At 44.6% G+C, this 288,358-nt stretch overlaps 1 protein-coding gene, 1 long non-coding RNA gene and 1 pseudogene across 4 annotated transcripts; 1 reads left to right on the top strand and 2 right to left on the bottom strand.

The window, feature by feature from the left end:
- Positions 1-38,947: 38,947 nt before the first annotated feature.
- LOC123378849 lies at positions 38,948-39,460 on the bottom strand (annotated as a pseudogene).
- Positions 39,461-128,029: 88,569 nt separating this feature from the next.
- On the top strand, positions 128,030-232,622 carry PTH2R (parathyroid hormone 2 receptor). 3 transcript variants are annotated; one of them, XM_045031743.1, is made up of 13 exons: positions 128,030-128,059; positions 157,977-158,079; positions 164,627-164,737; positions 164,844-164,965; positions 166,800-166,897; positions 171,149-171,335; positions 172,788-172,941; positions 191,614-191,674; positions 212,128-212,194; positions 220,712-220,806; positions 226,708-226,846; positions 227,817-227,858; positions 228,463-232,622. In XM_045031743.1, the coding sequence occupies exons 1-13, from the start codon at positions 128,042-128,044 to the stop codon at positions 228,856-228,858; spliced, it is 1,593 nt and encodes a 530-aa protein (XP_044887678.1). In that variant the 5' UTR covers positions 128,030-128,041; the 3' UTR covers positions 228,859-232,622. The 3 variants fall into 3 exon arrangements, with proteins under 3 accessions (XP_044887678.1, XP_044887677.1, XP_044887676.1); XM_045031742.1 differs by lacking the exon at positions 128,030-128,059 and adding an exon at positions 128,567-128,940 and having other exon boundaries at positions 166,803-166,897; XM_045031741.1 differs by lacking the exon at positions 128,030-128,059 and adding an exon at positions 128,567-128,940.
- A 4,683-nt stretch (positions 232,623-237,305) lies between these two features.
- Positions 237,306-242,484, bottom strand: LOC123343456. Its single transcript, XR_006572247.1, has 3 exons — positions 242,374-242,484; positions 238,991-239,156; positions 237,306-238,192 (listed from the first exon to the last, which is right to left on the bottom strand). It is a non-coding gene; the product is annotated as an uncharacterized LOC123343456 (long non-coding RNA).
- Between the last annotated feature and the right edge of the window lie 45,874 nt (positions 242,485-288,358).

Genomic DNA, 288,358 nt, shown 5'->3' with positions numbered 1-288,358 from the left:
GCATCACAAAAACGGTTTCTTGCCTATACATACAACTTCAGTTAAACTCTGGGTAGTTGTTCATCAACTTGCTTTGTACTCTTTCTTAGACACTCAATAACTATTCCTAAAATAATGTCTGTGACTTGGGTTGTACACAGAAGTGAGAAGGCGTTCTAATCAGCATATGCCAGTGCCTTTTACTGCCTTGTTTCCCCCTTACACACACACACAGACACACACACACACGAGGTTTTTTGTTTTTATTTCTGAAATGTAGCTACTTTGTCAATTTTAGAATGTTTGATACCTAGCGTAGTGACAAACTGAGCATATTTAAATTTAACTCTGGTTTACCTCACTAATATAATAGCTAGAGTACACGGTAACTGCTGGCTGGAAAACAATGTCTGCACAGAGTAGTCTTCCTGAAAGAAAGACCCCATTGCCTAATTCAAGCAACTGACTCGACTCTACTCTAGAGAACTGGATAAATTCATGGTGGTTAAGTCCATAAATGGCTATTAGCCAGAATGGGTAAGGAATGGTGTCCCTAGCCTCTGTTTGTCAGAAGATGAAGATGGATGGCAGGAGAGAGATCACTTGATCATTGCCTGTTAGGTTCACTCCCTCTGGGGCACCTGGCATTGGCCACTGTTGGTAGACAGATACTGGGCTAGATGGACTTTTGGTCTGACCCGGTACGGCCGTTCTGATGTTCTTAGGTTCCTGCAGAGCCATACCGAGCTGTTGATGCACAAACTCCATTTCATAAAGCCTGGGGAAAAACCTTGACTTGAATTCCATCCATTGCATTAAGGTTTATCAGCTTTCCTGTATCTGATGAGGTATCATTTGATTCAGGAGACTTGCTGCAAGCACCTCTCAAATAAATTTGTTGGTCTCTAAGTTGTCACAAGTGCTCCTCGTTCTTTTTGCAGATACAGACTAACACAGCTGCTACTCTGAAATCTGTGGCTAATGTAGAAAGTTTACTTCCATAAGAGTCTGGAAAGCTTAGACTCTTCTTATTATAATGCTATGCTTAATGCCTGTTGCAGCTGCTGCAGCATCACAACAGCTGTGTGACTAGTGTTACTCCAATCTTGTTTTTCCTTTAAAAATAAAAACAGAGTAAACACTATGGTGTGAGGCTGGCTTACTTTAAAAGTTTGTCTCTGAAGAAATCTTTGAAGGCATCCTATGGTGTATCCTTAGGGATTGCTAAAGCAGTCTTCTGGAATGCAAGATCTGTTAATTTCTGGGGGTGGGTGAGACTGCCCGTGTCTGGCTTGCTCTTCATGGTATGTCTAGAGATGTCTGAGAAGCTTGTTTGTCTTCATGGTCTGGATAACTCATGCTTTCAATTAATTTATTTGTGTCTATTTCTGCCTCTCTAATGAATCTGTGTAGGTTTTGTTTTCTCAGGAAATAAAACACAGCCTATATTTAGTTCTAAATGGGAGGATGGTGTGTGTTTGGAAGTACTATGGTGGTAGTCAAACTAATACTTGGAATTTGTTTGGGTTCCATGTGGACTGTCAACTTTTAAAACTTTTTAGAGCAGGTGTGGGAAGCAATAGTCTGTTTCTGAGGAGCAATGAGTGAATTTGTTTGGACAGTCTGTAGTGGTGCACGCAGATCATGCTTTGAACTCTGAATAAATCAAAGGAGCTTCTTGTGTGGGAAATGTTTGTACGACTAGCTCTCCAGGTGAACGTTCACACACTAAGGCTTGGTTTTTATTTGGTCTTGGAGAAAATGAATAGTGGTTGAGGAGAGGCTTGGGAATAAACATGCTTGGTGGTCGGCAAAATGGGTTTGGAAATAGGGTCTATAAAGGAGGGTATAGCCTAGATCTGGGTTAATCTGCTTGCTTTTTGACTTTATTTCATCAGTGTCCTGGGATATTTCACTGAGGGTCAACTCCACCCAAGGTTAACCTAACATAATCACCTATTTTTTTCCCCATCTAATGATGCCTATTCTCCATCACTGTGGATTTTATCCCACTCACTGATCAGAAAGGACCATGTGGCATTGGTATTAAACACTGATTTCATCCATGTTTTAAGCCTTTCTTAGTAAGTCCATGGATAGGAATGGTGCAGGAATACTGAAATAGTGAAAGATACATCAGTTTTGACTAGGGGGCTAGCTGCTACGTTGAACATATGATTTTCCTTCAGAAACACAGAACAGAACTATCTCATATATATTTTAGCTCTCTATCTAAATCAGCAAATGAGATGGTTTTCAGAAATACTAGTAGTAAACCTATTAAATCACTGCTAGTTCATACCCAACCTCACCGCCACTTGTTGACTAATACGCTGATAGGTGTGCTATAATCCAAACACCCCCACTTCCCCCTAGTAGCTCTCCATGGATAACATCAACTCATATCTCCTCGGAAGTGCATAACTAAGGTGCTGAGGATTGGAGTGCATGCACTTGTTAAACTGTTTTTCATATGTAGTGAATCTTGGAGGCCCTCATCACCTCTAGTCAAACCCAGCTGTGCATGGCAACTCTTAAACACTCATAAGTTGGTCAAATAAACCTGTTCCAGAGAGAAATTATTTCTTGAGTGCACTGTGTTTCAGTGAGGCATATTGCTAGGCCAAGTTGAAATCCTGTTCTGCTTTGGCTGTAAAACTGGATGTCTTTGCAAAGTGTCAGCTTCTTTGTGATGAAAAAGATGTATTATTTTCCTCACTGCCCTCTGAAGGGCTCCAGTCCAACAAGGCACTTTATTGTGTGCTTAACTTTAAATACTTCAGTGGGACTACTCACAAGTTTAAAGGGAGCAATATGAAGGCTAAAAGGAAATTATTTTGAAGTGACACAAGGGCAGAAGTAAGAGTGAGATGAAATTTGGAACAGGAAAATTTAGGATAATCTGTATGTAAGGTGACCATAAGATCTGTTAAACTTGGGAATAGTTTCCCAAAGGAAAGGACCATTATTGGAGGCAATGGAGCACTAACGAGAATAATCCTGCACTGGCAATGGATGGAGCGGCCTAACTGACACAATAGGCCTCTTTAATGTCTAGCTTCTGTAGTTTGACACGATACCCTTTTTCAAAGGAGCAAATTTGTCAAAATCTCCGGAAGCAGGTGACTTAATCACCCACCCAAGGCAATTTGAAATCAAGTGGTAGAAAAATCAGGGTGAAGGTGAGAAAAGGTGACTATATGTGGATGTACTGGGAAAACATCATTATGGTAATGTAATCACAACTCATGTGTATGCAGATAATGTGCACTTTACCAGATACCAAAGGAAGATTAAAAAATAGCAGTGATGATATCCCACAAGTGTAAGGTAAAGCAAAAATAACTCTGTAGTTAGGGAGACTATTAAAGGACATATGCAAAATGAAACCAAAAATTAGAAATATTTCACGAGACAAGTGCTCATAGAAGTAAAGGTCACCTCCCTGCATTGCTAAACAAATGAGATTTTTCTAAATTATTTCTGCCTTGAAATGAATAAACAAGGACTATCTCTAGATTCTGGCATGAGTTCTGTTCAGGGCTTGATCCAAGTCTAACTGACATTAATGGGAGGCTTCCCTCAAGGGAGCGCCCATAGAAAGTGCAATGAAAGTTGTTAGACTATTTTATAATATTGTATGTAGCTAAGGATTTCCCATTGTTTGAAGACTGTTACTCTTCAGTCTGTAAACCAGTTCTTAACTGGTGATGCACCTAAAACTTCTGAACTCATCATGTACAAGTGAGACCTTGTGTGGTGTGTGTGGGTGGGTGTCCCCCCGCCCCAATGCTGTCTATGTTCTGCCTGAGGAGGGGAGTCCCTTTTCTGGAGGAATGTCCAAGAGATCCAGATAGGGTGGGGAACTTTTATGCTGTTATAATGCTTTGTTTGCTATTTGTGTATTCTTCTCTCCCCCTTTACACCCCTCCCCATCTTTTGATGGTTTCCACTGTATATATATTCCAGCCTGGGCTGAGCTCCTCCTTGTGGACTGTCACCAGGCTGCTGTATTAGACCCAAATCTTGGATCTCATGTGCTTTTAAGCTTAGCAGGCCTGAGCAGTATCAAGACTAGCTCAGTGGTTTGAGTATTGGTCTGCTAAACCCAGGGTTGTGAGTTCCCTCCTTGAGGGGGCCATTTAGGGAACTGGGGTAAAAATCTGTCTGGAGATTGGTCCTGCTCTGAGCAGGGGGTTGGACTAGATGACCTCCTGAGATCCGTTCCAACCCATATCTTCTCTGAAGACACTGTCCTCAAGTCTGGTGCTTCAGGGCCATTCCTGGGGGAGACACTCCACTGCTGATACCCCTTCTTGGGGTGAGGGGCTCCAGAGTCCAGCTACCCCAGGCCAGTGCTGACACCCCTATCCCCAAGTCTCCCTGTAGTTTAAGCACACTCCCTACAGAGTTCTACCCACATGAGCATGCTGATTTACAGTTTAACCCTTTGGTGACTCAAGACAGTTAGAGCAAGTAACACATGCACTAGAAAGGCCTTTCTGAACTGCATACTTAACTCATAGTTATAGCAAACAGATTTATAGAAAAATAACAAACACCTGCATACCAGATCCTCCCTCCAACTCCTCACCTTTCCTGAGGACCTGCTTGGTCTTAATTAGTCTTCAGAGAGTCAGAATCCTCGTGGCACCTCTCCTCTTCCTACCCAGATTTCTCCTCTGATTCTGCTCTCCCCTTACTAGATAGTCACCTTTTAGCAACAGTTTGTAACACCTTGTCCAGGGGTGAAAGTAACTTACAGGACTTACCGGTACTGCCGGAGTCCTGAGGGGGCATGGCCTCTTCCGGAAGAGGCGTGGCCTCTCAAGATTTAAAGGCCCTGGGGATCCAGCTGCGGTCGGGATTCAAAGGGCTCTGGGCTGCCCGCAGTTGTGGGGAGCTCTGAGCCCTTTAAATCCTGGCTCCAGCCTGGCCGCCAGAGCCTTGGCTGGGATTTAAAGGGCTCTGGGCTGCCGGCAGCCATGGGCAGCCCAGAGCCCTTTCAATCCCCGCCATGGAAGTCGATGCGGTCCAGCACGGCGTACTGGCTCTTGCCGGTATGCCATACCGGACTGCACCAGCTTACTTTCACCTCTGACCTTGTCTCTTCCTGTCTTTTGCCTGGAGTTTTTCCACTCCCCAATCCTCTCTAGGCTGCTGCTTCCTCCAACCCCCTGTATTCATTCTAGTAGATAAGTGTCATAAGCAACTCGTTAGTCTTCAATCAGTAATCTCCATTGTCCTGCTAGAGCAAGGTTAGTCAACTATTGATGGTCCTTTATAGCTGTCCCATTCAGCACAGACCCACCCACCCTGGACCTCCACCCCTTACCAAAAGAGATATGATGCAGTCTAACATGCCAGCATGCAGTGAAAGACACCAATAGAAAGATGAGCATCCAGAGAGTTCATAAAATCTAAAATTCTTAAGATCCACTGAGAAATAACAAAAAACAATCCATATCTCTTCTCTATAACCTCTTCATTTGTTTCTCTGGTTTTAGTGCAATGAAGATCGACTTGAAATTTACTTTTTAATTTTCCTAATGTTTTTTTCAAACTGAATTAAATTCTTGTCCAACATAATGGGAATGTTTACAATACATCTCTTTCAATCTTTCTACATTGCTTCAGTTATGTATCCATTATATCCATCCTTTGAACAGTATCAGGTTTTTTAGTATAATGCTTGAAGCATAAAGGATTCTCTATATCCACAATTAAGGGTGACATTCTCATGTCTCTTCAAAGCAAATGAATACCTAACAGTGTTAGACTTTATTGGGAAGAGAAATTTGGGTCTCAGGTTAAGAAGATAAATTGCTACCTCTGTACCAGTTTTCAATCTGTAATCCTGTTAGGTTGCCTTAAAAGGTCACCTCCCAAAGGAACTTTCATAAGATCATTTTGGCATGCTCTGTGTAGTTTGTTTGTCCAAATGGTTAAAATGGCTCTGCTTTGTGTGTGGTGCTGTTTTCTTTGAATTATATTTAGTTCCTATCAATATGGGAATCTTGAGGTCGAGGTTACCAAGAGGAATTTCAGAAAACCTCAGACTTAAGTTTTTCTCATCCTTCCTCTAGGTGTCTGAGGGCTAAGAAGGGAAAGCATTGAATATAGCATACCTTTTACCCTGGGGGGGAAGGGGGAAATGGAATTAGAGCATATCAGAAATAGATATGGATGAATGCCATAAAAGAGTGCCTGCTTTAATAGCCACTGGGGCCTGATCCAGAGCCCACTGAAATCAGTTGTAGTCTTTCAACTGACTACAGTGGGGCTCTGGATCAGCCACTAGATAAGGATAGCAGCTACTGGTGAAGGAAGGAGGCGTGGATAAGTAGACTGAGCCTTTCTATGTCAGTTAGCTATCATCCTGCAACTGGTGTCCTGGAGGAGATTTGATATACATTCCTCAGCTATGATGACTACATTCCTCGTGCTAAGAAATAAACACATTGAGAAAAGTAACTTTGCTGCTGCTCTTCTTTCCACTTTGTTTATATTGTCTAGCATCAGGCAATGCTGAAGACATCTGGAGTGACTGACTCCCAAGGGAGCTCTTAGAAATCCCAGTGTATAAGTAGTTACAAACTAGCCTGTCCAAAGCGCTGGAGTCGGAGGGCGCTTGTTCCCTGGAGGGATCATTGTTGAAGGGATACCAGTGGAAACGAGATGTGGGGAGTTAGGCTGGAAGCAACTCAGCCACATGGACCGAGCAGTCCACAACGTATAATGAAGTTCCACTTGATCAACATAGTGATGTTGAATGCAGACTGTTTTCAAATGAATCATGGTGGCAGTGTTGGAGCCATGAGTTCTCTAAAGTGCAGCAGCTGGAAGTGTGAGCCATGGAGCTCGGTCTGCAGCCTTGGATTTTGCAGATACAAACCGAGCCCAGGGATGGACCCAATGAAAGGAGTTTGAGCTCTGGGCAGACCCGGCCATGCAGGTGAATGACGGCAGCAGGAAAGTGAAGCGGTTTTACCTTATTAAGACATAAGGCAGGGAGACCTACACCACTCTGAAGCTCACCACTGCCTCACAGCAGTCCCAAGAGCCACAGGGACCTATTGCTTCCCAAAGCAGAACAAACCTGGAGTGGCACAGATTTTTTCACTAGAAATCAGTCGGAAGGGTAGTGGATACACCTGTTACTGCCTTGAGGACACTTGCAATTTTGAGGACTTGACACACTCCCTAATTCTGGATAGTCTGCAGCACTTGGGATCAGCATCTGTGGGAGGGCTGCTCTGGGAAGGTGATGTCAGATTAGATGCTTAGACCTGGGGTGTGCAGTGGAACCTTTGAGAGGATGAAAGCCCTAGGGGGGGATGACATGCACAGAAGTACATGCAGTAAGACAACAGCAAGGGAGGGCATGTGGCAAGGGCTCCAGGCACTTAGTGCAGTGCACTTACTGTGAGAGCCAGCATGAGCAGGGAAAGGAGAAGCGTCCCACACTACAAGAGCATTGCAAGGAATGTGGCAAGCTGAACTATTTTAGCAGTGTGCTCAAGAGCAGAGGAAGGGCCTCAGAAAGAGGTGGATGGCACATCAGACAGTGGTGAGGGCATCGGACTCTCTCCTTGAGTCCGAGACCTTCAGGCATCGGGTTCAGGCCTTCATCACAGGAAAGCAACAAGGGACAATTCCAACCTCTCTGCATCCACCAGCGTTAAAAGAAATGCTGTGACCTCAGCTTAATAACAGGGCCTCCTGCAATGTGATTCCTTAGGGTGAATTGGACTGAGCATTGAAAAACGCCACTATCCAAGGCCCACTGTGGATGATCTCTTTGCAGAACCCATACAGTCTGATGCGAAGAAAAGGTTTTGGTGCATCTCTCTAGATAGTCTAGCATGCTGACAACCTTTGCAACACCTTTTGGTCCCCCACAGCCGGCTGTGCATGCCAATGGACATATGCCAGCACCAGAGGACTTCCAGAGAAGACTCATCCGAGCAATAGACAGCCTGCCTGTTATGAAAATAATTAATTGCAGATGTCCTCACTGTAGGTGAAGGGAGCAATGATCCAGAAGGGTTCCTATAGTGTCAGTGTTGTCACAGTGCACATCAGGATTCCCAAGTAAACTGTAATTTTAAGAATAGTGGGCCTGATCTTGGGACAAAAACCCGTCAAAACCCAGAGTGATACCTGGGGATTTTTAAGTAATCAATATGATTAACATACAGTTCATAGATTGGGCTGCACTCTATTGAAGAGACACTTGTTTCAAATCCCATCGCCATTTATTGTTGAGTGAGGAGATGGTGTATGTCTCTAGTCTTTCAGCGGTGGCTTCAAATGGAAACATGCAACAGACTGTTTCTGTCTTAGTAAATGTTCTTGGTGTGTCCATGAATAGTTTAGCATTAGACAACAGAGGTACATCAAAGAAGCAGCTGTGTGAAAGAACCGTCTCTGACAAGGTACGAATGGGAAAGGTGCCATTTTTGCTGAATGTGCTCATTATATTAGGGATTTGGGGGGGAGGGGGGAGATCAAGTCATTTTGTTCTCAGATGAAATTTCAGGATGTCACTTTTTCGCAGGAGGAAAAACCTATCTCCAAGGCACAGCTGTGCTCCTTCTGTAATGAGTCCTGGGTGAGACTGAGCAAAAGTAATTGAGTGTCTTGAATGTAATAGTACAATTTTTGTAAAACTTGATTTCCCGAGCACAGGACTGAACTTGATTGCTCTGTTCTGTATGTATGTGGAGGTTGCAGTCTCTGTCCCAGTGCGGAGGTGAGGCCCCGGGTGGGAGACTGGAGAGTGAACTCACTCTGCATAGTGGTTCCTGTCCCAGGGGGCTGGGCCCAGTTCTTCACTCCAAGCCATTGGCTCTTATCACTTGCTGATTCAGAGGAGCCTGTGATCCACACTAGTGGGGCATTGTGGTGGGAAGACCCTGCCTGCCCCTTTTCCAGGCCATGGCACTGCCAGATGGGGTGTCTTCTGCTAACCTGGGCATATGAGTGGGCAGCAGGGTGGCCAGGCAGTTCTGGGCCACAGAATCTCCCAAAATAATTTCTAGAGCATATCTTTAAAATCCAGTCTTGATTTTAAAATTGTCATTGATGGAGAATCCAGCATGACCCTTGTTCCGGTGATTAATTACCCTCACTGATAAAAACAAAAACAAACTTACACCTTATTTCCAGTCTGAGAGAGGGGAACAACTGTGAGAACAGAAGAAACAGTGTCGGGGGATAGAGTACAGGAGAAGGTTATAGAGTTGTGCTGTAAACCCCTGATTCAGCAAGGCACTCAGGTATGTGCATAACTTTGAGTGTGAGTTACACATACTTGAGTATCTTGCTGATCGTGGCCTATTTTTTTTTAAAAGCTTGACCCTCAAACTGTGGGTAGATCACTTTCAACTATTTAATGGTTTTGCATAAAGGATTTGTCTGTGAGCCTGGGTAGGCTAAGATTTGCTTTTATTTTAAAAGTTTAAAGAAACTCTTGTCTTGCTGCCTTATTTGGAAACCTTTAAAAATAAAGGAGAAGGGAAGTGAAGGGAAGAAGCTTCCAGGCTTATATTCTGAGTAAGGGATCAAATTAAAGCATTTACATGTTTGCTTTTCCACAGACTTGACTGTAACATTAAAATAACCTCACAAAGTAGGGGAGAAACATGGCCTCATAGTACATACAGCACAGGACTGGGAGTTCAGAGGTCTGATTTATTAAATTCTTGGGTGTGACCCAGGCTTTGTATGTGACTTTTGGCCAAGTTGTTTAATTTTACTTTTCTTTGTTTGCATTATAGGGATGTGAATACTTGCCTACCTCTCTGTGGTGTGGTGTAGTAGAATTAACAATTTAAGCACTGCGAGATCCTCTGGCTATGGGTGCTGTAGAAGTGTACACGTGTTTTCTACTATTGTATCTTCTATTACGTATCTTTTAACCTATTACTTAGTAAAGGCATAACTAACTATATTGAGAAGTGAAATTCAATACAGTAATTTCTTTCTTGCTGTGATTATTATATTCTGGCTTTTAAATAAGTGCATGTCCGTTTTCAACCCTTTCTGTCCAAAGAGGTGTAATCTTTTCAGAAAGGCAGCGGTTAAGATGTCACTGCTGCTTACAGATGTGTGCGTGTGAATAGATGTACTTCAGGCAGCAAGTCTTGAAATACATACACTCATGAATGACCTCCCTCTTCAAAGTGAAGGCAATGGAATACTAATGCTCCTCAGATGTAGTTGTGCAATGCAGAATGCTGGTTTATTTTGAATACAGATGGAACAAAGTGAGTGGCGTTTGAATTTAGCTAATGGACTTCGAATGTGTGTGTGCTCTGAAGACTAAGAATGATAGCAGCAGTGGAGAGCACTGCCAGTTCTAAGACCCAATAGCTCATTTGAACTGGTAATATACATCTTTCCAAAGAGTGTATTTATAGAGCAGAATTAGGGTGACCAGACAGCAAGTGTGAAAAATTGGGATGGGGGTGGGGGATAATAGGAGCCTATATAAGAAAGACCCAAAAATCGGGCCTGTTCCTATAAAATTGGGACATCTGGTCACCCTAAGCAGAATGGTTTCCAACAAATTCAAGAATTGGTATATATTTTTTTCCCTTTGAAATTGTAAGGACACTTAGAAGAATCCAAATTACTAGTGATAAGAATAGGTGGCAATAGAATTAAATTATTTTGTACCAAATTCTTCAATAAAACTGACAAGGTTTGCTAGAATAAAAACAAATGCTCTTCATTTCTTTGGTTCAGTGCCTTCTCAAGCCTGGCTAGATCTGGACAGCAATGTCACCATGGTCAGAGGAGAGCGCTCCTAGCTTGTTCTTTCAGTAGCTTTTTTGAATCCAGACCCCTTTGCTTTTTCCCATATAATGACTACAAAGGTATCCAGTAACAGTAAAACAGAAGCACATGTTCTTCAGTAATCAGTACAGGCGCTACTTCAGGATAAGGTAACACTATTAACACAGCAGCTGCCGCATGAGTTCATTTATGGGAAATAACTGTGGTATTTTGATCCATGACAGAATATATATATTTTTGAATCTCCATGGTCACATCCAATAAATGGGCTCAAATCCCTCAAGAGAGGTATTGTATCCACCATCTTCTTCCTTCATGAAAAAGGATAGGGATGTCTTCATTGTGTCCCCCCCTAGGACAGTCTTGAAATGGCTTCACATATTGCTGCAATCAAAACATGTCCATAGAGAGTGAGTCACAGCCCATTAATATGCAACTCCTAGCATGGGTTAGGTGTGATTGTCTCACTAATGAAATATGTGCTATCATTGTCCTGTGTTGTACATGAGATCCAATCAGATGATCACAATGGTCCCTTTTAGCCTTGGTATCTGACTCTACTGTAGGCAAACTAAAAGGCTTTGTTTAAGATTCTGCCTATTTAAAAAACAAACAAACCCTACATCAAAATGCAGATTAAATTCGAAATGGGCTATAAAATGTCAGCTATACCATGCACAATGATAGCATGATCCAAAGCCACATGGTGGGCAGTTCTGGTACCGAGTCCTACCCTGTCTCGGATGGTAACAAAGTTATACATGTAGGAATAACAATTTCTCAGTATCAGCCAATAGGTATTGGCTAACCGTGCAGAATACGGCCCCGGAGGGATGTCATTCTAAATAGCAGCAAGTGAGGAGGCAGTGTAAATTAGGTAATCAAAATTCCCAGTTTACACATCAGAAGGTTGATTAATGTGCAGGCAGACTCTTATGTTTATAGCGATGGTAGGAGCTGGTTCAAGCAAAAGTGCCCAAGAAGCCTGCATCTTTCCTCTGGACTCCTTTGTGTCCACGCTCCATGTTGAAAAAGATTGGTGTCTCTGGAAAGAGAGGTACAGATTTTTTTCCCCCAAATAGATTCAGGTCTGTCAGCTTGTTCATTTACTCAGCAGAGCATCCTTGAGGTTTTAATAAATACCCCAATAGCAAAGGTAAGGCTTTACTGAAACACGGGGAAAATCTAATGAAGCTGCAACAATTCCCTAAAGAGAGAGATCCAATGCTGAACTATTGAACATTCATTTATCTTGGTCTGTCAGATGGCTGTGGCTTTGCACAACACCCACACACTCGGTCTCCTCTGTAATTGGGATAAACAGCCATCGATACTACTCCAGAACACCTGGCACTAATGAAATTTTTTCTGAAGTGGATGGGTGGCCTGGGTGGCTGCCAAGTAAGTTGGGAATTTGGGAGTGCCAGTGGAATTAGATCATAAGCTCTCTGTGGGACACAAACCATCTTTGTTCTGGGCTCGAACCACGGTGAGCACAATGTGGGCCTGGCCCATGACTGGGGCTCCTACGCACATCTCAATACAGATTAACAAGGTTTCCTTTAATTATGTCGGGGTGGGAGGTGAGGTGTGGGTGAAGAAGGTGGTACCTAAATCCTGGCCCAGGCCATGTGGATGAAAGGCTGACTCTGCTTAGGTGCATCTACACAAAGAGCAGCTTGTACAAAGCAAGAGATGGAAGAGACACTACAATTTAGTCACTTTCCTGATTTTAAAAAAAGTGACTCCCGACAAATTCAGGGTCCCAGACTTAGTACTGGACTGGGCACTGTGTATTTCTGCTGCGCGGGATGTTGTCTGTAAAGGCGGCAGCGGGAGCCTTTCTTAAGGCTACTTCAGTTACTTTTTGAGACCTGTCAGTTATCCAGTTTTTAATATGTGCCATGTTAATACTATATTCTAGTGTCTTATCAAAATGTCATGTGTTGCCAAGTCCATCTACTATGTCATTGTTATTACCTATATCAGCCCAACTAGTAATCTCATAAAAAAAGATATCAAGTTAGTTTGACGGGATCTATTTTCCATTAAACCCCTTGTGATGGGATCCCCGGGGTGCAGCTTGGGACTGTGGGACCACTGTGCCCCCTTAACTCTCCAGCCTGGGCTTTCTCTCACAGTGCTTTGCTAGTGGCAATCTGCACAACTGCATGTGGAGCCCCACACCCAGATTGCATGAATGCTGCCAGAGCCACTCAAATATCGTACAGAGAAAGGCACCAGAGCCAAATCCACCCCCAGCTCCCAGAACGGTACCTCAGGAATATACCATCTTGCACTGCTCAGGGCGAGCAGTGCAACTTTGTTAATTGGTTCACCACTTCATCAATGGAAAGTGGATATGTACCAGCCTTTGCAAACCTGATCAGATTTACCAAACATTTCAGGCAAACTCACTGGTAAAGATAAACAGTAAAACAAGTTTATTGACTAAACAAGTTTATTGACTACAAAAGATAGATTATAAGTGATAGGCAAAAAAATCAGTTAGTTACCAAAGGACAATGTAAGCATGCAGCCTAAACTCTCAACCCTATTAGACTGGGTAACATCTAGATTAAGCAGTTTCTCACCCCGCTGGATATTGCAGTCCTTAATCTACAGGTTTGTCCCTTAAACTTGGGCCAGTCTCCTCTGTTGGAGTCTTCAGTCCTCTGAGTGTCCTTGTTGTTTGCAGCATAAGTGGGGACAGGGGAAAGGCCTAGCATGTGGCCACTGTGTTCTGTTTTATACCCTGAGTCCATGTGCTTGAAGAACACAAGTCCAGGCATGTGTTGTGAGCATCGCTTAGTCACAAAGTGAAGCAATACCCTGGTGTGTCTCCTGTTAGTGAATCATTGAATTGTAACTCCTCTGCTGGACAATGGCTGGTGATGTCTGGTTAGCACCCACCTGGAGCTAGTTACCTCCCTTGTCATTGTCTCTGGAGAGGTAGTATCTGGGCGCCTCTGTAGCCCATAGGATTATTTTGCTAGCTATTATCTGACTAATTCAGCCAGCAGTATTAATTAATGTGTCTTTTTCTAATATTAATCCATTTTATTCTTATATTTTATCACTATTAATTCCTTGGAATTTAGGATGTGTTGAGACATGTATTTCCTAATAAGTTTTGCTGAAATGCAAGAAGCCTACCAGCTTGTAAGATCTGCTATATAGCAAAAAGTATAATCAGTTATAAATATGTTAGCATAAAAGCTGGCAACCTTTGGCACCGTTAAGAATGGTCCCTGAACTTTGGGGAACCAAAGGGAGGAACTATCCACATCACAGGTTTATACAGCGCCTACAACTGGTTGGTAACTGCAGGGTATGCCGCAACTCGAGGTCATCAAAAGAGCCTTGGTTGGCAGTTTTGGAGTGAGATAATTTCAAAATATATTAATAAGAATTAAGTGTCATAATCCACTAACCTATAGGAGAAGGGTACCCATAAATTTCTTAGGGTACAGAAACAAGATTTGGGTATAGTAGGTTGGGCCTGAATTACATAGATCAGGATCCTATAAAATACCCTGTAAGGGCTGGTTAGTTAGTTAGTCTTTTAGGATAGTTTTAGTGATAAGCTCTCGCTCCTCTAAATTCTAAGTTCTGGTTCTAAGTTCTATACTCTTCTAACGCCTGAAGCTTCGGCTTCTTGGAGTATTTTACTCTTGAGACTATCTATCTAATCCATCTTCCTAATCATCACACTATTAGCTCAATTTATTCAGTATAGTAGAACTACTCAACATTCCTAACCAGCGGGTAAGCCAGCACCATCGCGTAATCAGGCATGCCGGGAGTGAGGCTGGTCCTTCACCTCTTATTACCGGGCTCCCAAGGAAGGGTGTGAGTATGGTAGGTTAAGGTACTTATAATAGAAATGTTACCGGCTGGAGTTTTGGAATTCTTTTACTGTTTTGCAGTTATAAGTTTCATTGCATTCCTTCTTTTATGTTAATGGCAATAAAGATTTTATCAGTTTGGTATTGTCCTCAGTGTATGCATTCTTGCCAAGTACCCCGAGAATCCTCTCCCGATATAGAACTCTCTGAGTTCTTAAACTCTGTAGTATGAATTGGATAAGAACCTATAAATCTTCTGGTTGGATTCGATCAGCGGTGAGCCATAAAAAATTCACCCATCAAATTCTGGTCAATACCTCCCAAACCCACAGCATATTTTATTGACAAACATACAACACATTCTCACAACTTCATATGCATTAATGATATACATATTTAGGTAGAAAAATGACTTTCAGCAGATCACCTTTCCCCTGATACCTCACACGGCTGCTTTATATGCTGTATCACAATTATATATAAATGAGGAATATGGGGGTTACAGGATGCTCCCCCCCAAGGTATAGAATGTCACACCCATATTGATTTGCATTAATTACATTACTGTCCCTTAATTCTTTAATAGAGCTCTGTATTGGCCATTCCATTATCTTACCTGATATCTATGACAGGCTGACAGTCCTATAATTACCTCGGTCATCACATTTGCCAGTTTTAAAAAAAACTGGCATAACATTAGCTTTCTTCCAGTCTTCTGGACTTCCCTAGTGTTCCAAGACTTATTAAAAATCAACATCAATGGTCCAGCAAGCTCCTCAGCCCGCTTTTTAAAACCAATTGTATGCAAGTTATCTGGACCTGCTGATTTAAGTGTTTAACATTAGTAGCTCTGTGTATCATCCTCCAGAGATACAAGTGGAATAAAGATTTATCATATGATGAGACTATATCATCTGCTTTCCCCAAATACAGAAAAAATATTTATTGAACACTTCTACCTTTTCTGCATTATTAATAATTCTACCATTTCCCTCTAGTGATGGATTGTCACGATGCCTTTTGTTCCCTATATATTTTAATAATTCCATCTTACTCTTAACTTTGCTTGCCACAGACTTCTCCTTGTGTCCCTTTGCTTCTCTTGTCATTTTTCTACAATTCCTAACTTCTGATATTCATTACTATTAACTTTCCCTTTCTTCCATTTATTTTTATTCTATGTACAGTAAAAGCTTTATGTGGCATATTGGGGTAATGGGGAGTGCCGGTAAGTCAAAACTTCTGGTTAACTAAGAGGGAGAGAGTTCGGGTGTGGGAGGGGGGATGGGGCAGGGGGTTGGGGTGCTGCATGCTGCCACTGCCCGCAGCTTCCATTGCCTGCAGTTGTCCACCAGCGGAGCCAGCACTTGGCGCGGGACGAGGCAGCACGCAGCACTGCCAGTGAGAGAATTCACCACACTCCTTGGTAAATTGCCTCAGTGGTTAATTACCTTCACTGTTTTATAAAGTATATCTCTATTTCTGGTCTTAATTTGTCTAACTTCAAGCCATAACTCAAGCTTATTACACCTTTCTCTGTTAAACCGAAGTGTCAATCATTAAATATTTGTTCCCTAAGTAGATACTTATTGACTTATCACCCCCCTTACCTTTTTGTTAGACTCAAAGAGCTGTCGATTTCACGTATCAGTATAAGGCACATTTTCTAATTCTTTAATCATTCTTGTGGCTCTTCACTGAACTCCCTCCAATTCAACAACAACACAGTATTCCAGCAGCGTTTGCACCAGTGCCAAATACAGAAGTAAAAACCTCTCTATTCCTACTCAAGGTTCCCCTATTAGCCACAAACAGACACACCTAATGGGGAGAATTGGAGGGAGTAGCTGCAAACTCTGTGCTTGGAGGTAGCAGGGCTTGGTAAGTGGTATGTTTGGTCCATCTGTTGGTTACTTGATTGATAGATTGCTTTCTGAGTACAGGCTGCATAGCTGGGCCATGGGCCCCTGAGTAAGCAGGGTCCCTTGCTGAAAGCTACAAAGCTTTAGCCCATGGAGGTCTATGGAGGCATTCTACATGGCTAGAAATAAAGATGGGCAGGCTGTGGCCACTGGCAAGAAGAGAACTGGGATGAATTCCATGCAGATAAGTTTTGAATTGATGCCAGCTCCTCTGTGTGGAATCTTTGGAATATATCTCTCAAGATTCAGCCGATCCCAGGGAACAGAGATGTATGGGACACCTGTAGATGGCAGCTTGGCCCAACCTGTACGAAAATCAAGCTTGCCTGCAAAGAGTTCTCCAGTTCTCCAAGGAGATCCTTGTTGGAGAGTCAGTACTCAAAAAAATTGAAAGAACAACAGGATGGCTTGCTGCCTTCCTGGAGCCAAGAAAGGAGGCATCACTCTAAGACTGGACAGGCTTCTGAAGTCGACAGGCAGCAATCCATAGGTGATGGTTCATATTGGCACTAGTGACACTGGCTTCCTGTGTATCTGCATCAGGAAATTAATAATGTACTCACTTCTGAAGAGAGGTGACATCCTTAAGTCTTGATTTTTGTTAGACCTGCCAGCTACTCTCATCTCAGATGTATTATAAGTCAACAAGAGGTCCAAGGTCACCAAGATAGTGACAGAACAAATGCCTCAAAGTAAGTGTGTGTGTGTGTGTGTGTGTGTGTGTGTGTGTGTGTGTGTGTGTGTGTGTGTGTGTGTGTGTGTGTGTGTGTGTGTGTGTGTAAAAACAAACAAACTTCCATACACTTTGAAAAGCAATATGACGTGGGAAACCTAAAATATGACATGGGAAACCTAAAATATTTTATAGCATGACTTTGAGAATCTGTCTGTGAATATTATGAAGTTACAGCAATCTTCATAGCATCATAGAATATCTCTGGGTCTTTATCCACTTTAGCTTACAAGCTTGAAAGCAAGTTCTTCCTGGTCCAGGGACAACGAGTTCTTAAATTTTGACCAGTTAAGAGTTATCATAAAGACTAACTATATCCTAGGAGGAAACCAGTTTACCCTACCTTTCTGAGGAGCGGGAGAGTGAGGAGTGGCAAATTACCAAGCAGAACAAAGAAGCTAAAGTGTCCGTAGGGGAATATTGAAATAGACTCAAAGCCTCCCAGGGAAGCTTGGGCAGGAGGAAGGTAAGGCATAGACCAACATCAGAGAAGGCAAGCTAAGGAAGAAAGCTCCATGTTTCAGACCTGCAGCAGATGGACCTGGACAAGCCCAGAAGATCTGACCCCAGCCCAAAGAAGGCTCTGAAGTGGTGAGGAAAGTCAGAGGGAAATATATGTAAGATCCTCTCTTGTATGGATCTGTGTAGTTATTGTGCTGTTAAACAGCAATAATGGGTTAGACTTGGGCAAAGTGTCTGTCCATGTTATATGCTTCACAACCACCATGTGCCTCCTGAGCATTAAACTGTAACCCAGAAGATTCACATCTTTGGTGGGATTCTGGGAGAGGGTGTGATTAAACTACTGAAAAACTGTCTTAAGTGAGGAAACACATCCCCAGTTCTGGACTAAAAGAACCCAGCCCGTCCTGAAATCTTTGCTTCCTTCCCATAAATAAACAAATACCTGAATAACATTGAGCTACTGCCAAAGCTATTGAACCCAGAGCTACATGTAAAACAGGAAGGAAGCACCTCATTGCTAGTGTGCAAGTCATACGTAGCTGGGCCAGCAGAGCTGATCACCAATCATGTCCGTGAAAAACAGGATGCAAACATCATGGAGAAGAGAATATGTGCATGAGCAAACATGCACACACTGTGTTCTCAGAGTGGTTTTATTACAAGATCAGGAGCTGTGCTGTGTAGCTGCTGCCTGCAGGGCCGGCTTTAGGCCTATTCCACCAATTCCCCCGAATTGGGCCCCGCGTCTAAGAGGGCCCCATGCCCAGTGAGAATCTCTTCCCTGGCTAGAAGCACCTTTCTAATTTTTACTCACCTGGCAGTGCTCTGGGTCTTCGGCGGCACTTCGGCGGTGGGTCCTTCAGTGCCGCCGAAGACCTGGAGCGAGTGAAGGACCCGCCGCCAAAGTGCCCCCGAAGACTCGGAGCACTGTCCGGTGAGTACAAGCCCCATGTGTTTTTTAGCGTGTCTGTGTGTGTGTGTGTGTGTGTGTGTGTGTGTGTTTGTTTTTGTTTTAGTCATCCCTGCCAGGGCCCCATCGAAACTGTTCGAATTGGGCCCCGCACTTCCTAAAGCCGGCACTGGCTGCCTGTACATAAAACAAACCTCCAGAGGATGATCCATTACCAGGACACTTTCAGATGGAGGGGGGTGAAAGTACCTTGTGCAATATGGCTCTCCAGCCTGCTACTTCCAATGCACACCCCACGACGACTGCTTTGGGAACACATTGTAACCCACCATGTATCCCGAAACATAGACTTTCGCAAAGCTGTGCCAGACCACATCAGCATCCTCAGGAGAGGGGTTGAAGCCATCAGCGTTGAGAGAAATGATCATTTATTTGGGGTATTGTGCGTCTAAGGTCACTTTCCTATTAGTGTGAATCACTCACTATCCCGCTCTATGTTCCTGGGCTTCGTTAGCTGACCTTTTCATTGTTGGTGGGGGCTTTTATGTCCTGAAATAAAATATAAAGCCAGGTGGAGATAATTCCTTAGAAATATTCTTTGGTAACACTCTTTGGCAAGGAAAGGCATGGCTAACACCTTTTCACACTTGCTTAATATAGTATGGGTGTGGTTGCACCAGTATAATTATGGTTGTCAAAACTGCTGTTTAAAGTTCGAGCTTTCTAAGTCCTCTAAAACTGACCTGCTTCATTGGGTCCCTTTGAAATGTAGTGTTCCTGAGGTGGGTGCAGAGGATACTGTAGTGCTCCAAATTTGGAATCATTTGAGATAGGGAGGTGCAAAGACATAAGCCCTGAAAAAATGACCACTTTTCAAAAACTCGTGATGGCTTTTTTTTATTGCAGAGTGCTGGAGATCAAATTATTGATATGAGGTGGGTCAAAATGGTCTCAGTCTGAGTTTTGCCCAAGAGTGCATGGCACACACCAATTCTTTAGGGGATGGTGTTTAAAACACATTCAGTATGTCACTTGTGTACAGGTGCAGTCTGGAAGGATTATACCATCAAAAAAAAAACATGACCAGGTTTCATGACCAGCCACTTATGCTTATCTGGGAAGTTCTAGGGACTGTGCCAACACCATTGCCCCACTGAACATACCAGCGCCAATATTTCTAGCCTGAGCATTTGTATACCTGTGCAACAGAGTTGTTAATTCATGTTGCTTGCTACTACTTTTGTCTGTTACAATGTAATTTTTTTATTTTGTGGGGAGGTTTACTGTTAATACAAGAGAATACTCAGGAAGTGGACTAACCAATATTTGTTATGTCCAGTGGGGAGGAGCTGGAGACAGAAGACTGGGGAGGGTGGAGACAGGGAGAAGAGTTGTGGCTGCAGAAGGGTCAGGAAATGGGGATGGGTAGTAGGCAAGCCTTGGATCTGGTTGTTTAAGGAAAAATCTCTTTTACTAGCTCCTGGGGGAGACATAGGGGCAAGTGGCCACTTCCTGATCTCTGGGCAGACTAATGTGGTGTTTCCAAAGAGACACAGCATGGAGATCAGGAAGCGATGGCGCAAGTACCTTGACTGCTGAGGGAGAAGAAATGTGAGTGCTGTCAGGGTTGCGATTTTGAGCCGTTCCTGGATCATGAGGTTGCAGGAGAGCAAGGAGTACCTCACTACATAGGGATTGATGACTACAGGCTGACTTGAGGGGAGAAAAGTGACATGCCATCTGTGTATGGTAAGGCTGCGTTGTTCAAGTGGCACTCCATGGGATGATTCTGTCTGTCCCCCAGGGACATGCTTAGAATGATGGCATAGGGGCTGTGCAGGTGACGACATGATGCATAGCGCATTCTTGCCTGCATGGTACAGGTAAGATTATGCTGCTTGGAGGATACCATTTTGGACCCCCTAAGGCATGCAAGTGAGTTAGCGCAACTGCCTGCATTGGCATCATGTTTTGCCCACTCAGCAGCGTCTGGCCAGTGACTTCAGAGGCTGTGATCTACTGGAGGTTGAGGTGATTCACTTGGGTGGAAATGATCTGGCCCTTTTATTCCTGGTGCACATCTCATGCGATGTAGGAGAGCGGATCAGGACCGCATCAGAGGTTTGTGCCCAGGAGCTGTGATTGTTCCTTCTGATTTGGCTGAACGTCTGAATAATCACTACAGTGATGATATGAAAGCTATTAAGTGGCAAAAGAACATTAATAGAGAAATTATAGGGTTCATGGCTGGCCAGAAAATGTGTTCTGTGTGGCAAAGAAACATAAGCTGTGCACCTCATGAAGGTGGAAGTAGATCTATTGGATGGGGCCAAAGGATCTTTCTGTCCAACAGTATTTTGGAACAGAACCTCTGTCTTTGATTTCTCTGGCAGGTCCTGCCAAACTCCACCCTCTAACCAGGAGCACATTCCACTGTAACATAATTCTCTTTCACTTCATGTGAGTTGGGTTGCATGCGGAAAGGAAAGGCAATAGAAACATTTGTATAGCAGGGATTGAAGACTTTAGGGTGATATTTCCTGCTTGAATATTGATGGAATCCTATGGGTGAGAGTGACTAGGTTGGAAAAGGAAGTGAAAAGCTTGTACATTTCAGCAACTCTGGCCTTGGCAGAATAAAGGTATGTGTGTTAGTGGGGTGTATTGGGGTATTGCTGAAAAATGGCAGAGTTAAGGTTGGATGGGCAACCTTCACTATATATTCCTGGTTTACAGAAGTTTTGAATTTTGCTCAACTCCACATTCTGCAAGGGGATGACAGACCACCAAGGATCCTTAAGTCTGCACTAACATTTTTGCCACTGAGCTTACATTAGTGTGGTGTCCAGAGGCCTATTGTGCTTGAGACTTCTGCTGTAATTAACCACACGGTGGCAGAACAGACCTTAGCCATAGTGTCACTGGCATTTTGTTTCAGAGCTGTAGCTGTTGAGTGTAGGTGTTGCTTTATAAGGGCTAGGTTGTCATAGCCCTTACTCAGCTCTGCAGGGGAGTATGGCCTATTTGCCACTTCAACTCAGCTCTGCTCGGATTGTCACTCTGCCCATAGGGAGGAAAGCAGAGGCCAACAGAGCATACAGCAAGACTCAGGAGTTCTCCCAGGCTTTCCCAGGGAAGGGAAATGGGGCTGACTGTTGGGAATGGTTACTGAGCCATTTTGGGAATGCTTCTGCGTCTGCAGTTTTGAACTGTTGTCGTGTTAATCAGCATATGGGAAAAAACTAAGGTAGCCACACCATGGACACCTGACAGCACCGGTGGCTCTGTGATGGGGTACACAAACCCCACACTGGGTAACACGGGTTTAACAAGCCAATGGGGGCTTAGGTGAGAGGTGTCAGGATTGGAGGGAGGAGCTTAAAAGGGAAGAACCCGGTTCAGCTGATGGCAGCTCAGATTGCAGAGCAGAACTTCAGTCCTGAGCTCCTGGAGAGAAGGCTGGCTGAAGGCAGGAGCTCCCCAGAAGACCGGTGCCTAACGGCTCCACCCTAAAGGGAGGCCCCGATGCTGACTTACCTAGAGTGAACCATTCCTCTTTCTACTTGCGAACTCAGTTTCAGGCCACAGCCTGCCAAGGGCCTCAAAGGAAGAGAGTCTGGCCCCCACTTTGAGACGATTCCATTGTGTTATTCCCCTCTCTCTGATCCCCCAGGAAGAGGCGGACAATCTGGGGTCCAGCTTGAGAGCTGAGTCTCTTGGGTCTGGAACTGGAGGAGGAAAACCACCCCGACATTGTAGAGCAGGTGCTGGGGCCCTGACCAGAGCCAAGAGGAAGGAACTCTGGTGACAACTTCCAAACAGCCCACTGTGCACTCTGGGACAGACCCTCTTACCAGGGCCAGGGCTGCGTGCAGTGCTTTTCTTTTGCTGCTGCTGATCTGGTGGTAGATATCCCTGCTGTGCATCAGACAGTCACAGGATCCAGTGCCAGTCCTATGTGCTAATAGAACAGGCTCAGCGGGATCCTGTTACGTTGCTATGGAAGTAAACTTTGTTTTTTATAAGGCAACAGCCCCAAATTTCTGGCTTTTTGTCCAAAGCCAAATGGAACTCTAGTCTCGAGTTTTGAGTATTGGTAGGGATTGAAAGAGAACCAAGTTCATGTAAACTTATAAGCCTTAAAGCAATCGGAGCCATCCAAATGTCAATGTGCCATTGAGGCTGGCAAAACGCTTGCTTGGAAGCTTTTAAACGGAGCTTTTAAAAACAAGAAACACTAGAATCAAGAGTGTAAAGGGAGATAATGAGCTACTTTCAAAATAAATGTGCCTCCCTGCTGGGGCTTTTATAACCAAAAATAGTGTATTACATGCAGCGATTTGCAGCATAGTTGGGTAGGGTATATTGCCAAAGAATAGAACCAGAGAAATCACAATTTGAAGAAGTGTCTGAGCCCATGAGGCTGCCTGCCCAAGTGTTAAAACCTGTGCAGCTAACTTGGCTCAAGAGTTCTGAGAGCTGCTGGCTGAGAACGTGGCTCCATAATGGAATAGTACAAGTTTTAAGAGGGCACATTTCCTGTTATAATTTGACCTAGGGTGAGATCCCTGCTTCCTGGATTGTCACAGCCCAGTTCAGCATTTGCTACAACATGGCTTTACAATGCACGTATCAATTTAAAAGAACCCTTCCCCTGTTGCACCAGACCAGCTGCACCTTTTAGTGGTTTCTTCTGCACATCCCTCTAGCTGCTTCTGTCATCCTTTGTGTTTTTCTCCCACTGCCAACCTGCATGGTATTTGAAGGAAATTTCCTTTAATTAAAGGTACAGACACTTTGACACAGATTTAATGCACTGCTTTATCCTGAGAACACATTAAAAACTAGCTACTGGGTTTTGGTAGTGGGGATATGACACTTTTAAAAAAGGGCAGATGCTTAGTAAAACTTAAAATCTCCAAGGGAACAGCCTTGTATCTAGAACTGTACTTTGGAGTGGGAATGGAAGGAAGGAAGAAGCCGCTATGGTGTCTTGATGTCACTGGAGGATTTCTCAATCCTGGGGTAATCCTTTACTGGCCCTTTAAGCCAGATTCCAGGCTGCCTTGTACTGCAAGAGCAGCATAAACAGTCTTCATGGGTTCAAGATCTAATTTGCCATGGTTCTTAATTGCATCACAAAATGGCTTCCAGACATCCACTTTCCATGTAAGCTCTCATCACCTATGGGATGTAGCCCAGAGAAGATCCTCTCTCTTTGATGTAAAGAGTACATATATTGTGAATGAGCATGAGTGGCTTGCTTCCAGCTCCAGAAAATGAACTATTCCCCCAACGGCAGAGCCACAGGGTAGTTAAGCAGTCTGATCCAAAATAAGGAGACACATGTAGGTGTGTGGGGATTGGCTTACAGGATTGTCAAGGTTTCCTCCCCCACTCTGAACTTTAGGGTACAGATGTGGGGACCTGCATGGACCCTTCTAAGCTTAATTCCTAGCTTAGATCTGGTAACGCTGCCACCAGCCAGAAATCAGTGTCTGGCACACTTTCTGTCCCCCCAAAACCTTCCCTGGGGAACACAGATCCAAACCCCTTGGATCTTAAAACAAGGAGAAATTAACCATTCCCCCCCTCCTTTCCCCCACCAACTCCTGGTGAGTTCAGACCCAATTCCCTGGATCTTAAAACAAAGAAAAATCAATCAGGTTCTTAAAAAGAAAACTTTTAATTAAAGAAAAAGGTAAAAATCATCTCTGTAAAATCAGGATGGAAAATACTTTACAGGGTAATCAGTTCATATAGCCCAGAGGAAACCCCCTCTAGACTCAGGTTCAAAGTTACAGCAAACAGAGGTAAAAATCCTTCCAGCAAAAAGAAACATTTACAGGTTGAGAAAACAAACATAAGACTAACACGCCTTGCCTGTGCTACTTACAAATTTGAAACATAAGACTGATTCAGAGAGATTTGGAGAGCCTGGATTGATGGCTGGTCCCCCTCAGTCCCAAGAACTAACAAACCCCAAAACAAAGAACACAAACAAAGACTTCCCTCCACCAATATTTGATCCTCTGGTCAGGTCTAAGACAGGTTTACTGAGCTTCTTAACCCTTTACAGGTAAAAGAGACATTAACCCTTAACTATCTGTTTATGACAAGGATTCTTAACACTAGGGTGATCTTAGAGGTTATTGTGATCCAGTACTCTTAGTACCAACTGAAATGGGGCACAGCTGGGGGCAGAGGGGTTACAGCAGTTTCTTGAATGGTATTTACATTGTAGCTTGCCAAAAGAGTGTCATGTGGGGTCACTAGTAAAAGCCTGTGTCCCTCTGGTCATCGATATCCATGTGAAACTTGTATTCAGATACTATGTAAGGAGTTACATATATTTACTGAAAATAAGTTCAAAATCTGTCTAGGGACTGGTGACCAGCAAAGGTGAAAAACAGGTTTTCTGTCAGACAAGACCTGTTTAGCTAGCTGTCTACATGTGAATTACATATTGTAGAGGTCATAATGGGTCTCAAATCACCAGTCTGAAGTGAATGTTAATGAAGGATTGCAAAAACTTCAAAGGAAGAAAAATAACAGGGAAAAAAGCAAACAAGGGGATGGGGGAGAACCATATTTTGAGGTACCCATCAAAGGTTTGCTTGAATCCAATTGCAGGGCATTGAATCCCTGAGCATTGCTCACCTAGGAAGTGAATGGACAGCGAATTTGCTTCAGGAAAGTGGAATCTCACCCAGATCTGGCTGAAAACGCTGGAGAGAACTTTGGGTAAAGATAAGCTTCTTTAAACAGGAGGGTAACTTGTTAATTCAATTTAGTTTCTAGAAAGCGTGTGCTGATTTTGTTTTATGTGTAACACTTGTTTCTAATATTCTGACTTCCCTTTGGATCCCTGTTCTTTACAGTGAAAGCAAGAGTAAATGTATTATCTAAGTGCTGCGGTGTTAAGCAAAATGATGGTTCTCAGCTGAAAGTTACAGCTGGTGTGGACTTTTTCTTTGGGAGCAGCAGGCCAATTGGGAGCAGCAGGTAATTCCCAGTTTTCAGTGGTTAAGGGGCTGGACAGCAGGGAATGTTCCAAGGAAATGGGGATTGGTGTGTAATCTATGACTACCTGTAGAGAGAGACTGAGGCCTGGAAGGCCGTGCTTGTGCAGCCATGGGCGGGTGGTTTCAGGGAGCTGAGAAGACTTCCACGCACTAAAGGCTGGTGGTAATGAGGTGCCTCGCAATCCCGGATACCCCTGAGGAACATCACAGTTAAGTTTGTCTTAGCCAGCAAGCAACTCTCCTCCCAAGAAAAGCCAGAAGATGCCTTCCACCTTCCCAGCCCGTAATCTGGACTTCAGAACAAATGCAGGATTAAATTATATCACTTCAATGAAAGATATGAATGTGTTTGTACAGCTGAGTAAGACCATACTACATTCTAACTTCATTATTCTCCCAAATATTTCACCCATTGTATTATACACTCTTGGTTTTGGAGACAGGAGTATAATTTTTACTAGTCTGGTAGTCTACTAATATGCAACAGCTATAAGCACTGAAACAAAATGTATTCTGATCAATTTTGCTTCTGGGAATATGTGGCTTTATGCATGTATGTTCTTGATGAAATTCTGTAGCTGAAATAGAAAATGGGAGGAGAAAAAAGCTACCCAATTTTCCTTTTTTCCTTTAATGGCATTCAGGGTTTCTTACTGGATTGCAATTTCTTGATGGAATTTTTGTTGTCTGTACTCTAATTTGAACTCAGTGTGGCCTTCAGAGCAGTGATGTACTTCATTTTATTACAGATTACTACTTACTAGCAGACAGCTGCATTCTCCGTTAATTTAATTTCTTGAATGGTCAAATGTATGTAGCCCTTCAGAGTACCTGAATGCTTTCTAAGTAGGTCACATAGAACTGCCTGCATCTGAAAGAAGTAGCTGCAGCCGTTTTACTAAGTGCAGATTTGAAAAAAAGGCAGTTTTGAGCATCCAGCAGTAGCTGAGGATCTGATCTCTCTCAAATGGCAAATCCAGTAAGAAAAGGCAGGCGCCAATATAAAACTGGCCTTTTCTATTAGTTTCCCTGAGTTTACCAACATGACCTCAATGCTACCTGGGCTGTGGCCCAGCCAGACCTAATCTCAGCCAGACACACTGCAAGTCACTGAACTGTGCCAGATGGGTTGAGGTGGAGATGTGAGCTGGGCACTTTCAGCATGCTGAAGGCACTGTAGCCAACATCTATTCACTAACACCACAATTGTCCTCCTAGTCAGGTTGCACAGGACATATGACTGAATGTCCATACTGGGTCAGACCAAAGATCCATCCAGCCCAGTATCCTGTCTACCAACAGTGGCCAATGCCAGGTGCTCCAGAGGGAGTGAACCTAACAGGTAATAATCAAGTGATCTCTCGCCTGCCATCCATCTCCACCCTCTGACCAACAGAGGCTAGGGAAACCATTCCTTACCCATCCTGGCTAATAGCCATTAATGGACTTAACCTCCATGAATTTATTTAGTTCTCTTTTAAAGCCTGTTATAGTCCTAGCCTTCACAACCTCCTCAGGCAAGGAGTTCTACACATTGACTGTGCACTGTGTGAAGAAGAACTTCCTTTTATTTATTTTAACCTGCTTTCCATGAATTTCATTTGGTGGCCCCTAGTTCTAATATTATGGGAACAAGTAAATAACTTTTCCTTATTCACTTTCTCCACACCACTCATGATTTTATATACCTCTATCATATCCCCCCTTAGTCTCCTCTTTTCCTAGCTGAAAAGTCCTAGCCTCTTTAATCTCTCTTCATATGGGACCCATTCCAAACCCCGGTCTGTAATTGCTGGGATCACCTCTAGAGCCCTTTTTAAATATTGGCGTTACATTAGCTATCTTCCAGCTGGGTACAGAAGCTGATTTAAAGGACAGGTTACAAACCATAGTTGTTAATTCCACAATTTCACATTTGAGTTAATTCCGAACTCTTGGGTGAATGCCATCTGGTCCCTGGTGACTTGTTCCTGTTAAGTTTTATCAGTTAATTCCAAAACCACCTCTAGTGACACTTCAATCTGTGACAATTCCTCAGATTTGTCACCTACAAAGGATGGTTCAGGTTTGGGAATCTCCCTAACATCCTCAGCCGTGAAGACTGAAGCAAAGAATTCATTTAGTTTCTCCACAATGACTTTATTGTCTTTAAGCGCTCCTTTTGTATCTCGATTGTCCAGGGACCTCACTGGTTGTTTAGCAGGCTTCCTGCTTCTGATGTACTTTAAAAAACATTTTGTTATTATCTTTTGAATAAGTGACACTGGTACTTTCAGGAAAACTTAGTTAATGGTCTTTTTCACAAAATCTACAAACTAAAGATTCCCTGTAAAATGCAAATTCTGTTGTTCACGTTTTCCCATGGGAAACAGATTTCTAGGATCCCTGCTGATAAGCTATTGGGCCAAAACAGGGCTGACAGATTAGCCATGTGCAGAGGAGGGCTCCGAATTCATATCTTGCTTCTATTAGCATCAGTCTGCTACAGAACTACTTAGTAAAACGTATTAGTCTTTGATGTCTCATCTAGAACTAAGATGGGGCTGGGAACTGGGGTAACCCAGGAGCCACTCAGGTAGCATGAGGCTAATAGTCTCAAACACTGTGGCAATCATCCAGTGGTCTTTACATATATCTTGGGCAAGGTCCCAGTGCAACACTCTGCCACAATCTCCTGTATGCATTCTTCCTACAGCAGAGGAAATAGTGGAGAAAAAAATTAGTCATTCCTTTGAATTAGAAACAAAAACCAAAAGCCCTGCACCACTTCCCAATATTCACCAGACTTTCACATTCACTTATGGTGGACATTTGAGCAGTTTAACTTTAATACCATAAATACCCAAGAAAACATGTTTCAACCTCAGCCTCTGAAAACAAATCCTGAATTGTACCTTTGGTTGCAATATTTATGTAAATTCCAGGCAGTGAACAGAAGCCAGCCTATATTAGCTGAGTAGCAGCACAAGTTTCAAAGTTTGAAGATCAAGTATTCATCAGAAACATTGTGTTATTTCTGCAGGACAGAGTGTCATAGAAATTAGTGAATGACTGTGTAAGCGTCCGGTGTTGGGGCTCGGCCCTCTCAGGTGCGGCCGGGAGCCAGGCCGCCTCACTATGCGGGGCCGCGTAATCAATTCAGTCTCTGAAGTCCAAGCCCTAGGTCAGGGCGGGGCAGCAAATAGTAGGTCAAGGGGCTCAGACCCTCAGGCAGGGGCTGAGCAAAACAAGAGTTCAGGGGCTCAGGTCCTTAAGCAGGAGCTGAGCAAAACAAACAGTCAGTGGAGCCCAGCCCTAGGTCAGGGCGGGGCAACAAACAGTAGTCTAAGGGCTCAGACCCTCAGGCAGGGCTGAGCAAAAACCCAGCAGTTCAGGGGCTCAGACCCTCAAGCAGGGGCTGAGCCAAAACACAGCAGTTCAGGGGCTCTTCAGTGTGCTGAGGGCTGGCTAGGTCGGGCGGCTCCTCAGGACTCGGGTAAGGGGGACGCTTGGGCAGCTCCTCGGGGTACCGGGCTTGGGGCAGGCTCGGCCAGTCCTCCTCAGGGTACCGGGCTCGGGGAAGGCTCGGCCAGTCCTCCTCAGGGTACCGGGCTCGGGGCAGGCTCGGTCCAGCAGGAGCTCGGTCAGGAGCGTCTGTCCTCTCCGGCTGCCGGGGTGCAACTGAGCACTGGGCCTGGGCCTTTGTACTTCCTGTCCCGCCCCTTGACTTCCGGGGGGCGGGGACAGGCGGCAGTGGCTCTGCCCACTGTGGCGGCTGTTCTGGCTCCTCCCTCTTAGGTGCGGCCGGGAGCCAGGCCGCCTCACTACAGACTAATACAGTCAAGAATTTCCATCTCCTTAATGCTTAAATCTCTGATAACTGAGAGAATGCTCCCAGCTGTAATTTAATTTTACTGCTGCTGCAGGGAGAGACTTGAGAATGAGGGGTTGTTCCTTTTGCCTTAAATGCCAAGTGAAAGAAACAGGTGACTCTAGTCAAAATCACTTCACTCTGTCCCTTTAGGTTTCTGTTTGAATTAATTTGATGATCATAAAAAATGGCAAGTTGTAAAAAGAGAGAGATGGAGCTTGATGGATAAATTCATTGTGAACAATTAGCTCTGCTCTAATTGGTGCAGGTATGGTAATCACATGATGGCATTAACAGGCCAGACCATGGTTCTCTATCCCATGTGCTGTGTCCCCTCCAACAGTGGAAAGCAAGCAGAACGCCAGCTTAACTGGCTGGTAGGAGATTGCCTTCTCGTGGCGGATTGCTCAGACCGGTTAGAGCCGATGCAATGGAATGCCACACTTACACAATACAGCTGAGTGTACACGTGCATTTCAGGCTTGAGAGATTCTCCCTCATCCATGGTGGATCTTGTCCTTGTACCCATTTAAGAGTGAGATCGGACAATCCTAGTGAAATTGCTCCTTCAATCCAAGCTGCAAAAGACCACTTGAATCTGGCACTGCTTATAGAATTGTTTCTCCAGTAGTGTGAACACCTAAAAATACAAGGCCATCAATCCCTTTTTTTTAATGAAGTTCCGAGTACACTCCAGCTCAGTATTGTTCAACAGGCAGTTGAGTGAGTTCATCACAGTGATTAGAATGGCCTTGATGAGTTTGAGGAAATTTTCTTCCATTGGCGCACTGGCCTGAGGAACGCTGCTGTGATTCAGAACCCGGAAGAAGGAGCTGCGTGGGTGGAGGGAGGCAAATATGAATTTTCATCGGCAATGACCCACTGGCAAAAGGGGATTGTGGTGAGGGTGATTGCTTTTTCTGATTTTCATTCTTCCCAGGCAGCGCCAAGTTCAAACAATGAGCCTGTTGAGCTGACGCAGCACTCCTGTTGCTCTCAATTCAGGTAAAATTTAATCAACCGTAATAATGAGCTCAAAAAATTCAGTGCTCAAATCTCTGATATAAAAGAGAATGCTCCCAGCTGTAATTTAATTTTACTGCAGCTGCAGGGAGAGACTTTTGGGAATATAAGGGGTTTTTTTTGCCTTAAATGTGAAGTGAAAGAAACTGGTGACTCTAGTCAAAATCACTTCACTCTGTCCCTTTAGGTTTCTATTTGGATTAATTTGCTGTTCATAAAAAGTGCCATGTTGTGATAGCCCTGGTAATTGAGATCCCCTATCCACAGATTCAGCACAGGGAATCTGCCTTGATTGTAAACCTACCAAAGTCAATGGAAAGACCTCTATTGATGTCAGCGGGTTTTGGATCAGACTTTGTGACCCCAATCTGTTGTGGAGGGGTTGAGAGGGTAAAAATGGTTTCCATGGCCATTCAATTTCTTCCCGAGATTTTCAGCAAGGGTGCCCATGTTTTATGCTCTAGACCCAATAAAATGGACTCTGATTATAAATCCATTCCACATAAGCCACTGGACAGCCACAGCTGTTCAAACATTGATTCATGAGCACACTAGTTCCTACTGGAAGAAATTAATATTGTTTAAGTGAAGTTAAACCTGTAGGGCCAAACATATCACTGGACTAACTCCACTGAAATCAATGGAAGAATTTGGCCTATTTTGTCTTGTGTAAAAGTTACACTAAGACAATATGTTTTTTGTTTTTTAAAGGGAACTGTGGGGGACATTTTTTGGAGACTGCTTGTCAGTGACTAATCACTTTTTTGTACTCACACATGACCTCTGCTTCGGAAGAATAGCTGAAAGTTTGCGTCTGCATAAGGCTAAGGTTTCAAATGTGACCAGTAGGGAGCTGAAGCCTGTTTAAAAAAAAAAAAGTTGAATATTTTTAGAAAAATTCCTCCGATTTTTTCTGGGGAGAAACAATTTTTTAATCATTCTGTTAAAGGCCATATATTATGGGATTCCAGGTCTGTAAGGGAAGCCAAATTCACAAGGGTTCCCACTGCTCATTAAACTTAGAAGTCGGAGTTTTGCATAAATGCATAGCACCAGCAGTGTGCTAGGCATTCTACAGATATGGAGGAAGACCAAGCCCCTGCACCTAGGCTTAAAATCTGAATTGTTTTAAAAATGGTGATTTTTAAATTGGGGTCTCAACCAGGTGGGTGGCAAGAAAGTGGTTGAATGGGTTGTGGGGTTTATTTTTTTGTTTTTGTTTTTCCTGCTTTATCATGGCAATACGGAATAATGAAGATTCATAATCGGAGCAATGAATTGAATTGGTGTGTTTGTGTGATGGGGTATCCCTGGCCTTGCCAGCTCCCTACAGGAGGCCCCAGGGTCCTACTACGCCCTGGTCCAGGAAGCAGCGAAGTAACAGGAAAGGAGCAGCAAAGATGGGTGTTCCATGCCTGCCTAAAGAGGCCTCATGGAAACAGCCAATCAGAGCCCAGTAGGCTCAGATAAAAGAAGCTGCAGGGCTTTAGTGAGTGAGTTCCTGGCTGGGACCAGATGGGAGTTCCCCTCTGGCCCAAGCAGCTTCAGGAACAACCAGAATTTGGTTCTGGCTCTGTTTGCTTAAGGTGGGTTTGTACAGAGAGAGAAAGGGGAACTAAGAAAATTAACCCTGAACTAGGGGTAAAGCTATAAGGGGTCAGGTAGGAAGAGGCCCAGGGAAGAAGCAGCAACTAATTCCAGTCGAGCCATGCATAGCTGCTGTGTGTTGGGTCCCTGGGTGGAAACCGCAGTAGTTTCCAGGTTACCGCACTGGCCACAGTGGTATAAACCCCAGGAAGGAGACAGGGCTTATTTGAGAGCCTGAGCAAAGGGCTGAATTTAAAGGGCCCAGAGGTGGGGCTGAAGACTCTATCAAGGACAACAGGACTATTAATTTATTGGACTCTTGTACTACCTCAGAAAGGGGCAACACGTCTGGGTCTTCGGCGGCAATTCAGTGGCGGGTCCCTCACTCCCTCTCGGAGCGAAGGACCTGCCGCCGAATTGCCGCCGAAGACTGAAGCGGCGGTAGAGCTGCAGATCACGAGCTCAGCTTTTTTTTTTTCTTTCTTTTTGCTGCTTGGGGCGGCAAAAACCCTGGAGCCGGCCCTGCTTCCATTATAGAGCGAACCTATGAAACTGTTCAGGAAAGCTTTGAACATGCCGCACCCTTTGTAATAGAGGCTCGCTGTTCCAAGAATGGAGTGGCTATACCAGATTTTCCGCCAGGAAAATATCTAATGGCTTCATACTCTTGCTTCTGATCAGACCTGAGCACTTGTCAGTGAAACTCAGCATGGGGTGTGTGGCCACAGAGTTACGCAGCTGTGGAAGTGACAGGACAGCATGAGCGTGTGAGTGGGCATGGTACCTTCTAGCTTAGGAGGTGCATCGGTAACCTCATCACTCTTCTGCATCACTTACTAGGAGTCCCAGCACTGGAAGTTGCACCTTTTTGTTTCCTAGATTTCAGTAAAGCTTAGTCAGGTTTTGCACCTGAAGATCAGAACTGGGATTACTGTTTGCAGAAAAGTAGCATGACGCTACAATTCACAGGAAACTGATATCACAATAGAGCAGGGGGAGGATATTGAATACTCGGTAGAGAATAGGAAAGAATGCCTCTCCATGTTCTTTGTACGTTGTTTCCTAAAAGATGTACTCCAACTTCCCCATTTGTGCCAGTTTCCCCTCATCTACCTACCCCCAATCAAAACAACAAAACCTCTAACTAACAAAACTTTGCAAGTCATCACCATGCTCACTTACTTGCATGCTATATTACTGTCCCTAGCCCAACAAGCTTCTGCCTACACTCTGGATTAGGGACTGTCTCTTCATCTGTATTTGTACAGAGCCCCAATAGTGACTGGTGCCTTTGGATGCTACTATGAAATATACTTAATAGACTTTAGACTAATGGTCCCTTCTGGCCTTATCTAGTCTGATCTCCTGTATAACACACAATGTAGAATTTCACCAGGTGGATCCTGCGTGAAGCTCATAATTTCTGGTTGAGCTAGAGCCCATCTTGTAAAGGAAGACAGCCAGTCTTGATGCAAAGTCTTTAAGTGATGAAGAATCCATCACAGCCCAAGGTAAGCTGTCCTAATGGTTAATAACACTTACAAGAAACAAAAAAATGCATCTTATTTCTATTCTGAGTTTGTCTAGTTTCACCTTCCAGCCATTGGAACGTTGTATGCTTCATCTGGTAAATTAAAGAGCCTTGTACTATCAAAAGTCTCCTCCTGATGAAGGTACTAATAGATCATGATCAAATCATAACTAATAATAATGTAGAATGATCAGTATCACGTGGAATGGGATGTGGAACGTTTAAATGCCTTCGTGACTAATTACTAGATGCCGCACCACTTATTTGTAACTCTGTTAATCTTTTAATAAAGTTTTTTGAATGATTTATGCTATATCATGCATCCATTTGTGAAAACGAGATGCAATATTGAACAAATCTTTTACTGTACCCTGGTGAGAAATGCTAAAAACAGAATCTAGTAGCAATGATTTTCTCCTGCTTGACACTTGATACCTTTTTTCTTTCTCTATCGGCAGTTTTTTGGACCTGAAAGTTAATAAGCAAAAGATAAAAAGGGCTCTTCTCCAAGTGGCAGGTAAGTTAGACTGCAATACGGTTGAGTATTCAAGGAGAGGGAGTGATGAAAGGAGCTCTTAAAGTAAAAGAGACTGGAACAAGCTTTATTTGCATGAAGGACAGATAAACAGCTTCCCCATTTTATGCAAAACAAAAGATTTTGCAGCAGTAGTAGAGTAGCTGATGTCCTCTTCCAATGTTGACCGCAGACTATAGTTTCTGAAGTGCCAACAAACAAGGTGCTTGGCACCGTGCAAGATATAAAATGAGACATTCTCGTCTTGCAGAGTTTACAGCCTACCAGAAAGACACAAAGATTGGATGTGCTAGAAAACCCAGAGTAAGGGAATAACTTGATATGTGTCTATACATAACTTACCACTAAAAGGCATTGCAAAAGAGGTGAGTCTTTAAGGCAGACTCGAATAAGGCTAGCTGGGTTGGCTTGTAAATCTGAGACAGGAATGGCAAGACATACATGAGGATGCGGTTATTCCCATACCCGTGATCAGAGTATTTCAAAAGCTAGGCTAGATTGGTAGATTCTAGTAGCATTGGACTGGTACTGGCTGATAAAGCTTTGGCTCTAGGATCTAGTAGACCTGAAATCAGTGGATCCATTTCAGGCATTGAACAAGGGTAATCTGCTATCTGTATGGGGCATAAATCTAGTTCACAATACCTGAAAGCATGGTTGGAAAGGCTGATTTCTGAATAAAATCAAAGGATTACTCAGGATATAACCAACACTCTGCAGGCAGCCAGAAAAAGTCTTAAAAAATTGTGAGTATAATGAAATTTAAACACTGATGTATGGAGTGTGTGTGTGCATTGCTCCAGGCATGCAAGAAATTCATAGTAATTCCTAATGACAGTGACTAGTCACTGGGCCAGGGAAAGAAAGTGAAAATGACTGTATGGGATGGTGGTTAGGGCACTCACCTAAGATATGAGAGACCCATGTTTCAGTTCCCCCTGCTCCAATGACTAATTATTTATACACAGTGGAACAGCTTCAGAAGGGGAGACTGAGCTCTATGCCAGAATATCCCATAATCCAGTGTCTCAGACACGCTTCTGCAATATGGGAGAGCCAAATTCAAATCCCTTCTTCACATCAGGCAGAGAGGGGAATTGGACTGGGGTTTCCTACATCCTGGGTAGGTGCTTTAACCACTGGGATAAAAAATATAAGGGAGCTGCTCCTCAGCTACTGCTGTCCAGAAAAATCTATTTAGGGTCATGTGATGGGGTGGACTAAGCCCAGAGGCCCCTTGCTGGAGGCCTCGGTCTCCTGCCACACCTGTCCCAGGAAAGGAGCAGTAGAGGAGTCCTCCAAGCAGCCTAGAGTGGCTGCAGTGAGCAGCCAATCAGGGCCCTGGAGGGCCATATAAAAGGAGCTGCAGAGCCAGAGACAGTCAGTTTCTTGCAGGAGATGAACAGCTGGACAGAGCAGTCTGCTGGCAGGGACTGGGGAAGCAGGAGATGTTCCTGGCTGGCCAAAGGGACCTGAAGCACCATGGACAGCTCAATGCTGGCAGGGACTGGGCACTGAAAAACTGCTTGCAGGCTGCTGGACCTGAACTTGGATTTAGATTGAACCCTGAGGTAAGGGTGAAGCTTTGGCAAAGGCTGGGGCCATGGGAAAGTGGCCCAGGGAACTGAAAGTGTTTTAGTTAAAGGGATATGGCAGTACCTGGTTCCTATTCTTAGGGTCCTTGGGCTGGGACCCACAGTATTGTTTGGGCCCGCCCGCCTCATAGGCCACTGGGGAACTGCTGTACAATTGGACAGCGAGAACCCTCCAGAAGGGGAACTGAACTACTTAGTAGCCAAACTGCAGGCTGGGGCTGGAGTAGACCAAGAGTGTGAAACCATTGCCTCCAGGGAGGAAGCCCTGAGGGTATGGCCTGATACCTGAGACTATTTAAAGACCACAGTCACACCCATCCAGAAGGGGGTGCTTGCAAGAGGTGGGTGCAACACCATTCCAGGTCAATTTGTTTGAGCCAAACAGGGTTTTTTAATTCACCAAAAAAATCAGTTATTTGCCCAAATCAAATCACAATTCTCTTCTATATGGGGAGATTCCTGGGTGACCCTTTCCATAGCTGAACTCATTGTGTCTAGAGGGAAATTCAGGAGAAAGGGAATGCTGTGGTGAGGAGCTGGCTGGGACATGAAAGATCTGAAAGTAAAATGGAGGAACCTCTGCCAGTGTAAACTGGTGGGGTGGGGGGGAAATGCTCCCGAAGGCCCAGTCAGAGCAGGATGTGGTTCCCACACTTTCTCAGCAGGATTGGGGCATCCTGGAGGTGATCCTTCTGGGGGCACCTGAAATGGACATAGTTATACTCCTTGGCCAGGACCATATATAACATGATCTACCCCTGTACTCCAGGGTCAGAGTAATAGGCACACCTCAACTCAGGGACTTGAGCAATGATGTATGTTAACTGGTGTCAGACAGGCTGGTGTCTCCTAGTCATCATGATGTCATGGTTGATTGATACCAAAACCTAGTATGGACTCTTCATCAGGATCTGTGAAGCCTGTAGTTTGTCCTGTCAGTTTGCTGATGGCAACATTGTTTACTCCTGGGAGAATTTTGTGTTACTGCGTATGCGCAGAATTAATGGTCCCTGCAGATTTCTGTGCTTCTCTGCAGAAAAAATGACTTCCGACAGGGAAGCAAAAGGAAGCAGCAAGAGTGGTCATGTGCCCCCTCCCCGGCAGTGCAAGCAGGTCAGTTTGGGCACCCAGAGCACCCGGTAGAGATGTAAATCACTGGGGGTGGGGAGCTGGGCAGTCATGCGTATGTGTGAGAGAGAGAGATGCTCTGTAACTCTTGCTTGCTATTGTGGCATGCTCGGCATGGAGAGGGCAGGGCTTTGGGGTGTTGCTGAATAGGTAGGCATGGGGCAGGCTCTGTTCCCTCAGGCAGAGCAGAATGTAGCAGCCTACCTGCTTAGTGAATTGTTCCCACTGTTCTTAGTGAATTCCCCAAGAAGTATAAAACAGGTGTAAAAATGTTGTCCTTGTTGTAAAGGACAGTAAGGCCTTATAAATGCTTATGGTGCTTTAGTGATTAGAACTGGTCTAAATTTTTAGACTGAAAAAATTTCCTATCAAAATATGTTCCATGAACTGTTTGCTACTGACCTTCCTGGAGATGGTCAGTAGCTAGTATAAATTTGTGAGTTTGAGTCCCCAGCCCTCACTTGCTCTTCAGTTGCCTATGATGTAACACTGAGCACATGACTGTATAAATTTGACTAATAACTAGAAGTAAAGGGTCAATACTAGCTATATTACTATTAGAGAGAGCGGGTTTGGTGATTTCCTCCAATGCTCCCCACTTCCATTCTCCATCCATTGTATTGTACTTTAAATTACTAAAATAATTGAAACCAGCTTGCATTATTTTGACAAAAAATATGCAGAATCTTGCAGAATTTTAAAATATTGTGTGCAGAATTGTTTTGATTTTTGGTGCAGAATTTTTTTGCCACAGAATTCCCCCAGGAGTAATTGTTGTTTAGCAGACGACAACATACCAGAACACCTAATTAACCTTCCTAGGGGCATATAGTGATGTGTTTACTGACAGACAACTGATTCTCATCTTGGCAGGCCAAATGCCCTCAGGGATCATACCGGGGTCCCTGGGGCATGGCTGTGCTGATACAGCACACTTGTCTGGGGATGAACAACTGTTAGCCAGGGTCTCGGAGCTCCCTCTCTCATCATGTGAGAGGACAGACCATTACTTCTGCAATCCTCTTACTCTGGGGAAGTGGAGTGATCATTAAGACTTCAGAACTTGATAGACTTTATTCAATTTAGGTGGAACTAAAATTACCATCACCTCGTATGTGGTCTATTGTGCTAAAATGTACTATTTAAAACACACAGAGACAAGGTGGGTGAAGTAACATCTTTTATAGCACCATCTGCTGTTTGGTGAGAGAGACAAGCTTACACAGAGCTCTTCTTCAGGTCTGGCTACAACAAAACGGCATTTAACTGACAGCCTCTAGTGTATCTGTGCCAGAGCTCCAGATGGTACTGAATTTTAAAATGTAACTTTCCACGGCATGCTAACAAAGTTTGAACACCAAACACAGCGCTGTAACTGTTGTGATGTCCCCTATCAAGTATCAGGCCAATGCACTCTCAGTGGGCACCCGCTCCCCCTTGGTGTTCTAAAAGGTTCTGCAGGCTAGCCTAGTTTCTGCTTTTCTCATAGTATAGCTTTTATTTTATATTCCCTCATACAAACCTAACCCTCGTAGATAGAATAATTTCGTCTCTTAGTAGGAGGGATGAAGACAACTAGTCAGACAGGCTCCTTAGTCTCTTGCTTCCTTTGTGCTGGAAACACATGGATTCTAACCTGTGTTCTCGACTTCACTGTGTCTTTGAACACTGAGTCAAAGAAGAGAGTTTGAGAGAGGCAAAACAAACTGTAAAGGGAAGAATTATAAATGAGTGCCTCAATCTGGGTCAGTTGTTTTTAGCCTTACACAGGCAGAGTGGTTTCCAAACAGTCTTCTTCAAAATCTGCCGGCCATCTGACTGGGGCCATATGACACTTCTCTTGACTAAAACCATCAGTAATTTAAAGGTGAATAAAAGGAATGCCCAGTTATCTGGCATTTATTGTCAAGAACAGTCAATTCATATCTTAATCTTAATTTCAGTGGGGTGTTGCTGTTCAGAAGTTTTTTGTTTTTTTTTAGTTTGAACCCTTTATTGGGACGTGCTAGACATTCACGCAGTCTTGGTAGCTCGGGTTCTCTTCTTCTTCTTCACCACCACCGGCTTCTGGCTCCTCAGGATGGTGCTGGCGCAGAGCGGCCATGCGCAGATCCTTGTGGTAGTTGTTCTTGCGGATGATGTGACGCAGGCTGTTGAGCATTGCCCGGGCGTTCTTGTTAATGGTCGTCTTCTTATAGGACATGGCTGGCTTGCGCTGGCCTGCCCGTTTCTTCAGCACCACCACGACCCCCTTCCCGTTGGCCGCGGGCTCCATGCCGACCGTCTTGCGATGGATCAGCCCGTTGTAGTGGAAGGAGTTCCGGGCCTTCAGGTTGTTCGGCTTGGTGCTGTAGGTCTGTTTGTTCCGCTTGAGGAGGAAGCTGGAGCAATTGCGAACGATCATCCACTGCAGATGGGCCGACATCGCCCTGCAAGGCAATTAGATGTTACTAATTGTTCTCTCAAGAAAGGAAGCTAGAACAAGCAGAGGGCGTTCAGTCCAGTCTATTTAATATAATTGTAGTGGGGTGGATTGCCCCACTCCCTGTGAGAATGGGCTGTGGCAGGCCAGGGCGCCTGCGCAGACAAGGCTTATTGTGAGCCAATCAGAGAGGGGCTTATTGTGAGCCAATCAGGGCCCAGTTTAGAGCCAGCCAATCAGGGCCAGGCTCAGAGGTATATAAAGGCTGCCCAGAGCAGGAGCAGTCAGTCTGTCCCAGGCCTTTGACAGGGGAAGGTCAGTCTCCAAGGGAGGAGACTAGCACCGCGGACAGCGCAGTGCTGGCCAGGCTCAGGGAGGCTAAGGAGCTTGAACCCGTAGCCTGCCAGGCTGCAGGCCCCTGAAGGGAAGGGCCTAGCGGGTGCAAGGGGCCGTAGGGGAAGCGGCCCAGGGAAACAGACAGTGGAAGGGGAGAGAAGGACAGCGAGGCTGATGCCAGAGGGTCCCTGGGCCGGGACCCAGAGTAGAGGGCGGGCCTGGGTCCCCCCCTTTGCAGTGCACCCAGCCATTGGCTGTAGGGAGCGGCCATCTTGCTACGCCAGATCCCTGACAGGAGGGATTAGACTCAGAGGGCGATTGCACATAGTGACTGGGGTGTGAGACTGCTGAGCACTGACCCCCCCGGAAGGGGGCGCAGAAGGACTAAGGGGCACTGCCGGAGGGCAGTGGCCTCGAAGAGGACGCCGCCGAGCACGCAGCAACGCGGGTCCAGAGATAACAGAGGACAGAACGACGGACGGGACACCACCAGGAGGAGGCGCGCCACTGGAATGAGCTAATTCCCAGAGTCACCAGGAGGAGGCGCCGCTGGGGTGAGTCCCAACCCGTTACAATAATTCAAACTCTGAAGCTTTTCCTTACTGGATGCAAGTATCCACTGATCAGAATTTCCAGTCTGAGTTTGTTACTGTATGAACTGCTTCTAGTGAAGACTGTTCTTAAGCAATAAGAGAGCCTTACTATGCAATATATTTTTAGGCTTACTAGCATTCACCCCAAAAAGTCCTCCTGTCTAGTAACTCACACAACCAAAATATACGTGTGTGTGTATGTGTGAAACATTTCCCACTCTGAAATACAATAGCTTTGTTTCCAGTGACTGAAAATATTTTTATTTCCTACTGAAAGGGACACTCAAAGTGTGTAGTCCCACAGTTCTAACCTACCGGGTTTTTCTTGGATCCAAGTTGGCAAAATCAATGTAATTCTTCTGATCTACAACTTTTTACATAGTAGAACTAAAGCCAGATTAGGAGACATTGGGGTGGGGGACAGTTGTGGTCTGCAATGAGTGACCACTCTGTGCAGCATGTCCCCACTCAGGACATGGTAAGTTACAATAAAACAAGCATAAGAACTGTAGCTCTGAGTAGAAGTATTAATAAGTATTTATATTTCCATTGCATCTAGGAGCCTTAGTCGTGGACCAGGACCCCATTGTTCTAGGCATGGTATGAACACAGAAGAAAAAGAGCTTACAACCTAAGTAATGTCCTCCCCTCTTTTCTTGAACACCGTAGAGAATTTACAGTCAGATGAGTGCAGCTAATGGCAAAACAACATGGAAGGAAGAGCCATGCTGTCAGTGCTGCAGAGGGTACCTAGGGTGGCTGCTTACAGGGCAAGATCTGTGGGACAGTGATCTGTTGATCCCATGGATTTCAGGCTGTCTGAAAAATGGTTGCCCTACTCCCAGACGAATACACTCTGCTGTCTGCTCCACCTCCAACAGGGGATATGTGAAGCTGCATGAGCTTGTCCTTTTGTGGCATATCAAATTGTAGCGCTATCACTCTAAAAGCTCAGAGGCTTTCGTAGTCCTGCTTGCAGACTAGCGGGGCTCTGTAGGGAAGAATGCAAGCAGCAGTTGGTTTTGTAGGCAGACTAGAGTAAGGCAGGGTGGGGTGAGTTGAGTCTCTGTCTTAGGGAGCAGCCTGCTTTGCGTCTCTGTTTTATCATTCTGAATTCTAAGAAATAAAGTAGTGTCAGGCTCAACCTTCCAGCGAGAGTATTTCCTGTGATTATCTAACTTCTCTGCCATGAACATACTAATGGGAGGATGGGGTTAAAAACCATGATCTTCCTTCTAGTCTAACTGAATGCGCTTCAGATATAGTGAAAAACATGTCAATGGCACAGTGGCAGAAGGAGTCTACAAAGACCAGTTCCACAAAAGTGCTATTTAATATAAACTGAACCCAAACTGCTGAAATACATCTTGACATTTCCCCGGAAACATGACAGCAGCTTTGAGCTCGAGTACTTTTTGAGACTTTGTGTCAAAGCATAATAAAAACTCTAATAGTGTAATTTGTTATAGAGGAAGTAGATTCCACAGGGAAGTGTTGACACTCATACATAAAATGAGATTTGGAATAGGTTGGGTTGCCTCTTCGAATGTGCAGAAGGAGTAACATTTAAATGAATATCCATTTAAAGTGACCATGTCAACCTTTCTCGGTAGCCTTTTTTAGAATGGGCTGAATCCTTTTCTACATCATGGCCCTTCCTTATGGGATCTCTAAGAGCCTACATTGTTGAACAGCCAATGTTAGGGCTGGTGAGCCATCATCTTTATTGGAAGGCATGACTGTTCTACGTACTCCTCACTTTCTGTCCATGTTGCCATATTGATACAGCCAGTGTCTTGTGACTCATCAAGCAAGCTATTTATCTAATGATACCGTCAGCTCCAACTTTCCCTCGTAACTTGTAGGCCCTGTTCACCATCCTCAGCAAATAATTACCACCATCCCCTAATAGGCAAGGTGGTTGATACAGTTAATTATCTGAATCTATGGCGATACAATAATCCACAGTGTGTCTCAACTGCAATATCTGATTGTATTGCACCAATTGCAAAAACTAGTCTCAGTCTGTGGCAATGGAGGTTGAGAGCAGCACACATAATTAAACTGGTAAACACAAACCCCTTGCTTAGTAGAAGCTGTTGGGGAGAATTTCAAACCACCTGGACAAAAGTGAAGTAGTCCACCCAACATCTACCCTTAAAGTTAACATTGTGGCAGAGGTGGTCAGGTGCAGAGGGAGCTACGTGTTCCAAAAAGATGGTGTCGTCAGATGATCCCAGTGTGGTGCTCTGCTCTGTTCAATGTTGATATCAGTCGGCTGCATGCGTGTGTTCACTCTGTGTGCTGCCCCGGCTCTGCGCAGATCGCTGACACGGCAGACCCGAAGAGAACCCCCAATGACCACAGACTCTAGTAAGGTACGAAGGCACGTTGGGCCAGGTTTATTGTTGAAAAGAAACAATCTCCAGCTTTCCCTGGCATAGAAGTCCAAGGTGATGCTAAGGTGCTGCTAGCTAGTACATACGTGCTCCCTGATAATGGACTCAGTTCAGTCAATGGTGGGACTTTCTACTGCCCCCTAGGCTGGACAAAGACATCCACTTAGAGGTGCATTCTTATACAGAGGTACAAACAAGTTACACCTCACTCCTGGCGTATTGAGGTGCAACCCCTCTATGTAGCAAAGTACAACCCTTCTACGTCATAAGGTGCCGCCTCTCACCTTGTACATGTTGGTTCGAACAAAACTCTATCCATCATATTCCCCTTTTGGCCCTGTCATTGGGATGGGTCAGCTTGTTCCTTGTTATCTGTGTGGAGTGTACAAGTACGTGAATGTTCTGATATCTGGTGTCCAGTATCTTTTAGGTATGTCTCTTTTTGCAGCATCAGCCCTTTCCTTGCCAGCTTCTGTGAGCAGGGCCTGCCTCTGGCTCACAGCTTAACTTTGCTTTATGTTAGCCAAGTCTTGACCATTACTTTAGTTCAGGTCTTAGGCCTCATACCGGGCCTTTGATACCAAGGTTTATATCTCAGGGCCTCCTCTTACTACAGATGGCACAATGGGAATACTCCTGGCTCCCTTAGCTAATGTATTGTCACAATGTAGCCCTGAGTAATGTAAACCAACACTCTACCATGCAAGTGTCTTTTCCGCAATAAATCGTTCTTAGGTAATAAATGTGATGTCATTGAGTAATGTGGCACTTGCACAGAGGGATGGGTCATTCTATTCTTCTGCCAACAGAGGGCAGGACAGCCTGGGAGGGAAATACAAGCCAAGCACATCAAATTCTGCATAATAAGCAGATGGGCTTCAGTAATAACAATCCAGGACAATGGAACCTCACTTCCTTTTCTGAACATTAGCTTTCTGCTAATTTCTGCTTTCTGTGATTCTTCTTTTTAAAGAACTCATCCAACTGTCTCTCACATTGGGAAGGCCTCACTTTGAAATGTTTGGACACCCTGGGGATAGGGATAAATCTTCAGTCTTCACTGGCCATGGTATACCTTGGCTAGTGTCAGTTGCATATGGTAGTAATGACATGCTCATTCACCAGGAAGTGAGGGAACTTGCTGGCTAATCATATATTCAGAAGATCATTTATTGCGCTTTCTCCCATGCTTCTCACTATGGTCAACTTCTAATGGGGGCAGAGGGAATTTTCATCATGAATGTAGCACAGGGGGGAAAAAACAAACAAACATTTTCTAACCTGGTCATTGAGCCTCACAATTGACATCCAGTCATAAAAATAAACTTAGAGATGTCTGGAAACTGCTTTTGTGTGTGTGTGTGTGTGTGTGCTGGACACTGGAGCCCCTAATGAGGAAGACCTTCTAGTACATGTGTTCTGTATACAAAACCCGCTAGCATGAGCACATTAGTGTGGTAGAGAGGAAATAACTAACATTTCTTTGTAACGACTTACCCTGGTACCACAAGAATTCCATCTTAGGTATTTATAGGTTCCCCATTACCTAATATCGGAATGACTGTCTTTTAATGTATTTAACCTCACAGCACCCCTGTGAGGTAGGGAAATGCTTTATCCCCATTTTACAGATGGGGATCTGAGTCACAGAGAGGCTAAGTGACTTGTCCAAGGTCACACAGGATGTCTGTGGCAGAGCAGGAACTTGTGTCTCCCAAATCCAAAGCTAGTGGCCTACCCACTGGAACATCTGTTACTCTAGTGGGTGTAGTGGATTGCACAGCAAAATTAATAGCCAGGAATATAGGCTACCTCATGTTGTCAATGCCTATTTCCTTTTGTGAGCTGTACATAAGTGAAGGTACATGGCTGCCCATTGGGAAATCTGCTGCTAGGAATGGTTAGTCTTTGTGGTTTCTATTTGTAGTAAATTGATCATTGGGGGTTACTCAGAGCATTATGGGTTGGATCCTTACTTCCTTTTTGGTTGTTGGTGGCTTCCCTCGCTCTGTTTGCAGTTAAATCAAGTGGCAAGTTCCCAGCCGGCAGTTCTGTAAATAGACTTGCACTGAGCAGTCTCTTTACAAAACTATTGCTCAGCAGGGAGCTTTTGGGTGTTTTGGTTGCAACAGTTATTGACACACACTCCCTTCTTTACAGAAGGATTGTCAGCTGTCTTTGCTTCTCTCATGAGTGCAGGTAACAGGATCTTTTCTTGTACAGGTGTTGACTAACAGACATCTATGTGAATGATAGGCTCGCCTGTCTAACTAAGCAACTATATGTAATTTAAGTATAAAAAATTGCTGCTGCTTTCCACTGGGTCTGACAACCAGACAGACTCTGCTCTGCTCAGAACAGCACAAACGTGAGACGATAATGTGGAATAACGAAGAGGTGGGCAGATAGCATTTGGGTTAGTGGCCAGCACCACGATACTCATGCCTGCAATAAGCCATGTAAGGTGAAATTACAACTCTATTGAAGTCAGTGGGAGTTAACCATTGACTTCAGCAGGGCCAAGATTTCACCCATATGATGTTATAACTTTACAGCTAGTGTGTCACAATTTGCTGGGTATTTTTTTTCACTTCCATTCTGCAGGGCTGTGTTTATAAGTGCAGGAGCTCACAATTGTTCCCACGAGCACCCTCAAGCTTTCCTGTAGACTGTTTCTCATTCATAGTGTCCCCTCTGAAGTAATCCATAGAGCAACAGGCCTCTTTTTCCTTCTGGTCAGCCCTTGAGACTCATCTCTGCCATGATGCCTATGGTAAGTTTCAAAATAAGAAACAGGCCTGTCAGGAGTATGTTGTTCATTACTGTTTTTGTGGTAGCACCTACCATGCCTAGACATTGCCAGATGTTCAAGAATGTCCAGATGTTCAAGAGACTGGCCCCACCCTGAAGAACTCAGTCTAATGACATAACTGATGTCTTGTTTGTTCAGTTAAGGCTGCTCAGTGAGAACAATGTGCTGACCTATCACATCCTTTGCAAAAACCCAGCACTTACCCTGTTCGTTGACTTTGTGTTAAAGGGCCTTGGAAATTGTATAGTGTGTGTATGTAATTCTGTCTTCATCAACGACAAAGAAATGCATATTTCATCACACCACCCTTAACACTGATGGAAGCTAAATTTATCTTCACAGTAACGTCAACAGACCCTCTCAGAAGTCCAGAGAGGCTCGGGCCACTTCCAGATTTTGAGGCCCCTAGCCATAATTTTAAAAAATGATGACACATGAAAACAAAATAAGACACCAAAAAATCAGACATAATTTGAATATTTTTATTTAACAAATACTTTTCTAGCCTTTTTATATACAAATGCACTAATTATTGAGGAAAAATTTCTTTTGTGTAATGTCACTGTTGGTATTAAGCATGGTGAGCCCATTCAAACACTCTTGTCCCATAGTTGAACGGTGATAGTTCTTTACCTGCTTCAACACGTTGAAGGTGCATTCACCTGAAGCCACTGATGCAGGTAAACTGACAAAAATATGCAATGCAATTGTGATATTAGGAAACACCCCAGAGAGTCCAAGTTTGAGTATTTCTTGAAGCAATTCCGTTGGCTTGCAATGCAATTTAAAATTTGTGGAATATATTCATTTGAGGAAGATGTCCTCATCACTGAGATCTTTTGAGATTTGTTTGTTGTACTATTGCTGAAATTGTTCAGCTGCAGAAAGTAGAATCTTCATTACTCAGTCTGTTGAGCTGCCAAAGAAACCCCCAAAAGGGTACATATTAGTCGCAGTGACTCAAATCAACATGTAAGACCTGATTGAATAGTTTTTGCCAGTGCTCCCCTGCCTAAGGGTTGGCACCATAGACCTCTTGCCAGTGCTCCTCTGCCTATGGGTTAGAGCTATAAACCGCTTACCGGCCTTGCCTAGGGCCTCTTGACCATTGGGAGTTAATGCGATTACAATGGCCAGGATGCTGCACCTACTCTGCTAATTCCCCCAACCATAGGCTGTGATCCTGGTGACGTATTGAGGTGGTGTGCCTCTCTCCAACCCAAAGGGGGAGGGATGACTGCACCCCCACTACAGGGGGATATAACAGAGGTCTATAAAATCATGACTAGTGTGGAGAAAGTAAATAGGGAAGTGTTAGTTACACCTTCTCATAAGAACTAGGAGTCATGAAATGAAATTAATAGGCAGCAGGTTTAAAACAAACAAAAGGAAGTTCTTCTTCATGCAGCGCATAATCAAACTGTGGAACTCTTTGCCAGAGGATGTTGTAAATGCCAAGACTATAACAGGGTTCAAAAAAGAACTAGATAAATTCATGGAGGGTAGGTCTATCAATGGCTGTTAGCCAGGATGGGCAGGGATGGTGTCCCTAGCCTCTGATTGCCAGAAGCTGGAAACGGGCAACAGGGGATGGATCACTTGATTACCTGTTGTGTTCATTCCCTCTGGGGCACCTGGCACCGGCCACTGTCGGAAGACAGGATACTGGGCTAGACGGACCTTTGGTCTGACCCAGTATGGCCATTTTTATGTTCCTATGTCAGTGATGACAAGGAAGACATTGACCCTATAATTCTGCTCGGCATCAGATTCAGTAGGTAAGTTGCAATTGGTGGAGAACTCAGATGAAATGCCAATATTCTGTACTACTAATTTGGACTCAGTCAAGATCACATCCGATTGTTCACGAATCTGTTGAATGTCATTGATAAGACTTTCAATGTTATCCTTCTCAAGATCAAGTGTAGCACTGCGTGCTTCAGTTACCAGATTAGTTTGGTGGATCATTGTAAGTAGCTTCGTCCACAAAGATGACATCAGAATGCATTCAAATTTGGACATGTGCTTCTGAATAGACTGAAGTTCAGTTTGAGCCTGTGCCGTGAGATTGAGAGATTCAAGCTCATTTAAAGCCTTTCTCACTGAATTCAAATGCTGCGCAACTGGTTGAACACCATCAATCCATGCGGACCATCTAGTTTTGGACATCCCATGCAGTGAAACAGGAAGATATTGCTTCAGAATTTCCCACCTTGGTGGACTGCTACTGAAGAGATTGGAACTGTTCAGCAAATGTACAAAGTAAGTAATTGACTTCTTTCATGATTCAGCACAATCAACACTATGAGGTTTAATGTGTGGTTTCCACAGCTGGAGAAAATAGTTTGAATTATGCTCAAGCAGAACTGCTTGTACATCTTTGTACTTCCCAGCCATATTAGATCCATTGTCCTAGGCTTGACCAATGCAGACTTGAAAAAAATCTAACTTAAAACCTTCTAGAATTGCTAGTACTTGAGCAGCCAGGGGCGGCTCCAGGCCCCAGCACGCCAAGCGCATGCTTGGGGCGGCATGCCCCGGGGGGTGCTCTGCTGGTCGCCAGGAGGGCGGCAGGCAGCTCCGGTGGACCTCCCACAGGCGTGCCTGTGGAGGGTCCGCTGGTCCCGTGGCTTCGGTGGAGCATCCACAGGCACGCCTGCGGGAGGTCCACCGGAGCCGCAGGACCAGCGGACCCTCTGCAGGCACGTCTGCAGGAGGTCTATCGGAGCCGCGGGACCGGCGACCGGCAAAGCGCCCCCCGCAGCATGCTGCCGTGCTTGGGGCGGCGAAATGGCTAGAGCCGCCCCGGTGAGCAGCAATTTCTCTTCCAGTTTTTCTTGTGAAATTATCAAACAAAATAGACCTTTCTTCAACTGAAAGATTGTAGACAGCTCAAAATTTAATATATCGAATAACCATAGTAGTCTGTTCCTTGAGAACAATCTGGAGTGGCACCAACGATTGAAAAATACTTGGCATTTTGAATCTCATTAAGAATTGTTGTTTGTACAAATGACCCACATAGCTCAAACTCGTTTTGTATGCGTTTGGAGAGATAATGGACTTGCATGCACTTTTGTTTCTCTTGCAATTCTCGAACACGTTTAACACGCTCTGATAAGTGGGTCATATTTGCTGAGGAGCTCAACTATGCCTAGAAAGTTTTCATTTGCACGATCACCAATATGTTGACTGGAACCAAAGAGAGCCAATCCCCACTCAGAAAGGAAAAGGATGACATTCAGGATGGGCTCAAGAAGTTTTACCAGTTATTAGTTTTTTTAGAGAGTTCAGTCAAGAGTAATTTCTCAACTGAATTTTCAGCTGATGCTGCCCTACTGGTATAATATAACAGGCTGAGCTGAAGACAAAGCTACCATATGGAGATGATGATGAGGAATTCTCACGCATAAATAATTCCTTAGTCAACTAGATGTAAAACTATAAAGACACTAAAATGTAACAATTCTCCACCTTTTAACATGCACTTGATCCAGCACCAGCCACTAGTAGTGGTTTGTTTATATAATCAGCTGATCTGAAAGGACACGTTCACCATGGTCTAATCATGTGCCATCAGAACCGATATATTTTTATTAATATTTATGAACATTTTTAACTCTCATATGACAAAGTCTATATCAGTTAACAAAAAAAGGTCTTTTTCCAAATCACCTCTTATTTGTTTACCTTTGCAGCTCTAAGCTAAGAGAGTGTGTGTCACATTTTGGTCCGAGAGGGATGCGCATAAAAACAAGTTGCAAAACGTATGAAATGCCAAAAAATTAATATGTGTCTAAATCTGAGGCCTCCTTTGAGCTTGAGGCCCAGGCCAAATGTCCCTCCTGGGCGCCTCCTCGGATTGGCCCTGAATGTCAAAATATAAATAAAACAATTGTGAAAATACTCCTTCCAAATTATATATGCACGTACATAACTGGACTGAAACGCAAGTCCACATACATACATACATTTTAACATTGTACACTTTTCCTATTAATCTGGATATTTGTATTGCGGTGTGTAGTGGTACAGGTGACCCACTCTAGCAGGGCGTGGGACAGAAGCAGCCAGGGAGGCTGTGGAAACCTGCAGCTAATTAGGGCGAGGCTTGTTAGGAGGCAGCTGCTGGGGCAGCCCAGATATAAGGAGCTGCCCAGCATAGCAGAGGGGAGTCTCTCCCTGACAAGCAAGGGAGGAGGACTGGCTCCCAAGGATAGCACCTGGGATAGAGCCGTGCTGGGCAGGCTCAGGAGAGTGGAGGGTGGACTCTGGCCTGTGACCTGCTAGGCTGCAGGCCCCTGCCAGAAAGAGCCAAGAAAGTACAAGAGCCAAGGGGAAGTGGCCCCGGGCTGATAGACAGACAAGCAGAGAGAAGGAGGGCAGAGAGGCTGCCACTAGAGGGTCCCTGGGTCAGGACCCAGAGTAGCAGGCGGGCCTGGATTCCCCCCCCCCTTCCTCCTTGCCCTGCATCAGGCCATGGAGAAGCATGGCCAATACAGACTGCAACTTGCCCCTGAAGTGAGGGGCTAGACTTTGGGTTGTGGTTGGCCTCTGTGGCAGGTGCAAGCCAAAGGACTGCTGTGACCCCCAGAAGGGGGGTGAGAAAGACACCACCGAGTGGGGGAGCAATGCAGGTCCGAAACAGTGGAGTAGAGCAGACAATGGGCAAGACACCACCCGCAGAGGGTGCTCCAGAGCTGGACTGAGCTAATTCCCGGAGCAACCAGCAGGAGGCGCCAGTGGTGGTGAATCCGTGCCGTTACAGGATGGCATGTGTAAGCCGCATTCATGAAGCAGGACCCCATTGGACTAGGCACTGTACAAACACAGAACAGAAATTCTCTGCCCCAATGAACTTAGTCTTAAAGAATGCAACATTATTCTCAAGAAACAACAAGTACGTGTCCTCTGCCATTAATTTTACTGTCGACCAATGAACATATTTAAACAATATTTTTCACTTTAACAGTATCCCTTAAAAAGAAACTCTTCAGATACCAAAATCAAGGTAACAAAAATAATAGTTAGAAAATACATGGCTCAGAGTTAAGGTTGTTGTGATGAAATATGGATTTCATTGTACTTGATGAGAATGCATGGGCTATGTAAGATTTGTGATGTCCTTAACTATTCATTTCTTTGCTCTTCTGTGCATGAACTTTGCAAATAATAAGATAGGTAGGGCTGGGCAAAAGTTTTAGCAAATAGATTTTCGTATTGTTCCAAAATTCATTTTTTGGGGACTCAAACTATTCACAAATTCAGGTTGAATTCAATGAATAGTTTCCTCTTAAAAACAAACAAACCTGTTTTTTTTTAATTGAAATATTACGTTTTGACTTTTTTTGTTTCAATTTTTCATTTTGAAATGCCATTTTGTTTTCTTATTCTGACTAATTTAAAAAAAACAACAAAAACCCACAAAGGGTGAAATACACCGGAAAATGACTGAACCGAAACAAAAAGCTCGAAGTTGTTTCAAGTCAACTGAAATGTTTTGGTTAATTAGAAATGACATCTGTTTGAGGTTTTTCATTCAACAAAAATTTTGGGGGGATGGGAGAAGTAAGGTTTCTGGTGTAATCAAATCAGATTGTGTGTTGGGTATTTTTGGTTTGTTTGTGATTGGAGAGCACCTCCAAATGGAAGAATCAGCCATTCTGTCATTATAGCTGAGTGGTGAGCAAATTATCATTCAGACTCTCTTTTTAAATAACGTTTTTCTTTTGCTTTTGGAATTTCACTTTTTATGATGCCTCCATATAACCTGTCAATGCTCAAGTCTCTGAACCTTCTCCATGGGGAGCTTATTTAACATTTACGTTTGAATTATAAATATCTGACTATAAATGTTACAGGAAAACATAGTTATTCTAAAGCACTTAAGCAGTCCATTAGGTTCCTCTTCCATATATTTTTCACTACCGTTGATATATACATCCAGTGATTTACAACTTTCAGAGATGCTATTTCATTCCGGTTGCTAATAGATATATGGCCCAAACAAGTAAAAAGTTATCCAGTCTGGAATGGGAAACTTCTTAATACATGCTATTTTTAAGGACAAAAATTAAAGGGGAATTTGTAGATACTGAATTTCAAATGTAATTTTTTCGAAGGACTGTCTGAGGCCTCCGTTTTGCAAAACCTTATATATGTGATCAACTCCATACATGCTGATGGATAATGCTTATTTACTGACTTTTTTTTTTGCCATGATTATGCTTTCTTTTGGGAAGTTTAAAAAATGTGGTGATGGGAAACTTTTTGTCTCTGCTTTTCTATTCCACTCCTAGTGCTAAAGAAGTGAACATAACCATTTTTGACTAAACATTCCAAAAATTGCATCACTCAACAGAGACCAGGGATGGAAGGTTTCTGCCTAAGCTCACAACATTCCAAAACATTCACAAAATAACAGGGAGTGTTCAAATATAATAGGTCTGCCAGCCTTAATTAATAGTGGCTTTTATGCACTTGAGCTACAATTCTTATTATATAGCGTTCACGGCTATTTGTATAGTTTTAAAAAAATACTATAGTATGCAAAGGGATCCTATAGCTTAATAGCTCAAGACTACTCTTATAAGATTGAAATAAATGTGCAGATTAATTGGAAAAATACCTCTCTTCTAAAAGCAATGTGAATGTAATATTTAGTTTGATGCTCCTTTTTGCAGATGACTCAATATTGTCTAGTCAGCCATCACTCATATGATGCAGCTTCCAGCCCTATGGGACAGCGTTGGTTGTACAGTCATATGCATTCTGTTACTTAATTTGGAACAAGACAAGTATTTCCCTGAACTCCAGGCTTGTTAGTCAATAGCAAGAACATCTCCATTCATTATGGACTGGGTTTGACTTAGCTATTGTGCCTTTGTGTGTAATTTCCTAGGCTTTAAAAAACAACAAAAACAAATAAACAAATTCCATTATATGGTATCATATTGCCACCCATATTAGTCACCAGTAGGGTTAGGAGCTTTAGATCTCCCACACAGAGCTCTGCTACCTGAGCTCATGAAGTAACTGACTGAAGTAGTAGGTTGTCATCCTCTGTGTGGACCAGCACTAAAGTGGGGTTGGGACACCTTGCCAGTGAATTTCAATGATATTTGTTGACAACAGAAGAATGGAGAGACTTGGGAATCCTGGGTTCCATTCCAGCCTCTGGAGAGGAGTGTGCTGTAGGGGGTGCAGACCCTTGTGACTATTTCCCCCCAACATTTACCCCCTTCTTCCCTGGATGCTTCGACCTTTCCCTCTTGCAGTCCTGTCTCTTCCTTACTCCTGGCTCCCAGTCCTATTCTCCTCACTTAAGCAGTCTGTCTCCACTCCTCAGGTTTCTCATCTCTGTCCCAGTGTCCTTGCCTACCCTGTCCCAGTTTTCCCCAGCTCCTCATCTGACAAACTAGCAGTATCAGTTTTTATTTCCCTCTATCAGGCTCCAGTCTCCCCCCGCCCAGGTCCTTGTCCCTCTTTATTCAACCTGCTCTCCCTCTATGTCCAGCTCTAATCCTGTGCATTTGAATCTGATAGCTGCTTCCTCCTCCTTGTCACTGCCTGGGCATCAGCAAGAAGGCACTGAGAGCACAGCAGAGACAGTTTCCCTGCTCTCCATTCCAGTGCCTGCTCCTGGCATAACATAAAATTGAGCTACAACCCTTGCAGCCCTGGGTAGGAGGCTCCATGTGGAAGAAATCTTGGGAGAATTGAGATGAAACTCTAGCAAGCCTGTGAGCATGTATGAACTGTGATTTTTTCCCCCCGCAAAAGCTTGTAACTCGGTCAAATTGGGGTGGATTTTAACAGGGATGACAAAATGCAGATCTCTGATACGAACGCCACCTTGCAGCTAGAAGTGAAGTCTCTGAGAAGCTCCGGCGCCCCCATGCTTTGGTGAAAAGGAAAGGTCAGTGGGAATCTTTAACATGAGCAAAACACTTTCCCCAAGCCTCATTCTTGGATACGACTGAATCATTCTGGCTGAAATTTTCCAAACCATTTCAGCCCAAGGCAAGCACTTGACAGAAAATTTCAGTCACAATGGTTAAAGTTTGGTAAAGCTATAAGCAACTGAAAATAGGGTCTTATCATGGGAAGCGTTGGGTCATTTTAATGGTGGTGCTACCGCTTCTGCCGGTAGCGTACCATAGCAACAGCTCCTTTGCTCATGTCTGCTCCCCTGTCCTCCACGCCCAAATGTCCTAATATTCACTCCCCTTCCTTTTTCATACATTCTTTCCCCTCCCACCACCAACTCCATTAAGTTTGGATGTTTGCTTCCTTTCTATCTGGCACCCACTCCACCAATCCCGTGATTCCAGACTAAGCTGCAATGCAGAGCGCACGAGTCTCTTTGTTGTTAGGGATTCCTGTTTGGTACCATTTACCCCCAGCTGTCAGGAGGAAGAGGAAAAGTCCCCCAACAGTCTGCATCTGAAACTGTTGCCATTGCAGTGTGTCAGCAGGCACAAAGCATTCCAGTTCCCTCCGCCTGTGACCACCAACGGTGGGGGGCAGAAGTGGGACCTTCTGAGTGAAATGGACTCTGTCACGCATCTTGCGCCAAGGTTACAATACTGTCAGCGCTTCAGTTGAAATGGAGCTCAAGCCGATTAACAAATTGGCTGGAGTACTTTAAACGTCCTCCCTTTGTTTCCTGGTGTGTTTTGTCAGAACAGGCAGGATTAGGTAGCTGAGAGAAGTTGCCCTCCCCATTAATAAGAGTCTTTCAGAAGAAAGATCTCTTCAGATTTAAATTAGCAAATAGAATATCCATTGGATGCAGCTTTGGTGGGAAGGAACAACAATCCTGTCTCTTGATGTTTACCTTTCAATGACCGTTAATAAGAACTCCACCAGAGGCAAAGGGACGAGCTTGAGCTCATTAACCTTTGCTGTAAAAGGAAGGTTCCTTTCCTCAGGTATAATTTAGAAAACACAAATCAGAAAGACACTATGAAGCATTAAGGTGCCTATAGAGGCACATGTGGACACACAATGAGGTCAGGGAGGAAGAGAGTTTATTTGAATGACTGCACTTTATCACTTTTTGAAACAAACCCACAGATACTCTATTTTTAGTAACAATTTTTTTTCGTATTCAAACAACATTCAGCCATTAGTTGGAGACCAATGAAAAGTAATAAAAGCAATCCAGGTTTCCGGAAAGCATCCTGCTTAGGACAAATTCTAAGCTATTTATTTCCTTCCTGGGCCATGATTTGAACTAACACAAGCGGTGATCCCAGAGCCATCCTACGAGACTAGAGGTCAGTGTTCTAAACTAGTTAATCGTTTGTTTCACATAATAGTGCAGCCACAAGGAAAAATCTTCATGCCTCTGATGGAACCTAAGATGTACTGGAGTGTGATTGTTTCCCAACACACATGGCAAAAATGCGTATCTTCAGTCTGGATGACTTCTCTTAAATTACGGCAAATGACAAACAGAACAAAGACTCACTGGGATTTTTATCTTTTTAAACTTTCATGAAAACACTGAAGCATGTGAGAAACTTAACACATCGTTAGTCTCCAATACTTCTATGAACTCAAGGAATGTCTAGTTACTCTGGGTTGCAGGACTGGGCTTCTGTGCTCAGATTCTCCATCTTAAATATCTTAAGAGCTCTGCTCCTTAAACAGGGAGACAGACTTCTAGTAAGTCCATATAAAGATGGACAGTACACAGAAAATAGAATTCCATGCCACAGTTCTAATTTAGCTGCAAATGATTTATAGAAACGTCTTTTACCAGTGGAAACTGATGATATCTGAGAGTGAGGCGGTAAAAGGAATTTTCAGGCCTATTTTCACAGCATCCTGTAATGATCCTATGGTATCTGACTCAAGAACCTTAAGGAGCTTTCACTGCCTTTTTTTATTTACTTTTTTGATTATTCAGTGTTGAAAACAACTTGCTTAACAAAATATCTCCTCCACCTGCCTATGCTGTACAAAATTCAATTGTCAGAAAAGTGAATTTGTAAAACGGTATATAGTTACTTTTCCCTCCAGTAATTTCCAGAGCTAATTTTCTCAGTTTCCCAGTCAGAAGATGTTCTATGCCAGCACTACAAAATCAACCTGGGGAGGGGAAGAATTGATTTGTAGTGTGTTTGCCTCTTACAACATCACTGCTAATATAAATTTTGCCATTGGAAGTTAACAAGTTTGTTGATATGTCTATCTTGCTTATGCAGAGTTACGTTGGCTCTCCGGTGCTGTTAACAGGAGCAGACCTGTATTGGTCAGTAAAGTAAGCAGATATGACTCAAAGACACACAGGGAGAAGATAACCTGTGCCAAAAATGAAAATTTGTGTTTTATGGACACTTTTTCAGACTAAAATTGCTGTTTAAAGTGCAATTACAGTCAGAACACTGTCTAAAGGGTAACTCAGTGTTCCCCATTTAAATGTCTTCAATTATTTTTTATTTAAAATTCACTCACTTTCCAGTTAATGGAATTTTCTTTTTCAGATGCCACCTCTGCAAATTCTCCTGGCTAGTGAAATAGATTCCCCTCAGTTGCTATAAACTCTGGTGGACCTCCACTGACATCAGCAGAGCTGTGGTGATGTATGCCAGTTAAAGAAATGGCCCTGGAATTGAAAAAGCAATGTGTGTGTGCATGGAGCTAGGTTGGACATCCCCTTAAGTCCTTGGCATCAATTCAGAGGTGATATGAAGTTGTGTAAGTAACTCTTACACTAACTTACTCATGTAAGGGAATCTAAACAGGTGCCACTTGACTTCCACAAAGCAGGACGATGCAAATCAAAATAAAATCATAGAATCATAGAATCTCAGGGTTGGAAGAGACCTCAGGAGGTCATCTAGTCCAACCCCCTGCTCAAAGTGGAGGTCCTTCTTAAATTTACACCTTTCTGCATCCCTCCCCACCCCTCAAGAGCTGCCCTTGTAAGTCCAGTGGTTGGAAGAATCAGAGGGATGGAGCTCTGTGCTCTCTCTATTGGGGAGAAGAGGAAAAGGCAGCCCCTCCTGGCATTATTTACATCTTATTTAGCCTTAACTCCACCACCTACTGAGATTTGTTGTTTTAGATGGTATTTATTTAAATAGATAATTTAAGGGGATGATAAATAATTATCCTTACTGTCTAATGGAAGGCCACTGGAACTGAGCAGGATATACTCTGGGCGAGGGGTCACCATAACTTTCCTAGAAAGAACTTTGCATAATGAAGCTTGGGCACAGGGAAACAGAATAAGAGCGAGCTGTGGTTGGAAACAAGGAGTGCTCACCTCAGGTGTAAGGAGTCTGTCTTGCTCTGGCTTCTCCTGGAGATCCTGTGCCCTGCATGGTGGGATCTACAAGATGGCTGGACCATTGGCAATGGCAGGGCAGGACAGAACAGAGTTGATTCCATGACACGGCCCAGTGGAGCAGTGGTGATGGCATCTAGCATTTCCTAACTTTCAAGTGGTTAACTTCGCAGCCTTAATAAGGTTCTTTTAACATAAGGTATGTGGGTTGGGGGATGGGAGGTAGGGAGAGATGTAGGTAGAGTACCAGAAAAACTTCCTGGCTGTGATCTGTACAAGAGCCTTTTGAAGGGAAGTGGTGGGATCTCCATCATTTGGAATATTTAAAACTAATCACTGGAGAATATACCTCGGGGAATAATCCTGCATTGGCCCTTGGCAGATTGACAGGGTGGGACCCAATGTACCCATTCTATCTCTAAATTCTACGACTGAGCATTATCCCCATTTCAAAGAGTGAGGAACTGACTTGCCCAGCATCACACAGTGGGCAGAGGCAGGAGCACAACCCAAGTGGACTGCTCTGTTGTGTTAGAAGACAGGGAGCAGGCAGGAAGTGGAGATGATATCACTAAGACTGGAGGTGGGAGCAGGAAGCTGATCAGAGACAGTTCATGACAGTGGGCATGATCTTCCTTGGGGAAGATTTCTGCAGAAGAGTTTGTGTGTGCAGGTTTGACTGCCTCCGTTGAAGATAAACAGGATTTGTGTAGATTTTGCTGAAATATACATTAAATTACATGCAAAAAATACCCTGATTTGGTGACTCCGATTTCTGAATCGATGGGAAATGGATTTTGGAATTTTCCAGTTTGCCTTCAAAGAGCTGCAAGTTATCAGTGCCTCTGAAATCCCAGCCACTCCTCAGATGCCTAAACATGGGCCAGACCCATGCCATCAGTTTTTAAGCAGAACTCATTGATTACCATGGGGACTTCTTATTAAAGATTGGAATGATTCTGTCCCTATAGATTTAGGTGCCTAATTACAGGTACCTCCACTGGAAACTGCCACCTTTAGTTGTTTTCACTTCTTGGCCACCGTTTCTAATGCAATCCATACTGGCTGTGACTGAAAAGGTTATTGTCTGATGTCAGGCTGGGGCTGATGAGCAGCGGTGGGGCAGAGTGGAAAAGATGATTTAGCTTCTGCTCATGTTGTACCAGTTCTTTGGATATAAATAGGCCTCTCCAGGACTGGCCTTCCACTGCTTTTTATAAGCACTAAATTCAAAAAGTAAATTGAAGGCATAAGATAAATGCCAACCTCCAGCCTCTGCAAACTGCATCTGTCTCGGAATTGCAGTTGGCAAAAGTGCCCGACACAGTGGTGCTCATAGAAGCAATAATAAAAAGATTGGCTGGATTTGTAGAATCAACTGGAGATTTTCATTTCCTGCCTTTTGCCTGAGGCTTTCTCCCTTCTGTATCTATTATCCTCTATGCGTGCGACTCCCATTGACATTCAGAGGAGGTGTTTATGCTTCAACTAGAGTTTTGAATCCTGGACCGGAAGGAAAATCAGCAGGGGAATTTTCTTTCCTTTGCTCTCAAGAGAGTTGCCGAGGGTAAACTGGGCCAGTGTCCCAACACAATCTTTATTTATTTCCCCCAGAATGGTTGGTATGAATGATTAGAAGATTGCACTTGAGGGTTAGGGGGATTGTGAGCCTGCTTCCAGTGCTTGTTTCAGTCTTTAGCAGAAGAGAAATTGCATAACCACTTACAATTCTTGGTCTTGATTAAAACCACACAGTCTGAAGCTGGAGAAGGTCTCCTATGTCATCTAGGCTGTCACTTTGCCTTTGCTAAATCGTACGAGGACCAGTTAGTGGCTCAATTGATGCCAGAATTAAAGGGTTTATCAAGCTTTTTCAAAGATTTTATCTAAAAAAAATTGTCAGGAGCAAAGCATCAAAATTAGCATAAGATGACAACCACCTGAAGTTGCCAGGGCTACATATACAACCACAGATGCTGAGACAAAACTAATAAGCCCTCACAATCACTTAGGGTTTGCTTATATGAACACTTAGTTTGCAGCAAGCTGGGGTGTAAAATCTACCTGGTATTAACCTGCCACACACTAAGGGTATGTCGATGCTGCAGTTAGACACCTGCGTCTGGCAGGTGCCAGTTGACTAGGGCTTGTGGGACTCGGGCTGCAGGCTGTTGCATTGCTGTGTAGACCTCCAGGCTTGGGTTGCAGCCTGAGCTCCGTTATCCTTCCATCTCGCAGGGTCCTCGAGTCCAGACTCCAGCCCAACCCAAAAGTTTACATTGCAACAGAACGGCCCCGCAGCTCGAATCGACTGGCACAGGCTGGGTGTGGGTGTCTACTTGCAGCGTAGACATACCCTATGTGTCCATGTGGACCCTGCTGTTCATTAAAATATCTGTATTGCATTTTGATCTACTCCTGTTTCAAAGTAGGGTAGATCAATGTGCACCTTGGAACTTTTAGTGCGTGGCAGTGGTGTCCATCCAGACACTTAATGCATAGTGGGCAGGTGCGAGGTAGATTTACACCCCTGCTTGTTGGAAGCTAAGGTCATGGCTACATTAGCACTTATGTCTGCAAATCATTTGTCACTCAGGCATGTGAAAAAACCAGTCCTCTGAGTGCCATAAATTTTGCCTGCATAAGCGCTCCTGTGCACAGCACTGTGTTGGTTGGAGATGCTCTCCCACCAATTGTGGAAGTGGTTTTATGATGTTGATGGGAGAGCTCTCACCCCTCGGCATAACACAGCTACGGGACAGTTATGCCAGTGTAAGCTTGTAAGTGTAGACATAGCCTAAGTGTTTATATAGACAAGCCCTCAACTTGCTCCAAGACTAAGTACAGGCACTTCATCTAATTACAGTGAATTTGTGAACAGGGATGATATGTTGTCTTCCTGATTCTCACAGTGGAACACTCAGATGAGCAGGCAAATTGCAGCATTTAGCCTGTTACAGAACTAGTTGGCCATTTCTGAATGGTGGGAGATGTGCTTAATTCCCATTAAGTCATGTCAGGGTTAAGGATTGTGACAAAGTTCCTCCTCTACTTTGGTGGGTCCTACACTTATTGGCAGATTTGCTCACCTCAGTGATCTTCCCCGTTGGTGGAACCCACAGTCTGGATCAACTCCTCCTGTGTCTGATCAGGAGTTGAGAGGTTTGGGGGGAACCCGGGCCTGCCCTATACTCCGGGTTCCAGCCCAGGACCCAGTGGATTGCAGCTGTCTATAGTGCCATGACAGCTACAACTCCCTGGGCTACTTCCCCATGGCCTCCTCCAAACACCTTCTTTATCCTCACCACAGGACCTTCCTCCTGGTGTCTGATAACGCTTGTAGTCCTCAGTCCTCCAGCAGCACACCCTCTCAGCTCCTTGTGCCTCTTGCTCCCAGCTCCTCACACGGCCACCACAAACTGGAGTGAGCTCCTTTTTAAACCCAGGTGCCCTGATTAGTCTGCCTTGATTGGCTGCAGGTGATCTAATCAGCCTGTCTGCCTAGCAGGTTCCTGATTACTATAGTGCAGCCCCTGCTCTGGTCACTCAGGGAACAGAAAACTACTCATCCAGTGACCAGTATATGTGCCCTCTACCAGACTCCTGTACCCCACTGGTCTGGCTCTGTCACACCAGCCATGTACTGACCAGAACCAAACATTTTTAACTTTCAAGATTGGGCAAGGGTCTAATGTTGTTTTCATTGAAGTCAAGGAGAGTTTCGCTATTAAATTTACTGGGCAAAGGAACGGGCCTAAAAGAGACCAGACTCCTGTACCCCACTGGTCTGGGTCTGTCACAGGATATATAGCCACATCACCTATCAATGGGGGGAACAGACACTTAAACACCATAAGGAGTACCATAGACCCCAGTGATTCATAATTCCCTCTAGCGACTGGTAGTGGTCTGTGTTACGGTTCCATTAGGCACTCCGGCTCCATATCGATGGGAGAAGTTATTAAACAAATTTTAGAAACTGATCTTAAGCAGCTTCAGTGCATATGATTAGCTGTTTCAAAGGGCTTGCAAAGCCACATTTAACCAGATTATCCCCCATCCACACTGACAGTAAAATGTCAATGTCAAATTAAACCATTTTACATAAACTTCTCCTAACACGGCCTTTTCTGTAATACAGATGGGTCTTAGGACATTAATGCCGGTGCTTAAGGGAACTGACCAGTAAAACCAGCTTGTTGTATATGAATAGGAACCTTTCTCAGCTGTTCCAGGCTCCTACTGGTTAGCAAATGCATCTATTTTTTCTGTAAGTTGGCTCTGCAAGGCTGGCCTACATTTACAGTAGCAACAACATGCATCGTTCAGCGGAGCCAGCAGGTATGGCTTAGCAAGTAAAGAGGATTCCATTTTTCTGGTCGCTTTCAAAGTAGTATTGTGATTTTTAAGCACAAGCCCAGCTTAACCAGGGCCAGTGTAGGATTCCTTAACACGGTTTGGTTCTGCAAGACCAAAGTGTATTATAATGCGGTAAAGGCACAGAGTGTAAACACATGAAATAGGGAGTGTACATGGGACTTGAGTGTACCCCCTCCTCAGATGGCACCACAGTGTTTGAGAGAGTTCTGAGCTGCTATCGTTCTAATGAGCTGCATGCTGTCTAATTTCACCATGTGACTGTAAGACCAGCTTGAGCTGGGGAAATCCAAGCTGGAGGCAGGCACTGGCGGGAAGATGGGCTGAAGGGTAGGAAGGAAATCCAGCTCATTCTGAGCAAAAGCTGGAATACAGCACACAGCCCAAGTGGTGTGACTGTGTTCTGGGGCTGTCCATAAAGGCTAAGAGAGGAAGGAATCCACCAGTCCATGTCAATAGAAGCTTAAAATGTGCTTTCCGTGAGCACTTATGCAAGTAAGACATGATGTGATGGCAAACTCACACAAAATGGAGAGGCGGGAGGCCTGTAGTACAGCTGGCCAATGAGGCCAGGAGACAGGCAGGTCCTGCATGCAACACTACACTGCAGGTTTGTCACACACAGGTTTGGCATCCATTGGCTAGTCACACACAGGAAGGTGTGATCAAGGCAGGAGTCCCAAACCTGGATACAGCAGCGGCTAGCCCAAAATACATTATTGCGTAGGTCCATCATAAAAGCTGCTGTGTCAGGGAGGGGAGGGGAGGGGGGAAATATGTTAAATCTGGCCTCAAGAATCTCCATGTAAATACATCGTTTAAAAGGACTAGTGGAGGGGGAATAAGGGGAAAATGTAAAACCTGCCCTGTGCGGTAGGTTTGGTTCATTCCTTTTCCTGCTGAGTAAACTCCGTCAAACTGTGCTTTCCCTATGCAGACTGCAGCCTCAGGTAGGCATAAATGGCCACATTGTGAGCCCCTTTATAGTGAAATAGCAGCTGTTTGCCCTCTGAGACATCACCTTTTTCAGAGACAGAGACATATTTTTACAAGCTAGAACTGAGCACTGCGTATCTGTGTCTTACTGGCTTTCCAACTTCATGTGTATATACATGGAGTAATTCCACTTTAGGACATGGAATACATATCTTACAGGCATTTGTTCATAGGTGTGACTTCTGTATGCATTAGGGAACACGCAATGGCTTATCAGAGATCTGTTTATTGTGTTGTGATAGTGCTTAGGCACCCCAGTCATGGACCATGGCCCCATTGTCGTAGATGCTGTACAAAGCAGAGTAAAATGTGTTCTCTGTCCCCAGAGGACTTAATGCGCTTCTATCTTTGTGGTTGTTATAGCTATGCCATCAGTACTGTCCATTGTTTAATGCTGAATTATCACAGAATGCGTCTGGCATTCATTCTTTCCAGTTAGGCTGTGTCTGAAAGATACCACTATGATTAATGTTGTGGTTGTAAATACCAAAGGAAGTGGTGATGGTTTGTCACTTGCAAAATGGGGCTGATAACCTTTTGTGGCCATCCATCTCTCCTCTGCTTTTGGAAGAACTGCTCCCATTATAAACAACTGGAGACTTCTACTACAAATAGGCGCAGTCGTGTAATGTATTTGCCAATAAACTATGTGAAAATTGATGAGGCAAAAACTCATCCAATACAGTCTTTGCAGAATATTATTCAATCATCTATACGGCTGGATGAATAACGAAAAAACGCTGTGGACACATTTATTTGAAGAAATGCTGCCACCTGTGGGGTGAAATGTGACCGCAGTTTAACAGTGTCCAGCAACATTACATGCTTGATAAAGTCAGAAGATGGAGAATATCTTGCTCAACTGAATGACTGGGGGAAATACAAGGTGCTATTGCTTCTTTGTAGGATTTTGACCAAAAAAATGCCAAGGGTCCCATCTTTTTGGATCTTTGTCCAGGTGATATGAAAATGCTTCAATCTTTTATACAACTTCACCCCAAATTAACTTTCTCTAGGCTCTGTTTGTATTTTTCTCAAATAATCCTGGAAGGTTTAGCCAATCTTAATAAAGGGATCTACAGAGAGTTATTGGATCATCTGAAAGGCAAGGTAAACTGCATGTCTTAGCCATTGACATGTGGGAATGCTTTTCAAATGAAACCTCTTCAAACTAAGCCTTCCTCTTGCTTGATAAAGACTGTATGGTCAGTATTTGAGAGTTTAGCTGCAAGTAGCTACCATGCATGCAAACAAAATCAATAGAGAAACAATGTGCTTTTCCCTAGGAAGTATCTTTCTAATCTATCTAATTTTTAATGATAGTTTGTGGGTAGTAAGGCTTGAAAAATACTGTGTGGGAGCAAAACGCTTCAATACAAACAAATTATCAAAAGTGCTTTAAATTGGCAAAATTGCACTTAGTTTCCACCTCTTATTATTCAATTTCTCTTCTGACTGGAAAAATGCAGCCTGATTTCAATTGACATAAAAGGTATCTTTCCTAGTGGGAAACTCTGCCAAAATTATCTGCGCAGCCAATTAAATAGTACAAGTGTTTGGTATATTCTTGAGATCCATAATCTCTTCTGCTAAGATGTGTCTCTAACATGAAAGTAGGTTGCCCTGGATATCATCTTGGATGCCTGTGTAACCCACACACCTCCTAGGTGTGGTGTTCTGTCTCATCTAGTGGCACCAAGACTACTTAGAGAGAGATTAATGAGTCTGCTCTACAACCTTAGCTACCAGCTGTTGGTTTTTAGCTCATCTGGTAGAGGCTCATGAACTAAGCTGTAGAGGTCCCAGGTTCAATCCTGCCTGCCGATGAGTGGGGTCTGTCAGCGTTACACCTATTCTCTGGATGCCTTTTTTTTCTCTCTCTCCTCATTGGAGGTAGACCCCCAAATAATCTCCATTTGTTTAATGAATATAAGAGAAATATTCAAGATCTACAAACAAGGGTTCCTTTCACTTTCACCAGTTTTACACTATCTCAAATTGTTCCTCATTCTCAACAGTATATTTGAGGGGAAAACCTGGCCTCAAGTTTGGTTTGCTGTCTGTGGACCAGATCCTCAGATAGTTTAAATCCATGTAGTTCCATTGGGTTCACTGGAGCTATGTTGAGTGAGGCTCTGAGCTCCAGAATCACAAAAGTATTAGGTGCCTAAATCCTATTTTTTCAGTGGGGGTTGGGCACTTTTTTTGAGGCTCTGGGCCTAAGCACATCAAGCGGCTGTTTCCCTAATATTTAGTTCAGTGTTCCACTGTGACAGGATGGTCCATCTTTTTTTTTTTTAAATAAAAGAATTTGCTTGAGGTGCTTAAAACATAGGTACAGCGAATGATCAAATGAGCAATCACCCGAGGCAGAGGAAGGAGGATAAAACCAGACATTCAGGAGAAGCTCTGAAAAGGGAACTTGGCAATAATGCTACCAGCATTTTGAATGGTCTTTTATTGTGAGTTATGGTAATTTGCTATTGATAGGGAGTCTTGCTTTAGTTCCTTTCCCCATTGTGGGGAAGAAAATAAACTTCATTTTCACCCTGACTGATCTGGAGAACCCTTATCTTGAAATAAGCCAAAGCAGTTGCTGGATCAGAGGTACTTGCCAGCCTGTGCAATAGAGGATTTACGACATTGGCTGTGTGGTTGAGAAAGCTGCTCAGAGAGGGAGTTTGAAGGATGTGGCTTTGGAAGCAATTGCAAATCCACAAATAATATCTTAAGTCTAAAGTTACAAGGTAAGTCCTCTGGGTACCTCATGCTCTGGTTTATCTTTACTGGCTGCACATTTACACTTAAAAAAAAAAACTTTAATGGGGAGAATTACATGGCTGGGTGGGTAAACAGACCCTGTGGCAGGGCAGTTACCCCTCTCTGGTGGAGGAAGGCTGGGCTGATTGGGGAAGCAGCCACAGCTGGGGCCACGCCCCAGTCAGGCCACACCTGGCCCTGTTATAAGGGCTCAGGGAGGAGCTGGCTCAGTCTTTCTCTAGCTGTGGACAGAGAAGGACCTGGCTGCCTGGGAATAGGGTACCTGGAGCAGAGCAGAGCAGAGCAGTGCTGTGCTGTGCTGTGCTGTGGAGCTCCAGCCTGGCAACTCCCCAGGCTGAGGCCTTGATAAAGGCCAATGCAGGCACTGGGGCTGGGAGATGTGACCTGGGGTTAGGCAGAGGCAGCTGGTCCAAACTCCTTGCCAATGATGAGTGGCCATGGCAGACTGTAGTTTGCCCCAGTGAGCGGGGGCTAGATGAGGACTGGCAGTAGATACTGAGGAGAGGTGGGTGTAGAGGGTTGGGGGTTCTCCTGGGAGGGGAGACCCAGAGTGTGGAGTACTGCTGGGGCAGAACCCTGAGGTAAAGGGGTCCAGCAGGGGCATGGGGGCCTGAGGTAGGTGAGACATTGGCCACCAGGAGGCACTCTGAGTTCTGGATGAGCTAATTCCCAGGATGACCAGCAGGTGGTGCTATGCTGGTGAGTCTTGAATCTGTTACAGATTCCAATCATTTTACAGCTTCATTCTTATCCATGAACATTGAAGGCCTGATTCTGAGCTCACTCAATGGCTTGTGCATAATGTGTAACTTCATTTGTTTCCGTGAAGTGGGTCCTTGTTTATGCCTAGAAGAAGAATCAATGTTTTTCTTCAAGGATATCTAGTGAACTAGCAATAGCATTAAAAGTTATTGATTGGCTTGCAACATGCTTCTTTCCTATGGACTCAATCCTGCAACTGCTAAGCATTTTCATGAGGTCCTCAGCACCCTCAACTGCTACCAAAGCCAGTGGAAATTGAGGGTGCTCAGCATCTCATAGGAGGGCGAGGCCTGGCAGGACTGGGACTGATACCAGTGTCTGTACACAACCTCCTACTCTCTCTTCCAGCCTAATGAACCTGTCATGATGACTGTCCTTTCTCTCCCTGTTTCTTTGTCTATTGTTAAAATGTCAGCTATCCTATAATGCATGTCTTGTGTTTACCAGGCCATCAGACTATTGATTACATCATCAGTCCGTAAAGATAAGGGAAATTAGCCTAGCTAACCAGGAGCATAGATACCTTAGCACATCAGATGTAGAGTTGATTGATAAATTTACGATGGAACAACATTCCATTGGAAAATGCAGTCTCATCTCAATCGAAATGGTTTGCAGCAACATGTCAACTGTGACAAAATTTTCAATGGGAAAATGTCAATGTGGTTCATTTAATCTTGTTTCATTTTAATAATGTCAGTGTTTTATTCTGATAAGGTCAAACAATTCTTTTTGGCTGTTTGTTTTAGGTTTACTTTTTAATATGAAAATGTACATATATAGTATGTCTAAATAAAATAAACATTATAGAATGAAACACTTTTTTACCTTAATTGCAACAAAACATTTTGACTTCATTGAAATGAAATAACTTGACACTATCAAAGTATTCCTTCCATGGGAAACTTTGAAACTCTTGCTTTTCATTCTGATTCAGAACAGCTTGTTTTCTGTAATTTCACAATTTCCCATAGAACAGAAATTCCAGTTTCTGACCAGCTCTAATCAGGGGCATACAATCCTGGGAATCATGTAGGGCCAGATTGTCTATGGCAGGGGGTGGTGTAGGAATTGTGCATGTGGAGGTAAGCTCTTGGGTTGGTGCAGAAAGTGCCGAAATTATTGCCTAGCATCCTCGTCCCCTTTAGGGGTGGATCACATTTGAGCATGTCTTAAGGAGGAGTAACCTTTGTTTTCCACTGAACACAACACTTCCTCTGCTGCAGAAGGGTTAGGGAGAAAGATGGCTCCTTATGTGTAACCCACACATGTCCTGGGTGTAGTGTTCTGGCCAATCTAGTGGCATTGAGACCACTTGAAGGGAGAAAGAGAAACTGATAAGGCCGCTCTACAGCCTTATCAACAGCCATAGGGCGTTATGTAGTAAAGGCTCATGAATTTAGTTCCAGAGATCCCAGGTTTGATCCTGCCTGCTGCTGACCGGGGTCTGTTGGTATTACAAGTGGGGGCTCATCTGGGATATCAACTGGGAAGTCTCTGAAGCTCAGGATGTGCTTCCTCAGCTAGGGGAAGTATGTAACTCTCATCTCCTGGGTGTGGTGTTCTGTCCCATCTAGTGGCACCAAGACCACTTAGCGAGAGAGATTAATTAATCTGCTCTACAGCTTTAACTAACAGCCACATGGCTTTTAGCTCATGCACTAAGCTCCCAAAGTCCCAGGTTTGATCCCACCCGCCCCGACCGGATCTGTCAGTGTTACATATGCACCTTCCCAGTACACAAGGACGAGATTACCCCTACTCCTTAATAGGTTAATAAAACACATCCTACAGGTACTAGAGAAATGAATTAAGACACTATTTTAAAATAGTATCCTCTAGTTCTGTAACCCCTGGGCCATGCTGTATTAGAGCTCTGTGAATGTAGGTGCCTGAAATTGCTTTTGAGATGTAGTAATAACTGTGCCAAGACAGATGTCTTTAATACTGTTCTAGAGCTTTGCTTTGTCAACTTTACCCTCTGGTGTCATATGGAAAAAGGGGCCAGGTTAGTAATATCAGCAATAGAACTTGTCTGTCTGCTTTAATATTGGAATAAAAAGGGAGCTTAAAGTTCTAACTCTTGAAAATGAAGCTCCCACCTCACACCTTTTCAGGAATATGAAACCAATTCTATCTCTCTCTGCACCCCCTGGCTAGTCCTTCATACCCGTGACCCATACTGGGGAAATGGTGTCAATATTGCCTCTCCTTTTGCACATGCTTGGAGCAGTGAAATAAGTAGTGATGCCTTGTAGAACTGTCAATGTCAGATCTCAAATTATGGTTCTTACTGACCTCCATACCATTCGTCCACCAGAACCTTGGGGCTGGCCTCTGGCCAGCTGTTGGCATGCTAGGAAGATGATTTTCCAGGTGCCATCTCTGTTCAATTGCTCTGTAGAAGCATAGTAGAGCAGACTATGTGCAATCTGTGGGTTAAATGCTGACCGGGTATATATAAACTAGCAGGTGACTTCCAGTGTACAGGGGAATAGGTAGATGTCTGTACTGCTAGCAGTGCTGTATACACCCCAATATCTTGGGGAAACATTGCCCCTACAGTGTATAATACTGCTGCACATAAGCTTGGTCTAATATGTATAACTTTTTCAAATGACTGCAAAAGCTGGAAAGGCTGTTGCTGCTATTGAAGCTTAGTGAATGACTTGCCTTTTAAACATAACTTCAAAAGTTATAAGAATGAAATTCCAAATAAGATTAAGACATGACATATCATAGGCTCACAAAATCTGCTTATCAGTTAGACCCAAATATCTTGCAGATTTTTCAAGTCAATATTCTTTAAACATAAAAATCAAACTCTCAGATATTCAGTGTTGCATGCAATGAAATAAATGGGTCTATCATAAAAGGTAAAAGAAGCAATTGCTGCAGTCAGTAAAGAAAATTGTATATAACTCAAAATCTGAACCACTTTGACCACAAGTTTCTGAGAGATCAAATGTACCTTTGCATTGTTGCAATTATAACATCTGATGCTGAAAAACCAAACAAGTAAATTCAAACTTAGAGGAGTAATAACTTCTCCTGATTGGCCTTAAATATGGAAAGATATAAATGATCCTTATAGCAAATAATTCCTTTTTTAAAGTCAGTGTTTTGGACTAAGCTGTGAAACAAACTAAAGCACAGACAAGCACTATGAAAATTACTATGCAAGAAAATAAGCCTAGTTTAGATGCTGACCCAGCTAACACTTAAGTAGGAGAGGAACTTCACATATGTGAGTAATCTTGTTCAACTCAATGAGGGGTATTTTCAGAAGTGCCCCAGGTGACCCACATAGATCCCATAGAAAGGTCTGGCTCTGCAATGGAAGTTGTGCTCCTAAGTCACTCAGGTGGTATTTTTAAGAGTACCTAATAGGACTAGTACAGGATGTAAAGTTGTTCATGTGAGTACTGGCAAGATCAGGGCCTTAGTTGCTTCTATTGAAATGGAAGCGTTGTTAATGCTCCAACATCTGGATGAGAAGATGAAAACAACATAAGCTATTTAGGGCAGGGATCATCTTTGTTTTGTGTCTGTAATAGCGCCTAGCACAACTGAGTCCTTGATCGGGATTGGGGCTCCTAGGCACTTCCCCACAATACAGATAATATCCAAAGAATTTTTCAGCAAGCAGATATTGAATTAGAAATCTTCCTCTCCTTCCATTTTAAGAGAACCTGATTCTAATGACTGGTTTTGGTGTAATTTGCAAAGAGCTTGATCTGATACAGAGAGAGACTCTGTCATGGGTCCTAGACCTGTCCATCTCAGTCCATTCAGTTTCCAGTTCAATGCCTTTTGTATGTGTAATCCTGAAATTCTTTTCAAGCAATTCTGTTTGGTTTTCAATTCCAGTAACCTTGGTATAAATTAAATCCAATTTGTCATTGAATACATCAAATCTACTTTCAAGTACCCAGCATTGCTGAGAATTGAAATTGTAGTGTCCATTTCCTCTAAATCCATTACTACAACTACATCAGCTAACAGAATGGCTTCTAATTGCAATTGCAATTGCAGCTAGACTTTGGCTTGGATCTAGACATGAGGGGCATCTAGGGTGACCAGACAGCAAATGTGAAAAATTGGGATGGGGATGGGGGCATAATAGGAACCTATATAAGAAAGCAACCCAAAAATCAGGACTGTCCCTATAAAATCAGGACATCTGGTCACCCTAGGGGCATCTCTTTGTGATATCTATAGACCCTCAAGAACCACTAATTACAGACTTGTCCGCAGGAGGAGGTCAGCTCATAGCTCCAGCCAAGGAGGAGGGGGAGCTGTGAAAGTATTCCGTTTATCCAAGCCAGGGAAGAGGTGAGAGTTATGCATTTCCCTGCTCCATATTATTTTAACCCATGCTTATCCGTAGATACCACACTTTCTTCTGCTTTATTTTGGAAGACATTCAGAATACAAAGAAACCAGGAGATAATTCCACCTTATGACACAATATAAGAAGCTATATGGGTGGGGTGGGGAAGAAAACATCTCCAAGTCCTAGGATTCACTGTAGTGAGACATCATCCCAAAAATCTCTCCTGGTGGGGGGGTGGGGAGAGCAGATGCTGGTGGTGAAGTCCCAGATGTCCTTTCCACAACAGCCTGGTCTTGTTGTTTTAACTTGTAGCGAAGGCCAAAATTATAACAGGGTTCAAAAAAGAACTGGATACGTTCATGAAGGTTTGGTCCATCAATGGTTATTAGCCAGGATGTTCACAGATGTCATCTCATGCTCTGAGTGTCCCTAGCCTCTGACTGCCAGCTGCTGGCAGTGGACAACGGGATGGATCCTTCAATTGCCTGTTCCATCCACTCCCTCTGAAGCATCTGGCATTGGCCACTGTTGGAAGACAGGATACTGGGCTAAGTGTGGCCGTTCTTCTGTTCTAACTATAAATATAATTTGAACTTTAGCTGTGATGTAAACTTTGGAAGTTGGGAAAGGGAGAATTATTGCATTTGTGCTAGCAGGAAAATACCAACTATTCTGGTATAGAAACAGTAAAAGATGAAGTATGGCAAAACATACTAGAGGGGGGGTGATTTGTAAAGTGCTCTAATCTGTACATTGTCCTAACTACATCCACATGAACTAGGTGCCTTTTAGAGCACACCAGCAGGATCTACAGGGAACAATTAAAGCTCTTACATGGTGCACTCTACCACTTAAGCTCCTGTAATATGCTTTGCCACACTGTGGACTAGCCCTTCATTTTCATTGACACCCGGGATAATACACCGTAGTGTGATATGCAAGAGTGAAACAGTCTCAGTAACTTCTCTAGCTGCATATTTAACTTCCTTAGACAAGACTCTCATTTCTGGACTTTGATTTGTCCTGAATCACATTTGGCTTGAGCTTTTTCTGACTGTCCAACAGCTACTCCCTAAATGAGTCCTTCAGTCATGTCCATTTCCTCACATCCTCTCTAGCTCCTGCTCTTTACTTTCCATTTTTTCTGTATCGGCACTATCATGCCAATGCTGGTCTGCCACACAGCAATCACAATGCACAGCTTCCCAGGCATCCAGTTTGGAACTACACATCCTGTTTTAACTTTTCCTTAAACAAGAGTCTCAGTTTAGTTTTGTTTTAAAACATGTAATTAGGCTATGCCCGGTATATGACTGTATTGCATTCCTTGTGAAGAAATACCAGTGTTAAGATGGCTTCCTCCTTTCTCCACCATATGTCAGACCCTTTAAAGTGCAAAAGATTGATCCCACAGAGGGAAAAGATAGGGGATTGTGCTAGCCAGGACAGGGAGCTCTGGAAAAATAACTGTTTCGTTTGGCTTATTTTTGGAGTCTGCCGCATGGATGGAATGCAGCCAGTGCCTTTTGCTTAGTCTGTATCATTTTGACTACACCTGCACCCTGGAGAGCGAGCATTGTTCTATGTGTTAAACCTGATCTTCCAATGATCTTGCCAGTCCTAGCTCTGCCATGTGGGTGTTTTATGTATTTTGCATTAGAATTCCAAAAGGCATCCCAAGTCCTGCCAGTCAAGTAACTTTAAACTGGTGCACAGTCTATCCAGATTCTCTTCAACCATACAGTTTTTTTTTCTCTCAGCCCAGTGTAGGTAAAGCTTCCAGTGCAGGCAAATTGAGACACGATAAAGCTTCCATTTCTTTGTTGAATGGGGTTTGAAAGAGACAAATAGTATACCTACTCTAATAAATCTCTGTGCGTCTCCCAGTGCTGGCTTAGCCTGCAAAATCCTGTAGCTCTGCATGCTGCTAAAGTAGCAAGTTGTTTTATCTCTAATGATGTAAATTTCTCCATAGTCACTGAAGTGACTTTCTACTGTGTTAATTATTCAGCATGAAGTATTTGTAGTCTCCATAAACTGCTAAAGGTCAGCAGGGTGACTCCAACACAGGAGCCAATTAACCAGTTAAATATAACATGATAGCTATTGCATGTTCAAATAGACACACTTATTTTTTTTAAAACAATATGCTGAGACTCTGACATGTGTCAGATGCAACCAGTTGCAAATGTAAATAGTTCAGATGACATGTTCTTGGAAGTATCTTTTTAATGAGAAATAACTTCTGTTCCAGCATCTATTAGCAATCAGAAAAGGAAAAGCACTATTTGGAAACCTTCAAATCAAATGTTGTAATTTCCATTGGAAATGAGTGTGGTCTGTGGGAATGAGAGCCAGGAAGGGAGGCCCAACCCACAGTTTGAGAACTGCTTCACTAGAGGATTCCTATATGCAGGGAGAATCTGTCACTCGCCTGTTAGGAGGGCTGCAAGTCTGTTTTGTGCTACTGAATTGGCGCAAAGCAACCTTAGCTTCCAGCTGGCTCATTCACAAGCAACCAGCGCAGTCTATAGAGGTAATGTATTCTCAGCAAGAAGCTACATTGAAGTAGGAAGCTACATTCTGCGGTAACTTCAGCTTCCAGTTGGTCTTATGGTTTAGCCCCAGGCAGCAAGCATTACAGCAATCTAATTTCAAAGTGAAAAGGCTATGGATGCCACCTGTATCAAGGTTCACACTCACAAGTCATACTCCTCATCTGGCACAGGGTGACAGTGTGACAGCTTCTTTCTGAGCAACCTGGAATGACCAAATTGGTGAGGAGACCCTCTGAGTGATGAGTAGGAGGCACACTGCTTCAGTCTGGCTTGCTGAGATCAGTTCAGTGTGATACTTCAGCACAAATGTACCCTGATGCATGCAAGTTCTCCTGTTGACTTCATTACTTTGAGTTACACCCAGGCTTAAGTACCTTGCTGAATTATGGCCATAATCTCAGCCATCTTTTCCAGTTATTGCCCCCAAACCTACAACCGTTACCTTAGTTTTGTCAGGGTTGAGCCTCCACCAACTAGCCCTTATTCAAGCTCTGTTTTCATTCCAAGGCCCCAAAGGAGATGGTGATATATAGAGTCTGCTTCCTCACTAACCCTCCTAACCAGCCTCTTTTACACTTTGACCAGAGCAGTGGAAAACATAGACCCCCTATGCTGCCCTCCATGACTGAGCCCTGTGCATAAGAGCTATTCCCCCTAAACAACCCTCTCACTGAAGTTAAAGGAGTACATGAGAGAGGAATCCACTTCCAGTATAAACTAGGATATATGGCATACAGAGGAGTGGATGATTTACAAAGCAATATCTCTGGCTTTGACAGTCAGTGTCAGGTAGGGTTACAAAAAACCTCACAGACCTGTTGTCTAGTGTAATTAAGAAGCTATGTAGCTTCCTGGTTAGAGATGTTTCACCTCCAGTGTTTGAAGCCGGGGCTCTAGCTTGGTTTTATCCATTTGCAGATCTAGCGTCTGAGTAACTCATGAGTCATGCACCATCTAAGCGGGGAAGGCAGATGGTCTATTTCTGTTAGGGTTTTTAAGTTTTTGAATTGGTTTTATTTCATTTGTATCATTCCCTACTGAACAACCTCAAAGGCGCATCTACAGCACGAACATCTACACTCAATGCCAGTCAAACAATTCAAGCAGTTACTAACAAAACTCCCCTATCCACCAAAAAGCAACCCATCTGACCTCAAACAACCCCTTCAGGTAGACTTTGCTCCAGTACATCAAATCACCTAATGAAAATCCTTAATGTAGGTGCATGTTTACTTCCCTAGACTTTCAAGTCAAAGGGACTATTTGCGTGCTTAAAATTATTCCGGTGTTTTGAATTTTGCTGGACAGGAGTCTTGGTAAATAGTTAAGCCTAGCGGCATATTATGAAGATCAACAGACTCAGTAGGATCCAAATTTGAGGGGGCCCTTGCGCCAGTTTTCAAGTGGTTTGAATTAAAGAGGTGGTATCTTGGGTTTCTGTGCATCTTAATTACAGCCTTCTCTGTAGAAGCCAGTTTTGTCTATGAAACACAAGTGCTCAGTGCTTCATGGAAGAAACATCACTAAATAAACAAGCAATGAAGTTCTGCTCTAGCTGAAGTTTCTGAGCCATCTTCGAGAGTCATGCCATGTAGAGTGCATTGCAGTAATCAGTCTGGATGTGGCCAAGGTATGAATAACTGTGGCAAAGTGAACAGTCAAAAAGGAGGTTGCCTCTTCCTCACAAAGCAATTTTTAAAAAAAGTGCTCTTGGACATTATTGCTCTTTGCATATCCTGAAGCAACTGACAAACCAACAAGAGCTCCAGCTTGCGAACTTAAGTTTAAAAAAAAAAAGGCAAATCCCCTCAATTGGGGGTGGTGGAGTTAGCAATTATTATTGTCTGTCACTTTAATTTTTTTATTTTTAAAGCAGGTACTGAAAGAGCAACCAGCCAAGAGACCCAAATCTAGGAAGCCTATTATCTGGCAGATGGTGGCTAGACAGTAAAAGGCAAAGAGAATATTTTTGTTTGCCTTCTGAGGAGACCTACTGCAAGCTGATATGGAAACAGACCTCACATTATCCAGAAGTGGACTCCTGAGTAGAGCTGATTGGATATTTTTCAGTGAAATGAGCTTTTTTCTTTTTTTTTATTTTTTTAACCCCAAAAAAGAGCTAATTTGTCAAAAATGAAATTGTTCACAAAACAGTGGGTTTCAGTGAATTCCCCAACTCAAAATAAGTTGACTTTCAGAATTGTCAATGTCCCATTTTGAAACTCTTGAAATGAGAAGTTTTGGTGTTCTGAGATTTTTCATTTTGAAATATAACTTACTAAAAAAAGCCAACATTAAAACTAAAGATTTCTAAATGCAATATTTAATAGATACAAATAAAAATGTTTTCACTTTCAATTTGTGAAAACATTCAACACTTGAACTTTTTGTCCTGATTTCAGCACAGGGAAATCTTTCAAAATGTCCAAGTCATATTGGATGGGAAAACTATTTCCCATCCAGCTCTATACCTATACTTGAGCTGTATGAGTTTCTGTGATACTGTCGGGGTTAACCATATGGAAAAAAGGTCCAATGGGACCTATATTGCTGTACAAGTTAGCCATGGAGGCTTGCATGTACTGGAACTGCATATGGCTAACTTGTACGGCAATAGAGATCCATTGATGTTTGTGACTACCCTTTGGTATCCAAAATGGATCAGAAGAAACTGCTAATACCATGTGCAGCAGGTGAGGTGAGTTGCCAAGTAGAGAGAATCTGCAGGAGTGGTTCTTTATGGTTCCTCCTTTTTAACAGATGCTCAGTCCTGTATCGAGTGTGGTCATTCTTTTAATGACAGAAAGAGGTCTACAATATGACTAAAATGTCTTTACATCTTTAGGCTGAGAAGAGCCAACTTAATAAAGAACTAGCCTGAGTTCTAGCTGTTGGATTTTGACTACTAACCTGCTGATTCTTTTCAAAAGTGAAGGCTGAACTATATTGGATATAGGAATGTTACTGGGTAGCCTAGAATCCTTTGCTATTTCTTAGCCCTCACCTGTTAAAGAAGACTTTTTCCTTATTATTGGACAGTGACCTGGTTACAGTGATCTGTACTTCAGATTTTTTTAAGGCTGGTTTACTGTAACTCACTGTACTTGGTAAAGATCATTCATTTTTGTATCTCATGAAGAATATATTAATCCACCTTTGTTAGCAAAACCACCTTGGTATTCTCTGCTTATTATATTGGCAACCTGTAGAACACTGGATAATACTGAAGATACGGATCTTCATCTGTAAGGCCGACCCTGAAATAATTTTTTTGACTATTTCTGTCAATAAACTGCTCTTCCATTAATGACCTTGCTATCCCTGATCCTATTTTTCATAGGACTGGAAGGGACCTTGAGAGGTCATCTGGTCCAGTCCTTTGCACTCATGGCATCTAGACCATCCCTGACAGGTGTTTGTCTAACCTGCTCCTAAAAATCTCTAATGATGGAGATTCCACAGTCTCCCTAGGCAATTGATAACCCTGACAGTTAGGAAGTTTTTCCTAATGTCCAACCTAAATCTCCTTGCTGCAATTTAAGCCCATTGCTGCTTCTCCTATCCAAAGAGATTAAGGAGTTCAATTTTTCTCCTTCCTCCTTGTAACAACCTTTTATGTACTTGAAAACTGTTATGTCCCCTGTCTTTTCTCCAGACTAACCAAAGCCATTTTTTTCCATCTTCCTTCATAAGCCATGTTTTTTTACACCTTTAATCATTTTTGTTGCTCCTCTCTGGATTTTCAATAATTTGTCCACATCTTTCCTGAAATGCAGCACCCAGAACTGGATACAATACTCCAGTTGAGGCCTAATCTGTGCAGAGTACAGTGGAAGAATTGCTTATAACACTCCTGCTAATACATTCCAGAATGATATTTGCTATTTTTGCAATAGTGTTACACTGCTGACTCATATTTAGCTTGTGAGCCACTCTAGCCCTCAGATTCATTTCCACAGTGCTCCTTCCTAGGCAGTCGTTTCCCATTTTGTACGTGTGCAACTGATTGTTCCTTCCTAAGTGGAGAACTTTGCATGTGTCCTTCTTGAATTTCATCCTATTTACTTCAGTCCATTTCTCCAGTTTGTCCAGGTCATTTTGAATTTTAATCCTATCCTCCAAAGCACTTGCAGCCCCTTCCAGCTTGGTATCATCCGCAAACTTTATATGAAGCAGCAAAGAACCCTGTGGCACCTTATAGACTAACAGACGTTTTGCAGCATGAGCTTTCGTGGGTGAATACCCACTTCTTCGGATGCAAGCAGTGGAAATGTCCAGGGGCAGGTGTGTATATATAAGCAAGCAAGAAGCAAGCTAGAGATAACGAGGTTAGATCAATCAGGGAGGATGAGGCCCTGTTCTAGCAGCTGAGGTGTGAAAACCAAGGGAGGAGAAACTGGTTCTGTAATTGGCAAGCCATTCACAGTCTTTGTTTAGTCCTAAACTGATGGTGTTACATTTGCAGATGAACTGGAGCTCAGCAGTTTCTCTTTGAAGTCTGGTCCTAAAGTTTTTTTGCTGTAGGATGGCCACCTTAAAATCTGCTATTGTGTGGCCAGGGAGGTTGAAGTGTTCTCCTACAGGTTTTTGTATATTGCCATTCCTAATGTCTGATTTGTGTCCGTTTATCCTTTTCCTTAGAGACTGTCCAGTTTGGCCGATGTACATAGCAGAGGGGCATTGCTGGCATATGATGGCATATATTACATTGGTGGACGTGCAGGTGAATGAACTGGTGATGGTGTGGCTGACCTGGTTAGGTTCTGTGATGGTGTTGCTGGTGTAGATATGTGGGCAGAGTTGGCATCGAGGTTTGTTGCATGGGTTGGTTCCTGAGCTAGAGTTACTATGGTACGGTGTGCAGTTGTTGGTGAGAATATGCTTCAGGTTGGCAGGTTGTCTGTGGGCGAGGACTGGCCTGCCACCCAAGGCCTGTGAAAGTGTGGGATCATTGTCCAGGATGGGTTGTAGATCCCTGATGATGTGTTGGAGGGGTTTGAGCTGGGGACTGTATGTGATGGCCAGTGGAGTCCTGTTGGTTTCTTTCTTGGGTTTGTCTTGCAGTAGGAGGCTTCTGGGTACACATCTGGCTCTGTTGATCTGTTTCCTTATTTTCTCGTGCGGGTCTTGAGAATGCTTGGTGTAGATTTTCTAGGTGTTGGTCTCTGTCTGCGGAGTTAGAGCAGATACGGTTGTACCTCAGTGCTTGGCTGTAGACAATGGATCTTGTGGTGTGCCCGGGATGGAAGCTGGAGGCATGAAGGTAGGCATAGTGGTCGGTAGGTTTTCGGTATAGGGTGGTGTTAATGTGACCACCACTTATTTGCACCGTGGTGTCTAGGAAGTGGACCTCCCGTGTAGATAGGTCCAGGCTGAGGTTGATGGAGGGGTGGAAGCTGTTGAAATCATGGTGGAATTTTTCCAGAGTCTCCTTCCCATGGGTCCAGATGATGAAGATGTCATCAATGTAGCGTAGGTAGAGAAGGGGCATGAGTGGACGGGAGCTGAGGAAGCGTTGTTCCAGGTCGGCCATAAAAATATTGGCATATTGTGGGGCCATGCGAGTGCCCATAGCGGTGCCACTGATCTGGAGATATATATTGTCATTAAATTTGAAATAGTTGTGTGTGAGGATAAAGGCACAGAGCTCAGCAACCAGTTGTGCTGTGGCATCATCAGGGATACTGTTCCTGACAGCTTGTATTCCATCAGCATGTGGGATGTTTGTGTAGAGAGCCTCTACATCCATGGTGGCTAGGATGGTGTTTTCTGGAAGGTCACAATGCATTGTAGTTTCCTCAGGAAATCAGTGGTGTCACGGAGATAGCTGGGAGTGCTGGTGGCATAGGGTCTGAGTAGAGAGTCCACATATCCAGACAGTCCTTCAGTGAGAGTTCCAATGCCAGAGATGATGGGGCGTCCAGGATTTCCAGGTTTGTGGATCTTGGGTAGTATATGTGTATTCTCTATGCTATTATCTAAATGATTGATAAAGATATTGAACAGAACCAGACCTCAAACGGATCCTGTGGGACCCTACTTGATATGCCCCTTTGCATATTGTGTGCTTAAGAACCAATCTTTTTATTAAATCTTATCACTTTTCCATATAAATTCCATTATTTGTGTGGTGATCCCCTATATTTCTATTAATATGGTTCTAATTTAGAAACATAAGAGCTGAATTGCTAGGTTCTATCTGAATGGGGAGAAAGGAAGGTCTGTGTCAGCATTCTGACCTGCAAATACATCATATCTGCATGTCTCTAAAACACCTGTTCTTTTCTATGGAAGTGGATGCAGGCCCCAAATGTAAATAAAGGAATGAGAATCACCTTTTTTTATTTTGTTCTGTATAAATTAATCAGAATTTCAGTGGGGACATCATATGCTGCTTTATGCACAGGCATCAAAAGAGCTATAATTTCTTTTCCCACTAATGACTGACAATGGGAATGAAATAGTATTGCAACCAAGAACTGACCCTTGCCAACATATAACTCAATGGCACAGCTGCTAGGAATGAATGGGTTGGATGACATTCTAAAAAAATTAAATTGGGCTATAGCCTCAAAGGAAACAATGAAAATTACAGGGAAAGATGAAGCGTAAACAGCACATCTAAGCTGGGGTCAGCTCAGCTTGGAGTTAACATGTGCATGGCAAAATGTTGTTTTTATCTTTCCCTAGGTACATCTGTGATAGTTTGCAGACTGATAGAAACATACTGATCTCTGTTCTATTTTTTATTGGTTTGTACCTGTACTGTACCCTTAGCAGTGTAGCCTGCGTCTTGTCCTGGGACAGCCTGGAGAATTCCTGGCACTTAGCTTTCCTATTGTTCACCCCTCTGCTGGCTAGAATCTCTAGCCTTGATGGTCCTCCATTCAAATGAAGCCACCTTAGGAAAATAAGCTGGCTAGTTTTCCCAGTTTGGACCCCAGGAAGGTGGGACTTAAGATAAACTAATCTCCTGACAGGAGTTTGACAGTGCTCAGGAAGTCACCTGATACAGGAAGACGGAACTCTAGATAAGGGCCAGCTCTTCTCAGGCCTGGGGGGGTCTCTCAGTGACTGACCATCTGCTGGCAGCAGGCAGAGCAGGGTGCCAGAGGGTCCCAGGACCCTGAAAGGACACACATGACTCCCCAAGTAGGAAGGACACGAGTAGTTTCAGAGTTCAGAAGTCTGTTACTTGCTTTAATTGTCTCTCAGTCCCCAAAGTAAACCAGAATGTCCATGCACATGGGGCTCTGGGGAGGGCATGCTTAAATGATTGGGCAGACTTGGGGAGGGGATGGAGGTCAGCACTGGGTCCTGCATTCCAAAAAGAGGTACTAGACAGGGGGTCAGTACCCTGGGAGTGTGCCAGAGAGGTCAGACTTAGACTGTGGCTGGACACTGCTCAGACCCCGTAGGCTTGGAAGCACACAGGATCCAAAGGTTGGGCCCAGTGCAGCAGCCGGGTGTTTGACCACAAGGGGAGCTCTGGCAAGCCTGTAACAACATCACACCCAGCAGCCCCTTGCAGGATTCAGCCCTTCCTCAGACTGCATCTTGCGTTCACTTTCCTTCCTGACTCAACTGCAGCCTCTTCCCACGTTCTTTCCTTAGCTTGAGCATCATCTATAATATGTTCCCACTTCATGTTGCCTCTTCCATCTGCAGAGCACCCGACATCTGACAGACCCACCTTCCCTTGAGAGAACAGCTGGTGACGACTGTAAACTTTTGGGGGGAGAGACCAGCTTTTTGTTCATTTTGTGCAGCACCTTGCACAATGGGCTCCTAGCCCATGGCTGGGGTGCCTAAGTACTGTGATAATACCACTACTACTAATTGAAAGCGTCTGCCATCAGCGTACTGCTGAAGTGATCATTTTGCAGGCCCCTCCCAGCTAATCCATACACATTGCAGTGAAGCTGTACTTGAACTCTGCATGGGTGCTGAATTGTCCCCTTTCGAAGGGCTGTGTCCCACTTCAATCCTAGTTTAAGGGCTTATGTGGGGCTTAAGTTTTGAAAAGGCCTTGTTCTGGGGAGAAACAGCCAGAGGTGGCTTGTAATGAATGCCAACTTACTGAGAAGCAAGTACTGATCTACTGAAGATGGTTACCAGTAAAAAGACATTTGCCAACTGATGCCATCTACTTAGTAGTGGTGTTTTTCTATTTTAAGTGTAAGGGAAAGAAGCAGTACCTCAGATTCCATTGTATGGTAGCTGTTAGCAACATTTGAATTCTTAATGGTGACTGCTGTAAAGCTGGAAGAGAACCAGGCAAGCAAATAAAACCCAGGGCTGATACAGGTAGCTTTAATGTGACACGACCTCTGTTCTCAGTGACGTCTCAAAGGGACAACTCACGCATTTAAAGGTAAGCATGTGCGTCAGTGCTTCCTTGGATCAGGGCCAAAGTGAGTTCGTTGGGCAGAATGTGGCCCAAAGAGTGCTCCTTGGAGTACAAGCTACAGGACCAGTTTCTGTGTTTCCATGGGGATAACGTGAATTCCAGTAATCTCTTGGGAGGAGATGGACTGTTAGCTACCAGCATGCATCTTCGTTAATGAATTGCTTCAGGCGGTTCTAGCTGTAACGTCATAAGTATTCCTACACAATAAATTAATTTTCAGTGACTCTTCACAAATGCTTACAGAGCAAGCCCATTTTGTACAATGGAGAACCATCCACAGATATCATAAATATAGCTTTAGACCAGGGGTAGGCAACCTATGGCACGTGTGCCAAAGGCGGCATGCGAGCTGATTTTTCAGTGGCACTCACACTACCCAGGTCCTGGCCACCAGTCCGGGGGGCTCTGCATTTTAATGTAATTTTAAATGAAGAGTCTTAAACATTTTTAAAACCTTATTTACTTTACATACAACAATAGTTTAGTTATATATTATAGACTTATAGAAAGAGACCTTCTAAAAATTTTAAAATGTATTACCGGCACGCGAAACCTTAAATTAGAGTGAACAAATGAAGACTCGGCACACCACTTCTGAAAGGTTGCCAACCTCTGCTTTAGACTATTAATCCAAAGGTGTAAACCAGAATAGTTGATGTGCCAAACAATGCATTTATAATGCAACTTATTTTTTGTAAAGTTGTGGGTATTGTTATGCCAGCAAAATCCTTTGTCATCCAACTTACAAATTTGTTCACTATCCCCTTAAACTTGCTAGAAGTAATTGTGTTAAATGGACAAAGAATCGTATTACACTTCTTTTCCTTGGTTAATTAAAAATAATTTTAGAATTTTTTTTTTTTTTAAATCAGCTAAAATATGGTGTTTGCTTTTTCTCTGTTGCTTTTTCATTATAATACTGTGCAGGAGACTATATTCTTATTTAATAAATAGAGTACTAAATATAGTACAACTACTTCTATCAGAACATTATAGGCCAAATTGCATTATCTTTATTTATGGTTGGTGGTATCTTAGATTCATAGAATCTCAGGGTTGGAAGGGACCTCAGGAGGTCATCTAGTCCAACCCCCTGCTCAAAGCAGGACCAAACCCAACTAAATCATCCCAGCCAGGGCTTTGTCAAGCCTGACCTTAAAAACCTCTAAGGAAGGAGATTCCACCACCTCCCTAGGTAACCCATTCCAGTGCTTCACCACCCTACTAGTGAAAGTTTTTCCTAATGTCCAACCTAAACCTCCCCCTCTGCAACTTGAGACCATTACTCCTTGTTCTGTCATCTTCTACCACTGAGAACAGTCTAGATCCATCCTCTTTGGAACCCCCTTTCAGGTAGTTGAAAGCAGCTATCAAATCCCACCTCATTCTTACTCTGCTGCTAGTTCCATTGATGTTAATGGAATGTCACCTGGAGCACAGTACTCTTTATTATGAATCAGGATAATGCTGTCAGGCCCTATTAAAAGTCACTTACCTTGGACAGTCAAACTAGATGCTTAAATTTTACCTCCATGTTTTGGTTCTTTTGCACTACCATAGGGCTGGATCATGGCTTTATCACAAGCTGTAACTAGGGTCTAGTGCAGGGGTTGGCAACCTTTCAGAAGTGGTGTGCCGAGTCTTCATTTATTCATTCTAATTTAAGGTTTTGGTTGCCGGTAATACATTTTAATGTTTTTTAGAAGGTCTCTCTCTACAAGTCTATATATAATATAACTAAACTAGTGTTTGTATTGCAAAATAAACAAGGTTTTCAAAATGTTTAAGAAGCTTCATTTAAAATTAAATTAAAATGTTGATCTTACGCCGCCGGCCCGCTCAGCCCGCTGCTGGTCTGGGGTTCTGTTCATCTAGGCCGGCAGTGGGCTGAGTGGGGCCTGCGGCCGGGACCCCAGCTGGGAAGGGTCTGGCAGCCAGAACCCCAGACTGGCAGTGGGCTGTGCGGGGCTAGCAGCCGGGACTCCAGACTGGCAGTGGGCTGAGCGGCTCAGCCCACTGCCGCTCAGGGGTTCCATCCGCCAGCTCCTGCCAGCTGGGATCCCGGCTGCCGGACCCGCTCAGCCCACTGCCAGTCTGGGGTCCCGGCCCTGCCCACATACAGTGGGTACCTACCTTCTCCCTGGTTCTGGCCCATTCTCTTCTTCCCTCTGCCCTGAGCTGAGGGTGGGAGTGACCGAGCACAGGGCTGGGGGTGAAGGGTCTGGCCAGGAGCTAGAATGAGGGAGGGGGCTCAGGGTTGGGGTGTGGGGGCACTTACCTGGGCAGCTTCCATTTGGTGTGAGGGGTGCAGGAGCTCCCATTTGGTGCTCAGGATGGGGATGTGCGGGGTGCATGAGATGTGGGTGGGGGCTGGAGATGTGGGGGTGCAAGAGTCAGGGCAGAGGGGTAGGCACATGTGAGGGGGGTGCAGGTGTCAGGGTAGGGGGATGGGTATGTGTGGGGGTGCCAGAGTCAGGGCTGGGGTCATGCGGGGGCGTGAAGGAGTCAGCAGAGGGCTAGGTGGTACAGGGTCCCGGCAGGCCCTAGCGTGCCATTAAAAATTGGCTTGCATGTCATCTTTGGCACGCTTGCCATAGGTTGCCAACCCCTGGTCTAGTGTGTAGTTCTGCTGCCCTAGGAGCAGAGCAGGAAATAGACAATAATATTGTTCTTAAAACCCCAGCTCCTGGAATCATGAGATTACATTTTTTTTTTTAGGGTCTAGTTCTCCTGTGGAGAAAACATGACCCCGAAAGGCTCACATCAGCATTCCATTCTGTTTATTCTATTTCCTTATAAGGCAGTAATTGGTAGTAAGTAGTGGCTAATACATTTCTCCTCTTTGAGAGATTAGAGGTCCAGTCCTCACTGGAGCAGTACAGAGGAGACTTAGAGTTGCCCTAAATCTGGGGAATCCTCTGCATGCTGAATTTTGTTATTAATTATTAGTATTACAGATGTTTCCATTGTGCTAGTGTAGCAGGGTGGATTCCCTGCTCCGGGGTTTTAAGGGGTTTGAAAGTGGCTTGGCAGGACTTGAGAGCTGCTGCTCTCAAGCTGGGCTGATTGGGGAAGTAGCTGCAGCTGGGCCACACCCCAATCAGGCCACAGCTGGCCCCTATAAAAGGCTATGAGCCAGGAGCCCCGGTAGTCTCTCTCTGCCTTCAGAGGGAGATGGGTCTGGCTGCTGGAAACTAGAGAGAAGGTACCTGAGGGAAGCAGGGCTGGGGGACAGGCTGAGGAGCTGGGGAGCTCCAGCCTGGAAAGCCCCAGGCTGCAGCCTAGCAAAGGGCCAAAGGTACTGTGGGTTGCAGAGGGCAGCCCAGGGGTAGGACAAAGCAGCAGGTCCAAACCCTCCTTGCCAGGGATGGGTTGGCTGAGACTGCAGTCTGCCCCAGGGTGTGGGGCTAGACAATGTCTGGCAGTAGCCATACACTGAGGCAAGGTGGGGATAGAAGGTGGGGGTTCCCTGGGGAGGGGGAAACCCAGTTATAGGTTAAAGAGGCACCGGGGTCCTGGGAAGGACTCGGGCCAGTAGCAAACAGGTGGATCACCGGCCTGCAGAGGGTGCTCTGGGCTGGAATAGAGCTAATTCCCCAGAGCAACCAGCAGGAGGTGCCGTGGGGGTGAGTCAACCTGTTACAGCTAGGCACTGTATAAACACATAGTAAGAGATGCTTCCTACCCTGAAGAAACTACATTCTAAAAAGGCAAGACAAGTGAGAGGGGAAATGGAGGCACAAAGAAATGAAGTGACTTGCCAGAGGATGACACCGCAGGTCACTGGCAGAGCAGTTGATTTCAATAGGACTTAAGCACATACTTGTGTGCTTTGCTGAATCAGGACTCATGAGTAGCCCCACTGAATTCAAGGAGACTACTCGGTGTGTACCATTAAGCACATGTGTAAGGATGAACAAGAACATGTTTTTTTCCTAACCTGACTAAGCCCCTTTGTTGTAAGTATTTCAACTTCCAGCCAGTGCAAAAAGAGTGCACAATGCTCTTCACTGTGTGCTTTGTCTACTGCGTTATTTTTATAATGTAAATAACCATGAATGAGAAACATCAACCTGCATGCATTGCAATAAAGGTGTAGCTGTCTGACAAGTTGTATGTGGTTCTGCACTGTTTTAAAGCATGTTTTTAGCTTGTCCACTTTTGTCATTCTGAAGAAAAGCGTTCGTGTTAGATAACTACCTCTAGGAATCCTGCATGTACATCCAAAGTGTGACATTTAAAGAACTAGTTCTTTGTGTTGAAGAAACTGTTTTTCGTACCTTGATAGCATTTATCACTTTGATGCAGAGCCAGACATCTATTCAGGTTCCACCATGGCTCTGACCATTCTAATCGTGCAAAGTAACATTAATTTTTATAATCTGTGGTTCAGTTTATGTATTACCTAGTGATTTCCCATTTGACTGCACCATACAGTATGCATGAACATTAAGATCCAGTTTCCTTATGGCCTAGTACTTTCATTTTATGTATTGTTAGTTTTTTTTATTTTATTTATTTATTTTATTTTTAAAGTCGAGGTTTTCAAAGCCTGAAGTTGAGCTCCTCTGTCGTATTTAATCAGGGGCATGTGTAGAAAACTTGGAGACTATTGTACAGATTCAAAACCACTCCCAAATTGGTTTGATCTATCTCTAATGAAGATACTGGTTTCGTGCTGAACTACAGTAGGTGATAGGCATTAAACAAACATGCCTTAGAATAAAGATGTTTCCTTTAGGCCTCAGGGAGATGGAGGTCAGGTTCAGAATCTGTGGGAAAACACAAGTTGCCTCTTAAATGCCATATTTTAAAGAGAATCTAGGGATTGTGAACTTGTAGGGCAGAAAACTTCCCCAGCATTTTTAATTTTAAAAGGCAGTTTGGGTTCATGAATTGACAGGAGAAATGCAACTAAATGACTCAGAATTAAAAAATGCATTAAAGTTACTATTTAAAATGAAATATACACAAGTTAAGAGGGAAGGTACTGTACATCTGGGGTCAGGCTTGAGTTATGAGGAATTACAGGTATCGGTTGCAAGGATGAAGAGATATATGCATATCCCATAACCAGCATAGACCCAGATTGGGGTGCAAGAGTTTTTAAAGTGTCAGTGGATAAGTGGGCTCGGGTACGCCACCCATGGACTGTATAAGGAGTCCAAGTCAGTATTGGTGGAGCGAATAAGTACATGGGTGGGGTGCGTCCCTTGCTTTATCAGGGAAGGAAGTGGATTATTTCCCTGGTCGGCGGTCTCAATTACTCAATGTGGTATTGATGGTGTCCTGTGATGTGTTCCATATAAATGTCTCTGGACCACCTGATGGTGTTGGACACCATGAGCTGTCTCATGAGCCGGGCGTAGCGTTGACCGACTCTGCACGCTCTCCGCACCGGCTTGTTGTGGGGGTCCCACGATCAGGGCATGTATCTGGACCTCGTAGCCCTGGGCTCTCAGGGTCTCAGCCAGCAGGGTATATTTCAACACCTGTGCTTGGGCCTCGTGGAAGGCCGGTGACTTGTTTTCAAATGGCACTGTGATGTCTACCGTGAGGACCTTCTTCTTTTCTGCATCTGTCATGACGATGTCGGGTCGCAGTCTGCTCTCTGTCCCGGAGATGGCCAAGTCGAGGGTGATCTTCCCCAGGGACAGCAGGAAGATCACCCTCGACTCGGCCATCCCCAGGACAGACAGTAGATTCTACATGCGTCATTGTTCAAACTGGCAAATAAGAGGCATGCACTCCATAATTAATGCAATTGACAAAAAGCACTGTGACTCTGTACATGAACATCAGAGCAACGGTCTGCTAAATAAAAGAATACAAAAATAAATACAATATAAAGTCAGTCGTTATCACATGTAATATTTTACATTGTCTCCCTGCTTTATGTTGGAAGAAAATTGCTCGAGTTCAAGAATAACAACATTCACCTGTGACTATCTCCTGCTCCGTTTTGAGTGTTCCAATGGATACTTAACTACGTAAACACAAAGCTTCTGTTTGAATTGCAAAAAAGGAAATGCCGAAGTATAAAAGTAATAATATTTTCTAATTTTACCCTCTAGGAGACAAGTCTCTCATCTAGACTATAATTAGTAGTAACAAAACCTTTGTACATGAATTTATCGGAAAGAATAGATGCGAGGGCCTCTACACAAACTCAGATAGCTCCAAGTGAAGGACAGCGGGGCCATAAACATGTTTGGCTACATACACTTTCAATGAGATTCAAGGGCCAAAGTTTTAAAGGTATTTAGGTGCCTAATGGTACTTTCAAAAGCACCTTAACATCTAAAACTCATTCAGGTGCCTAAATACCCTGAAAAATCTGGCCCTAAGTCACTTTTGAAAATGGAACTTAGGTTGTTTAGTCACTCGGGCATTTTGAAATGTTTTACCCATACGCTAATACAGTCACAAAATGATCATCTTTAATTAGGGTGACCAAATAGCAAGTGTGAAAAATCGGGATGGAGGTGTGGGGTAATAGGCGCCTATATCAGAAAAAGCCCCAAATATCAGGATTGTCCTTATAAAATCGGGACATCTGGTCACCCTAGCTTTAATGCCACCCTGAAGAATCCACAAGACACTTTCTTATACTTCAGTCCTACAAGCTGCCCCACCTGGATCAATCTGTGCAGGACCCATCTGAAGGGCTCAGTAGTGGAGCAGCTTGCAGGATCAGGGCTTTGAACTGTAAGGTCTTTGAAGCCGGGACTGTGACCAATGACTGGGGCTAGTCCTGACTGAGATCTTGGAGTGCTTGTGAAATATAAAACTTCTGTAACAATACAATTTTGAAATTGATGTTCTGAACAGAACTGAGTGAAACATATAGAACCAGCCTGTGTATTTATCTAATTTTACCTCTTTTTCTGTTTGCAAAATTGATATTTGTTCAATATTTTTGACAAGTGTGTTTGTGACACTTTTCCCACAAGTGGTTTGGAAATAGTTAACCAGCATAGTGTGAGTATTAACTATCTCTAGTGAGTCATGTATTTTCTCTGAGCCCTGATTCAATGACCTCTCTAAAGACAGGTTGGATTGTAAATAAGATGAATATTACAGATTAAATGTTAAATTTGTTTTAATATACTTGTAAACGGCAAATTTGAGGGCTGATTGCTTGAAAAGAATCCCCTTCATCAAGGCTGTGATGCATCACCAGGATGATAGCTGCAGCTATGTTATCTAGTAACACCCATGCCAAGCATAGATGTACTGATTGTTTGCAGTCACTAAGCATTTTGCATAACAATGCGCAGAAAGAAAGTGAGCAGTAGTGGCCAGTGGCATGTACCTTTGTCTAATGAGACATTACTCAGTGTTAGTCTGTTTTGTGCCATGCCATTCATGATAGCCAGAGACACTCTTGTGAAGTGTTTCATCTTAGTCATAGGTGATGTGAGCTCAATTAAAAAAAAATCATAATGGTGCGGTGACAAAGTGAGTGCTCTAAAGCCTATGGAAGTCCATGAGAGTGTTTCTGTTGACATTAGTGGTCATGGGATCAGACCCAGGGTGACAATCTGGGATATAAATGTTAGGCATAATAAACATGCTCCTTTTTCATGTCTACGCATCTATTCCATGCCAAAGATAGTGATGCCATTAAGAGAAATGTCATGTGAACGTATATGGTTTGTTGTTGCAACATTGCCAGAAAACACTGGAAACATTGTGCGGTATGCCTTGGTTTTGTTCAGACATCAGTACACAGAGGCAGATTAGGGGTTTGTGAGGCATTTGGCTAGACCAAGTGGGGGACCGTTCCCACCCCTGCGGCCTGCAGTCCCGCTCGCCTCCCCGGTGCTCCTGCCAGGAAAATGGGGGTCAGAGCACGGGGCCTTGTCCCGCCCCACACTCCTGCTGGGGAGTGGGGTCAGGCCGCAGGGGCTTGCCCTGCCTGCCTGCCTGGCACTCCTGCCAGGGAGAGGGGTCAGAGCATGGGGGCTTCCCCACTCCTCGTCAGGAGTATCGGGCAGGCAGAGCAGGTTGGGATGTGGGGGTGTCCATCTTTCTGGAGGCCCCCCAATTGGCCTGGGCATGGCCCCATTGGCCCAGTGACTAATCTGCCACTGTCAGTACATATGTCATGGTGCCTCTGGAAGCTGGATCCTGTCTGTACTGGTATCCAGTGATGAGCTGCCAAAATCATAACAACCGGTTCCCTCCTCACCCCAGGAGGGATCATGCCCCCCCCCCCCGCCCCGGACTCCTGCCCTATCCAACCCCCCGTGTTCCTTGACGCCCCACCCCAGGGACCCCTGCCCCATCCACCCCCTTCCCTGTACCCTGAGTGCCCTCCGCCACCCCATCCAACCCCTCCTCTCATTCCTGATGGCCCCCCAGGACCCCTGCCCCATCCAACCCCCCCTTCTCTCTGTCCCCTGACTGCCCCTGGAACCCTTGCCCCTGACTGCCTCCCACCACCCCATCCAACCCCTGATCCTTCCTGACTGCCCCACCAGGACCCTTGCCCCTATTCAATCCCCCTGTTCCCTGCCCTCTGACCCCCCACCCCGAACTCCCCTACCCTCACTCCAATACCCCCTCCCTGCCCCCTTACCGCGCTGCCTGGATGTGGCCGGCGGCGCTACAGTCCGGCCGCTGCTGGAGCCGGGAGCCCGGGGACGCGGGGCCGGGACAGGAGTCGCGCGGACGGAGCCGGAGGATGTGCCGGGAGCCCGGCGGCCGGACCCAAGGAGGGCCGCAGCCAGAGCTGGAACCGGGCAGCTAGGGCTGCCGCCACGCCCGGACCCGCGCTGCCGGAGCCCGGCCCCGTGGCAAAACAGCAGGAGCCGGGCGGCTGGAGCCACGGGGCCAGGCCGGGCCGGAGCTGGGGGGCCGTGTCCGGAGCCGGGCATCCGGGAGATGGGGCCGCGGCCGCCGCTGGGCCCGGGCCCGGACCCGGACCCGGACTACCGGAGCCGGGCGGCCGGGGACGCGGGGCCGGGGAGGGTCGCGGCCGGAGCCGGGTGGCCGGGGACACGGGGCCGGGGAGGGTCGCGGCCGGAGCCGGGCGGCCAGGGATGGCTGGGGAGGGTCGTGGCTGGGGCCGAGAACGCGGGGCCGGGGAGGGCCGCGGCTGGAGACCGGCCAGGGCACACGGCCCCCCTAGTTCCCTACCTCAGCGTCATCTTCCTGGGCCTGAGCAGGAAGCCTGCTTGCTTCTCAGCCCTCCCAGGCTTCCCGCGCGAACTGCTGATTTGCGGGAAGCAGGGCGGGAGGAGATGCAGGGAGGAGCATTCATGGCAGGAGGTGGAGGCAGAGCTGAGGTGAGCTGGGGCCGCAGCAGGGAGCGCTTGTTAAATTTAAATGCCCTTTTAGAACCAGTTTGTCCCACGGGGAACAACCGGTTCTAAAAGGGCTTCTAAATTTAACAACCGGTTCCCGCGAACCGGCTGCAGCTCACCACTGCTGGTATCTCCATAACATGTTGGCTCTGGGTTATTCTGAAAAAATAGAAAACTTAATGGAGCTATGTGGGGCATAAGCCACCAGCACCATATGTGTGAATTATGGACTCAAACCCCTAATTGGATGAACGATCCTGAAATCCAAACACTCAATGTAATCTGAGACCAATTCAGTTTAGAAAAGAGATGGCTAAGGGGAGATATGATGGAGGTCTATAAAATCATAACTGGTGTAGAGAAAGTAGATAAGGAAGTGTTGTTTACTACATCTCATAACACAAGAACTCTGTGTTACCACATGAAATTAATAGGCAGCAGGTTTAAAACAAACAAAAGGAAGTATTTTTTCACACAATGCACAGTCAACCTGTGGAACTCCTTGCCAGAGGGTGTTGTGAAGGCCAAGGCTATAACAAGGTTCAAAAAAGAACTAGATAAATTCATGGAAGATAGATCTATCAATGGCTATTAGCCAGGATGGGCAAGGATGATGTCCCTAGCCTCTGTTTGCCAGAAACTGGGAATAGGCAACTAAGGATGGATCATTTGATTACCTGTTGCGTTCATTCCCTCTAGGGCACCTGGCATTGGCCACTGTTGCATGACAGGATACTGGGCTAGATGGACCCTTGGTCTGACCCAATAGGGCCATTCTTATGTTCTTATGAGAAGCCTATGGCACTTATTTCTTTGATTTTTATTTATTTATTTATTTAACACTTTGAGCAATTTGTGCAGCCAGTTAATCCACTTTCACTTTTGTAGGTGGGTGCCCATAGTTAGGGTCCTGTCAGCCATACTAGAGAAGTCGCACTTTAAAAGTTTCTTCTGCTCTGAAAGAGCTCAATGCTTTGAGAGATTTAAAATGAAAACTACAGCTGAAATTGATATAATCCCTCACGAGGAACTTCTAAAGTGTGCGCAGTGTAAACAGCTCAGCTCTAAAAGTAAATGGAGGCCGCAGAGATCACATATGGGGTGTCTGATTTTCAGTCCTAACCAATTTTCGCTAACTCTTGTGATGCAGCGCCTCAACATTCTCCTAAGAAAGGTGCCGTGACCCCACAAAGTCACCATAATTTTGAAAGCTCCATACACTGCAGTGAGTCAATGTCCATCATAATGGTGCTGTACCATGTGTTTGTTTTCATCTGTGGTAATGTGTAAATATGACCTCTGCTGTGCCCCTGTTCCACGGATCATCTAGGGAAAGTTATTCCATTAATGGCTGAATGGAGCAAAGAATTAGGCTGAAGGTTGCATAGTATTCTTCTGTTCTCAGTGGAGGAGAACAGCCAGTGGTACAACCTACCTAGGTCTGGGTTAATAAAACATACTATTTCTCCTTATTGCCATGGATCCATTTGCTACGTGTTTGTACAGAGGGGCTTCAGTGTGATTGAGGCCTCTATGTCTGCTGGAATAGATCTGTTTAATGGATGATTAATACTTAAGTAACAATGGAGATGTTCCCTTGGTCTTTAATGGGAGTTGGACTGAGCCTATAGGGTGAAATTAAATCCAGCAGCGGCCTTGTTCAGGCTCTCTTTGTGGGAGATAAATCTCACGTAAACCCTCAAAATTAGACTTAAGTGTGCGCAAGTCAAACCTCACCCCTATGCCGAGAGCTATCAAAAAACCTGTGTGTGCAATAAGCTATAGCGTCCCTTCCCATGTGGCAAGGCCGTCACCACATTTTGTTGATCTGTAGCTTTACTGCCAAAAACTGAGTAAAGAGACCTTTTAAAAACAGAAGGAACTCTTCTTGTTAAGGTTATTCTAGTACCCAGTTCTTTTTCCTATAATCTGTATTGGCACAGATGTACTATGTGGGAATAACTCCTTTTCTCCTCTGCATTGTGTTTGTCACCGCACTTCGTGTTGTGTTGGGGTCCATTATATGGCAGGTGTTTTTATAATGACATTTTGAACAGAATAATAATTTCGTTTTAAGGATTTATTTTTCAATCGAGCACCGGAATTTGCATAACATGTAACATTTACACAATGCCATCTGACTCCATAGCAGATCATATTCACCAACCATGTGATAGCACTTGTATTACTTTATAACCTCTAGACTGTGTATTTAGAAAGGTTACCCGCTGTTTGGAAAAGCACTTTAATTACTGCTGTACTGTAATTCTGGGTAATTTGTTCCTTTTTTGAAAACATACCATTACCTGCATATTTGAAGACATTTTAATTAAAAATATATGTTCTCCTACTTCCCGCAAAATGCCCTTTACATTGAATTTGGTAGTACTGTATTTCAATAACAGGCCTTTATGATGCAGTTCTGCTTAATCTCTTTTATTCAAAATGATGGCTGAAAATAGTTATTTTTCCACCTTAACTCAAAGTAATTTAAGGAAGTGGCACAAATATTGAAACACAAGAACTAGAAGAGCAGGTGTGACGAATTTGCTTAGCACCTGTTCATGACAAGCAGCAGACAACCAGTGCATTTACAGTTGAAGATGACAGGGTCCAAAATTCAAAAATGAGATGGCTGCTGATTGACCATAAGGTTCTGATTATTAACTCTGTTCTCCATTTTCAGCATGAGCTATTGGCCACTGCTATGATACTTTCTTGTGTACAGTATATTGTAAAAGAAAAGAGAATGCAGCAGAATAAATTTCTAGCAATGCTTTATACTTTAGTAGTGGCTTTCCAGTGGAAGATCTCAAAGCACTGTCTTACTCATGTGAATAGTTTGTCTCAAGATTAGGTCCTAACCAGTCTGATTTTATTTTGAGAGCATTGAGTGTTCTGACACTGTGTAGCTGTAAATAGCCCCTGGGCGTTCTTCATTTTCATTCACATGGCATGGGGGCTTTCTCCAGGCCATATTTCTCACTGCAGTTCAAAACATGGGCCCTAATTCAGGAAAGCATCTGCCTAAATCCATTCCTATCCAGGACTGCACTCAAGCCTATGTAAATGCCTGGCCACATTGATGTTAATGGGAGTTTTGCCAGTGATCTCAGCAGAGCCAGTATTTCACCCTCTGGTAGATATGGAAATTTCCAGCAATATATTGGAAGGCTTTATTGCATCAAGCTTATGTATTATTGTGGGTTCGGATAGCATACAACTTGTCTAGGGGGTAGATGTGACAGATGGGACTGGGAGTTCAAAGACTATACTGAAAACGTGCCAGACAAGTATGGACTTTTGGGACAATGCGTGTTAAGTGGATTTCCTGGAAAATACCTAGGAAGAGGTTAATGCAAATTCCCAACCTCAGGTTATGCAAACCCCCAGTCTTTTGAAGCTATGCCCTGAGGAGTGAGTCATTGTCTGCTGATTACTTGTTGTAGAGCAGTGGTTCTCAAAATTATTTTTTTTTGCGGACCACTTGAAAATTGCTGAGGGTCTTGTCGGACCACTTAATGATCTTTCCAAATGTTGTTTGTACTTCTAGCTAACTATTGTAAAGCACTTTGGATAAAAGTGCTATATTAAAAAAAACCTTAATTGTTTTTTGGTTCTACAAATAAAAGCACACAACTCGTATTTTATTATCAGTAGTCTTACCTTTCTAATGCGATGGATGTGCTCTCTCTCCCCCACCATGGCAGCCCCTGAGCTGAGGCTGAGAAGGAGGGCTGTCTCTCCCCAGCGGTCGCACCCCTAGAGCTGGGGAAAGTCGCCTCTTTCTCTGGCTGCCACAGCCCTGCACATCTGAAATTCCCCCCACGCCCTCTTCTCACTTCACTGCCCCCTCCCACTTACCCCCTATTCCCGCCAAGGCCACCACCTCACCTTACATGTATGTCTTCTCCAGGGTCCAGGCACCTAATTAGTGGAGCCACGCCTGCATGGAGCTTGTGGACCACTGGTGGTCCACAGACCACAGTTTGAGAACCTCTGTTACGTAGGCTAGAGCCAGGATCAAAGACCCAAGCTGTATGAAGAAACACCCAGCCTCTGATCTGCCCAGTCTCTGTTCTGGTTCTAAGAGAGATGAACTTGTAAAAACTGGGAAGACCCAGTTATGGGTTTTGAAGGGCTAAAATATACCGCAGCTGGAATTGGGGTGATTGCTAGTAAACTTTTTAGCACACATGTAGGTTCTTCTATTGTTTTACTATGTTTTCTCTGTAAAGGTCACTTTAAGAATAAATGTGCTTCCTTAGAAAGAGCAAGGTTTTAACTTGTTGCAGGCATTATATGGGGCATAGCCCCCAGAGAAAGCAAAGTCCAGGCACTGGTCTCTTAGGCAGTCTGGCTTGCTGGGGATATCCTAGTGTAAGGCAGGGAGCTGTGCAGCCTTAAAATCCCCAGTCCAGAGGGAGTGAGACCAGAGTCTCCACCCAAGAGAAGTGATGTCTGGGAGCCAGAAGCCTAAAGTGAGTGCCCTTGATGGACCACGGAGGTGAAATACAGGGCCTGAAACTATGACACCGTTTAGGTGCTTAACCTGAAGCATGTGCTTAAGAGATACCTTCAGAAGGGATAGTTTGGAGAATTATCACTGCTGTTTCCTGACCATCTTGCTTGGCTTTCAAACCTTCTGCAAACCCCTTGAAGGGTACCATGAGGGCCTGGTTAACGGGGTAATAGGTGATATTATAGCGAGGAAATTAAGATCTAATTATAAAAGGGAAATGTAGCCATTTCTCACCGTTGACTCAAGTTAGATTGCTATATTCTGTAATGTTATTAAATGCTGTCTTGTGTAACACATTGTACTTAGCTGGAAAAGCTACCACAAGAGTATGCTAAGAAATGCCCAGGAGCAGTGTGCAAACGTCAATGCGTTAGAAGAAAGCTGATACTAGCATTCGTTGTTACTACGAGGGATATTATGCATGTGGGAGGAATCTTTGCATGTAGTACCATCTAGTACTCAGTGAATACTCAGGCCACATTCTTGTCAATAAAACATATTGCCATAATGGAATGGAACATCCATTTATCAATCCCAACACACAAAGGGGGAAATATCCCATTTCCAAATGTACAGTCCATGCCCTTCCAGGCACACATTTAGGAATAAAGATTCAAACTTTCTTCTGGAAGAAATGCAGCACCGCTTTATTGACTTCAATGTAGTGGCGCCAAATTCTCTGCTGGTATAAATTGGTACTGTATCCAAATAACATGGTGAGAAACACAGAACTGGGATATTTGCCGTGTTAAATTGTACTGAAGTGTGTCATTTTTAAGGTAACTGAGCATTAGCTGAATATTAAGCATTCTCTCTCAGTATATTTCATTATAGTAGGCAAAAGTATACCAGAGCTGCATACAGTAGTTAAATTTACCACTGTATTTATGGTACTTCCTCTTCTCACTCTACTGTAAACAGCACAATGAACATCTGATTTTCAATGGTGAGGAGAGAATCTGGGTGGGGGGGGGAATAGCTTAATGTCAATAACAAAAGCATCCTGGGAAAGACCATTTTTCATTTATTTGGATTTTCAAAAAAAGCAAGTGGGCCTACTTCCAACTCTAGGGACTTGTAAGAGTGATTTTTAAACAATGAGGGAAAAAACCCATCAGTATCCCCACAAAGTACAGCAAGAACTGAATAACTGTGTAGCATAAAGAAGATGAAAGGAATTCATGCTTTCCCAATATATACATCAACTGCCTTCTTAAACAGGAGGCTGGTAGCGCTACCAACTGGTTAGGTTAGTTTTTTGCTTGGTTGGTGTTCTCTTAGGCAACAGAGTTGACATTTCCCTTTTATCTTTACAAGGAGGCAGTTGTATTATTCCTCTTGATATCCCAGTTCTTATCTGCTCTTGCATATTTGTTCATCCTTCATCTTTAGGGATAATTCCAACCGGAAAGATTATAGTGGTAGTTTACATGTCTTCCTCCACTATCACAGAGAAGAGCATGGCACAGGGAGCTGTTCAGCACTGAAATCAGATAGCAGAAGTTAGTTTGTTTGACTATGAAGTATGATGTGTCTAAACACAGTCATATTTCAGATGCCAGTAGCATAATGGAAGATGAGTATCAGTGCTAACCAATAAGGAGCGACCTCTTCTGTTCATCACCTGAGATTATTCTGACACATACTTCTACTCAAAGGTCCCAGGGGATGTAAACAATTTATGACTCATGCAGCTCGCAGCTGCAATGTATTTTGTGAAATCACTTACGGTATTAATAATGCAGAAGCAATTAGTCTTTGGAAATCAAGACATTATGGATGCTGGGTACACTAGAAATAACTCTTGCAACATAATTCCCATGGGTCTAACAGTGCCGTTATGCAAGGTGGGATCGATACTGTAATGTAAGCAGGGTCTGAATGAGTTCTCCCCTGACAGCTAGCTGGGAGTGAGAGAGACTTCAGGAGCAAACTGTATTTACATGAGCACACCTACTCTGCTTAGCTATCCAGCAGATCAACTTTGGCTGGTGTTGGCAGGGCCGGCTCCAGGCACCAGCCGACCAAGCACGTGCTTGGGGCGGCACCTTGGGGCAGGGCGGCGCTTGGGGTTTTTTTTGGGTTTTTTGGTTCGTCGGGGCAGTGCTGGAGGTTTATTTTTTATTTCGGTGGTGCGGCGCTGGGGGACGGGGGTTGGTGCGGCGCTCGGAGGGGGCTTGGGGCAGCGCGGTGCTCAGAGTCTGGGTGGGGACACGGTGCGGCGCTCGGGGGGGCGTGGCCTTGGCACGGCGTGGCGCTCTGAGGGGGGCGGGGCTTCAGGTGGCGTGGCGCTCTGAGGGGATGGGGTGCGGTGGGGCGGCGCTCTTCTTTTTTGCTTGGGGTGGCAAAAAAATTAGAGCCGGCCCTGGGTGTTGGGTTCCAAATCACTTTACTACTGAAAGCAGGGGTAGTGAAATGCTGTTACCAGTGTTGTTGGCTTTATTGCATGAATAAAGGGGAGCAGAACTGTGGTTAACCTGTCTCAAATGAGGGGGTCACCCTCAGCTGAAAAGACCTCATTAAACCAGGGGGCTCGAATGCCAGAGCCCTGTGAGAGTAAGAGGGGTGGGGACAGGTGTCCTAGCCAGGAGCTGTGGACTCTCTAAGGGACCCCGGTCTGGTTTAAAGAAAGAGCTAAATAGGTTTCATTAGGTGCCTCTATGTTATGTTAAAATGATCAAATGTGAGCTGAAATCACTTCAGATGGGGCAGTGTTTCTGGCCAGCCTGCAAAGAGCTGAAAATAACCGAGACCAATATGCAGAGGTCACAGCAGAGAGGCAGATGGCAGCAAAAGGTGACTGACAGTCAGCCGGTGAATGAGAGAGTGGTGAGCAGAGCAAGTGGCTGACAAGGTGGCAAGGAACAGCAGCTGGTGGGGTGGCCCGCAGTGAGGAACAGCAGCTGGCGGAGCGGCCAGGTGGCAAGGAACAGCCACTGGCTGTCTATTTCCCTGCCATCACCACACTAGGGCTCATCGCTGAAACTGTTCCATTATCACTGATAAAAGCAACCGTGATTAGTACCAGACGCAGGTGACTGGAAAACGGTCCATTACAGGTATGACTGTGGAGAGCATTGAAAAAGAGGAACTTTTCTGTGTGTTCCAAAGTCCATATCTATTTCTAAAAGGTTTCATTTCTGAGCATTTAAATACCTCGTACAGCAGTCACCATTAAAAGCCAGCATTACCTCTGGGTGATACAGCAGTTGGACTATCTATCTATGTACTTATCAGGCTTCCACCACTGTCATGTCGGAGCCCCTCAATTTAATGTATTTATCCTTGTGATGGGATGCTTGTCCCACACAGGCCTGGGTAAGTAAAAAGGGCCTTAACCCTGTGACAGGCTGTACTTGGAGGAGAGTCGGGGCTAGGATGACCAGATGTCCCGATTTTATAGGGACAGGCCCAATTTTGGGGTCTTTTTCTTATATAGGCTTCTATTACCCCCTGCCTCCTGTCCTGATTTTTCACATTTGCTGTCTGGTCACCCTAGTCAGGGCTGGTAAGTTCTAGTGGATGATGAAGCCCAGCTTGGCAGGGACAGGCTGAGCTGGTATAAAACCAGGAAGTGGAGCCCAAGGAGGGGGCTGCAGGAAGGAACTCTGCAGTTACTCCCTAGCGAGGAGTTGAGTTGACAAGAAATGAGGAGGCAGTTTCGGGAGATAAGTCCTGGGATCCTGCCTCGGACTGTAGACTCTGGCAAGAGCCTAAGAAGTGTGAAATACCCACAGGGAGCAGAGGAAGCTCTGATGGTAACCTAGAGGTGGGGTCAAAACTAGAGAGAAATGTAGGAAGTAGGCCAGGGAAACAGCAGTGGGGTCTGTGATTATGTAGACTGTGATTGCTAATTATATGGTCCCTGGGCTGGAACCGGGACAGGCCTGGATTCCCCTTCCAGCCACTGGCACAGTCTGGTCAGTGGAGCAGAAGACTGCCTGAGACAGTTGTCCAGAGGGACTCTGATACCCTGAAAGGGGAAACCTGTAGTGATCTGATCGGAGGGCCAGCCCACAAAGAGACAGCAATGGGGTCTGTAGGGAGAGACCCCAGGGTGAGAAACTGAAGGAGGGGGCATCAGACTGATTAAGAGCTAATCCCTAGATGAGCCACAAGGAGGCACCACGGTAGTCAATAGCGAACTCCCCGGACAATCCTCACAACTAGAGTTGGCTGAATTTTTTCAGCAAATTGTAAATTTGCCAAAATATACATTTCTGGAGGCACCAAAACTATTCATGAATTCGGGCTGAATTTGGAAAATGGTTTCAGACCAAAAATTCTCCAAAACCTGAAGACAAAAAATGTTAAAAATTCCAAAATAATCAGTTTCAAAAAGTTGATTTGAAAAGACCCTTCTAAACTGGTTTTTATTTATTTCATCAAAAAAACCCGTGGAAATAAATTAGTTGTGGTTAAAACAAATAGATTTTTTTTTTAGTTTGTCCAACAAATTATTCACTTGGCTCCACTTGCACAGTCCTGTGAGTGAATTAGAGCAATGCTATTATCCCCATTTTACAGATGGGGAACTGAGGACCAGAGAGACAGGGTAGGATTCAGGTGCCTAACTCCCACTGAAATCCCTAAGTGTCTTGCCCGAGATCTCACCAGACGTTTGTGGTGGAGCCAGAGTACAAGTTTCCCATGGCCCAGGCTACTGCTGTATGCACTAGACAATTCTCCTCCTCCTCTACCTGATCCAGGTATAGTGGAAAACCAAGGTAGTGTCAGACACCTCTGTGGTAACAGGCAAATGTGGGCTAATGAATCAAATCCTTTGGTTTTCTTGACTAAAGAAGTTATGTAGCTCATTTACTGAGAGGTTTGATATGTGCTGAGTAGGTTTATCATGGTCATTCCTTTGGAATGCAAGGTCAGCTACAAAGTCAATTATCCCTCTTGGGTGAGTGCTATATGGTATCTGAACTACCAAAGAAGCACAAAGACTCTTTTGTGGATGGCAGAATCATAAGAAGACATTACACACCCATTTTTCTACAGTGGCTCAATCTTGCAATGCTGATGGATCACTCACATCTGGACATTCCATGGGAGTTCGGCATGCACATGAACAGTGGGAGTAGGCCCCAAACTGAGAATTAAGTGAAAAGGCCCGATGCTGCTTGGCGTTACACTTGTAAATCCAGAGCAGCTCCACGGAATGTGCAAAGCTTCCGACCAGAGCAGTGCAAAGCAGCGGGAGCAGGGCTGAGGACCTGATCCTGCATCTCCCATCACTGGTTATCCTTCTGGTCCATGGACTTGTATAGGGGAGATTGTCCCACATTGCCACAAATTGTTGTTTCTTCCTGCAGTGCTACAGATAGCTTTAGGGTCAAATTGAAAACTGTGGGATAGACCATCCCTTCCTGCAGAGAAACCTGACACAGAATATGCAGGTAGAGAGAAAAGGGATCTCGGAGTTTTCCTCTGAAGGGTGTTCAGTAAGTAGGACTGTAGGCAGACTCCTACCACACACAGCTTCAGGGAGTAGATGAGCGAGGGAAGTCCTGGTGCTGTGAATATGTGGCCCCTCTGTACTGGTTTGAACTCCCTGTCAACACAGCTCTTTCCTGGGAGTCCTCGTATGGCTGTGCAGGGGGAGAAGTGACGGGAGTTTTAGGCAGCAAATCAAGTTTGAAGGAAATTGGTCCAGTGCTTTTTATAAGTGCTTACAGCACAGTTTTTCTTACCCCATGCTTAAAGCTCTGTTACAATACAGTGGCTAGGAACACTGGCTGCACTCAGCAGTTGGTTAGCTCAGAGGTGGCCTAGAGTGAGGTGGCCTAAGGGGATTCTTGTGCAAAACAGAGAGGTTAGTGCTTGATTATTACAAACTCTTGAAATACCCACAGCGGGCCAAATCCTTGCCTCTACACGCAGCCCAAGTAAATGTGTATGGGGGAAATGTGAACAATGGCTGTAGAGGGACTCGGTACAGAATAGAGAGGTTTGGGGCACAGCCACTGCTCAGAAACCCTGCCATACAGGCACACTGCTACTTCAGCCTATCGGCCGAGGCCTTGAGTCTGATTAGCATGGACACCAGGATAACGCCCCAGCCAGCCGGAGAAATGAATATGTGCAAAGATGGTTTATCCTTTGCCTCCCCTGTCCTCAGCTACACCAAGCCTCAGCTGAGGGAGGATCTAACCCTATTAAGCACACATCATTTATACACCGTTACCATACATAAATAACGTTAGACATGCTTCCTGTTACATGACGTAGGAAGATAGAACGTGGTCTGATCTGGTGTCGCAATTCTTATCTGCTCTGGGATCTTGCTTCTGACAGCGGGCACCATTCTTTATTTATGTTGCAGTCATTTCTAAAGACCTCAGCTGAGATCAGGGACCCATTGTAGTCATTTCTGTGCAGCCGCATAGTAAGAGACAGTCCCTGCTCCACAAAGCTTACTGTCTAAATAGGGCAGAGAGACCAAGGATGTGAGGAGAAAGGGAGGTGAAATGACTTGCCCAAGATCCCAGCATAAATCTGTGGCAGAAGCAGTCCAGTGCTCTGTCCACTAGATCACACAGCCTGTCAGGTACCAGCTACTTCAGAGGCAGTTGCAAGAAACCCTTAAAGGAGTAACCGGCCAATTAGGGGAATTATCATACTAATATGCATCTATTTAGGAGCTGTCTGATACCCTGACTCATGAGGGTTTAAATTCATTATAAAAGTATTTTCCTGTCTAATCCAACTGTGGATAATCTCACTAAATACAAATCTATTCTTTTTATGACTCCTGCTAAGCTCTTGGTCTCAATGCTACCTGGTGGCAATCAGTGCAGTGATTAAAAATCATTTCCTTTTGTTAACTTTGTAAGTGTTGCCTTTCGTTGTCAGTGACTTTGGGGATGAATGTACAGGAGCTCCTGATTTACTGTCTCTGAATCAATCATAACTTCTAGCATATTCCCCCTTACTCATCTCCTCACTAGGATAATCAACTCTAATCAGTCCTCATATGGAAGTCTCACTAGGACTTTCGCCTCTTTGTTCTTCATCTCTGAATCCCCTTCATTTCTTCCATCTCTTTCTCAACACTCAGCAATTAAAGTACCTTACCAAAAATTATACTGTCCAATGATAAATGTATGAATTGGTTTACCACTTGAGTATCCCTTTAAATAAATTATTTAGGTACTGAAAGTATTAAAAAACAAAGCTAAGGTAATTATGTTGTGAAGAAATATCCATTTCTGTATATTTAATAATAATGGGTCAAATTCTGCCACTTTTACTCATGTTGAGTAGCGCCCTACTCTACAAGTAGTCCCACTGCTTCCTCCAAAATTTCATCTGGTGGTTCATACTTATTGGCATTAATACCTTCCATTCAATATATTTTTCTCCATGCCGTTCACTAATATATACTGGTCTTATCTCTCTCCCTCGCTCTCTAATTCACATCACATATTAATATGCGTTAAGCACACTTAACATCATTTTGTGTGTATATATATTTCTAGCAGTTATGTGGCCTAACCTGGCCTATGTCTTTCTTTCTATAACCCTGTTCATCTAAGCTGTGTATCCAATAACATACTGCAAAACTGTAGTCAGCCTTGGCATTGAAAAACAGGCACTGTCAAAGGCAAAATACATTCAAGTTCTGCCTCTGTGCAAGCTGGGGAGTGACCAGTACCTGGAATGCTAGTGTCCAAAACAAAGGTAAAGAAGATACAGAACAATAAGTTAAGGAACTGGGATGAACTGGTGGGTTGGATTTTAGTGACATGTAAAGACTTTTGCAAGTTGTAAAATCATCCTATAAATAGTCCTACCCTAAATGTGTAACTCTGGGAACACGTCTTCTGTGTAAGGTGAACTTAACCAGACAGATTCCTGGAAACTGGTCTCATACTGAACCTTTTTTCCTGAACTATACTACTATTGACTATTAGCAATCAAACTGACTGATATTGGTCATTTGGTCTCATAAGGAAACATAGTGTGGTTAAGCAATTAACTGAGTGTGCAATTTACCAGCAATGCTGGGATGTGTGTGACAAGCCCGGGCAGCAGATTGCATCTTACTGTAGTTTCTGCATTGCAGCTTACTGTTCTCATTGCTGCAGCTGGGATGGCTTGGCTGACACCCTGGGTACTGAACGGAGACCTCTGGAGCTAGAAGCATAGGCTGATACAGCTTGAACTAAAGCTCTCTAGTTGCCGCGGTAACAAACGTATATCCTCTGTGGATCGGGGGACCTGTAATACGCACTGACCACCAAATTACCCAGGGTCATCAAACAATATCAACATCACTTGGTACATGGTGACCTGGGTCACTATCTTTGCCTGTGGACTGGGCCTTTCTTCCTGCACATGACAAGCTGGTAGAGGTGCTTCCTCGTATTGCAGAACATCTTTCATCTTGGATTCAGACACTAAACCTCTCTCACCACAGCTGCTTCCAGGGTTTTGGGTGAGTTTCCCTCTGAATCCTTAAACTCTTAGATGGCATAAGAAAGTTAACTTTGGCCACAAGTACTACGTTAGTGGTGCCCAGTCTTTCTCTGTTCCAAATATAGGGGAATACCGTGAGACCTCAGATACAGCTGGAGATAACTTTTAACTTTCTAATGGCAACTGCTATGTCGGTCAAACTTCAATGCCATTGAAATGAGTTAATTATTTTCCTGCAATGTTAACTTAGTAATCATGTGCATCCCATGGGCCAGGTGATGCCTAGTCCTGCAGGTATGTTCAAAGAGGTGAGAGGCGGGAGCTTTCATACCATTACCTCTTAGTCAAGGGCCAGGAGAGAGCTCACTGGGAGAGCTCACCGAAGATCCAAGGGAAAAGGACAAGAAAACATATTATTAGTATAAAATGTAAAAGGAAAAAATGGCCAAAATACAAAAATAAATCACTAAGACCCACTATAAATCCATTATCTAGGAACATAGGAATGGCCAGACTGCCTCAGACCAAAGTCCATCCAGTCCAGTATCCTGTCTCTGACAATGGCCAGCTGCTTCAGTAGCCAGTTATGGGAAAACCTGCCCATACAGAAACTTTCTTCCTAGCCCCTTCAGTTAGAGGTTGGCCTGAAGCATGACGTTTGAAATCAGCATTGATTTCAATAGTTGCTTTGAATTCATGCTGGTATAAACGAAAGCAATGTTTGTCCCCATAGTTTCTTAACCACTTTTTTCCCTTCTAGGTTATCCAGTCATTTTTACATCCTGAATGTACTGAATGTTAATACCTGAAACCTTATCAACGAAAACTCGGTGGCACTGATACAATATGGTCACACTTCACACCATGCTCAGGGCCGGTGCAAAGAAGTTTTGCGCCTTAGGCGAAACTTCCATCTTGTGCCACCTCCTCCACCCAGCTATGCCCGCCCCCTCCCCCCCGCGGCAGCTAACCCAGCCCCCCACCGGGGGAGCCCACCAGTCCCCCTGCCCGGGGAGCCCCCCCGCAGCAGCTACCCCCCCTCTGCAGCTAACCCCACCTGGGGAGAGCCCCCCTCCCACGGAAGCTAACCCCGCCCAGGGAGCCTGCCTCCATGGCAACTAATCCACCTGGGGACCCCCCCTGAGGCAGCTAACCCTGCCTGGGGAGACTCCCCCCCAACCCCCCCCGGAAGCTAACCCTGCCCAGGGAGCCCGCCCCAGCTCACCTCGGCTCCGCCTCCTCCGCTGAGCACACTGGCGCTGCTCTAATTCTCCTCCCCTCCCAGGCTTGCGGTGCCGATTGGAGGAGACTTAGAGTGGGGGCTGTGTGCTCAGCGGAGGAGGCAGAGTGGAGGTGATCTGGGGCGGGGAGCGGTTCCCCTGTGCTCTCCCCCCCCCATTACTGTGGGCAGCCCTCCTCGCACCCTCCTCCCCGCCCCCGCCCCAGCTCACCTCCACTCCACCTCCTCACCTGAGGGGACTCTTAGGCGCCCCCAACCACTAGGCGCCCTAGGCGGCTGCCTAGTTTGCCTATATGGTTGCACCGGCCCTGACCATGCTGTAAATGTAATGTGCACCCATATTACCCTGCCAGGGCATTGTCAAGTGGCCAGAGCATAAATGAGAATCAGGCCCTACATGATAAATGAAAATCCTGATCAAGTTCCTCAGTAATGGGTAATGCTGTTTGGTGTATGTGCTATAGTGTGTCTATATTATTCATTTAATATTCTGCACAGAATTTGTGGAAGGGATTCAACAGAGTCTCTTTGCTATTATTCTACAGTCCCCCGATGACATTTGCATTAATCCTCTATTTTTAAACGAGATGCCAACCCATCACTCTGGCGTCATCCAACTGAAAAAAGGGTGTAGCCTACCAGGTTGCAGCATTGTTTTACATTGTGTTTTTACTGCTGTCCATGTTGATGGATAGTCCCAGTCATTTTTTTTTTAAATGCAGGTTGTGACTCCATCTGTCCTTGAGACAAAGATACTCACTGATCTAGGAAGCAGTCGTAGATACCATGGGCCAAATTCTCAGCTGATGTAAATCTGTGTAACTCTATCGGACTAGGCTGATTTACATCAGGTGAAGATTCGGCTCCTTGTTCCTTGCATTTTTGACAATCTTCCTGGCTTTATGCGTGAACCCTTACTAATGAAATATACACTTGTGCTGTTAAGTGGGGCTCCGCAATCTGAGGAGAAAGGACTCTAGTCCCCAGGGCTATGGAGGGACGTCATAAATCATAGAATATGTTCAGAGATTTTGCCTGAGCCCACCAAAGAGACTTGTCAGATATGAGCTCTTGTTAAATAATTGCTGATGGGCATTCTCGGGCATCTTACTTCCTCTGCTTACAGTCATTAGCTTTGACAAAATGACTCCCTTTTATTTTCACTTTGAACGTTAGACTCTTCAGTTTTGACCTCCTGGAGAGGAATTGAATAATGCAAGGTCATTAGAGATTTGAATTATGCCTTCCCCCCTCTTCTTCCTGTCATTTCTGTCTCTTTAACACCATCCCGCCCCCCACCCCCCTACTCTTTCTACCTATGTGCGTGTGTGGGCACTTCCCTTTACAAATCTGCCCTCTCCGCCTGCCTGTCCTTTCCTAGAACACTTACAGGATTAATTTTAAGACTGCTGATAAATACTTCCCTTGTCCGGATGATGATGTTTCTCTCTCTCTCTCTCGGGGTCTTGAAAATCCCACTATTTGTCCTGACATAAGCATTTCCCCCCATAACTGAGTCTCCACATCATGACATAGAAAAATATGAAGACAGACTGTCCTCTGGCATCTGCAGTTCCTTTTGTGCTGCAAAGACGGTAACCTGTCTGGAAAGGAGGCAGCCATTTCTTGCTGAAGAGCTTCTATATATAAGACAGGTCAAGTACTTCATCCTGTGCTAGCTTGCAGAAGAGTTGTGACTAAAATTCCTCATTGTGAACATCTTTGTAGGGCTCTGGATGCGGCTCCTCAGCTCTCTGTTTGTGTGATGCAAATTTGAAAAAGACTGAATTGCATTTCCTTCCCTAAAATCAGGCTTCAAGCATGCAAATTATTGCTTGGGAAAAGGTACTAGTCATTTCCCTCTCATATTTACAAGCATACTCTTACCAAGATGGCCTCACTTCCTAAATGATATTTGCACATGTGGATCCATCCAGTTTCTAATCCCAGGCACCTAGGTCTGAAGCTGGAATTAATGGCGTATCTCCAGTGTGAATGAGATTAAAATGTGAGCTATGATTTTTAATTGTTTCTTAACAATAGCATTGTGACTCACATAGTGAAACCTGTGATCGCCCATACTCAGTTTATGCACAAAGTCAGATCACAGCCCAAGCACAGGTAAAGCAATCACCATCACAAGTTTATTTTTTTTAGGCTAATTACCTGTAAGTGCAAAAGATGGGCATCACAAAAATGGACTTTTTCTACATTCAAAGGAGAATGAGCCTGTTGCTGTACAAGCTGAGAAAGGAGGTAGAGAAGAGGTGAGATGCAGGGGATTCATCAGAGGGTGGAACTGTGAAACTTCTATCGAGACTGACTTTTGTCCACTGAACTGCTTTTTGAAATGAGGGGACACGCCCTGAGAGACAGGATCAGAGAGAACTGGGAATTCATAGGCATAAATTCCAAGTCCCTTAAATAACTTTACTTACCCTTTTTGTGGCTCACCAGACCTGCTAGAAACTGGAATGATGCCATTACATAGTTGACACACTGTTTGGGTTAAGAAAGCCAAAGGTGGCCACAATAGCTGATTTATGCAGAGTGAGATGGCTGAAGGGCTGAGATACAAAGAGGAGGCGGCACCTGCTGGAGCAAGAGAGGGGCCACAGATGGCGAAAGAGACAGAGCGTGGCGGAGTGCAACTGCAGGAAGGGGTGTTGGCCATGCAGCACTACCCCCAGGGTGGCCAGAAGGGGGCGCCATCTGTGGTGAACACAGTGCCCAGTCACAGTCCCCCTACCAGCCCACCGAGAACGGTGACTTGGAACCCACCCGACACGGGGAAAGGCCTACTTAACCCCCTGATGCCCGCGGTAAGGACTAATGAGCCTGGAGTTGGATCAAAGGCCCAATGTGAAGGTGATGGACTATTGTTTGTTGGAACTACTGGTTTAACCTGGAGTGGGTGGGATTCTCTGACCCATCCAGAGGGCTAAGTTGCAAGAAGAAGCAAGGCCAGAACACCTCTCTGCAGGGGGAAAAAAGGAGATGCTCTCTCCAGCCACCAGGGGATGTGCCAGCTGTATGCTCACAGTTGTATGCGTACAGCAGGGAGACCAATTCCCTCCCTATTGCCCACCCCTGGACTCTACTTTTTGTATCTGATTTTGGGGAGGATGCAGTATTTTGAGTGCAGATGAAAGGAAGATAGTAGCTAGGATAAATCAAAACTTTGGAAAGAAAGTGCCCTAGAAGTGAAAGAACTGCTGCTATTTGTTCCTGAATCAATGCCCCTTTAAAGAGTTTCTTCCTGATCTGACAAGTATGTTGATCTTTCAAAACAATCAGTCTAAAGGTGGTGGTGGTGGGGGGGGAACAGAGAGAACTGGTTCAGCTTATCTTGAAAGCCTGAGTTTAATTTATCCTGGGAGTGTGTTAAAATTCTCCGATATAGTTACTAAATATGCACCATTGAAAATGAAGTGGGTCAAGAACTATCAATGTGTGTGCATCTCAGGGAGACCTGGCAACAAAGCCTCAGGTGAGCAGAATGACATAGAAGGGACACATAAAGTCAACTAGAAAATGATGAATGATCTCCTGGAAAATAAGGCCAGGAAAAGAATCAATGCATCTGGTCAATAAAGCAAAATGACAATAACATTTTTCCTATGGAAAATGTTATTCAAGATAATGCCACTCAGCTGTACCATAGTGATACAAAGATGGGTCATAAGAGAAACAAAAGATTTCCATCCACAGCAATGGAGGGAAAGAAAATGCAATGAAGGCCCCATCGTCCGGCACTCTGCAAACTTACACCAAAGCTCTGATCTGATAGCATTCCACACCTGCCTTGCCTTGTTGTGAATGACAGTGCTGGGTGTAGGGCACTGATGAAATGAGCCCACAGTCAGTAATCGTGATATGTACAAGCAACGTGGCAGAGGTGCCCAGTTACTCAGAAACATGAGCCTGTGTCATATGTGTCAAGTATCAGAGGGGTAGCCATGTTAGTCTGGATCTGCATCCGACGAAATGGGTATTCACCCACGAAAGCTCATGCTCCAAAACGTCTGTTAGTCTACAAGGTGCCACAGGACTCTTTGCTGTGTCATATTCATCATTACCAGAACACATTTAATACAGTTTAGTTTGAAATTCAAGACCATGTGAGGGCACCATCTTCAACCCTGGCATAGGCTGTTTGTGCAAAGCAATTGCAACACTGTCCCAAAGGGGCAACTGAGAGTTCTCCTGACACAGGGAAATCCTTGTGTTTCAAAGCTAGAACAGCCAGTTCTGTGCCACCTAGTGTCTCTCCACCCCAACACTCCCTCTTCATAGAGCGGGTATGCAGGAGGAAGGAGGGAATGAAAGAAGACATTGAGCTGATCCTGTGACATGCTCTTCAGCCATCTTTGTGGGGAGAGGGACAAGTTGGGGGCGGATGCACAGTGTTTCACTAAATCTGCCCCAGGCCAGCATCTGGCTGCAGGCGACAATTTAGAGAAACCAAGCAGCCTCACGAACTTATGCTGGGGAATGTTTTGATCCCAGTCTGGCCCAGGACTGGGGGAGTGGAAAGGTGGCTCAGAGCCCCCACATCCTTATCTCAGCTGCACTGAACGTAGGCCCAGCTGAGCGCTGATTCCCGAGTATTGGCACTTCTAGCGCATCCGTTAATATGAATAGAGTGCAGTCCGATGAACTCAATAACTGGTTTCTAATTCGATCAGGACTTCTGGAACCAAGCCTTTGGTATTTAAAATAGTAATTTCTGCCCTTTATTTGGATCTCTTTTAGCCATATTGAGCAGTTTTTACTGAATAATACAATGATTTGCCATAGAAAGTTACTACTTGATTATCAAGCAAGGCCAAGATTCTGAACCGAGAGAAGAAAAAGAGACCAAGGAAAAATCATGGGGTGAAAGCCACAGCCAATATTTGTACACCTGAAGAATCCCCATAGGGGTCAGGAAATTGGCTGTGACTCCACAATGGTGACCTATCAAGGCTTTCAGTTTTTCCCATCCTACTAATGTGTCGTTCCACCCCCACCCCCGCCAACATCACAGATCTTGCTGGGCCTGCTGGAAAGCCTCTTCAGAGAGACCCAGTACCACTGCTCTCCCTCCTGGCTCAGCCAGGCCTTGTCTGGCTCCCTGGTAGCACAGCTCCACAGGAACTTCACTGCGATGGATGTTCTCACCCACGTCTCTCCCGTCTAGATTCCCCCTCGGCAGGAGGTTCCCCAGCACAGAGGTGGAGAGCATCCAAGCTAATACTCAGGCTCCGACTCATCACACCACTTCAGAGGGTGCATGACATTCAGCACGTGCTTAACTCTCATTCATTTCAGTGGGATTTAAACACCTGCTTAACGTGAGGCATATGGCAAAGTGCTTTGCGGGATCAGGGCCTCTATCACTATTAATTTAGGTGGGGAATGGTTTGGGGTGAACTAAATGCAGAGTGCTTGACCTGCTTCATTCAGCCTCAGCTGCCCCTTCTCCTGATGACCCCACCCCACAAGTTCTCCACAGAGAGACTTCCATCCAGCAAGTAAAATGAGGGGGGGGGGTTATTCTAGAGTGGTGGCACTCTATTCCTATTCCTCCCCCACCCAGGTAAAGTAGCTCACTGGGGCCTGTTTTATTTCGAAATTGTTATTGACATTACAGCTGAGATTTTCATACCTGCCTAAATGATCTGCATGCCAGGCTTCCAATTAAAATGAATGGGAGTTAGGTACCCACATCCCTTACAGAGCTGTGAAAAATCACAGTGCACATGAACTGGCATATGCTGTGCACGCCTGAGAAAATGAGTGCCACTGAAACGTCAGCATGTACTGAGAGTTACCACGTTGTGGTACTGAAGACGCTGCAGTATTCCTTTATACTTAGCATAGGAAATTATCTCTGCAGTAGAACAGCAGATGAAAATGTGGATTTACCAGGCCTAATTCCCTTCTCACTTATACCAGTGTAAATCATGAGCAACTCCTGTGAAATCAATGTAATATAAGTAAGAGGAAAACCAGATCAATGAATGGCAAATGCTTTAGTGAGTTACATATTTCATTCAAGGTCATCGGGACTGATGTGATAGTAAAGAGTGGCTCTGTAAGCAGTGACACAAAAATGACTTAAGAGCATGCCACAGGATCAATTCAAAGTACTTGTGGCCGAGGGGATTGGAGTCATCATAGCATGATAGAAGATTAGGGTTGGAAGAGACCTCAGGAGGTCATCTAGTCCAATCCCCTGCTCCAAGCAGGACCAACACCAACTAAATCATCTGAGCCAGGTCTTTGTCAAGCCAGGCCTTAAAAACCTCTAAGGATGGAGATTCCACCACCTCCCTAGGTAACCCATTCCAGTGCTTCACCACCCTCCTAGTGAAATAGAGTTTCCTAATATCCAACCTAGAGCTCCCCCACTGCAACTTGAGACCATTGCTCCTTGTTCTGTCATCTGCCACCACTGAGAACAGTCTAGATCCATCCGCTTTGGAACCCCCCTTCAGGTAGTTGAAGGCTGCTGTCAAATCCCCCCTCACTCTTCTCTTCTGCAAACTAAATAACCCCAGTTCCCTTAGCCTCTCCTTGTAAATCATCCAGTGCTTGATCCTCTTTGCTGGGATAATTATCATTTTTTTAACTACGTAATTATCACTTTTACATTTCAAACAGAGACTTGGATTAAATCTAGTCTTTCATCATTTCCTTTTCCTTCTAAACTTCATCAAACATAGTGTGATATCCTGAAACAGAACTTTCCACTCACAAACATTCATGCTCTTACAATATAATTAGAGGTGACTGACCTTTTCAGAACTTTCAGTTTTTGATGAAAATTCTATTTTTGATCCCCCTCCTCCAAGATGTTAATTTTTTCCAAGTTTTTAATTGAAAAATGTTGACTTTTTTTTTAAAAAAGAGTAAAATTTTCCAAAAATTGCCAAAGTTTACAAAATTCTTGAAAAAATGATACTGGTGTTTGGACCAGCACTAGCTGAACTTTTCAGTCAGTATCTCTAAACTTGAGGTCTGCTTTGTCTAACACACCAATTTTACACAACTGTAACACTGTTGATTGCCATGAAGTTACTTCTGATCCAGTGTCAGAAGACAATCAGGCCACAGGATCTGCTTCATAGCTGTTCAAAAGCTTGCAAGCATGAGTTCAAGTCTCTAACTGCTTAGAAAGAGAAAGGAAAAGATGTTCTGCCATCTCTGCTTCCAACTGAACATGGCTGGAAAAGGGGATTCAAAGAATTTAAGAAATTTGAAACTCATTCAGAATGGGCCCAAACCAATGCTTATTAAAGTTACTGGAATGATTGCCATTGACTTTTCTGGGCTTTGAATTGAGGCCCAAAATCTCTACAACAAAGCTTTTATGGTCCTGCTATCACTCATTGCTGGAAAAACACAGACAAAAGCCAATGGTAGAAATGCAGGCTTTGAGCACAAGGGAACTGTAAGAGTGCTGGCTCACTGTTCATGTCTGCTCACTCAGGGCCTGATCCAAAGCCTATTGACATCAGTGAAAAGACTTACATGGACTTCAATTAACTTTAAATCAAGCCTTGAAACTTCTATTGGGGTGGACTCCAGGCTTCCCCCTGAATTCAGAGGTCTGGATGTTACTCCGGATCTGATGCCGTCAATCTGACATCCTATTGTCATTATCCTCAAGGTTATCTTCCTCTAGTCACTGCAGTTCTCTTATTCTTAGAATCATAGAACTGGAAGGGACCTCAAGAGGTCATCTAGTCCAGTCCCCTGCACTCAAGGCAGGACTAAGTATTATCTAGACCAGTGGTTCCTAAACTTGTTCCGCCGCTTGTGCAGGGAAAGCCCCTGGCAGGCCCGGCCGGTTTGTGTACCTGCCGCGTCTGCAGGTTCGGCCGATCATGGCTCCCACTGGCCGCAGTTCGCTGCTCCAGGCCAATGGAAGCTGCTGGAAGCGGCGCGGGCCGAGGGACATACTGGCTGCTGCTTCCTGCAGCCCCCATTGGCCTGGAGCAGTGAACTGCAGTCACTGGGAGCCGCGATCGGCCGAACCTGTGGACGCGGCAGGTACACAAACCGGCTGGGCCCGCCAGGGGCTTTCCCTGCACAAGCGGCGGAACAAGTTTGGGAACCACTGATCTAGACCATTCATGACAGGTGTTTGTCCAACCTGCTCTTAAAAATCCCCAATGATGGAAATTCCACAACCTCCCTAGGCAATTTATTCTAGTGCTTAATCACCCTGACAGGAAGTTTTTCCTAATGTCCAACCTAAACTGCCCTTGCTGCAATTTAGGCCCATTGCTTCTTGTCCTATCCTCAGAGGTGAAGAAGAACAATTTTTCTCCCTCCTCCTTGTAACAACCTTTTATGTACTTGAAAACAGCTATGTCTCTTCTCAGTCTTCTCTTCTCCAGAGTAAACAAACCCAAGTTTTTCATAGGTCATGTTTTCTAGACCTTTAATAATTTTTGTTGCTCTTCTCTGGACTTTCTCCAATTTGTCCACATCATTCCTGAAATGGAGAATTACTTCTCGTGTCTTGCTTACAATACTCCTGCTAATACATCCCAGAATGATGTTTGCTTTGTTTTGCAACAGCGTTACACTGTTGACTCATATTTAGTTTGTGATCCACTGTGACCCCCAGATCCCTTTCTGCAGTACTCCTTCCTAGGCAGTCATTTCCCATTTTGTTTGTGTGCAACTGATTGTTCCTTCCTAAGCGGAGTACTTTGCATTTTTCCTTCTTGAATTTCATCCTATTTACTTCAGACCATGTCTCCAGTTTGTCCAGATCATTTTGAAGTTTAATCCTATCCTCCAAAGCACTTGCAACCCCTCTCAGCGTGGTATCATCTGCAAATTTTATAAGTGTACTCCCTATGCCATTATATAAATCATTGATGAAGATATTGAACAGAACTGGACCCAGAACTGATCTCTGAAGGACCCCACTCGTTATGCCCTTCCAGCATGAATGTGAACCACTGATAACTACTCTCTGGGAATGATTTTCCAATAAGTTATGCACCCTCCTTGTACTAGCTTCATCTAGGTTGTATTTCCCTAATTTGTTTATGAGAAGGTCATGCGAGACAGTCTCAAAAGCCTTACTAAAGTCAAGATATACCACATCTACTGCTTCTCCCCATCCACAAGGCTTGTTACCCTGTCAAAGAAAGCTATCAGGGTGGTTTGACATGATTTGTTCTTGACAAATCCATGTGACTGTTATTTATCACCTTATTATCTTCTAGGTGTTTGCAAATTGATTGCTTAATTATATGCTCCATTATCTTTCTGGGTACGGAAGTTAAGCTGACTGGTCTGTAATTCCCTGGGTTGTCCTTATTTCCCTTTTTATAGATGGGCACTATATTTGCCCTTTTCCAGTCTTCTGGAATGTCTCCCGTCTTCCATGACTTTTCAAAGATAATTGCTAATAGCTCAGATATTTCCTCAGCCAGCTTCTAGGATGCATTTCATCATGCCCTGGTAATTTGAAGACATCTAACTTGTCTAAGTAATTTTTGATTTGTTCGTTCCTTATTTTAGACTCTGATCCTACCTCATTTTCACTGGCATTCACTGTTAGACGTCCAGTCGCCACCAACCTTCTTGGTGAAAACCGAAACAAAGAAGTCATTAAGCACCTCAGCCACAGGGCCAGTGCAACCCATTATGCGACCTAGGCGGTTGCCTAGGGCGCTAGCATTTGAGGGGCAGCATTTCAGTTCCTTCTGCGGCGACAGCAGCGGTCGGATCTTCAGCAGCCCCTGTTGTCGTTGGCATTTAATTGGAGGGAGCTGAGGTAGGGGTGTGTGGGAAGGGCCGCCTGCAGCAAGTAAGGGGAGGGGCAGCACACAGGGGAACTCCCCGCCCCAGCTCACCTCTGCTCTGCCTCCTCCCCCTCCCCTGAGCACACCGCCCCACTCTGCTTCTCTCCCTCCCAGGCTTGCGGCACCAAACAGCTGATTGGCGACACAAGCCTGGGAGGCGGGAGAAGTGAAGCGGCGACAGTGTGCTCAGGGAGGAGGCGGAGCAAAGGTGAGCTGGGGCAGGGAGCAGCCGCATGGCTCCCCGGGCTGGGGAGAGCTGCCGTGGGGGGCAGGAGGGGTGCCACAGGGCAGAGGAGGAGAGCTGCTGCAGGGGGGGCGCCTCATGGTGAGGGGGTGGGGAGCTGCCGCGGGGGGGTGCCTTAGGGTGGGGGGGGCGGAGAGCTGCCACAGGGCTCGGGGTGAGGGGCGCAAGGTGGAAGTTTCGTCTAGGGCATGAAACATCCTTGCATCTGCCCTGCCCTGTCCACATTTTCTGTTATTGTCTTTCACCCATCATTGAGTAATGGGCCTACTCTGCCCTTGGTCTTTCTCTTGCTTCTAATGCATCTGTAGAATGTTTTCTTGTTTCCTTTTTTGTCCCTAGCTAGTTTGATCTTGTTTTGTGCCTTGGCTTTTCTAATTTTGTCCCTACATACTTGTGTTATTTGTTTATATTCATCCTTTGTAATTTGACTGCATTTCTACTTTTTGTAGAATTCTTTTCTGCATTTTAGATCATTGAAGATCTCCTGGTTAAGCCAGGGTGGTCTCTTGCCATACTTCCTGTCTTTCCTATGCAGTTGGATAGTTTGCTCTTGTGCCCTTAATAACGTCTCTTTGGAAAAACTGCCAACTGTCTTCAATTGTTTTTCCCCTCAAACTTGCTTCCCATTGGATTTTGCTTACCAACTCCCTGAGTTTGCTCAATTCTGCCTTCTTGAAATCCATTGTCTTTATTGCGCTGTTCTCCCTCCTACCATTCCTTAGAATCATGAAATCTACCATTTCATGATCACTGTCACCCAAGTTGCCTTCCACTTTCAAATTCTCAACCAGTTCCTCCCTAGTTGTCAAAATCAAATCTAGAACAGCCTCCCCCCAGTAGCTTTCTCTACCTTCTGAAATAAAAAATTGTCTCCAATACACTCCAAGAACTTGTTGGCTAATCTGTGCCCTGCTGTGTTATATTCCCAGCAGATGTCTGGGTAGTTGAAGTCCCCCATCACCACCAAGTCCTGTGCCATGGATGATTTTGTTAGTTGTTTAAAAAAAGCCTCATCCACCTCTTCTTCCTGGTTTGGTGCTCTGTAGTGGATCCCTACCATGATATCACCCTTGATTTTTACCCCTTTTATCCTTACCCAGAGACTTTCAACAAGTCTGTCTCTTATTTCTATCTCAACCTCAGTCCAAGTGTGTACATTTTTAATATATAAGGTAACACCTTCTCCCTTTTTTCTCTGACTGTCCTTCCTGAGCAAGCTGTATCCTTCCATACCAATATTCCAGTCATGCGTATTATCCCACCAAGTCTCCATGATGCCAATTATGTCATAGTTGTGTTTATTTACTAGCATTTCGAGTTCTTCCTGATTATTCCCCATACTTCTCACATTCACATACAGACATCTAAGATACTGATTTGATCCCCCCCTCCCCGTTCTGTCTTGTCTCTCCCTTATTTCTGCCATAACAGCCCATGCTCCCCCCCAGATTCCGACCCTTCTTGCTTTTCTATTGGATCCTTTCTTTTTTATTTGGTTATTAAGATCAGCCATTTTCTAATGAATCCCAATAAAAGATTTAGATGTGTTCCAGTATTGGGTTTTGAGAATGCAATTTGGATTTAAATACTACTATCCCCCTGAAATAGTACCTTTTTGCTCTTTCAATGTTGACATAATTGCAATAATTTGAAAGTCAAAACCCAGTTGGGTCTAGTGCCTGGGCGGTTATGACAAATTTAACTATCTAGAGATATGCATAGATGCACGTTGGAGATGTGAAAACAGGGAGGAAATCTTAAGACTAAGTAACTGGAGAATGAGTTTTATTTTGGGTAAATAACAATTTTCAGGTACATTCTAAAACAATGCTTTCTAACATGAGCACATCTACACAGTAAATAAAATCAGTAGCAGCAGGCCTTTGGACAAGGGACATCTGACATACTTTTATGAAGATTGATTTTGAACTATGTAAATTAAGAATGTTGCTCTTGTAGGCATGAAATGCCTACAAAAGGCATGTGTTCTCTAGCAAGATGAGATCTGATGCAACACTGAGGTATATAATATCTGTTATTGCCTCTAGATGAGCAGATTCTTGTTGTTGTTTTTTTTTAAATCGAAATCCTAGAAGATTTAACATGTTTTTCCCCTCAACTGCTATGTTATGGATGTTTACAGGTGGAATTCCTAAAGAGTAACAGTGTGTGGCAAACAATAGTCCTAAAAATGCTTTACATGAGTTGCGTAAAAGCTTGTTGTTCGGACTGTTTATTTTGTTGTTTTATGTCTGTAAATCAAATATACAATTTGTGTGTCTATTTTGTCTCAGCACAACCCTCCCAGTGGCTCCTGAACACAAGTGGGTCTTACATTGCAGGTAGGACCTACACTGAAAAAATCCTAACAAGCAAATTTTGTGGCTGATGGCAGTCGAAGTCAGCTGCCTGTGAAACTAAGAAAAAAGAACAGTTATATTTATGTATTTTTTTTAAAAATACACTTTGCTGGATAAACTGTGCAACAGGACAACATATCCCAGGATTGCTTTTCTGCTGGTGTGATGAATCAGCACTGCAAAGGAGTAGGAGATGTTGAGGGGAATGCATGTCATCTGGTGCCCCATGCTAGCCCTTCGTGCCTGACACCGTCTGCTGCTGGAAGTTGTGTGTTCATACTAAAAGGCTGACACTGCACCCCAAGGGGAGATGGAATGCATCAGTGACATGTTAAATAATGATTCCAAACTATGTGGGTACGAACCACCTGATAGTTCTGCATCCCCCAGCCCCACAAGTTTCTCCTGCATTTCATCTCTAGGGACTCAGACCTGCAGTCCTTAGGCAAAATTCCCATTCTGCTCTGTGTTAATTTAATGGGAGTTTTGCCAAAGTAAAGACTGCAGAACTGAATCCTAGGGGGTTAATGATGGGGATTCCTCTTGTCAGGCGATAATTGAGTGTTGTGTTTAATTCAGATGTAAAACAATATTGCTTCAGGGTTGCCTATGCCTCTTAGCCAAAATTAAGTATGTAAAAGGTTTATGCCAAAGATTGAAGCTGACTTCTAATTCATTCTGAAATAATTCTGTGCAATAGTTTACATGCTGCATTTGGAGGCCATAGCTTATCAGCATGTTTTGTAACATGATGATAAATAATTATTTAACTATACATTTTATCTGTAAATCCCTCAGACAAGGGCAGAACTGCTTGAGTTGTAACTGAATGAGTGTTCTGTTCTGTTCAAAGTGAGATCTTATTGACCAGAGATATGATATAGATCCTTGATGCCAAGCTCTCTGTCTGTGAGATCCTCCCAGTATGCTGTATTAACCATGGATTATCTTCACCAAAAGAATGGTATTAATCATTCAGATTTATAATGATAAAATACAGAATGCATGAATACAGATCTGCTGCTTAGAATCCATTTATTTCTGTGGATGCCAGAAAGAAGATTAAAAATAATAGAGAAGATATGTCTGTGTAATGCTGTCTTTGACAGAAAATGTTATGGCAGACATTGAAAGCAATCACAGAACGTAATTTATCATTTTATTTCAATGTGTTCTCCGTTGTTGCTGCTGTTGTTATAATTCAACATTAAGGGCCGGACCCAAAGCCCATGGAAGACAATAGGACTTTGACAGATTTTGAAGCATAATGGTTTAATTTTCAGAGCTGGTGAACACCCACAATTTTAATTGAAGTCAATAGGAGTCTCCAAAAATAAAGTTCTAGGGTTGTTTTTTTTTTCCTTGTTATTTTCAGCACTTGGTAATTCTTCATATTAGTTAATGTATTCAGTTGCATATGGCTGACAATAGGACCTGTGGAGGTGTTACAATTTATTAATACATAAAAAAGTGGAAGTGTGAGATGTTAGTCAATCAGCAAAATATTGCAAAACAAAAAATGCACCACAAAGATACCTACTGTAGATGCCTCAGGGGAAAGATAATGGGGTATGGATCCAAGAGGCCTCTAGGTCACTAGCAGAGCTGGTTTCAACACAGTGGAAAAATGGTTTTTCATGCTGTGTTTGAATTTTGAAATTTGAGATTTTTGTCAATATTCATAAAAATGTTGACCAGCCCTATAGTTGGTGGGGAAACGTGTGTGTGTGTGTGGGGGGAGATCATGGAATTTTTTTCAAAAAATGTATCTTCCCTCCCCTCCCCTAGTTTCAAAATTTTGAAATATTCCAATCAGTTGTTGTCACTAGTCTGAATTCAGCCCACTCTGCAGGACTGTGAGGCATCAGTATCTGACAAGCTCAGTGGCATGTCTGTGGTGAGTTGGTGACCTAAGACCACTTCCCAGTAGACAGGTATCTCCATTATATGTGGCACCAACTGCTGGCAGTCTCAGGCTGGGGTCAAGGGCTGAATGGACACAGCATCTGAACTGTCCTGAGCCCTTGGCACCGTTCCTCCCTATTAGCACTGAAATACACAAAGGGTGTGGCATTCACAGCCTGTCTTGTGGCTGGGGCTGCTGGTCTTTAGCTGTCCTGCCGTTAACCAGACTTTATTCTTCCAGGCTCCCATCTTCCACACTAAATTTTCAAATAAGGAACAAAATCTACAAAAGTCAGGAACAGACCAGCTGTGAAACATTAGAAACCACGTTCCACTTTGGTACATATGAGTGGCAGCGATGAAAGATTCTGATTAAGTCCATCATTAGCTGATCTCATTAATAATTTGATTTAATTGACTAACTCCTGTACTCTAAATGTTAACTTTACCTCCCCTTTCTTTTCATAGTACAAACCAGCATGAGCACTGAGATGTCTCTGATATATCAGTCTCCCTCACTTCATTAATTTCCTGAGAGTTCCTTAAAACACAACCCCCATAACTCCAGCTGCTTTTTTATTAATGTTTGAAATATCCACATACAGGATAAATATCCAACACCCAAATGACCTGCTCAAACCAACCATCTCTCAGGCTGAGACAGTCCTATCCTCAGCGTTCTGTACACTGGCTTCCCATAGACTAGTGAGTAAAGTTCAAGGTCTCTGTCCTTATTTTTAAGGTGCTCAAGGGCCTGGGCCCAGGACACCTGAAAGACGACCTAAAGCTCCAGGATGTGGTTGATGACTCTGTTTCTCTGGCACAGTGGGGGTAGCGCTCATCTGGGCAGGAGACGGAGCTTTCTTGGGGGCTGGTCTGAGCCTGTGGAACAAATGTCCCCAGGATGTAAGGACCATCACAAACCTCACCGCCTTTTCTGCTCTAAGGGTAGGTCTATACTTAGGGACATGCACAAAGGGGGGCAAGCAGGGGCACAGAAGTCCTCCAGCCTGGGGCTGTGGGGGGAGCAGTCACATTTTTAGTCCTGCCTCTGTCTATACTGCAATAATGGAGTGTGATTGCAGCTTCTGTGGACCTACCCCTGTGAGCTTTAATCTAGCTAGCTCGAGTCCCAGAACAGTAAACTTGCAGCCACGTGTGCTTCAGCGTGAGCTGAATAAGCCTCCTCCGAACACTGGGTAATTACCCATGGGGCTAGCTTGCACTGAGACTCATACAGCTGCAGCTCCACTGCTCAAGAGAGCTAGAGGAGAACGAGTTCAGGTATGTTTCCACAAGCTGCAACCACACTTTGTGATTGCATGATGGACATACCCTAAGTACAAGGTGCACTTCTCCCGCCTGTCTTCTCTAACAGAAACACGCACAGCAGCGTGCACATTTAACAAACCCCACACAACCAGACCAAACCAATCCACTACGCACACCACTCTCCTCTTGGGTGAAAGAGGAGCGAGAACAAATGACATGTGACAGATGTGAGCCACGTGACTGAATGCACCACTGCGAGATGCTCAGCTCCTACAGTGACGAGGACAAGATGAGAATCTATATAGAAGAGAGAAAATATAAGCCACCCAACAAAATCTTATCCCATCATCCACTCACCACAATCCCCACAACCAAAACCAGATGAGCATTTTAGGGTGTTCTAAAGATGAGTAAATGTGGCCTTAGGTGGGACAGCTTTGAACGAACTGAGTCTGTTCCTGACTCAGCAGAGACTCAAGTTAGTGTCCAAACCCACCCACTCCCTAGGGTTTGGCTTTATTGGTACCTCAAAAATAGCACACCATAAATCTTAGCCTAAGTTTGCCCCCTAGGTGTCCTACTGCAGGCAGGGGCGGCTCTAGGTATTTTGCCGCCCCAAGCATGGCAGGCAGGCTGCCTTCGGTGGCTTGCCTGCAGGAGGTCCCTGGTCCCGCGGATTCGGCGGCACGCCTGTGGGAGGTCTGCCAAAGCCGCGGGACCAGCGGAGCCTCTGCAGGCATGCCACCGAAGGCAACCTGCCTGCCGCCCTCGCAGCGACTGGCAGTGTCCCCCGTGGCTTGCTGCCCCAGGCACGTGCTTGGCGTGCTGGTGCCTGGAGCCGCCCCTGACTGCAGGGTCTGACAGATCTAACAGCTTCCCTGCTGTGACCTTGGTTGCCGTTTAGTTCAAATTTTACTTTGGAATAGGTTTTCCCTCAGTCTTTCCAGGCAGATTGCTCCAGATGCATAGCCATTGTCTAGCACACGCAATGACTTATTGGTAATGTTGCTGTGACTAAGTGCTTATTGTCACGCTCCCTGAGGTGGTTCACGACCAGGAGTGCCAAACCTCAGGGCCGACTGTCAAGAAGTAGAGCAGACACCCCAAACTGGCTGTGGGTTCTATAATTAGATTTCACCAACCCGGTAACAAATGTGAACTCCTGAAGCACGATACCAGTCTTATCATGGAGTCACAGACAGTCCCGTTGGGCATTCCACTCTATCTTGCCACCCAGGAAAGCTGGACTTAGTGTTAGTTCCTTCCCCTATGCCAACGATCACAAAAGATTCAGGTTGCTTCCAGTCCCAAGAGACCAGTCACTTACCCGGGTCAAATCTGTAGATCACTCACCAAAGACCACACTTGTAGCCAATCCTGTAATAAACTAACTAAGGGTTTGTTAGCTACGAAAAAGAAAGAAGAGAGTTATTTACTCGTTAAAGCAGGCAAGTATATAGATGCCAATGAGTTATGGTTCCTAAAGGTGACAGAGTTGTAGTAATCTGTCAGCACTGAATGACAGTGCTAACAGATTACTAACCCTGGGGATCTCTGCTTTTGTTTCGTAGCTCCAGTCCTGTCAGAGTCCAAAGAGTGAAAAAGATGAAAAATATTCATGTTCACTATCTTTATTTCCTCCTTCCAGAATTCAAGTTGCTGGGATGAACCCTTTTGCACGTAGCCTGTGCAGGGGCAATTAGCTAAATCGTTTTATCATGATGTCCCACAATGGCCCATTTAGTTTTGGCAGTCCTCCCTGGTGGGCAAGAGATGATCCACTCTGACAGGTTGACAGTTTCAGGGCAAATATTTTGTACAGTTATACAGCAAAAGCTTAAATATTACATTATAGCCTGTGATAGAGATATTATAAGTGAGATTAATGCATGCAGCAACCTACAAGCATTTCATAAGTCTAAACACATTGTTATAAGTTCAATACCATCTTAACCATACTCACACAAAGGTGACACAAGCTGGTTTCCTGCAGTGAGTTCTTGGCTGAGTCCTGAAGCTTTGGCAACATCTGGTTTGCCAGCATCGCACTCCTATGAACCAACAGGCTTCTTACAGGATCCATGGAGAGTGCACTTGAATTTCATATTTATTCTCAGTGTTTTGTTTGGTTGTTTCATAAGTTCTTGGTTCAGGGCAGAAAGATGCTGGCTTGTCTTCCTTGCCACTCACAGGGCCGCCCAGGGGGGGGGCAAAGGGGGCAATTTGCCCTGGGCCCCGGGCTCCGCAGGGGCCCCCAAGAGAACAGCAGAGGCTCCCGCCTCCGCCCCTCTCCTGGAGCCTCAGCGCATCAAACGCCGAGTCTCCGCCAGGGCCCCTGAGCCCCGCCCCGCTCAGAGCCGCGTGGTGAGGGGGCGGGGCTGGCAGCTCCGGGCTGAGCTCAGCTCCCTCCCCTCGGCCCGGAGCTCCCAGCCCCGCCCCCTCCCCGCGCGGCTCTGAGCGGGACGGAGCTCAGGCCCCGCCGACCACATGCTGCGGCTGTTCCGGTGAGGCGCTGAGACTCCGGGCGAGGAGGGAGCCGGGGGTAAGAGGCTGGGGCTGGGGCTGGGGGGAAGCGGGACCCGCCGCCGAAGCGCAGCCCGGTCTTCGGCGGGGGGCCCCTTCCGTTCCGGGACCCGCCGCCGAAGTGCCCCGAAGACCCGTGGCGGGGACCCCCCCCGCCAAATTACCGCCGAAGACCAGGCTGCACTTCAGCGGCGTGTCCCACTTCGGCGGTAATTCGGCGACGGGGGGGCCCCCGCCGTGGGTCTTCGGGGCACTTCGGCGGCGGGTCCCGGAACGGAAGGCCCCCCGCCGCCGAAGACCCCGGGCCCCCGGAATCCTCTGGGCGGCCCTGGCCACTCACCCCCTTTCATTGTCTGGCTATCTCATTCAAAAATGAAAGAGGCACAGTTCTTTTGGAAACCTCCTTAAACACCCAGTGAGGCCTGGAATAATGATTCCTACTTACGGTTATGTAATTGTAGACAGCTCTCAAAGGGCAAAATAAGAAGGTCAGATCCTCAACTGGTATAAATTGGCAATAGCTGCATTGGCTTCAATTATGCTTTCCTCATTTACACCAGCTGAGGATCTGTCGCCATATGTGTACAAGGGTCAACACCCCGTGTTCCCACTCCTCTGCTTCTGTTGTCCCCTTTCTTGTTTTCCTGTGTGTGACTTATCTGTCCTAGCCGAGGCTGACACAGCATATATAATCTCACGCTATCAAATAAAATGGATCCAGCCTTGGAGTTTGAAATCCTTGATATAAATCAAAAGATTATTTTTCTAATTGCCAGCCCTGGGAGCTCACTGTGAGCTCGGAAAATAAAAGTGTGATCTTTCTGCCATCATCACCAGTTTTAAAGATGCTGCAATTAGAATTTAGCTGATGCTTTTGCTGATGGTGCTGAAATACTGGAACCCACTGTGGGAGATGTACTTTTAAGAGGCTCACATTATGCAATGCAGAGACAGTTGGAACTGAGACACCAAATGAAGCAGATCTCTGTCAAGCACCTTGTGTCTGAGTGACCACTGAACCACGCCCAGCCAGCGTGCCTTGCTAACAACAGTAAAAAAATATTTCTCACCAAGGTAAGCCAATGTGCTCTGAAGACAGGAACAGCTACCTTCAGGTCCCATTTATGGTGATGTAAATCTATTGAAATGAATGGATTATACACTAGTGTATGTGATTAGAATCTGTACCAAAAGAACAGCTGTGCTGTACAAGAAGGTTCCATGTCCACACATTGATCGGGTGCTTGACTTTATTGTAACAAATCCATGACCACCTAGGACTGTCATGGCTGTCACTCAGCTGCATGCAATGGCACTGGGAATTTCATGGCAACAGTAGGGAAAATTCAGATCCTCTTGCCACAAAACAATTTGAGCCACTTTAGTCCAGGGGTAGGCAACCTATGGCATGCGCGCCAAAGGCGGCACACGAGCTGATTTTCAGTGGCACTCACACTGCCCGAATCCTGGCCACCGGTCTGGGGGGCTCTGCATTTTAATTTAATTTTAAATGAAGCTTCTTAAACATTTTAAAAACCTTGTTTACTCTACATACAACAATAGGTTAGTTTTATATATTATAGACTTAGAGAAAGAGACCTTCTAAAAACATTAAAATGTATCACTGGCACGCGAAACCTTAAATTAGAGTGACTAAATGAAGACTCGGCACACCACGTCTGAAAGGTTGCTGACCACTGCTCTGGTCTTTAAGCCGAGACATATAGCCCACGTATTGACTGATCCCTTCCAGCAGAGGGAAGTAGTACATATATGCACTAGCCAGTTTATTAGCGTATATTACTGCCAACTTGTGCTTTTGCCTCATACGTGTGGTTCTGTGTCTTATGTGGTACAAGTCACATAGTCCGAGAAAGCGCAACATTTGAATTGAGCAACAGCAGAGGAAATCAGGAGGCATTGTCAAAATTGGCAGATTTGCCAGCCTAAACAACTGACTGTTCCTGGAAAAGCGGCTCCAGCGGTTTTTTAATGAACTTCACTGTTTTCTTTTTAGTTCCGCCTCGTCTCTCGTTCTTTGATTTACATTATTTTCCAGACAGTTTCTTGGATTTCAATCATCTTCCAAGCAGTCGTCGTCTCCTGATGTTTGAGGCCCAATCCTGTGAGGGGCTGATCATGCTCAGGTCCCAATGTCTTCAGCTCAAGGGAAGGTGCTCCATAGCTTGCTGTGCATCCCGGGGTTCTTTAGGGGGTTGATTCGGACAAGTTTAATTCTGATGACTCATAGTTGTCACCCATTTTGCATTACTTAGCCTGTAAATGGCTGCCGACAACATGCACGGTCACAAGGGAAGGTGGGCTAGTGAAGAAATCTGAACTGGTCTCAGCAACTACTGTAAAATTTTTATTAAGATGATAAAAAAAAACATGAACAGAGTTTGAGCATAGAAGTTTCTGGTTATCAGGGAATAACGTACAGATTATCGAGGGTGCAAAGTTTGGTTTAAGATCGGGTGGCATAAGGAATACATAATCTGCAATATCCCCGATTGGGGGTAAAAGGTTGATGGGTCAAAGTACAGGCATTGAGATATGAGGGTATGAAGTTGATAGAGTGGCTACGTTCAGGTGTGGAGTATAATGAGGGGATATGATGTTGAGGATGGACTGATCCTCATTTGGTGAGATTTAATGTTCAGAGAGTTTATGGTTCCAGTTCATATGATCCAATGGAGAAGTTCTCTTGGTCCCTTTCTCGTACTGGGGGCACGATGTCACTCTGGCTCACGCCTCCTGGTACTGTTGGTGGCCAGTGATGTGCTCGATGTACATGTCCCCGGACCATACTACCTTGCAAAACATCCCTCCTCCTAATGTGTACATGCCGAAGCAGCACAACAAAGAGCTATTGACCGGGCGCACTTTGCTGCCACAGTGTCCATTGGGATGCAGCAACACATTCAGCTAGACAGGGCATTTTGCATTGCACAGGAAGAGTCTAATTCGGACACGGTCCACTGCAGCACAACTTCCGAGCTTCTTTTTTGTTTTCTTGGCAAAGATAGGGAAAGCTTTTCAAGCAGATCTTTGCTGGTGTCTCAATGTCTGAATCTCCTCTGCAGGCAATTATGCTGATCATTATAAATACCTTTTTTCTGAGCAGCTGGTGAATACTCCGATGTTTGGAGATTAAAAACATGTTTGAAAAATTATTTTGCACCTTCATGGTAACCAGGCAGGAAGCATTCAATGCTGTGAAATGTTTTATAATACTGTTGAAGGGCTAATTGTTGGTTTTGTTCTATAGCTGAAAGTGAATAGCCCGCCTGATTTCAACTGAATATGAAATTCCAACACTAGAAGCCTGGTGAATAAGCATTAAGTACCGGTCAGGGATTTGGGTAGTTTTATGCACAGGGCTCTTTTTTGTGCAGTGACTACCCACTGTATAGTGGCTATTAACTAACTACATACAACTATAAAAGGGATTGACTTTGCGGTGTATGACATGCTGACATACTGGGTGTGAGATGACACTTCAAGTTTATAAACCCTAAAATTGTTTTGACTTAATGTACCAGTGAAAACTGATTTTTCTTTCTGAATAATGAGTTTTTTCCAAAATAAACTTTTAAAATGTGTTGATTTCAACACATATATAGATGGTGTGGGGATTATACCTGATGTACAATTCAGGGCGAACCTGTTAGTATAAATGAAGATCAATATTTGACCAGATACATGGAAAGGGGCCAGAACCTCAAAAGGTATAAACTGATATCATACCATTGACCTCAATGGAAGTATGTTGATATACACCAGCTGAGCAGGGCCTCTTGTTTGTGTTTTTCACATGATTAAGGAGATCCTGGCTCTGATCAGGAAAGATTCCCTAGTGTTGCCTACCCCATTGCCCAGATCCCAGGGATCTCACTATGTGTGGGTGGGCTGTTCCATCCCTTGAAAAAGACGGAGAGTGGTAGCTTCTGAATTATAGTGGAAATATATATATACACCAAATGCTTCAGTGCATCATACAAGAAACCACTCTCTTGTCACCCTTCTTCTTTCTGCATATGATTTTTAAAAGAGCACCGGTCCTATAAGTCTTAACATATACTCCTATCACCTAGCATCATTTACGAACTGGAGTAGTCTCCAAACCCACCCAGTCCAGCTCCCAACAGGTTCCAGTCAGTTGCCCAATCAGCCAATTAGTTGTTCCTTCTGTTTCATCTCTACCACCTTTCTCAAGGAGGGGACGTTTGACCTTTGAATGTTTGTGTTATTCAAATAGAGGGGCGATTACCCCCAAAAGGGATGGTCTAGTTTGGCCAGGTCTCAAGATACATACTTTAGCTTCCAAAGTGATCACATAACCCCACTGTCTTCTCCCTCATCATCCCTCTTCTCCTACATTATCTTTCACTTGCTCTTGTCTTAATGTAGGAATTGGTCCGGGAACCCCCCGCCCAGTGATTCTATGTTCACAAAGTAACTGAGATGTGTTAGAGTTTGTGTAACCTGCAGAGTGTTTACTCTGTCCTCCTCTAGTGGTGGCTGTGGCCACATACAGAGGCTGGTAAGGCTTACAGACCTTGCAGGGCCATTACATTGTAAGCAGTCCTAGGCTCAGAAGTCCACATAACGGTAACAAGCGCACATTTCAACTGATGTTCGGTGTTGTACGTTTTAGATCCTCCGCTGGTGTAAATCTTCACAGCTCCATTTGAAATTCCAGGGGCTACGCCCATTTATTTCAGATTGGGATCTGGCCACTTATTTTTAATAATAAAAATGAGACTTTCGGTAAGACTTTATTGGCTTGAGAAACTATACAAGAGTTGCCAAAGTGTAAGAAAAAGACAGACCCCTCAGATATCTCTCCGGGGCAGGTACAGTCCACAGCAGATGATGCCATACCCTGTGTTTGGGGTGGCTATCTCTGTATCTGTCACTACTCTCCATTCCTAATCAGGTGGACAAGTTGCAATGTATTGTGACACGCTGTGGCAGGATCAGGCAAATTTTCCTTGTCATATTCTGATGTCTTTTGTGATTCCCGAGAATTTGATTAATCCTTTGTATTTCAGACATTGGAATGGAAAACATCTTTCTGCCTCAATCTCTCCTCTCTCATGCTGGCTGCACTGACTCTTTGGGTTTACATTGTGCTTTGTATCTATTGTTCTCTGCTCCTAGTTTGTGGCAGCTGATTCTGTCTGTGAGGAGCAGCTGCCTCAGTTCCCCACATTTCACTGGTGGTGAGAGGGCACAGGTGATGCATCCCGGCTAATTCTGAAAAAACAGATTTTGGAAACAGCAATTCAGAATATAACTGGGAAATGTGTGTGTTGGGCGGGGGAAAGGCCTTTTTAAATAGTGAGATTACTTTGGAGGTTTTTTACATTTATACTAGATCCTTGTTTAATGTGAGTGGACCATGCTGAGCGCCTTGCAGGTTTGTGCTTGAAATAAGGTGCATTGTTAGTTGTTCTCAGGAAGCTGGCGAAGTAAGGCAGAGCGGGGGCACTTTCAGGGTCTGTCTTGTCCTGTGGACAATCTGCTCATTCAGGGTAGTCAGGGGAAAGGCTGGAATTTTCAGCCAGGGACCTTGCGGTCAATGGTTGGCTCGGCTACATGAAAAAGGAATTTAGAAAAAAAACCAAAATGGTTGGGGGATCCAAACGGAAGGTGGCCGAGTCTCAGGCACGGTGCTGAGCACCCAGTGGGGGAAGGGGTGGGGGCATTTACTCTCCCAAGAGGTGCTGCTGGTGGATCGGCCCCTTCCACACCCTGCTCAGGGGGTGGCTGGAGGCTCCACTCCGCCGTTGTCCTGGAGCAGGAGCACAGCGTGTCTGCAGGGATTGCCACCTGGCAGGCCCGTGAACGAGGCGGAGCGAGCTCCCCGGCTCCCTCCCCCGCGCAAACCAAGCCTCAAGCGAACTCCCTCAGGGCAGGATCTGCTCCGGGCTCCCCCTCCCCGGGGCGCATGGGCAGACGCGCCGGAGCGCGGGGCTGAAGCGGAGCCATGTGCCGCTGGCCGGCAGGGGCGCGGCGAAGCGGGGCGCAGCCCGGCTCCCAGAAGGAGAGCGGGGAGCCTGGTCCGGGACCCCGCCGAGCCCGCGCCGGAGACGAGCTCTAAAGTTCCGCGCGGACTTTGCAGCGAAGTGGCAGCAGCTGCCCGGGAGGACGCAGCCCCCCGCCCCGGCTCCGCGGCCTCGCTGCGCCCTGCTGGGGTCCCGCGCCCTGGCCGGAGCCGAGCCGGGCATGGCTGCGCAGGGCGTGCGCCCCGCCTTGGGCTGGCTGGCCCTGAGCGGCTGGCTCCTGGCCATGGCACAGGTAAGGACTCCGCCCCGCTGGCCGCCTGGCCCGGTCACCGGGCTGCCTGAAAGCGCCGGCGCTGAGCGCTGGACGGAAAGCACAAGCGGGGGGATATTGGGTTGCCCGCGGAGAGGGGTTTCTTGAGCAACTGCGGCTGAGATTTCCGAGCCCCCTCATTTCCTTTCACCTTAACGAGGCGCGGGGATCCCATAGGCAGCTCGGAAGATCTCCACCAAAAACCTTGATATTTTTTCTCCGCTTCCACTCAAGGCTGCATTAGCCTCTTGGCCAGGGCACACATCGGGGATGCGGCTAAGCAGAATAAGTTGCTGTCTGGGGTGGCTGTACATTTATGCAATACATCTCCGTTGGTTTGCTTGTCTTGCTGTTCAAACCAGACATTGAAGAAACTAGCCAATCGGGAGGAGAGAGCTCTTTGTACTTTAAATATCCAGAAAGTTTTTAGCATCTCGATTCACTTTCACCCGCAGTCTCTCAGTCTAGCTTCGGCAGACAGTACTGCGGTTGGACTTGTCCGTGGGGCAGTGGCCGGTTTGAAATCTTTGACATATCTTCCCCTTTTGAGTGAAAAGTAGAAGCCGCGAAATAGCCTGGATTCGTTCTAGCTAAAAGTTTGTGAATTAATTCCTTTACCGCTGGTACCTTCAGTAACACATTAGGGGGCGCTCATTTATAAGCGAAAGGGCAGGGGATTAATTTCACAGGCGGCGGTTTCTATGCTTTCAGCCGAAATCTGTGCTTCCTAGGTATTCGTGTTGATACAGTATTGTATTGGCAAATGCAAAGAATAATTCCATGCCCTTGGACTGATATAAATTCAGGAGCAAAAGTAGGACTTAAGGAAATAGGAGAATGAGAAATAAGATAGGGTAAACACTGAATTTAACCAGCAATCCTTCAGTGTTACTTGAAAAGACAGTCAACATGTACAGTACTTTTTCAGGTTCTACTTTGGAATGGGCAGATCTCAATAATACCAAAAAGATTAACAATGGGAAATTTTGCAGTGTGGTCTACTGGACTGACCACAGATCTGAGAGCCAGGAACCCCTGAGCTCTCAAACTTGAGCTCCTATTCTTGCTCTGCAGTGATTTGTCTCTGTGGCCTTAGGCAAATCACAAAACCTTTCTGCCTCAGTTTCCCCATTGAGAATACTGCTTATGTAACGATATAAGAGAACTGAAGATTAGTTAATGATTCTTACAGTTTTGGGAAAATGTAATGTACCATGTAAATGTTCAATATTGTCACCCGGCACTCAGGTACTGTGGTTCTCGGTACTTGAGAATAGTAAGAAAATAGAAGGATACATATACTAAGACCAAGGGATATCTAAAATCTACTTAGAACTGATAAGAAACTCTGTTCTGGGATTTACTTGTGACTATGACAGTGAGTGCTAGCAAGACCCTGATCTAGGGTCAGGGGGAAGAGAGCACTTGATCAGGTCATTCTTTGGCTATAATTCATTAGTCGATATGTCTCATTTGTGACAGTCATGAGTGAGCTAGTAACGGGAATTTCATAGAAATGTAGGGCTGGAAGCAACGCCAGCCCCCTGCGCTGAGGCAGGACCAAGTAAATCTAGACCATCCCTGACAGGTGTTTGTCCAACCTGTTCAAAAAACCTCCTGTGATGGAGATTCCATTACCTCCCTTGTAAGCCTGTTCCAGAGCTTAACTACCTGGATAGTTAGAAACTTTTTCCTAATCTCTAACCTAAATCTCCCATGCTGCAGTGCAAGCCTGTGACTTCTTGTCCTACTTCAGAGAGAACAATTGATCAAATGTGTTAAGGGCTGTTATAAAGAGGACAGTGAAGACTATCAGGTCCCCCATCAGTCGTCTTTTTTTTCAAGATGGTTTCCTGTGTTATTTTATTTTTATTATCTGTATTTACTGTAGTGTCTAAAGGTTTTCTAGTTTTTAATCCTGTGTTGGTAAATGTTTTTTTCTTTAAGAAACCCTTAATAATACAAGACAGGATATTTACAAATATAAATAACAAATGCAACACTCTTTTTTTTGTTTTTTTGTTTTTGTTTTAAAGTAGCTTTTAATAATAAAGGGGCCTTACATTTTAAAACCAAGAAGCAATTGTATCTCAGCCGTATCTTTCATAACCTGTTTGTTTGAATTGATTGTATACTTTTAGCTGGCTTTTAAGAAATCTTTAAAGGTCAGTTCAGGAGATATGACTCAAATGGAAGTGCTAGTTCAAGTCACCTCCATCCAAAACAAAAAAAAATGAAGTGAGCGATCAGCTTGTTATCTTATAGCCTGGATACACTGGTAAATGAAAGAGACAGGGAATTCAGAGACCAGGCATGTATGGCTTGCAGGCAATCCAAACAATAAGCACAGGCTGGGGATGATTCACTTGTCCTGTGGTGAAGGAAACTCACGACTAACTTTGTCATGAAGTGCAGTAGCCCCTTGGGCAATTGTTAATTTTCTTCCTCTCTTGGGGCCCTATCCTGCAAAGATGTACATGCTTAATTTTACTACTGCGAGTAATCCCACTGAAATCAATGGGATGCGTTACAATAATCAAGTTAAGCACGTGCATCAGTGTTTGCCGGATCAGGGCCTTAGTCTGCAGCATCCAGGAGAAGATTGCTATTTATTTTTCTCTAAAACTAAAAGGAAAAAAATGCCACTAATGTTTTTGTCTCCATTTGTTTCGTTCTATTATTATCAGTAACATTACAGTAGAGCCTCACGGCCCTGGCTAACATGGGGATTCTGTCGTACTAGGGGCAGTACCTATCTCTGATAAGAGAGAGTCCTGCTTTGAGATACATACTATTTAAATGGACGAATCAAACAAAGGACCTCATCTAATCATCACCACCATGTATGCCAGCGGAATACCCACTCCCAAAACATGGAGTGACTTGCTGGATGTCACTGTGGTAGTGCTGAGCATTGAACCTAGGTGCTTTGAGTTGCAACCTAGCACCTTAATCACAGGACTATCCTTTCTCTAGGCAGAGGCTGCCTTTACCTCTCTCAGTATGTCACATTACTGTGGTATGTTGCTCTCAAAAGCCTGTGAGAGAGCACAGACCGTTATAGCAAACACAAACTGCTTTGCAGGTGTAAACCTGAGCCCAGTTAGGTCACTGGGTAGCACCTGGAAGGGTGTCAGGCATAATTGGTGATCAAACCCAGCAGAGGGGGAGCTGGGACTTCATGAAGGACAGAGCAGAAGAAAGGTCAGGGAGGGAGGTAGCTGGGAGTTTTCTCTCCTGAGCTAAAGGCTGAGGGAAGCCTGGGTGGCCTGGAGCCGGAGGGTCCTGAGGCTGGGGGTTGTGAAGCCTGGGGCTAGAAGCAGGCTGTCCTGAAGCCCGAGGCAATGAAGCCAAGGGACAGTGACGATAAAGCCTAAGGGAGATGTGGAGTGAGTTTGGGGGGACTATGGAGAGGAGCTGCAGGCAGGGATAGGCTGTGGCCACAGCCCCTGAGGAGGGGCAATTCCAGGGAGGAAGCCCCAGAAGGCCTCTCTCTAAACTAAGAGCAAGAAAGAATTCTGCAGGCATTAGGCTCGGTCCCAGCAGGAAGCTCTGAGGAAGGTGGGTGTGCAGGGCCGGTGCAACCTATTAGGCGACTGGCACTAGGATTTGGGAGGTGGCATTTTCTTCGTTGGCGACTGCAGCAGCCGGATCTTCGGCCGTCCCGGCGGAGGGAGCTGGGGTAGGGGGGGCACGGGGAGGGCCGCCTGCAGCAAGTAAGTGTGGGGGGCGGCACGCAGGTGCCTAAGCTGATTGGCGCCGCAAGCCTGGGAGGCAGGAGAAGTGGAGCAGCGACAGCGTGCTCGGGGAGGAGGCGGAGCAGGGGTGAGCTGGGGTGGGGAGCTGCCGCACGGTTCCCTGGGCTGGGGTGGGAGGTGCCTCAGGGCGGAGGGGGGGGAGCTGCTGCAGGGCTTGGGGAGGGGGTGGAGCAGGGGTGAGCTGGGGTGGGGAGCTGCCGCACGGCTCCCTGGGCTGGGGTGGGAGGTGCCTCAGGGCGGAGGGGGGGGAGCTGCTGCAGGGCTTGGGGAGGGGGTGGAGCAGAGGTGAGCTGGGGTGGGGAGCTGCCGCACGGCTCCCTGGGGAGGGGGAGCTGCCGCAGGGGGAGGTGCCTCAGGGTGGGGGGGGGTGAGGAGCTGCCGTGGGGGGGGCGCCTCAGGGCAGGCGGGGAGCAGGGAGCTGCCGTAGGGCTTGGGGATTGGGGGGGGGCGCCTCAGGGCGAGGGGGAGCAGGGAGTTGCCACAGGGCTCGGGGACGGGGGAGGGCGCAAGGTGGAAGTTTCGCCTGGGGGGAAAACATCCTTGCACCAGCCCTGTGGGTGTGGGACCTGGGGAGGAAGCCAGGAAGCTGAGGTCGTCGGAGAAGGTTGGTAGAGATAGGGAAAAACCTGGGCATGGGCAGTTAAATGGCACAGGCTACAGGAAACGGTGAGTCTCGCCTCAGTGGGCCTGAAAGAAGGCTCAATGTGGCACTAAGACCAAGGGCGTACTGAGATGGCAGGAAATAAGGGGTTCTTGCTGTGGTGAACCTGAGGCAGGGGTTGGTGAAGTACTGGGAGCTGAGTGGGACTAGAAGTATTTAACTGAGATTTCTCTGAACGGTCTGCTGTGAAGATCCTGGGTGAGGACCCAGAGGTCTTAGTAAGCCCCAGGAAGGGGCGGAGGCAACAGGAAGGGGCTTAGTAAGCCCCAGGAAGGGGCTGAGTGGTGTTTTATATGAACGTGAGACTGGAGTACTCCGAAATGGGGGTGGAAGTAAAATGTGACCTATCTGGAGGCAACCCACTGTAGGACCTGAGCGACTGCTGACAGACAGGAAAGAGCTGCGCCCCGCCCAGCCACAAGGGAGCGTGCCCTGGGTGAGTCCAGCCGTCTACGGGCTCCTAAGGCCTGTCTAAAGAAGGCCCAGAAGCTAGACTCTTCACACATTATGAAATTACTGTGTGAGATTTGCAAGTCCTCTCTCTTCTGATAACTGAAATAGGTACAAAATCCCTAGTCGCACCACTACTGGCAAGCCACAATGTTTCCCTTTCTTTGAAAAGATGCTATGCTATGCGGGGGATGTGTTGAGTTGCATCGAAGAGGTCAATTGCAGCTCATAGACGCTTCCTATCGACTTTACTCAGGGTTGAGGCCACCTCTGCAGCAGCCAAGAAACTGAGGTGAGTTCTGTTGAATTATTTTCCTTTCATCCAATAACTTTGGGCCAGATTGTGAGTCCTTTACTCGCAGTGTTGAGCAGTTACTCCTGCTGATCTCAATGTAACTGCTTTGTGAGTGACTGCTTGCCAATAGATGACGTTCACGGCTAGGTAGAACGTATGTGTGCCACATAAGAAACACTTGAACCCTCTTTTGAGAACTTAAGTGTAATGTAAGTGTGGCGTAGGTTTTATGCCTGCCTTCTTCACAGAATGGAGGACTCTCAAACTGACCCTTTGTAGTTCTGTGACAAAAGCAATCAAGTGTGCTTGGCTCATAAGCACTGACTCGGGTGGTGCTTTGGGGGTCAAGCACCCACTGAAAAAAATAGGGGGTGCTCAGCACCTCCATGAGCCACTGTGTTGCTGACAGTTTCATCCAGAAAGCTACAGTGAAAGACAATGTCTTTACAAGTGATAGGGTGACCAGACGTCCCGATTTTATCGGGACTGTCCCCAGGGGCGGCTCTACAAATTTGGCCGCCCCAAGCAGTCATGCCCGGGAGGCACCCCCGAGCCGCGGGAGCAGCGGACCTCCCGCGGGCATGACTGCAGAGGGTCCGCTGGTCGCGCGGCTCGGCTGGACCTCCCGCAGCTGCGGGCGGTTCGCTGGTCCGGCGGCTCCGCTTGAGCTGCCGCAGGCATGCCTGCAGGAGGTCAGCCGAGCCGCGGGACCAGCGAACCGTCCGCAGTCATGCCTGCGGGAGGTCCACTGGAGCCGCCGGCCGAGCGTCCCCTCCACAGTCATGCTTGCGGCAGGTCCGCTGCTCCTGGGGCTCCGGTGGACCTCCCGCAGGCATGACTGCAGCAGGTCCGCTGGCCCAGCCTGCCGCCCCCCTGGGAAAGGGCTGCCCCACGCGCGTGCTTGCCGCGCTGGGGTCTGGAGCCGGCCCTGACTGTCCCGATATTTGCTTGTTTGTCCCGCGTCCCGACCGATGTTAGGTCGGGACACTGGACAAACAAGCAAAGGCTCCGGAGCCTGGAAGGGCTCGCGCCCTTCCCCACCCCGACTCCGCCCCCTCCTTCTCCAATTGGATCCCTCCCCAAATCCCCGCCTCTTGCCAAGCAAACCATGCCCAGGAGACGCAGGGGAACACGGGGCCGGGGTGAGTGTGAGTCCGGCCTGGCCCTGAGCAGGCAGGACTCGGGCGTGGTACCTGGAGGGAGATTAGGGGGTGGCCTGCGGGGCCAGGCGGTGGCTGTTCTCCCCACCTGGGCAGCGGGACGTGGGAGCAACTGCTGCTGCAGCTCCCACTGCCGCGGGGGGAGGAAGCGGCCAAGCATGTGGCGCCCGGGCCCGAACCGCCCGGGCCTGCTGCGGGGACCCAGTAGCACACACGCTGCGCCCAGCCGCTGGCCAGTCGCGTCTGGGCTGGCTGCCCAGCTGGTGCAATCCCGCCCCGTTCGTTCCCCTGTGGGACCTGAGCGGGATGGGGGGGCTGGGGCCTGCTGCCCCCACTCCAGGGCCGCCCGCGGGATTGCACCAGCTGGGCAGCCAGCCCAGACGCGAGTGGCCAGGGGCTGGGTATGCGCAGCGTGCGCGCTGGGTCCCCGCAGCAGGCCCGGGCTCGGGGGGTTCGTGGGCACAAGAGCCGCAGCTGCCAAGCTTGGCCAGCGGCCGCTTCCTCCCCCCGCGGATGTGGGAGCTGCAGCAGCGGCTGCTCCCACGTCCCGCTGCCCAGGTGGGGAGAACAGCCGCTGCCTGGCCCCGCAGGCCACCCTGTACTCTCCCTCCAGGTACCGCGCCTGAGTCCTGCCTGCTCGGGGCCAGGCTGGACTCACACTCACCCTGGCCCCGCGCTCCCCTGAGTCTCCCGGGCCTCCCTCCAGCACTTGTGGAGGGAGGAGGAATCGGGGGTGGGGGATTTATTTATTTTTTTCTCTGCCGCCATTTTTTCCCCCTCTGCCCCCGCGTCCCGATATTTGACCTGGGTGATCTGGTCACCCTAACAAGTGACGACAGCTTGTAGGTGAGTGCAATGATTTTAATGTACTGTAATTCATGATAATGTAGCTATGTAGTTCATTACTATTTTAATAATAGTTAAATTGGTTAAGATACCAATGATGGACACAGATATTCAATAACTAGAATATGAAAAATGTATAAATATGCTAATAATAGCCTCCCCCCAAAACTGGCAGTCGCCCACCTCCCTACCCCCCCAAACACACACACGTCTTCAAAAGCACCCATGTGCAAAAACAAAAGTCAGCGCCTGTGGTTTGGCCTGATATATTTCATAGAAGTCCACGTTTCTAACTGTTGATGGTTTATCATAAAAATTACTTTTGCTGAACGGCAGTTGCCAGCAGGTTTTCTGAGTGTCATTTTTTTAATTCTTAATATTGTAGACCTATGTGATTTCCTCCACCATCCTCTATCTCCATAACTGTTCAGAAACAGTTTTCAGTGATTTAGCATGTTAGCTCATTTTCTTTGCACTCCAGACCTGCAGTGTGATATAAAAGCTCAGACTTTCCAAATACTCCTTTCTCCTCTCTTCCTCTCTATGAATAGCTGTTTGCACGAGGTCATCTTACTTTCTGAGCGCTAGACTGTTTGACCTTTACAGAGTCTCTAGGACCCAGATCCTGTGGCTGTTCTCCCATTCTGTGCTGCCACCCAGGGTGTGGGTAGCTGGTGCAGAGACGTTGGGGTATTTCATGTCCTTTTAGTTCCCTGCAGTGAAGGCAGGACAGGCCACAATCTAGCAGTCATGTTCCAAAGCCCCTTATTTATTTTCCCCATTGATCTTGATTGTTTAACAAAGAAAGTGGCATCTTGGCAGTGATTGAGTCATCACAGGTTTCATTCACCTCCTTGCTTGTTAACAGGATGACTTTCCCTTTAATATTTCTTTTGCCTCTGATGTTCTGAAGGAACCCCCTTATCTCCGGAGCCTCTTTGCTTAGCATTAAATCAGCCTGCTCTTTCATCTTTCCCTTTCTAGTTTATCCATATCCATGATAAGGAAATATCCACTCCACTTTCTTTGTGACTGTTACAGATAGCAAGATAACTTGCATCTTTTTCCTCTGATGTCTCCGGCTCCAGTCATTGGTCAGTTTATTGTTTCCATCTGTCCTTACTGGGCAAAGACTATTTTGGGACTTCTCTACCAGCACTCTGATGTACAAAATATGTTCCTAATGTTGTTCTTCCACGTAAGCAAGTTCTCCAGTTGACACAGGGGTGAGTTGCAATCATGAGTGGGCCATGGAAACTGTCCACCCCAGTTGTCCATCCTTCTATGAAGATGTGGTCACCACTATGAAAGTTTGGGAGCCCCCACTTTAGGATACTACTTCTGGAATGGTGGTCTATAAATTCTCATTGGGCTATAGAGCCCTTGCTGGTGAATAAAATATTTTGAGAACAAAAGAGTAGAGAACTGGGATGTCTGGAAGAAAGGTGTTCCGTAAAAGGCGCTTCCTCTTATGACGTGGGCCTTGGAATGAAATAGCTGGAGAGCTGAGAATCTACTCAGCAAGAAAAGCAATCAGTTTATGATGAGAGGAGCAAAGAAGGATATCCACTGGGACTGCATGTGTTGCTTGGGGATAAGACCAGATCTGCTTCCTCCCTTCGTTGTCACTTAGCACAGGAGCTCTCTTAATCAGGCAGGTAAGAGTTGGCTCTTGAAAGCTGGACATACTATTCGTTGTGGCAGTGGTTTCTTTTAGACCCCCTTCTACTATGACATACAAGTTACACTCAAAAGCCAGCAAAATTGTGCCAACAATCAATGTGATTTGTTTTGCCAGTGAGCAAAACCAGCAGTAAGTTTCCTTGTCTATATTGATACCATTGATAAATGAGAGAGGACCACTGCTTCAGCTAGGGAATGTCGGCACAGCTGATTTGAGCGTAGGGAAATTCTTTTGTTTTTTATCAAGTCTTGTGGTGGTATGTGTGGTGTGTGTTTATTTTTGTCTTTTTTCCTTTTTTTTTCCCTTAAAGCTCCACCTACTGGAATCCTGTGTTTAAGTAAGAATTTCAGCTTCCATTTTTAAAAGTAAACTTCTAGCCCTCATAGGTGTGGAGATATGACCCCTAAAGGTTTAGAATAGAAGGCAAATAAAAATCTCATTATTTTTAAGCCGGTCTCATGATTTTGTAGGGCCTGGCCCACGATTTTGGGGCACTTGAGGTTGGGAATACTGAGATTTGCATCTGGCCCACAGAAATAAATTTGATCTCAGGTTTGAAACTTGTCACAACTCTAGCCAGCATAACCTGTGGCTACATATGTCAGGCGCAGCACTCTGCAATTGCTAAAAAGGCATTGAAGCATCTAATGAGGAGACGTCTAACATAGGCCGTCTCTTATCTTGTGGTCTGGCAACTTTTATTTTTTAACAAGGGCAATGTCTGCGTGGAACAAAAATCTTAGAGGCTGCTGCAGTAGAATAAGCAAAAGACCTCCATTCTGTCTTTCTGTGCATTAGCTCTAAGCCGTTATTGGGAACTATTTCACAATTGATGAGGAAAATAGAGGCTCCACTATAGGTGGATGTTGGAAAACTCTATGGGACTTTGCTATATTAAGGCCACTCCCCTCCATTTGACCCACCTTTTGCTCTGTGTTTTTTTTCCTTTTACTTCCTAACACTAACTCCCTCATCCCTTCCCTAGATAAATATATTTATAACCGAGTCCTGTTCCTTCATACACAGAGTTCCCACTCGCTTCAACAGGAGTTCCACAAGCACAGGAGTATGCCTGGCTGTTGTCGATTGTTAGACTCTTTTAAAGGAGGACTGGGGAGGCGGAAGTGGAAATAATGCCATTTCACATTGGGAGTAGTGTGATTAATGCAGTTGTGAGGATGGCCCCCAAGTTAGAGGCGTGAGTGACAGGCAGGATGTGACACCACCACCACCAGTGATCAAGAAAGGAGACAGGGGCAGTGCGGGGAGTGGAGAGGGGGAGTGTTCAGAACTCTGTTTTAGCCAGGTTGAACTAGAGCTGATGGCTAGACCAGAGTCAGGCTGACCTTTTAGTCTGGCTAGAAAGAGATGGGTCTGGAGCAGAGAGGCAGCTCTATGAGTAGGCAGGATAGGGTGTGTCTACATTGCACTCAAAATTGTGAATACAGCTCATGTAGGCATAGCCATGCTAAGGTTAACCTAGCTAGGGCAGCTACAAATAGAAATGAAGATGCAGTGGCCTGGGCCCCAGTGTAGGCTAGGAATGCGACTTACATACTCAGGGTTCCAAGAGGTCTTAAAAGTCTGCACCACTCAATCTTCACCGCTAATTTTAGCCACACTGACTGGCTTAAAGCTAGCATGAGTATGCACGGGTGAGCTGCCGTCACACCTTTGATTGCCGTGTAGATGCTCCCATAGACATGCTAGCTGGATTGTGGGTGAGATTGCTCAGAGATAAGGGAGAAGAGAAAGGGACCAAGGATAGAACCCTGGGGAACCAATACTGAAAGGTTGGGGGTGAGGGAATAAGGAAGATCTTCCAGAGAACATGCTGAAGGAGCAATTAGAGAGAGAGGGAACAGAACCAGGAGAAAAGAGTCATGGATAGCGAGAGGACAATATTTCAAGAAGAGCATGGTCAAGATTGCAGAAGGCAGGTGACGGGTCAAGGAGGATGAGGATGGAGAACTGGCTCAGGGTAGTGCTGGCCAAAAAGTTTTTGACATCACGCTTTTCTGTCAGAAAATGCTGATTTATTGCCATTGAAATGTTTCATGGGAACAGGTCTCTTTCAACCAAACTTTTAACAGAAAGGCTTCAGGAGGAGGTGAGGCTAGAGTGGCAACAGGCTGAATCCAAATAGTCCTCTTCACAGGAAATTCAAAGTGCAATATTGTTGAAATTTTGTTTCTTTCCAAATTGTAAAACCTCAACATTTCTCACAGGACAGAAATTCTGCTTTGTGGCCAGCTCCAGCTGTAGCCAAGTTGGGCCCCATTGTGCTGGGCCATGAATTGGGTTTCTTACTCTGGAATTACAGCCAGTAAATTCCCACCCCCTTTCAAGCTCCGGCACCCACCATGCCCAACCTCAACTGGCTCAGGAGAAGCCAAACTAGCAATGAATCTGACCATTATCCAGTAGTCCATGAGGAGTAGCCTAGAGCTAAAGGCTGTGGGGAACCTGGAAGGCCATTTCCTCTCCCATTTAGAAGGCAGCCCATAGGCCACACAGCGAGGTCTCTCACTAGCAAGTGCCTTGCCCAGTGCGGTGTCCCTGTGTGAATGCCTGAGCCTGTGCATGTGCTGCAGTGTGGTGTTTGCACGGTTATCTGTGTGTGCACAGGCACGTGATTGAGCTTGTTTGCATCATAGACCCGGAGCCTGGATCTGCCCTTGTGACCCTGATTATTTGTTGTTGGTGTTTCCCCCTTATTAATCTCTTCAAGCACTGGAGGGTTCATGCTCATCTGACTGCCAGCAGCCTCTTGGATGGACACACCCTTAGCTCCACCCAGTGCCCCTCATGAGCTGTGCTGGAGCGGTCGGTCGTCTTACCCCATGGTGTGGGCATCCGCCATTTCGATCCATTCATCCCCATCTGCACCTCAGCTCAGAGCTCCTGGCCCTTTCAGCCTGACGCACACATCTGCCCTGGGCTCCCAGGTACTCTTTCCTCCCCCCCCCCCCCCCCGCTCCTGTCCTTTTATCACGAGAGGTGCTGATTGTCTTTCAGGTTCCTCTCTTCCCTTCCTGACTCCGTGGAACACCTGACTGCAGCACGCTGAGTTTCTTCAGAAGCCCTCGTGCAGCCTTCCACTGGGGTCTTTCCAGCGAAGCTGCTCCACCTGGGTACGCTCACGCTGAGTGTCGTTTGGCTGCAGTACTACGAGAAGGCTGGATTAATGCAATCTGGGCCACGCGCACCCCTTCCTGGGGCCACACAGCTCCACTGCTATACCAGGGCTTTGCCCTTCACTTGTACTGATGGTGGCAGAAAGAGGGAGGCAGTGGGACCTCTTTCTGTCTTCCGGGAGCACCGCAGGGGCTCTTTCTCTCCCCCAAGAGTCAGGAGTGGCAGCACTGATCCCAACATCAGGATAGATCTCTTTGCCTGGGTGGGCTGGGCCTATTGCACTCTTCTATACCTGCTACAAGCAGTCCTCTAGGGTAGTGTCAAAATGAAGGGTCCCCCTACAGCAGTGGGTTTGGGAGTTAACCTCCCAGGGAGATGCATAGGGCAGTTCTCAGAGCTATTGTTTCAGGCTGTCTGCAGACTCAGGCAAGCATTGCTGCATTGGTTACACTTGGGTCAGGCTCTACTATGCCATGAAGATGTATAACCCAGAAGGCAAAATAGGAAAACCCCAAACCGTATTATTTTTCACTCTTGTGATTGGCTTAAAAGTCATGACTTTTTTTTTGTGGGGGGGGAGGCGACTCATGACTTTTGAACACTTAGGGTTGGTGCTGCAGGTGAAATACTGCCTCCCCCAGTGGTGTACTGAGCAGCTTATCAGCTCGTTAACAAATGCTGCCCTATTCTATTAAAAGCAGAGCTGCTTTCAATTCAACACAGCCACCATTTCAATCACAACAGTCTGAGAACTCGTGTCCGGCAGGGGAAAAACAGTGCACTGTGCACGTTTTTATATTACGTTACCGATGAAAGGCAGGCACCCGCATATCTCTGCTTCTGAATGCTCAACGCTCGATCCTGAGCTGCTGCCTATCGCCGCAGCACCACTGAAATCGGAAGGAAGTCAGTGTAGTTCCACTAAGACCGACTGAGCACAGGGCATGGGTATGCTATAGAATTAAGTTAGTCCACCTAAAGCCACCGCAGTAATTCAGTCGGCTGTTCGTGTCAGTGCTGCCCTCCTGGTGAGAAGCGGGGCATTGTGCGGCTCTGACAGCTGGAGGGTGGCGTACTGACAGCCACGGAGGGCTGACTGCTGGAGAACGCCCCCTCCCCCAGGACTGAGCACTGGAGCCCCCTCCCAGCCCCACACGGGCTGAGCACCAGAGCTCCCATGCCCCAGACTGACAGCTGGAGCCCCTCCGCTCTGCACGAGGCTGACGGCCAGATCCCCTCTCCCCATCCCAGTGGTCAGCCCCATGTGGGGCTTGGAGGGGAGACTCCCATGCTTACATCACCTGCTGCTACCTTTGAAAGCTGGCACGGGGCTGACAGCTCGGTCTGTCAAAGGCAGTAAAGGTCGATTGTAAGCAATGAGGTGTCCACACGGGTACTGAGTTGCCCTAACTACATCAACCTAAGCGCTAGGGCTCTCGTGGAGGTGGCGTTATGAAGTTGATGTAGTGGGCAACTTACATCGGTGGGAGCTTCAGATTAGTGCAGACGTAGGCTGCGTTGCGTCGACCTAACTCTGCAGTGCAGACCAGGCTTTTGTTGTGAAATTGCTGAGGTTTCACTGAGCGTGAAGCAGGTTTCATGTGCACAGCAGTATTATGCCACTTGTCCTGTGGGATGTCTAGAAAATTGATCTGCATTTAATCTGGAGTGAGTCTAGCGCTTCTGGGAGGCACCAGGCTGTCTTGCAGACAAAAGGCTAGATTGCGAGTTGAACTAAGTGTCTGGGCAGAGGAATGAGTTTACCAAAAAACCCCAATACACCGCTTAGTCAGTGCATGGGGGGGATGAACAAGTGGGACTAATTCTCTGCTTACTGTGTCCCGAGAGCCAGAGGAGGAAGGCTGGAATCTAGGCTGTACCTGCCACTCAACCAGTGTGCAGTCGGCTCTACTGGTATAATCCAGCAATAAATTGCTACTCCCCTGGGAGCACGGAGGAGTAGGGGAGGAATTGTGACTCCTAGGGCCTCAGAGGCACAGTATTTTCCAGAGAAGTGCAGCTTGCGCACCAGCCCTAGCTCAGGTGTGTGCCTGGTGGCCCAGCGTAGCTCTAAGTTAATCATTTGTAGGGCCCTACAAATTCAGGATCCGTTTTCATCAATTTCAAGGTCATGGGATTTAAAAATTCGTAAATTTCATGATTTCAGTTACGTAAATTTGAAATTTTACAGTGTTGTAGTTGTAGGGGGTCCTGACCCCAAAAGGAGTGTGTGTGGGGGGTGTCACAAAGTTATTATGGGGGGCTTGCAGTACTGCTATAGGGGGTTTGCCTTCAAAGCTGGGCACCCAGCCAACAGCCGCTGCTCTCCAGCACCCAGCTCTAAAGGCAGCGCAGAAGTAAGGATGGCAATACTGCGACCCCCTAAAATAATCTTGTTACTCTCCCCCTGCAACTCCCTTTTGGGTCAGGACCCCCAACACTAGTCTCCTCCATGAAATCTGTGTAATACAGGGTAAAAGCACCCAACACCATATTTCACAGAGGGAGACCAGATTTCATGGTCTGTGATGCATTTTTCATGGCTGTGAATTTGGTAGGGCCCTAATCATTTGTGTATCCATCTAACAGGTACAGAGTGCATAGTGGCATCTGAGTTCTGTAGACTGTCCTGCTGTTATCTTGTGAGGCCTGTTCAGGCCCCAGGCACAGCCAGTCATTGACAATACCATTAAAGGTGGCATTTAGTGCTTAGGGGAACATCTCTCCAGTAGGATCTGGACTAAGCCCACCTATTCTGTTCAGATAAAGTGCCAGCCAGCCAGGGGTGCCAGCTTTTGGTTACTAGATGCAGTGGGGTCTACTGGTTAAAGTAAATGATGGGGAGATTTGTGTATGAGCTCTATATCTGACTCTTTCTTAAGCTATGTGTGTCCTTGGGCAAGTCACTCAACCTTTTGCTGCCTTAATTTCCCCATCTGTAAAATTGGTACAAAATATTTGCAAGCAGTACTGTACCACAAAGGGATGTTGAGGCTTAACTCATTGTGAGAACCTCAGATACACAGGCTGGAGCTGAGCCAGTGAACCAGAGGTGAGCGGTTTTGTTTTGTTTTTACTGACACCCTCTGTTATCCAGGCCCGCTTTCCTAATTAGCCACTGTCGGCTTTTAATGTCCCTCATGTGGAAATAGTGTGCATACGATAGGACAGCCAGATCAATATGGAGTTAATTACACCAGCACGGCTATTGGACATTAATTAGCGTGCTCAGGCTTTGGTATTAAAGTGACACTCTACTTTTTCCTAAAAGGTCAAATTAAAAACAAAAAGGCCCAAAGGGGAAAAAAATTAACCTGAGATATTGATGAACTAAGTCATTGCTAAGGGGTCTGCCTGCTGTACCTTTAATATGAGTGTGGCTTTCCTTTATTATTCGGTTTGTTGCTGCTAGTGGGAGTAAGCCCACATTTCAAGAAGAGGCGAATAGACTAGAGTTTGCAAGCCACGTGGCATATGTCAGATATATTTATTGGACTATCTTGGGCTCCAGGCATGGACAAGACATGTTAGGTCACCCAGGGACTGTGAAGGATTGTTCTCTACAGCACACTTTCTATTCAAGCTTTATGCCTCAAGATTTAAAAATCAAGTCTTTCTATATAGAAGCAGGAGCAGAAAGCTGGTAGTTTGGTGGGAAATTAGGTTGTATTCAGTAGTCATCAGAATTAAGATATTAAAACAGGCTAGTGGGAGGTCTCTGAAGCATTTGGCTTTACTCCCTGTAAGAGTAAGGAATACTTGCCCCCTTAATGCTATAGAAGAGGGCATCTTTCTTCTTGACGCTAGCTGCTGATTAATGTTTGCACTGAAGCACAAGAACTGAGGCTTATAAATTGTGCCTTACCTACGGTAGAACATCTGTGTGCTGCTCTGCCGACAATCCGTGTCTAATCCCTTCCTCCAAAGGTACCCTCCTGCTCGCTTGAACACCATTTAAAGGAACGAATACACACTCACTCACTCACTCACACTCTAGTGCCGCTTAAGGGTGCATCATGACACATCCCAGCAACACTTTAGTACTGTAGGTCAAACATGCTGCTGGAACTCATGAGAGACAAAAGGTGACTTTTAGCAGCAAGTGTCACTGCTCAAAGATTGCTGGATGCTTCACCACTAGGAGGGAGGTGGCTCTGAGGACCCACCTACAAGCTCTCTTCAGAGTACCACCTGGGAACCACAGCTCTGGAGTTTGTTGCTTTATGCAGATGGCAAAATGCCTTAGCCTGGAGTCAGTCATGCAATACAGAGACGCTAACGCTTTTTCCTGCCCTAGCTTGTGTGTTCTTTCTCTGCGGTAGAGCCAGATCTGCCTGATGCAAATTGCTGCACTCCAGAGGTGAGAAATATTTTGAAAGCTCAAAGCATGTACTGCAATTAAGTGCTGCCTGAGGCTGCGTTTTATAAAGGAGTGAGCATAATGACTGGAAGCCACTCCAAATCATAAAGAAGCTTACAAATCCATGGCACGTAGTACCGCACATGTGCGCGGCCTAAAAGGAAAGGAGCCAGACCTAGAAGCGATTATAGTGGTATGACGATGGGTAGAATACAAATAAGAAAACATCAGTGCAGAGGTGGAAGCACGTGGTGCCATGGAGAGGTCAAATGAAGAGAGTGGGCTTTAAGAAGGCACTTGACAGGAATGCACTCTAGCAAATACGGTGGAACCCTCTTAGCAAAGTCACGTCTCCTCCCCCCCCCCCCCCAGAACAGTTTCACGTCAAGTAGATGCCTTGTAGCCAGAGCTGCAGTTTGCACGAAACCCTGTGTGGAAACTCACTGCAGGTGGGCGCTGCTCCTGCCATCATAGATTCAAGTGCCATACTGGGGCTGATTCTATGCACCAGAGATCCCCCCCGTGAGCTCAGCGGAGTTGTGGGTGTGCAAGGAATACGGGATTAGGATTGGAGTACTTGTGGCACTTTAGAGACTAATAAATTAATTTGAGCATAAGCTTTCGTGGGCTACAGCCCACTTCATCGGACACATGACGTGGGCTGTAGCCCACGAAAGCTTATGCTCAAATACATTTGTTAGTCTCTGAGGTGCCACAAGTTCTCCTGTTCTTTTTGCGGATACAGACTAACACGGCTGCTACTCTGAAACCCGAGGATTAGGATTATGGCCCAGATTGACGCCTCTGCCCACTGCTATGTATTCAGATGGTTGTAGGTCCTGGCAGAATCTGGGCTTGTGTCAAATAAGTTGCAGCCAGGATGAACTTGAAATCAGTGTAGTTGTTCAAGTGGTGAATTTGGCCCTGTGAGTTTCCTGCTGTAGTTAGGAAAGCAACAGAAACAAACAGATCATTTGAAATCGGGGGCAAAAACCGAACCGATTTTGGGTGGTGTGTGCGTCCCCCCAGCAAACCAATATAAAATATCTTGGACCATCCTAGCAGCCACAAGTGACAGCTTTTGACTTCTGCACAATTGTTCCCACTAAATTTCTGCTCTGCTGACCATCAGCTGTCCCCTGCTAAGTGAACAAACAGAACTACCTTGAAAACGTGTCTGCCCAGAATGAACTTTTGGGACAATGAATGTTAAGTGGATTTCCTGGCAAATACTTAGGGAGAGGTTAATGTAAATCCCCCACCTCCAGTTGTACAAAAATCCTGCCCTGAGGAGAGAGTCATTGTCTCCTAATATAGAAGGCCAGAAGCAGAGGATGATTGCTGATTACCTGTTCCTGGAGATCAAAGGTCGAAGCTGTATAAAGAAACAGGCTGATCTGCCCAGTCTTGGGCCCAGACAGTTACATAGGCGCTGGCTGTGTGGGTGCTCAGCACCCACAAGTCACAGCTGTTTGGCAGTGCCGCCACTCAGCTGTTTGGTGGAGCCCCTGATCAGCTAATCAGGGGCACTGCCAAACAGCTGTTTGGCAGCTTAGGGCGAGGCTTGGGGGGGAGGCAGCAGGCGGGGGGGTGGCATCACGGAGTGTGGCGGGAAGAGGCAGAGTGAGGATGAGGCCTCGGGGGAAGAGGCGGAACGGGGGCGGGAAGAGGCGGAGTGAAAGTGAGGCCTTGGGGGAAGGGGTGGAGGGCTCAGGGCAGAGTGGGGGTGAAGCAACCCCTGGGAAAAGTAAAAGTTGGTGCGTATGGACAGTTATGAACTTGTAACTACAGAGAGAACCTTGTGGGATTGAAGGACTAACCCCTACCAGAGTCCAAGGCTAGAGATGGAGCGACCTCTGGTAAGCTTTTTGTGTGTGTGTGTGTGTGTGTGTGGCCTTCTATTTATTTAGTATGTCTTCTCTGTAGTGATTTCACTTAAGAAGTGTGCTTGCTTAGAAACGACTGTGTGGTAGCGTGTGACTGACAATTGCTGACCTATGTAGGCAGTCTGATTTACTGGGAATATCACAGTGTAAGGCAGGAAACTGTAGCCTTTAAAAGAGCTGGTCACAAGGGGGAGAAATTCAGATCTCCACCCAAGAGAGATGGTGGCTGAGAGCTATAAACTTCTAAGTGGGGGCCCTTGCTAGAGCGTGGCGGCAAAATACAGGTGCAGTTACCCAGAAACTGACACCAACTTTACGGTTGACCAGTAGGTAGAAGGCCCATGTGATCTCTTGTATCCTGAAATGTACCATTAATTATCTGGGCTATTCTGGCTATTTGCAGCTCAGTCATCCCACTGCTTCATGTTTTTTTTTTATTTTGAATGGTGTCAGGTATCAGGGGGTAGCTGTGTTAGTCTGTATCCACAAAAAGAAGTGGGTTTTTTATCCACAAAAGCTTATGCCCAAATAAATGTGTTAGTCTTTAAGGTGCCACCGGACTCCTTGTTTTTACTTTGAATGTTCACCAGTTGTAATGGTTATAGTTCAGTGATTGTACTGCACTATGTCCTGAAATGAAAAAGTGCCCATCTCACTGTTGGCATCCAGAAAGAGCTTTTGCTTATAAAAACAGCCCTTCTAGAGCAGTGTATGATGTTTCAGTGTTCTCCCACTTTCATGAAATAGAGTAGAAAATGCAACAAATTGAGGGATCCTGTGCAGTATTTGGTGGCTAGAAAAACTTGTATAGACTCTGAATTAGCAAACACATTGGAAACTAACTGACTTCCAGTTTGCTGGATGAACTGAATTTTTTCTTTTAATTGTTTTGCGTTGGCCTAAAATGATTTTTTTTTTCTGAACCAGAAAAGTGAAAAAATTCATTTCAGGCTGAACATAATGTTTTGTTCAACCTGAAATGTTTCATTTCACATTTGAATTTTTTATGCATTTTTTTAAAAAAAGTAAAATTGAAGCAAATTTCAAAGCAATTTTATTTTTTGAATTTTTAAAAAAACTGAAACATTTCATTTAGAAATTGTAAAAAATGAAACACTTTTTGCCTTCTCAGAATTTTGGTTTTTGACCAAAACAATTTGGCAAATTTGACACACATTTGCAAAATGTTGGTCAACCCAAATCTGCATTTTTAGCGCACACAAAAAGTCCAAAACATTTGTCACCCAACTCCAATTGTAATTTAGAAATTGCTTCCAGTTAATATTTCACAGTAGCTTTCAACTTACTCTGTCCGAGTAGTAACTAGTATTAATTACTGTGACTGTAGTCTGCCCTGGCTGGTGAAGCCCTTTCCATTATAAATGCCAACTCCTTCACCAGAATGACACTAACATCTCTGAAATAGCCCATGTGTGATCTTCTGTCTTGTGACAAATGAGGCAAATCAGAAGAGATGCTTTGGAGAGAAGAGGGCTGAAAGCAGGGTGCATAATGAGAACACATCCGGTTACAATAGAAAGGATCATTTAAAAAATAAAAGTTGAAAGGGTTACAAACCCTTGTGCTTTGGGCTATCAGCCAATCTCTAATCGCTGGAAGTTAAGAAGTAACGTTCCTTAGGGGCAGGTTATCCAATAATTGCACAATTTGGGGGTTGTGTCTGCCTTTGAAGCCTTTAGTGATGGCCGCTGTCAGACACAGGATACAGGCCTAGATACACCAGTGGTCTGATCAAGTGTGGCAATTCCTGTGCTCTTATGAGTGATCAGTCTGGTTTCATTTGTATCTGACCTCCTTTTCAGCACTTCCTCTAAAATCCTCTTGAATCTCACCAGCAGTTGAATGCTATTTTAATATTTCATAAATGGCCCCTTCTAATGGAGTCCATGGCCATGTACAAGAAGTCTTTTCCCCTTCTGGATCTACTGTGTCTGTTGGATCATGCAAAAGTTGTCAGCAGCACCTTCCTCTGTGGGAGCTGACTCCAATATTAATCAAGCTCTTTTGGTCTCTGTACTGTATGCCTAATTACATAGAGGGCAGCTACACTCAAATTCGCTTTGAGTTGTGAGAAGCATATTTCTTGCCAGCTACTCTAGAGAAATTACCGTTAGGTTTTCCAGGGAATGAAAGTATATTGTCGTCTGCCCTTCAGAACTGAACCAATATTTTTTTAATCTTAAAGCATATTTCCTAGGCAGATCTGGGACTCAGAGGAGAAACATGGCAAATCATCTTCTAAAGCTAAGGGTTGTGGTCCATTGGCTTCCCCGTCTCTCTGAAATGATTAAACATTTACAGCACAGGTGGTTTCAAACTCAGATGTAAATTACCACATAAGATTCTCAGTGTGCCTGCTTAATAAGTATTCATGAATGCTTTCTGGTCATGAATTACTCATGCTCTGATTTGCTGTCCTCAGTTCACTTTCAAGCATTTTTAAGCATTTACCAAAAGACACTTACAAATTATACATATATAAATTATAACATTAGCACTAGCGGACAAACAGTCCTTAACATAGAGGCTGGACAAATTCCAGGGAAAAAGCTGGGAGAATCGATCCGACTGCCGTCCCACAGGGGATGATTCTGTTCTGTCCTCATGCGTATAGTTAAATTGTAAGCTCTTTGTATGTTAGGCATCTGGTCAGCAAAGCATTTAAGCGCTTGCTCAAGTCCCACTGAAATTTAATGAAATGTAAGCATGTGCTTAGGAGACTTGTGAAACATATGGTCTTTAAGCACATGCTTAATACTGAATAACAAACAACTTCTTGTAAACTATTGCTCCCCAAGCCTGCAAAGCACTTGACATTAGTAGTTCCATTGAAGTCGAGCGGCTCCTCAAGTGCTTTGCTGGATTATAGTCTCAAGTATTAAGGCAAGATTGTGCAAAATGCTCAGTGTGGTTATCTTAAAACAGAGGCTTGCTGTAAGCTTGCTCTGTGAGAAACATTGCAGAATATAGTTGGTGGGGGAAAGAAAGGGCCTGATTCATCATTCAATAGCCTCATCTAAAGTGGGAGTCTCCACTAAGGTCAATGGGCCACACCATCAGCTGGTGTAAATCAGCCTACCTCCATTGCAGCTCCATTGGCTGATTTACACCATCTGAGAATCTGGCCCAATTCAGTGCTCACAGGAAGCAGCACCCAACTCTCTTAAAATATGAACATCAGAACAGCCATACTGGGTCAGATTAAAGGTCCATCTAGCCCATTAGCCTGTCTTCCAACAGTGACCAATGCCAGGTGCCCCAGAGGGAATGAACAGAACAGGTAATCATCAAGTGATCCATCCCCTGTCATTCATTCCCAGCTAATAGCCATCAATGGACCTATCCTCTATGAACTTGTCTAGGTTTTTTGGGTTTGTTTGTTTTTTTTTGAGCCCTGTTAGTCTTGGCCTTCACAACATCCTTTGGCAAAGAGTTCCACAGACTGACTGACTGACTGCGTTGTGTGAAAAAACTCTTCCTTTTGTTTGTTTTAAACCTGCTGCCCTATTAATTCCATTTGGTGACTCCTAGTTCTTGTGTTATGAGTAAATAACACTTCCTTATTTACTTTCTCCACTATAATGATTTTTATAGACCTCAATCATATCCCCCCTTAGTCATCTCTTTTCCAAGCTGAAAAGTCCCAGTTTTATTAATCTCTCCTCATACTGAAGCCGTTCCATCCCCCTAATCATTTTTGTTGCACTTTTCTGAACCTTTTCAATTCCAATATAAAACAACGGAGTGAAAACAATTTTAAAGTCCCATTGACTTTGAATAGAGCTGTCAAAACAAGATGCTAGTGATAGTGTTGTGGTGAAAATTTGTTGTATCTGTCAGAAATAAAATGCAACATTGTTTGAACTGGCTGGCTGGAAAACTTTAAAACTGTGTGGATTTAATGAACTGAATTATACTGATATGAAACTGATTTCTTGGGGTGAAATCCTGGCACCGTTGAAGTGAATGACAAAACTCATATTGGCTTCAATGAAGTCAGGATTTCACTCCAATTCTTTTTTTTAATCTGCAGCTCTGTCTTTTTTTTTTTTTTTTTTAAAGTATATTTGAAGTTGAGATGGGGGGATGCAGAACTTATTTAAATAATGAATTCCTTATACAGATTCAGTGATGGCCAAATGAAGCAAACTTTTACTTTTCCTTAACTAACTGGAATGATTGAGAACCATGTCAGATGGACAGCCTGGAAGGAGAGCCATTGAACATCATTACAGTGACATCATCACCTGCAGTAAACCTCGTCTCTGTGTCTCTGTCGGTAGTGCAAGCTTCCCAGGTGGCCTGGATGTACTTCGCAGCTGAATTGGAGGGAGAGGGGAAGAAGAGCCGGCTGGCCTCTCCGACAGCTCTACGAATGGCTGCTGCTTAGTACAGATTAGGGTTGATGAGGTTTTGTTGTGTGGCTACCTGTTCACTAAAGATAGGGTTTAAATCACCACCAGTCCCCTTTGAATCAGTGACCTAGCACAGAAGTGCCCTTGTAAATGGCTTGATCCACCAGCGTGACAGATTTATTATTCAAACTTTGATCTGAAAGTCTGTGGAGCTTTCAGACCCTCAGCTTTGCTATTACTGACCTCCTTTTTTTTGTTAACTGTGGTTATTCCAATTAAGCCCACAAGACCCAGACCTGTGCCCCTACCTGCAAACTATCCTGATGCGAAGAAAAGGTAGGAAGACCAGTGACAGGCTAATATGACGCCATCAGGAAGTCTTTAATTACTGAAAGATTAAACAAGGAGTCCTACAAAAAGGGGAAACATGGATGAATTGCTGAGGAGGAGTAGAGCTGTATTGCATATGCCTATAGGGACAAAATGAGAGACACCCAGCAAAGGACAGAAAAAGCTATAAGATGAGGTTCTTCAAATACAATAGGAGCAAGAGAAAGGTGAAAGAGATTGTAGAACCTCTACTTAAGGAGGAAGGAGAGCTGATGACTTCAACAAGACTGAGGTATTTAGTGCCTATTTTGCTTCAGTCTTCGCTAAAAAGGCTAATGGTGACCAGTATCAGAGGGGTAGCTGTGTTAGTCTGGATCTGTAAAAGCAGCAAAGAGTCCTGTGGCACCTTATAGACTAACAGACGTATTGAAGCATGAGTTTTCATGGGTGAATACCCACTTCGTCGGATGCATGTAGTGGAAATTTCCAGGGGCAGATACCTGTCCACCTGAAGCATATTCTCACCAGTAACTGCACACCGCACCATAGTAACTCTAGCTCAGGAACCAATCCATGCAACAAACCTCGATGCCAACTCTGCCCACATATCTACACCAGCGACACCATCACAGGACCTAACCAGATCAGCCACACCATCACTGGTTCATTCACCTGCACGTCCACCAATGTAATATACGCCAGCATATGCCAGCAATGCCCCTCTGCTATGTACATTGGCCAAACTGGACAGTCTCTAAGGAAAAGGATAAATGGACACACATCAGATATTAGGAATGGCAATATACAAAAACCTGTAGGAGAACACTTCAACCTCCCTGGCCACATAATAGCAGATCTTAAGGTGGCCATCCTGCAGCAAAAAAACTTCAGGACCAGACTTCAAAGAGAAACTGCTGAGCTCCAGTTCATCTGCAAATTTGACACCATCAGCTCAGGATTAAACAAAGACTGTGAATGGCTTGCCAACTACAGAACCAGTTTCTCCTCCCTTGGTTTTCACTCAACTACTAGAACAGGGCCTCATCCTCCCTGATTGAACTAACCTCGTTATCTCTAGCTTACTTCTTGCTTGCCTATATAAACCTGCCCCTGGAAATTTCCACTATATGCATGCGACGAAGTGGGTATTCACCCACGAAAGCTCATGCTGCAAAACGTCTGTTAGTCTATAAGGTGCCACAGGACTCTTTGCTGTTTTTAATGGTGACCAGATATTCAATTAAAATCAGCAACGAGGGGGAAGGAACGCAAGCCAAAGTAGGGAAGAACAGGTTAGAGAATATTTAGATAAGTTGATGTATTCAAATCAGCAGGGCATGGCGGAATTCACCCTAGGGTACGTAAGGAACATGCTGAAGTACTTTCAGAACCATTAGCAATTATTTTTGAGAACTCTCAGAGGATGTTGAAGGTCCCAGCGGACAGGAGAAGGGCAAACATAACACCTATCCTTAAAAAGGAGATCACAGAGGGCCAGAGGAATTATAGACCAGTCAGCTTAATTTTGATACCTGGAAAGATACTGGAACAACTTATTAAACAATCAGATAATAGGATAGAGGATAATAGGGCTAGATGTAATAGCCAGCATGGATTTGTTAAGAACAAATCCTGCCAAACCAACCTAATTTCCTCCTTTTGTAATGGTTACTGGTCTAGTGCATTGTGGTGAAGCAGTCAACATGATATAACTTGGTTTTTGGCTTTTCACAATCCCACATGACATTCTCATAAGCAAACTAGGGAAATATGTTCTAGATTAAATTACTATAAAGTGGATGCACAACTGGTTGAAAGATCGTACTCAGAGTAGTTATCAGTGGCTTTCTGTCGGACTGGGAGGGGCGTATCTAGGGGGGCCACATGGGTCAGTCCTGGGTCTGGTACTAGTCAATAGGTTAATTACTTAGATTAGTGTTTCTCAAACTTTTTTTTCGCGGACCACTTGAAAGTTGCTGAGGGTCTCAGCGGACCACTTAATAATCTTTCCAAATGTTGTTTGTACCGTTAGCTAACTGTTGTAAAGCACTTTGGATAAAAGCGCTATATAAAATAAAAACTTAATAACATGTTTTGGTTCTACATATAAAAGCGCACAACTTGTATTTTAATATCAGTAGTCTTATCTTTCTAATGCGATGGATGTGCTCTCTCTCTCCCCTGCGCCAGCAACCCCCAAGCTGGGCCTGGCAAGGAGCGGGGTGTCTCTCCCCCTTTCCCTTCCCGCCGCAGCCCCTGAGCTGGAGCTGGGAAGGAGGGCTCTCTCTCCCTGGTAGCCACAGCCCTGGAGCTGGGGAAAGTCACTGCCGCCGCAACCCTGCACATCCCAAATTCCCCCCATCCCCTCTTCTCACCCCACTGCCTCCTACCTCGTATTTCCCCCCAAGGCCACCACCTCACCTTACATGTGCATCGTCTCCAGGGTCCAGGCACCTAATTAGTGGAGCCACACCTGTGCGGCTCCACTAATTAGGTGGGTGGTCCTTCATTCTCTTGTGTGCGGCTGCCCAGGTGTGCACCTTAGAGGGAACTATCCACAGACCCCCCCTGAATGGAGCTCGCGGACCACTGGTGGTCCATGGACCACAGTTTGAGAACCTCTGACTTAGATAAGAGCGAGGAGTATGCTTATAAAATGCTAATGGCATCACACTGAGAAGTCTTGCAAGCACAGTGGAGGCCTTGGCCCATGGCTAGGCTTTTAGGCAGGGATCCTGGAACAGAAGGGGCCAGGGGGCCAAGGCCCCATCACTTTTTACTGGCCGTAAGGGCGAGTGACAGGGTGGAGGAGACAGAGAGGAGCAAGCAGGGGCGGGGCCTTGGGGGGGGGGGGAGGTGGCAGGTGGGCAGGGCCTCAGGGAGAAGGGCGGGGCCATGGTTTGAGTGCCGATGGCCCCCCTACCTTTAGGCACTTCAATAATACACGTAACGTTTCGCTCCTGGGTGGAGCTTGGGCATGTGATTAGCTTTGCCCTCAAACTGTTGAGATCTATATTTTCACCAGTACTGCTTTCAAAGGGATTAGAAACTAATCTTGGGTGTAGAGCCGGGCGAATAAGTTTGTGGGCAGTTCTGGGGAGGGAAAAAATGGGGGGTCAAATTGAAAATGGAATTTTCAACGTTTTTGATGGATCAAAAAGTTTAAAAAACCCAAACACCAAAACCCCTCAACTCAGGTTGGGTAAAATGTTTCATTTGGATCTTGATCATTTTAAACATTTCAAGTGCTTAAATAAAATTGAAGGAAATTCTGGAAAGAAAAGTAATTTTGGACAGAAAAAATACAAATGTTTTGCTCAGAAACTGTCAAAAGAAAAGGTATGTTTTGGCCCGTGGGGGCGGGGGGAGGTGTTGGAGTTTTTCTTTTTAAAGTTTAATTTGACCAGAACAATTGTACAAAATGTTTCTTGTTGCTGAATTTGCTTCCCCTTCTTCCACCCGCCTGGAAAAAGGTCTCTCTCTCTCTCTCTCTCCCACACACACACACCCCTCCAGATCTACTCATGTAATCTTTAAAATCTTGCCCTGGTCCTTCATCTCCTACTGATAACCTTATTATTAGGGTCTCTTCCCCTAAGTGAGTAGTGTGTCTTTTTAGAAGATGGCTGAGTGCTTCAGGTAGAATTGGAGAAGGATTAATATTTTTACAGTGCTTCGAAAATGCTATTGTAAATGCTAAGTGGTGTGTGTTGCCATATGAGGTACCTGAATCTTGATCCCGGAGTGTATCTAAGTTCTTTTAAAGCCACCCTAATGGTGAAGGTGAGGATTCCCCCAGGACAGTGGCTTTACACCACCCTCTCCCCCAAAGCTGTAACTAGACATTTTAGCATCTGGGACCAGCAAACGTATTTGTGCCCCCTGCTGTTGTGTGGTGGGGTTTTTTTTTTGGGGGGGGGGTATTTCTCCATCTCATTTTTCTGCCCCCATGGCTTTGCACCCTGGGCAGCTGCCCTGCTCGTCCCACCCTAATTAAGGCCCTGTTCTCCTTTATACTTCAGCGGAGGAAACGGTGCGGAGGTAGAGGGTGTGTGCCTGAGTGCCACGTGGTCTGGCCAGTCCTCATTGGTGGCTCATAGGGAGCTGTTCCTGTTGGTATAAATTAGAGCAGCCCTGAGGCTGCTCCACTTTACACCAGGGGCTACATTTGCCTCAGGATTGTAAATGGAAGTAAAGTAGCATAAAGCCATCTCTGACCCCGTACCACTCAAATATGTTGTGTTCAGGTGCTCCAGAGGGCCAACAGCACTATATATTAGAGATGCATTTTAACTTTTATTTAGGTCTGATTTATCATATTTGGATAAAGAATGGGTTAAAGCAGCAGTGGGATGGGGTGGGGGAGAACATGAAGTATGGTCTTTCCATAGCTCTTACTTTTCTAGTATTTTTTCCTTTGACACAAGAAAAGAAAACCGGTGTGAATTTAAGATTTACCTACTGGGAAACTGGCACAAAAAAGGACAAACTTGTACCTAGCTAAATTACATATGAACTTTGAGAGACACATTTATTTTTGATGCGGATGAGGCTGGGAAATATTTAGAAGCTCAGCTTATGAAATATCCTCCCCTGAATAATAGATCTGTAGATAAGGGTGTTTTGAAAGAGACAACTTATTTGCTAGGGCTGAGCTGACAGGTTAGGTAAAAAGCTGAGCCTGTCTGATTTCAGTCCAACAAACTCCGCTTCTGAGAGTTTGGGTTCAGGAGACTTGGCTAATGTACCCCTGACATTTGCATATGCAGTCGCAGGGGCATGCATTCAGTGCATTATGCTTTATAGGAGGGAAGGAGAGTGGTCCAGCAGCTCAAGCATGGAAGTCAGGAGATCTGGCTGCTCTGCCACAGACTTCCTGTTTGACTTCGGGTGTGTCACTTAACACTGCCTCATTGTTCCCTTCCATAAAATGGGCTTAACACCTACCTCATCGGGATGTGTTAAGTCATAATTCACTAATGTTTGTAAAGGGCTTTGAGAATTTCAGACAGAAGGTGATACAGAAGGGCAGAGTATTATTCTGGCATGAATTATACATGCTTTTAGCAGAATTCATGCATTACCCCCCCCCCCCCCGGCCAAGGACCTGTGCTCTAGAAAAGACTTTGAAGTGTGTGGAAACAGCCTTCTGAAAGTATCCCTTATGCAGAGGGGACTGCCTATCTGGGGTAGTGCTTGTGTCAAGGTTCCTGTTCTCAGCCCTGGTGTAGAAGATGGAGTGGCAGTGTAAAGGGGGTGGATGGAGAGTGTGGCCAGAATGCACTATGCTTCAACTAGTCTGTTTTCCAGGGTGCATAAGGGGAGATGGGAAGTAGAGTACAAATCAGAGCAACCCTTAAGATGCTCTAATACAAGGGGACCAGGGAGGAATACAGCAAGTGCAAAGGGCATAAGCTTTCGTGGGTAAAAACCTCACTTCTTCAGATACATCGGAAGGAGTGGGTTTTAGCCCAGGAAAGCTTATGCCCAAATAAATCTGTTCGTCTTTAAGGTGCCACCAGACTCCTCGTTGTTTTAGTACGTAGACTGAAAGTCAGGTATTGACTATGAACTTAGGGTGCTGCCAGTGGCGTATCTAAATCTGCCAGAAGTTTTTCTCAACGGCTACAGGGGAATACGCCTTTGAAAATGCCGACATGATGAGAATGTTAATCAGTAAACTGATGGAATTAGAGTTTTGGGGATAGCCAGTCTTTCAGTTTAGTGGCTGAACTGCAAAATTGCAGAAAAACTAGTTTTGGGTCAACTTGAAATGAAACTATTTACATTTTTTTTGGTGAAATTATTTTGGGGGGGGGGGGGAGGGAACTTGTCTCAGATCAACCAGTATGTAAAGTTACCCCAACCTCAAATTTAAAAAAAAAGTAAAATTCAAAACAAAAATGTGTCAATTTGTAAAAATCGAAACATTAATTTTGAAAATGTTAAAATGCTTAGAAATGCAGGTCTAGACAATTAACTCTTTTAGAGCACTCCCATTAAAATACAGCCAAGGGTCAAATGATCCAAGTAACATCCTTCCTCACTTCTTTTTTTTTTTCCCGCCCACCCAGGTGGATTCTGATGACACGATTACCACGGAGGAGCAGATTTATCTTCTCCTGGAAGCCAAAATTCAGTGTGAACTGAACATCACTACCCAACTACAAGAAGGAGGTGAAGTACCTAAGCAACTGATTTCTTTCTCTTCCCTACACCAGCAGTACTAATGGGGTGTCAAGACCGTCAAATATATCGACCATCTCAAAGCGCAGGAGATCAATGCAGAAAGATCCCAATTTTTTTCTTCAGCATTTCTCTGAATCAAATCAAGTGTGTGTGTGAAATGTGCCTTTAATAGACATTCCTTATTTCTCTTTCTCTCCCAATTTATCTCTGACTCAAGCAGACCAGGTTGCACATAGGCTGATGCTTCAAACTGATCAAGGCTTTTTAGCATTCTTGGATATCTGTAGTTAGTGAGGTTCCAGTCACTGGAATTCATTGATGTCCCTTCTGACCTTAAGTCTATGAATCTATGTGCGTGAGATACCATGTTCTCTTCATAGTTTGTTTTATTATTCCACACTGCAGTGGAGTTAAGCATAAAGGTGAGCTGAAAAGGGTTTTTAAAAAACCTGCCTTTTTTGCTCTTTTGGGAGAGATTTTATCATGGCTATCATGAACGTCCAGTTTGATCTTTCCTGGTTTGCTAGAAGGTCTCAGACATCTTTATTGTTGTTATTTATAACACCTGAATTGAAAGGACGAGGCTACAAAATCTTTAACAAAGCTTTCTTTTATCTAAAATGTTAGCCACTGAACTTAAATATTTGATTTGTCTTAATTAACAACTACCAAGACTTAAAATCCCTTCTTCTCTCAGGTGATCAGCTTTTACTCTTTTGGCTCTTCTGACATCCCAATAGCTGAGCAAATGGATTTTTAATTTTTGTTGTTGTTGTTTGTTGTTCAGAGCTGAACTGAAAAAATGCAAAATAAATGTTGTGTAGAATCCAACTAAACACTTTGTTCAACCTGAAACAATTGCGGGTGAGATAGTTGTCTTTCGCCCTTTTTAATTAACTAAATTTCTATATGAAACGCCATTTCGAAATGAGACGTTTAAATGTTTCACCATTGAAATTGCTGAAATGAAACGCTTCATTTCAAAATGTCAAAACCTTTTTGTTTCAGAAACAGTGAAACAAAATATTCCAAAACTTTTTTTTTTTTTTTGGCTGAAGTTACTTGCCAAATTAGACGTGTGTGTGTGTGAAATTATTTGCCCAAAGCAAAATTCACCCACCTCTAGACATCACCATTTCACTAGTTCTGCGTTTTTTCATGGAGCGTTCCAGACCAGTCAGGACTTGAATTTCTAGGTTTCCTGATTCTTTTCCTACTTACACTAGTGTTACCCTACTATAACTCTGTTGGCTTCACCAGTTGAAAATCTGGCCTCTAGAATTTAGAAAAGGTCTGCTAGTCTATCTCCCTGTCATTACAGGATGAATTCCTACAAAACACATATCAGTGCATCTGCACCCTAGTTTTAAAAAACACTCCATATTGTATAACCCCATTTACATGAAATGCTTCAAAGACATCACAAATAGCCACGAAAGCTTATGCTCAAATAAATTTGTTAGTCTCTAAGGTGCCACAAGGACTCCTCGTTCTTTTTGCATAAATACTGAGATACTCTTGGGAGCAATTAGAGAAGAGATTTATATTGGAGTAAAAGGAGTTTTGGATAAAAGGGAAACCATAAAATTAGGCTTTGCTTTGTTTTCCTTTGGTTTTGTCTAAATAAGAAAACATATCTTCTGTACAGACATATTATTACTGTCAGTAACAATGTCTTGTTATGGTTGCTATCACAATCTCACCAATAATACTAGTGCCAGTTGTAAGAATAATATCACTAATAATAGTAATCATGGTTTCCATGTTTTTTGAAAGAAGGATGAGTAAGAAGAAAGACAGCTACATGACTACATTTTTTTAGAATATTGTCTCTATCTTTTTTTTAAAGACATAATTTGTTTCATCATGGCATGTATGAAGATTTCGGGAGAGATAATTTATGGTGTTTGTTTAGAGGAAAGTTTTGGCAAGTTAATATTCAATTGAACATAAAGTATTTTTTTTTCCTTCTACCAGATAATGTATGTGAACTATTTACATGTACGAAACAACTCTCGGTGAACAAAATACTTACCGAAGCCTGTTTTCACGAGAGCGCCACAAAAATGAATGCAGAGTCCAATGGCTTAGGTCATGTGAGTTACAGTAACACACAAACATTTCTGTCGAGGTGGCACAGAAAAATAAATATTAGGTCCTGAGATGAAATCCTGGTTCATATTTCACGACAGTACTTAAACATGTGCGTAAATCAGTCCGTATTCCAGATAGGATATAGGTACATCCTTAACTTTAAGAACATGCTGTACAAACACATGTGTGTAAGTGCTTCCTGAATAAGGATGCTTTCTTTACAATGCTGTGCATTTGAAATAACCCTGTTCTTAGGAAGTGGTGTTTCTCCAAATTTACACTAGTGTAACTGAGATCAGTGTCTGGCCCTAACGCTTTACAGAATGAGTTAAAAATAAAGATTTAAGAAGCCCCGAAGTTAAGATTTTTCTTTGATCTGCTTTTTTGATGGTAGTGACTTCCTGCAGTGGACCTGAAATAATATATGAGCCTTTTATACTTATTCTTAATAGTGAAGTCCTTTACATGTTTCATCCATTAAGAATTATACTTGTCATCACCTGGAACAATCTTTAACCACGCGCAAATTACTGGATCAAAAGTTAATCAGATTTTACATTTATTCAAAAGCCAACACCTTTTAAGCAGCCAAATATAATTGGGTATACTTGCTCTGAGACTAGATGTGTTGAGCCAGTGAATGAAGGGTAACTGAACTGGTTGCTATTTCTTTAATAGAATAATTTCAATTATATTTCCAGAAAGGTTGTTGAGTGTCTGTTCTGCAGTGATGAATGACATGTATTTCTCTCTGGGTGAATAAAAGAGGCAGGCTAAGTGATGTGGAGAGTTTAAGGCCCGGTTTGTACTGCAAAGTTAGGTTGATATAAGCTGCCTTGCATCAACCTAGTTGTGCATGTGACTACACTTGAGTCTGTCTCTCACCAATGTAAGTTCTCTGTTATGGTGACACAGTCACACCTCCCGCCTCCCCAAATGCCATAGAGCCATGGTTGATGTACTGAGATCAACGCGATGTGCACGTAGACACTGTATGTCAACCCTAACAGTCCTCCAACAGCTATCCCACAATGCCTGACACTGACCGCTCTGGTCACAAATGTGAACTCCACTACCCAGGGGGGTCACGGACACCGGAAGCCTCTCTTCCCCCCATCTTAAAACCTTATGAATTTTTGAAATGCCTCTTCCTAATTGCCCAGCTTGATGAGCGCACATTGCAGCTCTCTATTGTTATGTGCAATTGCCCAGCTGACCATGCTGGCTACACGTTCCAGCTGCGCTCTGGCCTGGAGTAGATGGGAGATGTTGGCTCCCCTAGGCCTGTGGGGAGAAGAGACTGTGAGGAACAGCTACGGACCAGCCTTAGAAATTTGAAGATCTATGGGGAGATTGCACGGGGGATGCAGGAGAAGGGTAATGACAGGGGCCGGCAGCAATGCCGCGTGAAAGCCAAGGAGCTGCAGCAGGCATATCGAGGTCAGGGAAGCGAACAGTCAATAGAGTGCTGAGCTGCAGACCTGCCCCTTTTACAAAGAGCTGCATCCCATGCTTGGTGCACACCCCACTTACGCCCCGCACGCCACTGTGGATATCTTCAAGGAGCTGAGTCACAGGCCCCTGACATGAAGGGTGAGGAGGATGAGGGCGGGGGGAAACATGTGACGGGGGGCCCAGATGTGCTGGACCTGTTATAGACTCCACCGCAGTTCAGTCAGCCCCGGGGGTCGAGCACAGGCAAGCCTGATGCGGGGAAGGAACCTTGAGTAGGTGTGTAAACATATTTCCCATTCCAGTGATGCTCCCAACTTAGCAGGATGTAGCTATCAACTTTTTTCATTAATTTATTCATCCTAGAAGAGGTAGTGATTCGTACAAGCAGAGGCAGTTATCTGCTTTTCATTCCCCTGTAGAGTTAGGCAGTGGAGGCCATGCAGAGCAGTTTATGTACACAGGGGCATCCTTTGTGTTCCAGTTTGCCAGAAACTGGGAATGAGCGACAGGGGATGGATCAATTGATGATTCCCTGTTCTGTTCATTCCCTCTGGGGCACCTGGCATTGGCCACTGTCGGAAGACAGGTTGATGGGCTAGATGGACCTTAGGTCTGACCCACTAGGGCCATTCTTATGTTCTTTGAATTCTCCTGAGAGATCTTGATGAAACTTGCATGGAGGTTCTCTGCAATCCTCTCCCAAAGCTTTCTAGGGATGGCAGCCATATTTCTTCCTCTGTGGCAGGACACTTTCCCATGCCAATCTGTGATGACTTGGTCAGGCACCATTGCAGTACACAGGCTAGCAACATATAGGCCCAGGCGGCTTCGGGATGCCGGCAGCAGCTGTGATCTCTGTGCCTTTGTTACCCTCAGGAGTGAGAGATCCACTAAAATCACCCTTGCCTGTATTCAGTGCCTTATCATCCTAGTTTCATGCAACTGAGCAATTCCTTCCTCATTTCCCACACCTGGTGAGCCATGCTCCCCATGGCAGGTGCTGTGCGCAAGCAATCCCAGGTAGAAGTGTCAATAAGCACGTCCTGTGTAAAACTCGAGGGGAGCAAGCAAAGGGAGTTCTGAATCCTTCACTTTCTGTTGTGGCTATAGTGCCGATGGTACCTGTGTTCTGTCTGGAGCTGCTGGTGCTGCAGCTTTCAGGGCTTCCCCCTCCCCGCCGGTGGAATGCCTGAGCCAGATGAGGAGAAAGAAGAGGACTTGGGACGACATGCTCAATGAGCTCCAGCAAGCCAGTGCTGCATCAGACCGTGAGCAGAGGGCCTGGAATGTGAATATTGCAGGCTTTATGGAAAAGGAAGATCTGGACAGGAGAAGGAGATGCACCAGGACATACAAGGGCTTCTCCAGCAGCGCAAACAGATGCTGCAGACTCAGGTGGACTGACAGGTTTGACAGTCACAGGCTAAGCTCCTTTTGCCCTCCAGGGAGAACTCCATTTTAGTGCCTACCTACACCCCTCTCAACATTCCACATGGCCCCAGGGGCTGCGTCCCTACCCCTACAACTGCACACTGCGGGACAGTGAGGACAACCACCACTTCACGTACGCTGACCTGGGAGAGCCACGGCTGCTGGGTGAAGGTAAAAATGGACATGAATGTTCTCTCCCCTTGTTAAGTTCTGTTCCATTAATTTATTTAGTTCTTTTAAAACGTATTTGTTTTTAAATTGCACCTGTTTTTCTTGCACTGTTTTTGTTACTCAATAAACTTCTGTTTTTTGGAAAATAATTCATCTTCTTTCGTTGACAACCTATTCTGCAGAGTGCCTAGCGGAACTGAAAGCACTGACACGCTTCTTGTACAGTGTGACGGAACTCCTCGGATCAGTGACAAACAGTGCTACAGTCATAAATGTACAAGCACCAGGCAATTCCCAACAGGCCCCAAAGTGGCAGGGCCGCGTAGAGCTCAGTCCACCGCAGTGCATTACTGTGGCTCCTGATTAAATGCTCTTTCAAGGCCTCCCTTAATGGCATAGCTCCATGTTGAGCTCTTCTAATAACTCTTGTGTCCGGCTGCTGAAGTTCAGCACATGTTTCATCTCAGCCTTCCATGCTGGTGGTAATTTTCCCCCTTTGCCTCATGGATATTATACAGGACACAGCCGGCAGCTATAACTGTTCAGATACTTCGCTTAGAGATCCAATCTTGTGAGTAAACAATCCCCATTGTTTCTTCAGTCAACCAAAAGCATGTTCAAATATCATTCTGCACCTGTTGAGCCAGTGGCTGAATCTTTCCTTGGTGCTGTCGAGGCGCTCCATGTATGGGTTCAAGAACAAGGGGATGGCTGGGCCCCTCGGACCAATATTGGCATTTCAGCATTGCAAATGGTAACCTGCTGGGTGGGAAAGAATGTCCCCCGGCTTGCAGCTTTCTGAATATACTGTGTTCTTAAAGATCTGAGTGTCAAGCACCTTCCCTGACCACTGTTGGTGAAGCATCCTTGGTGATCCATCAACTTAGGAGGTTCATAGACATACCTTGATATACGTTTCATACCACAGCTCCCAGAATCAACAAAAATGTGTGCAATTGTCAAAATAACGAATTCCTAGCATTATATGATCTCCTATTCATGGGGGACCATTGTCAATACATTTGACATATTTTGCAAACATCGGAGAGCAGAGTTAAGGTTGATGGATGGTGTAAAGTAGGTGGGTTGAGAGTCAGAGATGAAGAGTTATATGGAAGTGGGGAACTGTCTGCATCTCTAAAGCGTCTACGAATTGGGTTTTTAAATAAACTGATACTGTGTTTTGGGGGTATAAGCTAGATATCACTGATTCATTATCAATTAAGTTATTTGGGAAGAAATTTAATGCTTTTTAATCCTTAGGTAACTAAATTGCAAGATACTTTTAAATATTTAGGAGATACAGTAAAAAAATAAGCAGCATAGAGGCTTGTCTCATACTTTTCATTTCTCCTTTCTATGTCTTCCTTCTATTTGTCTGCAGAGGGTAACTGCTTTCCAGAATGGGATGGACTAATATGCTGGCCCAGGGGCTCACTGGGAAAAATTTTGGCTGTTCCATGTCCTCCTTATATCTATGACTTCAATCACAAAGGTACCGCCAGTCTTGTAGTCCTCAGAGGGTTTATCTGAAGCAAATGAAAAGCCAGGTGGTGCAAAGGACCCTTGCAGACTAACCAAGACTCATTTCCTCCTTGCAGGAGTGGCTTTCAGACACTGTAGCCCTAATGGAACGTGGGACCTTGTGCAGGGTTTGAACCGAACGTGGGCCAATTACTCGGACTGCCTTCGCTACTTACAGCCAGAAATCAGCTCAGGGAAGGTATGGGGGTGTTTTTCCAATGCAATCACAGAGCATGAGAGTTTGGATGGGAAGAACAAGTCCGGAAATTGTACACACTTTTCATTCCTTGATGGTTCTGTACAGAAACAATTGGAAATATGAATGACCTGCATACTGTTGTCCTAATTTAATAATGGTGCATCAGTCCCAATGAGGGTCTTTTATTTACACAATGGTTTTTAAGTCATAAAATGAGGAGTCTTATTTAAAACAATGTAGACATGAAGGAACTGCAGACACTGAATCTATGAACTGAAGGCACTTTCCCCATTCAGGTGTTCCTCGCTGTGGTTAGTGTGGTTGTGAGGGCTAAATTCAGCCACAGCAGCAAAGCTGCAATTTCCATTGGCTTCAGTCAGCATGGCATCTGCTTTTGGCAGGGGTGGACTAACTCCAAATTCTTGGGTCCAAAATTCTTGTCCCATGGCTGGGGTTGAAGAAAGTTGGGCTCAATTTGGTACTCTGCCACTGAATCAGCTGGTGATATAGGGGCACGTCAATGAACCTGCCTGTGCCTCAGTTTTCCCATCTGTATAATGGGGATAATGTTGTTGTTTGTTTATCTTGAGATTAGGGATGCTTGAATGGAAAGTGCTGTATAACCGATCAGTATTTTTTTTTTGAAAGCCCCAGACTCTCAAACATTTTTATAAAAGCAGCAAAGAGTCCTGTGGCACCTTATAGACGAACAGATGTATTGGAGCACAAGCTTTCGTGGGTGAATACATGCATGATCCGACGAAGTGGGTATTCACCCATGAAAGCTCATGCTCCAATACATCTGTTAGTCTATAAGGTGCCACACGCCTCTGATACTAAAAATTTTTATGAATACTTTTTTCCCCTATATATATATATATATATATATTATATATATAGCTTTGGTGAGGTGTAAGTCCTTATGTCTGTGGGATCTGGGCCATTTTAAGGTACTTAGGCACCTGATGATGCAGATAAATGCTCAATAGATCTTTCAAAAGCTGCCAGGCCCATCATTCCCATTGAAATCAATGTCTGTCTTTGCAGCTGTGTGCTCGGATGGATCCCACTTCAGAATCTGGGTCTAAATATGCTAGCTCTTTCTTCCTTTTAATACTGAGCCGTGTGATGTATTCACGCTAGATTCTCAGCAACCTGCCGCACAGCAGCCCTCTTCAGGGCCATGATCTAGACAAACATATTCTAAAATGCCATCAGCAACTGAGCTGAGAGGGATCAGGGAGGAGGAGGAGGAGGAATCAGAGCCTTCGCTCCACCCCCTCCAGTGTAGAAGTCAATGGAGCTGAGCAGATACCAGGGCAAGAGAAGTGTGTCCAGTTATTCCCTCCCTCCCACCAAAGCTAGTGGAGGGAACTGACTACAGACATGATGCCAATATCGCCTGCTCTTGTGATTTTTGAATGGTGGTCAGTGCGTTTCTTCAAATCTGCAGCTCCAGGAATCAGGTTCTCCTCTTTCATTTTTAAAAAAAATGTTACTTTCCATGGTTGTGGAATAAAGTTTTAAAAGTGACCCCCTAAAGAGTACAACACCAGAAGGCAAATATATGAATCCAAATTATTCCTTTTAATACTCTTGTGGTTTGTTTGTTTTTTTCCCCTACTGTAGACTGATGAATCTTGAATTCTTTGGGATGGCAGCACAGCAAGTTCACTGGTGTAAGTCCGCTGATGTCAGTGGGGTTACAGCAGGGATGCATATGGCCCAATAACACACATTAGGGCTTGTCACTTATTAAGGGAAACTGGATTACTGGAGACTGTACACACACATGAAGAAAATAAAGTGGAAATGATCTTGTTTTCTTTTCCAGCAGGAATTCTTTGAACGTCTCTACATTATGTACACTGTTGGATATTCTATGTCCTTCAGTTCTCTGGCAGTGGCTGTTTTCATCATCGGCTACTTCAGGTGAGAGACTCATAGTCCCAGCTGGTCTCTGTCCCCTTTTTGCACCATCATCTCTACAAGAGATAATCTTATGTTCCTTATTCACACAGGACTGTCCAATCTCTTGATGCTTTTGTATATTCCTGTCTGCGGTGCTGAGAGTAAATATTGTGCACTGCATGGAGTAATTTTCAATGGCTATCCACTGTGTAAAGCTTTGATCACACAAAGAACACATTAAAACCTTTCAATGGAAAATAATTTCCAATGGCCATGCAAAAATTGCAAGCAGCAAGACATGTTGTATTGTCTGTTTCCAGAACAGTTAAAGATGACAGCACAGTGAGGCACAGAATGATCAGAGTGGTTTATCCTATAGTCTGTTTCTGAGGCTTAATGGCTTATTTCACAATTGAAACAATAGACTTGCTGGCATGTGGAATTATCCGCTCGAGTTACTCATAGGGATATTGCTATAGTCAGTTGCCAACACTTTAGGAGTTGAATGCTCACTCTAATGCTCTCTTTTGAAATAACCAAAGAAGAAACAAACTCTAAAGACTGCATGCCAGGTTTTCCATGACCATTATTCATATTATGGTCTCCAGCAGCGTGTTAGGCATTTCACGGAAGACAAACAGAAAAACAGTGAGATCCTCGCTTCTGCTCTGGCCTCTTTATGCTGTGTAAGAAGGCTGCAGAGGAGCTCTGAAAGCCCGCCCTGTTTTTGGCTCTGGAAGATTTCTTCTGGTGCAGGCACTGCAGAAGACAGCCATAGAGCAGAGAACCTCCTCATGAATCCTGGTGTGAGGAGTGTGCTAGGTGCAGGAGAGGAATGTCAGGGAATGCAAGTAGCACTGCAGCCATTAAGAGCAGTGCTGCGACCCCTAGGTCAGCCTAGGGAAGCTGCTGTAACGTAGACAGCCCCTTGCCACGGCACCCTCCTGGGCTGCAGGTTCTGGGCCAGGCCTCTTAGGGATATCACAGTCCTAGTGCAAACCTGACCTGTGACAGGAAAAAAAAAATGATGGGGGCAAACAGTAGGAAGGGAAAGGAGCAGGGAGGAGGAGGGTTACAGTAGTAAGACTTGACAAAGAGTCCTGTGGCACCTTATAGACTAACAGATGTATTGGAGCATGAGCTTACGTGGGGGAATACTCACTTCGTCAGAACAAGGAGTAATGGTCTCAAGTTGCAGAGGGGGAGGTTTAGGTTGGACATTAGGAAAAACTTTTTCATTAGTAGGGTGGTGAAGCACTGGAATGGGTTACCTAGGGAGGTGGTGGAATCTCCTTCCTTAGAGGTTTTTAAGGTCAGGCTTGACAAAGCCCTGGCTGGGATGATTTAGTTGGGTTTGGTCCTGCTTTGAGCAGGGGGTTGGACTAGATGACCTCCTGAGGTCCCTTCCAACCCTGAGATTCTATGAGATGCATGTAGTGGAAATTTCCAGAGGCAGGTATAAATACTTACTTATTTATAAATAAGTATAAATAAATATATTTATAAATAAGTATTAAGACTATGCAGTGTTTTCATTGTCAGCATATGTACTTGTTGGTGTTTCTGGCAATTTTGTCTGAGTTTCTATTATGGCTTTAAAAATATATAATAATGATTGCCTTCCTTACTGAGTCATCAGCATGAAACCCAGTGCATACTGGGAAAGGACCTTAGGGAGTTAATATTATGCAGTAGGGCTGGTGTCCCCAGGTGGTGCAGTTACACACATTCTTCCAACTTCTTTTCCATAGCATGTGAGCAAGGCTTAATCTCGGAAGAAATGTTTATATTGTTTTAGTTGCAAGGGTGTGGGTAGAGGAAGCTATTGCAAGCAGCAAGATGTTTGACCTCTGCTAGAATCAGATTCAGAAAAATACTTACCTACGTACTCCAGGGCCACTTCTGTTCAGGAGAGCTCTTCGGCACATTCATGTGCTTAAGGCCCACTTAAGTCAATAAGAACGCAGTCACTCTGTAAAGGAAATGGTAGAGAACTAAGTGATTGTGAGCTCCTACTGTGAGTTGGTAGCTGCTGAGTGAATGCGATCCATGTAAGCAGGGGAATATCCGGTCGGAATGGGGAGGTGGCATTATCGTTGTGTATATAGCATTAATGAGACTATTACTGTCTGGTTCAGGTGTCCATACTTCAAAAAGGGTGCTGGAAAACCAGAAAGGGTTCAGAAAAGAACTATAGGGGCTGCAGGATGTGTCTTATAGTGAGAGAGTAAAGAAACTTGATCTGTTTTGTTTATTAAAGAGCGGGTTAAAAGGTGACTTGATCATGGTTTACAAGGAGAAAATAATTCTGATGGTAGACAGTTCTTTAATCTATCAGACAAGGGCTTAACAGGACCCAGGGATTGAAAACTGAAGCTAGACAACTTCAGACTAGAAACACGGTACGTATTTTTACATTGAGGTCAATTAACCACTGAAACAATTTTCTTAGGGACATTTGTGGATTTTTCCGTCACTGGTAGTCTTTATGTGAATCTGTGAAAGTCAGTGGTGTCACGCTGTCTGGAGTGGCTCACGGCTCTGAGTGCCAACCTCAAGGTAGACTGTCAGAAAACAGGGCAGACACCCCACACTGGTTGTGGGTTCTATAATTAGATTTCACCAAGGCAGTAACAAATGTGAACTCCTGGATCACTGTATCAGTCTTACCATGGGTTCACAGACAGTCCCCTTAGACTCTCCAGTTTATTTTGCCACCCAGACAAACTGGACTTTGTGATAATGGTCATTTAAACAGAAAATCACATCACATCACATCACATCTGTTTGCTCCCCGTCAAAAGAGATCAGTTACCCTAGATCAATTGGTGCTCTAGATCTTACACCAAAGACAACACTAGTAGCCAATTCTACTAATTAGCTAAGAAAAGGAAATGAGAGTTATTGAGAGGTTAAAGCAGATAAAATATGTGCACAAAGAATCACACTTTTTAATTCCAAATGGTGGCAGTGATGTCATAAACTGTCACTTTCCCAAAAGTCTTCTCAGGGTACCCAGATTGTCTTTGGGGACCTCGGCTTTGTATCTGGTACACTTCCCTGTCAGAGTCCAAACAGTCCAGAGGTGAAACATCTTTCCCTGAATCCATACTTATAGCTTCTTCTCACAGAAAACAAGCTGACCGTGTCACTACCCATGTGGGCTTTTCCTTTGATGACTGCGAGTGAGGAATGCATTGAGTCTCTGACCTCTGGGCATCACACCTAATGACCACTTGCTTTGAAATTAGCACTTTTCTGTTCAAGTTCCTCATCTGCATTCCACAGTGCCTCCTTTGTGTTTTAGGGCTTGTTCGATGGGTTATTTAGTTACAGGGGTACACAGAGTGGAAATGTTTGCTCCTACATTATAGCAGGATCCAGATAAGTGAAAACAATGCAAGTAACATCCCACTAGTTTTCATGACATTTAAACAGCAAATACACTCTTATACATTTAATAATCTCTTTGATCTATACGAATACACAATGAATCGGCCTGGGGCTCTGGCATGAGCTGGCACCTGGTCTGCCAGCATCACAAATGGGACTTAAGCACATGCTTGATGCTAAGCATTCGCTGGAGGACTATCCTGAATAGAGATGCTTTCCTGAGTTTGGGGCCTATGTAATTTAAGGATGCTGTACTGCAGACTCTTACTACCAAGCACAGTGCATAATACCGTGAACTTCCCCCTTCAATAGCATTATGCACTGTACAATGCACAAAGTTTCGGAGTAAGTGGTTGTACGATTCAGCCCAATTAGTTTCTATTGCTGTCAGGGTGGCATCTGGCACAGGCTTTCTATTCAGTTTACTAACAACAAGCTGCAGACTGTCAGCAGCTGAGACTTGTAGACGTTTGCTCATGTGAGGTGTTGCATTTTAAGCCTTATTAAATGATACACCATGCAGGGGTTCTGAAGATTATGCTGTGGGCTAGAGTTTCAGGCAGAACTCAAAGATAAAGAATATTTTGAATCCTCTATCCATTTATATGTATAAATGTCTCACGACAGGAAAGTTCAGCAAGAATATTGTAGGTAACTGTCATCGCTAAGTAATCATGCTCTGTTATATTTTTCTTAGGAAGGACAAAAATACTAAATAAAAGAGTCCTTAAAGTATGATATAGTGACTAAGTCGAGGGATGAGGAAGTCTTGAACTTACTGAGCTTGGCCATAGATTATCCCAGAGCCTACTGCAAAAATTTTGCCCTTTTGCTGGCTGAATTCAATAGCCTCTCTAAATTATCCTTTTCTTCCCATAGGAGGCTGCACTGCACCAGGAATTGCATCCACATGCATCTCTTTGTCTCTTTCATGCTAAGAGCTGCCAGCATCTTTATCAAGGACAAAGTTGTGCATACGCACATAGGCGTAAAAGAACTGGACTCCCTGCTGATGAGTGACCTCCGGAGCACTGTAGTGGCACCTGCAGTTGACAAGTCACAATACGTAAGCATTGACTCTCAGGGAAAACAGTCAGCCTGCTAGTCAACGGTTCTCTGACTTGTTATGCCCCTTTAGGACAATCTGTATTCCTTCCGGAGTGGCGAGGGATTACTGTGATGAATCAGTATAAAATATCAGGCTGATCCTGAGGAGAGGGCTCTTGAAAATTCAGTATGCAATGGGCAAAAATCTCATTTTCTTACAGTGACTTAAGATCCCGAGGCCCGGCTCCTCAAAGGTATTGATGTCAATGGAAGTTGGGGGCCTATGAGAATCTGGGCCTCACTGACTGTCAGTAAGACTCTGGCTCCTAGGGCCAAATTTTTAAAGGTATTTAGGTGCTGAAAGGTGAAGATAGGCGCCTGGTGGGATTTTCAAAAGTACATAGGTGCAAATGGGAATTAGGTGCTGAGGCACGTGTGAAAATCCCACTAGGCCTCTATCTTCATCTTTAGGTGCCTAAATACCTTTAAAATCTTCACTTAACTGCTTGATGCTTTTAAAAATGGGACTTGGATTCCTAAGTCACTTAAGCCAGTGGCTCTCAACCTTTCCAGACTTCTGTACCCCTTTCAGGAGTCTGATTTGTTTTGCATATCCCCAAGTTTTACCTCCCTCAGAAACTTACAAAATCAGATCTAAAAATACAGAAGTGTCACGGCACACTCTCATTTTTACCGTATAATTAAAAAATAAATCAGTTGGAATATAAATATTGGACTTACATTTCAGTGTATAGAGCGGTATTAAACAAGTCACTGTCTGTATGAAATTTTACATTGTACTGACTTTGCTAATGCCTTTTATGTAGCCTGTTATAAAACTAGGCTAACTCGTCTAGATATTTATATACCCCCTGGAAGACCTCTGCCTGCCCCCAGGGGTATACATATCTCTGGTTGAGAACCTCTGACTTAAGCATCTTTGAAATTTGTTCCCCAGATTTCAATACTTGTCTGCCTGTTTCTGTTGTGAATCCTTCTCTTTGTTAATAGGGATCAGACTGACTCACATTTGCTTGTTTGTTTGGGTCACCCTGGCTGGCCTCCTTGCAAAATCTGAGCCACTTGTCATTCTCTGCTCGAGTGAGACCCAGGACTGCATTAGCAGATCATAATGAAGCTGCCGTAACAGAGCGGCGTGGGAAGCTTGTACAGCTCTCGCCCCCACTCTAGCTGTCTCAAAGGGATGCTGTTCGTTCTGCACTTCCACAAGCACTAATGCATCCACAGATGATCCTTACAAAGCAAGGAGAGCTGTTAACTTTACACAGACTTGACACTGTGCTAAGGATGGCCTTGCTGCCTTTAACGTGTCTTATTTACAGAGAGATGAAGAAAAGTTGTCAGAATAGGAGCCGTGTGCAATGGGTTCAGTAGCATAATGGTGATTCTTGGATGGTTGCTGTATCCAGGAATGGTAACCCATTAGCTTTCTGTTTGGGTTCCTCGACAGGCGGGGTGCAAGATTGCGGTTGTGATGTTTATTTACTTCTTGGCCACCAACTACTACTGGATCCTGGTTGAAGGCCTCTACCTGCACAGCCTAATCTTTGTGGCTTTCTTTTCGGATACCAAATACCTGTGGGGCTTCACCTTGATAGGCTGGGGTAAGGTATATGGGACTCTTCTGTTCCTTGCATCTTTTCATCAGGCTTCTCGGAGGGAGAGGATTCTGCTATTTTACTATCCCCATTGCTCTGTTTCATCACGAGACACAAACAAACAAAAAAAAGACAGGAAGGACCTATGTCCAGCAATAATCTATTGTCACCAGTAGTTACAGGAAGTTGATTGTGTTGGGCACCACTGGTGAACTCCATCAGGCGGCACAGCTCTGCCACTGACTTCCTTTACAACCTTAGGCAAGTCACTTAACTCCTCCATCTCCTGACTCTGAAATGTGGATAATAATACATCCCTACATCCAGGGTGGTTGTGAGGGCAAAGCCAATATGTGAAGCGCTTAATTGCAAGCTAAACATAGTGTGATGGGGAGCACCACAGAAAAACCTCTATATAAATTAAAATAAGAGATGATGGGTCCTCTCCATACTCCAGAGAGAGGTGAATCTCCTGTGCTCAGATTCTTCAGCCGTTACATTTGTGTGTGTTCATGTTGTTAGCTCATTTCATATATCAGTCCATTGGCCATTATTATCCATTCAAGAAGGATCTATGAATTTGCAGAGAGATCAAGCCAAATTTTACTGAGTCCCATCAGTGTAAATCTGCTCCTGTCAATGGTGTTACTCCAGATTTAAACCAGTATAACTGAGCAGAATTCATCCCTGTGTCCAGAACTGGGGATTGACCACAAGCCTCAGAAGAGAAATGGCAGGAGGCTACTTACTGCACTGGGTCTCTTCAACAGCCATCCTCAAGTTGAACTTCTTACGCTGGGATTTGCGTTCTCCTAGTCTTGCATTACTCATAGACTTTAAAGACAGAAGGGACCATCATGATCATCTACTCTGACCTCCTGCACATTGCAAGCCATGAAATCTCACCCACCTACTCTTGTAATAGGCCCATAACCTGTGTCTGTGTTACTGACATCCTCAATGCATCATTTTAAAGACTTCAAGATACAGAGAATTCGCCATTTATTCTAGTTCATTCCATCAAGTGACCCATTCTACATGCTGCAGAGGAAGGTGAAATCCCCCCCTCCGTCCCCAGAGTCTGTCAATCTGACCTAGAGTAAAATTCCTTCCCGACCCCAAATATGACGATCAGTTAGACCCTGAGCATGTCAGCAAGACCCACCAACCAGACAACTGGGAAAGAATTCTCTGTAGTAACACAGAGCTCTCCCCAGCTAGTGTCCCATCTCTGGCCACTGGAGATATTTGCTAATAGCAGTCACAGATGGGACATGTGCCATTGTAGGCAACCTCATCATACCATCCCCTCTATAAACAGTCACTGCAGATAAGGCCCCTTGTCTGGTTCCTTTTGCTTTCACACTGAAGTGTGTTCTCTGTTTGGTCTGTAAAGAGATCTGAGGTTAACTTCATTTTGTATTTCAGTATTTAACTTTTCTGAAATGGGGGAAATTGAAATTGACAGAGGGGTTGAGGGCGGGGCTCTGAAAAGGGAATTCATGAAGGACAAAAAAGGATATTTAGGAGACTGAAACTCATGTTCTCCACAGCTGATCCAAGCCTAAACAGCTCCCCCATTCCTTGTCTTTCTTGTTCTGGGTTCATCTCAGAACCGAACAGTGAAGGTCATTAATCTTTGGAACAGCTTATCTAGTGATGTTGTGGATTTTCCAGTACTTGCAGACTCTGTCTTTCTATTAGCTGTACTATAGATCAACCAGATGTTATGGGCTGGATACAGAAATTACTGGGTGAGGTTCCCTGGCCTCTGTTATGCAGATGGACCACAGTGGTCCCTTCTGGCCTTAAAAATCTGAGTCTATTAATTGTGTTGCTTGATGGTTCACCACTGACATTTCATCCCTGATAATAAGTGGTGATTCTGGCATAAGACACTGTAAATGGAGGTTTCCCTGTAACAAGTATCTGCAGTGAATAGATAAACAAGCAGTGCAATGTGAGACAGGTGCAATAAGGTGTCTTGGATTAAATGTTCACAGTGCGGTAACGAGGAGCTAAGGCTTCTCTTTTCATACCAAAGAGAACTGAACGAGAGAGAGAGAGACCTTGTTTATACACAGGACCGTTCTTTACTGTCCTCTCAAAATCTCCAGGAGAAGTAACTCCACTCCACGCCCCTCGGTGGGTCAGCAGCAGTGGGGGTTGACCCAGGACCTCATGCAACACAAGCCTTTCCTACCTGAGTTAAAAGATCCAGCTCTGTTAGCCAAGGCTGTTGCAGGCTCATCGACGTCTAGATATGGCCCAGCCACCACTCCAGGGGACAGGGTATTACGTTGAAGGGTGGGTGTTACATAATGTTCTCCCAGCATTACAGTGTTTCTTTCTGTGCCCTGGTAGCTCTGCCTCCGATAAGGAAACATTTCACCCACTTCATTTCTGTGCTCAAGGGAGGCAGCTTAGTCCGTGCACTTAGATTGGGGTGTGTCTCAGGACTTGCAGGAGAGGGGAATAGAAACGAAATGTTTCTCTGGAGATGCAGGTAATACCTGCTTTGAAGAGGTTTTCAATCCATCTAGCTAGTTAGATATTTATATGGCCCTGCATCAGCATGGTACCCTGAGTTCCTAAGTGAGGACCTGATCCAAGGCCCACTGAAGTCAATGTAAAAACTGGATCAAGCCCTTAAAAACATAGGGCAAAACTCAGGACCGGTGCCAGTGGGTACAACATCACGGGTCACCGCCTTCGTTCTGCCCCCATCAGAGAGCTGGAGGAACATGCTGCACAGAGTCTGGGGCTGGTGTAGGGTATGGCCCCGCCCCCAACAGGGGGAAACTGGGAGGCAGATGGACTCGAAGCCCGTCTGTTTTCTGAGCTGCTCGGGGGCAGCGCTCGCTGCTCCATAAACAGGGCTCGTTGCAAAGCAGCGATTGAGCTACTATTTGATTTTCAAACTCAGGCAATAATTTCCCTGGTAAGGGAGAAATGGAAAGGAGGGTTACGTTACAGGGGGAGAGTTTGGGCTTTTTTATTTATTTATTTATGTAAAAATATCTAAACATTTCATGAAACACAAAACATCATGAGTTTCTCCCATCTCTGGTTACGCTCTCAAAGTAGCACGACTCTTTTCAGGAGCAAACAGGCTGCTTTTTCTTATGAACGAAGAGTGTTCCAGAGGGGAAATACCCTGGGCCAAATCTAGCTCTGGGGCATGCCCACTGAAGTCATCGGATGAATTTGACATGTCATGTTTAATGTCTCTGTTCATTCAGCATTAGCACTTGGGAAAGCAGCTCTGTTCGCTAAGTACCCTCCACATCACCTGTTGCTGTAAACAAAAACGTTTCGCTTTCCAGATCTCCTTGGCAGCTTTCAGGGTGCAGCCCTGCTTGCCATCATCTGCTAAAGCTTTGAACTAATCTATTAAGACGCACTGATAGGAGATGCTTGATTGGATACGCCCAGGTTCTATCCCTCGCTCTGACATAGGCATGTCTATCTACGTGAGCTTGGTCAAACCATTTAACCTCCTGTGCCGGCTTCACTACATCAAAACACATTAGGTGTAATACTCATTAACTCCCCGGGGCTCTGTGCGGTGCAATACGTTCTTGTGTGTAATAGTCTTTGAGATGTCTGAATGGAAGGTACTTTAGAAACATAGGCTAAGATTTTCAAAGGCTCCTAAGAGGTTAGACACGCCAGTCCCCCTGGAATGTTCAGGGCTCCATTTTGATTGATTCAGAGGCAAGGGGCCAGATTTGTGAAGGTCTGGAAAGCTATCGGGTTTTATTTACAGCAGCAGATGATGCGGAGGGTAATTAGAGAGCAGAGCTGTTTTCCCAAGTGCTAATGCTGAATGAACAGAGACATTAAGCATGATGTGTCACATTCATCTTATGACTTCAGTGGGCCTACCGAGAGCTGAATTTGGTGTCTAACTCCCTTGAAATACCTTCAGAAATCTGCCACTGGCCTAGGGACTATGGGCTAATCCTACCATGGAGAATAAGGATGGGCTGAAGGTGAATTCGATATGGTGATCTCCTAGCACATTTCTCCTTATCAGAGCTTTTCGTTTTGAAAATGTGGAGTCCCTCGTGATTTAAAAAAAAAAAATCTTCTAGTATTTCGGGATTATTAGTTTCAAGCTACTTTTCACTCTTTCTGCTGAGTTCAGTAGCCCTTTCGTATAGACTTGCAGCCTGCCTCTGCAAAGGGAGGGATGCGGTGACCAACTAGGCCTTTTCAATCACCAACTGCTATGATACCATTACTGACAACCTTTCTGTAAATTACTTCCTCTTCAGTCACTGTTTGCTTTGCGTGGGCCTTTTATCTGTATATTTGCTTTGCATGGCAGTGGGTGCTTCAGCCACCACTGCCATGGTCTTGCTGATAATTCAATATCTGTACGTTCCGATCATGATAATATTCAAATCTCAATTGGCAGCTCAAGGAAAAGAAAGTACCGAAGAGAGGAGCACACAGCACTCACTGGTTTCCATGCCAGCGCTGCATTCTGCATGCTCAATTACTGTTATATTTATTTATTTATGTTCTAAACTAACACATTTTTGATAAAGTACATCGCAGCTGCTTCCCACACACCAATTCCAAGAATGACTTCTAAAATAGTTTGCTTAGGATCGCTATAAACAGTCCATACAAAACATATTGAATCGAGCTGAACAAAAATTGGAATTTCTATCTCATGGGAAATTCAGGTTTTTCAATTTGAAAATGGTGAAACATTTTTGTTTCAGCATTTTTGATCGCAGCTAAGGTTTCTGTATTTCTGAATCAAAACATTAAAGCTCTGGTTTGAATGAACTGACTTGAAATCATTCATTCCGTGTCAGTTAAGTATTAAACTGCTTCTTCCTAGGGTGCTGTATTGCCTGATAGGACATGTGGTTCAGCTGCTTGTTGTCCCCATTTTCTAGTGCGGGCTGGGCTTTCTGGCCAGACTACATCTCCCATGATGCACCTGAGCCATGTGACTCCCATAATGCATCACACAGCTTGTTCAGAGGGGAGACCAAATTTAATCATGTAACTACTTTTTAGGGCTTGGGATGTAGGGACTAAGCAGTCAGGTGGGCGTGGCCAGGAATGGGTGGGTAAAGGAGAGGATGAGATGTTGTATCAACCAAGGTACTAACAACTTCAACAGGACTTTATTTTTACAGTGGAAACCCCTTTACCAAGCTGCTGCTGCACGTTCTGTAACTCTCACTCAGCCTTCCAGTTCTAATAATTACAAGCACATCTAAACACCACATGAGGGTATATGCCAAGTACTGCTCTGAGATAACGACTGTATTCAAGATAGTAGGTTGATCCGAGGGCAGACTTAGGGCCTGATTCTCCTCCTGCTCATGCTGTTCTAAGACGAGTAACTCCTCTGCGGTCAATCTGTGTAAAGCTGGTATATATAGGACCTCTAGCGATTTTTTTATTCAGCTCTTCATTCCAGGCCACCATTTTTGGTTAATTGGTTAGAGCCCGTATTCCCTGTCTTTCATGTGTGATCAACTGACATGCTGCAGCATAAATCAGCCCTATGGGTGTTCACCTTGCGACCACGAAAGTGGCATGTGTGTAGCCATATTCACTCCTGTGCTTTGTAGAGTCCTTGCGAGTTTATGCACAGCCCAGTGAATGTTAGGGTAAAATGTCATGCTCCCTGATGCATACCAGCTGGGGTACTCCAGGGGTTATATACAGTTACGTGAGCGGATGGTAGGAGTTCTTGAGATCAGTGCAGTTTGTTCCTTCCATGCGTTCCCCCTTCCCACTTTCCCTCATGAATCTGGGCAGGTGATCCTGCCTATTTATCATCCTGGCTGTCAGTCCCCATTCCTTCCTTGACAAGCTGGCCAAGGTGAGCTCCACTGCCAAGTGATTCATTCTGTAAGGACAGCCCTGGTGATTTAAACGCTGTTCCTCTCTGGCCTCAGCGCATCTGCTCTCCGGCGGATACCTCCAGCAGAAGGTAAACACCTGACAGAGTGCTTCATTCATATAGGAGCCTACTTTATAATATGCATCAAAAAGCAAGGAGACATTAAAACTTTTTTCAAGCCTGTGCTACTCAGCTGATCGTGTACGTCAGGAGATGGGAACAAAGAATAAGATCTGACAAAAAAAAAATTAGGGTTTAAAATTTTTTTTTTCTAAACAATGATCTGAATTTTCAAAACATTTTGATGTTGCCAGATCTGTGGGTTTGTTTTTTTTGCTGCAAAAGCTTCAGTTGAAAAATTTCACCAAGCTCTAACAGTAATACGAGCAATAATGCATCTCTGTGTGCTGAGTCATCTGAAGTGAGAGTTCATACATTTCTCCAGTGCTATGATTTATTAACTTCATTAGAGTGGAGTGTGAGCTTGGCTCCTGGTTATTTTCCTTGGTTTATTATTCACGTGCACTCCACCCTTCTCAGTTGTCTTTTTAAGGCCGGTCCATCTAAAACAGGCTTGAGCCACATTTGTTCATGGTATGATCTTAGGATATGTCTTTGTGGTGACAGGGAGGGAGTCACTCAATCTCTGTGTCTTGGTTAGTGTCACAGTTCAGGGACACTGCATTGTGTATTTCCCCTTGCTGGTCTACCAAGGGCAGCCACTCTAGGCTCATTGCTCCTTAGCTATTGTCTTTCTTATGTAGAGACCCACATCTCTCTCCTTCCTATGATTGGGGGTTTTCCAGCCTGCATAGTTCCCAGCCGACACTCTGATATTCCCAGCAAGCCAGACTGCCTAAACAGGCCAGCGTCTGCATGCTGCTTTCATCCTAGGGGCTATGAAGAGCTGGAATTTCCAGCAGTTATGAATTATCTCACAGTTCTTTCTAAGCAAGCACATTTATTCTTACAGTGAAAGCACTGCAGAGAAAACAAATTAAATAAAAGACCCTGCAGGCTTGCTAATAAGCACACCAGAGATCAGCCCAACTCCAGTCTTGAGGTCTGGTGGGAGTCAGTCCTTCAAACCCCACGAAAGGTTTTTTTTTTCTCCTGTGGTGACAGTTTCATAACAGCCTTAGCTCAGAACTCACACCCCCATGGAAGAGGTTAGTCTTTCCTTTATATAGCTCGGGCCTTTTGATCTTGAGATTCCAGGAACAGATAATCAGTAGACAAAGGTCCTCCCCTCCAGGCGTAGCTTCAAAAGGCAGGGTTTTTGCATTACCAGAAGTGGGGAATTAGCATTAACCTCTCCTTAGTGTTTTTCCCAGGAAATCCACTTCACATGTATTGTCCGCCAAATCCATTCTTGTTTGGCATCTTTCAGTGTGGTCCTTTGATCATCTGGGCCTTACATCACATCTCCTCTGTAGCCTGATTGATAATTGTAACACACACTTGTCACAGATAACAGGTTCTTTATTCAGACAGCTGCTTAGAGTTAATTAAGAAGATGAAATTGGCGAAAAACACAAAGAAACTCTGAGGTTTAGTTAATACAAACAAATGTAATTGAAATGACAGAGAAATTAATATATAAAAGTATAATTTAAGTACAGTAAAGTGGTTTCCTGTATTGTCCATCCTTGCAATCTAAGCTTATGCATACGCACAACCTTCTGGAGATGAAGTCAGTGAAACACATCAGACAGTTGGTCCTGATTCAGTTTACAACATTGCGGGGACCTGATGAACCCACATTTAGAGAACTAGACCGGATATTTTATATGCCTCTTTTATGTAACAATCCAGCTATACGAACACATCAAGTCACCTTCCATGACCATAATAGTTTATACTTGTCTATCATCCATATGTCGCATTCTGGGTATCCATAATTAATCTTCCAGTAATTAATATTAATAATGTTCATCAATAATTTCTTAACAATTCCTATACGTCAGTGTGATCTAACTACCTGTCTGCCTGGTTACTATGTTGCCAAATGCCCCCAACCACCTAAATGCAGAATTACTTTTGCAATACTGCAGAGTACCTGTACTGTTGTGGTTTCTTGTTTACCTCTCAGAAAGAGAGCGCAGAATTCAGGAACTGGGGTTCACTTCCCAGGCCTGCATTATTTTAGCTAAAACACAGACTTAGCATCACTAAATCAAGCTAGGCTTCACAGTAATAAAAAAAAAGGTCCTAACCATAGCAACACCTAATAATCCCAATTATTCTCTCACGCTATCGAGATTGTTGATTAGGAGGAGCAGCCCCAGCCATGATTTGGGATTCATCGCTGGCTACTGCAGGACGCCTGCAGGGACCAATCTTTTTCCTCGTACAACTTTAATTGATTAGCGTGATAAAACTTACTCACATTTTGGTCATTACCCATATCATGCGAGAATTGATTGTATGCGTCTGTTGTAATTCCTTTTATTTGGAAGGTAATGGTTTGCCATATTTGATGTTTTGGCAATTTCATGTTGTGTCTAGTCATCGCTTTGAAAGTGATTAACTGGTTGAAAATGCAGGGCTTGCTCTAAGAGCCATTTAAAATTATGGGAATTAAAATGTGGTAATTTTTCCATGGGTACGTACTGGCTTTCTTAACATCAGTTTGATGGTTTGATTTGTTTGTTCCACCAGATGACTGTGGGTGGGGTGGGATGTGGAATTATAGCTGGGAATTTCTAACATGGTAAAGAATTTCAAAGACCATTTCCCCCAAAGTGGCTTTCTTGGTCGAATTCTACCCTTGTTGGGAGTCCCCAGTGAGAGAGAACCTGTTCTTCCAAAGCCTTGGCACCTTGGCTATGTTGGAAGCAGTATTGCTCTTTAAGGAAAAGGCTTTTACTCGCTGAGAGAGAGGGGTTCCATAAATGGCCAGTTTCCTTTTATAAAATTCTTAGATTTGAAACTAGGTCTTTCTGAGAGATCAGTACAGAACTGACCAGAAACGTGAGAGAGCATGACCACATCATGCACCCTGGGGCCATCTCTTTGCCAATGCAGCAGATTGTGGGGTTGCTGCCCAGCTTTAATTAACCAACCTATAATTAACCAGCCCAGGCACCTTAGCATATCAATCACAGGCTAATCCAAGGTGGAGCACTCAAGATCAGGTCCAGGTCTATGGTCACCAACCCCATGTTCTTCTTCGAGTGCTTGCTCGTGTCCATTCTATAGTAGGTGTGTGCTCACCACATGCACCGGTGCCAGAAGTTTTTCCCTTAGCAGTATCCATAGGGGACTGGCTCTGGCACCCTCTGGAGTGGCGTCTGCATGGTGCAGTATAAGGGGCGCCCCCCTACTCTCAGTTTCTTCTTGCTGCCAGTGATGGTGCTGGAACTGCTGCTGCTTTGGCTAGCTTACACTTAGTTCAGTCTCTCTCTCGAAGGTTTCTTTGTAAAATAGTTGTATGTAGTTTAGTATTTACCCTTAGTATTAGTTCTAAATAGTTGCTCCCGGATGGGAGTCAGCCTAGGGACGGGGCATGCCCCAATCCTCAGGCTTTAAACCGTGAGCTCATTGTAAGCGGCCCATGCCCATCAGCAACCCGCACCTTAGCTATTTAAAGTGTCTGGGAGGAGGACACATAAGAGACAGGTGTTGCATCTGTAAGTCAAACCCAGAACGAAAAAGGAGAGAGACATCTATCTCGGGGCACTCCTGATGGAGTCGGCGCTGACCCTGGCACCGGAGCAGAGGTCTGACTTGACCCCAAGCACTGCAGCGTCGGTACGGAGCACCCTACCAGTGCCATCTACGGGCGAGCACCGATCCCCTTCCCTGGCTCCAGCCAAGCAGCCCAAGAGGTCTGTAAGGGGAAGATCTCCCACTTCCCATAAGGAGGAGAAGAGGGCTGGAGGAGAGCCAAGATCCATGCTGGGAGGTTCGACATCTCCATCAGGAAGTCGGGCCCCAGCTCATATCGAGTGGTCAAGCTCCTCCCGTACTATGCCTGCCACACCGGACAGTGACTAGGGCCTCCATCAACTCAAAGTCCCAGTCCCGAGGCCCTGTAGGCAGCACAGGAGATCCTGACACTACCGGTGCCGCCCACACCGGCTCAGTGGTACCCAAGCCCAGGGGTAAACCTGCCTTGGGACCGTCCCCACCGAGCAGCGCTGCTGCCCATTGTGGGAGACATCACTCCAGTGCTCGCCTGCATGGAGCCGTCATGCCTCGGACTTTGAAAGGGAGGCTCAGAGAAACCCTCTTCAGTCTCCAGACCCTGGACACCGACAGTGGGATTGAGGCATGGCTTGCCGGTAACCTGCCGCAGACCGGAGGCACGCAGCCCCCAGCATGAGCGTCAAGACTGACCCATCGGGTCTCCAACGTCTTGGCACCAGTCCTGCGACCCATTGGTGAAACGGGGTCGCTGGTCACCCACCCAACGGCACCCGTTGCTGAGAGGCGAATCCCTTGAGCGGAGAGATTCTATCGACGACTAGCCCACTCTGACTCCTGGTCCTGCTCTAGATCCCCGTACAGGTCAAGCAGCATGAAGCGTAGATTGCCAGTCTACCAATGCAGATCCGCTGAACACCGAAGATCCGTGGGGAGAACTTGTCCTGATCGGACAGATCAGCATTGAGGCACAGTGGCTGGCACTGTGGTGAGGAGGGCTGCCGGGCCAGCCACTTATGGTCACTCCACAGCATCCGTTCCACTTACAACTCCGGTGCTGAGCAGGAATCCCTGGTAGCAGGGACAGGCACCAGTGGTACCGTCAACCTCATCAGCACCGCAACCCACCTCCTGGCCTCCGGGCTAATGGCTAGCAGCATGATACCCCCAGAATCCAGGGGTGTTCACCCAGCCTTTCCAGGCAACCCGATTGGTGGCAAGGGACTTCAGATAGGCCATCGGTCACTGCATCTCGCCCTCCTCAGGCAGTGGAGGCCCCACAGGGGAAGATGCCCTCCCCCAGACCCACTGTTGGCTTCGACCTCATCATTGCTGGACGAAGCGATTACGGGTCCCCGTCACGCAGTTCCGCAAGGTGATGCCAAGGCTCATCGGGAGCTTTTGAAGAGGGTCGCCTCTAACCTGGGGCTCCAGGCAGAGGAACTTGAGGAACTGTCGGACTCATTGTTTGCCGATTGTCAGAGCCCACTCGACGAGAGCGCAGGCATCTCCGGCGGCCTTCCTGGCGCACATCCCTATCCAGGACATCTGTAGAGCCGCAACGTGGTCCTCTGTTCACATGTTTACCGCTCATTATGCCATCACTCAGCAGACCAGGGATGACACAGGGTTCAGCAGAACTGTGTTGCAATCTACACATCTGTGAACTCCTACCCACCTCCCTGGGTACTGCTTTGGAGTCACCTAATATGGAATGGACACGAGCAAGCACTCGAAGAAGAAAAGCCAGTTACCTTTTCTGTAACTGATGTTCTTTGAGATGTGTTGCTCGTGTCCATTCCACAACCTGCCTTCCTTCCCCACTGTCGGAGTTCCCGGCAAGAAGGAACTGAGGGTGGGGGGAGCCAGCAGCGCCCCTTATACCGTGCCATGTGGGCGCCACTCCAGAGGGCACCAGAGCTCGTCCCCTACGGATACTGCTGAGGGAAAAACTTCTGTCACTGGTGCATGTGGCGAGCGCACACACCTAATGTGGAGTGGACATGAGCAACACATCTTGAAGAGCACCAGTTATGAAAAAGGTAACTGTCTTACTTAGCTGGGACCTGATCCTTTTGAATTTGCATTAAATTAATTACGTATAACAATAAATAACCAAATAATGTATATTTTTTAGTTTTTAAAACACTTTAGCTATTGCACATTTATCACTATCAATACTGCATTAATATTTTTTGGTTTTGATGAACTTATGAATTTTCATTTGGGTTTTGCCGAACGACTGGCTATATTGTTTTACACACCCCAAATCAAAATTAACAGTAGTTTGAACAAAAGTTTAATAAATAAAATAAACATTTATTATTCATTGAGGCAAAACATACCTATATTCATAACTGAGATTAACAAAAGAATTAAACTGCCATTACAAGAATTTTAATAATGGTGGTTATAATTTAATTATAATATAATTTTGGTACCACATTAATTCAATCTTTTTTATACCGTTGCACATAAAAATGTTTCTCTTGCAACAAAATAAAACCCCAATTAAAAAACCAACAATGAGAGTCATGTGACCATATCTAAGGACACAAGCTGGGTGATGTAAAAAAAAATTTATTGGACGAACTTCCGCTGCTGAGAAAGAAGTTGGTCCAATAACAGATATTACCTCACCCATCTTGTCTCTGTAATATCCTGGGACCAACACGGCTACAACAACACTGCATAAAACATAACTGACAACTAAGGACAAAACAATGTAACATTGTTTAAATACATAAAATAAAACATGAAAACTTAAGTTTACTTGGATACCATATATTAAAAAAAACAAAGGGTAAAATACATACACCACTTAGAGGTTGCTATTTAGTGCAGGTCACAGAGACCTAAGGGTTAAATTTATTAATGGCCCTTGACTTAGTTGATGGCATCATTGATCGATAAAGCAGATGAGTACTGGAAATCTCTCTGGTTTTAAACAGTGTAATAACTTGCAAAACTACTTGTGTTAATGGAAATAGTTTAATTAGGAGTCAAAGGTGTTTTCCCTGAACAGAGAGACAAGGTGCATGAGGTAATATCCTGGGACCAACATGGCTGCAGCAGAATTTTTCTCGAATAGTCATATTCTGTGTTTTTTTAATTAAAAACAATATTAACATAAGCTTTGTTTAGTTAGGGAAATTAAAAGGGACTTATACAGGTTTTACAAGAAATATTTAGTCACTTTTTTTACTGAAGTGATGATTTAGGACTTATAATAATAACCATAGCTGTTATTTGTGGATACCAGGGACTGCTTCATACTTTCTTAAAAGGATGATCCGTGCACAAAGCAAGAAGTTGTGTGTTCCTGTTTTTTACCATGGTTATGGTGTACGAATCGGGGATTGTGTTTGGTTTGTTACCTGGAGCCTTTGCGATAAAAACAGACAGGAAATAATTAGTCAAGTTAAATGTATATTAATAAAAATTTGAACCCAACGAGGTTTGTGGCTCAGTCAGTGTAAACATGCTGCAACACACACACACTCTCTCTCTCTTACTCTCCATACTTTAATTTACCCAAGGATTTTTATCCCTGTTTTTTTTTTTTTAAACTTTCTCCCCTGTCATACTTTCAGGTCAGAGGGGTAGTGAATGGGGTTTGTTTTCTCTCTACCTTTACTTACTACCTTGCTTGATGTAAATGTAAAATATATTATTTTGTTTAAATAGATACTGAACTTTATAAATTACTAATCCGTCTAAAGGGTTCTAAATTAGATGTTCTGCAACAACAAAGACTGTTAATTGCTGTTGCTTAATACATTATGTAAATTTAAAATAATGATTTTGAGACTGGCTGATGGGGAACCAATTTTAATTCTGTTTAGTCAAATCTAAGTTAAAAGCAATTTGCTTCCCTTTTTAACAGACACAGATAAAACTACCAAGGAAGTCATTTCCAATTGTGTACATCAACATATTGGCAGCTGGCCAAAGAGCGTTAAGCCACATTGCACTATTCCCTCCTGTCAGCTTTCTAGCTGACGATTACACCTGAATTACAAGTGAAAGGCACAGAAACAATGAATGCCTTTAACTTTACACTTGATAAACTAATCAAAGAATACCTTTATGACTGTTTGCCTTTAATAATTAAAAGAGAAATAGATTTGTAGTGTGTCTGGGAAAAAGCCCAGGTAATGTACACATTTTACATAAACCTTTTTACTTCCATTACAGCTGGTGGCCCTCCTCCATGACTTACAAAATACATAGCTACACAGCCTCTCAAACCTGTGAATAACTAAGCTTCCCTTATTGTCTGATAAGCAGAGGTTCCTTCTTTTAAATAATTATATATACCTATGTAATTAATAATATACACCTCTACCTTGATAGAACGCTGTCCTCAGGAGCCAAAAAATCTTACTGCGTTAGAGGTGAAACCGCATTATATTGAACTTGCTTATATCTGCTGGAGTGCGCAGCTCTGCCCCCCCAGAGCACTGCTTTACCGCATTATATCCGAATTTGTGTTATATCAGGTCGCGTTATATCAGGGTAGAGCTGTATTGTGATTATCATTCAAACAAAGTTGTCCACCCTATCACTACCCAATTCAAGTGCTTATAGCCTTTGAGTTGTATGCAGAGCCTTTGAGTGGCTAAAACTTTGTCATTAACAAGAGCAGGCGGGGTCCCCCCCTTAAATATTGATAGGCACATGGGTCTTTGGCCATTCCTGACTAGAACTGCACATTAGAACTTCTACAGTGAACCCTTTGCCTTCCTGTCTCAGTTGCCCCCATCAAACAGTTACCCTTTCACCTTCTCACCCTTAGCATGACAGATTCAAGCTTCTCACACTAATAAAGCAGGCCTTAACCAGAGCAAAGCCAAATAACCCAATTATTTGGAGTCTCCTCTTTGCCCCCCAGCACGTTCCAATCTAATAAAGCTATCAGTATTGTGCCCCATAGTGTCACTAACTTCATAGCAAGCTAAATTATACACAAAATAGGGTCATAGGGCAACATGTCCTTAGAGAGGACCTGGCCTACAATAATACGTAATCTTTTCATTTAATGAAATAGACCTGAAAGATACTTAAGCTTAATTTCATTAGGTGTTTCAAGGGTATGGCAGGAAATTGCCAAATCTGTCACAGTTACTATTAATTATAAAAAGTGGATAAAACAGGAGCAGCACCTTGTGAGAGCCAGAAGCTGCAGCTGACTTTGAGGAAGATCTAAATAAAAAAGCACTTGGACATTGAAGTACTTTGAGCTTCCCTGGGACCTGGGGAATTTTAATACTGTTATAGTGCCAGAAGGGACCGGGTAGCTCCTCTGCCTGTAAAGTGTTGTAGCTTCATTGACTTCAGCAGAGCTTTACTGGTTGACACTAGCTGATGGTTGGGCCCTTTTGTCTTTTATCTTATACTTTACAGTTAGATTGTTAAGCTCTCTGGGGTAGGGAGGTGGCCTCTTTGTGTTGCGTTTGTACAGCACCTAGCACAATGTTCCATGACTAGGGCTCGTGAGGGCTACAATAATACAAAGCAATCATGGTTTTAAGCAAAGAATTAATCATTGTTTTCTCTTTCTTTCTCTAATACCCTTCTCCATTCTGACCTTAACCCCTTCATTTCTTCCCCACTCTTTCCTCTTCATCGGGGGGGAGGGAGGCGAGAATCAATCTAAGATACACAACTTCAGCTATGAGAAGAGCGTAGTTGAAGTCAACGTATGTTAGATCGACTTACTTTGCGTCCTTGCGGCACGGGATCGACGGCTGCCGCTCCCCCGTCGACTTTGCTTCCACCTCTCGCCGAGCTGGAGTTCAGCAGTCGACGGGAAAGCGATCGGGGATTGATTTATCACGTCTACACTACACACGATAAATCGATCCCCGATAGATCGATCGCTACCTGACAATCCCGCGGGTAGTGTAGATGTACCCTATTTCTTTCATCCGTTGCAGGCTATCATTTCCCTGCCCCAGAGTCCCTTCCTAGATGTTGTGGACATCAATTAGGGTGAATACATTTTAACTGTTGGAAAAACCTGCCCCAGGAACAAGCAGGGAATCTTCTATATACTTTTGAATAGCTCTGCTGTTTCCAGGCCACCCTCAGTAGACCCTACAGGTGCTGACGTAACCAAATGCGATCAACTAGAATCCTCTCTTCCACAGAGGCTCTCCTGAACAGGGATGGATACAGTTGCAAAGTCTGAATCTGGGTCTCAGAGTTCATGGATGTTGACATACAGGGTCTGGCTCACTCTCAAATTCTAGATACTCGCATACACTTCCTCATGGCTGGCAGTGTTTGTATCTGGAGTTTTTGCTCAGATCCCTCTCTTCCCAGCTCGCTAATGATTCTGTGTATTTAAAGGGATGTCTACACGGTACTGTAACCCAGGGTTAGTAGAACACGAGTTAGCAGACCTGGGGTTTGTTTACCTAGGGGTTGAGCATTGCCACTCGTTTGTAACCCCAGGTTAAGAATTGTTGAACCCTGTGTACCAACCTGGGGCTCCAGTGTCTACACTGCATTGTCCGAACCAGGGCCCAACCACCTATATCCCAGACTTCCTCTCACCCTCTCAAAACGTGGCTCTTCTAGCCCTTTGTTTATGGTGCAGTGTGGGCAAACTTGATCACCACATTTGACTGTCCAGAGGACAAAGTCAGCCCATGGGATTGTGGGACACTTTTGGCAGACTCACAGAGCACAAGTTCTGTGGGGCTGTGTCTACAGTACAGAGCAATAGGACTTGAACCCTGGCTCCTAGCTTGACTCAGGCTTGGACCCTTCACCCCTCTGGGCTCCTGGAATGCTGGGTCCAAATTTTGGGTTAACGCAATTTGTGTGTAGACCAAAGGGGGGCAGATTAGTCCTTGAGTTCAGGTGTTGGGGAGAAGTTCATTGCATACCAAATGGAACAGGTGGAGAGTGGCAGGGAATTGGCTCTGCCCCCACAACACACAGTATATCTGAGCCAGCTCCCCAGAGGTGGTAATTTACTATTGGTGTAGGCCAAGGGTATATTACTGTCTCACTAGAGCCAGCTTGGAGCAGAGAAGAAATTGTGACTTCCGGGTATATAATACCAGGCGACGTAAGTGAAGAGCACACAACACACATGGCAAATCTCCAAAGCAAGAGAGGCAGAGAATCGTTTGAGAGCACTCCATAGACTGAGATGTCCTCATGAACCATATTTTGAATAAGGTACAAATTAGTAGGAATCTAAGTCTGTTCTAAGAGAATTCACAACAGCAAAAGGTCAATTGTTCACTCAGGTCTTATAAAGACCCAGCATTTGAGTGTTTTAAATGAGACTAGTCGTAACAGTACAAGACATACTACAGAGAGCAATGATGCTTGTGCAGAGAGGTGGCTCTTCCATTTCAAGTATAAACATGAGGCTTTGCCCGTATTTTTTTTTTTCACTTAAATTCAGTACTTTATCACCAGCTTTCCCCATATGGCAAAATCAAATTCAGAGTTGCAGGGTCGCAGGAACACACAATGCTATTTCCACTAACTTGAATGGAGGAAGCAGAGGGTAGCTCACCTGAACCATTGTCAGTATTGAGGGTCGCATTGCATGGTGCATCTCAGAAATCACAACTTCTTGAGCAAGTAGAGCCTGAAAATGCTGTCAGCATTTTAAAACTCGCTGTTCATCTCTTAAAGAGGAATGTCTATATCCGATGCTCTAATCTGGTGGTGCTCAAATGGCAGTCCACAGGAAGTCCTTGCTGTTACTGGTTGTTTACGGCCTAACCCAAAGCCTATTGAAGCCAGTGGAAAGACTCCCATTGGCTTTAGCTCAAGCCACTAATGCATTTGGCTATAGTAAGGTCAATAGTGTTTTCAGTAACCACCTGCCATCTGGAGGTTTCCTATGTTAAGAAAATTGTTACTAAAAACAAACATTCTGAAAGGGCAATGATCCTTCCTGAAGCCACCAGCACCATTTTTTGAATACACTTTCAACAGCGTTTCCTTAGGAGTAGGCCAAATCTGGTGCTCTGCAGACGAGCTCCGCCAAACCCATGAACTGTATACGTCCTACCTAAGCCATCAAAATGCGCCTAAAGTGGGCTGTGGGCCAGCCCTCTGCACCGTGGCAAATCTCCCCCCAAGAGGACAGCTAACTTTGCACATAAATGTCTATTTGCAAATTGGAAAAGTTGGTAGCTTTGATTCCACTACAAATATTCTTACTTTCACAGGGGAGGTTAGAGATTGGTGACTGGAAACCTTTGCATTTGCTTCATTGAAGCCAGCAGCAAAACTCCCACTGACCTCAATGAGAACAAACCCAGACCCTATATTTGAAACACAGAACCCATGAGTGGTGCTGCATTTTAAATACTCAATCTGAGACATGGGCTAGGCAAACGTTGCAGGAGACTGAAGTCCTCTGTCCGGCCAACAGGTTCCCTTGTGGGCAGAAACAGTGCAAATGTCCCCATGCTGTCCTGCCACTTTGCCTCCATCCTTTCTTTGACTAGCTTTTCAAAGGAAAGAATAATCCATGCTTCCCGCCTGTACGTTCCTTGGGCTACATGAGGAGACAGCCGAAAGTTGCCAGCTGTGATTCTGGCTTTTGTTTTGTCGATGTTTATTGACTTGGAACTGGCTTGAGGCTACCCAATTCATTTCATGTACACCAACCAATGACTGTCAAACTTTACATTATTTCCAAGCTGGGCTGGGTTCCTGTATCATATAGAGACAAAAGCTTCCTAGCTCAGAATCACCTTATCCTCTGGTTCATGGTGTATAAGAAACAGTAGAGGCAAAGACACAGATCCTCAGCTGATGTAAATGAAGTCACTGAATTACACCAACTAGGGATCTGGCTCAAAAAGTTGTGTGTAGAATGTGTGTTTTTCAAACTTTCAGCTCTATCTAAAATTTAAGTGCAAATTCTGACCTCAGTTCTACCCCATCGACTTTTTTTTAGAATTTGGTCTTTCATGCTCACGTTGAATATTGCTTCTTCACAGCTCATGGTTTATTAATAATAAGAACTTCATTTCCTTCTGGCTTCTTTTACAAGTAGTTATTTTACTTTCCCTTAAGGTGCAAATAAAAAAAACAATTCTCACCCACTCCGTCATTCTTCCAAATGAACCTATTCTGAACAGTGACCAATTAACTTTTCGTAATTGTAGGATTTCCGGCTGTCTTTGTAGGAGCCTGGGCAGTGGTCCGTGCAACGCTGGCAGATGCAAGGTAAGCGGCAAAGAAGCAGAAGGCACTTTGATCTATCTGTTTATGGAAAGCAATCAGATTTGTTTTAATCTCTCCATTCCTGCATGTACCGCTGATCACGTGCTCCCATTCTTACCTGCAAAGTGTCATTTTACACAGCAAAAGGTAGATGCACTATCAGAATGCCTGGGTCGATGGTGGAAACCTTAATGTAAAAGAGAGGAAAAAGTGATGATAAAAATAAAGAGTCAGCTCATCTGCTGCTCTGATTTAGTGTGGCTCCACATGTACTGAAGAGAATAACGGCCTGCATAACCCTAATTTTCCTTGTTTATGTTCTGTGTTGCAAAACTGAGAGATGATAATGGGATCTCATTTCCCGAAGGGCCGATAGTAAGTTAAATGCCCAAAGCAAATTACTCCTATTGGTCTGATAACTCATTGCTGTGGAGATCCTCGCTGTGATTATAAACTTGTTCCTGTTGTGTTTCTAAAGGATTTAAAATTAGACATGGCATTTAGATAGTGAGCAATAAAATTGCTATGCGTGCAGTTAGAGCACTGAAAATGGTGTGTCGTTTCCACTATGGATCTTTTTCTGTTACATACAGTTCACACTCAATGAGACCGAATATTGGGTTAGCCAGTGTTCAAACAACTGTTTATCCGAGGCCTCATGGTTCATAAGATATTGGACCTTAAGCCTACCATTAACCCAGGATTGAATACTGATTGGCAGACATATCAAGCCAGTGACATTTTGGGGGTGGAAATTTTATATTAGTGGGGAAGGAGAGGAACTCTCCTGACAGGCTGTTTCTCTAAACTAGTAGTAGCTGAAGCTGCTCAGATGTTTGAAATATTAAAAATAGGTGGTACTGAGGCACTAGTGGGGAGAGGGCAAGTGAGAAAGTCAAAGTTGTATGATCAATGTGATTTATCACATGGTTCTGTAGTTTAGCACAGGGGTGTGTACACACACACACACACACACACACACACACACACACACACACACACACACACACACTTGCCCATTTTCTAAAAAAAGGGCCCCCAAGCTGGCTTCTAGACACATCCAAAGGTTTGCACTTACAATTAGAGATAAATGCAAATAAGAGAATTTACATTTCATACTCCCAGACTCTGTGGACAGCCGAGAGCCAGGCATGTTACGTAGGGTGGGCTTTTCAAAGGCACTCAGCGTGGGCCTCCCCGCTCCCACTGAGGTCAGTGGAGCTTTTACTGTTGACTTCAACAGCAGCAGGGTATGCTGATGCTGAGTGTTTTTGAAAGTCCCATCACAAAAAACAAGGAGATAAGAGAAGTCATTCAACACTCCCCGTGCATGTCATTCATCAATTTCAACTACCCTCAACTACCCTTTCATCACCCACAGCCCACACATATGCATATGCCTCCATCCTGAACAACCAGTGAGCACCCGGGCACTCTGCCTATTGTTATTGGTTATGTGCTAATTGTGTTTTGTTTATCACCAGGGGTGGCTCTAGTATTTTGCTGCCCCAAGCATAGCAGGCAGGCTGCCTTCGGCGGCTTGCCTGCGGGAGGTCCCCAGTCCCGCGGATTCGGTGGCACGCCTGCGGGAGGTCCGCTGAAGCCGCGGAACCAGCGCACCCTCCGTAGGCATGCCGCCGAAGGCAACCTGCCTTCCCCCCTGGCGGCAACCGGCAGAGCGCCCCCCGTGGCTTGCTGCCCCAAGCACGCGCTTGGCGTGCTGGTGCCTGGAGCCGCCCCTGTTTATCACTCTGTTCATACTGGTATGAGTAAGTGAGATCTGGTGTCAGACTGCAAACAGGAGCCGGGAGCTTTGTTTCTCTGTAATTTTTAGGATAAAGGAGGAATCAGTGATCTATGTTGCCGGTGATTTTTTTAAATATAGAAATGTCAGAACTGAAGTCCTGCATAGGCGAGCTTGGGTATTGAGTTAAAGATGCAGGTTGGGTTGTTCCCGCTGAAGGCTGGAGAGACAGAGTTGTGGGTGGGTGGAACGTGAGAATGAGAACTAATGAATGGAGTGGAGATGGGGCGTGGAACAACTTAGCTGCTCCTTTTCTTGCTTTCCGGCCATGTGGCTTAGCAACCTTCTCTCAAAGGTTATGAAGATGCTGTTTTGGGTGGGAGGTTTCCATGGTTTTAATAAGGCTGCTGCTCAAAGGGGGCTTTTCACGCCTGTGAATCAGGCCCCTGGATAGCTGTCAGGGTCGACATGTCAAATCTCTTGTGTACCCTGCTGCAGAGCTCCAGTGTCTTCCATAAGTTCCCCTCTTCCCTAGCCTTGCTTCTCATCCAGGCCCCTGAATGCGTCGTGGCAAGAAAACTTGGCAAGGAAAAGCTCCACGATCAGTGCACTTCCTTGACTCGAATTGTTTTTCGTCACTATTTCTGTGTCCCAAAGATAAATCGAGGCGATCTCACAGTAACAATTCCAACCTCAAACAAATGGCTATTAAGTGGACAACCTGGTGCCAACACTTGCCCTCGCCTTCAGCTGAAATGAGGAATAATATGAGCAGCTACTGAGCAATCTCTGTGACCTTATTTCATGCTCTCACTCTCTTCATCAATATGTGCAGAAAATTATTCTTTCCTCCCAGAGCTTTACTTTTGTCTGTGTAATAATTGCTGAGGATTTGCTTTGCTGAATGGCAGTAGTTCAAAACTTTGTCAGTCAGTAGGAATGGTTCAGAGCAATTTACTACCAGGCATCACTTTCACTACCCACAAATATATACTGAGCTGGGCTGGAAAAGTCTTTGTTCATGTCTTAGAAGAAAGGCACATTGTGTATTCAGACACACATCTGCTCAGCGTGAGTGATAGGTAGGGTGACCCTATTTCCCTATGCTGAATACAAGCCACCTCATAAAATTGCCATTGAACTTGCTTGACTATGAGTAATCAGTCAGAAATATGCAGGATAAACGTTCAAATTAACATCAAGTTGACTGAGCCCCTGTTAAAAAGAAATACTGTGTAGCTGGAGTCTTTTTATTTACCTTCTTATCGTTAAGGCTTTAGGGTTCACAGGCAGAGGTGACACCCACACACTCCCGTACACCTCTCTCTCACATAGGAGGGGTGGGGATTTGACCAACCCGACGCTCCCTGCCTCGCACTCTCCACCGTCCGTGCCTGGCTGGGCCCCTGGGACGGACCCACCTCTCCTGGTACCTGCCACTGCATCTTCTGGAGGCAACACGTGGGGGGGCATGCAGGGTCACCTGGCTCTCTCCCCACACCACCCACTCCCCTGTGGCTGGAAGCAGCTTGTCCCTTCCTACCTGCACAGTGTGGAAAGGCAGCTACAGACTGCCAGGCTACAGCGTGGGCAGGAAGAGGTTAAGCCCTAAGGATGCATTGTGCACCAGGGCCCAGAGAACCTGACTGCAGGGGCTTCAGTGAACCTGGCCAGAGGGGCGGCTCAGCAGGGCAGGGTGCCGAAGGGAAAAAGCAGCTCCCTGGGGGCAGGGCCCGAGGCAGGCGGTGGGCAAAGATGGTGCTAAGCCCCTGCCCGGGGGCCTACTGTGAAGCCTGCAGGGTCAGGGTGTGAACAGGCTGGAAATCGCTTCCTCCCCACTCCCCCACCCCCCACTCCAGGGCTTAGCTGAGGGGCGGAGAGGCTTCCCCGTGCCAGCTCTCTGGGGGGCTTTGGCACATGCCGGGCTTGGCTCCTCCTGGCCAGAACCCTGGGCCAGAGGCTCTTGGGCTTTCTCAGGGGGCCGGCCCAGCCACGTGCAGTGGGGGAAGGTAGGAGCCCGCCGGCCAGGCTGTTGGGGAGCTGAGCACTAGGACCGGGGGGCTGGGTCTCCGCACAGCGCTGGGAGCGGGACGCGCCCTGCCGCTGGGGAAATGGAGGGGCAGCCGGGCTGGCGTGGTGGTGAAGGGGCAAAGCAGGGAGAAGATAGTGAGAGGGGGAGCACGTAAAGGGCAGCTGGGTGGTTAGCAGAGGCAACACGTAACCTAGTAAACTAGGACTGGCTGCAAACAGGATGTGGGGGGGGGCTGCTCGCCGAGAGCCGGCGTACAGCGGGGGCTGTGCTGACAGAGCAGCCAGCTCCATGCGTCCGCCAGCCTTGCACACCCACCCCCACTGTCAATCACTGGACCCCTCCACTCACTGCTGGCGGGCGGTACACCATGTGGCATAGCAACCTTCTCTCAAAGGTTGCTATGGGCAGGGCCGGCTTTAGGCCTATTCCACCAATTCCCCTGAATTGGGCCCCATGCCTAAGAGGGCCCCGCACGCAGTGAGAATCCCTTCCCTGGCTAGAGGCGCCTTTTTAATTTTTACTCACCTGGCAGCGTTCCGGGTCTTCAGTGGCACTTCAGCGGCAGGTCCTTCACTTGCTCTGGGTCTTCGGTGGCACTTCGGCAGCGGGTCCTTCAGTGCCGCCGGAGACCTGGAGTGAGTGAAGGACCCGTTGCCGAAGTGCCGCCGAAGACTCGGAGCACCGCCCGATGAGTACAAGCCCCACGTGTTTTTTTACATTTTTTTTTAAGTCATCCCTGCCGGGGCCCCGCCGAAACTGTTCGAATTGGGCCCTGCACTTCCTAAAGCCGGCCCTGGCTATGGGTTGCAGCTGGAGAGCAGGGATCCGGCCAGTAGCAGGACCTGCCAGTAGGTGAGGAGACAGAAAATACAGGACAATTTGCCTGTTTTTAAGAAAAAGTGGGGACACCTGCAGGATAGCTGAAATAGCGGACTGTCCCTTTAAAAACGGGACGTCTGGTCACCCTAGTGATAGGGGACTTGGAATGTCTGGGTCCACTCCCAAATTTCTTATTGAGATATTGGACCGGATCTTTGACTATATTTCAACTGCTTTGTATTGACCTAAAGGGGCATCACTGATTCCCTGAATGTAAAACAATCCCCTGAGTAGTATGAAGTGAACATTTCCATAGGCCGCCCACTGTCCCCTCCCCCTGTGTCAGAGGTATGTTGGGGGCAGGGAGAGGTAGGGACTCATAGACTTTAAGGCCAGAAGGGAACATCTCGATGATTTAGTCTGACTTACAGGCCACAGAACCTCACCCGCCCACTCCTGTAATAAACCCCTAACCTTTGGCTGAGTTACTGAAGTCCTCAAATCATGATTTAAAGACTTTGAGTTCCCATTTACATAGTTTAAACCTGCAAGTGACCCAAGCCCCATGCTGCAGGGACAGGCAAAAAATCCCAGAGTCTCTGCCAATCTGATCCAGGGGAAATTCCTTCCTGACCCCAAATATGGTGATCAGTTGGACACTGAGCGAGACCCAATGGCCAGGCACCTGAGAAAGAATTTTCTGTAGTAACTTGGAGCCCGCCCCATCTAGTGTCCCATCACCAGCTGTTGGAGATAGTTGCTGCTAGCAGTCGCAGAATGGTGTAACAGAGCTAGGAGCAGAATACGCAACACTTTAGATGATCTGTGCCCTTAAGGGATCGCTCCAGGATCAGCAGTTTGGAAAGGTGGCTTTCAGCCACCTTTTTCTCACCCTCTCCTTAGATACTCTGAGCATGAGTCCAGGGAAGTGCAGAATTTGGTCTGAAAATGTGTACGACAGAAGCTGCTGTGTTACGCCTGCATTGAAATCACTGGGAAAGGGGCTTTCAGGCAGCATACATGGCATGGTAACTATGCCACCCATGGAGAAGACGTAATCTCACCACCACCCCCGGTTCCCACCTAGCTCTGCTAGCTGGTGCACAGTGATGGCAGTAGGACCATAAGAACATAAGAACGGCCGTACTGGGTCAGACCAAAGGTCCATCTAGCCCAGTATCTGTCTACCGACAGTGGCCAATGCCAGGTGCCCCAGAGGGAGTGAACCTAACAGGCAATGATCAAGTGATCTCTCTCCTGCCATCCATCTCCATCCTGTGACGAACAGAGGCTAGGGACACCATTCTTACCCATCCTGGCTAATAGCCATTTATGGACTTAGCCACCATGAATTTATCCAGTCCCCTTTTAAACATTGTTATAGTCCTAGCCTTCACAACCTCCTCAGGTAAGGAGTTCCACAAGTTGACTGTGCGCTGCGTGAAGAAGAACTTCCTTTTATTTGTTTTAAACCTGCTGCCTATTAATTTCATTTGGTGACCCCTAGTTCTTGTATTATGGGAATAAGTAAATAACTTTTTCTTATCCACTTTCTCAACATCACTCATGATTTTATATACCTCTATCATGACCATGTCCCTAAATTCTGCATACCCTTCTCCCCACACGGCAGCTAGCATCTGTGAGGATCCCGGAAGGGGAGCTGGGCATGTGCTCATCAGATACATTGTGGCTGGTTCATGAACATGGAGACCAGATGGGAGGGGAAAGGTGCCCTGCATCCTTTCCTTGTGCATCCACATGAGGGCCAAGCAGCCAGACCGTGATGGGGGTTTTAACTGAGGCACCTTAAAGGACATATATAAAAGTCCCCCCCTGCAAATCAACAGTGGAACTCTGGTTTTACAATAAAACATACAAACAATAAAAAAACCCCATCTTAGAACCTTCTTTCCATTGTATGATGAGATTCATTGCATTTAAAGTCTGTGGTAAGGAAGAAAGCAGTGAAATCTGTGGTGGCTAATGAAAAACATCATCGCTGAGGAGAGACAGCTGTACCTGTACAGGAAACAAAGGGTAGCTACTCCTTTAATGTAGAAGATGTCTATGAAGCTTTGATGTGAAAATCCTATAAAGAAGCCACTATTCCCATTCCTGCCGGTAATTGCAAGTGTTATATTCAGGCTTGACCACTAGAGGGCTGCTGTTTTGCAAGGGCACAGCATGAGTCACCAAACCTAAGTGGCGATGTGACCCCATGTGCCAGGTCACAATGCTCGGAGTGCAGTTTCTGTGGGTGCATTCTGAACCCATGTTTAAGCCTCTCCCTGCCACTTTCCTTCATGCAACACATCAAGGTGGAAAAAAAATGCCTTTAAAACCTGAATTATGGACCCAGCTGTCACAGAGTAAAATATTCCAAAGACGTACAGGGCCTGATCTTCGGTCCCCAGATAGGACCAGATTTGGTGCATGTGCAAGTGAGCATCTAATTTGCATGCCCCTCTCGGGAGGAGCCTGCACAAATCTCTGATTTGCCCTGGCGTAATTATTTTATTGAATTCCATGACTGGATTTATTGGTATATTTCCACTAATAGGTTGCAGATCTCTCCAGGCATCAAGATAATCTTATGTGTAGTTCTGGGGTGGAACCAGTGGTTGTGGTACATAGGTACCAGTGACATAGGGAAGGGTAGGAGAGACGTCCTGGCAGCCAAATTTAGGCTGCTAGGAAAGAGACTGAAATCCAGGACCTCTGTGGTAGCATTCTCAGTTCCACGTGCAGGGCCAGGTAGGCAGGCAGAGCTTCAGAGTCTCAATGTGTGGATGAGACGATGGTGTAGAGAGGAGGGGTGTAGATTTAGTAGGAATTGGGGAAACTTTTGGGATAGGGGAAGCCTATACAGGAAGGATGGGCTCCACCTAAACCACAGTGGCTCCAGACTGCTGGCACTTAACATTAAAAAGGTTGCAGAGCAGTTTTTAAACTAAGAGATGGGGGAAAGCCGATTGCTGCAGCGGAGCGTGTGGATCAGGCAGAGACTTCTCTTAGAGGAGAGTCTATTGCTAGAGATTCTCTAGGTTCTAGTCAGGAGGAGAGGATGGAAGAGGATAAGGTTTGGGCCATATCAGATGAGAAACATTCACATAAAAAAGAAGCTGACACATCAGAAAAGAGCAGACAAATAAACAGTGACCGGTTTTTAAAGTGCTTGTACACAAATGCTAGAAGTCTAAAAAATAAGGTGGGTGAACTAGAGTGCCTCGTGTTAAAGGAGGATATCGATATAATAGGCATCACAGAAACCTGGTGGAGTGGGGACAATCAATGGGACACAGTCATTCCAGGGTACCAAATATATCAGAAGGACAGAACAGGTCGTGCAGGATCGGGGGAGGGGGGGAGTGGCATTATACGTGAAAGAAAATATAGAATCAAATGAAGTAAAAATCGTAAATGAATCCACATCTTCCATAGACTCTCTATGGATAGTAATTCCATGCTCTAATAAGAACATAACAGCAGGGATCTATTATCGATCACCTGACCAGGACAGTGATAGTGACGATGAAATGCTAAGAGAGATTAGAGGGGCTATCAAAATAAAGAACTTGATAATAGTGGGGGATTTCAATTATCCCCACATTGACTGGGAACATGTCACCTCAGGACAAAATGCAGAGACAAAATTTCTCGATACTTTAAATGACTGCTTCTTGGAGCAGCTGGTACGGGAACCCACAAGGGGAGAGGCAATTCTCAATTTAGTCCTGAGTGGAGTGCAGGATCTGGTCCAAGAGGTAACTATAACAGGACCGCTTGGAAATAGTGACCATAATATAACAACATTTAATATTCCTGGGGTGGGAAGAACACCTCAACATTGTGGCATTTAATTTCAGAAAGGGGAACTATGCAAAAATGAGGAGGTTAGTTAAACAGAAATTAAAAGGTACAGTGACTAGAGTGAAATCCCTGCAAGCTGCATGGACACTTTTCAAAAACATCATAATAGAGGCCCAAATTAAATGTATACCTCCAAATTAAAAAACACAGTAAAAGAACTAAAAAAGAGCCACTGTGTCTTAACAACCGTGTAAAAGAAGCAGTGAGAGATAAAAAGGCATCTTTTAAAAAGTGGAAATCAAATCCTAGTGAGGTAAATAGAAAGGAGCATAAACACTGCCAAATTAAATGTAAAAATGTAATAAGAAATGCTAAAAAGGAGTTTGAAGAACAGCTAGCCAAAAACTCCAAAGGTAATAACAAAATGTTTTTTAAGTAGAAGCAGGAAGCCTGCTAAACAACCAGTTGGGCCCCTGGCCGACCGAGATACAAAAGGAGCACTTAAAGACGTAAAGTAATTGCGGAGAAACTAAATTAATTATTTGCTTCAGTCTTCACAACTGAGGATGTCAGGGAGATTCCCAAACCTGAGCTGTCCTTAATAGGTGACAAATCTGAGGAATAGTCACAGATTGAAGTGTCACTTGTGGAGATTTTGGAATTAATTGATAAACTTAACAGTAACAAGTCATCGGGACCAGATGGCATTCACCCATGAGTTCGGAAAGAACTCAAATGTGAAATTGTGGAACTATTAACTGTGGTTTGTAACCTGTCCTTTAAATCGGCAACTGTACCCAATGACTGGAAGATAGCTAATATAATGCCGCTATTTAAAAAGGTCTCTAGAGTTGATCCCGGCAATTACAGACCAGTAAGTCTAACGTCAGTACCGGGCAAATTAGTTGAAACAATAGTAAAGAATAAAATTGTCAGACGCATAGAAGAACATAACTTGTTGGGCAAAAGTCAACATGGTTTCTGTAAAGGGAAATCATGTCCTACTAATCTTTGAAGGGGTCAACAAACATGTGGGCAAAGGGGATACAGTGGACATGGCGTACTCTAGATTTTAGCCTTTGACAAAGTCCTTCACCAAAGGCTCTTACGTAAATTAAGTTGTTATGAGATAAGAGGGAAAATCCTTTCATGGATTGAGAACTGGTTAAAAGACAGGGAACAAAGAGTAGGAATAAATGGTCAATTCTCAGAATGGAGAGGGGTAACTAGTGGTGTTCCTCAGTCCTAGGACCAATCCTATTTAACTTATTCATAAATGATCTGGAGAAAGGGGTAAACAGTGAGGTGGCAAAGTTTGCAGATGATACTAAACTGCTCAAGATAGTTAAGACCAAAGCAGACTGTGAAGAACTTCAAAAAGATCTCACAAAACTAAGTGATTGGGCAACAAAATGGCAAATGAAATTTAATGTGGATAAATGTAAAGTAATGCACATTGGAAAAATAACCCCAACTATACATACAATATTATGGGAGCTAATTTAGCTACAACTAATCAGGAAAGAGATCTTGGAGTCATTGTGGATAGTTCTCTGAAGACGTCCATGCAGTGTGCAGCAGCAGTCAAAAAAGCAAACAGGATGTTAGGAATCATTAAAAAAGGGATAGAGAATAAGATGGAGAATGTCTTATTGCCCTTATATAAATCCATGGTACGCCCATATCTTGAATACTGCATGCAGATGTGGTGTCCTCATCTCAAAAAAGATATACTGGCATTAGAAAAAGTTCAGAAAAGGGCAACTAAAATGATTAGGGGTTTGGAACGGGTCCCATATGAGGAGAGATTAAAGAGGCTAGGACTTTTCAGCTTGGAAAAGAGGAGACTAAGGGGAGATATGATACAGGTATATAAAATCATGAGTGGTGTGGGGAAAGTGAATAAGGAAAAGTTATTTAATTTTTCCCATAATATAAGAACTAGGGGCTACCAAATGAAATTAATGGGCAGCAGATTTAAAACACAGCGCACAATCAGTGGAACTCCTTGCCTGAGGAGGTTGTGAAGGCTAGGACTATAACAGGGTTTAAAAGACAACTGGATAAATTCATGGAGGTTAAGTCCATTAATGGCTATTAGCCAGGATGGGTAAGAAATGATGTCCCTAGCCTCTGTTTGTCAGAGGGTGGAGATGGATGGCAGGAGAGAGATCACTTGATCATTACCTGTTAGGTTCACTCCCTCTGGGGCACCTGGCATTGGCCACAGTCAGTAGACAGGATACTGGGCTGGATGGACCTTTGGTCTGACTCAGTATGGCCGTTCTTATGTTCTTAATAGAGCTTCTGTCTAGGAGTATTGGGCCAAAAATATTGAAACCTGGATACTTCAAAGCCCATATTTAGGCATGTAAATAAATGATCTGCTCATTCAGCAGCCTGCTCTTCTGTTGGAACTGTTTTTTTTTTTTATAAATTGTATCATGCACCTGTTGATATATTTTCAAAGGTGCTCAAGCACTCACCCCTCAGACTGCTGTCAGTGGGACGTACAGATGCTCAGAACCGTCTGTTTGCCAGAAGCTGGGAATGGGTGACAGGGGATAGAGCATTCTGTTCATTCCCTCTCGGGCACCTGGAATTGGCTGCTGTTGGAAAACGGGCTACTGGGCTAGATGGACCTTTGGTCTGACCCAGTTTGGCCTTTCTTATGTTCTTAACCTTTGAATTTACAGTCTTTGGAACAGCTTGGGATAGATATGGTCAACTAATGAAAATCATGAACACTTATATTGTGGTGTTCTTCTTATGAAAGCAAGGAGAGCTTATAAACCACCATTACAATACTTCTGGTCTTTTCTCTGTGCATGCACCACAAAAGTCAGAGGCTGTTTATTCAGCTGCAGCATGCAGCTCTCCCTTCTGCTGCTCATCCACAGAACTCTGCACTCCAGCGTGAAATGCCACCCTTTGACTTCTCCAAATGTCTCCCATGCTTTGGCACAACAGTAGCAAATTACTCTACGCATATGGGAACTTTCCTTACAGATTCTTTACCCCATCATGGTGCTATATAGGGATAATGGGGGAAGGGGGAGACGAGAAGCATTTCACCAGGTTTCTTTTTCAATTCAAAAGTTTGTCCAACTCAATTTTTTTTTATTTCAAAATTTGAAATTTCAGTGAAATTGAAAAAATGCTGATCAGCCCACGTGCTCTGTTATTTTGAGTGAAAGAAAACTAAAGGAAGGCACCAATTTTTCTGTAAGTTGCTCAGTTTCCTTATAGTGGGAGGAACAATATAGGTCATTCCATTTTGATCTTTGGCAGAGGATGCTGGTGAAGTTTCTTTTGAAGTGTCGCTCACTACCAGCATCGTTTTCACCCAGGATGTCACCATTTATCTTTTCTTGCAAGGCTGATCCAGGATTTTTTTGTTTTCTTTTCAGTAAATACTAGATTGAGTATCTGAAAGTTTCTCTTTCCCACATTCTGACTCACAGCAATCACTTCATCCACTCAAAATTGTTAGCAAGTAGCTCTGACTACTGTTAAAAAGCAAAACAAAACCTAGTAATTCTCCACTGGCAGGTATTGGAAGGTGTGTCAATTTCCATAGATAGCTTGAGAGTTCTTTTACTAAGCAAGGAGAGATTGTGATCTCTGTTGCACTAATGTATCCGTGGAGTCACCCTGCTGATGGAGTTATTCCAGAGGTACACCCATGCAGTGGAGAACAGCATCTGGCCCAGAGTGTCTTGTGTTACCTCTGGATTTACTTGAGCCAGAGATTTTATTTCAATGTGCTTTGAATTTGGCCATCCAGTCTTCTTTAGCAGATGGCATTCTCATCACAATTCCTCTGCTTCGGTATCACTGACGTTGGCCATTGGGATGTTTTGTCACGGCGTCCAGAACTGTAAGCCACTGTATTACCCTCTGCCTCAGCAAGAGAAAGCTTTACAGGAGCTTAAACTGTGTGTCAGCGGTTTGTCTACCTCCCCAGCAAACTCCTTGAGACTCTGCCAGTCTCAGCCTGGCATTGCGGGTTACTGTCTAGTTCCCAACCCCCCTGGAAGAGCAGTATCCGGCCCCTAACATTGAACACACACAAACTACCAAGTCCACTGCCTCCAGAGAGAGAGTGCGCACCTCAGCCTGTTAATTTAGCAGAGGGCCTGCACTTTAATACACCGCCCTGAGATGATTTTATGCTAAAACCAAACAAAGGTTTATTAATAAAGAACGGTGATTTAAGTGATAGTAACCAAGGATAATAGAAACAGACAGTGGTTACAAGTAAAACACGCTTGCCCGTGTCTACAACATAGCGGATCACAATCGTGGTTTCAGGCAATTTCTCACTGAGTCATTTCTCATCCTCCTCAACCCACATGTCTGCGGGATTCCATCTTTCACAGATTCAAAGAGCACAGGTCTCTTGGTCCCTTGAGTGATGGATAACCAGAATGTCTTCGTTGTCTTTGCCTTCAGAGCCTGGGGTTCAGACTCCAGTCACGCTCTTTTGTTTTCCAGCAAGCTGGGGCCCTTTTCCTGCTGGTTTGATTACTCTATTTATGTCTTTTGCTTGTAATCAGGCCATGCTGTTTTCTCCTTCACCTATTTAGCTTGATAACTCTGTTTACCACAGAGGCAAATACGTTATCCATTGGCTCGCAAAGCTTGATGCTGGCGGACCGGTCCATATACCTTCCTTTCTCTAGGACAGACCTGCTTATCATCTCTGCTTGGATTGCTTGGACTCAACGTATTTCACACAAGAATATTAATGACCAGAGTGTCACCAGTTTCCATATGGTAGCTTACAAGATACTCTTTAGATAAATATTATGACAAAAGGGTGTTATGCATAGTGAGTTTGTCAGGCATGATAACCATTGTAGTTACCAACGGTGAACACTTTGCCAGTGGATATTGAGGGACTCAGGGTCAATAACCATATGGCCCTTGTGGTCCCTTCTAACCCTATCGTTCTATGAGTCAGACTGGCTGCGATTCAGACAATGCTGCCTAGCAGAGCTTAAGCAAAGAATGAAGAGGGAGAACACACAACACAATGAAGGTTTCCATATTCCTTGTTTAGGAAGGCAGCATTCCTGGAAGGAAATACGGGCTGAGATCTTTTACTAACTCATATCTCTTATGAAGTGGGAAGACTCTGGAGGCAAAGGGCTTATCCATGTGTTGAGTTAGTGCACAGCAAGTTGGGGTGTAAATCTACTGCACACTAGCTTTCTGCACACTAGGGGCTTGGCTACACTTGCTAGTTAGAGCACATTAAAGCAGCCCCGGGTGTCCTAGCCCACTACCCCGTCCACACTGGCAAGGCACATAGAGTGCTCTGAATCCAGGGCTAGAGCGCTCCTGGTACTCCACCTTGCTGAGAAGATTAACACTTGGTGCGCATTGGCTGAAACACCCTGGCATCAGTGTGAACAAGGCATTGCATTACTGCACTCTGATCAGTCTCCGGAAACGTCCCATAATCCCCTTAAGTCAAGTGGCCCCTCTCACTGTTTTGGAATTACTGCAGGCATGCCGATATGCCCTTTGAAAGCTCTGTTTCTGAAAGCCAGCGTGCTTATCTGCTCCGAGACAAAGCAACCATTACTGTGGAATGCTGTGTGGGAGAGAGAGAGAGGGGCAGGGGGGAGGGGTCTATTGCTGTCTGAACCCACAAGACAGCATGCTGACATGCTCTCAGCCCCCCAGAAACCCACTCTCTCTCTCCCCCCACATACACACAATGCATTCCCTGTCACACCGCACCCCCTCATTTGAAAAGCACGTTGCAGCCACTTGCATGCTGGGATAGCTACCATAATGCACTGCTCTCTGTGGCCGTTGCAAGAGCTGCTAATGTGGCCACACCAGTGCGCTGGCAGCTGTCAGTGTGGACACACTGCAGCGCTTTCCCTATTGCGCTCTACGAAGGCTGGTTTAACTCAAAGCGCTCTACATCTGCAAGTGTAGCCCTCCCCTAAGTCACCATGCGGACCCTGCTTCTTTGCAATAAACGCACTCATGTCAAAGGTAACTAGGGAGCTTTTCGCGTGTGGTAGCAGGGTTCTCAGGGCCAGTTAGTTCATGGAAGGCTAGTGCGCTGTCGATTTACACCCCAACTTGCTGTGCACTAACTCTCCATATAGACAAGCCCTAGAACAAAGTCCCCCGTATCCTATTATCATGTCACTTTGAGACAAGATGAATACAAATTGGTGATACTTTAAAAAAAATCAGATTTTTAAATATTTAAATCCAGGTTTATTTTTAAAAAATAAACCTGTTTACACTGAAATTTCAAATTGACAATCTATGTTAAGGCCTAAATTTATTCTAATCTATTAAAATAAAATACAAAAACTATTAAATGGTACAAGTTTGCTGCCTAGTTTTTAAGAAAGTCAAACCCTGAACTGCTTGAAGTCACTGGCTAAGCACTTGAAAGAAGTGTGTTTGAAGTGCTAACAGCTTTTGACAGCAGTAGCCCTTTTTGCCAGTGCAAAGAGAATATTTCTCCATTTCAGTTTATTCATCTAATTCAGTTCAATGACTAGTTCATTCAATGTTAAGAAACCAATTGGGAGTTGAAAAAGCAAGGAATATTGTTTTCCTCTTGCAATCTATGAATAAAAAAGAAGGTGTGGGAGAGAGAGATCTACTAGTACTAAAATCAAGAAGGATATGGTGACCAGAAACAAGCCGTTCAATTAATTAACTATGGATAATACCTCCTTTGTTTAATAAAGCAGTTAGTTTTAAATGCAAAATGTGCTTTGACAAACTTTTTCTTATGTATCCAACACGTTTAAGGTAGTTTTATTTAGTAAAAAAAAAAGTGTTTATTTTTAATCAGATTTTAATTTCCATCTAATTAAAACTTGACACGGATCATAAATAAAAATTAATCATCTAGTAAGTAAAAGATGCATCATTCACCATTTTGTAACTGATAAAAAATAGAAAAACTAAGCATCTGAATAAATTAAGCTATATAATTGCTTCAGTAAATGTCTGTAGATATTGTATATCCTGCTGGTTACCAAAAAGAAGCAACAAATGTAACATAACGGCTACATTTAATTGCAGATAACATGTTTTAATGGTTACCAGTGACCATCTTTCTTTATGAAAATAACTGAAAAGTACAAATTGATTATTTGATCCGTTATCTTTCTAGGTACTGAAGTTAAACTGAAGGGTCTGAAATTTCCCAGGTTGTCTTTATTCCCCTTTGTATAGATTGGCACTATATTTGCCCTCTTCCAGTCCTCTCCCATCTTCCATGAGTTCTTGAAGATAATCATGAAATGGCTCAGAAATCTCCTCAGTCAGCTCCTTGAGTAATCTAAGATGTATTTCATCAGGCCCTGCTGACTTGAAGACATCTAACTTGTCTAAGTAATTTTTAACTTGTTCTTTCCCTATTTTAGCTTTAGCTCCTATCTCATTTTCACTGGTGTTGGTTATGTTACATGTCCAGTTGCTACTAACCTTTCTGGTAAAAACTGAAACAAAAAGGTCATTTAGTTTTAATATGGAGATATATCTATCTCATAAAACTGGAAGGGACCTTGAAAGGTCCTTGAGTCCAGTCCCCTGCCTTCACAGCAGGCCCATGTACTGTCCCTAAAAGATTTTTGCCCCACATCCCTAAATGGCCCCCTCAAGGATTGACCTCACAATCCTGAGTTTAGCAGGCCAATGCTCAAACCACTGAGCTATTCCTCCCCCTTTCTGCTGCTATTTCCACATTTTCTTTTATTGTCTTCCCCCCACCCCTCATCGAGTGGCCCTACTCTGTCCTTGGTCCTCCTCTTGCTTCTAATGTATTTGTAGAATGTTTTCTTGTTACTCTTCTATGTCTCTAGCTAGTTTAATCTTATTTTGTGCACTGGCCTTTCTAATTCTGTCCCTACATGCTTGAATTGTTTGTTTATATTCATCCTTTGTAATTTGACCTAGTTTCCAATTTTTGTAGGACTCTTTTTTGATTTTCAGATCATTGAAGATCTCCTGGTTAAGCCAGAGTGGCCTCTGCCCATACTTCCTATCTTTCCTACGCAGTGGGATAGTTTGCTCTTGTTCCCTTAATAGTATCTCTTTGAAAAACTGCCAATTTTATTGGGCCTTGTAATAGTCTCTTCCTGTTTGGAATCTTCCAGCTATTTCTTATGTTGAAAAATCATCATCAGTGAAGTCCATTGGTATGAAATGGAGAGCATTACACTATGCTAATGGAAGAGCAGGATGGGATTTTTGTCAATAATATGGCTTTTCTTTGGAAAATGCTGATTCATCTAAACCAAAACAGTTCACAGGAAGGAGTCCGTTTTGATAAATGTCTTCTTTCGAAAAAAAATTCCAAGTTGGCACAATGACCTGTTTTGATATTTTTAAAAGAAAATTTCTGAGTTTTAGTTCAAAATGACTTTGTTTCAAAATTTAAGCTTACTGTAGTTTTTAAAAGAGTTAAAATAAAAAAAAATTTTTTTGAAACTAAACTATTTGATAGATCCAAACTGATCGAATGATTGATTTTGTGATTGTTGGCTAACAAACATTTTCAAGATTTTGACTTTTCATTCTGAGTCAGGATGGGGAAAAAAATCTCAAAAGGTTTCCTAGGATGATAAAAGCATTTATCACCCAGCTCTAGTTAGCAGTACAATACTATATATTTCTTTCCCCTCATGTAGTATAGTTTAGTGTAACAAAGTATATCTACTCAACCTAAATGAACAGAAAATCAAAACTATTGCCACCTATCACAGTGGCTTGTGTGCTCATTCGCTCTACCTCTGTCCGTCTGTCAGAAAGGAGAAAATCACCCTAAAAATTCAGACTAAAAATAAGGTGCACATTTTTAACAGTGAGGGTAATTAGTCATTGGAACAATTTAAGGATGAGGTTGATTCTCCAGCACTTGAAGTCATTAAATCAAGACTGGAGCCCAGATCCTCAATGGTATTTAGGCACCTAACTCCTGATGATTTAAAAGGGAATTAGGTCCCTAACTACTTTTTAGGAGCTGGGCCTGGATGTACCTCTAAGGGTACATCAAGACTACCCACCAGATCGGTGGATAGCGATCGATTTATCGGGGATTGATATATCTAGACGTGATATATTGATCCCCGAACGCACTCCCGTCGACTCCGGAACTCCACCAGGGTGAGCAGCGGTAGCGGAGTTGACGAGGTGAGCCATGGCCGTCGATCCCGCACCATGAGGACGGGAGGTAAGTCAAAATAAGATACGTCGAATTCAACTACGCTATTCCTGTAGCTGAAGTTGTGTATCTTACATCAAACCCTCCCCCTGCTAACCCCGTGTAGACCAGACCTAAAAGATGTACTGTCATTTAAATAGAATGTGTGGTCTTGATGCAGAACTCATTGGGTGAAATTCTCTGGGCTGTGTAATGCAGGAGGTCAGACTAGATCATAACGGTCCCTTCTGGCCTTTAAATCTGTGTATCGATTTTTTTTTTAACAGTTTGTCTAAATTCAAACAGCCTTTGCAAAATAAACATACTTTCCCAGTAGAGTAAGTGGCCAGAAGAAATCAAGTACAATATCTTATTAATAAAAACAGTAGCGCTGTTTGTTACACGCCATATATTCTTGCCTGATTTCTTGCCATTCGTGGGTATTCCATAAATGTGCCATCAGAACATAACCTATTCTGCAACATGATTCATTGCCAGATTGACAGCCCCAGAGACTGAAAGGCCTTTATCAAACTGGTGTGGTTAGGGCTCTTGTCATGTCACCATGATTAACTCTGAGCTGAGGGAGCCCCCCCAACCCCCACCCCGATGGATGAGTCAGTTCTTGCCCTCGCTGCTGAGTCTTCCAGTAAAGATGTCAATTCCTCGAATGGTTTTTGTGATATGGGCATCTGCCAACTTGAAATTGGCTGGAGACCATCAACTGACTTCACAGAGGTCATTCAACAGCACTCAAAAGGAACCAGCTTCCAGTAGCTGTTGCTCATCTTGTTCAGTTGGTGACTTCAGACTCTAGGGCTATCCGTCTGGCTCCTTTCAATAGAGCTACCTTCCTTACCGAAAGAAACAAACTATTAAAGACTATAAAGTACTCCACATAAGTTGTGTAGGCACAGGCATTTAGAAGGAACGCTACTGGTGTTTAAACCCCCACTATGAGCAGCAAATAGCCTCCAGCCAGTTCCCAGTTCTCTTCTGGCTTTTTTTGAATTGAAAATCCCATTCTTTTTAAATATCTATTTTGCAAGCTGATCACCGACATGTGGGCTGAACAGCAGGTGATGTAAATCAGCATTACTCCATTGAAGTCAGTGGTTCAACACAGCTTGACACTAGTTGAAGCTCTGTTCTAAGGGTGAGGCCCCTGCCCAAGCTGTGGGGAGACCTGCGTTCAAGGCCCCGCTTTGCCGTTGGCGTTCTGTGCGACTGTGGAACAGTCAGTTAGTCTCTTTGTGCTTCATTTCCCCATCCAGCAAATGTAGAGAATAGCACTTCCCTGCCTCAGTGGGCTGTTGTGAGGATAAATGCATTAGATTGTGAGGTGCTCCGATGTGACAGCCATGGGCACTGGACAATGCAATTACAGATGGGGTGGCGCTCTGATGAAAATTCAAAGGCGTTTCAGCTGTGCTAGCCACTGTCAATTAAGTCAGTTATTCCAGCTGAAAAATAGCGATGCAGACACCACAAATGATGTATTTTGGGTGTGTTTGCTTAGCATTTGACCCTTTATATGCAATGTAGCTGCATACTAAAACGTTGCTTATTGTACAGGGGCTGAAACCATGTCCAGCATGCCAATCAGTTGATATTCTTTCATGTCTCTGTGTGGGTATGATATTGCAGACATTATTTTGTCAACAAGTGGAAGAAAATAAGTCCTTTAGAGAGCAGAAGGCACTGTTGACAAGCCTGAAGGGCTAAGAGTCTCATATAGAGTAAGACAGAAAATGATTGTGATGGTCAGACAACACATACGCCCATTCAGCGGGAAGCAAGCTCATAATATAGCCCTAAAACAAGGCCTGATGTTGCTTAAGACTTGCCACTCCAGGCCCATCACTACTTGTAAATGGATGCACCTGTGCTTTGCAATTCATATGCATTATTTACTAACCACGGGCTAGATTGTGACCCCCTAACTCAGCCTGGTGGGCACTTAGTCATACCAGGGGCCCATTGACGTCAATGGGCCAATAGGTGTGTGTAAACACGCCCTGGCGGGGAAAAAAATGTTCACAACTTATCCCTAAACTGACACGTTAGTCCTGTAAAACCAATGGTATCTGCATTTAGCAAGTAGTGGCATGGCCTCTGTCATTAACATGATTGCAGCTACAGCTGACCCAACAGTAGCATTTGTGATAAAGTATGTACATTGCTCTAGAGTAGCTAAACAGCTGTAATGCCTACGTTTATATAAAGAAAACATGCAGCGGGAGGTAAAGGATCGCATTGTTTTGGCTTATGTTTTTGTAGAGACAAACTCTGATTCCCTGTATCCTCATCATTAGTCATCAAAGCCCTGCATGTTTGTCTAATATGGCCATCTAGGTTGTATCGGTAAATCTTGTTTTCACTTCCACTCTCTGTCACTGATCTATCAGCCAAGCACATTTTTTGGCATCAGTCTGAAGCGTGAACTTATGGCTGACATGCTTTTCCTGCTTAAAAACCAAGTCTCCAGTCAACGTTCGTGAAAGATGCTGTCTTGACAGCACTGGTGAATGAGGCCTTCTGTGCAACCACTACTGTGCCCCGGCGGGATCAGCTCTTGACTAGAGCTTTCAGTCTCCTTGTCCTTTCACTCTGCGAATGCCAGCAATTAGTCCCAGTGATGGGGCGATTGTTTTGATGGTGATGATGTGACTGGTTTTGTTTGTCTTTTCATAGACTGATAGCCTAGCGCTGACTGTTTCTTTTGGCTGACCAAACGGCGGCCCATTCTTCTGCACGCTTCCAAAATGAGCATGACCCATTCTAGCCAATGCAAACCTTTGATTGTTTGTTGCTGTTGTCATTAGTTTAACTCTAGGTATTTGTTGATATCACAGATGCTGGGAGCTCAGTGCCGGCGCTATCAAATGGATTTACCAAGCACCGATATTAGCAGCCATCGGGGTAGGTTTTTTACATGCAATGTAGAGTAAATGGTTTATTGATCGTCTGGTTTTTTTTTTTTTTAAACGCTGTGGCTTTGCTGTAAGAGATACAGGTTCTGAAGTGAGAGTGGGGCCGGGGAGGGTGGCCTGAGGAGCAGGTTACCTTAGGCTTTAAACTAACCCGGGGGATCTGTCAGAAAAAGTGACTCAAGAAATGAAGTTGATCAAGGTGAAGCTTTCCCTAGCGATGGATAAATGAAGAGTCAGAGGTTAGACGCCGTTCAGATAAACACTCTAAATTTTGGGTCCTTTTCCTAATTATTGAACTCTCTCGAGTCTACAAAATTGGCTGGAACTTGCCTGCAAACAGATGTTCTGATGGAATTTCCAGTGCTTCCTGTCCAGGCCAGGAATAACATAAGAACAGCCTTTGCGTCAGGATTTAATCACTTCCTTTATTGGTCCCATCCAGAAGTGTAGCAAAGGGTGACAATGAAAAGCAATTTAAAAATAAAGTTAATCCAACATTTTGTTTTTGAACCTCAGGGGGATAGTTTAGGGCAATAGTTCTAATGGCTTCTTTTTTTTTAGTTCCAGACTGAGAACACTTTGTTTATGATAGCAGATAAAAATGGTCTTATTCAATGGTAGGCTAAGGGTTACCTTTTCAAAATCACTGAAGTCCCATTTTCAAAAGCGACATTGTTCCTTGGGAGAGTTAGTGGAAAGCTGGGGTGTAAATCTACAGCACACTAGTCTGCTGCGCTCAAAGGAGCTTTTGGTGTGCGGTAGCAAGGTCCACGCAGACACTTAGTGCATGCTGGGCTTGTGCACGTAGTTTCACACCCCGGTTTGCCACACCCTAGCTCTCAGTGTTGACAAGCCGTACGTCCCCATGGAAAGATCAATAGAACTTAGGTGCGTAAGCACCCAGGTCACTTTTGAAAATGGGACTTAGGTGCTTTCCAAAATGTTACCCTGAATCATTGTGTGTGAAAGGTGAAAGATTCACATTGCACACAGCCCTTCATGCATCCGAATATTTGCACACCTGCCCTACAGGGGGTACTCTTAGGTCTGGTCTACACTACATGGGGAGGGGTCGAACTAAGATACGCGACTTCGTAGCTGAAGTTGAACTACCTTAGTTCGACTGACTTACCCATCCAGACGCCGCGGGGTCGAACTCCGCGGCTCCAAGGTCGACTCCGCCACCGCCGTTCACGGTGGTGGAGTTCCGGAGTCGACCGGAGCGCGTGGGGAGTTCGAACTCCGAGAAGTCGAACTCTCCGCGTCGATCCGCGCAGTAAGTATGGACCTACCCTTAGAAATCAAAGCCTACCACCTAATATTGTAGTGAAAGAAACTCCAGAATGCAGCCCTGTTATCAAAGATCTACAGTAAGTGGCTGCTTTTATTCACCACACTAAAATTAATCTGTCGTACACCATTTCCTCATCCTTTGCTACAGTTTTGCAACCAAGGGAGGGGAGAGATGGGTCATTGGTGGTACCTCCCTATTCACTGGGTATACGTCTTCCTTGCCTTGCCAAGGAGGTACCAACCTCTCACAGCCGCATTCTCTGACCTGACCCTGCACCCCAAATCCCGGCCCTGCATGAAGGGAAAGCCTGGGGTGGGGGAGATGGGCAGGGAAAGAGCTGGAGAGCAAGCCTGAGCCTGCCCCACACTCACCTGGCAGCGGCAGCTTCTGTCCTGCTTTACTGAGCCACCCCACTGCTGTGACCTGGGGCACAGGGCTGCAGTACCATTCGTGATGACCAGCTGGGCCATATTTGAGTGAGCGGCGTTGTGACACGCACACAACTCTGTGTACCATGTTGTGATGCCTGGAGCAGGGACCCGGGCCCAGCCCTGTGTGTCAGGAGCCAACCCTGCCTTGTGAGTGCAGGGCAGGCTCCTTTTTTCAGTCCCGTGTGAAAAGGGGGCACATGTACATCTGAAGGCTGCCGGGGAGGAGTGGTCCTCTCCCCACACAAAAAAATGAGCTTTTCTCTCTTAAGTGTTGATGCCTCTCGCAATAAAGAGAAAAGCGCGTTTTAGTGTCGCAGGCAAGAGGCTTTTTGTTTAAGATAAATAAATTCTCTGCATTTTTGTTATAAATTGGCTATTATTTTAGGCAATGACAACTCATCCTTCACTAACTTACCGACATAATACCATACTACAGCGGCAGCTGTCACCACATTGCGCGGTGCAGGCAATAGCTTGACAGAAAAGCAGGAAAGGGAGGAAAGCCTTAATGGGCAGCACTGATGTTTCATAACCGATATTGGAAATGAAAGATCCTCTTTGTAGTTTCAATCCCAGTGCCCATTTTCTCGTCCTGAATTTTAGCTCTTTAACATTTCGTGTTAAAGGGAATGTCTGAAAAGCACAGCCTGGGGCAAGGAAGATCGGAAAGTGATGTGTGGCTCCAGGGGCCCAATCATGCTGCTCTTCCATGTGTGAAACCCTCATTAAAACTACCGCAAGCTTGGTATGAAGGTAGAGTCTTCAGAAGGGATAGTGCTAATGGGGCCATACTTTTGCTTTTGGAATTGTAGCGCTTGTATCCACAATGGCTCAAGTCCGTGGCAGCCTTGCCCAACCCAAGTACTGTATTGTGCACTAGTCTTTGTGACCGTAACTTGGCACGCAGATAATAAACATAATACTAATACGGCAGCTGGACCTGCCAAGTTTCATGCATCTCATGTGATTAATCTCATGTCTATATTTATATAAAATCAATACCTAATAAATATCATTCATGCGCTGTATATGGCCCAATTTTTGACACACGTGAAAATAATCACTTGAACAATTTATTCAAATACGGAAGTAAAAAAACTGTCATTTACCAATGCATAGGGAAAACAAGCCTCCATTATCCTACTAATTAATCTGGCCCATAAAATAAATATTATATTTATACAGAATGCATCTGTACACTCCCCTGACATAACTTTAAAATACATACAAAATTATTCCAAAAAAGAGCAGCAATGCAATCCAGTATAACTCACCATCAGCAATCCCAGCATATTAAAAACATAAATACCCTTTCCCCACCAATAATTCACTAAAGATTACTAGTATCAGAGGGGTAGCCATGTTAGTCTGGCTCTGTAAAAGCAGCAAAGAGTCCTGTGGCACCTTATAGACTAACAGACGTATCGGAGTATAAGCTTTCGTGGGTGAATACCCACTTCGTCAGATGCATAAAGATTACTACTGATCCTCCTGGCATGCTGCAAAGTTAGAGTTGGTTGGACAATTTATGGTGGGGGGGAGACACGGAGGAGGGCAGTGTCAAAAATGGCTTTTTAGAAAATTGGAAAACATTGTGACATTTTTTTCTCCCAAATGGTCCTGGTGTTTTGAACAACCATAGAAAACAAAAATATAGGGGTTTTATTTAAGTTTTTGAGATTTGATTTATCATTCTTCCTGTTGGCAACATGGGAAAGGGGGGGAAATGGGAGAAAGGAAAAATAAAAAAAATAAAAAACCCAAACGAAAAATGTTCTATAAAAATGTTAAAGAAAAAATTTGGAATGACCCAATCATTGTTCCTTTTCTACACCAGCAAAACAAATAACACCATGATATTTTCATGATCACTTTTTGATCATCTCAACTGATCAGATTTGGTCTGGTTTGGACCGTTGAGTTGGGATTGAATTCCAAAGCCACGAGGCCAGAGAACACTCAGCCAATAGCCCCTTCTTATTTATGCCAGAGTAGCTTTAACTTCAACACCTCTGCTGAGCTCATCTATATACTGTGCAGAGCTTGATGTGACACCTTAAAAACACATGAAAATTGGATTTTTTAAAGGGCTGCTGCATACTGAATTTTCATTGTGCATCAGCCTAACCTGTCAAAGATGCTTCTGTAACCAGGACATGCATCCTTACCCAGTTAATTTTGTTTGCTTCAGCAGAAGCAAAAAAAAACAAAAAACTTTGGAGAGCGTTTTCTTCTTCTGTTATATTTACATTTACATCCTCCTCTGTTTCGAGGCACACTTATTTCTGCTGCCTCGTCCTCATAAAAATTCACTATTAATGGCTGCAGCACTGCAGCTATAGCCAGAATCTCTTGTCTTAAGAGAGGTGTGGAAGCCAGTAAATAATTAACAAGGTTTTGAAGAGATCTTAATGAATGTTAGTTAGCATGAGTTAGGTTAACTGTGACCCTGGTGACGTGAGGAAGCAAGATAATGTAAGACAGAGTGAATTGTGTGAAAGTTATTACGACCTTGCAATATGCAGTCTTGCAGTCTTGTTTTTCTAGTGAGATAGCAGAAAAGCTTATGTATAAACAAAATGTATTTGTTGCTTTTTACTGTCTGTATTATTGCTAGAAATTGTCTGAAACAACGGTATAAAGGCTTGATGTAATTGTTTACCAGTTGAGAGACCTGTCCAGGACCCTGTGTCCTATGGCACTCTCTCCCTCCATGGTAATTACTGGAGAAATAATAAAGAATTTGATTTTGCTGCACCCAAACAAAAAGCGAGAACTGAGTTTTTCTTCGACAGAGGTATTGCAATAAATGATCAAATTTGTCCAGACATTAAAATCTACTTTTCAGAATCATCTGTGATTTAAAGCTTTTAGATGGCTCATTGTAATGTGCTTGAGTCTAGGTACTAGAGATGGCCCCTCGTTATTAGCCGCTTCTGCACTTGACACCAAGCTTTTTTACTGTGATCAAAATGAGACTTTGGTGGGTTTCCAGAGCTATGCCTTTTACTGGGCTCAAGACAGGTTTGTAGTAAACTCAGTGTTATGACAGGAGATCTGGATTCCAAGCCAGCTTGCTTCCCAAATGAGAATGAGCATGGCAGTTTCAACTTGATTGTCAGCATCACAGAACTGTGAGATTGAGACCCCAGGATAGTGGAAGAGGTTTGAAAGGTGAGGACTAGATGTATTGAGAGAATGTCTGGGGAATTCATAGAATATCAGGGTTGGAAGGGACCTCAGGAGGTCATCTAGTCCAACCCCCTGCTCAAAGCAGGGCCAATCCCCAGACAGGTTTTTTTACCCTGGTTCCCTAAATGGCCCCTTCAAGGACTGAGCTCACAGCCCTGGGTTTAGCAGCCCAATGCTCAAACCACTGCGCTATCCCTCCCCCTGCATGGTATATGCTAGTCCTGCATTTAGCAAGCTACTATCTCTCATGCCAAAATAGCAGTGAAAATGTGACGACACAGACCCCACTACCTACTCAGGATTCCAAGCAGCTTGTACAGGCCACGAAAGGGTCGGTGCCGCCACATCTTCCCTGCTGTTTTTAGATCCACTAGCTAGATTAAAGCTAGCACAGGTATGCCTACCTGCGCGGCAATTCCCCTTCAATGGTACTGTAGACATACTCTCAGTATTTGTACAGTACCTAGCATAATGGGGTGACAGTCTCAACTGGGGCCACTAAGCACTACTATAATACATAGAAAGAATATTACTAGTGCCCCATCCTATTACAGAACAAATTTTTATTATCAAACACACAGGTCAGGTCTCTAGAATAGAACACGGGGCTCCTTTTCAAGCCCAAGAGTAACAGTTTACACTGCTGTTTGCTCTCTGAGTACGAAAGCCACCCAGTTCTACACCGCAGACATTAGATTAGGTTTGTTGTCAAATGAGCCTGGAAATATTGCAGGAAAGCCAAGTAACAAACAAAGCAGCACAACAGCTGGGTGAGAGAAATGAAAACAAAGAGAGACGAAGCAGATTTTTTTTAAAGGCACACACCCAGGAAACCAAAAAGAGTAACATCCAAACCGACAAAGTCACCTTTTTCCTATTCCTTTTAGTGAGGATTGTGGGGCTGTTTGTGGGCTAATTTAAATAGGTGTAAAAGAGGAGTGACTCCACTAAAGTCAATGGAACCTGATTCGTGTTTACACTATGACCCCTCTTTATCTCTTTACATCTTTACATCTGAAGGGGATATAAATTCTCCTTTACACTGATGTAATAGTGTAAAAGGGGCTTAATTGTAAAGGAGCATCATGCCCAGTGACATAAAGCAGCACAGAACTTATGTAAATGAGATTGGAATCAGGTCAATTAGTCACAGATTTTTTAAAGGCCAGAAGGGATCATTGTGATAATTTAATCTGACCACCTGCAATCACAGGCCATAGAAGGTCAAAGAATTAATTCCTGCTTCACGTCCAATAGCTCTGCTTGCACTATCTGCTAGAAAAACGTGAGAGCTCGATTTAAAAAATTCTATTGCTGGAGGATGTGTCACATCCCTTGGTATGTTTATGAGCACTGGAGCGAGAGCCCCCTGCATACTGTTCTGTGTACTATTTAGAATTGCTGTAGAAATAAGGAATTGCCAGAAAATAGTGGGATAGGTGCTCTCTGTCAGCATACTCCACTTCACTGCAGTATTTGGAGTGTAATCAATACATTCTTTTGGTGTCAATTGGGATCTTTCACTGTGTTTCAAGGTGAAAGAGACAGTAATGTGCGTAATGGAAGTTACCAAGCTTAACACAGGGAGGGCTTCCTTTCTTCAAGCCCTGTTTCTACAGCCTCAGTAATATATGAATGAAATGTCTATGTTCATATATAATCCTGTCCAGTTCTTAACCTGATTCTTCTCTCATGCCACTGGTCTTGCTCCATTATTTTCAATGGAATAACTTCTGATTTAAACTGCAGGAGAATCAGGCTCAGGCCCTATGTGAACTGATGTCCTAAACTTAGCCTCTGAAGGACCTACAGGAACAAGGAATTCCAAAGCCTTTCACCAAGACCAGCTTGCCTCTAGATCCCAGATGTTATGCCCTTGTTTCAGAGGTCACAGCGGCAATAAAGGCCTGGTTCAAAGCCACCAAAGTGAATGGGAAAATGATCCCATTGACTAGCTGGGCTTTGGGGAGAAAGGGTCTGACAGTTAGTTCAGATTTGAAAGTTTCCTGGCAAATTTCTGTTTGATTCATGTGGATGAAAGTTCTCCATAAGGGACCCCAGGCCTTTTTCACTGCAGGTGCTTCCACTGGCAATATGCTTTTGTGACCAAGTGGGATTCCAATTAGTGATACAAAAGACCCATTATACTCTCAATTTCGTCCCTTTGGCAGCATAGTGTATGGTCCCCTGGCAGCGTACACACTAGAGTTTCAACCGACACTATGACCGTTTGATTATTTGTTTGTTCACAATCAACAGCCAATTCTGTGGGAGGGCTTAGCTGATGCGATAATGTGCACATGGAAGAGAAAATTCTTTCTATGCCTAATAAAGGCAGCAGGTGTACTCAGGATTTCTAAATGACACCACAGAAGTCTTGCCAACGCTGCACCTGAAATGGATGGTTTGCAAATGAAAGCCCTGCGTGTACATAAGTAACACTGGCAGTATGTACAAGGGAAACAATGCAAAATACACTGTGACAACAGGGCTACCTGTGATGCATAGAAAAATTACACTGGTGTGACGCCTAGAGCTTACTATGTCCAGTGCTCAAGCAATGCCAAAAAAAAATCTCTGGCAATTCGGCGGGACCTGTTTTAAGGTGCAGTATCTCCCAAACCTCCTGGGCTGGAAAGAAATGCCATATAGCTTTGGGTAGTTGGGATTCGTCCAATTTCATCAGCGCTGCTACTGCCAACTCCAGTAAACCTGGCCAGATTGAGGACATCAGCCCTTAAAAAAAAAAAAAACACATTATACCGATCTGGCTTTTGTGTCTGCTCAGATCCTGATGTGGTTTGAGCTTCTGCTAGGTTAAGCACAGCTGCAGTTAGGCCCAGAGTCACTGAACTGGCGGAACTGTGCTCAGTACAAGTGCACAGGGAGGTGATGGGCTAAGGCGGTATTAAGCCATCGTTGTAACTCCCTGATCAATGGTGGTCAATGGGCATTGGTCCTAGGGCTCAGCGTGACTTAAATATGGTGCCTATGGCCCCCGAAAGGTCCTCACGGCCACGGTCCCTTTTGCTAGGCTATTCCCCCTACACTAAACCCAAGAAGGGTTGACATAGGAGTGTCTATATCATCTCTCTGCCACTCAAGGACTCCTCCCTCCCTCTACCCAGATAGCCAGTGCACTTTGCACCTCTGGAGTAGCCGCCAGACCAATGAACCTGGACATAAAGCTTTTGGTAACGGAAAGCATGGGATCCCATCATTAACACCTCACTAATATCTAACTTTCATGGCTTAACCCATGTCAGAACTGGAGTGGTTTAATTTGGCACGGTTGACTTCAATGGAGCTGAAAATCTGGCCCACCCATGATAGCCAAGTGTAATATCTCACAACTAGCCAGGGCTAGGAACTTCAGAACCAGTAACTTTTCCAAGCAATATCCTGGACCAGTGACCAGAAATATATCATTTTATCCTTGCTGAAGTTTTCCTATGTGGCAAAACGTTCTTCATTGTTTTCGTGCCTATGCTACTGATGACATTCTTTTCAATTTCCAAAAATTTGCACATCTGCCTGCAAGATAGTTAACTGTGTTTGTGTCCCTGTAATACCTCTCTGTATTTTACAGCTGAACTTCATTCTGTTCCTGAATACCGTACGGGTTCTGGCAACCAAAATATGGGAGACAAATGCTGTTGGGTATGATACAAGGAAACAATACAGGTAAATTCCTGGACTGGATTTTGTTTAACAGCATGTTCAAGATTTTTCTGGTTAAAAGGGATGCTTTAAACAGTATGAATCACCTACAAGTCTCAATAAAAGGTGAAGCAGCCTTTGACACATAGCTTCTGAGAAATTTTGGGATTGATAGATTTTTTTGCTACATGCATCTGAAATATCCTGGTTTTGTAAATTCATCTTCTAGACTGTGTAGGCATGCAAATTAATCTTTCATGTGGGCATTTCTGAAAAATATTCATTCATTTATTCTAGGGCTGTCAAGCGATTAATTGCACTGTTAAACAATAATAGAATACCATTTATGTATATATTTTTGGATGTTTTCCACATTTTCAAATAGATTGATTTCAATTACAACAGAGTACAATGTGTACAGTGCTCACTTTTTAGTTCTTTTCTATTACAAATATTTGCACTGTAAAAAACAAAAGAAATAGTATATTTCAATTCACCTAATACAAGGCTTGTAGTGCAATCTCTTAATAATGAAAGATGAACTTACAAATGTAGAGTTATTTACAAAAAATAACTGCATTCAAAAATAAAACAATGTAAAACTTTAAAACCTACAAGTCCACTCAGTCCTACATCAGCTAATCGCTCAGACAAACAAGTTTGGTTACAATTTGCAGGAGATACTGCTGTCCACATCTTGTTTACAATGTCACCTGAAAGTGAGAACAGGTGTTCACACAGCACTGTTGTAGCCAGCTGTGACAGGTTTGTTCACAGAGATCCCCTTTGGGACTGTCACCTGACGTGCTGGAATTACCTCTGAGCCCATTTTCCCTGCCAGCTTGGGACTCCAGAACCCTGCCTTGTTGAGCCAGACATGCTAGTCTGCTGCAACACAGAACCAGGTCTGGTCCACACCCCCAAAGCTGCAGACTTTAACTGCTCAGAAAGTCACCTATATCTAGCACCCTGACACCTAGCTCCCAATGGGATCCAAACCCCAAATAAATCCATTTTATTCTGTATAAAGCTTATACAGGTAAACTCATAAATTATCCACCCTCTATAACACTGATAGAGAGATATGCATAGCTGTTTGCTCCTCCAGCTATTAATCACTTACTCTGGGTTTACTAATAAACAAAAGTGATTTTATTAAGTATAAAACATAGGATTTAAGTGGTTCTGAGTAATAACAGACAGAGCAAAGTAAGTCACCAAGCAAAATAAAGCAAAAACACACAAGTCTAAGCCTAATACATTAGGAAACTGATTACAGGTAAAATCTCACCCTCAGAGATGTTCCAATAAGCTTCTTTCACAGGCTAGATTCCTTCCTAGTCTGAGCCCAATCCTTTCCGCTGGTATAGTCATTGTTAGTTCCAGCAGACATCTTAGGTGGAAAGCAGGGGTGTTCTCATGACTGGCCGCCCCCTTTGTTCTGTTCCATCCCCTTTTATAGCTTTGGCACCAGGCAGGAATCTTGTCTCTCTGGGTCCCCACCCCTCCTCCTAAAAGGAAAAGCACCAGGTTTAAGATGGATTACAGTATCATGTGATATGTTCACATGTCCTGTGAGACCCCAGCCTCCATTCTTCCAGGGCTGGTCTGTACATACAGGAAGGTTTGCAGGTAAATAAACCATCTACAACCAATTGTCCTAGTCAGTGGGAGCCATCAAGATTCTAAACCACCATTAATGGCCCACACTTTGCATAATTACAATAGGACCATAGAGTTATACTTCATCTTTCTAGCTTCAGATACAAGAATGATACATGCATACAAATAGGAAGAATATATTCAGTAGATAATAAGCTGTGTAATGGTAACTTACAAGAGATCTTTTGCATAAGGCATATTCCAGTTACATCATATTCATACTCATAAGTGCATTTCCATAAAACATTATGGAGTGCAACGTCACACCAGCATCGCAAGATATTTATGTGCCAGATGTGCTAAAGATACACTTCAGCCACCATTCCAGGAGACATGCATTCATGCTTATGACGGATTCTGCCTGATAACAATCCAAAGCAGAGCGGACTGACGCATATTCATTTTCATCATCTGAGTCAGATGCCACCAGCAGAAGGTTGATTTTCTTTTTTGGTGGTTGGGGTTCTGCACTTTCCACATCAGAGTGTTCCTCTTTTAAGTTATACGAAAGCATTATCCACACCTCGTCCCTCTCCGATTTTGGAAGGTACTTCTGATTCTTAAACCTTAGGTCGAGAGCTGTGTCTATTCGTAGAAATCTCATATTGGTACCTTCTTTGTGTTTTGTCGAATCTGCTGTGAAAGTGTTCTTAAAACAAACGTGCAGGGTCATCATCCAAGACTGCTATAACATGAAATATATGACAGAATGTAGGTAAAACAAAGCAGGAGTCATACAATTCTCCCCCAAGGAGTTCAGTCGCAAATTTAATTAACACATTCTTTTTTTAACAAGCATCATCAGCATGGAAGCATGTCTCTGGAATGGTGGCCAAAGCATGAATGTTTAGCATATCTGGCATGTAAATATCTTGCAATGCTGGCTACAAAAGTGCCATGCGAACACCTGTCCTCACTTTCAGGTGACATTGTAAATAAGAAGCAGTCAGCAGTATCTCCTGTAAATGTAAACAAACTTGTTTGTCTTAGCAATTGGCTGAACAAGAAGCAGGACTGAGTGGATTTGTAGGCTGTAAAGTTTTACGTTGTTTTCTTTTTGACTGCAGTTATGTAATAAAAAAAAATCTACATTCGTAAGTTACACTTTAAGGATAGAGAGATTGCACTACAGTACTTGTATGAGGTGAATTGAAAAATACTATTTCTTTTGTTTATCATTTTTACAGTGCAAATATTTGTAATAAAAAATAATATAAAGTGAGTACTGTACACTTTGTATTCTGTGTTGTAATAGAAATCAATATATTTGAAAATGTAGAAAAACATCCAAAAATATTTAATACATGTCAGTTGGTATTCTATTTTAACAGTGCGATTAATCGTGATTAATTTTTTTAATCGCAGTTAATTGTTTTGAGTTAATCGCATGAGTTAACTGCGATTAATCAACAGTACTAATTTATTCATTAATCTAGATCTATCCAGCAGAGGCTACAACTCTAGCACACCTAACCATAATGAAATATAATTTAAAATCACACACACACACAAATGCTTATAGAACTCTTATAGAGGTGTACTCTCAAAAATCCCCTCTTACCCTTATAACCACCATCACCACTTGGGACCCAAGTCAACCCATTGATCTACCAAACTCCTGAGAAAACAGATGGGTCTTGCAGGGTAACAACTCTGAGGCTGGTGAATCAAGGGGAGGGAGTGCATTCCAAACTGAGCACCCAACGTGGAGAATGTCCTGCAAGCAGATGTCTACCTTTAACTCAAGCAAGGTCAAGCATCTCTACAAGGTGCGAGGTGGTGTCTCGCTTAACCAGCTCCCAAACCAATGAAGGACTGTTGTGCTGTTTGGAGTGGTTCACAACAGTGAGTGCCAATCTCAGGGCAGATGGTCAAAAATTAGATTTCACCAACCTGGTAACAAATGTGAACTCCCGAAGCACGATACCAGTCTTACCATGAAGTCACAGACAGTCCCCTTGGGCATTCCACTCTATCTTGCCAGCCAGGTAAGCTGGACTCCATGATAGTTGGTTGCCACATAAACCAAAGATCACAAAAGATTCATGTTGTTTCCAGTCCCAAGAGACCAGATCTCACACCAAAGACAATGCTTGTAGCCAATCCTGTAATAAACTAACTTCGGATTTGTTAACTAAGAAAAGGAGTGAGAGAATTATTTACAGGTAAAGCAGGCAAGTATATATATTCCAATGAGTTACAGTCTATGGTTCCAAAAGATGATAGAGTTGTAGTAATCTGTCAGCACTGAATGTCTTATAGGGCTAACCTAGGTTGACCCTAGAGATCTCTGCTTCTGCTTCATGGTTCCTGAAAAAGTTCAAACAGAAAAATAAATGCAAAATTTTTCTTGTTCTCTATCTTTATTTCCTTCTTCCAGAATTCAAGCTGCTGGGATGAGCCCTTTTGCACATAGCCTCTTCATGGGTGTGCAGGGGGAATTAACAATGTCTTTGTATTGTGGTATCCACAATGGCCCATTGAGTTTTGATAGCCTTCTCAATGAGCAGGAGACAAGCCCTTTCAGTCAGGTTGACAGTTTCAGGGCAAACATTTTGTACAGTTATTACAGCAAAAACTAAAATACTACCTTATAGCATGTGATAAAAATATTACAAGTGAGATTAATGCATGCAGCAGCTTACAAGCATGTCATAAAGTCTAAACACTAAGCACATTGTTATCTGCCTAGTGTCCATCTTCACCATACTAACACCCAGATGAAACAGACCCGTTTCCAGCAATGAATTTGTCAGTGCTCAGCTGAGTCCTAAAGCCTTGGCAAGAGCTGGCACCTGGCCTGCCAGTGTCACAAGAACATTATAATTATAACCAATAATATAATTAAAGCTCCAGCTGGAACAAACAGGCAGTCAGTTCAGACTCTGGTGTAATGTATTCTCTCCATGATGCTCTGCTTAACAAGTAGTCGGCCACATACTGCACTAGCTTCAGCTTCCAGTTGGTCGCTGTGTGTAGAATCCTGTAGAGTGAATTACAATAGAGTATTCCAAAAGCCTGGTCTATACTGGGGGGTGGGGTCGATGTAAGATACGCAACTTCAGCTATGGGAATAGCATAGCTAAAGTCGACGTATCTTATTTCGACTTACCTCCCGTCCTCACGGTGCGGGATTGATGGTTGCGGCTCCCCCGTCAACTCCGCTACCGCCACTCGCCGTGGTGGAGTTCCGGAGTCGACGGGAGAGCATTCGGGGATCGATATATCGCGTCTAGATGAGACGTGATATATCAATCCCCGATAAATCGATTGCTACCCGCCGATCCAGCAGGTAGTCTAGAAGTACCCTAAGGTGACAAAAGTGTAGATGAATGTGCAAAGGCCTGCATCAGAAAAGAAAGGTTACATCTTCCTTCTCACTGCCTGCCAATGGGAAAAACACTCGTGGCTGTCACAGTTACTCGAGCAGCCGGCTAGGTAGTGGCACACTGAAGTTGCAAAGCTGTATTGAAAGGGTGGTGCTAACGAGGGGAGCACCTCCCCCATTTTCTGGAAGCATTTGAAACTGATCCCTGCTGGTACACCCTGGGGTGCAAAAGGAGAGAGGGTGGGGTGAGGTGGTTGTGAGACCATGCTCCCAGCCTCCACCACATTGAGCAGTGGAGCCAGCCAGCCGTGCAAGGGATATAGCAGTAGGTACACTTCCACTGGACCTTTTGGAGCTGCAATGCTTCACAGTTCCCTCACTGAGGTGTTGCAGCTACAAGCCACACCCTATTGAAGAGTTTTTGCTACAAGCCACAGTAGAGCCCTTAATTTGTAGTGTTTTCTTAGACATGCCCATTTCCTTTTAACTGAACCCTCTCTAGGCGCACGAGCTTGTTGGCATTTCACACAAGAAAAAAGAGCTTTTGCTTTTTCAAGAGGAAGTGTAAAAGCTCTCACAGGTCTAATGTAATAGAAAAGTATTTGTGTACAACAGTGCACTAGTAACGCTAATTCAGGTAGTAAGTACCTGCTGAGGGAGTAATGGCTGCAGTACAAATCACCCTTGTTGGGGTACGTTTGGGGACAGAATCAAGTGGGACTTGATGTTTTATGCTGGATTGAGGAAATGTAATTATCCCATATTGCCACTGGGACTTCTTTTATGCTGGAAAATGATTAGCTAAAAACAAAATAGGAAGTCATTACTCTGTAGGAGGTTGAAAAGACAACAAATTTATGGAATCTTAATGAGTCTACATGATCTCCTCACTGCAATCCACTCTCATTCCTGTATTTTTTGTAACTCTCTTACAGGAAGCTAGCGAAGTCCACCTTGGTTCTGATTCTGGTCTTCGGGGTGCATTATATTGTCTTTGTGTGCCTACCGCACACGTTCACCGGGCTGGGATGGCAGATCCGCATGCACTGTGAACTCTTCTTCAACTCTTTCCAGGTGCGAGATATATTATCTGGTTTGTTCTTTGTCCTTCTCATCTCTTACCCCTTCTCTCTGGTTCTCTGCTGATCCTTGACACTATGTAACAGTGTAATTCTGACGCCAAAGGCAAATCACATTTTTATGGAGCTCTAGGTTTAGGAACGCAATGACTGACAGGGTTGGTCATTGCGTTCCTAAACCTAGTAGCAGCTGGGAGCTCTGGGGGTTCATTCCACACTAGAGAAAATACAACAGTACTCCTGCTTCTCTGTGTGCTATTTACCACAGGAAGGATTGTGATGACTATATCGTGAGAGTGTTTTCTCTGGTGGCGTATTATTAGCTTTTGTGATAAAATAGATGTCTTTTTGTTTCCTAGTTAGGAAAGTTCTGCTTCAGGGATGAAGATCCGAGTTTAATTTACTTTTCTACAATATGGATTCAATTACTATGCCAACTGGATGCAAATAACCACAAGATTATGTAGACTCAAGAAATATCAGAGAAAACAGACACTGCAGACGTGAATCTGAAGATATTAGAGAGCAGAGCTAATTGGTTGGAAATTGTCCATCGGAATAATTTTCCAATAGAAAATGCCATTTTCATCTCACAAAACATTTCACTTTTTTTTACTTTCCATCCTGATTTGGGACCAATTTTTTTTCCCCCCAAAAAATGTTAAATATTTCATGGGAAGGGATTTCCATTTTCCAGCCAGTTGTACTAGAGAGAGTATCTATCTTCCAGCTCCTCATCTTCTCTCTCCAGAGATTGTGATAACAACAGATAAAACTCTGCTGAGTGTAGCTAAAATAACATGGAAACAGGAATGAACTTGGAAGACTTTGAGAAATGATAAACTTCATTAATATGTTTAACATGAGTTAGATCTGCTAAAATTTAGCTGGAAGAAGACTTACATTTGACATGGTTCTTCACATGACAGTTATCTCTTAATGATTTCTGCTTCCTTATCCTTCAGGGTTTCTTCGTCTCTATCATCTATTGTTACTGCAACGGAGAGGTAAGTTTAAAGCACAGATCGGATGAGGCTCCTAACCAAAATCGCTGAGTGACAGAAAGGGAGATTTTCTACAGAATATAATAAGAGGGTGGTTGCAAGTTAGCTGTTTGTGCTACAGCTGCTGAGCAACTCTTAAAGGGATAGGGTCACGCAGTTGGGTCCCTAAATTGTTATGAATTATAAAATAAACAAAATGGAAACAATTTTTGTCTGGATTTGAACAGGCCCCTGTATTATTTGCATCATGGTAGGAAACTGACTTCAGCAACCCCTTACGCTGATGGTCCCTTCTGGCTTTATAATCTGAATCTATGATTACAATAGGACGGCTCCTGGAGAAAGGAACTGTACAACTTGAGAAAGTGAATTAGAATCTGGCTGATAGTTGATGACATTTGTTTGGGCATTTGGGATTTTTCTTAAGGGTTAATACGTGATTTTTAACCTGATTTTGCACAGCTGGAGGAGCTTCATACCATGTGAATTTTCAAGATTGTGCTTTAAGGGGAAGATGATTAAAGGCTTCCTTTAGCTGTTGACTCCTTCCCCTTACAATTTATGTCTTAGATCTGTTGTTGATCGATTTTGTTTTTCCCTCTGATAGGTTCAGACTGAGATCAAGAAGACTTGGACTAGATGGAACCTGGCTATTGACTGGAAAAGGACGACTCCATGTGGCAATTACAGATATGGCTCCGTCCTCACCAACATGACCCACAGCACCAGCAGCCAGTCTCAGATGGTGACCAGCTCCCGCATGGTTCTGATTTCCAGCAAAGTCTGCAGAAATGCCAGTAGGCAAAATGAGGCACACATGAATTTGCCTGGGTATGTTAGGAGCAACTCTGAACAGGACTGTGTGCACCACTGGGTTCATGAGGAGGCCAATGAAGATGAAGAGAAGCAGGTGGATGATATATCGCTCAAGGAGTCACTTAGACCGCAGGGTAGTAGCACAGACCCTGAGGGGAACAGGGTAGAAATGGAGGAGGCTCTGTGAAGAGTCATGGACATCCATGGGTATGTCCAATCTAAAACGGGTTGAATCCTCTCATGATGCCAACAGCTACTAGTATCCATATACTGCCTTGAGCCAATCTCAGTGAAGATCTTGGTCAATGATGAAGCTTAATTTACAAGGACTCCAGACCTACATAATGCGGCTGACTACGCAAAATGGTTTCTATGCCACAAATGTCAAAGGCACAAAAAAAGTGAATTTTTAGCACTTACACTACCTGCATTACACTTAAAACTCTGTACAGCAGACACATCTTAGATGTTTTCTGCACATGCTCTTCTGAAGGCATGTGAAAGGTGACTCCTCCATTTGTACACCTGAAAGGAAAAGAGGAATGGATATCAGAAGGTTTACAGTATATGCATTTGAATGGATTCTCTGGACTCCAAAATGTCTTTGCTGTGAATCACAGGGCTAGGAAAAACTTTAAAAGGGTTTTCATCCAGTACCTTGTGAACTTTGATCTCAACGTGGAATGTTTCAAATCATTGTTTTTAAACAGAGATGCTACTTAGGTTTGATTATTTATACTATTGCTTTAGCTTGTTTTACGGAAACATCCAAACCAAAACCTCATGTAGTATGTGACCTAAATTCTCTAACAAGATAGCCCCTGCTGCATGCACTGAGTTCTGCAATGATTTGGGAATTAAGTGGCAATACTAACTGAATATGAAATCATTTGAAAACCTTCCAGGTAAGTGAAATAATTCTAAAAAGAGCACCAGAAAATTTAAATATAATTAGTGCCCTGTAGTGGAGGAATGTCTCCTGCTCTATGTCGACCCCTGAAAGACTTTGATGTTGGACAGTGAATGAATTTGTGCCCACTGAATCTCCATTAAACATCAGAAGAAGCCGTGATTGGGTTAATACAGGCCTGAGCTACTTCAGCCAGCTTTAGTACTGTGTCAAAAGTACTTTCATTAAACACATCAAGGTCTTTGCCAGATACTTACTTCCTGTTGGCCAACTTTGGTGCAAAGATCCTTGCGCTGAGATCAAATTCTTCCACTGGCACACAATCCCACTCCATTCTTCCATGGATTTCCAAGTAGTGGAGTTCCTCTCCAGGGGGGATTGGATGCATAAGATGGCAGCTGCCTACACCACGTCTCTCCACAGCCCCTCTAAGCGCACCCCTCTGGCATGCTTCTGCTTTCCAGGCACTTTTTCATTGCTTCAGCTCAAATGTGGTGGTGGACATGGTATAACATTATCTGATAGAATAGCTAAGGAGCTCCTGCATGCCTCACCATGATGGCCCAGGTAGAGGGAACTCAGCAGAGAACCCTTAAATGGACATGCAGTGGCTCTCATCATGGTGGGACAGTGCTGCAGTCCGTGCCTCAGTCTCGACTCTTAGAAAGATTTCACTCTTGCTCTGCTCTGTCATAACAAGGGCAACTGTGAAGGGGAAAGCCAAGGAAATGCACTGAATTCCTCCCGTGTGGGAAAAACGCACACCACGGCCCAGGGGTGAAGATGGCAGCAAAAGGGCCATTTTTGTAGGTGCTGCTGTGTAAGCTGAACCACTTGAGGAGGGGTGGAAGGTGCAGTATGCAGCCATTCGCATCTCCACATATTTCATCATCGGTATTGAGAATTACCAGAGTGTGCTGTAAAACATTGAAATGTTTTTTAAATGACTGAACTTGGGGGAAAGGGGTGAAAATAGTTTTAAAATGTCACCTGGGTGTAAATTGAGCCAAAAAGACTGAGATAACTAACAAACCAATGATCTGTTTGGTGTACATTTGAAACTTACCATGAACGGCAGCACATTTCTTCCTACAAGGCATGAAAATAAGAATAAGCCATGGTGATGCCAAGTACGCTCTCTGTGAACTGCATGATTTCCCACAAAAGTTCCAGATCCCACAGCAACTTGGTTTATCCCAGCTGGATTTGACATAGGCTAAGTTCTATCATGTCTGAATGAAACATCTGAGGGCTGATGCTGTGAAGTGCTAACTGATGTCAGACGTCAATTGTGCTGTTTCGTTTGCTGATATTAAAGATGATGTTGTTGGGTAGCTATTGTTCAGTGGCACATGAGAGGCATTGGGGGGGAGGGATAGCTCAGTGGTTTGAGCATTGGCCTGCTAAACCCAGGGTTATGAGCTGAATCTTTGAGGGGCCCATTTAGGGAACTGGGGTAAAAATCTGTCTGGAGATTGGTCCTGCTTTGAACAGGCAGTTGGACTAGATGACCTTCTGAGGTCCCTTCCAACCCTAATCTTCTATGATTAAAAAAAATCTCCTTTTTCAGCTTTTCAGTTGTGCTTAAAACTTATGCCTGGCACTTGTGCTTCTCATTTATTTCTGCCTCTGTGACCTATCAAATCTCTCTCAGAGACGCTCATTCATTCCAGTGATCTTTTTCCTACCCAGGTATTCTCTGTGGTTATAAGCTCAAATTTCCCTCACTGAACCTATTAACTAGCCGGTAAACCTTATAGTCAGGGGAATAGACAAGATGGCAAGAGAGTTCTTTCTCATCTCCCCCCTCTCCGATATTACTCATGATATGGACTAATTCTGAAGTCCTTTTACTGTCACCTAAAGCATTCTATACATCCCTATACCAGAAATGTCCTATGCAGTAGTGACAGCTCACATGAGTACAAATTTCACAAAAGCAAGTCATCCTTTTGCTAAGGAGTTCTCGGTCCACCTCTTCCTGTTGTCATTTTGCAGTCATTTATTGTATGGTGAAAAAGACGTTCTCTGTGGGACTCATCCAAAGTTTAATGACTTTAATGGCAAGATTTCCATTGGCTTCAAAATGAGCTTTGGATCAGGCACGTATCCTGTCGTCGCTACTATAGGTCTGACTATAGCCTGAGACACTTTTCAGGTGATTTCTTGTTAAATCATTTGTTCCACCCTCTCTTTGTGCAGAGCTGTTTATCTCTGACCCAAGGTGACATTGACTGGGAGCATGTATACAGCTGCTGTTCCTAAGCAAGAATTCCCTATGTGGGAAACTGTACCTTTCCTTATCCATTTTCTGGAGGAAATATTTTTTTCCATTTCTGCGAATAAGTGCAGCTTGCTATAGTGAACAAAGCAACTAAACTCTGCCTCTGGGCAAAATTATTTAAATCCGGAATGTCCACAGCAAACATTTGTGCAGTCAAGGGAGTTTCTTGCCTGCAATAAGTGTCATTAGCATTTGTTTCCATTTATTAATTATTATTTTACAGTCAACAAGAGACTGAAAATGCTTTGTGTGTTCATGAACTTCAGTGCTGATCATCTCTCAGAAGCACACCCACGACTGAATATCAACCCACTTCCGAAATCTCTTTCAGCAGTGCTGGAACACTCTGTTCCTGATCAGAAGATTATCAACAAATCTTCCCTTTTCTAATGAAACAACATTGCCTCTTTTGTGGTAACGGACTTATGCATCGTCTAGTCAACACAACGAGATTGCCTCCCTGAGCTTCAGTTTACTGACACAAGACATGGTTCTGGTATGCACGTTGATTACAGTTGGTTGGGAATTTTTTTGACAAAAGCAGTTGTTCACTGAAAAAATGCTGATTCTTTGCAACCAAATCTTGTCATGGCAAAGGGTCCATTTAGGCAAATTTCTTGACTTGAAAAATGTTTGGAAAAGGTTTTGAAATGGTTGAAACGTGCTGTTTTGACATTTTCGCAACAATAAATGCTGGTTTCCCAGTTCAAAATTACTTTTTTCCTTCCCCTCTCTCCCTCCTCCCCCCCAAATTTAAGCTACCTAGAGTTTTAAAAAAATAAAAAATGTCAAATGGCAATTTGCCCTGTGAACTCCACCTGGGATCCGAAACAATCAAGCTGTTTTTCTCTACCTGCAGGGCCAGCCTCATCAATTGTTGACAGCACTGTCAGCTACGGTCTGACAGCAGAAGCTTTGTGGCTGGTGACAGTGGAAGTAGAGAAAAACAGCTTGTTTCGGATCCCAGGTGGAGTTCACAAGGCAAATTGCCATTTGACATATAAACTGCAGATTTGCTACTGGACCCGCTGAAAGGGAATTAACATGGAAACTTGACATGTCCGTTAGAAAGTAATTTTTTCAACTAACCTATACATTCACAGTTCGATTTTCCTGGCATTATTTATTTCCTAAGAAACTGGCTTCTGCTAATGGGGGAGTGCAATATTTCCAACATAATTGGTGCAATAGAAAAAGTTACACAATCTCCTTTGCCCGGTCTGTATCCAGCATCGACCAACGATGATGCGAAGCTGTTATGATGCCCGACTGCTGTTATTGAGACTTTCTGTTGCCTTCCCACCTCTCCCCTCCTAGCTCTGAATAAACTGAAGGTATTTGTGGCTAGAATTGGGGCGTGCAATGCCAATTGCTGTGCCTCAATCCATGGAGGGATGTGCGTCACTACCTCTCTCCAGGCAAATTGCGTAGTGCATGGGTTGCGCAGCAGCCTGTTATTGAAGACTGCGGATAATAGTCCAAAAATTATGGACTCCATGGAGCTCCTCCTCAGAGGTTTGCACTAGCTTCTTTTTCAGCATTAATTCCACCAGTTCACTCACTGATCTGCTCTGTAACTGCTATTTGCCTGCTGCCACCCAGTGAGAGCTCGCGGCCACCAGTTCCTCTATAGCCCTTGACTCAGCTGTTTAAATGGTTTGCATAGCTGAGGGGATGTCTCACCTATGCCCTGTTAGAGTAGCTCATCTTAAGTCCATTGCTGGCTGGGCTTGCGTGATTGAACTGTGCCTCAATGGGATGCGTGGGTTAATGGTCTGCTGGCTTCAGAGTATGGAGAAAGTCCTCGTGACCCTGAAAGCTGCCTGCTTGGTAGCTGTATACAACAATCCTCTGTCTATTCTCAGAGCAGCAGGGGTAGGCGCACTATCACAAGGCCATTGGCCTGTGTCATACAGCTCAGCAGATTAGATGTCGTCCTTTCTGGCCTTGAATGAAAAGGGATCCCCGCAGCATCCCATCAGCATGCTGTAGCCCAACCCCGTCTCAGAGAGATGATCACGAGGCCTGAAAGGGTAACAGAGTCTCCATTGGTATTTATTCCTTGAATTCTCTGTCTAATGCTACCAAGAAAGATGCCACCTGATGCCAACTGGGATAGTGCTTTCTAGGTATCCCACTACCAGCTAAACCGTTACCCCCAGTTCATTTCACCTAGGCCACTGAAAGAGTCATCATAGCAAATGACTTTGGCTCAAATCCTGAAAAGTATTTAGGCACCTCAATTCCATTGAAATCAGTGGGAGTCAGGTGCTTAAGTCCCTTTGAGGATCTGGGCCTTTGTCTGTACTAACCTGGGCCAGATCTAGAGCAGCAAGAAATTGAAACAGAGCAATGGTCAACTGCCCAGAAAATAAGACAACCAACGAGCAAAGCTAAGCAGTCCAGAAAAGCAAACTAGTGTGTGTGGGGAGGGGCGGGGTGGGAACCCATCAAAATGGTCAAAGATGACATGAATGTAATAGAATGGATTTATATTGCACTTCAGCACCAGCTCCTAACTGGCCGGCATTTTGATTTTGCATGTATTATAGTGCTTTATTAAAGAAGCCTATGGGTCAACCTCATTTTTACAGCTGTGTAGCCGCTGAAACATTTTCATAATTCTTCCCTCTCCCCATCCCACCCCACCCCACCTCCCACCAACTCCAGCCCCTCTGCAGCCTTCCCTTCTGCAAAACTGGTTGCCCAAGGTCATACCGTCACACTGCGTCTGAATCCAAGTCTGGATCCTGGTTCAGCAACTGTTACTGCTGGGAAAGCTGGCTGCTGCCTTGGCTCAATAATATCCTCTCTTCCTGATGCACAGGCGTGACATTTTACAAATCAATCCCTGTACGCAGCTGTCTGAAGAAAGTGTCCCCCTGGGTCATCTGCCTTGCTTTATCACTAGCCATGGGTTCTCCAAAAGAGTGTTCTTTCTTATATAGTTTTAAAAACAAGTGTATGGCCAGTGAGAGGGCTCAGATTGATAGCACCAGCAACGTGAACCCCTCTTGATTTATATCACTGCCAATGCAACTGCAAACAGCCTCTTTACCATCCAGTCAGGTTGCCTCCTACTGCACCGGGCTGATCACATCTAGTGACAGCGAGGTAGTGCTCGTTCCTTTCTGCTCAATGCATCAGGCCAGATTCTCCAATCTACTAAGGCCGCTTTTCCCCACTTTTGATTATGGAGTTGGAGAAGGCTATTGGAGAATTCCTCCCGTGCAGAAGAACTGCACGTGTAAAGCTAGTGGAGCTCCATTGCTCCCTGCAGTGGGTTCCTCGCCCCACTCTCAGGTGGAAGGGCACATGTCGTGGCTGATCTGGAGAGAGATAGGGTGGAGCAGGGAAAGAAGGGGGGTGAAGCAGAGCAGAGCTCAGTTATGACTAATGGAGTAGGATCCCTGTACAACCCTCATCAACTCCCTCTGTCAAACGCCCTCTCCACGGCTCTGGCTGAGTGGAGAATCAAGCCGTTAATGTGCTTCTCTCTCGTATTTAAAGGACCCATTGTAATGGGGGTACTAATGTGTTCCCAACAGACAATTGCAATACTCAGCAATACTTGGAATGGTTTTAGTGTGGGAGCTGGGAATGCTTAAGAGAATGCTGCTTTGATGAGCAATGTGATCGTCATGGGACTTATTTCCTTGAAAAAGTGTGCATGAGCTCCCTGCTGAGCAAACTTGCATTTCAAAGGGTTTGGTAAGGCCAGCTAGCCTGCCTTAGGCCCATACAACAGCTGGATCGAAGATCCACTCACTCCTATACCTGTGTCAACATATCCCTTATAAAGAGTGGAGGCAACCTTTATTATTATTTTTGCATGGTTAGTTGCTTCTCCAAAATTGAAGTCCCTAAATTCACCTTTGGCCTTTAATGCCTGTTATTGCCATACATAAAGCAGCTAAAAGAGCCAAAGCTTTTAAGCTAACACATAGAAAATAAAAATATATAGAAGCAATGGAGGGGGAGTGTCAAAGGTTATTTCTCAATGTCACCCCCTTGAGGTGAAGGCAGGTACTGCTTTAACCTTATACATCAGTCTGTGGGCAGCAGCAGTCTTGGGGCTGGTAGCACAGGAGGTCTCAGCTCCCACCCTCCTGCCCGGTTAAAGGCCAAGACCTAGCCCTGAGCATTTCAATAAATGACACAGGCCAAGGGCTCAGGCTGGGAGTGCTGTCAGTCTGTTCCTCAGCCAGTAACCCAGAGCCCTGGTCTGGTTCAGTGTCCCCCCACCTGAGCTGAGGGCCTCCCTGTTAAGGGCCGGCCACCATGCCTCACAGGTGTGGTGAGTTGGGGCTGATTGTGAGCCCAAGGGTTCTTTAACCCCTTCTTGACTCATGGAGGGGGTTCTCGGCCCCTCCACAGAGATATTTTTGATAGGCATAAAGAGTAGTTAGAGGCCTAACTCCCATTGACTGTCAGTGAGAGTTGGCAGCCTGTCACTTGTGGTTTTGACAATCTCCTCCATTAACCCTCAAAGGCCTCAGCCAGCCACTAACTACTGAAGACACTTTCTCCATGGGCCTGCGCCATAATTGTTCATTAAGGGCTTTCTTGCACCTTACTAAGGCATCTGGTATTCGGCAGGATACCAGACTAGATGGACCATGGTCTGATTAAGTGTGACAATCCCTATGTTTTAACCAGTCTCTGAATCATGTGTGTATAGCAAGCATGAACTTTCAGTTACATTCAAGCACCTCAGCAAAATGTATTTAAATGGGTTTCACAGCAAGAGATAGCTTGGACTGACATTGGAACTAAAGACTGGTGCATTTGTCCTAGGCAGAGACTGGTACCCAAGGGAATTGTGATAAATCTCATGAAGAGAGGGTAAAAATTGGATATTGGGGGGGTGGGGGTTGGTTACAGTAAGCTTCATTGGGACAATAGAATTGGCTACCCACATAAATCCGTGAATTTAGTCCCAATATCCTTAGGTTAGTACGGCTGAGACCATCTTTGAAGTGTTCATGAAGACTTGTGTGAAACAGCAAGATCATTAAAACAAGGAGACAGAAAGATACAGACTGTGAGAAAGCGACTTATAAGAGCAAGAAAGCTGATTGACGTCAATTATCATGTTGGAACTCTAGTCTTGAAAAAAAGAAGCTATTTGACTGTCAGTAATAGCTAAATCCTACCTTCATCTCTGCCTATTTGCCTGAGAAACATCACAGAGGTTAACACAGTGAAGGAGTGAATAAAAAATGCAAGAAAAGCCATCAAAGCTATGTAACAAATGCAATGGAAGTTGAACTAGCAAATTGGAGAAACCAGGAAGATTATTTATTGCTAAAAGTAAATTTAAAAAAATGCAGGTGGCATAAAGAACGTAGATACCCTCTGAGTACATAGCAATGCTTTAAAATAAACTATTACTTGCCAAATTACAAATGCACATTACATTTTAGAGAAGTGACTCTTCCATTTCTGACACTCCCCTCCCTCCCCCAAAATAACCTTTTGTGCAGTGCCAGACCTGAACCTGCCATTAACTTTTCTGAAGGTTCTGAACCGTCCACTTAACTTCTTCCCTCCCCCATTACGGCCCAGTTCGAACAGATACTGGGAAAGGCGGTATTAAATACCACCCAGGAGGAGTCTTCTTGTGTTATTCCTGGCACAAGATTAACAGAAGCAATGACTCTATTTTGCAACAAAGCTTGTTGTCATCAGATTTTTCTATCTAAAACCTCAACATATATTCCTTAGTCAGGCAGAAGTCCTGTTAGGATTGTTATGCTGGCAGACCAGGTGCCAGCCCTTGCCAAGCCTTTTGGCCTCAGCCTAGCACTGCTTTACACCAGCTGAGGAGTCACCCCCAATGTATGGGAAGCATTGACACCAGCTAGAGGATGAAAGTAACGCTGTGCCAGCTCGTTATTTGCATGTACTTCATTGGCACTGCACTGGTTTATACTGGTGGAGGATCCATGATCGTGAGATTACCATGGTCGTTTTTATTTAAAAGAAATAATTCAGTTGAGTCACGGTAGACGAGTATTCTTTTCACCTTCTCTTTGAGACCTGATTTAATGTCATTACTCTACACTTTAAATACCCCCTGGCATATTGGCCATTATGCACACAGGCCATAGCTGACATCTCAGAAAATCCAGAGGACCAGTGTATTTTTGTCAGATGGGTTAGTATTCTGATTTAACCATGACTGAAGCTGTGAGGCTTGGGGGAACGTTTTCCCATCTTTTCAGGCTGCAGTGAGTGACAAAGGTGCAAATCTGGTGATGCCAGTAGAGTCAGACCCATGTAAAATGGTGGTGTGAGAGTAAAATCAGCCTCCAGACTTTTGAACTAAAGGGAAGCAAAATAAAAAATGAGGTTATAGACGAAGTACGTGGTCAAAGGCAAAGGAACAGCAAGTCACCTATCTAAATTGTGCTGCAATGCAACCTGGCTACCGTCAGTGCAGATAGGGCAATGTGGCATCTCTATTATTATTATAACAGTGTGTATGCGGGAACATGTGAGAAAGCAAGATCATTTTGAACAAATTCTAGTTTATTGTGGGAGTGGGGAGGGAAAGAAAACTTGCCATTTTAACTCAATAAGTAGCAAACTGTAAATAGTATTTTTATAGGCAATTATGTCTGACAACTCTCCAGGGGTCTTGGAACACATAATCACTATGATGTTGATGAGCATGCTTGTCTTACGCCAGGAGACACTGTGAAATGAGTTAAGAGAACTATACAAATATTTCTGCTCTATTCATGCGTTGTATGATTAGCACTAATATATTTCTGCTGCAACTAACCTGATTCTGTCTGAATGTATCAATAATTGTTTTGGGCTATTTAATGCAAAACATAAGTTGTGCTGTGTGACACTGGCAGACCGGGTGCCAGCTCATGCTAAGGACCCTAGGCCTCGCTGAACACTGACAGATGCATAGCTGGAAACCAGTCCGGCTCCCCTGTGTGTTAGCATTGTTAAAATAGCTGTTAAGTTGATACGAATGAGTTAAGTGTTTAGACATGATGAAATGCTTGTAGGATGTTGTACGTACTGATCTCACTTATAACATCTGTAACCCATGGCATAAAGTTCTACTGAGTGGTTGCATTGTAAACCCCTGTACCTGTAACTCACCAAACAGGAAAGAAGCATTAATTGGTGTAAAACGCTGTTAGGTCCTGCCCACAAGAGGATCCATTGAAACCAAATGAGCCATTGTGAAACATCAGAGGACAAAGACCTTTTTGATTGATCCATGAAGAGGGGACCTGCCCGTGAATTCATCCCATCAACTTGAGCTCTAGGGGAAGAGAATAAAATTGCCTAATAAGAAGGAACTGTAGCATTATGCGGCTTGGAATTTGGAGAGGGCAATATTTCTAAGCATAAGCAAGGGATCCCCAAGCTGCTTAGCTTGGGTTAGCCCTAAAGGACATACAGAGCTTGCATATTACAGCAACATTTATTACCTTTTGAAACCTAGGCCTGTAGCTCATGTGTTTGTTTACCTGCATTAACCTTGTACATAACTTTCTAGTTTCTTTTTCCTAGATAACAAATCTTTAGTTAGTTTATTACAGGACTGGCTAGTAGCATTGTCTTTGGTATGCGATCTCTAAGGTACAACCAGCCTTGTCCTTTGGGACTGGAAATAACCTGCATATTGTTGTGATTTTTGGTGTAAGGGACCATCTGTTGAAAAGGCAGGCTTGCCTGCGTGGCGAGAGAGGCTGGAGTGCCCAAGGGGACTCTCTGTGACTCTATGTTAAGGCTGTTACAGTGCTTGAGGAATTTACATTTGTTACTGTGTGGGTGAAATCTAATTATAGAACATACAACCAGTTTGAGGTTTGTGCCCTTTTCCTGGCCAGTCTGCCCTGAGGTTGGCACTCAGGCTTGTGAGCTACTCAAGACACCCTGCTATCCTGTCCCTTTTGTTGAGATACATTTTTTCCATAACAAGCATCAGCGTATTTATGTCACGACTTTACCACTGTGAGGCCAACAAGCTGTTCATTGAATATGTTCGAAATTCCAGGAACTAGCATGCTCAGCAAAGGTGCCAGTAGATCTCATGCTGGTTGTAATGAGTTTATGCAGGAGACATGGGAATACATGAGTTTCCAAGAAGCCAAAGAGCACATCTAAGCAGAAAAAAAAAACCCACCACAGCAGCAAGTCTCAGAGCCTGGGTCAACTTATTGGGGCTTTGAGCTTGTGCTGCAGAGCTAAAAATAGCAATGCAGACATTCAGGCTTGCACTGAAGACCAGGCTCTGAGATCCTCCCCCCACCACTGGGTTTCAGAGCTTGGGCTCAAGTCTGAGCCCGAATGTCTAAACCGCTATTTTTTGCTCCACAGCATGAGCATGACTCCGTTGACCCAGCCGCTGAGACTCATTGCCCTGGGTCTTTTTTTTCGCTTTGTACATGCACCCTGAGCACTACTGTTATATCCATTCGCTCTATACATCAATCCTTACTGTAATACTATATACAGTATTATGATCTTAAACAGGATACATTAAACAAAATGACTACAGCTACACACGGAAATGAACAAATGTCCATACATCTTGAGTTCCAGCTTTGTCTCTCTTGTTTACCAGTATCACACACAGTTTGGAACTCTACACAACACACAGAGACACCTAGTGCATGAAGGATATAAATGCAAGAAAATGCTTCTTGACACTCATTGGCCAAAACTGAGATGCCACTTAAGTATACTGTTTTGGAAATAATGGGACAATCTAGAAGCTTTCTGATGTTTAGAATATTAAAGGGAATAATTATTATTTTATTATTCTTACACTGTATATAATTGGCCAGAGACTGATATGGTGCTTTACAAACATACAGTACGACACATTTCATGCACTGATAGTTTGCCAGTCTAAGGTAAATGGAAAACAAATAGAAGACAATATGGAGGGCATTCCAGGGACGGGAAAGCAGGCAGAGATTAATGCAGTAGGGAAAAGGTGATTAAAGCATTCTTGGGAAATGTGGGTTTTACCATGAGAAGTTTGGCAAGTGGGAGATTATTTCAGGTATAGGGTAACATGACAGGTACAGGGTAACAAGAAGCCAAGAATGAAAATAGAGGTGCAGTTAAGCAAGAGGACTAGGAGAGGTGCAGGGAGCAAATGGAGTAGGTAGAAATGACAGCAGAAATGTAAGTAGAGAGAGGACCTTGGTTGATACGGTCAGTGACAGAAAAGGAAGGTGACTTTGACAGTGAATACCTGTGAATGGGTTGGCAGGTTAGCAGCACCAGGCCTGATTTTCTACTCCATTACACCAGTGTAACAGAGCAGAAGACCAGGCATAGTAGGCCTGACTAAGGCTGGTGTAGATCAGAAGTAACTCCAGTGAAGTCACTGGAATTACACGTGTAATACTGCGAGTGACAGAAATCAGAATGAGGCCCTATGAGCTGGTCTACACGCAGACTCACACGGATAGCACTCAGTTTGTTCTCATTCACACCCTTTGGGTATTTTGGTGTAAATCTGCATGTGGACGCTCATCTTATGGCATAAAAGCGTCCTCACCAATATTAGAGTGAAGTAGGAAATGTTTTCCCCATCCTGTGGACATTTTCTAGTGGCCTTCTGTACATTTTATCCCAGTCCCATGTCTATTAGTGCCGTTTCTTCTTTGCTCAACGAGATAGCATTCCCTTTCATACCCTTGTTGAGTCATGTATAATTATATCCAGAGATCAACTTTATAATGATTTGTGAACCACGGTGGATGCTGTACAATAAACAACAGTCACTAATACCTCAGCAATCCTGCAGGAGTGGGGCGGGAGCATACTTATGTGTTACCGATAATTGGACTGATTCATCACAGGGACAGAAGGATATTTTTTATTTCATTTTTCAAATTTTGTTATGCTAATGACTTGTAATTATACACAGTTTTCTTCTGAAAGGAACTCAAAACACTTTACAAACTGATTTACCAATTGGGGGGCCAAGCGTCCCCAGTAAATGCGCAGCATGGTCAGTGCTGCAAAATAACTTCTGTGTCCATGTTTAAATGAAAACAGAAGGGGGCCAGATCACGGGACTTGAAATCTGGGTTCTGTTCCTGACTAAGGTCTTGTCTACACTGCAAGTGCTTTGTTAGTATAGCTAAACCCTAGAGTAGACATAGCTGATGCCGACAGAAAGCGTTTTTCTGTTCACATAGGCCAGGTCTATACTACAGACCTAGAGTGGTATAATTATGTCACTCACAGATGTGAAAAATTCACACCCTTGAGCAATGTCGTTATACCAACATTAAACCTCTGTGTAGACAGTGCAATGTTGAAGGGAGAGATTCTCCCAATGACATAGCCACCGCTTCTCAGGGATGTGGATTATCTATGCTGACTTTCTCCCATCATCACAGGAGCATCTTCACTTAAGGGCTACAGCAATGCTGGCTAAGGGGTGTGGCTTTTTTATGACGCTGACTGCACCAACAAAACTTCGTAGTGTAGGCTTGGCCTTAACCACCAACCTGCTGTGTGAGCCCAGGATGATCACAAGCTGGACAGTGATCAGTGAAGGAGGCAGCTATCACACGCTTTTATCCTCCTTGCTGAATATGTGGTACTCCCGTGGAGCTGTATGGATAGAAGTGCGCACTAGAAGCCATCTGCAATGCACAACAACGCATCAGTATATTCACAGACAAATGAGAAACAAACCTGTCAGAAAGCTTCTCGCTAACACTCTTTCAGTACATTGAGTCTAACAAGTTGAACATAGGGATGAAACAAAAACAGAAAATGCCAACTGCACACATTATTGGTTGTTTATGCTAAACTGTACTTAATTTTCCATAGAAAATAACTAGATCTTGCTTGGGTTATACAAAATAGGCGATGTGATGATTTTCACTGTGCAGACAATGATGGAGCATGTGTTACTTGCTTATTCATATATATGATCATTACTTGAGCCCTAGGGCTGGCTGAATAATAACATAACTGCTCAGGGAAATGTTTGCAATGCAAAGTGCTGAGTTCAGTTTGTGATGCTGTGTATGAGAAAGATGGCCATTTGTAGCATTGTTGCTACCACTGTTATACAATTGCAACAAATCTTGTGCAATATAAGTCATGTAAGGAGTCAATGGAAAAGTTACAGTATCAAATATGGTTATCCTGGTTAAATCTATGTACCGTCTTTGCATCTAAAGTTCTGAATATTGGCTGTCAATTTACAGCTTATACACGTGTTGCCTTCCTGGGTAACGCCCACCAGATAAAATGGACAGAAAGGCTAGACAGCTGTGTGTCGATGGCCCATTAAGGACACTTCACTCTAACAATGAGCCCCCGAAGAAACTCGTGCCTGTGACCGCCTCAGAAAGAATATGGGCAATGGCTGCCCCTGTGAGTCATCAAAACATGTAAGGGCATGTGATAGGCTCCTGTGACCCTGGACACCTTCTTGGGCCAGTAATTTCCCATGCAGGCTGAGAGCTTTGAGACAGTAAAATTCCATGCACATGGAAAAGGCTATAAAAAGGCACCTGAGACAGCTCCATTTTATCTTGATTTCCCTGGATTGGCTTGCTAAAAAGGAAGCATTGGACAAGGACTGATGACCCCCAATATGTATGGGCAACTCCAGAAAGGCTTTTGCAAGCTAGCAGTTTATTCCATCACTGTGATGATCCTGATCTATAAACACTGAAAAAAAATCACTGGTATGTATATGATCTATTAACCACTTATAACTCTCTTCTTTTCTTTTATTATTAAACCTTTAGTTTTTAGTTACATCAATGTAACTTTTTGTTACAGTGGCATCAGCGTGATTACTGGGTAAGATCTGAGTTATATATTGATTAGAAGACCCCTATATTTGATTAAATTGGTTTTCAGTAACCACTCATCATAAAGCCCAGTGTCTGGGTGATGAGCCAAGGCCTGGAATGCCTAAGGACACTGCCTCTTTGGCTTCTTGTTAACCAATTTGGTGAGACAGAAGTTCACTTTTGCTCCTGACTTGGTATAGTCTAATGATTGAATAACCACCAATTTGGGGTTTAATCTGCCCTATTTTTCGGCAGTCTGCCCTGAATTTGGCATTCTCAGCTGTGACCCATTGAGGCACAGTGACAGATGTAAGGGACCAGGGCCACAGGGTTAATTGTTCACAAATATTCAGATGACCACTAGTTATTCATTAAAAGCCAGAAAGGCTCATGAGTTTTATCACAACGCGTGATTCATCTGAAATACTGAAGCACGTTACGTGTTATCCTTAGTATGTCTGCTTCTGCAACGTTAAAGTCAATGGTAGTTCTGTCATTGATTTTGATGGGGATTGGTCTCTACCTGCCACTACTGATTCTCCTGTTCAGAAAGTTTGATTTATCCAGATAGGGAGCAGAAATAATACATGTGACTTAAGAGACTAATGATATACCATCAGGGCTGGCTTTAGGAACTGCGGGGCCCGATTCGAATACCCGGCGGTGGTCCGGATCTTCGGCGGCAGGGGCTCCTTCACTTGCTCCGGACCCACCACTGCCGAAATGCCACGGAAGACCTGGAGCGAGTGAAGGACCCTCCCCCCCCCCCACCGCCACCGAAGTGCCGCCAAAGACCCGGACCGCCGCCGGGTATGTAAAAAAAATTTAAAAAGGCACCTAAGGCACAGGGCCCTCTTAGGTGCAGGCGTGGGGCCCAATTCCAGGGAATCGGGGGAATCAGCCTAAAGCTGGCCCTGTATACCATAAAGAATGAACAAATATTTCAATCCCAGTAAAAAAGAACGGAAAAGCGGATGCAGGATTCAATCAATAAAAAATTAAATGATGGGAATTTAACACCAATCAATCAATGTTGTTTTATACGAGAACAGGTTTTGTCAAACAAACCTGATTTCATTTTTTGATGCGATTACAAGCATGCTTGATCAAGGCAACAGTGTAGAAGCAATATACATAGAGTTTTGTGAGGCATTTGACTTAGTCCCTTATGATAGTCTGATTAAAAAATTAGCATAAGGCAACATCAATAAAGCATGTGTTAAATAGATTAAGAAATGAGTAACTGACAGATTTCAACAACCAGCTGTCAATGGGAAATCATCATTGAATGGGGGTGTTTCTTGTGGGGTTGTGCAGGGATCTGTACGAGGCGTGATGCTATTCAATATTTTTGACAGTTATCTGTACGTAAATATAAAATCGCTGATAAAAATTGCAATGACATAGAGATTGTCAGGCTGGTAAATAATGATCAGGACAGGACAGTCATGCAGAGAATTTGGATCACTTGGGCCCATTCAAACAAAATGTATCCCAGTATAGGCAAATGCAAGGTCATAAATCTAGGACCAAGGAATGTAGTAGGCCTTACCTACAGAATGGGGGCTTTTATCCTTGAAAGCAGTGACTCTGGGAAGGATTATGACATCACAGTGGACAAACCAATGAGAGCTCCCAGTATGCTGCAGTGGCAAAAAGGATCTATAAATGGATATATATATATATATATATATATATATATATATATATATATATATATATATATATATATAAAAGGGAGTACTGAACAGGAGGAGAGAGGTGATTTTTACCTCTGTATATGGCATTGGTGAGCCCAGTATTGGAATACCTGTACTACATCCAGCTCTGGTTTCCACATTTTAAAAAGGATGTTGAAAAATCGTAGAAGGTGCAGAAAGGAGAAACAAAAATGAGCTGACTGCAAGAGAAAATACCTCACAGTGAGGGCCTTAAAGAACCCCATTTGTTTATCTTATCAAAAAGAAGACTGAGAGGTGACTTGATTACAGAGTATAAGTGCTTTCATAGGGCGAAAATGCTGGGTACTAATGGGCCCTTTCATTGACTGGAGAAAGACATAACAAGAACCAGTGGCTGGAAGTTAACGCCAGACAAATTCAGATATAAAGAAGATACATTTTTAACAGTGAGAGTGATTAATCATGGACCAAACTACCAAGGAAAGAGGCAGATTCTGCATTGCTTGACATCTAGACTGGAAGATATGCTTTAGTCAATCACAAGATATTGGGCTCAACTGAGTGAGATTCCATGGCTCCGATTATACAGGAACTCAGACTTTCTGGTCTTAAAAATCTATGCATCTCATAGTCAGTTACATCACCAAAACAAATGGTTTGTGAACAATCCATAGGCTGAAATTTCTTTATATGAATGCTTGAGCCAATAACTGCAAGTGACGAATATATTTCTTACAGTATATATCTGAGCACAATTGTCATATTCGTTACAAACAAATCAGCGTCAATGATAAATTTAAATATGTTTCATGTCATGAATATTCAGTGAATACCTATAAATAATGCATAATATGACCTCATGAACCAAACTCATTACTGTCTGTAAAATGCTTATAATTGTGCACTCCTCCAATTATAGCTAAACTCTGTCCTGTTTACCTTCTAAAGGAGAGAAATGTATTTACATTTGGGGTTTTTCCCCCAGGAAGTTTCAAGTGCAATTGTAGTCTTTAATGTGGCTGAATAGGATTCCATGTTTATTATGACTCAGTGGTGTCCTGATGATCTGTGTTCCATTTCCAGACTACAAGAGTATGTGCTAATGTTATAACAGTGTACATGCTGTAAAGGTTTTGATGAGCTCTTAAAGCGCGTTCGGGCTGTCTGTGTTATTCACACTGAGTTGTGCAGGCTTCTCAAGCAAATGATAACGGAAACGTAACATCCCACCCATAGCTCAAGTATATGTATTACACGTAGTTGCATTATTTTGATCACCCTCTACCTTTATAGTTTCACTCCACTTTTCTCCCTCTGAAAAAAAATTAGTTACCATGGAAACCCTCTTGTTAGTTCAAGCCGAGCTTGGTGACATCCACAAGTTCAGTGTAAAAGTGTGGGGGTTTACAGTAGATAGCCAAAGAGTGGTCTAATGTAACTAGTAGTGAGTGAGTGAGAGAGAAAGAGGCTGAGACATACAGGAGCTGCGGGGGGTGGGGGGGGGCAGAGAATGGAGAAGAAGAGGACAGAGACAAGCTGGGAGGATGGGGCAGAAGGGTCTATAACCACTAGATCATACTCCCTTACAGAAACTGGAAATGAACCCAGGATTCCCAAATCTCAACATTTCTCTGCTGTCTGACAAACCACTGTGATGCCCACAGGCAAAACATGTCTCTTCCCTCTCTAGTGATACAGGATAACAGCCTACTATTATTACCAGCTAGTTCAAGTGGTAGAGGTCTGTGTTATGGCTCTGAACGTCCCAACCATCCTGCTATCCCATGTGGGGTCAATATGGTTCCAGCTGATGGCACTGCTGTTTTTTCAGAGTTTGGGTGTTTTAAAACAAAACTTATGGGGTTAAAGCAATTAGAAGCCAGACAATGCCAAAACTAAGGTTTCTGGTGAAACTTTCATTTGCCTCCTTGTGCACATGCGTTGCAATGCAGCCTTTAATGATGTAATCACATGCTTTTTTTTCCACAGGACCCCTGCCTCACTTTGTGTAAGGAACACAACTGAGAATTTTGCAGTCTGTCCATGGACAATTTGTAAACAGGAAAAAAGTTGAAGTTAATCTATGAAATAAGTAATTAATTATGAATAATTTGCCCAGTTCTACACAGGAAAGCACTTAAGTGTGTGCTTCAATCCATCCCTACTTAGGGCAGGGCTTAACTATCTTGGTTTCCCTGGGACTTAAGAACATGCTGAAGTGCTGTCCTGAAAAGGGATAGTTTGAATCAGGGTCCATATAACCTTTGTTCATCCAAAAGCAGAATGTTGGCCGTCAATTAAATTGGTCTGATAGAAGACAGGGAAAGTTGCCCATATTGAGTCATCTTACCTACTTAATCTTCTCTGCTGCTTCATGAGCAAGGCTGAAATGATCAATTATGAACAGAGAGAAACATCAAATGAAACTAATGGGTTTCCTCAGAGGATACACTTGTATCTCTGTCTCCCCAGGACAAAAATAATAAAACAACTTCTTTTATCCATGTCATTACTTTCCTCTGCTATTAGCACCTTTGTTACAAAGGACTGCAGTGAATCAAGAATGTGCATTCTTCAGCTGTTAGATGAATCAATGGTCATAAAAGATGGCTTCCCACGGCACTTTTCTGTCTGCCTTCGCTGAAAACTAAACCGAAGGACTGACTTCTGTGAAGTAATCTTATTTTGATAATGAATAGATAGTAGCTGTGGCCTTGATTTCTCAGTTATTTATACTGCAAGGAGGTAATGAAAATATAGAACTTTTTTTCCTCTAGGATACCTGGTAGCTTTTCTGTGTAATGCTTTGACATTTAAATCTTTAAAATATTCCGTTTGTAGTAACCCCTGCCTCAAAACTCTTAAACATGTGGCCTTCGGGAGCTAACTTCCCCCAAACACATTTTGTGTTATCAAATAAATGAAAGAGGGAAAGATTGTACAATTGAATGCAATGAAAAATCCCCCGTTTATTAGAAAGTGCATCAAAACTTACAAATGATCCATCACATGCAAACTAGTTCATTCATTAAAAAATTTCCATTGGTGCTTGATAACTTTCACTAATAATTATTTATAGGCTATACAACCAAAATCTCAGAGCAAGAAATGATGGCTGTGAGGTCCTGGGATACTATAGTGGGGGATATAAACATAAGTAGATGGAACCTCTATATTATTCAATTTAGTTCAGAATAGGATGACCAGATGGCAACTGTGAAAAAACAGGACAGGGGATTGGGGCCTATACAAGAAAAAGTCCCCAAAAACGGGACTGTCCCTTTAAAAATGGGACATGTGGTCACCCCAGTTCAGAATCCACAGCATTACTAACAGAGATGAGCTACTGACAATCTAAAAGGTTAAATGTTAGTGATTTCAGTTCTTCAGGCAAAACTCTCCAGGGACACTGCCAATGCAATGTTTCTTTTTAAACTTGTTGAATCCTTCAGGTAATTTTGGTTATTAAATATCCTCAGATATAATTGTAACTTAACTGAAGCTTTGACTATCTAAAAAGCAAAATTGCTACGTCTAATCACCGAGTACTTTGCAACTTCCTTTTCTGTCCGTTTGTATACAAAAATAATCTTAGGGCACAACCCCTGTGAGAATTACTTATAAATGAGCAACGCATCTTCTTATTTCATATGACTATTTACAGAGGGATCGATTCCAGGCAAATACTGGCTGGGCCGTGTGGGGAGAAATTGTTGCAGAGGCGCAGCGTGCTGAGAGTGGGGCTGTGCACTGTGCAGCCAGGAATAATACAAGATTTCCAGAAGCGACTAGTGATGTGGGATGCCTCCGTTTCTGGCTGCCCAGCTTGAGACACCTTAACTGGGCCTGATTTTCAGTGCTCAGCACCCACCCTCTGAAAATCCAGCCTCAGTTCGGGCCCCCAGAAATGGAGGCACCCCAAAGCACTGGGCACTTTTGCTAGCAGTACACTCAGAAGTGGCAGTATAGGAGACGCGTGTGCAGTCCCTCCTCTGTCGGGATGGACAGTGCTGCTGGCTGGGCTAGCTGAACCTAGGGTGACCAGAGGTCCTGATTTTATAGGGACAGTCAATATTTGGGGCTTTATCTTATATAGGCTTCTATTACCCCCCATCCCTGTCCCGATTTTTCATATTTGCTATCTGGTCACCCTAGCTGAACCCCTCCACTTGCATCCAAAGTACACAAACTCCAGCATTTTGTCTACCTCCTTCATAAGTGAATTAGGAGACAGAATGGGCTCCTGCGGTCTCTCCCCGAATTCCAATATTGCCGTATAGGGACCGCTATTATTTAGCCCAACAGTGTATTCCAGTCCAGTTTGAATGGTCTTATTCAAATGAAGCAGAAAGCAGATGGATTTAGCTTGCAACTGTAGCTTGACTATTCACTGTAGCAAAGGCCACCGCTTTCTTTCCACATGGCAGCTATAAAATACAGCTGTGACACTGGCAGGCCGGATGCCAGCTCTTGCCCAGACTGCAGGCATTAGCTAAGACCTAACAAACTCATAGCTGGAGACGAGGCCAGTTCACCTGTATGTTAGTTTTGCTTAAAATAGGTATTAGTCTCCTACAAGAATGAATGCAGTGTTTAGACTCTATGAAATGCTTGGAAGTTGCTGCATGCAATAATCTCACTTGTAATGTCGGTACTCTATGCCATAAGAAAATATGTAAGTTTTGCTTTATAACTTTGAAAATGTTTGCTCCTAACTTGTGAAACCAGGCATGGGGAATCATTTCTCCCCCCCACCCCAACACACACACACCCCACCCATCCAGAACATCACAGTACAAAGAATTGGTTAATGGCCCTATGGCACCTGGGAAATGCTACATGCCAGGAAGCTCATCTTGTGAGCTTGGAAGGTGAATAAAAGAAATAAAACAAAGTTGCAGGAAAATTATCCATATTTTTGACTGTTTGAACTCTGACAGGGCCAGAGACTCTAAAGTGAAGCTAGAGATCCCCAGGGGCCGACCCCTCCGTCCATCCTGAAAGACAGTTTGAACTGGCAGATCACTACACCTCTGTCACTCTTAGGATTTAGATGGTAACTCGTATGTTTGCTTGCTTTAACCTGTAAATAACTCTCCTATTTTTCCCCCTAGTTAATAAACCTTTAGGGTTTATTGTGGGTTTGGCTACAGGCATCTTTGGTGTAAGATCTAGGATACCAGTTGATCTGGGATAAATGACTGGTCTCTTGGGAATGGAAGCAACCTAAATATTGTGGGATTTTTGGTGCATGTGATCATTTATCACTGAGTCCAGTTTGTCTGGAGGGTGGCAAGATAGACTGGAGTGTGTAAGGGGACTGCCTGTGACTCCAGGGTAAGACTGATACAGTGATTCAGGAGTTCACACTTGTTACTGGGCTGGAGAAATCTAATTATAGATGATCCCACCAGTGTGGGGTGTCTGCCCTGTTTCTGACAGTCTGCCCTGAGGTAGGCAGTCACAGCTGTGAGCGAGTCCAGACACTGTGACAACAGCTATGGTAAACGGCAGATTTTGCGACTGCTTTTCATTTGCTAAAGGGTTTCGTCCATAAACCAGCCTGCAGCTGGACCTCATAGGATATATAGGAAGTCAATTCAACCTTGCCCATCTATAACTTTTAATCCTCAGGAACTATGTGCACTTTCTGTGTAATTAGTAATTATGATTATTCTATTTACCAGCAGACAATGACAGGTAGGACCAGCACTAGAGGACTGTAGAAGAAGGGTTTTTTTGTTTAGTTTATTTCAAATATCAGTTTGATTATTTCTTCATCCCCTGGGAAAGTAAAAGAAAGGTCCTAGTTTTAATTAAAGCAGGAACTCATTAGTCACCCCCCAATAGCTGTTATTATTACTCATGTCATTTTTACTAATCCTCCACATTTCTCCTAGTCTACTGTCTCCACTCACGCTGATTTATTTTAACGCATCACAACATTAACTGTGGTTCATTTTAAAGCCTCTGGGTGACCCTGGCCATATGTATAATGCCCTTGCAGGCACTGATTATACTTGGAATCACCTTCATGACACTTTTCCTGACAGGTATGACTGCCCTGGAACTATCAACCTTGCAGGAGCTCCTCATCAGACCACGGTTGGTAGGCTTTTTGCTGAAACCTAGGTAACGTTTTACATCCACTTTACACAGGGATGAAGGGGGAAAGCAAAGAGAATCAGGCCCAGAAACTCTCAGTTTTATATTCTATAACTGCATTGGCAGAAAACTTAGGCCCTGATTCAGAAAATCACTTGAACACGTTTAACTTTAAGTAGGTGCTTACGTCCCATTGACATCGATGAGTGCTAACCACTTGCTTAAGGCCAAGCATAAGCCTGTGTTTAAGTGCTTTCTTAAATAGGGATGCTTTCATGAACTTGGGCCTTCCAGAACCTGTGGAAGCAGAAAAAGTTGTTCCAAACATTATTTTCTAGATAAAACTGATAGAAAATAGCAATCTATGAGGTGATCACTTTATTGTTATGAAGAAGGTAAAGATTCTAGCATTTGATGCTGGGTCGGTCGGGTCATATTCTGCCATCCTTGCTCATAATGATTAGTACTTTACTCGGAGCTGGCCCATTGATTTCATTGAACAAGGAACTAGCCAACCTAAGGGAGGAAGCCAGAATATGCTTCTCACTGGAATCAATGGCAGCTTAGACTGGAAGCTGGTGAGAATTAAGAAGTGAAATAAGGGCTGTTATAGCAATGGCTCAACACAGTGAAATGATGATTAGTTAGCCAGCAAAAGATGAATAGCAATTTGTTCAGAGCGACTCTCCATTCTATTTTTTCAATTATTTTCTCTCACAGATACATGAATAGCAATGCAAATAATACTGATAAAAGGAGAGAGATTGCCTTCTGCATGGGTGATTATAGGACAGCTAAAACATGGCACCATTTAAATCAAGAAAACAGGTTTACAATGCTATCGCAAAGCATGTAGCCCATGCTCTGGCCTGTTGAAGTCAAAAGGAACTCTGAGCCAAATCCTCATCTTATTGAAACAAATGAGAATTTTGCTACTGACTTCAGTGGGTCTGAGCTTTGGCCAGAGATGTGAAACTGCTCATTATTATTTCTATTAACTTAGCACCTGAAGCCCCAGCCAAGATCAAGGTCCCACTGCGGAAGGTGCTGTGCATACATACAATAAGAGACTGAAATGTTTGCATTCTAAATGGACAAGACAAAGGGTGAGAGAACAAAAGAAGTACTATCATTCTTCTTTTTACACATTGGCCAGAGAGATGAGGTCACCTGCCTAAGGTCACACAGGAACCCTGTGGAAGAACCTGGAATTGAAACCAGCTCTTCTGACTCGGTCCACAAGACCATTCCTTCCTGCTTGTTAACCTCTTCGTAGATGATTTTGCTGGAAAAGAGATCTGAATTGCAGATAGCTTAAACTGTATGTAAAATTATACGTCGGTGGGCGTTATGGGTGTATAAGGAAAGCAACATCAAGTCCTAAATGTGTGTTATTTTTAAAATGAACTTGTCTTTGGAATAAAGATTGAAAATTGACTGTTGGGTAACACTTTGTTATTCCTGCGATATGCACATGACAACCCACCGATAATTCTACAGGAATAGATTTTTAAAAGTATGATTTATAAGATCACTGACAGAGAACTAATTCTTAAATCACTGCTTAGTTGGCAGGGCTTAAAGTGAAGTATTATGCAAGGATGTATTTACTTGTCATTTACACTTTTAAGAAAGTTAAAAAAAAAAAGCCTTGAGTGAATAAAATTAACAGAGGCTCCATTTTAGGTTATTTCTCAAAACTTGAAATCTTTCTGACTAGAGGCCTATTCCTGTTGAAATAAATGGGCGTGTTACCTTTATGTTTAGTAGAGGAGAACTGGGCCCCAGCTTGGTAATAGCAGAAGCTCAGTGGAATCCAATCGGTTTTTAGGGGCCTACGCAGTGGCGAGCTGGAGCCGGTTCCCACAGGTTCCCAAGAACCGGTTGCTAAAATTAGACCTCCGTGGAGAACCGGTTGTTAAAGGGCCAGGGGGTGGGCAAAGAACTCCGGTCTGCGGGCCGGACCATCCTGTTGCTCCCAGGATTCCCAGCTGGGGAGGCTGAGGCTCCCCCGGCCCTTCCCCCGCTTCCCCCCAGCTGCGGCGTGGCCAGCCGCTGGCACCAGCTGGGCAGCTCAGCTGAGCTCCGGAGTTGTCCTGCTGCCGCCGCTTTTTGAGAGGCCCGGCAAGGTGTGTGGTGGGGTCCTGCTGCACGCTCCAGGGCTGGCCAGAGTGGAGGGGAGGGGGCAAGTGGGGCAATTGGCCCAGGCCCTGCAGGGGCCCCCGGCCCCACGGATATGTCTCCTCCCACCCCTGCCCCTCCCTCACTCCCCCCCTTAAATCAGAATTTTTTATAGGGAACCGGTTGTTAAGGTTTTGGCAGCTCATCACTGGGCCTACGTGGACAGAATCGGTGATGTCACAGAAGAAATGCTACAGTGGTCGTTAACTGGCCTCCTCGTTAGTAACCTCAGCAGAAGGACCAAGCGCTAAGCTACCTTACACCTTCAGAAACCAGTGCACTTTGCTGTTCATGTGCATATGTTTGGGGGTGTGAGGCGTTTCAGTCACTGCACAAGGGATATATCATGGCCTCTCTTCCATTGAGGCACCCTGCCTCAGTGGCGATTCGGGGGCGACACAAGTGGACTAGCTACTGCATGGATCCACTATCCATTGTCCTTGAGAGAATGGAGGAATGAATATTGTGGGGCTAGTCCAGCACCAGGGCAGAGCTAGAAGCCAGGGGGCAGATTCACAGCTAGTTGGGAGGATTCCTTCCCCAGGCAGTGATCACCAGTGCGCACCTTGCTACTCAGGACTCGGGTCTGTTATAGGACTGAGGCTCCAACACATTTAAAATGTGTGCAGAAGAGCAGTGTAGTAATAGGGCAATATAATTAACACCAAAAAAAGTTTGAAAGTCAGGGAGATCGACGTGAAGGGTCCTACTTTCCCACAATAGCACTAACGCTGCCTCTGCATCCTCACTCATTGATGCAGTGCCTAATACCCTTTAACCAGTTTGAGAGCCCGCTAAGGGTGGTTATGCTTTTTGCACTGACCTGCACATTTTTGGGGTTTACCCCGATATGGTGCAGGATAAACCCCGCAGAAACTGCACCATATTGGGGATAAGCACAGAAACGGTGCCAAAGGGTAGCTGGTCACTCCCAAGAATGGAAAGGCGCCTGGGCTCCTAATCCATGAAGCCAGTGGAATAGAGGGACTGCAGACGCCCAGTGAAACTGAAACTAAAAAGGAAACTGCAGCCAGTGGGTCCAAGTAACTGCTCTTATATAGGTTTCAGAGTGGTAGCCGTGCTAGTCTGTATCAGCAAAAACAACAAGGAGTCCTTGTGGCACCTTAGAGACTAACACATTTATTTGGGCATAAGCTTTCGTAGGCTAAACCCCACTTCATCAGATGCATGGAGTGGAACATACAGGAGCAGGTATAAATACATGAAAGGATGGGAGCTGCCTTACACAATTCAATTGACAGCAGGATACCAAGGGAGGAAAAATCACTTTTGACGTGGTAATGAGCATGGCCCATTTTAGACAGCTGACAAGAAGGTGTGAGTAACAGTAGGGGAAATTAGTATTGGGGAAATTAGGTTTAGGTTTTGTAATGGCCCAACCACTCCCAGTCTTTATTCAGGCCTAATCTGATGGTGTCCAGTTTGCAAATCAATTCCAGTTCTGAGAAAGCTTATGCCCAAATAAATGTGTTAGTCTCTAAGGTGCCACATGGACTCCTCCTTGTTTTTGCTATTATCTACTGTTCCAATCTCTTGCTGCAACATGAACCTGTCCTCTGTTGAGCTATCAACGCTTCATTTTCCCCCCCGTCAAACATTTTTAACCTTCTGTTTTTTCTTTCTAAATGAGCATCACTTAGGCCCAGTGGCTGCTGTTTGGTATTATACTGCCCGTCTTCAGGACTTGAGTTAAATCAAAGGAGGCTGTAAAGAGGGGCACAAACAGGAAAGGAAACAATGGCAAAGAGAAATACGTGATGGGGGGTAGAAGCAGCTGTTAACTGGGAAATACCCTTGGCTGGATCCCACCTTGGCTGGATCCCACCGGTCTGGCACAGTTTCCTCTTCCCAAGGCTAAAAGCCAAGGATCAAAAGGGCTCCTAAACCTTAAAGATGCTGGTCTAGGGAAGCAGAGGGAGGGAGGGATTTGTCAACCGACTGAGGCTGACATCCAGCCTCAGACACAGGGTATTCAGCGAGTACAGTTCTGCCAGACCTCTTGGGTAAGTGCTTGGGCAGCTAGTGCTGCCATGGCCACACTGCTGTTTTTAGTGGCTAGCTCAAGCAGAGGTTGCGTGTGGACGTGTACCCTCGCTGGGCATTACACCTCCCAGCTGCCATGGAGTCTCACCCTCAGCCAGAGCAGGAGAGGCGGCCATGGGGGTCAGGTGGGCTGAGGAGAGCTTACAGACCCTTGCAAGGAAAAGATTGACGTGTAGCTAAGGGGAAATATGCATTTAGGACTCACTGTTGTTTTAACCCTTTTCTCTGCTTGCTATGTAGCTTTGGGTGAAGGAATAAATAAACCTTTGTTTTAAAGAAACTGTGTTTTGAGTCACTTCAATCAGCCACTGGCACAGGCTCCCGGCGCATGACAAACATGGTTGGTCTAAGAACATCCAGTCTGAGAGTGGTAGGACAACATGGTCCCACCCAGAAAGGGGGAAAGTAGCACAACCTGTCCCCAACAGGGTGCGCTCAAGAGCAATATAAAGGGTTCTAAAATGCAGCTCGCCCAGTAACTGTGACAGACGGTTTCACTGTGGCAGGCTGTAAAAACATCAGTTTGCAGAGGCTACTGAAGTCCATTATCAGCTGCAAATTTCTCTTTAGTCAATTTAATTACAGCTCAATTTTTTCTCCCCCTGTGAATTTTCTTTTACTTCTGTCTCTTACACTAAAGAACAAACATAGTTTGGTGTTTATTTTTTAATATGAGAGAGTCTTCAGCCCCCCCAATTGCTTTTCCTCTGGGTTATGCTTCATTTTATTGAGTGATGAGGCTATTGTCTTCATGCAGGATATGCTACAGAAGGAGTAGGGAGGTATTTCTTTCAGCTAGTGCCATATGTCTCAGAGACAAGATGAATTACAGGACAGGTTTTTCTCCTACAGCAGAAGAGTGAACTGCACAAATGGGTTTGTGTTCGGTCTATGATTAAGTCCTCAAAATGTGGCTTTGGTATCTGAATCCTTATTGTTTAATTATCATCAAGTGGCAAACATGATATAAACTCCCCCCCTGCACTAAGTATCCATTAGAGGCTATTTGTTAAGGCAGCTATCTCGTGGTAACAGATTTCATGATATCTAGGAATTGCAATATCATTAAAATACTGTCTGAAGTGGCCAACAAATTCTTTGTTCCTTTTATGGGATTTAGATGGGCAGGCAATGGGCACAGAGCAGTGGGGAATAGCCAGAACCTTTGCTCTGTCCTCTCAATGTGCCAGCCAGTGCAACCCAACTAGCATGAACAAGGAAGTCATTGGTCACTGGGATAAGCCTATAGCCATTCCTTCTCCCAGGGGACCAAGAGAGGAATTGAGTGACTGAAGCCAGGTCTGCACTACGGACCTGTATCAGTATAACTACGGCGCTCAAGGGTGTGAAAAATCCATTCCCCTGAGCAATGTAGTAATACCGACCAGAAACCCCCATGCAGAGAAGCTCTGTCAACATAGTTACCGTCTCTCAGGGAGGTGGATTATCTATGCCAACAGGAAAGCGCTCTCCCATCGGGGTAGGAGTGTCTTCACTTAAGCGCCGCAGGTGCGCCGATGAGCGTTTTAAGTGTAGACCTGCCCTTAGTCACACCTCCTTCCCTGGACTGCTCCAGGAGTGAAGCAGTGACAAGCTGCCTCTTCCTTAGAGCTGTGCCTACAGGCACAATCTAGCCCCAAACTGTGAATACGGAAGAAACAGTGAAATCAACTAGATGAACATTCTGTCACCTGCACTATGCAGACAAACTGGAACACAAAAAATATTTTTCCCCCTCTTCTCTTTCCCAGTGATAGTCCACTTAAGTGTTACTTTTAAACTATAAGCGCCTCAGGGCAGGGATTGTCATTTTGTTTGTTTGTACAGCACCTAGCGCAATGGGGCCCAACCTGGTTGCACTCTTTAGGTCCTACCACAACATGAATGTTAAATAACGCCACCACAAGACAACTTTAGGAACAATATGCAAAAAGGGCCAGATTCTCAACTACTGTAGTGCCCTTGGCTTCAGCAGAACTAGATTGCTTTACGCCAGCTAAGAATCTTGCCCAAAATGTTCAGCGAGAAGTGTGATTTTTAACTTGATGGTACCCCTTTAACATAATTGTATGCACTGCTGCCAAGCTTTTCCTCCTCCTGCTATAATTTCTTTGTATACAGGTTAAAGTAGCCATTTACCCCGAGATGTGTGTGCCATTGCACTCCATATGATTTTATGAAAGTATGCTAATAAGTGTGAATATAATGTAACTGGAATATTCTTCTTGCAAAAGGACTCTAAGATATCATTACAAAGCGTATAATCTACTGAGAGTGTTATCACATCAGGTGGCAGTCCCAACGGGGTTTCTGGGACCCAACCCATCACAATATGTAAATACAGATACCAATATAAATTATATGTGCACTCAATACATGGACATTGGTGTCAGCTAGAAACTTTTCCACAGTTCCTTAAGGTCCCTGCAGGGCTTTGCATGTCCCTTAGGGCAAAGACAATGAATTGTAATGACTAATATATAGTTGTGAATGGAGCTTATCAAGTGGGTATTCATATGTGCTAATGTATGCTTCAGCCCATATCATTATGGAACAACAACTCTACAGGAGACAACTTGTTCACCTTTATACAGAAATATTGATAGCAGCAGCATAAGCCATGTAGTAAATTGCTGCTTTAGCCTACAGTAGCCGGTGGCTGTTTCAGAATTTAACAACTGTTGTTCATTGTGCTATGGAAAAACGCAGGGCTGGCTGAAGCGCCAATTTACCATAATGACCAATGATTTTCAATGTTAGACCAGTGTTAAAATGGAGCTTCACAGGAGCTTAAATTCAGCCCCATTGAGCTCAATTTCAGATCACCTTGTATGTTTGTGCCTGGTGTTCATTTTTACTGTTTGGATTGCGGCTGGGACTGCATTCTCATACAACAGAGTATGGGGGAATAAGAATGAACTTGTACTATTGGTACAGGCCAGTAGCAAATTGCATTACCCTCTTCATCCACTACAGCAAGGAATACGGGTGGGAGGAAGCTGGTGTGCCCCCCCCCATGGTATGCACCATCAATCTCTCTAGAGCCATCCCTGACGTAGCTGCTGAGCTTGCTTAGCTCCTGTCTTCCAGCCCAGCCTGCCTTGGTGCAGTGTCGCTCCCTATCCCTGAGAAGGGACATGGGCTGCTGGAAACAGGGCAAGGCCAGGCAGGCCTGGGGGGGAAGGAGCGGGGTGCAGGGAGAGTCCTGATACAGGAGCTGTCCCACAGCAGTGGCAAGGAGGGCTATGATGGGGGCGGACCAGGTACCAACTCATGCCAAGACCCCTATGCCTAACTGAACCCTGACAAAGGCATAGCTGGAAACCAGTCTGGCTTACCTGTGTGTTAGCATTGTTAAAATAGATGATAGGTTTATAAGAATGTGTTTAGTCTTGATGAAATGCTTGTATGATGCTGCCTGTAGTCATCTCACATAACACCCAGTACCCCCTGTGCGACGCATGGCTAGAAAGGGTTAAACAGCTTGCAGGCTGAATGACCCAAAGCCCACCTTTAAAGTCATGTTAGAAAGGTATGGGAATGATAATTAAGGTCATTCATGCTAAATAGGCTAGAACTTTGAAATGCAAATCTATATTGTTAGATGTAATGCTAATTGTGTGTATCTTAGATGCTACCATGAAAAAGACAGTTCCTGTCTGTCACTATAGTTATTGATTCAGAGATAATGTCATTGTCTATATGTTTCTTTGAAGTTTGTAATAGACTGCCTAATGGATAAATCGCCCTATGTTAATTTGTGTAACTAATTACTAGTGGTGTTTAGAAAGCAAAAGATTACATCAAAAGCCTATTTTTTAACCAGGACCGTGTGGTCAAGTGGATACTAGGACACTCTATAAAAAGACCCCTGGGTCCTGATCCTGTTCATCTCACATCTGCTTAGGCTTCATCAGGGGAAGTTTGAGTCATAAGCCTGAGATCCCAGTTATGCTGGTACGCCCTGAATATGATGTTTGGACACTGGACTATAACCTATGAACTATTTCTGAAAGAACTCTTTGCAACCACAAAGCTCACCATCTGTGCTATGAAGCTGCAGCTCAATTAATTGAACTCATGTCTGTGTGTATATTGAATACTCTCTTTTGTTTTTAAATAAATTTTAGTTTAGTTAATAAGAATTGGCTGTAGCGTGTATTTGGGTAAGATCTGAGACATTCATTGACATGGGAAATACTGTGTCTGATCCCTTGGGATTGGTAGAACCCTTTTTTTATATGATGAAATAAGATTTACAGAAATTTTCATCATATTTGATGTGGGTACCTGGATGGAGGCCTGTGGCTGGATCACTTTAAGGGAACTGTGTTGTTTGGACTTCTGAGTAACCACTAATGTAATAAAGAAGCTGTTTCATGCTGGCTTGGTGAATCTAAGTATTGGAATATCCACCAGCTTTATGGGGACTGTCTGCCCCATTCTTTGCAGCTCACCCTAATTGAGTGATCACAGCTGGCTCTCCACTAGGACCCCGGTCACAGCGTAGAACAAGGTTGTATTAATTGTTTGCATTGTAAACCTCTGTAATTGTGTAAGATGCATTAATTAATGTAAAATGCTGGCTTCCTACAGGTGGTGTTGGATTCTGCCCACCAAGAAGGCCCATTGAAACCAAATGAGCCATTGCAAAACATCAGAGACAAAGACTTAGTTGATTGCTCCCCTGTACCCATGAAGAGGAAACGTGCAGGTGGATTCATCTCATCGGCTTGAGCTCTGGGGATTGGCAGTGTAGCAAGGCCTCAGTTGGTTCACCGAACCACTGTGGGGCGGCGGGGAGTTACTGCCTCGCTGAAAGGCTCTGGTCACACCTCACTGTCGCTGGGGACGTAGCGGAGGGAGGTGTGCCGTCACAGTTAGCGTGACACGGGAGCGCCGGCAAGAGTCAGTGACGCACCCCTCAGGCAAGGGAGTGCCGGCAAGAGTCAGTGACAATTTATCGGGGTTCTGCCACTCCGAGGCGGGGTGGCAGGGGTAGGGGAATGCAGGCCTGCCCAACTCCACTGCATTCCAGCCCAGGGCCTGGACAGTGGCGGGAGGGTGGGGGTGTCGCACCTCTGGGTCAGCGGGAATCCGTCCGCAAACACCAGCTCACCACACTGTCCTGTTCCGCTCCTGAGATACTTCCTATCCGGTCTCTCGAGCGGGTCCCTCTGGAGCCTCCAACTCCTTGGGCTATTCAGCTGCCAGTAGCCTTGGTAGCTCCAGCTCACCCTCAGCGTCGGGCTCACTCGGGCTCGGGTCGCTGCCTGACTCCTCCAGTTCCTTGGGGTACTCTGAAGCCGGAAGTCCTGGTAGCCTGAGTCCTTTCTCTGGGTCAGGTTTCCCCTAGTCCAGGGCATCCCCTGGTTTGGCAGCAGGGTCCACAGGGAGCAGCCTGTGTCTGTCTCCCTCCCTGATGCTGCTCTCACTGGGCTAAAGGCTCTGCCTTTTGTACTTCCTGTCCCAGCCCTCCCCTTCCAGGGGGTGGAGCAAGGTTGCCCTGGCTCCGCCCACTTAGGCTGAGCGAGTGGCCCTTCGTCCTCTGGTTCAGAGGAAGACCACGCCGGCTCCCTACAGGCTGTCTAGGAAGCTATATACCCAGCCTGTCTGCAATACAGATGCCAGAAACTATAAATCCAGGGGGTATTACTGCAAGGTCATGATAACCAGTTGCGCACTGCTCCAGAGCTTTGGCCGAGGCTTGGGGTAGTCACATGACATAGCAGCACTTGATAATATATTTTACAAAGTGTGCCTTCTGGACTAGGAATTGGCGTTGTCAGCTGGCTCCTGTTTGTCACGGAGCTGTGCAGAGCTGCCCTTTAGTGGTGTTTATGAGCCTTGCTCTGTAATTGACTAAAGCCAGAAATGGATCCTCCTGGTTTAGGCTGTGCTTTTGCAGCTCGCACAACCCTCTCGACCTTACCACTTGCTCGAGGGCACGCGTGGGCTGGTATTCAAATGGCCCAATTATACTTGGTCATGAATGGCATGAATTATTGCCAAGCACATTGTGGGCCATTGTTTGTTCAGGGATTTGAGATTCTCAGATGGAAGGCGCTACCACCCACAGATTCCTGTGGCAGTATGACACCAATGACGTGCATTAAAAAGGAGGCTAAAAACGTACCTATGAAAATAGTGGAGATGAGATCTATTTGTCTACATTTGCAAATGCTCAGCTTTAAGAATAAAGCATCATTCAGAGCCTACAGCTTATATTATGTCACCATTTATAGCCCAGAAGAGAGAGAGTCTGCACTTCAGTTCCCCCAACTGCAAAATGATGCTTCCTTTGTCTGTCTTGTCTATTTCAATTGTAAGCTCTTCAGGATGGGCACTATCTCTATGCAGGGGTTCTCAAACTGAGGGTTGGGACATTTCAGGGGGGTCACGAGGCGATTACAGGGGGGGGTGTCGCGAGCTATCAGCCTCCACCCCAAACCCTCCTTCGCCTCCAGCATTTATAATGGTGTTAAATATATAAAAACATGTTTTTAATTTATAAGGGGGGGTTGCACTCCGAGGCTTGCTGTGTGAAAGGGGTCTACAGTGCCTAGCACCCTGGGGGCCTTGAGGGGCTTCTGTAATATCAATAGTATAGAAAACCCCTTATTTCCTTATGCACGCAGAAGTCGCGAGTCAGTAGCCAAACATCTGTAAACTGGACATACCCAGGGCCAGACCCTCACTTGATGTAATTTGGCATGTGTGCCACTGGTGCTTACGCTGGTTTACACCATGTGGTCTTTGGCCCCGGGAAATGTCATGCTGGTGTCCGAATCTTGTAATAGCTCAGAAAGCAAAATTTTCTGGGCCAGATCCTGCATGATGCAAATTGGCCTTGGTTGTAACGGAGCTACACTGGTTTACACCTGCTGAGAGTCTGGCCCCTTTCTTCAATTAGGATCCACAATATCAGGATCTCTCGTCAGTTGATCATTAGCTGATTGGGATTTTTTTCCCCTTTCATGCTTGGTTAATTGCTGTGATTTAAATTTGCCTCTCACATTTTTTTCTGTGTGCATGAAATTCAGAAACTTGAAAGCGGGGAAGCAGAAGAGCCAAATGATTGCTCCACTGACCTGTTCTTAATTATCAACACTATCCACCATCTACAGCCACGGATGTGAGTCAGACTCCTTACCCTCATGCAGGCATGGGACGCGGCCCGATGGCACAACTATTGTTCAGCAACAGAAGGGGCTACGGATTCCTTTTGCCCATCATGTAAGTGTATATCTCACCTCTGAATCTTCCATTTAGCCTAAAATTAAAGCCTTTGGAGTTAAGCATCATTAGCCTCTTGCATTGGTGTGCAGTAAGTACTGCTTCACGTGAAGCCCTGCAATTATGCACTGACATCTGGTACTCGTACAGTTCAATTATTATAAATTGCATAGCACATAAAACCTTCTTGCTTGCTCTCTTATTTCAACGTTGGCTGAGCAGATACAGTTTCTCTGGTCATCGATACATTTTCCTCTGGGAGTGTTCTTCTGCAACAGGATTTTGTTGACCAATATATGACCATATGTCATAGGTTTCCTCCCCCACTTGGAGCTGTTGGGTTCCAAGATGGGGACCTGCATGGACTCCTCTAAACTAAAATTCTAGTTTAGATCTGGTTCTCGCTGCCACCAGTTAAGTTTTAAGTGAGTAACACACTGCCTGTTCCCCCAAACTTTCCCTGGGAAACACAGATTCAATCTCCTTGAATCTCACCAGAGAGAGAGAAATAGCCAGTTCCCCTCCCCCCCCCTTCCCTCTTTCCAGCCTGCTCCGGAGAGAGAGATACCTTGATTCAAACTCCTTGAATCAAACAAAGAGGGATTCACTTTTCCCCCTCCCCTTCCCTTAAAATCCAAACAAGGGAAGAAATCAATCAAGTTCTAAAAAGAAAAGATTTTATTAAAGGAAGAAAAAAAGTACACTATCTCTGTATTACCAGGATGCAAAAATACAGGGTCTAACTTATAAAAACTGGAGAGACTTCCCCTCCCTCCTCCTCAGCATAATCAAAGTAACAGCAAACAGGAATAAAGAATTTCTCCAGCAAACACACAATTGCAAATGTAGAAATCAAATTATAAGACTAATCCGCCTTTCTAATTAATACTCACTATTGGATAGTAGGAACTACTCCAGGAGAACTTGGAGACATGTCTGGCCTCTCTTAGATCCAAAGAGAGAACAGAGAACTAAAACAAAGAACACAGACAAAGGCTTCCCTCCACAGAAATTTGAAATTATCCTGTCCCTTGATTGGTCCTCTGGTCAGGTGCTCATTAGGTTACTGAGCTTGTTAACCCTTTCCAGGTAAAAGAGACCTTAACCCTGATCTGTTTATTTATGACACCATAGATATAAAAATCAATATTATATTATCAATATGTGTTATTCACACCACTTATATTACAATATGTATTAAGCATACAATATCAATATAACTTTATATATATATATATATTTTTCTAACAGTCACCTGGCCTGAATTGGCCTATAACTCTGTTCACCTGTGCTAAGTATACCATAACACTTTGCAAAACTGAAGTCAGCTTTGGCTTTAGAAAGTAGGAAACTTGTCAAAGGCAAAATAAATTAATGTTCTGCCCCAGTACAAGCTGAGGAGGGACCTTCGCAGGCCAGTACCTGGAATGCTAGTGTCCAAAACAAAGCCAAGGAAGGTACGGAACAACAAGATAAGGTACTGGGATGAACTGGTGGGTTGGATTTTAGGGCCGTGTAAAGTGTTTTGTAATTTATAAAATCATCCTATGAATATTCTAGTAGAAATATGTAACTTTGGGAGCACACCCTCTGTGTAATGTGATTTTTACAAGCCGACTTCCCAGAAACTCTTATTGTATTGTGTCTTTCTTCCTGTGCTGTACTATTATTGACTTTTAGCAATAAACCTGGCATTGGTTTTTTGGTCTCTTGCATATATTTCATAATGAACCAAAAGGTGGCCAAGCTATTGACTATGCCATTTACCAACAGCTTGGAAAAGGAAATATTTCACTTCTATTCAGAACTGTACCTGGCAGGCTAAACTGTTCACATGAATAAACTTGGCAACCATTTGCCAAGCTGTATGAAGATTCATGGCAGGAAATTACACTGTTCTCTCTAACATGTAATCCAGACAACAATGTAAAGGTCTTTCCCACTCTCTCAACTCATCACAAGACGGGATGTCAGACTAGATTAGACCCAACATCCATCTTATTCAGAGTCCTGTCTCTGAAAACGGCCAACACTGGCCGCTTGAGAGGAAGGTGCAAAAAAGTGCTACAATGCACAATTGTGGAATAACCTGCTGTTAATGGAAGTGTCTTCTTAGTCCCAATAAAATCCATGGGAGCGAAGGCAGGTGAGCACTGCAGAATCCTATTGAGGGGGAGGCACAGTGGCCGGCAGTACAGATCATGCAGGAAATGACGATAGGCAAAGGATCCACAGTTTCCAAAAGACCAAGCCATGAGGATACCCAGCGAGCTGTGTGGAGGGACTGCCCCTCCACGTGGCTCACAATGCACCCAGCAAGGTTGGCTCCTTTGCCACTCTGCTCTATACTCCTTGGTGGCTGAGTCAGCTGGCAGCCTTCTTCCTTGGTGACTACCCCCAGATTCAGACTGACCGAAGTTCCTGGGTTTCACTTCCACCTCCTGGGGGCTGGCACACACTCCCTCTATCCAGGGCTTCAGCCAGGCTGCAGTCCCTGATCATCCCCGGCCTCCAGTCAGGCTCCCAGCTCAAGACTCAGTCTCCCAGGTTTCCCTCGGCCCAAGAGAGAAAGCTCCCAGCTACCTCTCCACCCTGGCCGCACCTCTAAGATCGGGGTAGCTGCCATTTGAAGGCCCCTCCCTTGCAGTAAAGACTTCTGCTATACCCTCTGCTCAGGAGTTCAAGATAGGTCTGTCCTCTGGTGCTGTCTGGCTCTCTGTTAAGCTCCTATTCCAGTTGAAGTAATCTCTGCAGGTGCAGAGGAGCCGTTGGGGCCCAGAATTTTTCATTAACCCCCTCTAGCCCAATAGTGGGGGGGCTGATACACCCCATCACAGATACACTTTAAAAGAACTAGTAACTACATTTTGCTCACCTTAAATTCCTCCTTTGCTTTCAGCTGGAGGTGGCATTCCTCAGCGGCCGTAACTGCTGGGTAATTGTTGCTATCTTAGATACTATCTAGCCTGGCCCCATCTAAGGTGGACTCAAAGCATCTCACAATCTCTAATGTATTTATCCTCACAACGCCTCTGTGAAGTAGGGCAGTGCTATTACCCCCATCTTGCAACTGAGGCACTGAGAGATTGATCCTCCTGCCCCAGGGCACACAAGACGTCTGTGGGAGAGCAAGGAATTGATTCCAGGTCTCCCAAGTCCCACGTCCACCTGACCTATCCTGCTGTGCTGTTAAATGGTTACGACCTTTCATCTGAGAGGCAGCTGCATTTCAAAAATGGTTGGAGCGTGTCTTATATTTATAATCCCCAATCCTGCAATGTGATGCAGGTGGATGCATCCCTGTTGCACAATGGTGCTGAGTGGGCACGGGAGCTGCCTACCGAGAATTCACTGAAGGACCAAGGCTATGAGTTGCAAGATTTTTCAAGCACTGGTGGATGCTCCTGGGTGGATGGAGGTACATAAATATGAGCAATCACCACTATCATTGCATTTGTTCCTCCTGCGGTTGTCCTAAATACATATTGTATTTCAGCAACCCTTAATGATGCCATCAGAGTAAAATGTCTACCTGGCTTTTCATTATAACTCTCTTGCTCTCTTTTTGTTCTTTTTTAAAATCAGGGCTTTATTACTATGGGATTAAAATACCCACTGATCGCAATACCAGAAAAAAAAATGAAGAGGGAGGGGAGTGGTTTTTTTAAATATCCACCCAGGAAGAGTAGAGCGGCCTTTCAAAATCAAATTTTGCTGAACAACCAAAAAAGGAGAAAGAACATTCCAATTCAATTAATGAAAAGACTATCATTGTAGAGAAATTTTCGCTGCCAAAAAAATAAACACCATTTTTATTGTGTGGATGTCTGGAGCCTACTTGGGGAGGTAATTGATCACAGCCCTGTCCTGGAACTACAAACGCATGGTTGGTAAAATGATCATGGAATGAATAGTCCATCACAGCCCTTTAAAATCCATGACACTTGCTTTTGTCAATGTCACAACCATTTGCATCCAACAGCCCATACCAAGTATAAAGGACCCACCATAGGCCGGGCAAGCGGGTAAACTGAGAACTGTGGCGGGTGCACACCAGGTGACCAAGTTTAAAATTAAATAAAATTAAATTCAGGACGTTACTTAAACACATTCTTAGCTTTCAGAATGTGGATAAGTGCTTTCCCAAATCAGATTTAAAGTGCACATTACCATTACTTCCCATGAAGTGTGTTCCACATAATTAATATAAGGAGTGGAGCCTAAATAACAGAGAAATAGGTCCTGTGGCAAATTTATTTGCAACCATATATAAGAGTTTTCCTTTTAATATTTTCAGCCACAAGCAAGGTGGGTTTATTTTGCATATTGCCCCCTAATTATTGATGCATACTTTTCTTTGGGGATCCAGAGAAAAACTGGGCAGCATATTCAGGTGCGGAGAGAGATTATAATTAGCAGCGGGCTTGCAAGTTTCGGATGCGTATGGGGTGAGCAAAGAGCATGGCAGCAGTGGAGTGGGATGGAGGTTTGCCTACCCAACGTCAGGGCCGGCTCCAGGCACCAGCGCAACAAACAGGTCCTTGGGGCGGCCAACTATCACCGATTCAGCTTGTAGTAGGAGCCTGAGCCAATGCCCACTGAAGCCAATAGGAATCTTTCTATTGACTTTGGTTTGCTTTGGAGCAGGGCCTAAGACACCTGAGAGAGAAGATTCTACCTAGTGATTGCACTGCAGGAAACATCAGCATGAAAACAGAGGAAGAAAGTGACAGGGATAGCAGCTAATATACATAACTGGCGATAGAAGAACCAAAATTAATTCCATTTGGCTGAATACATTCCCTGAAGTTTTGATTCATTTCCAAAAATTATATGGAGTAATCCAAACTGCTTTTGCCAGCCAAACACCAACTGAGGCCTGGTCTACAATACGATTTTAGGTCGAATTTAGCAGTGTTACCTCAATTTAAGCCTGGACCCGTCCACACAACGAAGCCCTTTTTTTCGACTTAAAGGGCTCTTTAAATCGATTTATTTACTCCACCTCTGATGAGGGGATTAGTGCTGAAATTGGCCTTGCCGGGTCGAATTTGGGATAGTGTGGACGCAATTCGACAGTATTGGCCTCCGGGAGCTATCCCAGACTGCTCCATTGTGACCACTATGGACAGCACTCTCAACTCAGATGCACTGGCCAGGTAGACAGGAAAAGGCCCGCGAACTTTTGAATTTCATTTCCTGTTTGGTCAGCATGGTGGGCTGATCAGCACAGGTGACCATGCAGAGCTCATGCAGATCTCATCAGCATAATATGCACATTGCCGGGGCATATTGCCCGGCCCGTACTTTGTGAGAAGTCTATGTCCATGTCTATGTCCTCATCACTCTCATCACCACGCTGCCATCGCCTCCTCGGCTGGTTTTTCTTTAGCAGCTTCTGGTTCTGCACTGAAAAAAGGTGTGAAACAATTGTCTGCCATTGCTCTGACGGAGGGAGGGGCGACTGACGATATGGCTTACAGGGAATTAAAATCAACAAAAGGGGTGGCTTTGCATCAAGGAGAAACACAAACAACTGTCACACAGAATGGTCCCCTCAAGGATTGAACTCAAAACCCTGGGTTTGGCAGGCCGTTGATTTCACAAAACAAATCAGGTCAATTTCTTGTTTTGATCCACTCCATCTATCTTTTACATCTTAGGCTGGCAGCAGACGGTCCAGCATGACTGCTAGCCATTGTCATCGCCTGGGTGCTCGGCAGAACAGGGCCACCCAGAGGGGGGGGGCAAGTGGGGCAATTTGCCCCAGACTGCTGGCCCTGCAGGGGGCTCCACGAGAGTTTTTTAGGGCTCCTGGAGCGGGGTCCTTCACTTGCTCCGGGGGCCCCGGAAAACTCTTGCAGGGCCCGGGCCCCCGGAGCTTCTTCCGCTCCGGGTCTTCAGTAGTGGGGGCGGAAGGACCTGCCACTGCCGAATTACCACCAAAGCGGGACCCGCCGCCGAAGTGCCGGGTCTTCGGCAGTAATTCGGCAGCAGGGTTCCCGCCGCGGGTCTTTGGGGCACTTCGGCGGCGGGTCCCGGAGCGGAAGGACCCCCCCCCCGCCGCCAAATTACCACTGAAGCAGGGGCCCCCTGCCGCCGAAGACCCCAGGCCCCCTGAATCCTCTGGGTGGCCCTGCAGCAGAAAACGCTGCATTACGATTGCTAGCCATCATCATCTCCTGGCTGCTCACCAGAAGACGGTGCAGTATGACTGCTAGCCATTGTCATCTCCTGGGTGCTCAGCAGAAAACGGGAATGACCTGGCTGAGTCACTCCCATGTCTGCCCAGGCGCCCCTGACCGACCTCACCGGCTATATGCAGACCGGCTGTGACCTGCAGGCTGTTTGGGACTAGCCCAGGTTGGACGCTACAGCAGTAAAGCATTGTGAAGCACCCCAGGTTGCCCCGCCCCTCACTGAGCAGAACTGTACCCCGGAATGTCACACACATTAAGCCAGACTGTGGCTTTCAAAGAACCAAGTCCTTAAAGGGCTATGGGCAGCTCCTGAGGGCTGTCTCTCCACAGAGAACACATACAAACAAAATGCCACCAGGTGATCTGGAGGAGCAGCTATTGCTACACCCTAAAGGAGGGCATTCGCCTTTGAGTTCAGTGGGACCAAAATGAGGTGCAGGAAGGATCATTGACCTGAATAAGGGTTTGCAGGCCCACACCATTAGCAAACTAACAAAATCCTTCAGCTGAGCAAAAAAAAACAACTTTATAATTAAAACACATAACTGGTTAAAGAGACACTTATGGTGCAATTATAATTGAAAAGCTTCTGCTGTCTAATTTGGAAGTGTCATAGCTGCCAAGTTTATGGCAGGCTTGTGGATTTAGATCAGCTGTCCACGAACTGCACATTAAAAGGTTATGCTAGGGAGAAATGGCTACACGCATCACCTCATCCGTAAATGAACACTAATTATTAGCTGTCCCAGCTGGAGGAGATTTTGTAATAAACATTAGGTCTTGTACCTGTTTAATTTTCTTGAACAATCTAGCATATTCACAAGTTAAGACATATATTCTTCTTTGTATAACAAGCTCATTCCCAGTGGAAGAAATATGTCTGTCTAACCTATTTATTAAGGGCTAGATTGAGCCTTTAAGCCTGGGGTGGGCAAACTATGGCCACGGACCAGCAGCCCATGAGCTCCCGCTGGGGTGCCAGGCTGGAGGCCTCACCACACGGCTCCTGGGAGCCATGGCCTGGCCCCACTCCAAGGGTCGGAGGGCCGCTCCACGCATAGGAGCCAGACAAGGGACATGCCACTGCTTCTGGGAGCTGCTTGAGGTAAATGCCGCTCAGAGCCTACACCCTTGAGCCTCTCCCCATGCTCCAATCCCCTGCCTCAGCCCTGATCCCCCTCCTGCTCTCCAAACCCCTTGATCCCAGTACAGAGAACCCTCCTGCACCCCAAACCCCTTCCCGCACTCCTGCCCTGGCCCTGATCTCCCGCCGAACCCCTCGGTCCCAGCCCAGAGCACCCTCTTACACCCCAAACTCCTCATCCCCAGCCCCACCCTAGAGCCCGCACCCCCAACCAGAACCCTTACCCCCAACCCCAGTTTTGTGAGCATTCATGGCCACTATACAATTTCTATTCCCTGATGTGGCTCTCAGGCCAAAAAGTTTGCCCACCCCTGCTTTAAGCACAACCTTGAGCAGTGAGTGGTGTGAGCAATGATATAGGGCTGGCAAGTTCTCCTCATAATAAAACTAACATGCCTTGTCTTCACTATTGTTTACCTCAGAATAACTCACGTGTTAGTTACCCCAGGGTAAAAACCACTGCCTTTTTAGCAGTGGAGAAAAGCCCTTTCTTCCCAATGCGAACGTATCACCCATTGGAATCTAGCCCTCGGCACCTAATCTTCATGGTATCGATTCAGTCATAGCTTCCAAGGCCCATTGTGATCATCTAGTCTGACTTTCTGCATAAGGCAGGCCAGAGAACTCCCCTAAAATAATCCCTACAGCGAGGGTGACCAGATCGCAAGAGTGAAATATCGGGATCCATGGGTGCGGGGGGACAGCCACAGGCACACAGCCCTGACCAGACCCATGGGGGAGGAGGGGCACACAGCTTTCGGAAGCTGTGAGGGGGGTGTACGGCCCCTGCTGTAGTCCCTGCGAGGGGCTCATGGCCCCAGCTCAAGCCCCCGGCTGAAGCCTCAGGGCAGGGGCACATGATCCCAGTTCCAGCTGACAGTCACCTCACCTCCTAGGAGGATTGGTGAGTGTGGCCAGGGGAGGGGTCAGGGCGTGGGGGAGTGAGTGTCTGGGAGGTCTGTGGTGGGGTGCTGGGCTGTGAAAGGGTGGAGGGTGCTGGGCTGTGGGGGAGGTTTGTGTGTTTTGGGGTGCTAGGCAATGGGGGACTTGTTGGGGGGTGCTGGGCAGTGGGGGAGATCTGTGTGTGTCGGGCTGCTGGGCAGTAGGGGTCTGTGTGGGGCACTATGTAGTTGTGGTGGCGGGATTGTGGGGAAGGGCACTGGATAGTGGGGGAGGGGAGATGTGTGTTTTTGAGCACTAGGGAGTGGGGGGTTCTGGGCAGTTGTGGTGGGGCTTGGGGGCGTGGCGATGGGCAGTGGAGGTGGTGTGCAGGGCACAGTGCATTTGTGGTGGAAGGGTTGTGTAGGGGGAGCGCTGGGCAGAGTGGGTCCGGAGGACACTGGGCACAGTGGGTCTGGGGGGCACCGTGTGAGGGAGCTGTGTGGGTCCGGAGGACACTGGGCACAGTGGGTCTGGGGGGCACCGTGTGAGGGAGCTGTGTGGCACAACATGGGCCTGCCCCCCACAGGAATGGGCACACTGGCAGCACAGGGCCAGGTGGAGCAGTGTGCATCTGATCATGCCATGCATGTCCCATTGCTCCTGGCTGGCCTCCTGCCTGCTGTTCACCTCCTCACCTGAGGGCTGGGGCAGGGGAGGAGGTGTGGGGGTAGGGTCCCAGCAGTGCTTACCTTGGGGCGGCTCCCAGGAAGCAGCCGGCAGGTCCCTCTGGGTCCTAGGGTCAGGGACGGCCAGGGGGGTCTCCACTTGCTGCGCCTGACACAAGTGTCAGCTCCGCAGCTCCTATTGGCTGGGAACTGCACCAATGGGAGCTGCAGGGGCAGGACTTGTGAGCGCAGGCAGTGCATAGAGCCCCCTGGCCGCCCCTGACCCTAGGAGCCAGAGGGACCTGCCTGGGGTGGGGGTGGGGATGGGGTGGCTCGCGGGAAGCAGCCAGCAGGTCCCTCTAGCTCCTAGGCTCAGGGGTGGCCAGGGGGCTGTGCGTGCTGTCCACGCTTGCAGGCCCTGCCCCCGCAGCCCCCATTCACCGCGATGCAGCTGGGGCTGGTGGTGGGTGCAGCATGCGGAGACACCTCCGCCCCCCAGCTGCCCCTGTGTCTAGGGGCCACAGGATCCTGCCAGCTGTTTCCTGGGAGCTGCATGGGAGCCTGCCAGCTAGGGTGACCAATCCACTCCAGCCCCATGCCAAAATATAAGGACAAATGGCATCCCGACCGTACATCGGTTGGGATGCGGGACAAACAACTAAATATCGGGTCAGTCCCAATTTTATCGGGACGTCTGGTCACCCTATCTAGAGCAGATCTTTAGAAAAACATTCACACTTTATTTAAAAATTGCCAGTGATGGAGAATCCAACTTGACTGTTGGTAGGTTGTTCCAATGGTTAATTACTCTCACTGTTAAAAATTTACACCTTATTTCCAGTCTGAATTTAGTTAGCTTCAATTTAAAGCCATGGGATCATGTTAGACCTTTCTCTCCTGGATTGAAGAGCCCATTATCAAATATTTTTCCCCAGGTAGGTACTTATAAACTAATCAAGTCCCCCGTTAACCTTCTCTTTCCTGAGCTAAATAGATTGAGCTCCTTGAGTCTATCACTATAAAGCATGTTTTCTAATCTTTTAATTATTCTCATGCTGATCTCTGAACCCTTTGAGTAATCAACGTCCTTCTTGAAGTGAGGACACCAGAACTGGACACAGTATTCCAGCAGTGATTGTATCAGTGCCAAACAGAGAGGTAAAATAAGCTACTCCTACTTGAGATTCCCCTGCTTACGCATCCAAGGATTGCATTCGCTCTTTTGACCACAGCAACATACTGGGAGCTCATGTTCATCCATCACAGCTCCCAGATCTCTCTCTCAGAGTGACTGCTTCCCAGGACAGAGTCCCCCATCCTGCAAGTATGGCCCACATTATTTGTTCTCAGATGTATGCATTTACATTTGGCTGTATTAAAACGCACATTGTTTGCTGGTGCCCAGCTCACCAAGTGATCCAGCTCACTCTGTATCAGTGACCTTATTTCTTCATTATCTACCACTTCCTGAATTTGTGTATCACCTGCAAATTTTATCGGGATGATTTTATGTTTGCTTCCAGGGCATTGATAAATTATGTTAAATGGCATAGGGCCAAGAACCAATCCCTGTGGGACCCCATTAGAAACACTGTCTCACTGATGATTCCCCATTTACAATTACATTTTGAGACCTATTAGCTAGCCAGATTTTAATCTATTTAATGTGTGTTATATCGTTCTAGTATTTTAATCAAAATGGCATGTGGTCACAAGTCAAATGCCTTACAAGAAGTCTAAATATATGACATAAGTGCTATTACCTTTATCAACCATGCTTGTAAACTCATCAAAAAAGAGATACCAAGTTAGTTTGACAGGATCTATTTTCCATAAACCCATATTTATTGACATTAATTATATTACCCTCTTTTAATTCTTCATTAATTGAGTCTGGATCAGCCCCTCCATTATCTTGTCCATGATTGATGTCAGTCTGACAGGTTTTAATTACCTGGGTCATCCTGTTTACCCTTTTAAAATATTGGCACAGCATTAGCTTTCTCCCATTTTTCTGGAAATGTTCCAAGACTTATTGATGGTCCAACAATGTTCCAAGACAACATTAATGGTCCAACAAGCGCCTCCGTCAGCTCTTTAAAAACTCTTGGGTGCAAATTGTCTGGACCTGCTGCTTTATCTGACTTTAGAAGTGGCTGTTTAACGTCCTCCAGAGATAATAGTGGAATGGCAAGAGTGCTATCAGATGGTATGACCACATCACACGTTTTTCCCAAATATAGAACAGACATATTTATTGAACCCTTTGGCTTTTCCTGCATTATTCTTGATAATTCTACCATTTCCAATTAGTAACTGGCCAATACCATTGTTAGGATACTTTGTTTCTAATATACTTTAAAAACTCGATGTTGCCCTTACCTCCACTAGCTATAGATTTCCCCTTGTGCCCCTTTTGCTTCTTTTATCAATTTTCTACAGTTCCTAACTTGTGGTTTAAATTCATTTCTATAAGCTGCCCTTTTCTTCCATGTGTTACATGTTTTTTTATTTTGTATAACTACACAGTTCCCCTAAACCAGGTCATCTGTTTAAAAAACTAAAACCAGTTGGTTTTTTTCCCTCCCCCCTCTGTGTTCCCTCATAGAAATGTGATTTGTTTGGATACTAATCCCTTAACGTTCTAATGTAGTATGGTTAAAAATAAAACCTGGGGAATTAAATAAAAATAAACTCCATCCAAGTCCTGGCAAACCTTTAGAAAAAAAATCATGCAACTAAAAGTTACGAATGACAGTTCCTCCTTATACCCCATGTTGTCTAGGCATTGCAAACAGCTCCCCAAAGAGGAGAATGTAAAGGAAAATTAGCATCCAAAAGCCTAAATTTTATGGTGCATTTTCAGAGCAGCCTTAAAACAGGTTTTTCATACTGTTGTGCTTTTAGTTAGACCTTTGGGAGACACTCAGTTCAGTATCAAAAGTTTAACTTTAGAGATCCCATTTGCATCAATGGGAGTCCAAGTACGGATCCCAGTGTGTTGCACTGAAAATACATGTCAGAATGTTACCTTGAGGTCTTTGGATTTTTGCATGAAACCAAGGCAGGCAAATTTATGACCCTTAAATAGTCCAAAATAGATAGAATAACATTTCTCTAATCTTGCATTTAAATACGATTAAAACCTCTATATTCCTGGTTTTGGAAAGGCTTTTTCTGCAAATCTCCCAAGTATTATTGAAATAAAGTGATATATATTATTTATTGGTTAATGAGCCATATCAACCAATCCATTGTAAATCCATTCTTCTTAAAATATGGAGGCTGACATTTTCAAAAGTGCCTTACGGACTTAGTAGACTTTAGTGGAATCTGAGTGCTTTTAAAAATCTCACTATCCCTCAGTTTTTCAAGGAAGCCTGTGGAAGGCCACATTTTAACCACACACAGCAGTGATTTATAAGAGCTAGAGAGAGAAAATACTGTATAGTGGATAACATTTTTTTAAAGTCCTACATGATGTAGCAGTCAGCACAAGTGCAGACCCTTGTATGGACACTTATTTCAGTTTAAACCTGTAACCTAAACCAAAATTTGCCTGGTCTAAACATGAGTGTGTCCACACAGCCTTTAACTAAACCAGTTTAAAGTCACACCTTCAGCGAATTGTAACCCAACACCAGCCAAAACTGATCACCTTGGCAAAGCAGGTCTGCCTACTGAAAACCTAGGCAGAGTAGGTTTGTCCGTGCAAATGTGCTCTGCTCTTGAAGTCTTTTCCCCCAGTGCGTCACTGCTGTCAGGGGAGAGCTCATTCAGACACTGCTTACATCATCATTTGCAAATTCCAGTATACTGTGTCTGCAGGTCTCCTGCTGTTATTCATTACACTCACATCAGCTAATCTCTAATGCCTTCTGATCAATAATTAATGGATTCTCTCCGTCGCTTCACTGGGTGAGCGTTCAGCTAGCGCTGACTTGAGTTCTGGGTTTTTGTTTTTATGGCTTTGCACATGGGAAGCAAGTCTAAATCCTGGATTGGCAAATGTGGTTGCATAACTTGCAAGTTTAATGCGTGATCTGCAATGCTTCAGCAATCTCCATTTCTACATGGGGGATTTTCCAAGGTGTTAATGCACTCAAATATGATTTTTGCTTGGTAAATATTACAGTCTGCAAATTGCTGTATGCAATATCATTGTAGTCATCTCTGTCCCAGAATATCATGTTATCGATGACCTGTCCTCTTCATTATTTACCACTCCCCCAGTTTTTGTGCCACCTGCAAACTTTATCAGTGATGATTTTATATTTCCTTGCAGGTCATTGATAAAAACATTAAATAGCATAGAACCAAGAACTGATCCCCGCGGAATGCCACTAGAAATACACCCCCTTTGCTGATGATTACTCATTTACAATTACATTTTTAAACTTATTGTTTAGCCAGTTTTTAATCCATGTAATATGTGCCATATTGATTGGGTGTCGTTCTACCACAGTTTCTTAATAAAAAATGTCAAAGTTTCCAGTTAAAGTCTCAATATATTACATACATTACTTTTATCAACCATTATGTTTGAAAAATCATGGCGATCGGGGGAGGTCCCAGATGATTGGAAAAAAGCTAATGTAGTGCCCATCTTTAAAAAAGGGAAGAAGGAAGATCCAGGGAACTACAGGCCAGTCAGTCTCACCTCCGTCTCTGGAAAAATCATGGTACAGGTCCTCAAGGAATCAATTCTGAACCACTTAAAGGAGGGGAAAGTGATCAGGAACAGTCAGCATGGATTCACCAAGGGCAAGTCATGCCTGACTAACCTAATTGCCTTCTATGATGAGATAACCGGCTCTGTGGATGAGGGGAAAGCAGTGGATGTGCTATTTCTGGACTTTAGCAAAGCTTTTGATACAGTCTCCCACAGTATTCTTGCCAACAAGTTAAAGACGTATGGGCTGGATGAATGGATGGTAAGGTGGATAGAAAACTGGCTAGATGGTTGGGCTCAACGGGTAGTGATCAATGGTTCCATGTCTAGTTGGCAGCCGGTATCAAGCGGAGTGCCCCAAGGGTCGGTGCTGGGGCCGGTTTTATTCAATATCTTCATTAACGATCTGGAGGATGGTGTGGACTGCACCCTTAGCAAGTTTGCAGATGACACTAAACTGGGAGGAGTGGTTGATACGCTGGAGGGTAGGGCTAGGATACAGAGGGACCTAGACAAATTAGAGGATTGGGCCAAAAGAAATATGATGAGGTTCAACAAGGACAAGTGCAGAGTCCTGCACTTAGGACGGAAGAATCCCATGCACTGCTACAGACTAAGGACCGAATGGCTGGGCAGCAGTTTTGCAGAATAGGACCTAGGGCTTACGGTGGACAAAATGCTGAATATGAGTCAGTGTGCCCTTGTTGCCAAGAAGGCTAATGGCATTTTGGGTTGTATAAGTAGGGGCATTTCCAGCAGATCGAGGGATGTGATCATTCCCCTCTATTCAGCACTGGTAAGGCCTCATTTGGAGTACTGTGTCCAGTTTTGGGCCCCACACTACAAGAAGGATGTGGATAAATTGGAGAGAGTCCAGCGGAGGGCCACAAAAATGATTAGGGGGCTGGAGCACATGACTTATGAGGAGAGGCTGAGGGAACTGGGATTGTTTAGTCTGCAGAAGAGAAGAATGAGGGGGGATTTGATAGCTGCTTTCAACTACCTGAAAGGGGGTTCCAAAGAGGATGGATCTAGACTGTTCTCAGTGGTAGAAGATGACAGAACAAGGAGTAATGGTCTCAAGTTGCAGAGGGGGAGGTTTAGGTTGGACATTAGGAAAAACTTTTTCACTAGTAGGGTGGTGAAGAACTAGAATGGGTTACCTAGGGAGGTGGTGGAATCTCCTTCCTTAGAGGTTTTTAAGGTCAGGCTTGACAAAGCCCTGGCTGGGATGATTTAGTTGGGTTTGGTCCTGCTTTGAGCAGGGGGTTGGACTAGATGACCTCCTGAGGTCCCTTCCAACCCTGAGATTCTATGATTCTATGAAATTTGTAAATTAAAAAAAAATATGTGCAAGTATAAATCTCTCTGGAAAGCTCATAGGCTTCGTTATAAATACTGTACTTGATTTTTCTAGTAATAAAATAAGGGGATTATAAATACGGCAGCTTTTTAAGAGCTGCTCACTATCACCTCCATAAATACCGTGTTCAAATACATGCCGAATTTCAAAATGTTGCCCTATATAAATACTTCAAGAAGTTCTTAAACATCCTTTTGGTCAGCACTTGCACAACATCCAGCTTGTATAAGGATAAATGAGTCATGGCAAGCTTGTGACTATGTCATTAGTTTGGTACTTTGCAGCTGTCACCACCTGAATACTGTGGGAGCAAAAAGATTCTAAGGGGGCATTAATATAGCAGGAGTACATATCTACAGTGCACAGAGCATCTAGAATATGACAGTATATCATAACTTGCTGTGATTCCCCAGGTGCAACTCAGTGGGCCCAATCGTGCCAGATATTGCCTAGTTTCTGTGACCTAGATCAGCACCTTGCAATCTGCCCTGAATGAAGCACACACTGTAGCTACACTGTCCTGGGTGCTGGCAGAGCAGGGATTGAATTATGGTTCGACCACCAGAACCACAGGTTGAAAAAAAACCACTGTTCTACCGTAATGACGACCTTTCACGGACCCCTTAGCATAGTCTGCAGACCGCCAGGGGGCTGTGGACCACAGCTTGAAAACCACTGGACTAGCATATTGGAATGGAAGCAAAAGACTTTGATCATTGCAAATGCTACAACTACGCTACTTTTGAAAATAAAAAAATACATGCATTTATAAAACATCAGTGCTTTTGAACCAGATGTGTACGTATTTATGGCTAATGACAAAGTTCTGCCATAATCAAACCCAAACTCCCACTGGGCATCATCAAAATCAGCAGCATTTTTAATGCATTTTGCTCACCACAAGTTTTATATTCATATATAATCCACGGAAAATATTGAGACAGTAAATTTAGAAGACCTTTTATCCAAGTGCCTCACTGCACTCTCCAAATGCTTATTTTCACAATACTCTTGTGAAGTTTTATCATCCCAATTATACAGGCACAGAAACTGAAGTTCAGAGTTTAAGTGACTTCCCCCTGGTCACACAGTGAGTCAGTGGCGTAGGCAATAGAACCTAGACCCGATAACTCCCAGTTCTGTGCTCTAACATTAGACCTGGTCTCTATCCTAACACTATGAGACTAATTTGACCAGCACACACAAGGCTAAAGCACACGAAGAGCACACTGCTTTTTCCCCAAGTGCACATTTGAGATCTGAGTGGGTTATTTGTTGAGCATTCAAATGTTAAGATAATCAATATGGAATCAGCCTGTTCCTTAGTATTGTAGGCTTTCATTTTTATTAAAGTTAAGATGAAAGCTATGAAATGTACATGCACTCACCAGGGTAGCCATGCATCAGGCAGCCCAGTGGAAGCAGGAAATTAACATAGCAAAATTGCAACAACCTTCACATCAGATTGAGCTAACTAAAGAAAGACAGAAGGCTGGTGTTGCTAGGCATTGCCAAACTTTCACAAAGGCACCAGAAAAGCTAGACAAAGACATAAATAATCTTGCTGGAAGGTTGGAAGTGTAACAGGACTTTATTTCTTAGAATTCAGAATGATAACACATAAGAACCTAGAAACAGCGATAGAGAAAACAGGCTGCTCTCTAAGACAGCGTGGCACAACTCACCTGCACTTGCTTTAAGCTGGCTTTTAACAGAATAGCTAGAGCCCCCCTACCCTGCATGCAGGACCTGGAACCCCCCACCCCCATCACCAGACTCTTAAAGTGATAGCTTGCAATTCCAACACAGTCCTCAATACACCATTGTCATAGGTCTCACTCCCACTTGGAGCTGTTGGGTTCACAAGGTGGGGACCTGCATGGATCCTTCTAAACTTAAATCCTAGTTTAGATCTGGTAAAAGCTGCCACCACCCAATAATGTACGTGTATTGGGACACAGTCCTTCCCCAAAATCCTCGGGGATCCCAAGAGCCCCAAATCCATGGAGTTCTTACACCTAGGAGAAATAAACCATTCCCCCCTGCTTCCTCCCCCCTCCCTTTTCCTAGGAGAGATACCGGGATTTAACTACAGAGGGATGCCTCCCTCCTCCCCTTTCCCTGAGAATCCACCCAAGGAAAGATTAACCAAGTCCTTAACAGAAAAGATTTATTAAAGAATAAAAAGAAAGTAACTGTCTCTGTAACCAAGATGGAACAATACACAGGGTCTAAACTTATCAATCTCTGGAGAGAATTCCCCCTCCTTTCTTTCTCAGTAAAAGCATTAACAGTACAGAATTAAAGAAATTCTATAGCAAAACACAGAATTGCAAATACAGAAATAAAAGTATAAGAATACTAGTTCCTTGCTAATACTCACTAGCTTGAATAGAAGAATTTATTGCAGAAACCTGGGAGGACTTGATTAAGATGTCTGGACTCCCTCAACTCCCAAGAGAGACTCTCTTAAAAAAACACAAAGAACAGGGAAAAAAAACTTCCCTCAACAAGGATTTGAAAATATCTTGTCCCTCATTGGTCCTCTGGTCAGGTGTCCACAGGTACTGCTTGTTAACCCTTTACAGGTAGAAAAAAAACCTTAACCCTTAACTAACTGTTTATGACAACCATAATCAGCTGCTTGTTTGAGGCAGCTCTGTCTCCCCTTTGTGCTGCTCCGGATTTAGGTGGAGTCCCGGATTGGACCCAAGTACTAGACAGGGTGCAGCAACTAAGCAATAGAAGAGCTTAAATAGCAGAAAAGAAAATGAAACACAAAAATAGAAAATCCAGTTAAATAATAATTACAGCAAGAATTAGCCACTGGGCACCTTTCTACATAAACATTACAACAATGCAATTTAGAGGAAAGTTCAGTTTAGAGGAAACAGAAAACCCATTGCTTGCAATTAGCAACTGGAAAACTACTGACGCAGTGAAGCAGGATCAGAAAGCCACACTGCTCAGAAAGCTTTCTGAGGACAGAAGAGAGTGGAATTTGCAACCAGTAACTAAACAAGAGGGTGCAGCTACATGGTCTTTAAGGGTTTCTGTTATTCCCAGCGGGTTTGAAAATTACACTTAGGCAATTTGGGAAATTAGTGCATTTTAGCACGAGTCACACTCAGTATTCAGGTTCTATTTCGAGATAGTGTGTAAAGGGCTAATAAATTATTAGTAGACATTTTAATAAATGGTTAGGCATTTATTAGCACATCCAACAGGTTGCTTATAACCCATGACTTGAAGCTACCGATAGTCTACTGAGGTGTTTGTAACTATCTAACATCACATAGTCAGGGGCGGCTCCAGGCCCCAGCATGCCAAGCTCGTGCTTGGGGCGGCAAGCCGCGGGGGGCGCTCTGCCAGCGCCGCGAGGGCAGCAGGCAGGCTGCCTCCGGCGGTTTGCCTGCGGAGGGTCCGCTAGTCCCGCGGCTTCGGAGGAGGTCCGCCGAAACCGCGGGACCAGCGGACCCTCCGCAGGCAAACCGCAGGAGGCAGCCTGCCTGCCATGCTTGGGGCGGCAAAATCCCTAGAGCCGCTCCTGCACATAGTGCTATCTGCAACATGCATGGAACATCCATTAATCACTTATTAAAGCTTTTATGAACCATTTATAAGTGGACCCAAAACATGTAAGCTAGCACAAAATTAAACACAGCTTTGCACATAGGAGAGACAGGGCCAAGTTGTGCTTAAAAACAGTCCCATCCCTCCCCAACCAAATAATATGTGAAACACAACCACCCTTGGTTACACTAAAGCCAAAATCATGATTAACCTCATGTTATTTAACTTATTTTAAACCATAAAGCTTTTCCTACTGCAGACATGGCTGCTGCGGGAGGTGCCCGCTCTCAGCAGTCTAAACTAAGGTGGGGATCAGGAACTATAACTAGGAGGAAGAGCAGACGAGAAATGCTTTCACGCAGTTACATTGACAGGAACAGAGGCCCAGATATTCCAGGTTATTTAGGTGGCTAACTCACATTAATATCAAGGGGAGTTAGATGCCTAAATATCTTTGAGGATCTGGTCCAGACTCGCTATATGCAGGTGTGAAGGGGATACTGTGTGAGCGGATCTCATCCCTCCTGCAGAAGGCAAGTCAGATGTTTCTGTAGCACATGATCTGTGGCTCCATGGAGGGGGCCAGGGAAGGAGCATGAGGGCTGAGGGTGGCATGAAGGGGAAAGCTCTGGAGAAGATATGCATCATGCCCTCACCAACTGGACAAGAAATTCTGAAGAAATATTTTGTGGCTGAGCCCTGGGGAATTTCCCTTAAATAGGGTACCAGGATCAGTCATCAAGTGAGGAGTCCCTGACCACATGGGTTCACTAAAGCTGCACTGACGGAGAGCTGGGGCAGAGCTGAAGGGCCCCAGGAATCTCTGTGGAAGCACAAGGCTTTTGTGTTCATGTCTCTTTGCAATCAGGAATTCCCCTCAGGTCTGTAGGGCTCGGGGGTCAAATCCCTGCTTCTTCTAGCAGTGGGTAAATAGCATCTCGTGTGAGAGATGACTTTAGAGGAACTCTGTGAATGGAAAGACATGAGTTTGCCTCCACGCAGTCCCCCTCATGATAGTCTTTCTTCTACAGTTCTGGTGCATGCTGGGAGGAGGAGACCATGTGACAGAAACACTTTGAATGGTGGAGATCCATACCAGCATAATGTAGGAGGCTACTACAAGCTGGCACAATTTAAAGCAGCCCCAAGGCTCCTCTAAATTATGCTGGAGGCCACCCCAGTCTCCACTATGCCCAGGATCTGTCTCACCTGAGGATTTAGCCCATGATGTTCACACATGTGGTCAAATAGGCAAAATAAGTTTACCCATTATCATCTTCTTTATAGCAAGTACTCACTGTTAATCATCTTGTGTTACCATTGTTATTTCATTGTGTATGCCACTCACACCAACAGGGGAAGGCGAGGGGAATTATTGAGTGAGAACAGTAAATGATGTCCCAAAGTCCGGCCATTAACATCCATTGTTGTACAGAAAATTGTAAAATTATTTCAAAACAGTGTGAAACTGCTAAGCCATTTAAAGATGACTTGCTATGCTAGAAAAAGAAAAAGGAGGAGGATCCTGGGGGAAAATAAATCCATACTCTTATGTAGATTGTCATCTCTTTTTCAGGTAGGAAATGTTTTCTCATCTGTTTGTACAAGTGCCTCATACAGTGGAGTCCTGATCCTTAATTGGTGGCCTCTACGTGCTACTGGAATACAAAAACAAACAAATAATAAATAATAATAATACAGAGCTTTGCAATAATATTCTAAAGTTCATGCAGAAGATTGTAACAAACATCCCACTGGGATCCCATAATTCCACACAATCCAAATTCTAAATCCAATCCCAGTCAGAGTCAAAAAGTCCCCTGAGTAGGAAATGTGTCTGTGATGGATTTCTGAATTCTTTTATGATACTTAGGAGCTTTGATACTATAATAACGAGGGCCTTCTATCTGTCAAGGAGGCACAGGCCGGCAGTGAGAGTGGCTCTGAATGCCTCCCAGAGCTCCACAGGGTGCAGGAGGTATGCACCTATGGCTACCCCTTCATGGAGCACAACACACTCCCCACTACATGCCAGTCACATGAGCCAGAACACGGGAAGGGACACGGCTCTACCTCCGCACAACCTCCTCTGGGGCCGTGTACAACTTCAGGGGTGTATGGAGAGAGCTGTCCCGGTGCTCTCCCCAGAACAGGTACTGCTCTTCTGCCAGAGGTGAACCAGGGTGCACAGGCTCCCAGTATACACCCCCAACCCTTATGCACCTATGTAAGAGCCTTTCCGAATCTAGCTCTGATTGTTCAGTGGAAATTTCGGGGTCATTATGATCCTTATCATGCTATAATTGACGTGAACAGTAAAAGCTTCTGACTTCAGTGGCAGTCAGATCAGGCCAAATGCTGTGTCGACCGACACTCCACTGAAATTTCATTAACTTGGGATGGCATAAACCAGCATTGACATTTAGCTCATGATAATTTACAAGCCAAAACACACTATCTTGCTGCACCAGGAGTTACATTTTCTTGCTCATTTGTTGGTGCTTCCATTTGTTCATTGACTGATGCACCGAGGAGATGGCTCTAAAATCTGATACTATTAAAAACGTACACCATGCGTAAGGATATGAATATAAATATTTTAGAGGGAGAAAAAAGATCAAGCTTAAAGCAATTTGCCAGTCAGAAGTAGGCATCAACACACATTTCCACTTGAGAGAAACATTCACAGTACACAGTCAACGCGCATCCTTTATTCCCAAACACAGTCCTTCAGGATATTATATGTCCCTACAGCTTTGTTTAATGTACAAGAACCAACAAATGTCACCCAGTTTCTTAATGTGATACTGACCCAGATCAGATTAGTTTTTATCAACATCTCTGTCACCCTTGTCAAATCCTCAGTTGTTGTTTCAAGTAAATTCTGCTGCTGACAGCCTCTTTGTAATAACAAAGCTTTGATAGCCTTTAAAGGTGAAATGAACAGTTTTAAAACAAAGACAATTGCTTCAGATTCCAAATCAGGAACAGAATGTATCTGCAGACTTACCTATGGAGAATACTCATAGTTTAAAACAAAACATTTGAAAAGCAATTCCTTCTTCTCTAACCTGCCAGCCCCTACATTCAGAATTCTGGGCCAAATTCAGACCTGTAGCAAGCGCTGGCCCTTGTTCTAACTTTGCACTTCAGCAGCTAACAGCACAGACATCTAAATCAATGGTGCGAATTAAGGGTAAATAATCTGGTTCACATAAAACAAGCAGGCAAAAGTCTTGCCCATCCTTCATAGTAGATGGGATTTTTCTGAGGTTCTAAACAGATGGAGGTGACTCTAGTGTGAAGTTAACCACCCAAAGACACTCAGTAGACACTGAAAGAAACAATGTGCTCTTGAGAGTTTAAGAGGCAAAGTGGGACAGTGCCTGGGCAAACTGGTGTGTTTAGGATCCACCTACCTTATTGTACTTTACGTATTATACATATAAGAGGTGTAGTGGATAACCTGACCCAGAAAAATAAAGCCAGCCCCTGTTACGGAGAAACTGCAGTGAACTTAGGAGAGAGACCCCACAACAGAGCAAATCATTGTTCAGGGACTCCACATCTCATTCAACCACAGAGTACCTAATCCTCTAGTTCATCCTCCTGTGTTAAACTCCCATGGTTTACAACAGGTGCATGATGCACAGATTAAGAAAAAGAGCTGGTTGAAATTTTTCAGCCGAAATTTTCTACCACCGTAAAATGGAGTTTCGTGAAAAATTGAACTTTTCAGGAGGAAAAGGTTTTCAGTTACTTTTCCCCCCTTTTTCTTTGGTAGATTTAAAAAAGAAACAAAAATTGTTTAGTTTTGAACTGAAATTTCAGATTCTGACAGCCAAAAACTTTTCAAATTTTTGTTCCCTTCCCTTTTTTGCCATTAAATGCAATGATTATTAATGATGCCATTAAATGCAATGATTACTTATTAGCCAAGATGGTCAGGGATGCAACCCAGTCCTCTGGGTGTCCCTAAATCTCTGACTGCCGGAAGCTGGGACTGGATGACAGGGGTGTATCACTTAATAATTGCCCTGTTCCCTTTAGTCCCACTGAAGCATCTGGCATTGGCCACTGTCAGAAGACAGGATACTGGGCTAGATGGACCATTGGTCTGACCCAGTATAGACATCCTTAAATTCTTAATATTCATTATGTTTAAAGTTTGGGAATGAGGTCATGATGCGTATCTTTCTTTTCATCATTTTTCTTTTTACCACTGTGCAACTTTTTGAAAGGATAGAGATGAAGAGACAGTTTCATTTTTCGAAGTGCCAACATTTTTCAGATTGTGAAAATTGAAACCAGCATTTCACTTTGAAACTAAATGAAATGAACATTTTGAGTTGACTCGGACCAAAGGAAATTTCATTGGGTTTTACAAAAAACATGAAAAATTTCAGATGACATTTTTCTTGTTCAGAATTTTTGATGGGGAAATAAGGTTTTTATTTCTATGTTTATATTTTATCAGCTCTATACATAGAAAGCCTTGTGCATGATTACATCTATCCCTTAGTCCCTCATTAGCTGTCTTCAGAGCATGGCACTCATCACTGTTAGCAATTTTGCAAGGAAATCCAGAACCGAAGAATTTTCATTTATCGAGAGTAATAATTGGGATCAAATCATTAGCTGGCATAAACCAGTGTAGCTTCAATGGACCTACACTGAATTTACACCAGCTGAATACCTGGCCCAACATCTGCAGTGATAGTCCTACAAGAAAAACTTTTATACAGGCTAAGTTCTGCTATAAAGTTAATTATCCAAGAATCCCTATCTGAATATGAGGAGGAAAAAAAATGGATTGTAACAGAAGGTAATAGATTAAATGAAAACCTCTCCCAGACAATTAAAGCCAAACCTGCTTTATTCTGCACCAAAGCTTTAAGTAGGAAGGTGTGCAGCGTTGTAAGCTAGGCACTGCTCTAACTCTCCCATTTGCACCGTGCTGGGTCAGCTAATGTCATAGCTTGGAATCCTGCCCGCCTGATTCGTTAGCCACCACTATTATCATGCCAAATGGGAAGTTGTTAAGTATTCACTTATTAACAGCCAATAACATTTGTTCTTGTTGTTGTTTTCACACAAATAAACATACTGGCAGCTGGGTTTACTCTCAGCTTTGCTGATTCACTGACCAAGGAAAGTCATTGTCTGGTCAATGTCTGTTTATAGTTCAATCTCTCCACAGCCATTTTAAATTTCATCTCTTGAACCACCATCAGAATCCAAGAGATCATTTAAATGCCATTTGTGATCTGGATTTAGAAAGCCATGCCAACCGTATGTTTCCATTTGTTATTCTTTAAAAGCTAAATCAATGAATAGCCAACTGTAATCAAGCAGAACATTTTTTGATATGGGAATTTTAAATGAACTAAAAGCTTACTCTCAAGTTAAGAATTGTACTTTAAACAAGCATTATCAACATCTAAAGCCCTGATCCTGCAAACACAATTATGCACAAATTTAACTTTATTCCTGGAAGTAGGTCCATTGTCTTCAACGGAATTGCTCCCATGTTTAAATCAAGCATGTGTGCTCGTGTTTTCAGGATTGGGGACAATCAACACAGACTGTGGTACAGCCCATGGGTCAGATTCACCAGTCCAGGTGAGCTGAGGTTGGCACACATCTGGACTGAGTGAGTAAAGGTAGAATTAATTTACATTGTGGTTAAAAATAAAAATAAATTAATGGAGATATCCTATCTCCTAGAACTGGAAAGGACCTTGAAAGGTCATTGAGTCCAGCCCCCTGCCTTCACTAGGAGGACCAAGTACTGATTTTTGCCCCAGATCCCTAAGGGGCCCCCTCAAGGATTAAGCTCACAACCCTGGGTTTAGCAGGCCAATGTGCCAACCACAGAGCTATTCCTCCCCCCTTTGACTCTCAAATCAGAAAGACCCTGGTTTCCAGCACAAGCTAGAGCAGCTTCAGAACTAAGTATCAGAGGGGTAGCCATGTTAGTCTGGATCTGTAAAAATCCACAAAGAATCCTGTGGCACCTTATAAACTAACAGACATATTGGAGCATAAGCTTTTGTGGATAAATACTGTGACAAAGTTCCTCCTCTACCTTGGTGGGTCCTGCACTTATTGGCAGATTTGCTTGTCTCATAGATTCACCCTGTGGGTCAGGGAACAGCCCAGAGACCTTCCTCTCTGGTAGAAGCCACAGTCCAGGTCAATTCCTCCTGGGTTTGATCAGGAGTTGAGAGGTTTGAGGGGAACCCAGGGCTGCCCTCTACTCCGGGTTCCAGCCCAGGGCCTGTGGATTGCAGCTGTCTATAGTGCCTCCTAGTACAGTTGCACGACAGCTACAACTCTCTGGGCTACTTCCCCATGGCCTCCTCCCAACACCATCTTTATCCTCACCACAGGACCTTTCTCCTGGTGTCTAATGCTTGTACGCCTCAGTCCTCAGCAGAATGCCAACTCACTCTCAGCTTCTTGCACATCTCTTGCTCCCAGTTCCTCACACACACTTCCTCTCCTCTGGCTCCCCCTGGCCTGACTGGAGTGAGCCCTTCTATAGCACCAGAGGGGCTTTAATTAGAGCCAGGTGCTTAACAGCCTCACCTGACTCTTAGCAGGTTAATTGGAGTCAGGTGTTCTCATTAGCCTGGAGCAGCCCATGCTCTGGTCACTCAGGGAATAGAAAACTGCTTATCCAGTGGCCAGTATATCTCCATTCTACTACTCTGCTGTGCCCAACTGGCCTGGGTCTATCACAATACCCACTTCGTTAGACGCATGCGTCTAGCTTATGCTCCAATATGTCTGTTAGTCTATAAGGTGCCACAGGACTCCTCAGAACTAAGTTACTCTAGTTCTATCATGACATAACTCCATTGAATCAGGCCCATGGTGTTAAAACAAATCACAAGATGCAATAAAG

Source organism: Mauremys mutica, chromosome 10 (genome assembly GCF_020497125.1).
Source record: "Mauremys mutica isolate MM-2020 ecotype Southern chromosome 10, ASM2049712v1, whole genome shotgun sequence".
NCBI classification, from domain to species: Eukaryota; Metazoa; Chordata; order Testudines; family Geoemydidae; genus Mauremys; species Mauremys mutica.
This window is presented reverse-complemented; position numbering and strand designations above follow the sequence as displayed.

What these genes read in the sequence shown, in the direction of transcription:
- PTH2R (XM_045031741.1), top strand. Translation starts at nt 128,869, where the DNA reads ATGGCTGCGCAGGGCGTGCGCCCCGCCTTGGGCTGGCTGGCCCTGAGC. An exon ending in CAGAAATCAGCTCAGGGAAG is followed by an intron (nt 164,966 to 166,799) that starts GTATGGGGGTGT and finishes TTTCTTTTCCAG; the next exon opens with CAGGAATTCTTTGAACGTCT. An exon ending in GATACAAGGAAACAATACAG is followed by an intron (nt 220,807 to 226,707) that starts GTAAATTCCTGG and finishes ACTCTCTTACAG; the next exon opens with GAAGCTAGCGAAGTCCACCT.